The sequence below is a fragment of the Zalophus californianus genome, chromosome 2, assembly GCF_009762305.2.
Source record: "Zalophus californianus isolate mZalCal1 chromosome 2, mZalCal1.pri.v2, whole genome shotgun sequence".
Classification (NCBI taxonomy): Eukaryota; Metazoa; Chordata; class Mammalia; order Carnivora; family Otariidae; genus Zalophus; species Zalophus californianus.
This window is the reverse complement of record NC_045596.1, coordinates 119,739,102-120,016,554: the sequence shown is the minus strand read 5'-3', so window position 1 is coordinate 120,016,554 and position 277,453 is coordinate 119,739,102. Positions and strand designations below refer to the sequence as shown.

The 277,453-nt window shown below is 39.0% G+C and overlaps 2 protein-coding genes, 1 long non-coding RNA gene and 1 pseudogene across 8 annotated transcripts; 2 read left to right on the top strand and 2 right to left on the bottom strand.

Moving 5' to 3' along the window:
• Positions 1-20,847: 20,847 nt before the first annotated feature.
• SMARCA5 (SWI/SNF related, matrix associated, actin dependent regulator of chromatin, subfamily a, member 5) lies at positions 20,848-61,431 on the bottom strand. Its single transcript, XM_027598185.2, has 24 exons — positions 60,789-61,431; positions 57,004-57,078; positions 51,256-51,422; positions 47,370-47,470; positions 45,568-45,668; positions 44,635-44,814; positions 43,373-43,528; positions 43,148-43,279; positions 41,708-41,776; positions 38,035-38,144; positions 36,051-36,277; positions 34,049-34,170; positions 33,815-33,967; positions 32,283-32,415; positions 29,623-29,771; positions 29,305-29,424; positions 28,367-28,477; positions 27,524-27,637; positions 27,226-27,348; positions 26,329-26,461; positions 25,605-25,723; positions 24,887-25,099; positions 22,842-22,949; positions 20,848-22,109 (listed from the first exon to the last, which is right to left on the bottom strand). The coding sequence occupies exons 1-24, from the start codon at positions 60,963-60,965 to the stop codon at positions 22,044-22,046; spliced, it is 3,159 nt and encodes a 1,052-aa protein (XP_027453986.1). The 5' UTR covers positions 60,966-61,431; the 3' UTR covers positions 20,848-22,043.
• On the top strand, positions 38,192-73,517 carry LOC118356708. The gene is made up of 4 exons (XR_004819908.1): positions 38,192-39,986; positions 43,791-43,872; positions 56,173-56,244; positions 73,414-73,517. It is a non-coding gene; the product is annotated as an uncharacterized LOC118356708 (long non-coding RNA).
• Positions 73,518-87,955: 14,438 nt separating this feature from the next.
• Positions 87,956-93,420, top strand: LOC113925480 (annotated as a pseudogene).
• A 21,438-nt stretch (positions 93,421-114,858) lies between these two features.
• GAB1 (GRB2 associated binding protein 1) lies at positions 114,859-238,751 on the bottom strand. 6 transcript variants are annotated; one of them, XM_027597940.2, is made up of 12 exons: positions 238,628-238,751; positions 160,836-161,130; positions 149,899-150,124; positions 149,412-149,492; positions 144,853-145,454; positions 143,546-143,631; positions 143,052-143,355; positions 132,915-133,004; positions 131,096-131,189; positions 124,941-125,064; positions 119,885-120,007; positions 114,859-116,829 (listed from the first exon to the last, which is right to left on the bottom strand). In XM_027597940.2, the coding sequence occupies exons 1-12, from the start codon at positions 238,697-238,699 to the stop codon at positions 116,671-116,673; spliced, it is 2,256 nt and encodes a 751-aa protein (XP_027453741.1). In that variant the 5' UTR covers positions 238,700-238,751; the 3' UTR covers positions 114,859-116,670. The 6 variants fall into 6 exon arrangements, with proteins under 6 accessions (XP_027453741.1, XP_027453747.1, XP_027453745.1 ...); XM_027597946.2 differs by lacking the exon at positions 238,628-238,751 and adding an exon at positions 231,526-231,592; XM_027597944.2 differs by lacking the exon at positions 238,628-238,751 and adding an exon at positions 195,327-195,436.
• Between the last annotated feature and the right edge of the window lie 38,702 nt (positions 238,752-277,453).

Sequence of the window (277,453 nt, the reverse complement as noted above, 5' to 3'; positions counted from 1 at the left end):
GGCCATTGGCCAGGAACCGTGTTAAGTGCTTTACACACATTTTATCATTTAATCTTACAGCATTCCTATCTGGTATGTATTATTACCTTCAGGCAAAAGAATCATTTACAGGTAACGAGACTGAGGTTCTGAGAGGTTGGACAGTTTGTCTGAAGTCATCTAGAGAGTCAAGATTGCAACTCAGTCTGATTCTGGAGCTAAAGTTCTTCCCAGCTCAGCCTGTCCCTCAATACTGGACTGCACAGAAGCAAAAACCAGATGTAATGATGTCCCTAAGTACTGTAAGATCTATAAGCATCTCCTAGACAATAATTTTTAAAGGTTATCAGTATTGCCCTTACAATATCAGGATCAACACATTTCCAATGTCTACTTAATAAAATACATTACATATGTTACACATACTATGTACAGACAAAGGTATTGATTTCAATTGTAGAGGTATCTACAACTGAACTGCTTAACTCAAGAAGAAATAACGCTACTAGAAATACATTAACTGAGGAGAATCTTGAAATTCACAGATTTTATACTCATAAAAGGAATGTTAAAGCAAAGGGAGAGCCTTCTCCAGGCCACAGAATGCATGCCTAATCTCAGTGTGTGAAGTGGACAGCAGCTTTCTCTAAAACAGAACACCCCCCTCGTGCGATTGTGTGTGTAAAGTGTCCAGGTCGGGGCTGGGTGGGTGGGACTCCGCATGAGGAGGAAGCCTCTACAAACTACCCGGACCTCATATCAATGCAAACTCTATGTAACAATTTTTAGCCCTAATAATCATTGTTTTCACTGGGTCCAGACTCCCTCCCCACCCCTCAGCAATCTCCAGCCGGCTGGCCATTGTAAGCAATAAGTAATCCTTTCTTCCTCCGCTTTCTTTTCTCAAGTCATTCTGATCTGCTCTGTTGTGTTTTACATAAAAATCAACAAATAGGAAATAATTTCACCAAGCATGTATTTGTGTGCATGTGTATTTATGATTTTTTATGTCCACAATCTTGACCTTCAAGGACTAGAAGAAACCTGTCAGAGGGTCAGCTGAGTGCCTCCACTGAGGAAAGTGTTCCATAGGTTTGCATCTTGTTGAAACAAGAAATCAGGCCTCTTTGGACACAGAATTATTTGACAAAGTACATTAAAAGACGGGCGCCTTGTTGGCTCAGTAGGAAGAGCATGAGACTCTTGATCTGGGGGTTGTGAGTTCGAGCCCTACAGTGGGTGTAGAGATTTCTTAAAAATAAGTAAATAAACTTTTAAAAAATACATTTAAGGATTATTATTACTAGTCAATGTATTCCAAGCTTTTTTCCCTTGTAATACAGAAGTCAATAATTTACAAAGACAAAATGGTGTCAGTGACTCCATTTTCTCATCTGCAAAATGATGTCCTTTGTAGGACTGTTGGGAATAACTGCGATGATGTATGTACATTAGTACTTAGGAGGCACCTGACAAATTGTAACTACCATTTTTTTCCTTATTCTTAGGAACCCTGGCCTGGCCAGTCCCTTAGGTCTTCATTAGCATCCATTTCCCCAGGCCTCAGTCAGCCTCGTCTGCTTGGCACAGGAGGGGCTGAAACTGCCTCAGCCAAGATTCAACATACAGGGCCTGATGGGGCCTGATTACCCCAATCTGATCAAAATAACTGTGATGAGGTCAAACACAGATGGTAAGCATCACCATAAAACCAAAGGTATAATAATTGCATTCACTGAGAAGAGAACCCCACCCTAGAGTCCTGCCTCTGGGAAATCAGTAGTCCCTATGACATGCCCAAACTGTTGGCTGAGTGTGGTGATGGCCAGGTATGCTTGGGAGAGTCTCTGCTGGGAAGGGGCACAGCGGCATGCCAGACTCTGGGACTGAGAACAGACGACCCATGCAAGGCTTGGAGAAATCCTGAGGGCGGGTGATCCCCAGCTAAACTGGTTCATTAGTGAAGGCTGCTCCAGAATTAAATTCCAAATGAGGTTAGATACCACTACCCACTAGTTGCCTTATTTGAAGTTGACAAAATGTTTTTTTAAATCATTTTCTCATTTAATCCTTTGTCCCATGTGAAGTATTTACAAACACCCCACAATAAAAATAAAAACACCCAAAGTTACTCAGGCAACAGGGGCAGAGTTAAGACTTGAACCCACATCATCTCACTCCCAAATTCTACACATGCACAGTGTGCCGGATAAAGCAGAGCATGCGCTCAGGTGCCAACGACGAGCAGATGAGCAGATCCACGTCGCTGGTAGGTATGCGTGGTACAAAGAATCCTGGATGCTGAGGACACCGAGGCTTGCATTGATTCAACTGAAATGTATGGGCCAAAGTTCTTTAATATGGTGAGCTTGATGCCGGTAACCAAAGGGTTAATGGGCCTACTAAGCACAGCTGCAGCTTTTTACTCAGACCTCTTTCCTTTTCACCTTTTTTTAAATTTTATTATGTTACGTTAGTCACCATACAGTCCATCATTAGTTTTTGATGTCGTGTCCCATGATTCATTGTTTGCGTATAACACCCAGTGCTCCATGCAGTACGTGCCCTCTTTAATACCCATCACCAGGCTAACGCATCCCCCCACCCCCTCCCCTCTAGAACCCTCAGTTTGTTTCTCCGAGTCCATAGTCTCTCATGGTTCGTCTCTCCCTCCGATTTCCCCGCCTTCATTTTTCCCTTCCTTCTCCTACTGTCCTCCACGCTATTCCTTATGTTCCACAAATAAGTGAAACCATATGATAATTGACTTTCTCTGCCTGACTTATTTCACTTAGCATAATCTCCTCCAGTCCCATCCATGTCGATGTAAATGGTGGGTATTCATCCTTTCTGATGGCTAAAATATCCAGTGGAAAAAAGACAGTCTTTTCAATAAATGGTGCTGGGAAAATTAGACAGCTATATACAGAAGAATGAAACTCGACTTTTCTCTTACATCGTACGCAAAGATAAACTCTAAATGGATGAAAGACCTCAATGTGAGACAGGAATCCATCAAAATCCTAGAGAAGAACATAGGCAGTAACCTCTTCGACATCGGCCACAGCAACTTCTTTCAAGACACGTCTCCAAAGGCAAGTGAAACAAAAGCAGAAATGAACTTTGTGGACTTCATCAAGATAAAAAGCTTCTGCAGAGCAAAGGAAACAGTCGGAATGGGAGAAGATATTTGCAAATGACACTACAAATAAAGAGCTGGTATCCAAGATCTATAAAGAACTTCTCAAACTCAACACCCAAAACACAAATAATCAAGTCACAAAACGGGCAGAAGACATGAACAGACACTTCTCCAAAGAAGACATACGAATGGCTAACAGACCCGTGAAAAAATGTTCATCATCATTAGCCATCAGGGAAATTCAAATCAAAACCACATTGAGATACCACCTTACACCAGTTAGAATGGCATAAGTTGACAAGGCAAGAAACAACGAGTGTTGGAGAGGTTGTGGAGAAAGGGGAACCCTCTTACACTGTTGGTGGGAATGCAAGTTGGAAAACAGTATGGAGGTTCCTTTTTGCCTTTAAATGTCCTTGACTCTCCTCCTTCCAGGAGGTGGATTGGAGCCTTGTCCTCCGGTCTCCTCCTTTGGCTGCCTCTCGGATAAGCCTTTTCTTTGCCGCACCCTTGACGGCTCAGCGGTTGGCTCTGCTGTGCAACGGGCAGAAGAACGTGGGTTTGGTTACAAAGTTGAAGAGCCGGCGGGGAGTTTTTGCCCAGACTGGGCCGGCGCCCAGCTGGTAATGGGAGTCCAGCGGCAAGGCCCGAGCAGCTGCGTAGGCTCTTCGTCCCAGCTGGACGCACCCCTCCTGGGTGCCACCGACTTTCAGCCTTTAGCTCTGGCAACAAGGAACCAGTTGGGGTTTCAGTGTGGACAAACCTGTGTTGGTGAGTACTTCGTGTGCAACCGCCCCTGATTTCTTCCTCCTGTTTGGTTTGGCTCTCTTAGCCTCCTTTTTCTTGCTTGATGGGAAAGGGGTGACCAGGAAGCTGCTTGGTTCATTAGTGAAGCCGGGACTTCTGGGGAGGAGTCAAGGCTCACAGAGGTCCTGCGGTCTTCCTTTGGTTAGCTTGTCCCTGCTGCTTTCCATGTCTTCTTTTTTTTTTTTTAAGATTTTATTTATTTATTCGAGAGAGAGAGAATGAGAGATAGAGAGCACGAGAGGGAAGAGGGTCAGAGGGAGAAGCAGTCCCTCCATCGAGCAGGGAGCCCGATGCGGGACTCGATCCCAGGACTCCAGGATCATGACCTGAGCCGAAGGCAGTTGCTTAACCAACTGAGCCACCCAGGCGCCCGCTTTCCATATCTTCTGATAAAACCAGTCATGTTCTAACTGGAAAATGGGAAATGACCATTTGATCCCTGAATGCAGCCCTATCCCCCCGCATCCCCCCTCAAACCGGGGAACGTTGAGTTATGAACCTATGAGAAGAAATAAGGTGGTCTTTGTAGTTCTTATCCTTACACTGCTTGGCCACAGTATTCATTAGACTCTGGAGAAAAATGACTAACAGATCCATAAATCCTTAATACTGTCTTGTAATTAGATTTGTAAAAGGGAGATATTTGAAAATTAGGCCTTTAATGTGTTGTCCACAGATACCAGCAAAACAAAGGCTATAAGATTTTGTTTGCGTCTTGTTTTCCTATTTGCTCGCGTGTCCGTGTATGATGTAAATGGGGGATAATTTCTCTACCTCCGGATGGTGCTGCTAAAATTAATTTGTAAAAGAGCTCTTTTTAATTGGTTTAAAGGCCAGCCCTTGTGAGAACTGGGCATTCTAAAACTCAGAAAAATGAAAACTAACCCAAATGTTTAAGTTTATGTGATCTGGGAAAATATTCAATATAAAGGATAATTTACGATTGTTTAATTAAAATGAACAGGTCTTTAGAGGGGTCAGCATTAGTTGCAGAACTGCCTGTGTTTACTGAAAGTCAGTTTCTTGCTAAATTTTAGGATTACTGGAAATAAGGGAAACAACTCTATGCAAGGAAAGCAAGACTGGTTATTTAAAGAGAGAAAACTTAGGACAAAATCTGAATGACTATAAAAGGAAAGTTGTAGGTTTTTGAGCGAAGGGAATCTTTGGAGAGGAATTTTGTGCATGGTCGGGACTAAGGTTATGGAGGTTAGTGTGTAAACAAGTTAACCAGGGAGTGAGCACCACCTGGGGAGGAGAAGGGAGAGTCAGCAAGATCAGGCAGAAGGTGAGCAGTGGTGCACCAACAGAAGCCTTAGCTGACTCTCCGAGGAGTTCCAAACGTTGGATTATCCTTCAGAACCACCCTGAATCGGGACTTCTTTACCCTCCTGTTGAACAGTCATTGGACGTGACCACCTGCGGGGAGGGCACACCCTTGGCGAGGCCATTGTCTTGGGTCAGAGCAGTCCCGCTGGCCTCGGAGAGGTGACGACTGCTGCAGCCTTCCTACAGCCCAGAGCCCTTCGCTCCTGCTGGGCATTCTGGTCCGCACACCCCAGCACCCAGCACAAGCACCCCGATCCTCGCAGTGCCCTCGACGTCCTTGTCTCAACATCGACATGGGGGAGGACAGGGAGGAAAAAAGGAGAGACTGCATAATTTTTTTAAATTCCCCTTTGGATTGAACGAGTCTTAATATCCGAAGTACACCGTATGAAATTGGAATTTGGTTTTTCTCTGTTAAAATGACAGTTTTCTTAGATTAGTCTAAATTATAAACAAAGTGAGTTTTCTTATCTTTAATAGAATCTGCCTAGAAAAACAAAGTGTCTGTTTTGTCTTTATTAGGTCTTTGATTAAAGCTGAAACAACTACGTAACCTCTGTACTTGCCCTTAGAATCTTATTAAAGCCGTCTGATATTTCTGCCAAACTTTCCAAAATTCAACTTCTAAATGAAGCCTTTCTGACTAATTAGGCTTGTTGATTTGTTATGTCAAATTACATGGGAAGCGTTGTCCAGTAAGTGATGATAAACCTTCTTAGGTTGTATTATAAGCTTGATCGCTAACTGTTCCAGAAATTATATAAAATTCCTGAGGTTTTGATATGTCCTGGTATAATGTCATCACCTGCAATTCTAATTATTGAAGTGTGTGCCACAGAATTTCCTTGTCAGATGCACTATAATGACAAATACAGGTCTCTGATAGCTTTAAGATCATAAAGCTAAATAGAGTAAGAATTTCCAGAACTAATGGGAAAACTGCATCAAACAGAACAAGAATTAATGAGATGGGACTGAATGAATTGAGGCAGATGGTTATAGGACTCTTGTTTGAAATGTTGCTGGTTCTCTAACATTTGCTCTTCCAGATTTAAGGAAACTTTGCCTCTTAAGCTATCTATGACTTACCGAAATCTGGTAAAATAATCCTTTGTAAACAAATATGAAACATTACCTTTTTCTCCCTGCCTGATCTCTCCAAATTCAGAAATTCCTAGTGAGGATTCTTCTGTTTTCATGGCAGCATATTTATTTGTATAAGTTTAATAAGAATCTGTTCTCCTTATGTCAGGCCATTATTGGAAACATTGGTTTTATTACCGAGGCTTTGGCCAGAATGTCCTATTTGAGGGAGATATGCATAGACTCAGATATGACCAGACAGCTTTAAGGAACTAAGCTAGATTTTATAAAGCCAATGAAAACCCTTGGAAAAATCAACCTGGTACCTTGCTTGCAGGGGTACCAGCTGCCTTCCCAAGTGAGTAAAGAAGGTCACTTCCTGGCAGGTGCAGGAAACTCAGGCTATTTTGGGAACCCCAAGAAGAGAGGAATTTACCCAAACCTCTAGGTATTGAGGGTGAAGTCGGATGGCAAGTATTTAGCCTGGCTTCCCAGCCTTGAGAGGCTATTAGAAGTTCAATCTGAAATTCCTTATGAAAAGTTCCAGGAAAGCAGATTTTAAAAAGAACAACAACGACAACAAAACCTGTATGGTTAATCACTATTGCTGTGCTTATATGATTAATTAGGCCAAGTTAATTATAATTAATTCCAACCATAGGGACACACCGTTGGAAAATCCGGACCTTGAGATTCACAGATGGGAGTAGTTTTATAGATCAGGGACAACCAAGAGCTGGCGGTGACCCATCAGCTATCGTCCATTGCCAAAAACACTAGAAATCGGACAGTTTGATTGTTCTTTTGGGCAATCAGGCAGATCAAGCTTGCAGCCTGCACAAAGACCTTGTATAATGGCTTTAGTACCAGACCTAGACTTAACTATCAACTCTATTCTTTTTTTTAAGATTTTATTTATTTGAGAGCGAGAGAGCATGAGAGAGAGAGAGAGCATGACTGCATGAGTGGGGAGAGGGGCAAAGGAAGAGGGAGAAACAGACTCCTTGCTGAGCAGGGAGCACCGACACTGGACCCCATCCCAGGACCTCGGGATCTTGACCTGATAGGCGCCCCTCTCAACTCTATTCTTAAGAGCTGAAGAATGAGGATTTGAACACAATGCTGGCATTAAAGACAGCTGGAGGGCGCCTGGGTGGCTCAGTGGGTTAAGCGTCTGCCTTCGGCTCAGGTCATGATCCCAGGGTCCTGGGATCAGGCTCCTGGCTCAGAAGGGAGCCTGCTTCTCCCTCTCCCCTCTGTGCTCGCTTGCTCTCTCTCCCTCAAATAAATAAATAAAATCTTTTTAAACATTTTTTTTAAAGTCAGCTGGAATTATAGTGAACAAGGGTTAGTCCTTATTCCGGAACATCTTATGAAAAAAAAACCATTAGTGATATTTACCAAAGCACCCACCATGAGTGAGTTGCTACTCTTCAGTGGATCCAAAAATATGTTGTGGGTCCCAATATTCAGAGAACTGTTCAAAAGATAGTCTAAAAATGTGACGTTTGTCCTAAAAACAGTCCTAAGAGTGGGTCTCCACCAGTTCTAAAAAGGTATACAACTTGGAGGCACTGAACTTGAAGAAGAATGGCAGGTAGACTTTACTAAAAAACAATGGGTAATTTTCAATATTTGCTAGTATTTGTAGACCCCTTTTATGGGTTGGGTTGAAGCCTTTTCATACCCTTCAGAGAAGGCCTCAGAAGTTGTCAGAACACTTCCTAAACAAAATTATTCCTAGGTTTGGATTGCTGCTAATAATTCAGAGTAGCATTTGTGGCAAGAGTCAGATGAGCAGCGTCCAATGCCTTGGGCATTAACAAAAAGTAAGAGCTCCCTAGGAACTCCAATAAAATGGAAAAACAAAAAAATAGTGGTGGGAGGAAACTCTGGCAAAAACTTGCCAAGAAACCAACTTGGAAAAAATCCTCGCCAATTGCCCTAATTTTGGTAAGAGTGGCCCCTACAAGTAAGCAACTATGTGATCGTCATCCCAATTTCCTCAAAAATGAGAAATGATTAAAAGATGGGGGATTGAAACAGGTAACCAAAGTCTTACTGATAAGTCGATTAACACATGTTTTGTATGTTACATACATGTATTATCTAATACAATATTCTTACAACAAAGCAAGCCAGAGAAAAAACATTAAGAAAACCATAAAGAGAAAATACAGTTACAGTACGCAACAGATGGAAAAAAATCCATGTTTAGGCGGACCCATGGTTCAAGGGTCAACTGTACAGTGTTCTGATGGGCTCAAGTATAAAAGTCAAAGAGAGACCAGTGGAGATTCTGGATCTGGTGAGGCTGAGACGTACCTATGTGCATTATCATGAGTCCAGAGCTTCCCTATGCTCACCTTTGGGGCAAATAAGCAGCAGGACGGACAGATCTAGAGAACTAATATCCAGTCAGACACAAAAAGCTTTGAAAATTACCTTAGATGACTTATCTATAATGTAACCAGGAAATACTTTCTTAGGCCCTTTCTTTGTTGGTTGCCTGGCATTTAAAATGGCAAGAAGCACCTGTTCCTCTTAGGAAGTATCCAGAACTGAGATCTGCAAATCAGAAACCAAGCAGAGTCAACTGCTCGAGGAAGAATGTGCTTGCGCGTGTAGTCATTGGTGTCAACCTCAACCCGTCATATGAAACTTAAGCAGTGGACAAAGCAAAAGAAAGCAAAAGCATCGAGATTTGAACTGAGGGAGTGCTACCTGTAACCAAAGGGATGGTTTACCTCCCTGTGTTTTAAAGTCTTAGTGCTAGAAAACCAAAAATGTCCTCAACGTATCCTTAAGAGGGTTTGACCCTCTATTCTTCTTATCAGGTGTTAAAACTTGTCCAGTCCTACGTGACTCTGTGTGCGCCCCTCTTTGTCTCCTTTCGCACCCCTGTCTAGGTTGGTGGCTGTACACTTTGACCTCCCCTTCAGGTGTGACACTGCCATCCCGTGGAGAGACAGGGGTCTGCAGTGCCACAGAGTCAGAGCTTTGAGGTGAGAATTGAGGAGATCTCGAGGAGTATTGGCAATTCCACTTTACTTAAACTGTTTCTTCCCCTATCGAGCACAGGGTCCTAGATATGAGGAAGATGCAAATGTAAGAGTTTTTTCGTTTTTGGGGTTTATTTTTTTTTAAGGTTCATTCCTACTGTGGAGAAACTATGCTCAGTCGGCCTTTGAAGGAACTCCCTCTCACTTGTTTTAGGACTGTTAAGGTTGAGAAGGAACACTGCTGTGTCTGCAGCACTTAGAAACCGATGGGCAGAGGTATCCTGCAGGACTTGTGCCATTACTTTCCTCAAAAAAGAGAGGGGCAAGAAATGGGCGGGGTGAGGGAGTACCCTAAGGAAAAACCCTTTTTACAACCAGAAAACCTACTAAGAAGAAAACACACTCATGTACTAGGATTAAAAGGCATCCAAACTGAAAAAGTGAGTTGTTACTCCCTGCAAAGTCAGGATGATCAAATGGCCCCAAACCAGCTCCTAGAAAAGAGTCAGAAAGTCTGCTGATCACCAACCTACTCAGGAAGGAAAGCTGGTAAGAACTTTTCCTTTTCACAGTAAACCTGTATGAACAATATTCCTCTTTTCCGCTCTGCTCTGGCACTGTATTCCCAACCAGTGTGCGCATGAATGAGGAAGGCAGGCTGACGGTGAACCTCAGGACCGAGATTTGCTTCCAAGGCAGCTGGAACGCCTAATCGAGGTAAGCCTTGCTTCCGGGCAACAGCACCACCTTACCCAGAGAAGTTGCCAGTCTGTTGAGAAGCTTTGACAAACATTCAAATATCCACCATAGAGAAATACCCATGGTCTGTAGAAGCAATGCTGCTTCTTTGCTGGATTTCTCTAGGCTTTTTGAAACCAGAGCACGTCTGTTGAGTAACAGTGATGCTCTCCGTAACCGAGCTCCAGGAAGATGCTGTGATTGTCTAGGATCTATCCTTTTCCCAACCACTCAGCACCTCTCCGTCCTCTCAAGGGCTACCTGCACCGCATCCTGATACCCCTTCACTCTGAGCCTCTTGAGGAGTAGACCCACCTTCCAAAGATCAGCACAGCACTGGAATTTCATCTCTGATGTGCCGGTGAATTCACTTTTCAGGACCGGATTTAGTCTGGGATGAGAACGAAGTTTCTATCATGATCAAGTATGGCATTCAAATCCTGGGTTCTTCAGTGATGAAGAGTAATAAAAAAAAAAAAAAAAAAAAAAAAACTTGTAAAATACGGCATCGGAAAAGCTGATATGCTGTAGCAAGAAAAATACATGCATAATTGATCAGACTTTGCAAGCATTAATTAAAGCCCTTTTTGCCCTCATAAAGCCACCAGCTTTAGTTAAATTCCAAGAGACTTTGTGGTACTGGAGAGACAGGCTGTGCTGTACTAAACAACGATGTCCTAGAGATAAGACCCGTCCATCCTGGGTGCCACAGAATTACACGCAACCACCTAGACCCTCGGTCCTCTCATAGCCTCAATACTCCCAGATGAAATCTGTCATCAGAGCTCAGGGACCTCTCCAGACACAAAGGACGCCCAGGTTGTCAGTCTCGAGGTAGGCAGAGAAGGTAAGGTGTCAGTCCACTTCCAAAATGATGCTCTCCCATATTTTCTGTGCTCCAATAAGTTATCCCACTTCTTTATTTTCCCATTTAGAATCCTATCATTTGTCTTTTTCTCACTACAATGTTGGTTCTTACGGCATAATCTCTTCTGATAATCACAGTCAAGCCAATGCTGCAAATCCTGTTTAATAATACCTGCACAGATCCGAGGCTATTCTGGAATGTACACAGTGAAGTTAATTCCTTGTATCGCTGATTCCACACCAAGGATGTCTTACCTATTACCTGTTACCTGAAGGAGGCTGTCACCTTCGACCTTGACATCAGGTTCCGACAGGTAAGAATATTTTGGTAACAGCTGTATATTTCAGGGTTTCTACTAGGTTAATACATGCTTTCTAGCATTTCCTTAGTTTGGATTTATCCATTCACATTGGGTTATCAATTCACGTGTTTAAATCTCCTCCTCAAATCCCTGTATCCTTCGGAGTGTCTAACCACATACATGTTCTACCCCAAACCAATTGACTTGCATATAGCAGAGCCTCTCAAAGGGATTTTTAAGGCTAAAAAGGGGTTAAAAAATAAATGGACTTTTTCTTAAACTCAATTTTTCTGGAAAACCAAAGTGGTATTTCATGTTTTTAAAAGTTGAGACTCAGAAATGTACCTAAGCCAAAGATAGCTTCTATAACTACAGATCAGTTCACATAACTGGCCTATATTCATGTTCAAAGTATTCCACACCTACCATTGCATCTCTCCGCTTTATGAAGGACTTAGAAATATAGCGTAGCTTTTTGGTGTGTTTCAGCTACTTTTAAAAATATATAACCCAGGATATATTCAGTTAAAGTATGTCAAAGTGTTTCCAAAACAATATTGTAGAGTTTATAGTAGCTACCAGCACTTTATTTTGCTAGATGTACAATTAAGCAGTATATAAGGGGTCCTTAATCACCATTTTAATATTTAAGGCTCTGTAGTGATCTTAGTAATTTGAGAAGGCATAAATATGTTTTAGAAAAAAATCTAAATTATACTTCTTTTGGAATAATTTAATTTTGAAGACTAAAAGTATTTGGTTTGAGAACCACAGATAACTCATACTGCTCTTTTGCTCAAAATTTAATTGTCTTCCTGTCACTCAGAATGAAAACACAGTCTCCCACCATGTCCCACAAGACCCTACACTATCCAGTCTCCGTCCCTGCAGCCTTAACTCCACTCTTCCCCCGGCTTATTCCTTTTTAGCCACAAAGGTCTAGCTTGCTGTTTCTCCATAATTCTAGCCTCCTCTGACTTCACAGGCTTTACACTTGCTGTTTCCTTTGCCTGCAGACTTCATCCAGCTATTTACACAGAGCTCACGCCCTCACTTCATGTCTCTGCTTAAATGGACAGAGACCCTCCTCAGAAAACCTCCTGTCCAGAAGAACACTTGTCTATCCCTCATTATTCCCCAGTCTTTTAAACTCTGCTTTATTTTTCTTCACAGCATTTACCACTTCATGAAAATGTTACATATCAGGGGCTCTCAGTCAGGAAGGATTGTACTCCCCAGAGGACGTTCGACAATGTCTGGAGACGGTTTTTTGACTGTCACCATAGGGAGAGTGTTACTGACATCTAGTGGGTAGAGGCCAGAGAGGCGGCCAAACACCCAACAGTGCACAGGACAGGCCCTGCCGTAAATGACCTGCCCAAAATGTCAATGGAATGGAATTTGAGAAACTCTTTTTTTTTTTAAAGATTTTTATTTATTTATTTGAGAGAGAGAGAGAATGAGAGGCAGAGAGCACGAGAGGGAAGAGGGTCAGAGGGAGCCCAATGTGGGACTCGATCCTGGGCCTCCAGGATCATGACCTGAGCCGAAGGCAGTTGCTTAACCAACTGAGCCACCCAGGCGCCCCGAGAAACTCTTTTATATAAATGCTTTCTCTCCCCAGGATTAATAGAAACTCCATGGGAGTTTGTGTCTATCTTGCTCACTTATTCCCAAAGCCTAGCTTTTTATGCATAGATATTAAAAGGCGCTCAGATCCACACTGCTTTCCAAAATACTATACCAAACACTTGTATGGTCTTCCTTTCTGTTGTCTCCACTCACTAGAAAAGTACCTTTGATCCTATTAGACACTCAGAAAATCCTGGATCAGTACGGGAATACTAGCACTCACACTTTGGAAAAGATCTTGTTCCTTAAGAAGTTATATTCCCCGATATACATTAATCTCTAATATGTATCTATCCTTTGTAACTTACCCTAGGATAGGAATGCTCAGATACTTAACATGGTGCTGTTAGTCATGTCTTTAAACCACGCAGTCACTGGATCTACCACTTTCACCGTGGTGCTTGGCAAGCTTTGTGTATGAGAGTAGAAGATTTATATTGTTTACTAACTCATTTCAGATTATAAATCATAACTCTATTTTGAATTATCTGGGTTTCATTACGTAACTGTCTTTCTCCTACCTATTAGGTTCAGTGACCCAGCTGCAGCTAAATTTGGTCTCGATAGCGAGATGTTCCTCTTCTCCAAAAAGGAGCTCTGGACGTCTGATGGGTCCATGGATTTCGAGGAAGAAACTGATGTGATCTTTTCTCCTTTAGGTCCTGAGGACTTTTTCCCATTCTTCAACACTTGCAATCACTAGCTTTGCATCGAGAAAAAAAAAAATCTAAGTGCCAAACTCACAAACACACTTTAGCACAGAACTCTCATCTGATCTGACTTTTCCCCTGTGGTCAACATGACATCAGACTTGTGTATTTTCTTTCAGGTTCAATGATCTAGAGTAATGTAGAGGTGGACCCAGTCCAACACTGCAACATTTGAGAAGGTGTTCTATGTACAGAAACAGGTAAATGTGTTCCCAAATATTCCAGAACATAAGAAATATGGTTGCTTGGTTGACTTACCCTCCCCACTCCACAGGTTCAATATCCTGGTATGTAATTCTTGTTTGTATGTTAACATCCACTCTACAGTCAGTAGGGAAAAGGGGGAATGACCAGGTATGATATTGCTACCCGTGGACAATGTGGCTCGCCAATTAGATACGTCAAGCCCAGTTTCATGAACTTTATTTAATGGTGATTCTTGAAATCAAAAATTTACACTTTAGTCAGAAAGAAACTTATGGACCACTCACTTTTTAATACTAGTGTTTCAAAGCTAATAATATCTCATGTCATCTTCTAAGATAAAGCTCATCCCCAGAGACTCAAGTTAGAAAACTTGGCACTGTGGATTCTGATGCTCAGTTAGCCACCAGCCACAAGGAAGCACCTCCTCTACGGAAACCACCAGGATCTGGTGCTTTCAGCCAATCCTCTGCTGTCCTCTGCAGGTATATGACCAGCAACTCACACTGTTAGTAACATTAGCCTCCAACTTCGCTTCCCCTATCACTTCTCATACTTTATAAACTTCCTCAAAGCAGATTTTTGTTTGCTTCAAAGGTGACAACTGGGAGAGAGTGGTATATCCACACAATTTACACTGTCTGATCAAGAGAGCCTGCAAACAGCATTTGGAAAGAGGAGTCTGGAGTATCATCCGTCCATATTCTCCTTTGCTCGGGGCAAAAGGTTGAAACACAGTGGAAGAGCCAATCCTGGGTTCCTGACCCCATCTCAAAATGTAGGTGCTGATAAAAACAGGGGCACTAATATTCAACATATCGCCCTAAACCACTCTAAATAAGTTGTCTTCAATCCAAACTAATTCCCAGGTGACAAGGCTCATGAGCAAATGGGTCTAGAAATTATAAGTACAGATACCCAAACCAGCACCATATCCATTTTAGAGGGTGCATTTTGTCTCATTACTGAGCAGCCTCAAATTATGGACTTCCCTTCTGCTCAGAGGCCTCAGATGAGAAATCTGACCCATCTGTAAGCAGTGTTAAGCACAATCAGACAGTAACTCCATTATATAGTTATGATGACTCCCCAGAAGTCAAAACTGCCTGCTGAAGTTTGAAGGACCTTCTCTGCCAAGTGGGGCTTGACCATACTTGGGAAGCAGATCTGGCTGTGTTTGCATCAACATATGAACGTATTTTAATGACTTCAAACCAGATTAACCATTTAAAAGTAAGCCTTAAAAGAATATATAGCAAGATAAATGTGCTGAGAATTACTTTTACATGTTCTGATGTTAAAAACTGTCCTACGAAAGAGATGACCCAGTCATTCGAAATCATGGTCCGCAAGTCTAGTTCTCTAAACACTCTGTACACCATGCCTGTAAGGGGACGTGGTATACAGCTCTACCAGTGCCTTGCGCCCACTATGAGAATGAGGTTGCTCATGTGTCATTCGCTGAATGACCTACATGCTCAGCATTATTCCCTTTATTTAAAAAAAAAAAAAAGATTTTATTTATTCATGAGAGACAGAGAGAGGCAGAGGCAGAGGGAGAAGCAGGCTCCCCATGGGGCAGGGAGCCCGATGAGGGACTCGATCCCAGGACCCTGAGATCATGACCTGAGCTAAAGGCAGACGCTTAACCGACTGAGCCACCCAGGCACCCAGCATTATTCCTTTTATAGTCTCATGACTAGATTTATAAATTTGAGTAAGACAAAGCAAGTCACAATCACAAGTTCAATAATTTATTTCCTTTAAAGGAAAGGGAAAAAATAACCAACAGGTATTTTGAGATGTACTAATACGGCGCATCTCAAACTTCAGTATGCCTGAAGAATCACCTGAAGAGTTTAAGACTTAAATTTCAAGCCCCCCGCCCCCCAAGAGATTTCGATTCCGTAGATTACAGTGGGATCTGAGAATCTGTATTTTTTTTTAAAGATTTTATTTATTCATTTGAACAGAGAGAGACACAGTGAAGGAGGGAACACAAGCAGGGGGTGTGGGAGGGGGAGAGGCAGGCTTCCCGCGGAGCAGGGAGCCCGATGCGGGGCTCGATCCCATGACCCTGGGATCATGACCTGAGCCGAAGGCAGACGCTTAACGACTGAGCCACTCAGGCGCCCCTGAGAATCTGTATTTTTAACAAGCTCCCAGCTGCTGCCACTGCTGCTGGTCCTCAGACCACACAGTGGAGTAACACTGCTCTAATATATTTGGGATGTAATGACTTAAATGCTAGTATATTGAAACATACCAGAAAAATTCCTGGTAAAACTGTCTGCAGATAAAAGCATTTTCTCTGACATAGTTTAGGTGAGGAAAATCATTCAATACTAAAAAATAAAATCCATGTTACTTTGATGTCATGTTAATATAAAGGTATCTGTTGAACAGCTATTAAGATTTCATTTTGCTTTGGCAAAATGTTTTAAAGCAGTGCTCTGCAAATTTTTCTGTGCATATCAATCACCTTTGTGGATCTTATTAAAATGCAGATTTTAATTCAACCCATCTGGCATGAGCTTTCTTTCTTATTTTTTGAAGATTTTTAGTAATCTCTGGGCGCCTGGATGGCTCAGTTGGTTAAGCGACTGCCTTCGGCTCAGGTCATGATCCTGGAGTCCCGGGATCGAGTCCCGCATCGGGCTCCCTGCTCGGCGGGGAGTCTGCTTCTCCCTCTGACCCTCCCCCCTCTCATGTGCTTTCTCTCAAATAAATAAAAAAAATCTTAAAAAAAAAAAGATTTTTAGTAATCTCTACACCCAACATGGGGCTCAAACTCACTACCCCAAGATCAGGAGTCGCACACTCCTCCAACTGAGCCAGCCCCGTGCCCCTGGTATGAGGCTTTAGATTCTGCATTTCTAACAAAATGGTTCTAAAGGTTCAAAAACCTTCACCTAATCACTGTTAAGTCCAAAGATTACTGTGATCTCAATTTTCAAAATACATCGACTCGGGGTGATACTTTTTGTCAAGTGAAACTTACACCGCTGAGCGATGCAGGAGACCTCAGCAGAAAAGTGGCTTCAGGAAAGGAGAGTCCTACACGGTGAGGATATTAGAATGCTCCCCACGCTGCTTCTGCGGGCAAGTTTACCAGCGAACAGCAACCACCTACTCTTAGGCGGTATTTCTAAAACCTGCCACAAATCTAAGTGTATTTTGGATCCAGATACAGCCATACCTCATTTAATTGTACTTTGCAGATACTTATTTACTTACAAATTGAAGGTCTGTGTTTATTTATTGACAAATTGAAGATCTGTGGCAACCCTGTACGGAGCAAGCCTATCAGTGCCCTTTTAACAACAGCGTTTGCTCATTTCATGTCTCTGATTCACATTTTGGTAATTCTCACAGTATTTCAAACTTCATTATGTTATGGTGATCTGTGATCTTTGATGTTACTTTGTTTTGGGGTGCCATGAATCATGCCCATGTAAGAGGGCAAAATTAATGGATAAATGTTATGTGTGTTTTCACTGCTTCCCTAACTAGTTGTTCCCCATTTCTCTCCAGGCTTTCTTGTTAGGGGCCAACGCAGCTGTTGACTTTCAGTTGAAACAGATGTTCATTGACCATTCTGAAAATCCTAGGGCCCTTCAGAATTATGCTAAATGTACTCTGTGCTCCATAAATAGAACAAAGCCTGGATGACAGCACATTTGTTTACAACATGGTTTACTGAGTATTTTAAGCCTACTCTTGAGAACTCCTGCTCAGAAAAAAGTTCTTTCAAAATATTACTGCTCATTGACAATGTATCTGGTCCACCCAAGAGTTCTGATGGAGATAGACGGATGAACATTGCTTTCACATGCTAACAGCATCGATTTTGCAGCCCACGGATCCAGGAGTCATTTCGACTTTCACGTCTTTTAATTTAAGAAATACATTTCATTAGGCTATAGTTGGCATAATGATTCCTCTGATGGATCTGGTCAAAGTACACTGAAAACCTTCTGGAAAGGATTCACCATTTTTATTTTTTTAAAGATTTTATTTGAGAGAGCCAGAGAGAGCACAGATGGTGAGGAGGGGCAGAGAGAAAAGCAGACTCCACTTTGAGCAGGGAGCCCAACATGGGGCTCGATCCCAGGACCCCGAAATCATGACCTGAACTGAAGGCAGACACTTAACCAACTGAGCCACCCGGGCACCCCAGGATTCACCATTTTAGATGCCATTGAAAAGATTCGTGATTATTGAGGAGACGTCAAAGTATCAACAGTAACAGGAGCTTGGAAGAAGTTGAGTACAACCCTCTTGGATGATTTTGAAAGGTTCAACACTTCAGTGGAAAAAGTAACTGCAGTCGGGGTGGAGGGAAAAACTAGAAGTGGGGTCTGAAGTTATGACTAAGCTGCTACAATCTCATAAAACTTTACTGAATAAGGAGTTGCTTACATGAGCAAAGAAAGTGGCTTCTTGAGATGGAATCTACTGACGAGGATGCTGTGAAGACTCCTGAAATGACAAAGAACTTGGCCTATCCCATCAACTTAATAAAGCAGCAGCGGAGTTTGAGAAGATAGACTCCCAATTTTGAAAGCACTTCTAATGTGGGTAAAATGCTATTAAAAAGCACTGCCTGCTACAGAGAAATCTTTCACGGGAGGAAGAAATCTTTCATGTGGCAAACTTCATTAAGAAACTGCCACAGCCACCCCGACCTTCAGCAACCACCATTCTGAGCAGTCAGCAGCTATCAACATTGAGCAAGACCCTCCACCAGCGAAAAGATTACAACTTGCTGAAAGCTCAGGTGAATGTATTTTTAGCAATAAAGTATTAAGGTATTGCTTTTTTAGACTACAATGGTATTACACCACAGTGTAACTTTTATATGCACTGGGAAACCAACATAGCCATTTGACTCACTTTATCGCAATATTCACTTTATTGCAGGGGTCTGGAACTGAACCCCCATTATCTCTGAGGTCTGCCTTTATACTGAAATAGGTTACACTATTTTATAAAGAGCTGTTCCTTCCTTGAAAATGGTCCTAGGAATCAGGTCACAGACTGTCATACGCCTAAAGCAAGTCCATCATTTTGCACTTGATTCAACCTCTTCAGACTGTTTCAGCTTGAGACCGCCCACTGAATTGCCCACAAAAATACTAACAAAGGTGTCAAGGGCTGGCAGCTCCTCAGAAATGGAATTTATAAATATTCCTTAAAATAGCACTAAACCCATCTATTACTCTAAGGACATGCAGATCTTTAAAAAGTATATTTTCTTTTTATAATATTTAAAAGCATAATTCTAATTGGAAAAAAGTTGAAACTACTAAAATTGGTTGTTAGATACCAAAAACTGGCCAATATATTGCTATTTCTCATTTATCAATCTCCCTTAACTAAACATAGAGTAACCTGTAAAGGCATTTAGAGGTCCATAAATGCAACTATCCCAAATTAGGGCTGCTTAGTTCAGATTCCGTAAGTAAATAAAACTAACACTGTAATGAGCATATGCAAGCACTGCTATAAAATTAACCACACTTTGTCTACTATATAAATTTGTAATGTCCTAAATTTTTTTTTTAATTTTGAGAGAGAATGCGAGTGAGCAGGGGGGAGGGGCAGAGAGAGAAGCAGGCTCCCGGCTGAGCTGGGAGCCCGATGTGGGACTCAATCCCAGGACCCTGGGATCATGACCTGAGACAAAGGCAGACGCTTAACCAACTGAGCCACCCAGGCACCCTGAAATGTCCTAAATTTTTAAAAGGTTTGCCATTGGAAAAACTTCCATTATCTCTTTTCTCCAAGGTTCTGATTATTTAAAATATTGAAGTTGAAAGTAATGATTATATTTTATTAGTTTTACCTGGATATCTTCCCAAGGGAATATAACCTTTCCAACAAATAATATAAAACCTTAATTATTAAATGAAATATTCTGGGGGCACCTGGGTGGCTGAGTAGTTAAGCGTCTGCCTTCAGCTGAGGTCATGGTCCCAAGGTCCTGGGATCGAACCCCACATCAGGCTCCCTGCTCAGTGGGAAGCCTGCTTCCTCTCTCACTCCCCCTGCTTGTGTTTCCTGTCAAATAAATAAATATTAAAAAAAAAAAATCTGGGTAACAGATTACTGTGACCTTGGTCACCCATGTGAACTACCTAGTCTCTTCTAGGTTGCCTTTAGGCACTATTCTACCTATTTTTGGATACCTAGCTCTTCAACTGAAAATTGAGGGTTATCAATTAAAAACTCGTTTCCAATTTTGAATCTATCTCCTCTACCACTTCCCTCTTTTGAAAGTTACTTTTAGCTAATTTTTCCTTCTCTTAATTAGCAATACAATCAGAATCATGGCTCTATTCTTAAATATGCAATAACTTCCTAACTGACCCGTGGAAAAGAAGTGTCTCATACTTGGGCTAATTACAATGCTGAATTTGGATATTTTTCTTTCATGCTTTTTTCAACTGTTTCCCTTTACATGTTTCTATTTTAGTCCCTGAGCCCTCAAGGGCTAAGCACTATACTTGATTCCTTTAACACATTCCCACTCTCTGTTTTCCCACTCCTACTCCGAATCCCCCACCCCAACCAGATGGTATTAGTCTGTTTCTTTTCCTCTTAAAAACATTTCTTTGGTGACTTCCATAGTTTTCTTCAGCCTTATGGTTTTCCAAGTAGTTTGTCCAAAATTAGGCCACTCCTCTTAAGAATGATAGCGCTTTTCATGAAAAAGTACCATTTCCTCAAATTCTGAATACATTAGACCCACAACTGTTTCCAGAATCCAAGGTTAAAACGAGGTCAATTTGGGGGGAGAACAGAAACTCATTATAATTTACCATAAACACTCGATTTTGCTTGACACAGCAACAACTCCACATTTTGCAAAAGTAAGCAGTATTAGTAATACTTTAGAAATCAGCATTATAAATAAAAATCTCAATTATGTGTGGGCTGACAACAATGACAAATGATAGAAATTTTAGAAGAAATCTAAGGTAAAGAGATAATGTCCTCGGGGGGAAAAATCAAATAAGAAAATTAAAGAAATGGAAAGAAAAGACCACTTTAGGATTATAAAAGTTATATTTATTCACGATGCTACATTTATTGCATTCCCTTAGAAAAATGGAGAACTGTTTATGTACCCAATTTGCACATATAAAACTTTATACAAATTATGTGTAGCACATAAAGGCCTCTGGTACAGCTAAAATCCTGACACTACAATTTGGGTAATCCTGCTTCAGGGTCTCCAGTTTATCAAGTCTGTTCATAGAAAATAAAAACTGGTATTATACTCAATCTTGCCGTTCACACTTAGAAATTATTTTAAAATATAAAAATTTCAATTACTCTAAAAACTCAAGGTAAACTGGAAGGGGACACACATTCTGTTACCAATTTCAATTTAACAGTATGACAAATCCATACTCTGTTTTGGCTGGGTCTTTTTAAAAAACAAAAAACCACCTTAGTTTTGACATTATCTTTCTAAGTTGTGGCTGCTTCGAGAAGGTAATTTGTCAAAACATTTACCAAACAATAAAAAATAATATTCCTTTTACAAAATAGTACAGTAACACTTTAAGGAACCAGAAAATACTAAATGTCTTTGGCTATACAACTAAAAGGTCAGTCTTCCAACAGAATAGGGCATATTCACACCTCAGAACCAACTACAGAAACAGAAAGCATAACAGAAATATGCATAGAATTTAATGATAATTTGTCTTGCCTTTTGTTCCATTCTACCCATGTAATAATCAAGGAGAATGCAATTTACATAATCTTCCCAGATGAGACTCTATATATCACTACAAAGATACCCAAATTTCTGCAAAGGCAAAGTGAATTAAAACAATTACACAACTAAGTGAAGACCAAAGGGACAAATGTTATTTGCTATTTTTTTTAGCTGTTTCCTTGTTTTTTAAGCTTTGAGTGTAGAAATTATAGCTGATAAACAAAAAGTCACAATCTTCACAAATGGAACTATAACAGAAAAATAAATCAAATGAAACATTTATTAATAAATGAAGCCTGTTTTATTACTTCAAGTGTTAATGATAAAAAAAATTTCAGCACAGCTGTTGCATTTAAAAAAGTGAAACTACATACTATGTTTCTAAGCTCAGTAAACAGATGAACCTGATGTCTTTGAATGACATTAACAATTGAGCATTGTACAGTACATCTTATGAAGACCCGTAAATTAAAGAACTACTGGTTTAAAGTTAGTGATTATGAAACAAATACGTATTCATAGTTTCAGCTTCTTTTTTCTTCCTCGACCATCAGGTGCTCCATCCATTTTACGTTTCTGTGTCTACAAATGAACAGAAGGATTCCTTTTCATCACAAGACTAGTATTAAAGGTAAAATATATGGACTCTTCTACTTTACTAATAACTGCTACACAGTAACAAGTATTAGACTTTCTTACCCAGAATAATCTTAATTCTCCAAGTTCTTATCTACTCCTTTTACAAACACAAAAACTTTAATGCCAATGAAATAATTTGTAATAATCAATACCCCAAACAAGTATAACATGCCCTCATACCAAAAGAAAGCAGTACTAATTATTTTATGGGGTTTTACATAAATACCAGACATTACTCAGGCATTCATTTACTCATGACTTTCTAAATTACTACTAAATAAAAAGACGACTTTTTCTCCCTCCTAAAATACCTGTTTTCACATTGCTAAGATATCACTGGGACAATAAACTAAATCGTAGAAGTCAGTAAAGGTTGTAAAGCCACTGCTTTCCTATTATTTCTTTACATAGTCTAATTTATACCTTGCAGTCTGCTCCCAAGGTCAAGTATAGCATTCACAAAACATACCTTCCCAAATTTTCACGAATCCCCAAATTATGGAATACCATCATAACGGGATATTCCCCACACGATGCAATCAAATTTAATTTATACTTTTAAAAGCAACTCAAGGCTGCATTTACAAAAAAGACTAACACATCAATGATAGCCAAGTAACGTTCAAACTCTTACAAGTCTTCCAAGAAAATATTTACATATTCATGAATACTTACCGAAGGTTTTGGTCCTCTCTTCTTTTTCTCTGCCTTCTCCTTTTCTTCTAGTTCCATGTTTTCTCTTTCAATCAAGGTAATTAAGGTGTTACACCTCCTCTGGAGCTCCTAAATTGTAAAGATAAATTTATATGGTAAACATGTATTTTCCACCTACAAGTTTTCAGGATACCTAGGTTTTAAAATTGTAACACTTTAATAGTGTAGTATGTAATTATACATTCCCCCACAGATAAAATCTAGAACAGCCAAAAGAACTGATTTTCATATATAATCCATGCTATGAGGATAAAGATATCAATGTTTTTACTTCATTATTTAAAATCATATTGTTATTTATGTCTTCTTAAATCCTTCCTTCCCTTACAAATTCAAGCAGTGAAAATAAACAATATATGCTACACTGCTCCTTGGTACCTATGCCTGAGAACTAGCCTATATATCCAAAACTGTAATATAAGCACACCTATTTCAGGGTCAAAATCAACCAGAACTTCACTAAAGTGTATATCCTCTTTCCCTTTAAAGCACAGGTACTAGAATCACGGTAGTCAGTGTACCAAATGCCAGCTTTCCCAACCGTGGAAAAGTAGCTGAGATCTACATCATCTCTCTAGCAATCTACAACCCTCTGTGGGGGTTGTAGAACGTGTAGTGTAGCAGCAGTATATAACTCTGAAAACAAGAGAAGGCCTTTTGCATCATTGCTGACTATTTACTTTTGTAAACAAAATAGTTTTCTTGTAAAAACACACAAACCACAACAAAATCATTTAAAAATACTGTTACAGAAGACACCATACAAGGTTTAGAAATATTTGCAATATAATCTAAAGCTAGAAGGTAATAAAGTTCTGTACTTAACAGGTAAACTGAGGCACACATGCCAGAATGTGGTACAGATGTGCTAAGGTCTCAATACTCTTGGCTCTAAGGCAAGAGTATTTATCAGAAGGGGCCATTCACATACAATCATTTCTTATGTGTGCTCTAACATGAAACATGTTTGGAAATAACTGTTTTAGACCATGGTATTGTACTGGTAAATCAACGTGATACTGCGTTTTGTTTCACTCACTACAAAATCATTCTTATTAGCTATATAAATTGTTCCCACTTGAAGACAAAACATAGAGCTGTAGCAACTGAATCATTCTATCCTCAAATTTTATTTATAATGCAACATTTCCCAAACAAGGATACACAAACAGTAGCCACTGTTAATGTTCAGTGAAAAATAATCCTTCAGTGGTCAAACATGAAGACTGTGTACTGTCCCCAATCTTGAAGAGTGACAACATACTTTAAATACACTGAGAGAAAAATCTCACTATATAAAATGTTTAAACTTTGCCCATCCCAGTATATCCCAAACTTAAGACTACAAAACATTTTGGGCATTATCATCCTAAAGAACACAAGATGGAAGTTAAAAGCTTCAAAATGGTAAAATACATAATAAAAAAAGGCAATTCATCGAAGCTAAACTTTCCTGAATTAGAACTTTAGGTCATTAGGCACGGAACTTGCTTATCAGAAATACTCTGGTATTGAAAATAAAGTGTTTTACTACATCAAGCTATTTTAAAATAATCCAGACAGGCAAATGTCTGAATATGAGTTCTTTCTTCATAGAAATGTGTTCATTTATAAAACCAAAATTATCTGAAAAATACAAGTTTTAAATTATGATCATCACATTCAAAAGGTGAAACTGGTGATGTTTCCTATTTAGAACCTGATTAAAGTAAAAAAACTAGTCCTTATCCTATGTAGTTATGTTAAAAGTTATGTGATATTAAAAGAGGATGGAACCAAGAAATTTTTTTAAGTTATCCATGATATTAGATTTTTAACTGTAGATGAGAACTGTTTTCTAAGGAACTGATTTAACCCATGATACTTATAGTATCGTAACAAAAATATACTCCAAAGATGGGGTAAAACCACAATTTTCTCTTAGTAAGTTACCTACCTTCAAGAATATTAAGCAATACTTACTCTGAACTGTTTGCTACATTACACAGAAAGGCCCAGGGACTCACCATTGCAGTTCTGGACTTAAGAAACCAGTCAAATCTGAACTGAGGAGAGTTGCGAATACACTGTCGTAATTCATCATAAACATTTTCTTTGTCGAATCCAAGTTTGTGAAGCATACAAATTAGGAAACGATCCTCTTCTTCAGTGTAGTTTTTCCCTTTGTTAGTACCATATGATATTCTCAGCTGATGAAAAGGTGCTTTGTACCGTCCAATCTATCAAGTAAAATTTTATATAAAATATAAATCCTATATAATCTTATTTCAAACTTAGCTTTAGTAAAATTAGCTAAAAATGTTCCATTCCAAATCAGAATTTTCTATCCAAAGCACCTCAATCGCATTATATGACCTTTGCTGTGAAAACAACTTCATAGTCTTTATTATTCTAAAGAGAAATACAGGCTCAGACTTTGTAGGAAAAAGCTAATCATAGGGACCTCTGACCCAAATATATCAACTGAAGTACTAAGGTAAATTCTGTTGAGAATACGTATAACAACTGAATACTGTTCTCTGAAGAAAATCTTCATTTTAAACCATTTCATTTCCTTTTATTATTAACATATCATGTATTATTTGTTTCAGGAATACAGGTCTGTGATTCATCAGTCTTACACAATACACAGCACTCATTTCCTTTTAAAAAGTTACTTTAACTCGCATATTCTCAGATAGGACTTATATCACTAACTACCATATTTATTAATATACAAAGTACCTTCGTATCAAGTGCTTTTTTGATACTAATTCTTCTTTGAATTCTTGCCTCTCCTCTTTCAATCTGAGCCATAATCTTCTCTATGTCCTGGAGTTCATTGCATCTTTCCCAGAATACAGCTGGTAAAAGAGTAAAAATTGGACAGATGGGGCAAGTGGATGAAATGGGGAAAATATAAATAATTTATCATAAATAATTTGCTAAGGATTAAGAAATGTTTCCATTTCTCTCACGTCTAATACTACAAATAAGTCAATTATTTAATTTCTCAGTTTCCTTAACTGTAAAAAAAAAAAATGAGATGAACTGGATGATTTAAGTATCCCCCAACTCTTAAATTTCTGTTCTTGAATTCTAAGCACGCTCATCACCGCACAACTACCTCTTCACTTGACAATCCAAGTGATTTCAGGAAATAGACAGGCACATAGTACTTGAGAAGTTATAGAAAAAAATAAAATGAAAGCACAATTATTCAGTGACCTATTCTTATTTTCTTAGCAATAGCCAGTTAGCTAGGGTAAAAAAAAAAAATAGTAACAACTATGCCATTTTAAAAAAGAACATTTTCCAACTCAGTTTTTTAAAAACACAAAAAATAAGGACCTAAAAGTGGTGGCAAAATTTAGCTTATCAAAACATAATTCAGAATAAAATCTGAACTCAATAGCTCTCCAAAAACCTGAGAACATTCTTGTATCTATTAAAATAATAAAAGAATTACCTGAATACTCAATAACTTCTTCCGGAGTTTTTCCTTCTACTTCTCTTGCTATGTTTTCAATATCATCACGACCCCACTTCTCATTAGCTTTGATAAACTGATTAAAATCTCTCTTATTCCAATTGGTAAATCCCTTCAAGGCAATGGAAACAAAACATTTAACAGCACACTGAACATGGATAAGATGCTATTACACTTACCAATATTTCTAAAGTATTAGAAAATTTTCAATTACTCTTAGGTTTTAAGTTCTTTTTAAAAGTGGTAGCTTTTCATTCACCTAACATGTGCATTTTCAGCAATACATCACATATTGCTTACATAACCAAACAATTAAATCTCAGTGGAAGAGCTTAAGTAAGGAATGCTGCTGAAAAAGTAACATTTTTGCTGAACTCTGAAGGAATAGCAGGAGTTTGCAAACAGCAATAAACATCATAAGACTGAAGAGCAAAGATGTATCAAGTGGGAAAATGGAAGAAAAATAAAACTTCAAAAATAGGTTAAGGCCAGATTCTAAAAGACCCTGATTAAACTATAAAGACTGTTAAACAAAAGAGTACCAAACAGAGACGTGTAATTAAGAACAGTAACTTAGTACTGTTCCAATGCGGAAGAGTCACAGGAAAAAAAAATGAATACCAGAAGAAAGGTAATCAAAAGGATATCCACTCTACCAAGGCTGGTACAAATCTATAAAATCTATTCAACTACCTCAACAACTACTGACAAATCAAAATGTAGCATATACCCATATGCTCATGCTTTATCATTTCCAATTACTTCACTTTCTAAAGAAAAAACTTGTAATTCTTTGTATACCCCAACATGACCTAAACACAGTACCTTACAAAGTAATGGTTACTAAATTTTATTTTGAATAAAGACTCTATATACCTGTGTTAGAAGCTTCTCTTTTTCCTCTAACTCTTCGTCATTAAGGGGTTCAGCTTCATCAATTTTAAGCTGTTCTTCTTTTTGTGCCTGTGCCGCATTTGGTAGGTCAGGATTTCGAGGCACCTAAAAAAATATTTTTTTATGTCATCCATCAGCAGATTTTAGGAATTATGTGTTGAACTAAATTCTTAATCAACCAAATGATATTTTACACGTTTTAATAGAACCATGAAAAAACAAAACAAAAATTTGTTTTAAACTTAAACCAGATTAGTATGAACAGTGTTATTCCCATTACCTTGTACCCAATAGTTTTTCTGTAATAGAGAATTTCTTTTTCCAATAATTCAAATAAACGTGGAGGAAAGAACTGGAAATCCTGAACATTAGGTTGTTTTGGAGGTCGAGGAGCCTAGAGAAAAAAAACAGTTATCATCCATAAAAAAGAAATTCTTTTGCTTTTCCATAAACTATGATGGCCAATTCTCCAAGCAACTGAATCTATCATTAATAATGAACATGAGGGGCGCCTAGGTGGCTCAGATTGTTAAGCGTCTGCCTTCAGCTCAGGTCATGATCCCAGGGTCCTGGGATCAAGCCCCGCATCGGGCTCCTGGCTCGGGGGGGGGGCGGGGGGGAGAGACTGCTTCTCCCTCTCCCTCTGCCTCTCCCCTTGCTCATACTCTATCTCTGTGTCTCAAATGAATAAATAAAATCTTAAAAAAAAAAAAATAATGAACATTAATCAAACTTTAAATGCATATATTCACAACTAGTTTTTATAAAACATTTTAACAAAAACTGAAGGAAATACACCGTAAGAAGCCACAAAAGATTCTAATTCTCAATCTGATTTAACTGTAAGAATATAAGAAAAAAAGGGACGCCTGGGTGGCTCAGTCGATTAAGTGTATGCCTTCAGTTTAGGTCATGATCCCAGGGTCGTGGGATCGAGTCCTGCACTGGGCTCCTCGATCAGGAGGGAGCCTGCTTCTACCTCTGCCTGCCGCTCCCCCCACTTGTGTGCTCTCTCTCCGCCTCGCAAATTTTTAAAAATTAAAATCTTAAAAAAAAAATAGAATATAAGAAAAAAAATTTACATTTCGATATTTTTGGATACTTTATTGCTCTATCAACTCACCTTGGGTGCTTTGGGTTCACTGACACGAAGAGCTTCCCTAAAATAGGCATCAACAGCATAGTTGGCTTTTCTTTCTCGTTTAGGTGGCTCAATCCACTCTGTGAATGCAATCTAGCATATGGGAAACAATGCATATCACCAACTTTGATTATTTACAGTCGCAAATCTTAGGTGAACACAACTCACTGTGTACATCATTACAAATGTTGTTTGTAAACAGTGAGATATTCATTAGATCCTGGACTATAAGCTCTACGAGGCTGGGACTATGCTACTTTGCTCAAAACTATGTAATTTATACATAGGACAGTGTCTAGTGAATAGCACAGATATACAGCAAGTATTTCTTAACCAAATGGAGAACATTTGGGAGTTGGGGGGGCGACCTACAGAATATATGCTATAACCCAAACTAGCAGAAAAATATAGATACGTATTTAGCCTAGAAAAAATTCAGAGGATATACAAGCCTAAATGTTACCAGAAAAAACACTGAGTAGAACTATTTTTTTTCTTCCAACTTGTAGGTATTTCCTAAGTTCTCTACATACTAACAAATATTACTTAAGAAACTAGAAAGTTTTTTCCCTTTAATTATTACCATTCAATTCTGTTTAAAAAAAAAAATCTAGTAAGGTTGTGGCAATTTTTTTGCCAATTATTTTAATTTTCAAAGATTCCAATTATAAATCACCCCACACAATATATTTCAACTATAAATGTATACAGTAAGCCTCATTGCAGAAATTTTGAAAACATTTCAGAGTTTACTAACTGAAAATTCGACATTACATGTAAAAGTGAAAATAATTTAGATGTGAATATACAGAAATGACTGCGTTGAGACAAATTTACAAGGCATTACACCTAACACTTAAAATTCCAAGTTTCAAGTAAAATAAAGTCTTCAAGTAACCAAAATGTCTTTCAAAAATTACCTTTTGTTTTTCTCTATAATCCTCTCCTTCAAAGTTATAAACACTCGACTCTGTATCCATTGTAAAGTTTCTAAGTGAGCTTTCACCCATCTTGGAGAGCTTTTCATTCATCTCTGCAGTCTACGGGAAAAAAACACCCTATTAGATTGAGAATAAAAAAACAAACAAACAAAAAAACTTGAGAACTGTAGTTAAAATAAGTTAGGCTTTGCAGTACATAAAAGCTTTTTTTGGTTCACCTAACAAGTATTTCCTCAAACAGTCCTGATTTAAAACATGTTATGTATTAAAAACATTATCATTTAACCTATTCCTCACCTTCTTTGCGCCTCTTTCCAAAATACCATCAATATCCTCATCAGTAATCTCACTTTCTTTTGAAGCAAATACATGTGTTGCCCCATGTCTAATCATTTGAAGCATTTCATCTTTCCCAATTTTGTTCAGATTCTGATCCACAAGCCTTCCTGAAAAAAAAAATTGTATAATGTTAATCGAACAACATCTGTCTTACTGAAAACTTGGAACTTTAAATGTTAGATGTAATACCATGTATTTTGCCTCAAGCATCAATCATTCTGATAATTTTCATTTTCACATAAAACAATGTCAGATTCTTAGCTGTAAGCTTTGAAATATTCTAAAGTTAATCTATCACATAATGAAGCCTACTGTATACCATCTCAATAAAATGTATTCTTGAATGGGCTGAATAATAGCAGAAGTTGGGATGTTTGAAAATAAAAATTATTAGCAAGATTTTTTAAAGTATCAACAGATGAGATCATTATAAAGACAAGAAGTTTCTGATAAGCAGAAAGACATTAATACTAATACTCCATCAGCTTTTTCTTAGAAAAGTACAAAAAACAAGACAAAAAGGTGAAGTACAAAAAAACCTTCATATTACCAAGCTTTAGCTAAGGACTGAAATATACATCAATTTCTGAAAATTTCCTAATCTTAAGAACTGAAACTCTTATTTTGATCATAGAAGACATTCAGCCTAAGAAAACTAAGATCTTCAATTGGTAGGAATTTGGCCAACCCTGTAATTTGTGTTTTCAAAAATACAGGAATCAAAACAAACAACCAAAATACCATAAAGAATTATTTCTACCCTAAAGGGCCATTCACATAAACTTACATAAAGCTTCAATTTTTGTATTCCAACCAACTTGTATGACTTTCAAAGTTAGGATTTATCTTTAGAACGTTTCTTTGGTTTGAAAGCAATCTCACTGCTATCAAAATGTTCTCAGTCTTAATTGAAACTACTTCCCCATTGGACAGAGGAGGAGCTATTCAGACATAAAGCGGTTCTATGATTTCTCACTGTTTTTAATTACATCCCTTACACTCCACAACAGTAATGCAAAGGTATACACCTAAGGCTTGCTATTTGACTAATGCCCACAAACCTATTACCACAAAATTTGGCTCTAAAGTTTGCCCCGCCCCCACCCCAGGGCGCCTGGGTGGCTCAGATGTTAAGCGTCTGCCTTCGGCTCAGGTCATGATCCCAGGGTCCTGGGATTGAGTCCCGCATCGGGATCCCTGCTCCTTTGGAGCCTGCTTCTCCCTCTGCTTCTCTCTCTCTCTCTCTCATGAACAAATAAAATCTTTAAAATAAATAAATAAATATATAATAAAATTTGCCCCCCAAAACCAAAAAACTAAGTAAAAAAACTCAGCTTTTCTAAATTGATTATAAATTAATTTTCATTCTTTTTTTTTAAAAGTGTTTCACAGATGAGAATAATTAAAAATATTACAAGGCAAATGTTTTTCTAAGAATGCGAGGCAGAAAAGAACTAGCCATTACATCAACATGAGAAACCTTTCTGTTTGGCAGGCTCCAGAGACTTTCATAAGTAAACACTTCCCTCTAATAGTTAATATAGTTCTTGGTCTTAGATGAGTCACTTCCTAGCTACATGAATGGTAAACAAGTGACTTGCCTCTACTTCTCATGCCAACCTCAAGCTGGATAAAGGAGATAATGGATGCAAAGTATTTAGTACCTTGCTTGGCACAAAGTAAGCACTTGATAATAAGTAATTATTAATAAAAACTAACAATAAGCCATCATTTATTTCACATATTTAGAGATGTGGCTAACACTATGGTTGGCATTAACAGAATATGAAAGAAATGTAACATTCCCTTACTTACCTGGAAATTAAAAGCCGGTTAACAAAATGAAGTCACACAATATGAATCATCAGCGAACAATATTAACAGTGTATCTCTCCTTATAAACAGATTAAAAGTACATGCTCATAATGCAAATTTGAGAATAAAGAAACGATTATAAGCCTGAGGTTATTGAGGATTCCCACTCTCACCCTGTAGTCCTATTTACATAAATGTTTATTCTGGGTCTCCCCTCTCACTAAATTATAAACTCCATGAGGATAAGAACATTTGTTGCTTTCTTTCACCATTGTATTCTCAGCACTAAGAACAATGCCTCACATCTGGTGGCTGTTCAGTAAATAGCTGCAGACTAGAAAAAAAAAATAACATCAGATTCTTTGTTTCATTTTTATTTCTTCATTTTACCCCAGAATAATTAATAGAGTACTTTTCAGTACATGTAAATTATACTCACCACAGCTCTATTTAATATGTACCACACTGAATGCTGGATATTTTATATACATTTCCCCCTTTAATCCTTAATAATACTAAACTTTATTTCTCTTTATCCCCATTTAACAGATGAGGAAACAGGCTTAGATGGTATAAAAGAACTGCTACTGCTGACTGGCAAAGCCAATATGCAAACTTCAACCTTCCTGAGCCCATACCTATCCTCTTATTAAAACTAAAACTTACTATTTTCTGGAATATGAATATTGTTCAGGCTGCCAGCTTGATTCCATAGATGCTCAATAACAAGAACCTCCTAAAAAATCTAGGAAAAAAAATTTGTTAATCCAACTCAGTAAATTTTTTAAAGTTCTAAGGCTCACCTTGTTGAATGACTATTGAATCCAGTCTGAGTTTCATCTCAGCACGTTCCACTATTCTTTCTTCCACAGTGTTATCAGTTATAAAGCGGAATACTCTAACAGTCTTGGTTTGTCCAATTCTATGTGCTCGGTCCTAGGCAAATTACCATGTTATTTTAAATACAGTTAAAAATTACGTAAGTAACATGACTGTGTATACTGAAAAGCAAAATTAAAATATTCTCAAGTGTGGAAGTTCTTAATGTAACAAAACTATCCTAAAAATAAATTGGTATTAGATTAGTATTTCCTAGATTCTCAAAGTTTCCCCATTTCAATCAAATTAATTGGTTATCAAAGGATAACTTCTAGGAGGTATGGAACACAACAGATGCTGAATCCGTGAGAAACTATCTGGTTACTTTCACTAGATTATACTGATATGAATTTCACATGTTTCCAGGGGCGCCTGGGTGGCTCAGTCCGTTGAACATCCAACTCTTGATTTCCGCTCAGGTCATGATCTCAGGGTTCTGAGACCAAACCCCGCATCCCTTTCCCCTCTGCTCCTCCCCTGGCTCCCGCTCTCACATAAAATCTTAAAAATAAGTAAATAATAAAATTCACATCTCCAAATAAGAAAGACAAATTATAATTAAGTTGGATGATAAGGTTTTTTTTTTAATCTTTCTTAGGTTTAAATTCAAATTGTTTTTCTACCTAAATCATATACAAATTTTCGCTGCTATTAGGGAAAGAAGTGACATAAATAAAAGAACTCCACAAATATAAATATCCTAGTCTTTAAATTCACCCAAATAACTACATACAAGTAGTCAAATTAATTTGAATTCCATTTCTGTTTAAGTTCACAAAACACATTCTTACAAAACATCCCTATTTGTAACTGATCAATTTTCCTCAACCACCCTTATACAGGATAGGATAAAAGCAACCAACGCCAGAGTTATGGTCAACAATACCATGGGTCAAGTCATTAACAGTATCAAACTTAAGAATTTGTAAGTTTTCATATTAATCTACAGATCATAAATTTTCTCAACCTAAGAATGATCTTCCTGTTCTAGCCAAAGAACTCCCACACAGGGGTATGAATTTTAAGCATCCAACGTGGTAGGAAGGTTTGTAGCCCACCAAACCTGTTTCCCTTTCCTCCTAAGGCACAACTATACTATAATTTGCCAATTCCCTTGCACCCAGTTACGCTATGTGATTAAGTGCTGGCCAATGATTGTGACTTTCAGGTCTGACCCATAAACAATTTCCTAGGCCATCCTCAACTCTATCCCCCTTCTGCCATCAGGATGCACAGGATACAGCTAGACTCCGAGGTTCTAAGATATGGCAAAGCTGTGAGATAGACATATCCTGCTTTAGATGAGAGATCACCTACAAAACACCCTCTCTGAATTATTAGGTCAGAGAAAAAACTCTACTGGGTTACGTCACTGACATATGCAGACCATTAGCTTGCTCTAATGAAAATATTAAGCTCTAAGAAAATATTAAGAATATATTTACTGTTCTCTTACCATAGCCTGGAGATCTACTTGGGGATTCCAATCTGAATCATACAAAATTACTACATCAGCAGTAGCAAGATTAATGCCAAGACCACCAGCACGTGTGCTTAACATGAAAACAAACTTTGTGCTGTTTGGCTCATTGTATGCATTGATGGACTCCTATAGATATAAAATAAAACAAATGTCAGGAAATTATTTTATCTGATAATTTTTTACCTTCCCTCCCTGGATTTTACTCACTTGTCTTTCATCATGGGGTGTCTGCCCATCCAATCTACAGTACTCATAATTTCTCCACATGCAATAATCTTCCAAAATATCCAATACCCTTGTCATCTGACTGAAGATTAGTACTCGTGAACCTGTTAGCAAACAGAACAGCTCATTTTCAGAAGCTTCAAAAGTAAAAAAAACTTATTTAAAAATTTAAGGCTAATCAAGGGCACCTGGGTGGCTCAGTAGTTAAGCGCCTGTCTTCAGCTCAGGTCATGATCCCACGGTCCTGGGATCGAGCTCCGCATCAGGCTCCCTGTTCCCTGGGAAGCCTGCTTCCCCTTCTCCCACTCCCCCTGCCCCCCTGCTTGTGTGCCTGCTCTTGCTGTCAAATAAATAAAGTCTTTTAAAATAAATTAAAAAATAAATATTTAAGGCTAATCAAAACTAAGACTAACCAGTTACCCCTTAATTCTAAGTTACCTAGTTGGCTATAAGAAAAAAACCATACATTATTTATTTATCCAAGTCAGTTATTCTCCCCATTTTTCCCACAATGGCACAAACAGAAAAGGGTAATATCCGTACAACACACTAAGGTAAACGGAAAAGGTATTTGTTCTTGCCTGTGTCTGTCCCAAGGCTGAGAGAATCATTCTTTTTATTCCACATGCACTTAAAAATAACCTTCTACCACCCCCACCACCACCGCAATTCCCCCATGTGCACGGCCCTGAACATTCCCCAACACATACCCAAAACCCACCTCATTCTAGTTCTGAAGACCCAATTCCAACTGAAAGACCATAACAACATAAATGTGGCCTCACATCTACATGGTCATCTTTCACTTATGCCATGATTCAAATTATTCAACTGCCTTCCATTTCTTTAGCCAGCTGCACAATGCCTTCACAGCAGAATGTATGAAGACCAAGGAGTCATTATAAAAAAATAAAGATTATGAAATTATCTTGTCTCGGAAGCTGAGGCTGATAATCTACTGGTGTCTCACCTTGTACCTGAGATGCCTAAGGATGTTCAATAGTCCCCATTTTCCTTTCAGAGTTAAATGTAGCTTTCGTTAATATCTGAGTATTTCTACCAAGTTCTTGTGATTCCCTTCCACCAATTCAATCTTTTACTACTTAGCTTTCAAGAAAAATATTTTAGAAAATATATTTCCACAAAAAAGTGTAAAAGCAAGAAAAAAGTAAACCAATTCACTGACAACTCTTAGGAGGTTGATAGTCAATATCCTAGAGGTGACTGGTACAAAAGTCATTCTTATGAAAACACACAAGAGAAACACAAATGGAAAAATTTGAAATCTGACTGTATTATTTCACATTACAGAATTGATAATTTGTGTATGAAAAGCTTTGATGTCTCGGACTTCCTTCAAATTAATCTGCGAGGAGGAAAGCAGGTACAGTACAGATGTAAAAAAGTTTTGCCACGAGTCTGTAATTACTGAAGCTGGCATCACACTAAATACATTCTACATTCATGTATTTTAAATACATCTCTATACATACTACATACTCATTTTCACATAAAAAGTAAGCATGTTACAAACAAAACTGCTTTGGGTCCATGCACATGTCTAGTAATTTATTACTGTTTAACTTTATTACTAAAAATTTTAAAAATTTGTCATTTAAATAACTTAAAAATCCACATAAATAATTGAAAAACAATATATGAACACAACAACACTGTCTACCAAAGTATCTGGGAACTATGTGTGGAGAGAGCATTCTTAGCACTTTATAACAAAAAGCTGACATATCTAGGAAAGCATATATAAAATGAGAACTCTCCCCAAAATCCACGATTGTTAATCCTAAGAAGATTTATAAGCCTAGAACTGGGGGGAGAAAGGAAGCTCAGCTAATAGAAGTTTTTAAATGTCCCACACTTCAACTTTATGAAAGTGCCAGGATTAGTAATTTCAAACTGTAGTGGTCCCTTATTTTACACATCAGAATTTCATCACTTCTCAATTTGTTACCAGTAACATAGTTACCTTGTTCTTTTAATTTAGGGAGCAGCTTGTCTAACACCACCATTTTGCCACTGTTGGTAACTAGATGCATATCTGTTGTATAAGGCGGACCAGGTTCAGCTCCATCAAATAGATACGGATGATTACAGCATTTCCTCAACTGCATCAGGATGTTCAATAACCTCATTTTGTCCATCTTCCCTGCAGAGTTTAATATATCTATATCCTTCATTAATATCCGAGTATACCTATTGAGAAGAAAAATATTTTAAAAGGGTTCAAATGTGCCCTGACCAGTCCCTATTACTTTCCATACTTAATGCCCTCCCCTACCTCAACCCAAAAATACCTGTGAAGAACCCATCAACTTCTAAGATGTGGTTAGGAGTTTACCACGTATTAAAACATCTTTCTCTTTCCTTGTTTTTCTTTATTCCTCCCATTGTTCTAATGTTCACACTTACACTTTGGGCCTAGAGATCCAAAACAGTATGTCTCCTTGGGATGAATTAAAACAAAGCAGTATGACACAACATTTTTAAATAATTAAGCAAAACTTAAAACTTAAGTTTTATTATTTTTATTTTTTATTTTTAAGAAATCTCTACACCCAACATGGGGCTTGAACTTACAACTTCAAGAAAGAGTCACAAGGTCTACTGACTGAGCTAGCCAGGCACCCCAAAACCTAAGTTTTAAACATAATTTTAATTTGTACTCTTTTCCAGGAGAAGAGTGTCAATATTCAATTACTATTCAATGCATAAGTGTAGCACTTGAGTGAGAACAGATCTAAGGAGGGAGGAAGAATCATGACAGGGTAAGACATGATGATGAGAATAAAATGAAATCAATGAGATTTAAATATAAATAAAAGTACATGGGGGGCGGGGGAGATATGAGGGCAGTAAAACTAGAGCCACGGGCTATCAATTTTTTTTTACAGATAGAAAGGTCATCATGAATCAACAATGTGAAATAGCTGTAGAAAAGATTGTCACCTTAGCATATATTAACTTATCTGCTACCTTATAAAAGCCTTCCAAAAGTTTTAAGAACATTTAGTATGGACTACTTTCTACAGTGGTCATGTCTTTCCTAAGTAACATGCCCATTTCTTTACATTTTATCCTTTCTTTTTACCAACAACTCCAGCCCCTTGCAAATACTTATCAAGTATGGAATTAAATACACTTGAAATGTAGTGTAACCAGTAAAGAGTAAGTATGGCTATTTCTCTCCTTTGAACACTACACTTATGTTAATATATGCTAAGGTAACAATCTTTTCTACGGCCATTTCACATTGTTGATTCATGATGACCTTTCTATCTGTAAAAAAATTTAATTCTTAGTGGTTTCTAGCCTTTTGGATTTCATACACCCATAAAACCTAAAAAAAAAAAAAAAAAGAAAGAAAGAAAAGAAACTTATGAGGTTTTCAACATTTTTATTATGCCCTAGAGAGGTGTTGAAAAATAACTACCTTATATTACCACCATAAATTCACAAAGGGAATCCCGCCTAAAATAAAACATCCGCTCAGAATGGAGTCTTTTAAATTAAATATTTGTAATAGCTTTATGGACTAAAAGAAAGCACCTAAATTTTCTCTTATCTCTACAATCTCCAACTTCATCAGATCAGCCCTAATCCACAATCCAGTATTTATGAACCACCAAGGTAACCATCTGTCTGCATCTGTGCCACCAGTTTCTTTTTAAAAAACCCAAGTAGAGGGGTTTATATATATATATATCCCTGTTTAATTAATGCCAACTTTAATCCTTGGATTCATAAACTTCCCATCCTGATTATAAGCTAAAAGTTTTAAGATTGTGTATTATAAATTTGATTAGCAAGTCCTAAATTACATGATCTCAAAACTCCAGGTTGAGTTCAACAGAGCAAACAGCAATTCCTTGCAGACACAATTAGGAAAACAAAATACAAATGAAAGTTAGTGAAGAATCAATAGTGATTTTAAAACGTCTAAGAACACATACCATTCCCTTTGCATTTTGCTGAGACCCACATAGATTTTAACTTCCTTCTTCGGAGGCAAACTCTTTTCAACATCAGCTTTAATTCGACGAAGGAGGAATGGACGCAAAACCTTAAAGATCAAAAAGAAACAGAAATTATCAAACAATAATGATGTAATGTATGGTGATTAACATAACAATAAAATTTTAAAAAAGCAAAAACTAACGATGTAATGTATGATTAACAATAAAATTTTAAAAAGTAAAAAAAAGAAACAAATGATCTATATTATTTCAGGATCTCAAAATTGTTTATTAAACACATGGAAATTTATGTTTGAGAATTTCTCCCTTCCAAATATAATTTATTACTGAGTTCCTGAAGGGTAATACAATATCATTACTTATTCAATACATATAATGAATATACACTTGCTATATTGTCATAAGACACTAAAAACTAAATTTTTTTTTTTTTAAAGATTTTATTTATTTTTTTTGACAGAGACACAGCGAGAGAGGGAACACAAGCAGGGGGAGTGGGAGAGAGAGAAGCAGGCTTCCTGCTGAGCAGGGAGCCCGATGAGGGGCTCGATTCCAGGACACTGGGATCATGACCTGAGCCAAAGGCAGATGCTTAACGACTGAGCCACCCAGGCACCCCCAAAACAGTTAAGTTTTGATGCTTTCAACATTCACTGTCTTTGAGGTTTAAAACTAGTTACCATGTTCTCTTATCTATGGATTAAGTTACCTGCATCAACCACAGTCCAGAAGCAGATGATCCTCCTCCTAACATATCATAAGGTCAGTAGTAGACTAACACTACATCACAATGCCTACATCACTCACCTCACTTAATTTCATCATGTAGGTATTTTATCATCTCACACATCATCACAAGAAAGGGGAGTACAGTACAATAAGGTATTTTGAGAGACCATATTTATATAACTTATAGAATATTATAATCATTCTATTTTGTAATTATTGCTGTTAATCTCTCACCTCGCCTAATTTATAAATTAAACTATCATAGATATGTATGTATAAGAAAAAACAGTGTATACAGAGTTCAGTATTATCCGTGGTTTCAGGAACCCACTGGGAATCTTGGAATGTATCACCTGCAGACAAAGGGCCAGGGGGCTGGGGGGTATTACTGTATTTTTATGTAGATTGTCCAACAGTACTTAAAGCTATGTCCACATTAAAATGTTTTTATGGTTAGTTTTTACATTTACTACCCTTTTGGTGGGTGGGGGGGATAGATGAAATAGGAGATGGGGATTAAGCAGTACACTTGTGATGAGCACAGGGTGATGTATTGAATTGCTGAATCACTGCATTGTACACCTGAAACGGACAGAACACTGTATGGTAACTATATTGAAATTAAAATAAAAACTTAATAAAAATTTTACTACCCTTTTCTTATGGACACAGAACATAGAGAGTATACAAATCATGACTACACAGTTCAATAAATTTCAATCAAGTAAACATACCCATGTAATCAACTATCACCTAGATAAAAATAGAAGACTGCAGAAACCCTTCTTGCAACCTTCCCAGTCACTATCCCCCTTAAATTTTAACATCATAGATTAGTTTCGCCTGTTATTTTTAACTTTACATAGAATTATACAATATATACCTTTTATCTCGTTTCTTTTATTCAACATGTTTGTAAAACCTATCCATGTTGTATGTAGCTCATTCTCATAAAATTTTAGAGTATCTACAAAACTAAAGATTCTTTATTTGTATCTTCCTATGTTCTATTTACACTAGCTTGTAAAAATATGATCACAAAGAAATTAAAAACTGGTGAGAAAAATAATCAGCAACACTTCTCTAACGTCATCATGTAAGGAAACTTGTATAGATAATCTTAGCTGACAGCCAGCATCCACTGCCAGATGTTACTAAAGACCTTCACAGCCCCACTGGCCCTCCTCAGAATTGTCCAGGTAAACGCAGCTGTTTAAATCCAGGTAAAACCAGCAAAGAAAACACTCAGCCAACCCATAAGTTCTAGGATTACTAAAATAGATACTATTAAGGGTTTTTTGGTAGGAGAGGGGAGTATTCTGCATTAATAGATAACTGATTCATTAAGTAAAAATGACCTCATTCCTAAGTATACCTATGCTGATTCTGAATATCCTCTTTCATCACGAGACCACAGGAGCTAAGGTAGGAATTTTAAGACAGTAGAGAAAGGTAGCTACCAGACCTCTTCCCGATTTGATAAGCATTTTCACACTACTGTCTGAACAAAATAAACAGTAATGCCAAAAGTGGCTGATTCTGTTATGTAGATTGTTTTACATACATGTGTACCTATTAAAGCAAAGTCTATATATACACTCCATACTCTAAATCTAAATTGAATGCTTACGTGCTTAAACGCCATCTAATTTAAAACAAAGATGTCTAAGATATTATCACCTTCAAAAATCTAACATAATAAAATTTCAGTACATGAGAATTTTAAAGTACGTTATAATTAACTTATATAGAAACAAGTCTTTAAACATTCACAGACTTAATTTTTCCCCTATTCAAATACCCACTATAAACCAGGCATTGTGCTACAGATACAAACGTAAGACATGTTTTCCTGCCTTTGTGTTTACAATGCAGCAGGAAAAAATTTGTAAATTAAACATTTCAACATTCAGTGCAAAGTCCTATCTAAAATGCCTTGATTTTTAAAGATGGGATACAAAGAAGCTTCTACGCTGGCTTCATCCGGATATTCAGTGGAAAAGGTGACATTACCACTGAGTGCTGGACTAGGTATCAGTGAAGTGCAGGAAAGGGGATACCAGATGTGGCAGAAAGGATCAGCAAAGACAAAAAGACTGAAATTAGTACAATGTTTACAGAAAATTGATAATGGGGTCAGAAATTCTAACAAATTAAAGTGATATAAGAAGTGAAACAGAAGTTAGAGAATGTCAGAAAAGTTAAATCATGGGGTTTAGGGAGGAGACTGACCCCCGCCCCCCGTCCAGTGGACACTTGCAATGCCCAGCAACATGTTTGGTTGTCACAAATGGGGACATATTGCTGGCATGTAGAGGGTAGAGGTGCCAAGAATGCTGTTAAACAAGAAAACCACCTTCCCTGTGCCCCTCAGAATTATCTAGACCAAAATGTCAATACAAGTCGAGAACCGTTGCATTAGGTCATGAAAAGCCTTATATGCTATGCTTACAAGGTCTGGTTTTATTCTGCTAGTCAGGCTATCATATTCTGGGTTCTGTTTGAGAAATTTATCTACCAACCAACTTTCACTTGTGAATCTTATTAAAAAGTAAAAAAGCTATTATCACAGCAAAAACTCACAACTCTGCTCACAATGCACTATTAGCAGTTGCTTATACAGTTGCAGGATTTAAGAACAAAAGATGGACCCCTTTAGCCTTTGAGAATCAAATCTCTTAGATTTGGATTACTTTTTCCACTCATTAAGTTAGGATTTCATTTTAGGTTCTAACACTAAATGCACACTTCACACCCCCCCAGCCCCCAGTGTGAGATTAAACAGTTAAGTGACAGGATTCAAACAGATCTAATTCTAGTCAACATGTTTTTTTTGTTATCAGAAAAATAATCCACTATTTTAAACCTCTTTCATTTTTCCCATTAGAAATATGCTTTAACCTTATTCCAAAACACTTACCATATGAAGCCTCTCAACTAGCTTTTGATCCCCAAGGCAATTGTTTGTATCAAACCATGAATCAAAATCCTAGTTAAAAAACAAAAAATAAATATCAGAAATATTAACCACAGGCATTATCCATAAATATCCTTTTTATGCTAGATGTAACAATGAATTCTAGAATTAGTTTAGTATTTGAGCTGTGAACTGCAAAAATCATTTGGTTCAATCCCATATTTTTCATGCGTCATTGTTAACAGTTCATTTTAGAACTACCTTGAGAAATCAGATTAAAAACATCAAGATGACAAGTTTCACAATGAAAAAGAATAGTTGGAAAGGAAGTTCTATAGAATTAGAGAACATTCTTGAAAAATATTTTCCTTTAGAAAAGCTGAAAAATTAAAATCACTTTGGTTTGTTCTCCAAGGCTACTCAGATTACTCAAAGTTTCCAGAGCAGTGTCAATTTTAATTTAAACTTACTAAATTACCAGCATTTCATTAGTATTTGGGTAGGATCTGAACAAGGATAACTTCCATATTCTTACCTCTTTGGCACATCTAGTATGTATTTGTGCTTTGTTAGTAAACATAATTGTAGGATTAATTATGTTAACTACAACAAAGCTTTCACAGATTACTAAACAAATTAAAGTGTCAATGCAGTAAGAAAAAGAAATCTCTAAAACAAAAACGTCAAAATACACAAAAGCAGAACTGAACTATTTTCCTGAGACTGATTAAATGCCTTCCAAGAACACAATTTTCTCTATTCTTTTAGTGATCCTTAACATAACAACCCAAAATTAACCCTTTTGGAACTTACTGAGCTCTTCAAAAAGCCACACACAAGCACAGGCTCTTTCTCTCTCTCTCTTCACGTGGGAAACAAAGTTCAAAAATGAACTCTGGTTCAGCAAAAAAAATGGTAATTATCAATAGCAGACTCTTAATATACATATTACGTTCTTAGGTACAACCAACAGTTTGAATAACTACTTAGCCATTTTTATCAGTGCAAATAATCTATTAAAAGGTAAAGATTAGGTTCTATGTTTGTTAGACCATAAAAAAAGATGGCTAGACAGATTTTACCAAATTTGAAGACCATCCTGGGGAAACACAGGCTATATGAAGTTCACAAATTCATTTGGGAAATAACCTGAGTCCACGTACAGCCGCTGAAATGCAGGCCCAACGTGACTATTTGGTATGTGAATCCATGACATTACAGAGAGAGAAAACAACTGATTTACAGAATGATAATGAAATCAAAAGGCATAAAAATAAACTCTCGGGATGCATAAAAAACTTGGTAGGTTACACCAGACTACATAAAAGTAAAAAATTAACAATTATCTTAAACAGTGGCTGAAAGGCCAATTTTATTACAAAAATGTATAGCATTAAACAAAAACATTAATATTCCATCCAGAAAACAAGAAGACATACTTACATCTGCTGAATTAAAGACATCTGGCAACAAAAAATTAAGAAGTGACCAGAGCTCATGCAAGTTGTTTTGAAGAGGTGTTCCAGTCAGTAATAGTCGATTTGTGGTCTTGAATTCCCTCACTATTTCTGACAACTAAAAGAACCAAATTCATCATTAGAATATTCTACATACTGATCAAATTCTAAATGACGGCACAATGATTTTCACTTCCAAATACCAAATTACCTTGGATTTTTCATTTTTGATCCTGTGAGCTTCATCTATAACTAAGTACCTCCAATTAAATTTTTTGAAAACAGACTTCTCTTTTATAAGCATTTCATAAGATGTTACACATACATCCCATTCTCCTGGTAATAAAACATCTCTGACAAAAGCAGCCTGTGTAGGTAGCAAGAGAAAAAAATTGTATCACGCAGAAATGAACTACACATTAAATGTACTGATGACAAGTAATCTAATACATAAAAGAGGGTGAAAAATATTAAAAAGGGATAGTATGTAAGCAACTAGAACCAGCTCAAACTAACTTCATTAATCATTTCTAAGTGTCAAAGCCATTTAATAAAAAATAACGGACAAAACTGATGAGTGCAAAATTCAATAAACTAACTCTTAAATGTCTTCTCTTCATTTCCACCAGCTGCTGAAATTCTCAGGAAACGGGTTTAGAAAGAGGAGAAGGTGGCTTCTGCCATTGAGTGAAGACTCAAGGACGGTTTGCAGTAAGCATTTTCATTCCTTTCATGTTTACAGATCTAATAAAACTTTGTTATTATTAGTCTCATTTTACAAGTAAAGAAACTAAAGCAAAAAGTGGTTTAACTTGGGCTCCAAAACATAAAAAGCAACTTGGTAACTTAAAATACACAAAACGATCTACAAAAGGAGAAAAGAAATGATAGCTGAATGAAGAGAAAACAAAATTACGTACATTATTCTTCGATATACTACACTTTAAAATCTGAACTTTATATTTTCAATAGTATCATTAGTTCCTTCCAAAAAAAGTCAAGTGACCAACATTTTAACTTATTTCAATAAATACCATACCAACTCACCAAAATACTGTTAATTGACCCAGTCCATCTTTAAAAATTGCGATGACTATTAATTAGCATTATGTACATCAATCTAAAAAAATCTGGCTCCTCAAATTTCCAACCAATTCACACACTCAGAACTTCTTTTAAAAAAAAACAAAAATGTTTCTTCTAGAATGAGAACACAGCCTTTGATTTTATACAACCAATTCCAAAGTAAAAGAAACAAACTATACTTGTATAGCATCCTACAGTCTACAACTCCTTTCTCCAGTAGGATTCTTCACCACTAAAGATAGTATTACATTTATAAATTACTAATATTTGTGAAGACCAGGTTTATTACTGGACTCCTCCTCTTTTATCCCTCCTCTAGTTATGCCCCCCAAACCTAAATTCAAATTCTTTTAATATCAAAAATGTAACGAAACACAAAAAGCTTACTCTTTGTTCTTTATCTCCTATCAAACAAACAGATCTAAGTGTTGGTACCCATCTCTTGAATTCACTCATCCAGTTGTGTAATGTAGACTTAGGAACCAAAACCATATGAGGACCAGGAATGTTTCTATAGTGTTTCATGTACCCAAGAAGAGAAATTGTTTGAAGAGTCTTTCCCAGGCCCTGAAGGAATAACCACAAAGCAATGATAATCAAAACAAAATAGACACCCATATTTATATTTCCTGACACATAAAAACATTTAAAAGAAAACCTATGTGTGTTTATGATAGCTAACAAATGGCAAGAACTTGGTATGTTTCAAGTTTAGCTGTGTTTTTTAATCTTCACAAGTCTATAAAGAGGTTCTACTAACCATATCCATAAGGCCCAGAAGTTTAAGTGACTTTCCCAAAGTCATGCACAGCAGGGCTACAATTAAGACCCATTTCTTTTGACTCCGTACTTTCTTCAAGCAATTACGGTTTTAGCACTATAGCTCTATGGAAATTTGAAACATTCACTACATATCTATTAAGTAGTAAACAAGAAATAAATGTTTTGAAATAGAACTGTACAAGCTGCCACCCTTGAGAAAATAATCACTGATGAAAAATCAATTAACCCCATTTGTGTTGTATAAAAGTGAAGGGAAATGGCCAAAACAGTATTATTACAAGAGTCTACCAAAAGTACGTCTCTCAAAATGTATTACTTTTAAATTTATTATACTTTTATAAATAATAATTCCTCACAACTTAAGTATAGATTCTGCTTATGCAACTAAACCAAGTTTGACAGAGGATTAGTTTGTTAACACTTCTGGATTGTAATCAACAAAAATTATGTTACACTATCTTAACTTTTATAAATTTCATGATACAAAATACTTTAAATTACAAAATATGGCCTTCTAAAAAACTACCAAATACATACCATTTCATCTGCAAGGATACCATTGATGCCATTCTCATACAAAGAAATGAGCCAATTTAATCCTCGGACCTGATAATCTCTCAGTTTACCCCACTTTACATCTAAGAATAAAAGAAAAAACATGATGCACATTTTAAATACAGAAAGGCTGTCTCCTTCTTCATTTGATACTCAGAGTCTTAACTTGGACCTCCATAGGTTTACTCTGACTTTTCTGTTTTCAATTTCTAAGTCATTAGAAGTAGCTGCTGTGATCTGAAGCAGAGAAGGAGTGAATGGACAGAGACAATAACCAGGTGAAACAAAACAAAACCAAACCATGATTGTAAAGCATCAGAGTGCCTACCCCAATCACTCAGTTCCTATGTGACCTATATACTGGTCCTAGAGACTCTCACCCCTTTATATCCTTTTTAAATGTTATCACAAAAGTTTCTTTTTAAGATTTTAATTTATTTACTTATTTGAGAGAGACAGTGAGAGCACAAGCATGGCAGAGGGAAAGGGAGAAGCAGACTCCCCACTGAGCAGGGAGGAGCCCGATGTGGAGCTTGATCCCCGGGCCCTGGGATCATGACCTGAGCCAAAGGCAAACGCTTAACAGACTGAGCCACCCAGGCGCCCCACAAGTGTTTTTAAATCAAGTAGTTCCACCTTCCATGATAACCCAAACAGACACTCTCTGGGGATTTAGTCTTCCTCCTAACAAAGGGAAAATAAGACAGGATAGAGATTGTTTTCCCTTTACCTTTTCTAAGTTACTTTTCAACAGGGTCCTGTTAAGAGAGACAGTATTTCTTTTGGGGTTTACTACACATTTCCCACCCCAGAATAATTACTAAGTATATCCATCACAATCACCAGATGTTTTTAACATGCACATCTGTACCCCATCACCTTTCAAAAAACACTGCTTTAAAACGAAAAACTAACCAATACTGGGAAAACTAGTTACAATGTAGGAATGTAAGAAAGAGATAATCCAAGTAATTCAAATTTCCTTCCCCCTTTGTACCATATATCTGGCTCTAGTCTCTAACTTCATGAAGGAAATGGAAACTAGGTACTCCATAACCAAAAAACATCTGAAGATACATACTTTAAACAGATTACTGAATTTCTAACCAGATACCATCTTGCCTGAAGTTCAACTTGTTAGGAGTTAAAGTTACAGTTAATTAAATAACAAGTCCAAATATATCCTATATATTGACCTTTCTAAATTTTTGTTGCTGTTCACAACCACTACAATCATACAAACCAATTATCAAGGAAGAAAGAGGAAGATCAGAAAAAATGCTAGGCTGCAGTAAAGACAAATGTGCCACCAGACTATCAAGATTATATAGAAGTAAAACTTAAAAACCTGGTTAACCAGGTTTTCTTTTGGGAAACCATTAATAACAAATGTTTCAGAAAAAAAATTTAAAACAAACTAATATAAAATCCCGACATCAGTTAACAAAAGTCTTCATGAAGTGCTTTTTTTTACATATGAAGTTTTCTTATCTGGGGCAAATATAAGGGAAAACCATTCCTAGTTTTACATATACATTCAGGCAACAATAAACACAATGGCATTTTATGCCCCTTTGAAATACAGCACCATTATCATACTGATATTAATATATTAATACCATTTCCATCAAAAAAGAAATCTGATTTCACAATTTCAAAAGATTACTAAAAATTCCCTTTATAAATTACAGCCAAGACAAATCCAAAACTTTAACCAAAAGATGTCTCAAAAGGGGATTTTTTTTTTAAAAACCAAAGTTTTAAATATAATGTATATAACATACATGATGGAGAATCTTCAAATCGAGTGCAAACATTGGTTGCTTTAGAGCTTTCTGTTAATAGTTCTTCATCTTCCTCTTGCTCTGTTCTACGATGTCGGTAGCTGTCAAGTTCAAGATAAAATCAAGTGATTAACACTTTAAGCTTTAACTGCCAGCAGCTACTATGTGAACATAATAGTCAAGTGGCTGACCAAGATTCCACAATAATTTTTAATAGGCATTTAAATTAAGGCTAGAAAAGTGGAAGAGTATGAATTATTAGTAAACTTAGACCTGAAATGTTTTACATGGCTTTCTAAGATATACATACAATTGTTAAAACAGAGTAACACCTGAGGTAATGGAATAATCTCATTCCAAGGAACTACAGTCAGAAAAATCTCATAATCTCTAACTTAAAGTTACCTTTTTATTTTTGCTAGAAAATAGCTCCAGAAATCACATTTTTAAAACTATGACCTTTTTTTTGAGAGAGAACGAACACAGAGGGTAGGGGCAAAGGGAGAGGGAAAAAAAATTTAAGCAGACTCCACGCTGAGCTCAGAGTCCAAAGCAGGGCTCAATCTAAAAACCCTGAGATCACAACCTGAGCTCACGACCTGAGCTGAAACCCAAGAATCTGAGGTGAAAGCCAAGAATGGGACACTCAACGCACTGCACCACCTAGGCAACCCTTAAGAACTACAACTTTCAAAAGGATGAGATTGTGCCATTGGAGACAACCCGGGTGGACATAAAGGGTATTATGCTAAGTGAAGTAAGTCAGACTGAGCACGACAAATATATGACTTCACTCATATATGAAATCTAAAAAAAAAAAAAAAAAAAAAAAAGGCAAAATCAAAACTATAAACACAGAGAACTGATGGCTACCAGAGGGGAGAAGGGTGGGGCCCTGGGCAAATGGGTGAATAATGTGAGAGGAAGATACAAGCCTCTAGTTATGGAATAAGTAAATCACAGCAATAAAAAGCAGAGCACAGGAATACAATCAATAATATTGTAACAGCAATGTAACAGAACAGCTGGCAGCTATACTTGAGATGAACAAAGCATACTGTATAAACTTGTAAAATCACACTAAGTTGTACATCTAAAATTAATGTAACATTGTATGTCAACTATACTCAAAAATTAAAAACAAAAAACAAAAAAACTTTCACTGTGGAAAGCATATAGTATAATGTATAGAGCTGTGGAATCACTATGTTGTACACCTGAAACTAATGTAACATTGTGTGTCAACCATGCTTCTATTAAGAATATGTTTTAAAATAAGTCAAAACTACAACTTTCACCAAAAGCTGCAGAATACGCAGAATAAAGACTTAGTGCTTAAGCAATGACTCTTAGCCAGAGATTTATCAGAATCACTCAAAGCTTTTTAGAAATGCTTAGATTCCACTTCCCAAGAGAGCTGGGATACATCCCCTTAAAACCTCATTTTCTGCAGTTTTAATATTGCCAAATTTCTTAATCTCTAAAGGACTCAGGTTAGTAAAAAGTACTTACTCTCCAATTCTGAAGCTTCCAATTTTGTACCTTCATACTTTCAACAAATATTTTCATTTAAATTAGAAAATAGTAAATCTAATTTATAGCTTGATTTCTACCAAATCTACATGCTTGCTGGAAGAGGATAATCAGTATTCTCAAAGAAGCATTCCTCACAAACTCAGACCAAAGCAGTAAATATATGCAAGAATATTCTTGCTTGTTTTATATGCTTCAAATTAGAATGTCTTAGTATGTTATTTCTCATACTTCTCTGCATTCTAACCACATGAAACTTAGTATAAAGATGTACCTTCAATTCTCATTTATTCTCCACAAACTAGGAAAGAACTTTAACTTTTTTTTAAATAAAATCTCACAGTCTATTATCAAGATGGTTCATTATTATGGTTATAAAACTGAATATAAAGGCTGGAATGTGCTTATTACTTCAAAGTGAGGGTTCACTGAATATAACTGTAAATGATGGAAGGAAGAAAAAAACATATATGTCCTTATACTTAAGCATAGTACCATCACCCTAATTACTTTCCATAAGCTAACTTTCCACTTAAGATGGCTTGAAGGATAAAGGAAAAAATCTGTTAACCAAGACTCCTTTTCCTCAATAACACCAGTAAGACCAAGCTGAACAATTTATATTTACTACAAAATATCTTTACCTTATATAATCTTAATAAAAGTGTTTATTTTCATGAATTCCTACTAACTACCTATATCATAAAAATATCCATTATAGTGCTTGGCATTTCCAGAGCAGAAGACCTGATGCTATTTAAATAGCTGCAAGGGGTGCCTGGGTGGCTTAGGCGACTCTCGATTTTGGCTCACGTCATGATCTCGGGGTCCTGAGATTGAGCCCCACATCCGGCTCTGCACTGGGCATGGCGCCTGCTTGAGATTCTCTCTCTCCCTCCCTCTGACCCCCCACCCCCGGTTCCACTCTCTCTCAAAAAATTTAAAAATTTTTTAAATAAAAAATAAAAACAGGAGCGCCTGGGGGGCTCAGTTGTTAAGTGTCTGCCTTCGGCTCAGGTCATGATCCCAGGGTCCCTGGGATCGAGCCCTGTGTCGGGCTCCCTGCTCAGCAGGAAGCCTGCTTCTCCCTCTCCCACTCCCCCTGCTTGTGTTCCTCTTTCACTGTGTCAAATAAATACACAAAATCTTTTAAAAAAATAAAAATAAATAAAAATAATTAAATAGCTGCAAACTTCTCAAGTCTGAACAATTTAAATACATCTGAAGTGCAAGTGTCTCTCTTAGGAAGTTTCCTAAGTATTAAAACAAAAGCACTCTGGTTACACACAATGGATAAGGTGTAAGATATAGTAGATGAATGGAATACCCCATTTAAGACTAAGGTATTATGGGACACCTGAGTGGCTCAGTAGGTTAAGCACCTGCCTTCGGCTCAGGTCATGATCTCAGGGTTGTGGAATCAAGTCCACATGGGGCTCCTTGCTCAGCGGGGAGTCTGCTTCTCTCTCTGCCTGCCACTCCCCCTGCTTGTGTTCTCTCTGACAAATAAAATCTTAAAAAAAAAAAAAAAAGATTAAGGTATGCTTATGCTTTCTGATGAAAATCCCTTCAAGGTACAGCTCATGCTTCATGTTTCTATAAACTGTATAGTAAATTTAACATTGCTGAGAGCAGTTTGTAATTTCCTCTTTTAGATAACCTAATGGATTTAATTACTGATTATTTTTCATTTTTCACTTTGGGAATTACATGGTCATTCCAGGGAACTAAGATTACCCTAAAGCTATTAATACCAAATCTATTAGTTATAACCAATTAAACACCTTAATTACTCAAGCAGTACAAAAATTCCAAGAAAGTATTTATAAACTGAATATGTAAGTTATTTTACACGTTTTAAACAACCACGTAAGGGCAGCATACATCTTGACACTTCAATTTGTAGGACAACTAAGTACTAAAAATTTTAAACAAACCCCTATGGCATAAATCATCACAACATTCCATTTACAAGCACAGACTTCAGATAAAAGAAATCCCCCGATGCATGTTATGTGTTTTATGCCTACAGCATACCCCAAATCAGACCTAAAGTCAAGCTTGGATTATTCGAATTACTTCTGTGGGATGTTAAGTAGGCTGCTTAACCTCTGCATTTGTTTCCTCTCCAAGGAATGGATAACATCTCAATTCCATAAACAGGATAATGCCATAAAAGCTAAGGCATTACACATTATTCTTATTTATACATGTATGGCTACATCCTGTCAAGCCAACTGGCGCCAAATAAATAACAGCCCTAAAACAATTTTTTTAATGAAGTGACTTTACGCTTCTAATGAAGAGTATCAAAAATAAATGTTTCAACTATGAAATATAAACTATTACTCACTCGCCAACTGATAGCAGGTTTTGTTTCTCATCCTTTTTTATTCGCGGTCGCCCTGGTTTCATCTTCAAAGGTGAGGTTGGAGTCTTCTGAGCAGCAGGCTGGATGAAATGTGCAAACAGCTCTGTCTGCTTTAATAAATATTCAAATCTATTTGCTCGGTCAGTTTGCTGCAAATAAATTTTAAGACACATTTTATCAGAAGATTAATACAACTTCAGAAATCAAAGTTTCAACATGCCTCTAAAGAGTGAACTCAGCAATAAAAAGGAACAAATTACTGAGACATGCAACATAGATGAGTTTTAAAAGCATTACAAAAAAAAAAGGGGCAAAGCATCAATACTAAATGAAAGAAGCCAACAGAAAGACTACACACTATGAGTCCACTTACATGAAATTACAGCTAGTTATAGAAAGCAGATCTGAAGCATCAAGGGGATAAAGACAAGAGCAAACTTTTCAGGGCATGATAGAACTGTTCTACATCATGAATGTAAGGTGGCTGACTGCATGACTCTGCCAAAACTCATTGATTTAAACTTAAAACTGTCTTGTGTCAATTATACATCAATATAGTGGACCATAAAATGTAAAAAAATTAAGACATTATTCAGTACAAGTGAATTTATTCAAAAATGGGGAAAACGCATTGGTCATTCATCAGTTCAATTGCACCAAATTGAAGGTATCAGGTTAAAAAGCATTTATTAAGGGGCACGTGGATAGCTCAGTTGGTAGAGCACAACTCTCAATCTCAAGAGTCGTGGAGTTCCAGCACAGGGCTTACTTAAAAAAAGTAGGGGGGGGAGGGCACCTGGGTGGCTCAGTCGGTTAAGCGTCTACCTTCAGCTCAGGTCATGATCTCAGGGTCCTGGGACTGAGCCCCACATCAGGCTCCCTGCTCAGCAGGGAGTCTGCTTCTACCCCTCCCTCCCCCTCGTGCTTTCTCTCTCTCTCTCAAATAATAAAATCTTTAAAAAAAAAATCTATTAAGTTCATGAAATATTCATCAACCCAATGCAGTTAATACTATTTCTTCCTTTCACGTCTAACCTCTGCCACTTATCGCACTAAGAGAATGGAAGAGTATGAACCAAAACAACTTAAGATCCTTGAAATCAACATGCTTCTCCATAATAAATTTCCTGTAGAAGACAAGCTTGTTTTTTGTTTTTGAAGATTACGAACTATTTTAAAGTGCTGAACTAAGATACTTATGTGTATTTTGCAGTATTTCATTTCTTAATGCATATAATAAAAAAGCCAAGAACATGCAACTAGAAGATGTTGGGGCTGAAAAAGTCTATTCAATTATTATATTTGGAATCAAAATAAATAGGTTCTGGAAATTCAGATAGGTCAGAGCTAGACATTTTAAGGTAAAACCTATTCTGCAGTATTCAAAAATCACTAAGTATTCTTCACTTCTTTCAAAAGTTTTCAACAAACATTATCTTCTTAAATAACTGTTCAATTCAACAACTACTTTTGTGTATCTACCAGAAAAGGCATTTTTTTCCATTATAGTCCAATATCAAAAATAAACCTAAGGGGGCGCCTGGGTGGCTCAGGTCATGATCCTGGGGTCCCGGGATCGAGTCCCGCACTGGGCTCCCTGCTCAGTGGGGGATCTGCTTCTCCCTCTGACCCCCCCCATGTGCACTCTCTAATAAATAAAATCTTTAAAAAATAAAAATAAATAAACCTAAGGGATTATTTGAGATTGTCAGAAGGTGATAAATGCTCAGAAAATAAAGCAGGGTAAAAGGAACTGGGAAGGGCACTAAAATTTTAACAGGGATGACCAGGAAAATCCTAAGACATGATGTTTCAACAGAGAAGGGGGGCACCCCACCCCCATTCTTAGATCTTATCACACATCTCTAATTTTCAAAAACCTTTAACGGCTCTAGATGTTTTAAGATTTTTCAAAGTGGGGCGCCTGGGTGGCTCAGATGGTTAAGCGTCTGCCTTCAGCTCAGGTCATGATCCCAGGGTCCTGGGATCGAGTCCCGCCATCGGGCTCCTTGCTCAGCAGGGAGTCTGCTTCTCCCTCTCCCTCTCCCCCTGCGTGTTCTCTCTCTGTCTCTCTCGCAAATGAATAAATAACATCTTTAAAAAAAAAACGATTTTTCAAAGTGTGCTTCATGACCCATCAGAACAAAAATATCCAAGACAAATCAGCAAATCAAGTTCTGAACTACTGCCTTAAGGAATTAAGTATAAATTTCACCACAGTTCTAGGCAAAAGTCAATGACTTCAAAATTCTCATCATTCACTCATCCAAGTGGTAGTGGGATTATAAACTAGTTGCAAAGAACCAAGGAGTTCAGAACAACATTTACAAAATAAGCTTTCAGTAGAACTGTGGCAAGGGTTGAAGGAAAAACAGGCAAAGACCTTGCGTGAGAATAAGAATATTAAAATAAAAATGATTTGAGATCTTAAAGAGAAGGGAGAAAACTAACAGATCCTTAGAAAGTAGAAACAATAGGGTGCCTGGGTGGCTCAGCTGGTTAAGCGACTGCCTTCGGCTCGAGTCATGATCCCGGAGTCCTGGGATCGAGTCCCACATCGGGCACCCCTTCTCTGTGGGGAGCCTGCTTCTCCCTCTGCCTCTGCCTGCCACTCCCCCTGCTTGTGCTCACTCTGTCTCTCTCTATGTCAAATAAATAAATAAAATCTTAAAAAAAAAAAGTAGAAACAATAGAATAAGATTAGGAACCTGAAGGACATAAATTATAAAATCAAGTGGAAGATTAAAATCAATAGCTTAAAACCAGTTTCTTTCTCTGAGACAGAAGGAAATGACACAGGGCAGGTACAGGCCATAAATATTTGGAAACAGAGAGGAAATAAACTGAAGGCCTATAATTATTTGTGGAAGAGCCTGAAAATAAGGGTGGGAGAAATGGAAGAGAAAGTTTATCCAGAGTGGTTAAGTTTTTAAATAGCTAAATGGATTGTTGTGCAGTAAATACTGAAAGCCTAAGAGAGTAAAAACCATAAATTTATTCTGGTACCAACCAGCACTATTATTTAGTTTTCTCAAGTAGTATTCAGCAACCTCGGTTCAAGAATGAAGAGCGGATACCAAGACTTACCTATGGTTAGAAACTAGCAGATGATGGGGAACTTGCTTAAAAAGAAAAGTAATCAAGATCATGATTAGTGAAAAAGGAAATAACTAGGAAACTGAAAAACTTGGAAGAAATGTATGAAGAGATTTGGAAGAGGCCAGATCATTAAAAGGGAAACAAATACAGAAGCCAACAAAATAACCCATGCAATAGAAGAATACTGAATAGGGCAATGGGGAAAAAAGAGGAACTATTTTTGAGGTTAAACTTGCAAGACTATTAAAATTATGAAGTACCATCATGGACAGCTTGGGTATATATTAAGTGGAACTGTCACTGATTGAGATAACACTAAGCAGATATGTGAGGTAGAGAAAATAAATTCAATTTTGGGTATTCCTAAGAAAGAAGTACCAAAGGGACTTAAATGTCCAACAAACAAATGAAAATAATACAATGGCTGGAAGCATCTGGGCTAGAGATAAATACTGAGAAGAATTCAGTTTAAAGAAAACCAATGATAGGGTTGCTTGGCTGGTTCAGCCAGTGGAGCATGTGACTCTTGATCTTGGGGTTGAATTTGAGCCCTACCTTGGATGTATAGATTACTTAAAAATAAAATGTTAAAAAAAAAAAAAGAAAGAAAGAAAAAGAAAAGCAATGATAAGGATCGAACTGTTCAAGAGGAACTGTTTAGGATGAAGGAGGACAAAGGAATAGTCAAGTAAACAGGATACCATCTAGGGAAAAAAAGTGTCTCTCAAGGCAAGTAAAAATTTTGAGTGGTCAACAATATCAGAGAAGTGAGATGAAGAATGAAAGTAAAATTAAACTATAAATTGGAAATTAGATTCACTACTACAGTGTTAACAACAGAACATAAATTATGAAGGGTTTGAAGAAATGAATGGGAAAAGTAGAGTTGGCAAATATATCTTTTTCTTTAAGCTTGACAGCAAAGAAAAGATATGGGACAATTAGAGATATACACATATATAAAATGTAATAGAAATCTTAGATGTCCTTTAATGAAATCTTGCCATTTACAACATGGATGACCTAAGAAGTATAATGATAAGTGAAATAAATCAGTCAGAGGAGCGCCTGGGTGGCTCAGTCATTAAGCATCTGCCTTCAGCTCAGGTCATGATTCCAGGGTCCTGGGATCGAGCTCCACATCGGGCTCCCTGCTAGCCGGGAAGCCTGCTTCTCCCTCTCCCACTCCCCCTGCTTGTGTTCCTGCTGTCTGTCAAATAAATAATATCTTAAAAAAAAAAAAAAAACAGAAAGAAAGAAAGAAATCAGTCAGAGAAAGACAAATACCATATGACTTCACTCGTATGTGAATTTAAGAAACAAAGCAAGAGAGGGGCGCCTGGGTGGTTCAGTCGTTAAGCATCTGCCTTCGGCTCAGGTCATGATCCCAGGGTCCTGGGATCGAGCCCTGCATCGGGCTCCCTGCTGGGCGGGAAGCCTGTTTCTCCCTCTCCCACTCCCCCTGCTTGTGTTCCCTCTCTCACTCTGTCAAATAAATAAATAAAATCTTAAAAAAAAAAAAACTTAAAAAAGAAACAAAACAAGAGAAAAAACCAGACTCTTAAATATAGAGAACTAGTGGTGGGGGGGGGTGAAATAGGTGATAAGCACTAAGTAATGTACAGAATTAGTGAATAACTATATTGTACACCTGAAGCTAATATAACACTGTATGTTAATTATACTGGAATTAAAATAAAAAATAAAAATGTCATTTATATTTTTACATACTACTGTTTATCATGCACATTATGTATGCATATACATATACACATGTTCAAAAAATGCATTTATTTTTAGGATTTTGAAGCTATGTAAGAGATTCAAAAATATTTACTGATCTTGAAGAGAAGATGAAAGGTTGAAGAGAAAGTAAGTTTCAAAAAATATTTGTTAAAATATATTACGTACCAGACATTGATCTAGGTGTTGAAGACAGATTAAGACACTGTTTTTACTTTTAGAGAGCACAGTTATACTGCATAGTGGTATTACTATTTAACATGTTATTTTAACTTTTTAAGATTTCAGTACAATTAAATGAGTTTAATCCACATAAAGCATTCAGAAAAAGGCCTAGTACATAGTAAGCATTTGCTATTAGCCATTATTATTACTGAATCTCAATTTAAGTTTAAAGCTCTTCGTAGGTTATGGTTAAGTCATGCTAAAAAAGTTTTCTAAGGTATGAAATGTGAGGTGGGTCCTCGAGGATTCAAGTAAAATAACATCATGTGCTCTTTTTGTAAAGATCTCACCATATTATAAAAAAGCTATGGGCAAGGAGCATATATTATTGTCTTTGTACCCAGTGGAATAGAATGACAGATGCAGAATACACCTTGAATAACTACTACTCTGCTCTTTTACTCTCCTCACTCCCTGACACTAAATCTTAAAATAAAGGGGAGTAACATATCCCATATATTTACCTAACACTATTATGTGTGTTCATGTAATATTTCTACATTTGCTTTACATAGGCAAGTAACAAAAATTATAGTATCCCATGTTACACATATTTCAAATGGATATCTGTGCCTCAGTTATAAAAATTTAATGCAGAATTTTGGTCCATTTGATCACCTAATTAAAAGTTACTATAGACTCTATTCATATACTAGAGCATACCATTTTTTCTTCATAGGTAGGATCTGGTTCTTGAATTTCTTTTTGCTTTCCAGGAGATGCATCATCAAATACTTCCTGGTAGGAGGGAAAAATCATGGATTGTTCTTCAAAAACAGTTAACACACCATTATTAAACTAATTTCTGCTCAAAACACATTCTAAGTAATGCATTTCTATCCCAAACTTGCTAGGTACTTAAATGGCTATAATCTAACCTGACAGGGTATCCTGATGAAATTAAATGCCATGATGATAACAACCTATTTAACCCAAATATGTAAACCGCATGGCTATTGGCCAAGATTAAAACACAAGACTATTATCTACATCAAGCTAGAACAGAATAACTTTCAACAAATCGGTTTCTTTTTCTATTCAATAACTATTATGAAACCAAATTAAATAGTATATAATGTGAAGAAATCATGTTCCCTTTTAATCATAACACTGCAGTATCTACTGTGCTTCTATACAAATACACACCTAAAAATTACCATCATTAGCCACCCTGATTTCCATCTTCCATCTTCCAAAAAACTTACCATGCACCCTAAATCGAAAACTCCATAACTACAAATTAGTAATAAATATCCTTTCTTGTAAATTTATTCGACCTGACATTCAAAATGCCACAAAGAAACAGCAACAACTACTCTGCAAAGTTCCACTCATCTGTCAAAAAAAACAACTAAAGAACAATAGGTAAAAGTATAATTTTCATTAACAATGTACAAATCCGCGCTTGGAAGTATGTACTATAGTTACCTGTGATTAAAAAATTGGGGGACTGGAGCTGGTATAGTACCAGAATTGAGAGGTCAAATTATCTAAATTCTAATCTAACTTCACTGCTAAGATCTTTAGGCATCTGTGTTACCTTTAAAGCTCATCGCAGATCTCTGGTGTCCTCGAATAAAAATGATAAAACCACTTACTAGCCTACTTCACAGAATAGTACTAGATATCATAAAAGGTCAAAATATACCATAATAAACAACAGTAGTCATTATTTCTTTCATAGTTTAAAAAAAAAAGGATTTGGACTCCAGGGCTGAGGTCATATGATTATTTGGTATACAGTGTGCCTATCTATCAGTCTACCCTGTTGGCATATGTATACCTACCTATTAGTCTAATCAACAGCGAAAGACAAAAAGGCAGGTTCCATCCACGTTGCCAAAAAAATCATAAAAAAAAATGAAATTACTCCCCTGACTTATCAGTACACCAAGCAAAAATGAAAATTTAACTGAATACATAGGAAAGGTAGCTAATATTTATGGGAAGGTCCACCTTGTCAGAAACAATTTGTGAATGCAAGTTTTCACTTATTTTCTAATTTTTGAAAAATACCCAACTTAAATTCTACTTTCATACAAGAAAAAGGCATTTAAGATTGCCAGACATATTACACATATATGCCCAAACCTAGTATTTATCAGTGAACCTCAATGATTTCCCAATTCATTTAGGAAAAAGATAATGTACATTTTACTTCAAAAAAAATTTTGTTTTATTTATTTATTTATTTATTTATTTATTTACTTTAAAAAAGTTTTTTAGGGGCGCCTGGGTGGCTCAGTCAGTTAAGCGTCTGCCTTCGGCTCAGGTCTTGATCCCAGGGTCCTGGGATCCAGCCCCACGTTGGGCTCCCTGCTCAGCAGACAGCCTGCTTCTCCCTCTCCCTCTGCATGCTGCTCCCCCTGCTTGTGCTCACTTGCTCTCTCGCTCTCTCGCTCTCTCTCTGTCAAATAAATAAATAAAATCTTCAAAAAAAATTTTTTTAAATCAACTATAACATGAAGAGAAAAACATCAAGACTAAAACTAGTCAGTGAAGAAACTGATAAAAGATTAAATTACTCATGCTCCTATACATGAAAAGGTAAAAATAACAGTTAACACACCATTAGGTAAAAAGGTAAAAATAACTAAGTCATTCTTCAAGAAATAAAATTGTCAAACATCCTTCTTAAAAAGTATATGACAGGGTAAGGTTTGTGGGAAATGGGTCAGTTTCAGAGCTAGACCTGGGTTCTATCACAGATTCTACTTATCAGAAGACTCAATTTCTTCATCTGGCAAATAAATATGGCCCAGACTTCATTTGGTACTCGTTATCACATCAATATCCATACTTAAACTTGAATTCCACTTAAATTTAAAAACAGCAACTGAAAGCCAGTTTAGACTTTAAATTACTCTTTCTGATATTTAAACATCTCTAGTAAGACAATGGTTGCTATTCCAAAATTTGAACGACAGACCCTTTTGAGAAGCTGATGAAAACTGTGGACAGCATTTTGCAGAGAATTGTCCATTTACACACAATTGCCTTCAGTGTCAAAGATTTTCAAACCCCCTTAAACCGTGGAGCATGAATCCAAGTTAAACAGCTCTGGTAATCCAAAAGAACCATTTAAAACCTTAAGAAAAATAGGCAACACTAGATAAGAACCTGAAACAAAAATCAAATCACTTAAAAAGTACAGAATATCAACGTCCTATTGCACTAAAACCTACCCTCACCAAAAAGTTCTCTTATAAACTACTAACATAAATGTTAATTCACGCTAGATTAGACCTTTGATGGCCAAGTAAAACTTGGGTGCGCCAAACTCTTCGGTGTTAAACTGCACTTCCATTTACTTATTGTGTTAATTCTGCATCAAGGATCCTTTTTTTTAGAGCAATATTACCTTCACTCCTTCTATCTAAGGATGGAAAAATCCCAGAAATCCTTGGGCTGCGACTATAAAATATCTCAAAACAGATCGAAGGCCAAGAATAAAATCTGGAAGGAGCAAGCAATCACTTTGTTCCCAGACCTCTCAAAGTCCTGGAGCACACCCAAGAGACCCGCCTGGCAGCTCCCCAAACTTTCCACCCCCGCAGCACTGTCACCATCCCCGGGCCAACCCCAGCCCTTGAAGGCAGGCTCGGCAAGCGAACAGTACCAATTTTCAAAAGAAAAAAAGAAAGAAAAAAAAAAGGCCAAGGCCCAAAAAGAGGAATTGCGCTGGACTGAAAGCCAACCGCCCCAGACTCACTAATTCATCCATTCACTCATTCATCCCCCTACCCAAATTAGATGGGAGGTGCAAGACAGCTGCTGCTGCCCTGGTCGCTTACCTCCCTAAGGAACAGTGCCTGAGAGGAGCCTCCTCTCCCTTCACAGGAGCAGCTGCGCCCCGCTTATCCCCACTGCGCACTCGGCCATCCAGCTCTAGCCATTGTTTCTGCCCAGAACAGATACCGCCCCCGCAAGGACCGGGATGAAAAAAAGGAGGCCTGAGTCCTCGGATGCGCTGCTTTTAAATGCCTTCCCCACCCCACACATCCTTCCCTCACTATCAAGTGGCATCTCCCTCTCCCTTCCCGCAAGTTTAGTGGAAACTAAAAGCTAGAACAGGAGATGGGTGAGGGAATTATGGGAATCTACCAAAAAAAAAAAAAAAAAAACCCCACACACACATAACCGGGTAGGTTCCTCTCGGCCTCAGTAATCAATAACATCTGTTTAATAACAGCGTTGGAGGATATGGCAAGGCTCGCTAAAAAGACAAATAATGCAAATGTGAACTGCCAGAAATCCATCGGAGTCGGCGTGCGTAGGTTAAGCACAAGGGCGCAAGTGTGAATCATTTCGGATCCTAAGGGTCTGAGGCCGAGTTTGGATGCAGGAGGGGTGGAGTATGGCTCTGCGTCTGATCACTAAAATCCAGCCGAGGGAACCAACTCCTCCTCCCCACTGCGCCCTCTCCCCGCGCCACAAGCCACCCTCACCTCCATCTCGGAGTCCGCGGGGCCGGAGCTAGCCGCAGAGGGAGCCGCCTGGGCCGCGACGCCCTCCGGGCCGCCTTTGTTGCTGCTGTTGCTCACGCTGCTGGCGGCCGAGGCTGCGGGCTTGGAAGGCGCGCTCTCGGGAGGCGGGGGTGGCGGAGGCTCGGCCACGGACGACATGATGTTCCGTCTGCGTCACCCGCTGCTGCCTGAGGCCCGGCTCGGCAGAGATGAGGCCTAGGCCTGGGTGGTTACGTCGCCACGAGCTGACGGAGGAGCGAGAGGACCACCCGAACGCCCCCCTGCGCTGCGGCTCCGCTACGAGCCTGAGCCGGGCCGAGCAGCCTCCCCCTTTCGTCTGCCTCCTCTTCCGCGGGGCTCGGGATTCGACCGGCGCTTACCTCACGGCGGGAATCACGTCGACGGGAGTGGGCGGGGCCACTTGGGTCACCGAGGTCAGGGAAGGCGGGTTGATTTACAGGAGGGCGGAGGGTTGGAGTTAGGGGAAAGGAAAGCGAAAGAGAGACCGACGCCGGGAACTAGCTTCGCCGCCTCCTTTTCTTCCTCCGGGAGAAATCATCTATCTCGGCAGCATCCAGGACAACTACCTACGCCACCGACTTTCAACCCTCGCGAGATTAATAGTTGGCTAATTGACTGCGTTCTGAGTGCGCTTGCGCGTTCTCCTCGCCTCAACCTTGGCCACGCCCCCCCGGGGGCCCCCAGCGGGCTCTAGGACGAGGAGTGGGCGGGGCCTCGAGGGAGTGCTTGGAGACGTAGATTTGTGCGTCCGCTCTCAGGCATGACGCGAACGCAGTTCCTAACGGCTGTCCTCGTCTGTTCTGTTTTCTGAGCCCGGAGGGGGGTCGGTGGCACCACCTGAAAACTCGGCCAGGTTTTGCGCTGTCTACTGAAACATGGAGGCCTGTGCTGACCTTAACACTTTACCGCCTCCGCTTATAGGCGAGACGCCACAGTGTTGACGTTATGGTTATCCCAAGTGACGTCTTTTTTGTCGTGTCAAGACAAGATTCCGTTAGTGTGATTTTTGTTCTTCTTTTGTGATTTTTATTTGACAGAGAGAGACACAGTGAGAGAGGGAACACAAGCAGGGGGAGTGGGAGAGGGAGAAGCAGGCTTCCCGCGGAGCGGGGAGCCCGATGTGGGGCTCGATCCCAGGACCCTGGCATCATGACCTGAGCCGAAGGCAGAAGCTTAACGACTGAGCCACCCAGCCGCCCCTGTTCTTCTCATGTTAGCTGTACCAGTCATCTCTAAATTTCTTCTACTTCGATACAGAGTTAGACTATTTCCTCCAGATTTACATGCTAAAAGTAAGCAAACTGCACGCGGCCATGTGACTGAGAAACCTGAGTAATCAAGGAAGAGAGGCGGTGGGTTGTATCTTTTCCTCAACCACCAAATAGTAAATAAAAAGTACATTCTTTTCTCAGTAAGAAATGTTGCAAGTAATCGCTGTTTTGTACACTGCCTTAGGCTTCAACACAGCCTAAGGGTCCTGTGCATCCGTCTACTGCAGAATTTAAGCCCACTGTATTCTATTTGATAACAAATCAGCGTGTTACACTAAAGTGTTACCTGCACTGCACAAGCTCTTATTCATCTTTGCATCCCATGTCAAGAATTCTATGTGTTTATTGAATAAAGGACACACTTTTCAAGAGTTAAGGTTTGAGCTAACTGGTTAATTATGCTGAACTTCATACACAAAGGATCTCCTTAGAATGTATAAACTACAAGCTTAACTAATCAAACGATAATTCTTTGAGATCTGGAAAACGTCCACCAGCCCATTAGAAATGCTATTTCTGAGACTATGAGAAACTGCCTAAGGACACATTAGAAAAATTCTTGCAATGACATTAAACATAGTCTTTGCATTGTAATTCAGAAAGTTACCAGTAGGCTGAATCCAACATTGAACTGTGATTTTAAAACTATTGTACACCCACAAAACGAACTATTCTTACCCTTTTAACAACCATTAATGTAGAAGAATGTTTATTACATAGTGTTAATTGAAAAAAATTTTAACAGTTCAAACATACAGATAAAATTTGGAAGGATATTTATAAAAGTATTAAAAGTGTTGGTGTTTATTTACTAATTTTTTTGGTTTGTATTTTTTTATTTTTCTAAAATGAATTTATATATTATTATATTGATAAAACTTATTTTTAATATTAAAAAGTGTTCTTTTACCAAAAAATGTTTGGGTGGAAGGGTAAAAGGTAGTGTCTAGGGTGGTATCTGACATATAGACACTCAGTTAAATAGTTATTTGATAAATATTTAATATTGACATCATTAAGTAGGAAGAATATAACATTTAATATTCAGAATATTTCCCCACTCTATAGTGATGGGTAGGTATCTTGGGTCCTGGTTTAGAAACCCTAAAAATATATGTAAGTATATAAATGGAAGGTTCTTAAGTCTAAGAACTATTTAAGGAAAGCTATAAATAGCAAGAAAAGCAATAAAAATTGCCTTTAAAATGGCAACTGTCTTTTAACATGTGCATTTATACTGTGAGTCTCATATGAGCACATGAAAGCTGTATGGGAATCTTAAAAATTGTAGAGGAAAGATATTTAGAAGAAAAGAGGAAGAGAAAACAGAACGTTTGAGTCCTCTAATTAACATTAAGAACAGAGAAACAAATTTTGAGCAGGGTCTAGAAGCAGAGAGAAAGAGGAGAAGCTACAGAAAACACAAGATGCCTGGCAACTGAGCTGTAGGAATATTAGCTAAGTTAGGCATATAGTACTTACATAGTGGCCAAAACACAAAGACCTATTTTTCTTCAAAGACAAAAAGGTTACAGTAATAGCTAGTTCTGGAATTGATAGTATAATATAGGATTAGGGTAGTGCTTCAGGTAAGCACAGATTCTAGTGCAGGCTCAAGAACTAAGTAGCTGTGTGAATGCAGGCAAGTTATCTTTCAACTTCTTTGAAATCCGTTTTCTTGTCTTTTTATTATCTCAATTTTCTATTGGGGTAATATTCTTATAATGACATCATAAAAATTAAAGAGATAGTGCATGTAGTGTGGTTAATACAGTGTCTGACCTGGAGTGAGCTCTGTGTTCAAGTATTAGGTATTCTAATTCTGAAGAATCATAAGCCCAAGAATCAGTCCAGTTGGAGGAAGGATAATCTAATGTTTTCTTTTTTAATAAGGAGGAAGGTAAGAGGAATCATGTCAAGAAAATGCTAGAAAATATTCCTGCTTTAACCATGTTCCCAGAAATAGAATGTTACAATGTAAAAACATATTAGTATTCTATCTCGAATATGCAAATACATATTGTTTACACTTAAAATTTCCTCTGTTAGATTTAGTGTGCCAGAACAGCATGTGCTGTGCTGTGCTGGAGAGTAGAACGAAGAGATGTTGCCAGAGGACAAAAGATGCCCAAGAGCAAGAACTCTCAGCATTTTGGCCTTGAATGATAAGGGAATGGAGTTAATTAAGTTTATCCAGAACAGAGTAGGAATGCTGAGCCTCTCTTCATCACATACTTACTTTATTTTGTGAAAGCTTAGGAAAATAAAGTCTGTAACTATGACAACGATACAAGAGTATTGAGTTTGTGAGTATCTGTGAATGGAGAGTTCCAACAGTAGATACCAATGATCACATCTTGTATGTATCGATGAAATTAAAATCAGAAAAACTTAAGAGAAAATAAAATGAAACAAAGCACTAGTTCTTTGAAAAAATAAAATTGACAAACTTCTAGGAAAAGTGACAAAGTGCATAAATCACCAATATTAAGAATGAAACAGAACTTCCTGCAACAGATTCTGAAAACATCAAAAGGATAAAAAAGTACTGCAAACATAAATTTGACAACTTAAATGAAATAAACCACTTTCTTGAAAAATACAAGCTACCATAATTTGGACAATAGGAAACTGACAATTTGAATAATACCATAACTATTTAGGAAACAAAATTTATAACTTAACTCCCCAAAACAAATCTCCAGGCCTAGATAGTGTCCTAGAGAACTCTACCAAATATTTTTGCACAATTCTATACCAATTCTACACAATCTCCTCCAGAAAATAGAAGAAGATACACTTCCCAGTTCATTTTATGACTCTACTATAATCCTGATACTAAATCAAACAAAGACACTATAAAAAAGAAAACCAATATCCTTTATGAATATAGACACAAAAAATGCTTAAGAAAATATTAGCAAGTACAGTTAATATGTTTAAAAATTGTGCACCCTGACCAAATAGGATTTATTCTAGAGATGCAAGACTGGTTTGATATTTGAAAATCAACCAATGTTATCTGCATATAAAACTCACATGATTATCTCAATTGATGCAGAAAAGTCATTTGACAAAATCTCCACACCCATTCATGATAAAAAGTCTCAGGAAAAAAAAAAAAACAGAGGGAAACTTCCTCCACTTACTTGGTAAAGAACATTCACAATACCTACAGCTAACATTACACTTAATGAGACAACGTTTTCCTTCTAAGATCAGAAATAGGCAAAAATCTGCTCACATCACTGATATTCAATGTGGAGCTGGAAAGGAAAAATAAAACTGTCCCTATTTGCAGATAACATGATTATCTACAAAGAAAATCCCAAGAATTCTACATAAAAGATCTTAATGCCAAATAAGTGAGTTATACAAGATTCAAGATAAAGATAAACGTTCAAAAATCAACTGTATTTCTATAAATTAGCAATGAACATGTGGACTAACGCAAATAGGCTTTTCAACATACGGTTCTGGAGAAACACATATAGGCAAAAAATAAAAACAAACAAAACAAAAACAAAAAATTTGTTTTGACCAAGGTTTCACAGTTTGTACAAAAATCAGCTCAAAATAGATAATAAATTTAATGTAAAACAGAAAACTATAGGACTTTTAAGAAAAAAATAGGAGAAAATGCTAAGGATCTAGAGCTAAGCATAGAGTTCTTAACCTTTGAAACCAAAAGCATGATCAATGAAAGGAAAAACTGATAAACTGAATCACAAAATTAAAAATATTTGCTCTTGTGAAAAACTGTCAAGAAGATGAGAAGACAAGCCATAGAGTAGGAGAATGTATTTGCAAAACACAAAGGATGAGTATCTACAATATATAAAGAACTCTCAAAATTCAACAAGTAAAAAAGCAGAGTCTATTTAGAACACAGGGGAAAAAAATGAAGAGACATTTCACTGAAGAAGATATACAGATGCCAAACAGCACATGATAAGATGTTCAACATCATTAGCCATTAGAAAAATGCAAATTAAAACCACAATGAGATATCACTTCACACCCAACAGAATGGCTAAAATAAAAAATAATGACAACACCAAATACTGGTGAGGATAGAGAGAAACTGAATTAGACATTGCTGGTGGAAATGTAGTTCAGTGTTCATAGACCCAAAAACACTGAGAATGGCTCTTTTTGGAAGAGACTACTCTTTTCCTCAAAAAACAAAAGCATGTGCACAATTTTATTTCTCTGAAACTATTGCTCCTAAGTATAGTCTCAATCGTTTGTATTAATTGTAACTTTTAACCAAAGTAACTTTTATGTCACACTAAACTAGAGGGTAAGTATTATAAACTACATGTCATACACTGCCATTTTAGCAGACTAACAAAACTCATCAATACACATAACACATTTTACAGACATACATATCCTTAATAAGATTTCTCAAAATGGTGAAAATAAGCACATTTATCAACAGGCCCACAGAGGTAACCTCTTTGTAGCATTTAAAATACAAAATAAAAGCCTACAAACTGAAAATTATATTTAGTAATCAATGTTGCAGCATCATATCATACTTAGAAATGATTTCAACATCCAATGAATATCTGGAAATTAATTTAATGTGAGTCCAAGGTTTTAAGTCACCTAAAGAAATTATCTTCAAGCCAACATACTGTAAAATGTAACTACTATTGAAAATGAAACTGATTCAATTTGGCTAAACAAATTCATATTTTTTAATAATTTTAAACATTAAGTGGAAGTAATGTTAGTTTATTTGATCAATAAACTAGGGTAAATTTAAGAAGAACATTCCCAACCAGAATAAGATATAGGCTTGCATTATACTTAACACTGATAAAACAGAGAAGACATAGCTAGACTTATTAAACCAATAATATTGAACTAGTCTTGTTTGCTAAAGATTCACTTAAATGTTGTGAATTTGTCTTCAAAAGTTACCTGTTAGTTTTGCTAAGAAAACTTTTCTTTCCTTTTAGATTCTGGCTCATTTAAAGTATCAGTTCATTATTTTCTGGGAATTTTAGGAATATTCAATCTATATAAGTGCTTATTTACCTCTATCAGCCAATCAGAACAGGACTGTTTAAGAGTTTATAATCTAATCTGTCAATAGCATCCTGAGATGGAAAAGCATTACATACTCACACAATGAAAAGTAAAGATCTTTCTGAATTACAAACGTAAATAGAGAGCCCTTACAGTTTCAATTCTAAAATTTCAGCCACAAGGAAAGCAAGAGTAAACACAACATCACAGTAAGTCTCTGATCCAGGTATCAAAGAGCTATTTTTCCTACAGTAAATTCTTAATTGATTTGAGCTCAAAATAGAGAAATGAACAGTATAGATAAAATACACTATTTTATAGATAAAAATACACTAACAAAACTAATACTCTGTTGTCTCTCACCAAGCAGAGACTAGGTCTCTATAAAACCCTAATTCTTTAAGAGAAATCATCAAATGATCAGACCATAAAACCAAATCACCAGTGATTGCTGCCACCAATGGAAAATAATTTATCAGATACAGAAGAACTAAAAACAAAGCACAAAATTAGAAGAGAGGGAAATTTAAAATAGAAAAAAACAGCATCGCAAATTTGCTGCTTTGGATTCACCTCTAAGGGTCAAGAGAAGACTTACATGGGCTTCAACTACCCATGAGGTGCACTTCTCTGGTTCTGTTCTGTTCCATTGGACATCCGGGTGGGAAACTTCCGAAACCGTTAAAAACATTAAAAAAATAAAATAAAATCATGAACTCTCATGAAAAAGAATGCATGTTAGATGCATGCTTTACTCATCCATGAAGAAATTAATGAGATGTTTGAACCAGTTCAAAGGAGAATTCAAAAAGTACAAATTTATATGGAGTAAAAGAATGCTGAAAGGAACATGCAAATGGAGGTAAAACTATCTTCTTCCACAGTAGGGAAGGGAAGTCAGTTTACTCCCTACTGAATAGTACATTTGCATTTCTATAGACAAGAATTATTTTGTAATTGTATCTGTTATTTGTAATTTAGAATTGTAAATCAGAATACCCAGAGTGTTGTCCTCTATGCTCTAGATAATTCCTAATTTGCACTGAAGCGTATTTTCCCTATACACCATTGTCCTAGATTATTATAAATAATTCTCACTTGGACTATTGAGTAGCCTCCTAACTGGTTAATTCTTCTTTATTTTGCACTAAGTGGAAGAACTGAAATCCAAATCCATGCTGGTAACCACTCTAGTGTGTGTGTGTGTGTGTGTATAGTCATTCATACATATATATAGTCATTCATATATATATATAGTCATTCATATATATATGTGTGTGTGTATATATATATATATAGTCATTCTTCATCTCTATCTAGAATAGCTTTCTCTATCTTCTCTTGATTTCTCTGCCCCCAATGAAGTGCACTGTGTTTGGTCCACCCCAATTCCATTTGGCTATGCATTATAGTGCCTCCTAGATTACCATCCATATTTCAGTTTCAAATTCCTAGTGTTAGGAGACAGATTAGTCCAGTTTAGAACAAGTGCCCATCTTAGATTCATAGGTATAAATAAGGGACAGGACCACTGGGTACAAACATAGTTACCTAGGTCTACCTCTTGACCAGGAGCCAGGATGGGAGGCAGTTTCTCTTTAAAAGACTGGTGGACACAGAGCATTGACTGGTATCTCCAACATATGTTTATGGTCTATGCCACAGAAAGTAAACTATTTTTTATAGAAAAATCTATTAATATTCCCAGCCTTGTGATCTTTTTCTTACATAAACTTTTATTTATTTTTTCTTTTTTTTATTGAAGTATAATTAACACACAGTGTCATATCAGTTTCAAGTGTACAATACAATGATTCAACAATTCTATATAGTCCTCAGTGCTCATCCTGATAAGTGACTCTTAATCTCCATCCCTATTTCACCCATCCTCCCACTCACCTCCCCTCTAGCAAACACTAGTTTGCTCTCTGTATTTAAGAATCTATTTTTTTAATTTTTTTGTTTGTTCATTGGTTTTTTTCTTAAATTCCACATACTAGTGAAATCATATGGTATTTGTCTTTCTCTGACTGACTTATTTCACTTAGCATAATACACTCTGGCTCCATCCATGTCATTGTAAATGGAAAGATTTCATTCTTTTTGATGGTTGAGTAATATTTCAGTGTGTGTGTGTGTGTGTGTGTGTATACTATGACCTTTTTAATTTTTATTCACAGTTTAAATTTCATCAAAGGTGTCAATTCTAAACTCAATTATACTTGAAATACATTCAGCTAAATTATATTTGAAATATGTTTTTGTGAGAGCTAGAGAGGTTAATTTCACCCATTTGAAAATTTGATTCTTACCTTTTTAGGTATGAACTTATTATTCTATAAAAAGTCATCATGAAAAAAGATAAGGGCTTAGTATCTTATAAATTCTAAAAAAATCTTTTCAGTTTTTGACATGTCTCAAAATAGAAGCTCTTCATAAGTGTTGAACTTCATCTTCTGTCTATACTAAATGTCCCAGAATGCATGTAAGTGGAAAAATTCTCTAAGTCTCTGTTACCAGCCAGGAGACCCACCAAGTTACATTCTTAAGATAATAGCACAACTTTGGGTTCTGCCCTAGGAAGATGGGGCCACTTCAGAGCCTAGCTTAGTGGAGGAAGTGGAAATTGTATAAGTCCCACATTCAGAAATGAAAGAGAAGGAAGGAAGTCAAAGGAGGCTTCCACTGACTATTTTGCAAGAGAGTCAGGAATTACAGAACAGGGACCTTGTCAATAAGAACTTTGTAAGCCTTTGTAATCTTTGCAGGCTGCTCCTACTTGTTACTTTTGTCACTCCTTTTGATGACCATTTCAAACCTAAGTTCTTTACCATTGCATTTTCTTCTTCTACATTCAGTACTCTGAATTGATGAACCATTATATTTGCAAGTAGGCTGAATTTTAATTCTGGATTTTAAACTCACAAGGAAGTATTATTTATGATGCTGTAATTTCCTTTACTAAACTAGTAAATCTTAAGCACTTAGATTCCAAATCAGAACCTTTAAGGTGGAAATTGTGATAGCAATGGTGTCTCACAGCTGGTTGGCATTTTGTTTACATATCGTGTCCACGTCCTCACAGAAGCAGACACCAGGACGGGATCAAACACGCAAAAGATTTATTGGTGAGGAAATGCCTGCTAAGGATAAAGGGAGGCAGTGGGAGCAGGGAGAGAGCTCCTTCAGGAGGAGATGTAGAGCTAACACTTGTGCAAAAGAGGGTAAAGATGGAGGGCTGGGGGCCTCGTGGGTGGCTCAGTTGATTGAGCCTCTGACTCTTGGTTTCGGCTCAGGTCATGATCTCAGGGTCTTGGGAATGAGCCCCACCTCTGCTCGGCGCCCAGCATACACTCTGCTTCAGATTCTCTCTCCCTCTCCTTCCTCTCTGCCCCTCCCCCCACTCCTGAGCTCACCCATGCTTTCTCCCTCTCTGTCTCTCTTTCTGTCAAATAAGTAAATAAAAATAAAATCTTAAAAAAAAAAAAATGAAGGGCTGGGAAGGAGGAATTACAGTTTACAGCAGAGCTCTAAGAAAGTTTTGACTACTCCTATGTGCAGTTCTCAAGCCATGGCCTCCTGTAGGTAAGTCCCATGTCCCATGGCAATGTTCCTGTTTGAGTACCACTGTCTACTGGGACACCCCGGAAGAAGTGTGCCCTAAGAACACAGGGGTGGTGGTGGTGAGGAGAGGATGGAGGGCTGCAGAGTTGGATCCACAGAGGCAGAGGCCGCAGCTACCACAGAAGAGCTGAGGTCACAGTATCGGGGTGGGATAGGAGGCCAGAATGTGCCACTCCAAAATATGGCACTTTGGCCTGAGGACTATTTTGAGCTAAAGGTAAATGTGAATCAAGAGATGCAGAAAAAAGCCATCCTGGGGCTTCTCTTGTCTGACTAAAGCAGAAACTTCTGAAAAAATGAGGAATGCCACAAATCTCCTGTCCCAGGGAAGTTCTATGGCTATGAAAAAGACTGAAAGTCAGCGTCCAGATGGATCTGCACAAAACCTTAGTCCATTAGTTTCCCCTATATATTTACGTTCTCACAGTTTACCACCCTTGAGAGCCTAAAACCCTTTTCCTTTGCCTTGTCAGTTCTCTACTAGTGTATTGTTCTTTTGTTAAGACGCTATATAAGCCCAAGTTCTAGCCACCTGTTTGAGTTACTCTTCGTCGGGATTTCTCCTGCACTATGAGCGCCGTGCATGTTGATAAATTGTTTGGTTTTCTCTTGTCAATCTGTCTTCTGCCATTCTAATTTTACAAGGCTCCAGCCAGAGAAACTGGGAGGTAGAAGGAAAAAGAACTTTTTCCTCCTTTCAGTCACAACAAATTATCTGACATGTTTTGGAAAGAAAACAATATGTACTTTTAGTAAATTTGTCTCCTAATTTTAATTGACCAATCTCAACTGATTTTGTACACACACACACACACACACACACACAAACACACACACACACACTACACACACACTACACAATCTTCAGCACCCAAAAGTAAAACATGAACTTATCATTGAACCCTTATTTGGATTCACAAAGACCCAATGCACTCCGAGTAAGGAAAAATTAAAGGAAACAAGACTTGGACTTTGATGATGATGACGATCATGACAATGATGGTGATGATGAGATGATGATGATAACAAACTTTTGTTTGTTAATTACATGTATTGTGCCACATAATGCTCTGGGTGTTTTACATGCACTGGCTTATTTGGCCCTCACATTAGCCCTTGTGACATGGATATTTGTCCCCCTATTGCAGAAAGAGAAACAGACAGAAGGTAGAGTGACTTGCAGAGCATCATGCCTCCAGTGGTACAATGTGTGATATGGCAGATTAATTAGACCAAATGGCATAAGAGTAAAAGATGAAACCTGTAGCTCAGGGCTGGTAGCTTATTATGAATGGGGAAACAAATGAAGGCCACTCAGGTGAGAACACCCAGAGGCTATTTATTCAGAGGTTACTCTACCAAGGGAGTTAGGTACCATCACTTGCTCTTGGCATGGTGGAAAACTGGCAGAATGGGGAGTGGAAAAGCTTTACAGTGGTATGCTCTGATTAGAAACTGTTGGCATGGAAAAGCTAGAGGTGCACTGACTAGAAGCAGGGCATCTTATATGTTTGGTTTGGGGAAAGTATTTGGCTTTCTCTGATTGGTCCTGGGTTTGAGGTGAAAAATAGGGAAGTTGGCAGTCATTGACCAAGTCCTGATGATTCTGGGCAGATTGCTGTAGAAGCTGTGGTTTAGCTTCTCAGGCTGGTTGCTACAGAGACTGTGGGTCAGAATCCCATTGTCGTATTTGATCAGTTTGTATACTTAGTGTCTCTAGAGGATAAAGAAGTCACCCAGTTTATCTTAATTCTGCTAATAATAGTTTGCTTCTGTTTAATGGTAATGCTGATAAAATGTTATTTAGGTTATCATTCTATATATGTACACCACGAGGTTTCCTGCAGTAAAAAGTGAAATAAATAGTACAAAAAAATATATATACATATGATATATATATACTCACAAAAGAAGGTTAATTCTAAGAAAAATGAAAAGGTTAGTACCTCTACTAGTTCTTATATTATTTTTATTGAGAAAGTTCATTTTAAAATGTGTTATTACAATAGACTTAGACTTTTCTCCAAAAGCCATTCTCCAGTACTCTCATTTTAGCTGGGCATGTGCTTCTGTTAATTGAAGACAGCATTTCCCATCCTCCCTTGCAGCCAGGGGTGGCCATGTAAGTGAGCGATGAGTGCAGTTTTTCATGCTTCGCTTACATGAGAGAAATAAACTTCTATCTTGTGTAAGCCACTGTTATTTTGAGCCCCTGTTACACTCCACTAATCTACACTCAATAATACAATGTTTAATTTTTCTCTTGTGCACAGTTCTGGCCTTGAAACTGTGATTTTTTTTGAAACTAATTGAGATCAAGGGAAAAAAGTTATTTAGAGATAAATATTCAAAAATGGGTTTTCTACATGGAGCAGGTACCCTTCAATGAAAAACAAAAGGTACTTTTCAAGTGTACAAAAATTCTTTTAAAAATTTGTATATAAATGTGTGCCTGTCACCTGTCCAGAAAAAAAAGGTAAATGTTTGGTGAAAATACATTCATAATTATGTTTCATGCATTCTCATGGTGAGCCAAATATTTTAAATATACTGAAATAAAATTTTATTAAGATGCTATATCAAAATAGTACATTACTTACTTCCTATTTCAGATATGACTTTGTGTAAATAAGGATTACTTTCCTACGCAGGTATAAATAGGAGCTAAGCACATGGCTGGGAACCACCAACCACCAATTTTTTAAGTCTTGCGAGAGAAAAAAAAAAAAAAAGAATTGATGAAGCAGAAGCTGTGTTCCCAGCACTTCGGTAAGGAAAACAATTCAAGCGCAAGAATGAGGAGGGGAAAAATACAGGCTCAGAAGAGAAATTCTCAAAACCAAGCACATCCCCAAGGACATGTCAACTCTGCTCAAAGGCAGATATCAAGAAAGAGACTAAATATTCCAGTTAGGGAAAAAAAAGCATCAGACTGGATAAAACAACAAAACTAGTCTATATGCTGCTTATAAGAGATAAATCTTAAATATAAGGGTGCTCAAAGGTTGAAAATAAAGAGAAAAAGATAGTTCTTGCAAATATTGACCAAAAGAAAACTGGTGTCATTATAATAACAAGAAGCATTACTAGAAATAAAAAGGAACACTTCATAATGGTAAAAGGGTCAATTTACCAGGAAAATATAAAAATTCTAAGTTGATATGCATCTCATAACAAAGCCTCAGAACATATGAACCAAAAATTTACCGAGTTATAATGAGAACTAGGAAAATCTGCAATCAAGTGGGAAATTTCACATTCTTTTCTTAGAAACTGACAGAACAAGCAGTTAAAAATATATATATATCAGTATGGGGGGGGCCTGGGTGGCTCAGTCGTTAAGCGTCTGCCTTCAGCTCAGGTCGTGATCCCAGGGTCCTGGGATCCAGCCCCGCGTCGGGCTTCCTGCTCTGCGGGAAGCCTGCTTCTCCCTCTTCCTCTGCCTGCAGCTCCCCGCGCCTGTACTCTGTTTCTCTCTCTCTCTCTCTCTCTCTCTCTCTGTCAATAAATAAATAAAATCTTTAAACAAAAAATATCAGTATGGAGGTGTAAGATGGATATGATTAACAAACTTGACCTAATTAATATATGAAGAAAATGGCACCTACCAACTGCAGATACTCATTCTTTTCAAGAGCGCTTGGAATATTTACCATATTTGATGCTATGCTGAGTCATTAAGCAAGTGTTAACAAATCGTTTTTTTTAAATAACTGAAATGAGAGCATCTGTTTTCTGACCATAGGGAAATTGAGGAAGAAACCAGTAGCTAAAAAATTACTATAAATTCCTCACATTTGGAAATTAATCAATATAATTGTGAAGAAATCAAACTGGAAATTAGAAAATATTTCAAACCAAATGGTAATAAAAATATGACATTTCCAATTTGGGGGATATAGCTAAAGCTAAAATCAATAATCCAAGTGTTCATCTCTATAAATTATGAAAAGGATAACAAATTAAACTCAACTAAAAGGAAGGGTATTATGAATATTAGAAATTAATGAAAGAGAAAAGAGATGTTCAATAAATGTCAGTACTACCAAAAGTTAGTTCTCCGAAAACGAATAAAATAGATAAATCCTCAGGATGCCTGTGTGGCTCAGTCAGTTAAGCGCCTGCTTTCGGCTCAGGTCATGATCCCAGGGTCCTGGGATCAAGCCCCGTCTCAGGTTTCTTGCTCAGCGGGGAGTCTGCTTCTCCTCCTCCCTCTGCCTGCCCCACCCCCTGCTTGTGCTCTCTCTCTCTCTCTCTCTCTCCCTCCCTCCCTCCCTCTCTCTCTGACAAATGAGTAAATAAAATCTTTTAAAAAATAGGTAAATTCTTGAAAAGGCCAACCAAGAAAAGAAAAGAAGAAGCACAAATAAAATATCAGGAATGAAAAAAGAACATCAGTACAGAGCCACCCAGCATTAAAATGATTAAAGTATATTATGAACATTTTGTCGATAAACTTGAAATTTTATTTGAAATGGACAAATTCCTAGAAAAATATGAAATCCAAAGCCAACAAAAGAACTAGAAGTAGAAATTTTGAATAATTTTATGTCTACATGAGGTGTTCCTGCTCTGGATTCCATCTGTAGCCATATCAAGGAGGTTGCTCCTGCAGTTATTTGTCCTTTTTCCAGTATCGCAGATATTTTCCCCCCTGTTTGCTGGATCATTGCTATCAGCATGCAAACATGGGCTCATGTGAACAATTTTATCTTTCAGTCTTTTGTTTTACAGCTAGCACTTCTTTTTTTTCTTTGTTTAAGATTTCATTTTTAAGTAATCTCCACACCCAACATGGGGCTCGAACTCACAACCCCAAGATCAAGCGTCGCATGTTCTACCAACTGAGCCAGCCATATGCTCCTACACCTAGCACTTCATGAGTTCTCTTGAAGCTGTTAAAGCTTTCTGATCTAGCATAGTCATTTTCCACCTGAGCAAATTAAGATTAACTTTCTAAAGTTATATGGGCAGTTAGTGATCCACTCAACCTTTCAACCTTTTGGATTCCAAGTCTAGTGCTCTTCTCAATTTTTAAATTATTATTTCCCTCTTCAAATTTATTAACATAGATTTTTAAACTTCATTGGTAAATCACTAAAATTCTCCTTTAGTGTTGCCAACATGAGTTGTGTTTATTTTTTGATGTTACTTAGTATAGTCAAAATGATTCACATTATACTAAGTATCTTGTATGATTTTATGGGGTTTGGGAATCACAACGAAAATCCCACTGCACAACTATAGAACAAGGTTAACTCTAGTACAGTATCTATCTAACTATAGTAACTATAGTACAGTATCACAGCTAGGATCTTGACATTGACATAGTCAGGGTATAGAAGGTTTCCAACACCACAGAATCATCTGGTGTCTTTTTATATCCACACCCACAGTGTCCTACCCCGAATGGTTACTGATGCCCTAGCAACCATGAATCTCTTCTCCATTTCTATACTTTGTTATTTTAAGAATGTTGTATTAAATGGAATCATACAGTAAGTAACCTTTTGGGACTGGCTTATTTCACTCAGCATAATTCTCTGGAGACTCATCCAGGTTGTTATATGTACCAATAATTTGCTTTTTGTTTGTGTGTTTTCTTTGGGTAAATATCCAGTAACGGAATAACTGGATCATAGGGTAGTTCTATTTTTAAGTTTTTGAGGAAACTCCATACCGTTTTCCACAGTGGCTGCACCAGTTTGCATTCCCACCAACAGTGCATGAGGTTTTTTCCTCCACAACCTCACCAACACTTGTTTCCTATGTTTTTGATCTTCACCATTCTGACAGGTGTGAGGTGATATCTCAATGTGGTTTTAAGTTACATTTCCCTGATGATTAATGATGTTGAGCATCTTTTCATCAGCCCATTGGCTATCTGTATTGAAAACTGTCTTTTCAAGTCCTATGCCCATTTTTAATCAGATTATTAGGGTTTTTTTTTTGTTTTGTTTTTGTTTTGTTTTTTTTTTTTGGTTTTGAGTTGTATAAGTTCTCTATATAGTTAGGGTATTAACCCTTAATCAGATATATCATTTGCAAATATATGCTCCCATTCAGTAGGTTGTCTTTCCATTTTACTCATAGTTTCCTCGCCATGCAAAAGCTTTTCATTTTGTTGTAGTCCCAGTAGTTTAATTTTGCTTTTGCTTCCCTTGCCTGAGGAGATATATCTAGAAAAATGTTTCTATGGCCAATGTCAAAAAAATTACTGCCTTTACGTTCTCTTCTGGGATTTTTATGGTTTCTGGTCTCACATTTAGGTCTTTAATCCATTTGGAGTTTATTTTTGTGTGTGGTTTAAGAAAGTGGTCCAGTTTTCCCAGCACCATTTATGAAGAGACCATCTTTTCCCCATTGCATATTCCTGCGTCCTTTGTCATAGATTAATTGATCATATAAGCTTAGGTTTATTTCTGGGCTCTCTATTCTGTCCTCTTAATTTCTGTGTCTACATTTGTGCCAATACCATACTGTTTTGAGTATTACAGTTGGGTAGTAATTTGCTTTTTATTGCTAAGAACTCTCCTAATTATTTATTTTTTTTAGGAGTTTATGAATCATGGGAAAGTGTTTCCATTCTTTTTTATTCAGAAAAAAAATGTCCAACTTACAGAGAGTTACGTAAACATGACAGGGAACTTCTGAATACCTTTTAAACAGATTCATTAATTTACACTATTTTGTCACATTTGATTAATCTCTTTATCTGTGTATGTGTATACATATACACATACTATCATTTTATTAATGAGCCATTTGAGCACTTTAGGACTTCATTAGACTTTACTGACTGACACCATGTCCTTCTATGGATATCCCATTAGGGAACACTGAGATCTCTCTGCCTCCTTTTGGTAACAGGAATTTGGGTCACCAGGTCAAGATATTTTCCAGTTTCTTCTCTGTAAAGTTACTATGCTTTCCCCATTCATTGTGACTAATAAGCAATTGGGGCAAAGGTGCTTTAAAATCACACAAATATCCTAATCCTCATCAAACAGCCTAAATTTAATGTATATTGGTTATCCATTGCTTTGGAAACACAGTTGATTTTCTGGTACGTTAGCTTCCTATCCTGCAATCTTTTTTTATTTTTTTATTTTTTTATTGTTATGTTAATCACCATATATTACATCATTAGTTTTTGGTGCAGTGTTCCATGATTCATTGTTTGTTCATAACACCCAGTGCTCCATGCAGAACGTGCCCTCCTCAATACCCATCACCAGGCTAACCCATCCCCCTACCCCCCTCCCCTCTAGAACCCTCAGTTTGTTTTTCAGAGTCCATCATCTCTCATGGTTCGTCTCCCCCTCTGACATACTCCCCTTTTCTTCCTCTCCTGTTATCTTCTTCTTTTTCTTTTTTCTTAAAATATGTTGCGTTATTTGTTTCAGAAGTACAGAACTGTGATTCAACAGTCTTGCACAATTCACAGCGCTCACCGTAGCACATACCCTCCCCAATGTCTATCACCCAGCCACCCCATCCCTCCCACCCCCAACCACTCCAGTAACACTCAGTTTCTTTCCTGAGATTAAGAATTCCTCATATCAGTGAGGTCATGTGATAAATGTCTTTCTCTGATTGACTTATTTCACTCAGCATAACACCCTCCAGTTCCATCCACGTCGTTGCAAATGGCAAGATCTCATTCCTTTTGATGGCTGCATAATATTCCATTGTGTATATATACCACTTCTTCTTTATCCATTCATCTGTCGATGGGCATCTTGGCTCTTTCCACAGTTTGGCTATGGTGGACATTGCTGCTATAAACATTGGGGTACACGTACCCCTTCCGGTCCCTACATTTGTATCTTTGTGGTAAATACCCAGTAGTGCAATTGCTGGATCGAACGGTAGCTCTAATTTCAACTGTTTGAGGAACCTCCATACTGTTTTCCAGAGTGGTTGCACCAGCTTGCATTCCACCAACAGTGTAGGAGGGTTCCCCTTTCTCCACATCCCCGCCAACATCTGTCGTTCCCTGACTTGTTAATTTTAGCCATTCTGACGGGTGTGAGGTGGTATCTCATTGAGGTTTTCATTTGGATTTCCCTGATGCCGAGCGATGTTGAGCACTTTTTCATGTGCCTGTTGGCCATTTGGATGTCTTCTTTGGAGAAATGTCTGTTCATGTCTTCTGCCCATTTCTTGATCGGATTATTTGTTCTTTGGGTGTTGAGTTTGATAAGTACTTTATAGATTTTGGATACTAGCCCTTTATCGGATATGTCATTTGCAAATATTTTCTCCCATTCTGTCGGTTGTCTTTTGGTTTTGTGGACTGTTTCTTTTGCTGTGCAAAAGCTTTTTATCTTGATGAAATCCCAATAGTTCATTTTTGCCCTGGCTTCCCGTGCCTTTGGCGATGTTTCTAGGAAGAAGTTGCTGTGGCTAAGGTCGAAAAGGTTGCTACCTGTGTTCTCCTTTAGGATTTTGATGGACTCCTGTCTCACGTTTAGGTCTTTCAACCATTTGGAGTCTATTTTTGTGTGTGGTGTAAGGAAATGGTCCAGTTTCATTCTTCTGCATGTGGCTGTCCAATTTTCCCAAAACCATTTGTTGAAGAGACTGTCTCTTTTCCATTGGACATTCTTTCCTGCTTTGTCAAAGATAAGTTGACCATAGAGTTGAGGGTCCATTTCTGGGCTCTCGATTCTGTTCCATTGATCGATGTGTCTGTTTTTGTGCCAGTACCATACTGTCTTGATGATGACAGCTTTGTAATAGAGCTGGAAGTCCGGAATTGTGATGCCGCCAGCTTTGCTTTTCTTTTTCAGTATTCCTCTGGCTATTCTGGGTCTCTTCTGGTTCCATACAAATTTTAGGATTATTTGTTCCATTTCTTTGAAAAAAGTGGATGGTATTTTGATGGGGATTGCATTGAATGTGTAGATTGCTCTAGGTAGCATTGACATCTTCACAATGTTGATTCTCCCAATCCATGAGCATGGAACGTTTTTCCATTTCTTTGTGTCTTCTTCAATTTCTTTCCTGAGTATTTTATAGTTTTCTGAGTACAGATCCTTTGCCTCTTTGGTTAGATTTATTCCTAGGTATCTAATGGTTTTGGGTGCAATTGTAAATGGGATCGACTCCTTGATTTGTCTCTCTTCTGTCTTGTTGTTGGTGTATAGGAATGCCACTGATTTCTGTGCATTGATTTTATATCCTGCTACTTTACTGAATTCCTGTATGAGTTCTAGCAGTTTTGGGGTGGAGTCTTTTGGGTTTTCCACATACAGTATCATATCATCTGCAAAGAGTGAGAGTTTGACTTCCTCTTTGCCGATTTGGATGCCTTTGATTTCTTTTTGTTGTCTAATTGCTGTGGCTAGGACTTCTAATACTATGTTGAATAGCAGTGGTGAGAGTGGACATCCCTGCCACGTTCCTGACCTTAGGGGAAAAGCTCTCAGCCTTTCCCCATTGAGAATGATATTCGCTGTAGGTTTTTCATAGATGGCTTTTATGATATTGAGGTATGTACCCTCTATCCCTATACTCTGAAGAGTTTTGATCAAGAAAGGATGCTGTACTTTGTCAAATGCTTTTTCTGCATCTATTGAGAGGATCATATGATTCTTGTTCTTTCTTTTGTTAATGTATTGTATCACGTTGATTGATTTGCGGATGTTGAACCAGCCTTGCAGCCCAGGGATAAATCCCACTTGGTCGTGGTGAATAATCCTTTTAATGTACTGTTGGATCCTATTGGCTAGTATTTTGGTGAGAATTTTTGCATCCATGTTCATCAAGGATATTGGTCTGTAATTCTCTTTTTTGATGGGGTCTTTGTCTGGTTTTGGGATCAAGGTAATGCTGGCCTCATAAAATGAGTTTGGAAGTTTTCCTTCCATTTCTATTTTTTGGAACACTTTCAGGAGAATAGGTATTAATTCTTCTTTAAATGTCTGATAGAATTCCCCTGGGAAGCCATCTGGCCCTGGGCTTTTGTTTGTTGGGAGATTTTTGATGACTGCTTCAATTTCCTTAGTGGTTATAGGTCTGTTCAGGTTTTCTATTTCTTCCTGGTTCAATTTTGGTAGTTGATACATCTCTAGGAATGCACCCATTTCTTCCAGGTTATCTAATTTGCTGGCATAGAGTTGCTCATAATATGTTCTTATAATTGTTTGTATTTCTTTGGTGTTGGTTGTGATCTCTCCTCTTTCATTCATGATTTTGTTGATTTGGGTCATTTCTCTTTTCTTTTTGATCAGTCTGGCCAGGGGTTTATCAATCTTGTTCATTCTTTCAAAGAACCAGCTCCTAGTTTCGTTGATCTGTTCTACTGTTCTTTTGGTTTCTAGTTCATTGATTTCTGCTCTGATCTTTATGATTTCTCTTCTCCTGCTGGGTTTAGGCTTTATTTGCTGTTCTTTCTCCAGCTCCTTTAGGTGTAGGGTTAGGTTGTGTATTTGAGACCTTTCTTGTTTCTTGAGAAAGGCTTGTATTGCTATATACTTTCCTCTCAGGACTGCCTTTGCTGTATCCTAAAGATTTTGAACAGTTGTGTTTTCATTTTCATTGGTTTCCATGAATTTTTTTAATTCTTCTTTAATTTCGTGGTTGACCCATTCATTCTTTAGTAGGATGCTCTTTAGCCTCCATGTATTTGAGTTCTTTCCGACTTTCCTCTTGTGGTTGAGTTCTAGTTTCAAAGCATTGTGGTCTGAAAATATGCAGGGAATGATCCCAATCTTTTGGTACCGATTGAGACCTGATTTGTGACCTAGGATGTGATCAATTCTGGAGAATGTTCCATGGGCACTAGAAAAGAATGTGTATTCCTTTGCTTTGGGATGGAATGTTCTGAATATAGCTGTGAAGTCCATTTGGTCCTGTGTGTCATTTAAAGTCTTTATTTCCTTGTTGATCTTTTGCTTAGATGATCTGTCCATTTCAGTCAGGGGGGTGTTAAAGTCCCCCACTATTATTGTATTGTTGTCAATGTGTTTCTTTGCTTTTGTTATTAATTGCCTTATATAATTGGCTGCTCCCATGTTCGGGGCATAGATATTTACAATTGTTAGATCTTCTTGTTGGATAGACCCTTTAAGTAGGATATAGTGTCCTTCCTCATCTCTTATTACAGTCTTTGTTTTAAAATCTAGTTTGTCTGATATAAGGATTGCCACGCCAGCTTTCTTTTGGTGTCCATTAGCATGGTAAATGATTTTCCACCCCCTCACTTTCAATCTGGGGGTGTCTTTGGGTCTAAAATGAGTCTCTTGCAGACAGCATATTGATGGGTCTTGTTTTTTAATCCAATCTGATAGCCTGTGTCTTTTGATTGGGGCATTTAGCCCATTTACATTCAGGGTAACTATTGAAAGGTATGAATTTAGTGCCATTGTATTACCTGTAAGGTGACTGTTAACTGTCTGTTGTCTGTGTTCGTTTCTGCTCTTTGCTGCTTTTAGGTTCTCTGTTTGCTTAGAGGACCCCTCTCAATATTTCTTGGAGGGCTGGTTTCGTGTTTGCAAATTCCTTTAGTTTTTGTTTGTTCTGGAAGCTTTTTATCTCTCCTTCTATTTTCAATGATAGCCTAGCTGGATATAGTATTCTTGGCTGCATATTTTTCTCGTTTAGTGCTCTGAAGATATCTTGCCAGTCCTTTCTGGCCTGCCAGGTCTCTGTGGATAGGTCTGTTGCCAATCTAATGTTTCTACCATTGTAGGTTACATATCTCTTCTCCCGAGGTGCTTTCAGGATTTTCTCTTTGTCTCTGAGACTCGTAAGTTTTACTATTAGATGTCAGGGTGTTGACCTATTATTATTGATTTTGAGAGGGGTTCTCTGTGCCTCCTGGATTTTAATGCCTGTTTCCTTCCTCACATTAGGGAAGTTCTCTGCTATAATTTGCTCCAATATACCTTCTGCCCCCCTCTCTCTCTCTTCTTCTTCTGGGATCCCAATTATTCTAATGTTGTTTTGTCTTATCGTATCACTTATCTCTCGAATTCTGCCCTCGTGATCCTGTAGTTGTTTCTCTCTCTTTTTCTCAGCCTCTTTATTTTCCATCATTTGGTCTTCTATATCGCTGATTCTCTCTTCTGCCTCATTTATCCTAGCATTTAGTGCCCCCATTTTTGATTGCACCTCATCAATAGCCTTTTTGATTTCGATTTGGTTAGATTTTAGTTCTTTTATTTCTCCAGAAAGGTTTCTCTAATAACTTCCACGCTTTTTTCAAGCCCAGCTAGTATCTTTAAAGTCATGATTCTGAACTCTAGGTCCGACATCGTACTAATGTCTGTATTGAGTAGGTCCCTGGCTGACGGTACTACCTCTTGTTCTTTTTGCTGAGGTGATGTCTTTCGTCTTGTCATTTTGTCCAGAGGAGAATAGATGAATGAGAGAACAAAATGCTAATAGGTTTACAACGTCCCCAGCAAATATACTGTATACAAATCAGAAAAGACCTGAAACCAGGGGAAAAGAAAGGGAAAGAAAGAAAAAAGAAAGAGAAAAAGAAAAAAAAAAACATAAAAACAAAAACAAAACAATACAAAAAAGGCAGAATATGATCAAATATGATCAGGCTAGTGCATAGATCAGTGCCACACAATAGATTTTGGGCGTATTTTGGTCTGTTAGAAGAAAGTGCCTCCTAAAATTTTAAAGGAAGAAAGACATATATGTACAAAATAAGGGTTGATACAATGAAGGGATGGAAGATGACTGTAAAGATGAAAATTATAAAAGATTTTATAAAAGGACTTGGTAAGATAAGTTGTTTGAAAAAAGAAAGAAGATTTAAGAAAAAAAAAAAGGAAAAAGGGAGAGAATGTGATCAGGCAGGAGACTAGAACAAAGCCATACACTAGTGATTTAGAGTATATTTTGATCTGTTAGAAGAAACTGTACCTCAAAATTTTAAAGAGAGAACAACTTATATATATATGCCAAAAATAAGGGTAACTACTATGAAGGGATAAAATATGACTCTAAAAATGAAAAATAAAAAATGTTTTTTTTTTTAAAAAAAAGGGATTTATAAGATGTTGGTTGAAAAAGGGAAAAAGAAAAATAAAAAAAAAAACAGTGAACAAAAATTAACTTTGATGAAATAATGAATCATGGTTAAAAAAAAAAAAAAAAGCCATGAATCTATGTGCAGTATTCCCCTAGCGCTGGAGTTCTCCTATTCTCCTTGATTGATCAACTTGGTCTTGGCTTGCTGGCTGTTTGTGCTGATCTTCTGGGGGAGGGGCCTGTTGCTGTGGTTTCCAAATGTCTTTGCTGGAGGCAGAATTGCCCCGCCCTTGTCGGTCCGGGCTAAGGAAGCTGCTCCGGTTTGCTCTCAGGAGCTTTTGTTCCCTGCAAGCTCTTGGTACAGCTTTGGAGGACCAGGGCAGAAATGGTGGCCTCCCAATCTCCACTCGGAGGAGCTGAGAACTCGGGGCCCCGCTCCTCAGTGTGCCCCCAGAGAAAAGCAGTCACTTCCGTGTCCCCGGTCTCCGGCCGCACTCCGTGCTCACCCGGCCTGTGATCGAGCATTGCTATCTCTGGCACCCGACCCCGCACGGAGTCTCCAAACCCAGCAGATCCCTGCAGTGCGTTCCCGCACCGCTCCTCCCCGGGAAGGAAGGGGAGTCTCCCTGGATCTGCCGCCTGCTGGGTCCCTGCTGGAGGAGCCGTGCCCCGACTGGGCCGCAGATCACAGTTTATGGCAACCCCGAGCTGAGAGCCCGTGACTCTGCTCCGTATCTGCAGCCGGCTTCCCCGCTCTGATACCTGGGAGCTCTGGCGCACTCAGGCACCCCCGGTCTCTCTGTGACCCCAAGGGTCCTGAGACCACACTGTCCCGGGAGGATTCCACCCCCCGCTTAGCCACTGCAGCGACGTCCCTCCGCCGAGCCAACTTCTAAAAGGTCCGATTTTGTGCTCCGCGGCTCTAGCACTTGCCAGAAGCGGCCGGCGGAGGCCCCTCCCCCGCCGTCTATCCTCCCGAATATCGCCTCGGATTCACTTCACCGCACGCCCTACCTTCCAGTAAGTGGTCGCTTCTCTGTTCAGAGAGTTGTTGCTACTCTCCTGTTCGATCTCCTGTTGAGTTCGTAGGTGTTCAGAATGGTTTGATCCCTATTCAGCTGAATTCCTGAGACCAGAGGAAATCTAGGTCTCCTACTCCTCCGCCATCTTGCTCCGCCTCCCCTCTCCTAATTATTTTTGACATTGTAGGAACAGTGACATTTATCAATAGGTGTCACACTTTAAGGAATCACACAACAGTGATTTAATGATACCATTTGTTACTTCTGTTTCATGTAAGTCTGAAAAGCAGTGTTGAAAAGTCATTTAGGTTAAATTGAGATCACTTCAGTAGAGGAGGTGTACAACAGCAATGGAATCCCCTTGGTAAAGTCAGTTTATAACATTCCATATACATTTACAAAGTTGTAAATTTTAGAAAATACAGCTTTTATTTGACATAATTGTCTCATAATTTAAAAACCCTCTTATCCATAATAATTACCAAACACCAAGGCTCACCTGAAAATATGAGCACTTGCAGTAGCCATGATGATATGAAGTGCTCTACTGAAGAGATATACTGACTGTCGTGTGCTCTAGTCCCTTGGAGATTGTCTGCTTGCTTTTTTTTTTAATTCTTTATTTAAACTCAGTTTAGTTAACATGTCCTGTATTATTAGTTTCAGGGGTAGAGTTTAGTGATCCATCAGTTGCAGATAACACCCAGTGCTCATTACATCAAGTGCCCTCCTTCATGCCCATCACCCAATTACCCCATCCCCCCACCCACCTCCCCTCCAGCAACCCTCAGTTTGTTTCCTATAGTTAAGAATCTCTTATGGTTTGCTTCCCTCTCTATTTTCATCTTATTTTATTTTTCCTTCCCTTCCCCTATGTTCATGTATTTAGTTTCTAAATTCCACATATGAGTGAGATCATATGGTATTTGTCTTTCTCTGATTGACTTATTTCACTTAGCATAATACACTCTAGCTCCATCCATGTCATTGTAAATGGTAAGATTTCATTCTTTTTGCTGGTTGAGTAATATTCTATTATATGTATATATATATATATGTGTGTGTGTGTGTGTGTGTGTGTGTATACTTTTTGCTGGTTGAGTGATATTCTAATATATATATATATATATATATATATATATATATATATATATATACATCTTCTTTATCCATTCATCTGTCGATGGACATCTGGGCTCTTTCTGTAGTTTGAGAATTGTATCCTGGAATTCTCTGGCTACCTCAGATGCATATTTGGGGGCATTTCTTCTGTTTCTCCACGTCATCTAAATCTCAGCCTCTGGGACCAGGGTTTGGACGGGCACAGAATTCCTCAGACAGGCACAGCTTGGAATTCTTCCCAGGAAGGGCCAAATAGCCCTGGAGGGCCAGAAATGCCAGGGACACCTGGCGTTATATTAAAGTAGAGGAAGAGAGGGGGCAAGAGCATTTGGAGACATAAAAGAGAATGGGGGCAGAGAGTAAATATTTTGTTATATATTGCTACATTAAAAAAAATTACCACAAATTTATGGGCTTAAAACAGACAATGTATTTATTGTCTTACAATTTTTATGGGTCAGAATTGTCAACAAAAATGAACAAACCTTTTAAAAAATTTTAAAGAGAAAGGGAAAGAGTTTTATCCAAGCTCAAGTCAGGACAGTTGCCAAGGATACACAACCTTCACAAAGAAGAGAGTGCTCCAGGGAAGGGACTTTTGGTGCAGGGTTATATATGTTTTTCTACATGAAAAGTTACAAATTATCATGATGAAGGACATTCCAGAAAGTTACAGACTTTCTCTTATGTTTTTAGTAATACAAAGCTGCATGCCTTTAATCTGATGGGAACCAGGGAGGTTTCTTTGTTTTTCTTATCTTTATGTTCAGAATGCTCCTTTTTGGTTATTATTTATTTATTTTTTTAACAAAACAGACAAACAATGTGTGCTTGAGGCAGAAATAGAGCCACGCTTTGAGGTTTTGCTGAGTCATTTTGACCTTAGTAAATGTTAAGCATAGCTTCCCTGGGAGCCCAGGAGCAGGGCACGCCAACATTAAAAGTTCAACATTTCCTTTAGCATTTCCCCCCTTTTGATCAATAATCTCGCCTCAGAAAGCATGGATGATCAACTCTATGTTTTTATGTCCCTTCGTGCCAGAGTGATCAGCTTGTCTGCCCTGGGTCCATCAAGCCCCTCTTTGCTAGATCTGAATATATATATATTTTACCTAGGGTTTCTCATTGGGTGGAACATATTGTAACATAAATGGTGGGAAGCTTAAAAGAGATGTATGTTCTCTATTTAAAGTCCAATTGACAAGCAAACATAGAATGTGTGCTTGGCTTAGAGCATCTGGTTTTATATTTGGTAAAGCATTTTTAACAAAACACATGGACAGTAAAAGAATTCAAATAAGTACAATTTGTTTTCTTTTTTAAAGATTTTATTTATTTATTTGACAGAGAGAGAGACAGCGAGAGAGGGAACACAAGCAAGGGTAGTGGGAGGGGGAGAAGCAGGCTTCCCATGGAACGGAGAGCTGGATGCGGGGCTCGATGCGGGGCTCAATGCAGGGCTCGATCCCAGGATCCTGGGATCATGACCTGAGCTGAAGGTAGACACTTAATGACTGAGCCACCCAGGCGCCCCATCAAATAAGTACAATTTGAAGGAACCAATGCAGCATTGGAATAGACTTGAATAGACAGGAGGAAAAAAAAATCTAAAGAATCCTTTATATACACCTTGATAAAGGAATAGGGAAACTTATGATTATTTATGAGGAAAGATGGAGCATGTGCATTGAGCAAACATCTATGTAAGGTATATCCCCATGTTTACTTTGGGGTGGAGACTTAACACCGGAGCAGGGGAAAATTCAGTCCCTGACATCAGGAGGTTACCTTAGGACAAGGAGAAGGGGTTATGGGCGTGCTCCAAAAGCTGGTGTAACCTGGATGGGGTCTTAGGCTTGTCTCTGGAAAGGAATTCAGGGCCTTGCTCGTTCCTAGGTTGGAACCATATCAGTTGACCTTGAGTCCAAGCTTCTGCAGAGACAGCTAAAGAGACTGTTAGTGGGGTCTGAAAAGACACAATAGCTGATTAGGGGGAGATAGTTCTCTGAAAAACAAGCTCTAGACTTTTTGCTAATTTAATCTCATTAACCCTATGGGGCACGGTTTCAATTCCCCCCTGAGTTATGATCATTTTTCAATCTTGAAGAATCGGAATGATGACCTCTCTGGTATTTCCTTATCTCTTCAGGTAAGGTAAGTTTTGGATGAAGAGCATTTTCTGTAAATCTCAGCTGTAACATGCCTATATGCTGAATTAGTCAAAAAGAAGACTTTATTTAGAATTTGAATTTCTAGGAAGTCTGTTAAAATATAAATGTAAATATAAATATAAACATAAAGATAAAGATAAAGGCACCCCTATATATGGCTCAATTGGTTAAGCTTCCAACCCTTGATTTTGGCTCAGGTCATGATCTCAAGATCGTGAGATGGAGCCCCATGTTGGGCTCTGTGCTGGGCGTGGAGCCTGCTTAAGATTCTCTCTCTTCCTCTCCTTCTGCCTCTCTCCCCCCCTCCCTCTCTCATTCTCTCTCTCTCAATATATATTTCAAGGCACATGCCTAAATAAGATCACAGATCATTACGAAACTTAAGACTTAATTATCGGTTTAACCAAGATAGCCATAAGAGATTGTATAAAAGGCTATATAGTTGTTAGCAAAACTTAGCCCATTTAATATTAAGGAGTTTTAGTTTTCTTAATTAAAGACCTGATAAAAACAAATATAGAAATTTTGTTTTTCTGGGCAGGTCAGGGGAAAAAAATACTGTTTATAATTTCAAGAGCAGATGAACAATCCAAAAAAACCTTGTCTTTTTAACAGAGAGAAAAGCCAGATCTCAAACCTGTGCACTTTTATTTTTTTAAATATTTTATTTTTAAATAATCTAATAACCCACACCCAATGTGGGGCTCAAACTCAACCCTGAGATCAAGAGTGGCCTGCTCCACCCACTGAGCCAGCCAGGCGCCCCTATGCCAGTGTACTTTTAAAATTCTCTTATTCCAATCTTAGTTGGTCCTGACTGTGCATAAAGTTCTTTTCCAAAGGTTTCCCTTCACAAACTTTCTGCAACGTTTTTTTTTTCTTTTCATTCAGACTTGGTCCTAAGTTTTACCTCTCTAAATAGTCTCATTTCAGGACAAAATTACTTTCTTTTCCTTTAGCAAAAATGTATTGTCATTCCTTATACCTTTCTCACACATCTACTTTCCTACATACAGATTTACTTTCCTTATCATTTTCCAGCGGCCTTAATTACATGTGGCAGAATTTTAACTTTCAGAAACCTTAGTCTCCAGTGAAAAGAAATAGTAACCAATTGTGAACTATGACACCAGAATTCTTTAGATTGGCAAATTTATGAATATATGCCATAATTTTCTTAGAAAAGTGCAATTTTTAAGAAACCATAAAATAAGTTTACTAACAGACCCAAATATCTTTAGTTTTTCTGTAATAAGATAAGATAGACAAATCTTACGGTTTAGTAATTAATGTTTCAGTATTTTATCTTATTTGGAAAAGACTTAGATATTCAATGAATTCAACCCAATTTATCATTTAATTTAGCAAAACTTCAAAGTTTGGGGTTGCTAAAGAGTTTGAAAGCTATTTTAAAATTTATCTGTAAACCGTTTTAGTTATTTAACCTATTGGCTCTTAACAATTACTCATGAAAACTTTATGAGACAGACAAAAAAATCAACCATCCTTTTAAGTCATGTTTTTCTTCACAAATTACAATAGAGATAACACACGTTTATTTGGCTTGAGTAAACCTTGGCAGAACGAAAGTTTTATATTTAATGCTCAGAACTCTAAAGACATGTCTATTTTAATTGGACCAACAACCTTGGATTAGCTTCAATACCGAACGCGCTGCGCCCGCGTCCACTAACAAGTCAACCGGTTTGTCTCCCACTGTCAGGTCTTCCCTGGGGCTCCTGTGGGGAAATGGGAAGCGAGCGGTTTAAGTCCAGGGGAGCGCTTAGGCCCCTGCGTGCTGATTTGGGAGACGCTTCGGTTTGAACCTCACGAGGAAGTGGCCCAACAGCTTCGAGTGCTCTTTGCTCCTTGCTGGTGAGGGTAGGAGGAGCAGGAGCGGGAGCGGATGGTGCGGGCGTGCAGGTGCTGAGGGTGTTACAGGGGCGGCCGCGCGAGCAGAGCAGCCCGGGAGCTGGTGCCCGGGCAGGAGGAGGGGGGAAGCAGAGGCAGCAGGGGTGCTACTCGCAAGACCAGAGGCAGATTTAAACTTTTGAACTGACATTCTCTATTTTTTGATCTCCATCTCCTGTCTTTTCCTCTTGCAAAATGGGCTTTTTCTCTGGGTGCCTTTCAGCCCTCGGGAAAAGGTTGAGGAGCGGGCAGTGGGTCGGGCATTGATTCTGGTGCTTGTGCGTGGAGAGGGGGGTGGATTTAGGATTTCTAGTGTCTGCCCATCTTCCTCCTCCTCTCCCTCATTATTCTGACTATTGGGAAGGGGATGAGGTGTCTACAATTTTTGTTCATCTTTATCTCTTCGGATCATCATCCGGGTCTCTTCCTGGGATGCATCTTTATTATGGAGTAACATAAAGATCTGGACGTGGGGAATTTTATCTGAGAGCATGTGAACTTGAAAAACATTTGGTTTAGTTTTTGTCTTTCTGAGTTGTAGAATGCCCAATTTTAACATGCACTTGCCTTTAAATCAATGAAATAGAGCCCCGTTCCAAATCAGCTTTAGCAATACATATGGAGGTAGAGAAAATATCTCACATTCATAACACACATGGACACATGGACACAGATAAGATGCAAACAAAACTTAGCCTTTGTTTCACTAATATTTGTGTAGAGGACATTCAAGACCCAATTTCCAACTAGCCCCCTTTTATTAAAACAAAACGAATTATAAGACAGCATTATAATTTATGGATCCATGAATTTGTTATTTTGCATGGCCTGTTTCATGCAAAGATATCACAAGCTGCAGCAACAGACAAAACACATGAAGCCCAGAGCACCTCTGTGATCGTTGGTTTTCCCCCCAGAAGCTGACGGCTTCACCGACTGAACCACATGGGTTCCTAGTTTCTGGTTACTTAGTCTTAACTAAGTTTCTCTCACTGTGTTTCTCTCACTGTGCATACCAGAAAACTAATACAGACATGTCAAAAGAACCTGATTTGGGCCATCTGAGATACAGGTCATCCTGACATTTTCCCACTTAAATAAGCACTTGCAAGTATAGGCTCCCTATGTATTGTACATATAGCCTGCTATAGTTTTCCATGGGTGTTGTTGGTTTTCTGGCGGTGGTCCAGCTTTTGAAGCACAGTTCCCCATTCCTTTCAGTTTCAGCTTTATTTTTAGAATAAGACTTGAATAAAATCTAAGGATATTAAGTGTGGTGGGTCCAGAGGGTGCTGCTTGTGACAGTCACTTCCAAATGGTCTCGATACACCCTCTTATGTGTCTTGGGTTTCTCTCAGTGAGGTTTCATCCAGGGGCTCGGAGCACTGGATGATCAGTCCTTATGTGTGCATCCCCAGACGAGCCAATCATTAATTACCTTATGAGATGGGAAATTCCTGTGGGACCACTACACTTCTTCCAGGAATATCCTCAGACACCTCCTCTAGGCTTTCAGTCCCCCGGAAGCAGCATTCGGCTGGAAGGAGCAAATTTCCCTGCTCTTTGGAGCTGAGTGTGTTAGTCTCTCATATTTCTAGCCAGAAAATTTACTCAAGCCTTATATTAATAAGATTGGTATAATGCCAAATTAAAACAACCAACCCGGGGCCCCTGGGTGGCTCAGTCGGTGGGCAGCTGCCTTCGGCTCAGGTCATGATCCTGGGGTCCTGGGATCCGGCCCCACATCCGGCTCCCTGCTCCATGGGAGTCTGCTTGTGTTCCCTCTCTTGCTGTGTCTCTCTCTGTCAAATAAATAAATAAAATCTTTACAAAAATAAAACCAAAAAAAAAAACAAAAAAACAACCAACCCATCAACTCCTACCCCTCTGGTTATTCCCACCTTCAGAACATTACTGGTAACCCTCAATAGCTCGAATAAAAGTCAGGACCATCAGCTCAAATTGAGGAGGTCCAGATAGCAGGAGAACTCACCTGGTATGGCTGTGAGGAGCTGAGACGTCGGACGGGCACAAAGGGCCAGTGCTGGTACCGAGCACCGAGCTCCAGAGGACCCCCGGGTGATCTCAGAAGACTTGCTCTGATATCCTGGCTACTACACCAGGAAATGTTGACACAAAATGAGTTTTATTTGAGCCCAAGTTAGGACAGCTACCTGGGATACACAATTTTCACAAAAAGAAAGTGTTCTAATTTTTAATTTTGCACAACTTCAGGAGAAAACTAAGAAGTAAATAAGTTGGAATTTATAAAGTTACTAATTTTTAAACTCTTATCACGTGAAAACACATAAAAGCACATAAAGCTGAATTTAAGAATCTGTTGTATACATAACTAGGAACATAATTGATAGCCAAAAAGCAGAAAATAGGAAGTATGAGAACAGGAATCTTATTTTAGGATTATAAAAGTATTGAAGAAGAAAATAATGGAAATTGTACTAAAAGTAGAGGGGTGGAGGGGAGAAAAGCAAGTACTTTGGAATGTTTGGAAATGTGCTTACAGGTAACCTGAAATTCAGAGGTCACAACCCAGAGTTCAGAGGTCAAGGAACAGTGTTTTGATGACTGTCAGCCTTTCACCAATGTTTAAAAAAGGAGTCTGTTCTCCTCCAACCTTCCAAGATGCCTGAAGGAAAGAAGCCTAGGGAAGAAGGTGTGCTGAGTCCCTGCCATCTTGAAGAGATAAGAGGCCAAGGAGGTGTTACATCCCCTGACTAAGAAAAGGCCCAAGAATTTTGACATTTGGACGAGACATCCAGCCTGAAAGGGATCGCTCTCTGCTTTGTTAAATGGCCCTACTACATCCAGCTGCAGTGGCAAAGGGCAATTCTATATAAGCACCTGGAAGAACCTCCCGCCATTAACCAGTTCACTCAGGCCTTGGACCACCAAATAGCTACTCAACGGCTTAAGCTGGCCCACAAATACAGATTAGAGACAAAGCAAGAGAAGAACAGAGACTGTTGGCAAGGGCAGAGAAGAAAGCTGCTGTCTAAGGAGATGTCCCCACTAAGAGGCTATCTGTCCTTCAAGCAGGGGTTAATACTGTCCCCATCTTAGTGGAATACAAGAAGGCTCAGCTGGTAATGATTGCACCTGACGTGGATCCCGTTGAGCTGGTTGTCTTCCTGCCTGTGCTCTGTGTCATAAGATGGGGGTTCCCTACTGCGTTATCAAGGGGAAGGCAGGCTGGGTCCACAGGAAGACTTGCACCACTGTCGCACTCACACAGGTTAGCTTGGAAGACAAAGGAGCTCTGGCTAAGCAAGTGGAAGCTATCAGGACCAACAACAATGACAGATATGATGAGATCCACCCTCACTGGGGAGGCAACATCCCAGGTCCAAAGCCGGTGGCTCGCATTGCCAAGCTGGAAAAGGCAAAGGCTAAAGAACTGGCCACCAAACCAGGCTAAGTGTACACTGTTGGATTTTCTGTACATAAACGTAATAAAAACTGTCTTTCCACCAGTGTCAGAAAAAAAAGTAGAATCTGATGGGTTATAATTAAATCACATGAAAACTAATTGTGAGAAGCAATGGCTTTGCACATGTTCAAATTTGAGATAAAAATCACCTCCCAGTTCCATTAAGTTATGGTAAGATGGCAGGCAGGCGAGAGATGGGAAGAGGGGGAAGGAGAAAGAAAAGAAAGAAAATGAGAGAGAAAAAGGGGGAGGGACGGAATGAGGAAGAGGAAGAGGGGAAGGAGGAGGAAAGAAGAGGGAAGGAGGAAGGGAGGAAGGAAGGGAGGGAGGAAGGAAGGATGCCTGTCAGCAGCTGGCTTTTATCAGGTACTTTACCACAAGGCGTTCTTTAGTTTTCTCTTCACTCCCTGGGCACTCTTCCACCCAGGTCTTCTCCATCTGACAGTTTCTCGGAATTAGTACCACCAGACTCACGAAAGACTCTGAGTCTTTTATCCAAATCAAAGAGTTATTGGTATGATGAACCAACCACACTGATGACTAAAATCTTAAGAAGTAGGTTATAAATTTTAAAAAACATGCAAGCCACAGTTAGAAGAGTGTTTTTGACTTGTTTTAAACTGTTGTTCCTCCAGCAATGGAATAAGCCCACCTCCTGCTGCTAAATATGCGTGGCTCAAATAATATTTAAAGAGTACTTTTAAATCAGAGTTCCATAAATTCTTTTCCTGCTTCTTAAGTTTGAACTATTACATTAAATGGAAGGCAAGGAAAGAGACTAAGTAGGGACCGTGAAGAGTACCCATTCTTTCATCCTGCACGAACAGATAAGCAACCTTGGTTTTCACATTTCACCTGAATGCAGCCACCTTCTAGGAGAGTTGTCAGTTATTTTCAATACCCATAAAACTAACTGCCTTGTCTAGGAATACTACTTGACTTGTGTGGCAGTCTCACTTTTGCGTTTATTAACTCTGTCATTAAAGATCTCAAAATCCATGGGCCAGGGGAATACATGTAGTATTTGTTATCCAGAGCCATTTGTAGAACTGAAAAATCTTTTTTTCTGTCATGGATTTGTACTCTTATGTGATCTATCAGATTGCCTACAAGACAGAGAAATTCCCTATCATTATTATTCCCTGTCAGAATTATGCCATATAATTTATGGTCTACATCAGGATGCTTATGAGGTACAGAAAGAAAGCTTTTTAAAATTACTTCAGTTCAACAGGTGTAAACCAGAAGGTAGACATCATCTGATGAAGAGACGTGGCCTGGATGTTATCCTAATCAGAAAAGCAGTTTGTAGAGAATCAGTGGTTTTAGAACACTTAACTTAAGGGTAACTTTAAAATTATTCATTATTAAAGAAAATGAGGAGGAAAACTATCTGTTTGAATGAAGTAGACAGTCAAAAAGGGAAAATGGAGGACTTAAAAAGAAGAATAAAGAAGAAACAAGATATATTAGAACCAAAAGGAAATAAATATATTTATGAAGTCCATCTACTATAAGATACAGAATCAGAAAAAGAACATATTAGGATAGGATAATATAGGGAAAAAAATACAAGTTAGATAAAAAACACAAAAGTTAAGAAGAAAAACTTCAAAAGTCAGGAAGAAATCTTATCAAACCAGTTTATTGCTCAGAGAGATAGAAAATGTCTTCTCTAAAACCACTGTGTATTGTTCAGTGTGACTGCTTAAGGCTGCCATGCATGGTTGTTCAAGTTGTGCACTACACAAAGGTCCTACATCTAAATGAGTGCTGTTTACATCATAGATATTGTGGTAACTAGCTTCTACGATGGCCTCCAATAATCCCAGCCTGCTAGTACCAGTTCCATGTGTAGTCTCCTCTACACTGAGTGAGGCCGACTGTAACCGATAGGATATTGTGAAAATGATGATGCGTGACTTCAGAGAATGGGTCTGAAAACACACCGAGGCATCCATCTTCTTCCTCAAATCACTTGCTTTGGAAGAAGCTAGATGTCAGGATCTTAGGATGTTCAAACAGACCTAAGGAGAGGGCTCCTGAGTGAGGAACTGTAGCCTCCTGCCAATAGCATGTGAGGACGTCATGTTGGAAGCAGATTTTCCAGCTTCAGTGAAGGCTCCAGGTCCCTGTAGCCTTGGCTGACATCTTGACTGCAATCCCAGGAGATACCTCCAGCCAGAACGAGCCAGCCAAGATGCTTTCAATTTCCTGGTCTGCAGAAACTGTGTGAGATGATAAATGTATATTGCTGTCTAAGGTCACTAAGTTTTCAGGTAATTTGTTAGGCAGCAATAGATAACTAATATAGATATCTTCGTTACTTTGGATGAGTTGTGTAATTATAGTGATAATTGTCTAACAGACAGCACGGATGTATCTTATTCTAACAAAATCAGTGTATTATAATTTTCCAACAGATGAGATTAAGGGTCAGTTTCTAACTTGACTGATAGTTTGTGTTCCACTTTATGAAAAAGGTAAGAACTTGATAACTGAAAAATCTCATTGATTTAATATCTAAAACATATCTAAAATATGTGCTTGTAATAAAAACCTGTTTTTCTGGCTGGTGTAATGATTATTAAATATCTTGAAAATTTTAAAAAGAGAGAGTGAAATCTCCTATTGGTACTGGAACACTGGCTAAGTTTGACAATTAAGCAGCAGTTCAGATATTCTTCTATTTGTTTACTGTACCAAGTTGCTACTGGTGAGTCCCAATTTAAATCAACAAATATTTTCATTATATAACAAACCATCATTAATGAATAAAAAAGCATCTGTAATAAAAATCATGTATTTATAATATAAATATTTTAATAATATCTATCATACTGTTATCATATATATGCAGATAATATATTTGTGTAAATATATATGATACAGTGCAATTCTTTATTAATGTAAACATACATAATATAAAATTATATTATAAAATATATAATATACGTTATATGTAGTATGTATATTATTCTTTCTAATAATATGATATATTACATAAAAGTATTATATATCATATATATGTATAATGTATTTATGTATAAGTAAACACATCTCATAAACAATATATTATTAAAATATATTTACAACATAGATATATATAACAAATAAATATTTGTATTTATAAATATATGGCATAAATACATATTGCATTATATAAATATTTATAATATAAATACTTATTTATGATGATAAAATATTTTTATAAATAGGGGCGCCTGGGTGGCTTAGTCGTTAAGCGTCTGCCTTTGGCTCAGGTCATGATCCCGGGGTCCTGGGATCGAACCCCGCATCGGGCTCCCTGCTTGGTGGGAAGTCTGCTTCTCCCTCTCCCACTCCCCCCTGCTTGTGTTCCCTCTCTCGCTGTGTCTCTCTCTGTCAAATAAATGAATAAAATCTTTAAAAAATATATTTTTATAAATAAATGTATTGGGTGCCTGGGTGGCTCAGTCAGCTGAGCAGCCACTCGGTTTCAGCTCAGGTCATGATTTTAGGGTCGTGGGATCAAGCCCTGCAATGGGCTCAGTGCTCAGCGGGGAGTCTGCTTGAGATTCTCTCCCTCTCCCTCTGCTTCTCCCCTACTTAAGCACTCTCTCTCAAATAAATAACTCTTTTTTAAAAAATTAATAAGCTCATTACACAGATATATTACTATAAATAAGTAACTTATAAGGATATAGAGGAAAGATTAACAATTGTAAAAATTGTTTTTCTTGTTTTTATGAACATTTCTTCAATACAAAAATTAATTGTTATTAAAATTTCACTGGTATATTGTTTATATATTATATTAAAATGCTACACATTCTAAGTTAAAACATTTCCATAATGTCAGAATTTTTTCAAATATACACACATATCAGAAAAGGAAAAACCTAAAGCCACTAGAAAAGACACTGAAAGACAATTATTGCATTTCCTCAATTCTAAGAAACATATTTATTCATGTGTTCATTGTTCATGGGCTCAGCCCCGCAAGACTGCACCCATTTCAGATGCCAGTTGCAACCCCAGGTTGTCACTCATACTTCTGACCAACCGACTAGAAATCTATACATTGGGAGTTCCCACAACATTCTCTTCAGGGTTGATAATTTGCTAAACGGCTCAGAGAACTCAGGGAAACACATTTACCGGTTTATTACAAATGACATAATCACGGATACAGAAGAATAGCCAGGTGAAGGTGTATGTAAGCTGAGGTCTGGAAAGGTCCCCAGCACAGGCGCTTTCGTCCCCATGGAATTGGGATGCACCACCCTCCTGGCATGTGTATGTGTTCACCAACCTAGAAGTTCTCCGAATTCCATAGTTTAGGGATTTTTATGATGTCTTCAGTTATTAACTCTCTCCAGCCCCTCTCCCATTCCATGGATGGGGGTGGGGTGGAAAGATCCACACTTCTAATCAGGGCTTGGTGTTTCCTCAGGGACAAGCCCCCACCCGGAAGTTCTCCAGGAGCCCGCCAAGAATCGCCTCATCAGTACAGAAGACACCCCTATCATCCAGGAAATTCTGAGGGACTTAGGAGTTCTGTGTCAGGAACTGAGGTCAAAGGCCAATATTAGAACAAAAGATGCTCCTAGAGCCCCTATCTCTCCAGCAATTATAATCATTTTTGAAGGAGCTCTGTGCCAGGAACCAGGGGCAGAGACCAAATTTATATTTCTTATTCACAGAGATTATTAAATCTTTCTAGGTAATGGTCAAGTAATTTGAATGTTAAACAATGGTAAACCCTTGTTGAAAATTATACACCTCAAGTGAAAAATTTTAACTTTTCAAAGGATGGTTCAGATTGGGATTTTTCAGAAATTTATTGTAGATAAGTTTTTCTTAATGGTGGTGGTAGGGAGCCAAGCAGGAGAAAAACTGATCCTTTTTACTTTATCTTAGAGGTTTGTGTATTTTGTCTGTATCGTAACCTCTTTGGGAATGGGGGGAAAAGCAACTGAAGAAAAAGAATAGACATAGGGACACCTGGGTGGCTCAGTCGGTCAAGCGTCTGCCTTCAGCTGGCTCATGATTGTGGGGTCCTGGGATCGCAACCCCCATAGGGGCTCCCTGCTCCGTGGGGAGTCTGCTACTCCTTGCCCTTTGCTCCATCCCTCCCCCCCACTCGTGCTCTCTCTCTCTCTCTCTCCCAAACAAATAAATAGGATTGAAAAAAAAGAATAGACATAAAGGTTGTTAGATTTTATATTTATCCTTGGTAAACATGAAGTGAGATAAACATTGTAAAGTATTCAAAACTGATGTAAGTCTAACTTTGCTGCAAAACAGGTTATACTGGAATGATCGTGTCAAGTGCATAACAGATGATGCCGTTCTTGGCAAGGCCATGTTTAACATTCAGAGGATCATCCAATAGATGTTGGAGTAAGATAATGAGAATTTTTTTCATTTCACACAAGCCATAGCAAACATTAATAACATTATGGTATATATTTATGCAGAATACCAACACTGACATGAATACAACACAATATATAGAGAGTAAAATACAAAAATAATTTAAGTGATAGCAACTGTGATTCACAAAATCACTTTGAACAAAGTAAGACATGCTATTACCCAACTATTTTTCAGTTGATGTACTAGATGTAAATCATGTGAACTAGTTTAAAATTATTGTTAGATTCATGGATTTAAAAGTGCCAATATTTCTATCTTGAATAGTTTTGAGGAATCTGTCCAGTAGACAGATTCCTCAAAACTATTTGACATAAAAATAAACATACCCTCAAAAACAGTCTAGGGCATTATGGTCCTTGTTCCATTTGCTCTTTAAACTTGGTAATGAATGAAGCAACAGAAGAATGTCCTTTACACACTGAATTTTTTTTTTATATCATCCACTAATTTTACAATTACTTTTTTGGTTTCAACAACATATTGAAATGTACCAAAAACACATTTACTAAAGACAGATTTGAAACTATTGTCAATACATTATGGAAAAATTGAGATGACACCACCAGGTCATTAAAAACTCAATTACAGCTAATATGCAATCCTTTTGTAGAATTTATTGATGTCATTAATAAAGATGTAGATTCTATAACTTGAGCTATAGGCATAAATTGAAAGTCTCCACTTTAAATTTGTTTTCTTAGAATGAACTTGACATAATATTTTAAGTAAAAATAATAGTATAGTCAAAATGATATATGACTAAGCTCAATGTAAATAATGCCCTCGAAAACATCAAAGGAATCAATAAATTCTACAAAGATTCCAAGCTGAATACAAACCCCACGGGGTTCTCCATCCCACAACCATGAGATCATGACCTGAGCCGAAACCAAGAGTTGGTGCCTAACCAATTGTGCCACCCAGGCGCCCCAATAAATTACTAGTTTTATTTTTTATTTATTTGTTTTTTAAAGATTTTATTTATTTATTTGAGAGAGAGAGAAAGAGCACGAGCTGGGAGGAGAGGGAGAAGCAGTCTCCTAGAGAGCAAGGATCCCGATGTGGGGCTCGATCCCAGGACCCTGGGATCATGACCCGAGCTGAAGGCAGACACTTACAGACTGAGCCATCCAGGTACCCCCGAATTACTAGTTTTAAAACTGATTATTACATCATAGTTATTTTGAGTTCCTGATTGTTAAAATTAATTTTCTTTTTTTTCATTTATTTATTTATTTGAGAGAGAGAGAGAGAGAGAGAGAGAGCACCAGCAGCGAGTGGTGGGGAGGAGCAGAGGGGGAGGGAGAAGGAAGGGGAAAGAATCTCAAGCAGACTCCATGCTCTGTGTGGGACTCAATCCCATGACCCTGAGATCCTGACCTGAGCCGAAACCAAGAGTGGAATACTCAACCCACTGCGCCAACCAGGCACCCCATATGATTAATTTAAAAAATCCTGATAATTTCATGATGACTCTGAGTTCCCAGTTATTTCAATTACAATTTTAAATTTCCTTTAATTTTGTGTTGAAATTTGATATATAAATTTATTCAGAAGGTTTTATATTGACTTTACAGATGACTCTTCTGTAATTGCTGTTGCTGAGGAGTAAATAATAAACCAACTTAATTTTTACCCATAGTTTCCAAGAGCAGCTCTTACACCTGAGAGTAAGAGGTGAAGAAAACAGTGGTGAGTTGGGCTTTAATCTGAAGGGGGTAGGGGCCCCCTGAAGGACATTAGGCAAGGAGTGATGTGATCAGATTGGAGATAAGAAAGATCCGTTTAGCGGGAGTGAGGTGGTTCAGGTGGGAAAAGATGTAGGAGTAAACTAGGGCAGTAGCAGAAGGAAAGAATGGATTTGAGAATGGCATATTTATTATCTGAGCAGAGACAAAGGACTGAGGGTTATAAAAATGTATTAATAGGAATTCTTCACAATTAAAATATATCACAAAATGTGCATTGATAAATATGAATGTGCCGGTAGTATATTTCTTTTCCTAAGTATATTCCCGGTTGCCACCACCTCCTTGGCCATCAGTCTCTATGGGCTGCCCAGCCACCTCTCCAACTTTTCTCTATCTTCTTTCTGCTCCAGCTACAGAAACAGGGAGATAGAGCAGACTCCTTCCACTGTGGCCTTTGAGCTGTCATTTCAGCTTAGAAGGCTTCCATCTTTGCAACTGTAAAAGGAAAATAATTGAATGTCTGTAAGGAGCATTATTGATAACTGCCAAAGAGTGGAAACAATCCAAATGTCCATCGATTGACAAACGGGTAATTAAAATGTGGTACATCCCTGCAATGGAATACTATTCAGCTGTAAAAAAAAAAACTGAAGTAGTGATACATGCTACAACAGAGATGAACCTTGTACACATTAAGCTAAGTGAAAAAAGAAAGTCAGAAAAAAGCTACACAGCATATTGTTTGATTCCATGTATAGTAATATTCAGAAAAGGGAAATCAATAGAGACAAAAGTAGACTAGTGGTTGCCTAGGGCTGGGCTGTAGGTTCGGGGAAATGAGTAGTGGCTGCTAATGGGTATGGGGTTTCTCTCTGGGGTGAAGAAAATATTCTAGAATTATCTACATTATGATGATGGTTGCATAACTCTGAATATATTAAAAGCCATTGAGTTGTACACTTTAAATGGGTGAATTGTATAGTATGTGAATTGTACCTCAGTAGAAATTATTCCCGTTCTAATCAAACAAAATACGGATGGGAGAATACTTGAGAGACAAAATACTTCGGTGCTAAATACGTTGAAATCACTAAGGCAAGCATGGGGACACCCTCTTTGAGGGCTTAAAGAAAAGGTCTAATATTTTGAAGCTGGCCATAACTGAGTAAATGATGGTGTGGTGATACACCATATGACTCCAAGGAACTTTTACACCTGTAAAAGAATTTCCAGTTTAGTCCTTTTTGTCATGACTTGACTTGCAGATTCAGTTTTATACACAAGAGGGCACTGTCCACCAAATGACAAACTTGTTCAAAGCTGCGGGAAAGTAAGCAAATGCAATCTCAGGGAAGTATCATAAAAACCAACTGATATTTACAAGTCCCATTAATATATACATGGATTTGTTTATGAGTGCACAATATCTAGAAGGGCAAAAACATGGACATGGATGGGAGGTTACTTTGGGGGGGTTTGTTCTAATTTTTATTACTTAGGTACAGTTGCCATACAATGCTAGTTTCAGGTACACAACATAGGGATTTGACAATTCCATGCAACTCACCACAGTAAGTGCAGTTACCATCTGTCACCGCACGACGTTATTACAATGTTATTGACTATATCCCTGTGCTGTACTTTTCATCTCCTGACATTATTCTGTTTTTTGTTGTTCGTTCACTTTTTTTTTTAGATTCCACATATAAACGTGAAATCATATGATATTTGTCTTTCTCTGTCTGCCTTATTTCACTTATTTCAAAATACCCTCTAGATCCATCCATGTTGTCACAGATGGCAAGATCTCATTCTTTTTTTTTAATAGCTGAGTAATATTCCATTGTACGTACACCACATCTTCTTTGTCTATTCATCTGTTGATGGACACTCAGGCTGCTTCCATATCTTGGCTACTGTAAATAAGGCTGCAATGAGCTCAGGGGCACATATATCTTTTCAAGTTAGTGTTTTTTGCTCTCTTTGGGTAAATATCCAGTAGTGGAATTACTGGATCATATGGTATTTCTATTTTTAATTTTATGAGGATCCTCCATGCTGTTTTCCACAGGGACTGCACCAGTTTGCATTTCCACCTATAGAGCACAAGGGTTTCCTTTACTCCTCATGAGAAAGATACTTCTTGTTGAATAATATTTTATGCTTTTTATGTTCTGAACTACGTGATTGTGTTGTTTATGCAAAATGTTGTATAGAAAAAATACTTTATAAGGAAGATTATTTTGTGCTTATTTAGACTAATATATGAATTTGATAAAGAGATATGGAGAATATATGCAAAATATAGAGATTATTTTAAAATGATTTAATAAATTATTGCCAATTTATACTAATAGCTTTTTAAAAAACATCCTTCTAATGAATTCGAGAATCTTCCCATGTGTTATTTATTATTACCATTCTGTTTTCTTTCTTTCCCCTTCCTTCTTTCCTTCCTTCCCTTTTTTCTCTTCCTTTCCTTCCATACACAGGAAAGATCATTTAATTATTTAATTATTTTTCAATTTTCTCCTACCAAACTCTTCAATAGAAAGTTTGAAAAAATATTACTGTAAGTACGCACCATTTTGACAATAATGATTTTTTGTTTCATTTGTTTAAATCTCTCTACATATATGTGTGATGTGAGCATTTTTTCCAGATTTTTTTTCAAGTTTTTTCTTCAGATGCTCTAACCTTAAGTATTTCAGCATGCAGCTATTTAATGAAAGATATTCAACTACATTGCCGTAATACTGTTATCACGTGAGAAAATTAAGGGTAGTTTTTAATATAATTTATTATCCAGTCCATTTAAAATTTTCTGTTGTGCCTAAAATGTCTTATATAGCTTCCCCTTGCCCCACCACATCAAGGTTTATACATAGTATTGTGACTGTTATGTCTCTTCAGTCTCTTGCTTTCGAGCATTCCCTCATTTTTTTTTTTTTAATGACTAGTTTTTTGTAGAGACCAGGCAAGTTGTGTTACACGGAATGTTTTACATTTGTCTGATTGTTTCCTAGTGGTATCATTTAAATTGTTCCTCTGTCCTCTGGAAGTTAGATTCAGGTGAAAATTTTTTGACAAGTTTATTTTTAACATTTTCATTGTGCAAAAAACAAAAGCAGCATCATGAATTATTACAAAACACACTTTTATAGACACTGTCCAGATCAATAAATAGAACATTGTCAGCATTGTAACTCTTTACCCCTCTCTCCTCATCCAACATCATCACTATTCTTTTTATGGAAACCGATTCCTTACTTTCTTTATCGTTTTACCATCCAAGCATGCATGAAATGCCATGATATAGTTTTCTCTGTTTTTGAACTTTATGAGTAAAATCATATATTAAGTATTCTTTTGTGTCTAGCTTCTTTTGGTCAATGTTATCTTTGTGAGATCATCTGTGTGCATGTGAATAGCTGTAATTCATTCATTTACATAGCTTCATTGTAAGAATATATCATAATTTATATGTCTTTTCCACTGCTCATGGACATACGGCTTATTTCTCATATTTGGTTTTTATAAATAAAGCTACCATGAACACTCTGTGTCTGTCTCTTGGCATACATGTGCATGCATTTCATTGGACCTATACTCAGGAATATAATGACTGGACCATGGGGTATGCATATGTCCAACTTTCATGAAAATGAAACCGTCTTTAGGGCGCCTGTGCGGCTGTCGGTGAAGCGTCTGCCTTGGCTCAGGTCATGATCCCAGAGTCCTGGATTGAGCCCTAAATCGGGCTCCCTGCTCAGCGGGGAGCCTGTTTCTCCCTCTCCCACTCCCCCTGCTTGTGTTCTCTCTCTCACTGTGTCTCTCTCTGTCAAATAAATAAAATAAATAAATTTTTTTTAAAAAAATGACAGTCTTCAAAGTAATTATACCAGTTTGAACTCCCACTAACATCGGATGAGAATAACTGTTGCTGCACATCCTTGCTAACACTTGGTATTGGCAGTTTTAATTTTAATCACTCTGATCCTAGTTTTAATTGCATGTGTTTTTGTGAAAATTCTATTTCTCTTATCTTCTCCTTCCCCTTTTTGGATTACTGTATTTCTTTTACTGATCTATAACCTAAATATATTTGGGATATGAGTCCTTTGCTAATTATGTGGGTTGCAAATATAATCCACAGTGTGTTTTGCCTTTGATTTCTCTTCATGGTGTCTAGTGGTGAACAGATGTTCTTAATTCTGATATAATCCAATCTATCAATCTTTTCTTTTTTGGTTATTCTTGTCTTCTTTAAGAAATCTCTTCAGATCATGATAAAATCATCCTGTATTAATTTTGTTATTGTTTTGCCTCTCAAAATGTCTATGGTTTACTAGAAATCAATATTTGTTTATGATGTGAGTTACAAGTCAATGTTCTTTTATTTATATGGATATCTAATTTGTCCACCACAAGTTATTGAAAATAACATTATTTTTCCACTGCTCTGCAGAGTACCTTGTCATAAATCAAGTATCCATTTTTTTGTGTCCTTCTGTTTTTGTGCTCTCTCGAATTTTATGGATATATTTTTCTTTCCTGTACCAATATTACACTGTATTAATTGCTATGTCTTTATAATGACTCTCAAGTTTTCTGTTGTGTGTCTTTCACATTTTTTTTTTCAAGAGTGTTTGGCTAGTCTTAGTCTTTTGCACTTCTATAAATATTTAAGAATCAGTTTCTCAGGTTCATTAAAAAACAAGCAAACAAAAAATCTGGGATTTTGAATGAGAATGCTTTGAATTTAAAGATTAAATTTTGGGGGAAAACAACATTTATTTAACTAACAATTTTACAGATCATAATTTTTTTATTTTGTTCAATTAGCCAACAAATAGTACATCATTAGTTTTTGATGTAGTGTTCAGTGATTCATTAGTTGCATATACCACCACCTTCCTGGGCAGGCTGCTCTTGGCTCCGTGTCCTCACCAGGTGTGGGGCTCTCGGGTGGCAAGTGGGTGACAGCAGCAGCAGCTAGCCCCCAGGTGGTGGGCAAGACAGTGTGGGAGATGGGGGAGGCTCCAGACCCGGCTGGTAAGCCCTGGGGATGGCGGGGGACCAGAGGACCAGAGGGGAACGAGGACCCACCACTCTGTCCTCGCGGTGCTCCGCCCTGAGCTCCTACCAGCCCTGTGCACATTTTAGGTTAATGCTTTGGGGTTAATTCCTTGAAATGCAATTCCTGGGCAAAAGGTTAAGTACAGTTTTAAGACTTTAAGGTTGTATTGATAAAGTGCTATTTAAAAACATTGTACCAACTTATGATCCTAGTGGTAGTATATGGTAGTGTTCTACTCTCCACACCCCTATCAACATTGGATATTATCGCTGAGTATTTGAAAATATTGGAAGGAATATTATGAAGTCTTTAAAGATGACGATTCAGATCCTCCTTCACATCTGCAAATATTTATGACAGCAGTCAATGCAAAAAAAACCCAGAATCCAACTGCACATTCTGGCAAAGATAATGAAGTAACATAGTTTGTGGGTATTTTTTCTGTTTCTCCCCCAAATTTTTTAAATTACACAGTCTTACAATATGAGGGTAAGAAAAAAAAAATCCAGAATGCAAGAGGCTTGGCTCCTGTGTCGTTTTTCAACAGACTTCAGTCACTTTAATAATTTTAAACAAAAATGAATTCAAGGTAGAGAATTAAGAGTTTGCAATTGCCAGCCGGTGTGAAGGGTCTTGAGGGATGATTCTTAGAACAATGCCACAGAACCACCAGACATGGGAACCATCAGGCATCTGAGCTCAGGAAACCATGGCACCGACTTTTGAATCCAGGATCACACAGCCAGAGTACCATGAAGGTGAGGAATAGCCCACCTTGGCTGTGAGTCAAAGATCGGGAACTCATTGCTTATTGACTAAATGCAAGCTGCTAGATGTAATGATTTTGAGGGCCCCACCAAGTTCCGGCTGCCTCCCCACTGACTGAGTTTCCGAGTCTAAGTGAATGTGACTAGCGGGGAGGTCAGAGCAAAAGCCTAGCAGCAAGGAAGTCAGGAAATGTACTTTTTATCCTTACAGATCCTGAAGTACAGGATGGCACTCGAAAAAGAGGTTGGATCAGTTGTTAAACAAGCCGGTTTTCTACAGACCCTTTATTTCCTTGATGGTTTGATGACATGGTAATGATTATGAATACTGTTAAAGATTTTCTCTGCCCTGCCTGATCATGCCCTCTTCCCTTCTCTGCCTTGACATGTGCCATGGGAGGCTGACCCCTATATTCATCTCCTTGATTATTCCTGGCGGCTAGTCAGTTTTATCCAATGGCAAGTCATGGAAGAAATAAACTGACTTCCTCCCTTCTGGTCTGCTTTTGGTAGTGGTTGTATTCTTCTACCTAAGATGAAAGCATCCGCTGGTGCACAGATCTTGCTGGGCATCAGTTAGAGTGCCCTCCACTTGCCTTCTTAGTTCTAGAAATATTAATGGCTTCCTACTGTCGCTAAGCATTTTTAACCACCCCTTGTTGGTTCCCTTAACCTCACCCACAGATGTGGAGTAGTTCTTTCACTTGACTCTCTTCAATTACTTCTTTGAATGTCAATCTTTTCCTGCCAGGAATGTGACTGATAGGATGATGGAGAAGACACAGTTTTCATTCCAAGGTTCTTCTGGCCAGGTAGATGAGATAAATATAGCCATCTATTACGCAATGAATTCTTTCCCCCTTGCCCCCAAATTAATGTTGAAGTCCTAACCTGGAGTACCTTGGAATATATCTGCTTTCGGGGCTAGGGCCTTTAAAGAGGTAATTAAGGTTGATTGAGGTCATAAGGGTGATCCTACGTTCAATTGAGCATTAGCTCTAATCAAGTGTCACTAGTGTCATAAAAAGAGAAAGACACAAGGGCTTGCATGAATAGGGGAAAGATAGAAGACATAGAAGATGGCCATCTAAAAGCCAATGACAGAGGCCTCAGAAGAAAGCAAACCTGCCAACACCTTGATAGTTGGACTTCCAGCCTCCAGACTTGTGAGAAAATAAGTTTCTGGTTTTAAGCTTCCCAGTCTGTGATGGCACTTTGTAATGGCCACCCTAGCAAACTAATACGCCATCATAAAAGCCAAATAAGAAAAATCTGTTAAGAGTCACCAATTGTGTTACTCTCAGAGGAAGGAGCCATTATCTTTGGGTAGGTGAGCTGAAGGAAATACTCACTGAGTTGTCTCAATTGGAACTCGAAAGTTGGAGAGAATGGTAGTACCTACCTACAGTATTATGGGCATAAGAATAAGTATAAAACACAATGTTTCAGTAACTGTTAAATAGCTTTGGATTTTATGAGAACACACAGCTATACTCCTAGACCTGGGTTTAGAATGATTTCCTTACTTCCTGTGGCCTACTCTTTCAATGCTTAGGCTTGTTCTGATGTTTTAAAGTCCTTAATTCCCAATGCACTTGAGTTCCACTCGGTTCTCAAGACCTTCCATCCTTGGCCTCATCTCTTAACACCCAACTCTGCCTTTGAGATAGCTAGCCTCTAAGATGCTTCCAGTGATCCTTACTTCTTGGTATTCAAGTCTTTGTAAGTTTTCTTCCACAATCAATCAGGGGTGGACTATATGACCCATTACAGTACAACAGAGATGACAGTGTGTGGCTTCCAAGCCCACGTCATAGAAGACACTGAAGCCTATGCTTGGTGCTGAGGATTACTAGCTTTGGGGGAAGCCAGCCACCATACCACGAGGATACTCAAGCAGCTCTGTGAAGAAGCCCACATGAAGAGGGACACAGGCCTCCTACCAATTTGCCAGTCACGTGCGTGAGCTCCGTTGAAAGCAGATCCTTCAGCCCCAAGATGACTACAGACTCAGCTGATTTGACTATCATTTTTTTTAATTTATTTTTTTTATTATGTTCAGTTAGCCACTGTATAGTACACCATTAGTTTTTGATGTAGTGTTCAATGTTTCATTAGTTGCGTATAACACCCAGTGCTCATCACAGCATGTGCCCTCCTGAATACCCATCACCCTGTTACCTCATCCCCCCACCTCCCTCCTCTCTAAAACCCTCAGTTTGTTTTCTGGAGTCCAGAGTCTCTCATGGTTTGTCTCCCTCTCTGATTTCTCCCCCTTCAGATTTCCCTCCCTTCCCCTATGTTCCTCCATGCTATACCTCATGTTCCACATATGAGTGAAACCATATGATAATTGTCTTTCTCTGCTTATTTCACTTAGCATAATCCCTTCCAGTTCCATCCATGTCGATGCAAGTGGTGGGTATTCATCCTTTCTGATGGCTGAATAATATTCCATTGTATATATGAACCACATCTTTATCCATTCATCTGTTGAAGGGCATCTCGGCTCCTTCCACAGCTTGGCTATCGTGGACATTGCTGCTATGAACACCTGGGTGCATGTGCCCCTTCTTTCCACCACATCTGTATCTTTGGGGTAAATACCCAGTAGTGCAATTGCTGGATCGTATGGTAGCTCTATTTTCAACTTTTTGAGGAACCTCCACGCTGTTTTCCAGAGTGGCTGCACCAGCTTGCATTCCCACCCACAGTGTAAGAGGGTTCCCCTTTCTCCATATTCTCGCCAACATTTGTTGTTTCCTGTTTTAATTTTTTCCATTCTAACTGGTATCTCATTGTGGTTTTGATTTGTATTTCCCTGATGGCTAGTGATGTTGAGCATTTTTTCATGTGTCTGTTAGCCATTTGTATGTCTTCTTTGGAGAAATCTGACTGTCATTTTATTAAAGACTCTGAGCCAGAACTGCCCAGCCAAGACAATCCTCAATTTCTGACCATGGAAACTGAGAATAAATGACTTTTTTATTATGCCTATAAGCCATTACATTTTGGTTTGTTACAGCATTAGATAACTAGTACAATATTCATAACCTTCGACCTGATACACAGCTCTCCATATTTTGCCTCTTCTGACATTTTTACACCTCTCTTCTCAAAAAACAATAGCAAACTAATAATAAGTTGTTCATATTGTTGTCTTTTCAGATGCCCTCTTTCCTTCTTGCCAACCGTACAAGACCCAGCTCAATCTCCATCTCTTTGAAGCTTTTCTTGACTATGATACTTTGAGTCTTCTTCAGTAGCTCATCATTGGTACCTCAGAAGTAATTTACTGTCTCGTATAATTTATTTCACACATTTGTAAATATAAAGATGACATAAATTTGTTTCCTACAGCACCTAGCATAATGCCACACTAGGAGCTAATGATTTAATTTTTTTTTTTAAGATATATTTATTTGAGAGAGAGACACAGCTAGAGCAGGAACACAAGCAGGGGGAGCAGGAGAGGGAGAGCAGGCTTCCTGCAGAGCAGGGAGCCCGATGCAGGGCTCCATCCCAGGACTTTGGGACCATGACCTGAGCCGAAGGCAGACGCCCAACGACTGAGCCACCCAGGCGCCCCGCTAATGATTTAATTTTTAATAGGCCACCATCCAGTAGAATTGAAATGTGAGACAACAGTACTCTCTTCTTAGTCTGAACTTCAGAATTACTGTTTTGTCTAAGGATTGGAGTGAGCAACTTTCGGTCTCATTGTTTTGACGAAGTTTTTTTACAGAACTAGTTTTAGAGGTATTATAGGATATGTGTCTCACATACACAAGGGAAATTTAAAGCAGGGATAATTAAATGTCTTAAGGTCATAACATGTGACAACAGTCAAGACCACAACCTGAGAGTAGCAAATGAAATTCTGTTAATAAGATATTGTGCCTCACCCAGCAAGAATATAATAATCTTTGTTTCTTTTAGCATACTGTCTCCCCCTCATGCCAATTTAATGGTTCCTGAAAGACAAAAGTTATGGCTAGCATAAGGAGAAACATGTTTCACTGTTAGTAAATGGCTTCAGAAATTCATGGACACTTTAATTTTAGAAGAGAAAATAATTTTGGAGTAGAGACTACCAATATATTTCAAGTTAAACTTCAAAAATCATTGCTTGGTATATGCGTAACAGGCACTCAGATTAATGAATTAATACCGGTATCAGTCAGGGTTTACCAGACAGACCGATAGAAGCGACTGATTGATCTACCCGTTCATCCATCCATCTATCCACTTATCTATGGGAGAGATTTATTTTAAGGAATCGGTTCACACAATTGTGGGCATGGGCAAGTTTGAAATTTGTAGGGCAGGCTGACAGGCTGGAAACCCAGGCAGGATTTCTATGCTACAGTCTTGAGGCAGATATCCTTCTGTGGGAAACCTCAGCTTTTGCTCTTAAAACAAACCTTCACTGACTGGATGAGGCCTATCCACATTACGGAGGGTGATATGCTTTAATCACATTTACAAAATACCTTCACAGCAACATCTAGACTAGCGTTTAAATGAACACATGGGCACAACAGCCTAGCCAAGTTGATACAACCATCACAATACTGTATTTGACAAAGTGGGCTTTTGGAGGGATTTGATTTGTTTTCTTTCCTGTACACTGTACAACCCTCATACTGAGTATTCCAAATGTTCTGGGCATCACATAGAACACAAAGTCAGAGACATATTATGCTAAGAGTTAATCACCAATGTAAAAACTGTAATAGTAATAAAACCCTGTTCTAATGAAGTACAGAAACACATCTTAGAAACTCAGTTTTCTATACATGTTCACTTATTTTATTACAAAAATATTTTTAATTTTAAAAAAGGGAAACAAAGGAGGAACGTTACCCATCAAAACTTAATAAAATGCCTTCCATCGCTGACTCAGCTTTTAAATATGCAATAACAAATCCACAGAATTGCCAAGTTATTCTCTATGAAACTAATAAAACTGTAACTCAAAGAGTGTTTACCAGAGAAAGCAGCTTTTTTTCCAAAGAAAGAATAGGCAGTCAGCAGTGTCACCATTTACAAGGTGACAGAAACACAGATGAGTAGTGCATGATCTCAAAGAAGATAACCTCACATTCTCCAAACTCCCCAAATATCTAATGAGTCAGAGTTGCAAAATGCTGGAATGAGTAGGCCAAAGGACCGACATGGCCATTCTTGGGGTTTTATGAAGTACTGGAGATGTTTGACAACTCACGGAAATGAAAAAGCCCAGCCAGTTATCATTTCCCAAATCATGTTTTATATAAAAAAGTATTTTCTGATGGAAAAGGTTGCATGCAGACCCTTATTTATTGGCCTTTTACTCAACAAAAGTCTGGGAGCACTTGGCTAAATGAAGGCATAACAAGGGCATATGCATGTGGCAACGTCTCAGAGGTTTTTCTTATTAAGAGTGTGATCATTGTATTTCAGCACGATCTAGTGAGATCTTGGCTGCAGAAAATGAGTGACCCTACGGAAGTAGGGCTGGGGAAGTACAGCTGACTCGAACAAGACTTAGGGATGCTCACCCCTTGCACAGTCAAAGCCTACATGTAACTTTTGATTTCCCTAACACTGAATTACTAATAATTTTTTTTTTTAAAGATTTGTCAGAGAGAGGGAGAGAAAGAGAGTGCACACAAGCAGGGGGAGCGGCAGGCAGAGGGAGAAGCAGACTTCCCGCTGAGCAGGGAGCCCCATGTGAGGCTCGATCCCAGGACCCTGGGATCATGACCTGAGCTGAAGGCAGATGCTTAACCGAGTGAGCCACCCAGATGCCTTAATCTACTGTTGACCAGATGCCTTACTGATAATACAGTCTATTAATTCATATTTGGTGTTGTGTATTGTATACTGTATTCTTACAATATATAAAGCTAACAAAATGCTATTAAGAAAATTGTAAGGAAAATACATTGAGAGTATTGCTATTTACTGAAAAAAATCTGAATAAGTGGACCCACACAGTTCAAACCCATGTTGCTCAAGGGACAACATATAATAAATGGCAGAATTGTTTTTTTTTTAATTTATTTAGATAGACTCTAAGGAAGGGTTAGAAATATAAATTTATATGTCTTTTTGGTTCAGTCTCAGTATCCAAACTGACTAAAGTCTTGAAACCAAATTGTTTGAAAAGTTTTATTTGGTAGCAGAAAATATCTACAATTGGATCATTACAAAAAAAGTAGTCCAAGAGGGGGAAAATAAACTTATACATAAGATTTTGCTACTGAAATTTGGGATGATTATCAACAATTGATTCAGGTTACAACAACTTAACACAAAGTCATGCCTTTTTAGGTAAAGAAAGTAGAAGTTATGTTAATCCCTTGACTAAACAGTTTATTGAAACTCATAATAAACATTATAATGAACCTAAAGAAAGTTAAGTTTATGGAAGAGAAGACAAACTAAATTATTTCAAGCTATAGTAATATATAAACATATTTAGTCAGAGTAAAAACCAATTATCTCCACAACCTGGCAATCAACTTTTCATTCTATCAAGTCTATAATGTCTACATTATTCATTTACACCATGGCTTTTCATCTCAGAGCAGTCAGTATTTTAAATTATATACAGATTTACATATAACATATCAGATGTTATTGACAATCAATCTTACCCTAGGATATATATATATATATATATGTATGTCTCTCTCCCTGTATCCACTTGATCATATGTACAACCCCTGCCATGGACCTCATTGTTTATCTGACAATAAAGGACAAGACCTACCAGAATGACCCAAAGACAGGATTAGGAGGGATCGGCTCACCTTGTTGTCTCTAAAATTTTACAGGCTCTTGTATTCATTCAAAATACTAATACCAATACTTTCAGTGGGCCAAAGAAAGAGGCACTAAGAGTGTTTGAAAGCATCCAAGAATTATGATCACTGTCCATGGTATAGTCTACAGGCATAAAGTAGCTAACGTTTTAAAAAATATCAAAAATACTGTTTTCGTTAAAGGGGGGTAAGCAGATAACTTCTTACTATTAGAAAAAGAAAAACAAACACTGTTCAATTTCCAGCTTAAATGCATTTATGAAGATTGTGACCCCTGTTATACTCCAGAAGAAATTGACTTATGACCTTAATGTGCAAGTATAGCAGTATTTCTCTATCAAATTTAGTCTGTGATTAAATACAATGCTACACACACACACACACACACACACACACACACACACACACACACTCATAGTAGTACCTTATGGGATTCTCTAAAATGCTCACAGTAGCTTATACGATATTGATGAAAGTACAGAGTGTAGATAAAAACCATCTTTTATAGCTTACTAAGTGATACCTTCCATGGGTTAAGTAGCTTAAATTATTCAAGTTTAAATTTCAATTCTTAAAAGCAGAACTGTGCTTTGGTATTCAAACCTTCATAAAATTTTACAGCTATTCAAAGTAAGGAATAAAAAAATAGAAAACATCAAACATGTGGGAGAAAAACACTTCTGACTTACAACGTTAACTGTCACATGATTAACCAGTGGTTTCCAACTCTTGCCTGGCCAAAACTCAGCTTCTTGGAGGTGATTAGGGTTTTAAAAAATTTTGTTTTTATAAATGTGTATTTTTAAAACTTAATAAAAATGCACACTCTAATGTGTTACATATCCCCCTTCCACTACAAGAATAATTTTTTTTTTAAACCTTGGAATACAACTTCAGCTATCTCTAAAGAACCTTCCGAGATGTGTGCTTAAACCTATTATTTACACTTACTTATGTTTGTGTGAATCAAAACTTTCTTGATAATATGCAAATAAAACAAATTGGGGGCTGAAGTTTTTCGCCAACTCTATAAGGCCAATTACACGTTTGTGTTATTCGCAAATTTTATTCCTAGTAGTGGACTAAGAAATAAACTTAAATGCGAATCCAAAATATTTACACTGATAAAATGAACTTTTCAGGCTTTATGTGTTGGGGTTACATGAAATTTTATTGAAGAAAGATTCCACTGCTAAAAGATGTTTGGAAAATAATGCTCCATAAGAAAATGTCTTTTAATTTGTTAATACAATGTTTTAATGTGATTTCATTTTCTAACACAAACTGCCTAATACATTTCAATTCTTAAATTACTCTGCACAGTGGGAAAACTTCTAGAAATTAAGAGTGCTGCAGGTCTTCAAAAATGATAACTTGTAAAAAATTAAAAAACTACACTAAAAAAGTTAGTCTATTGCCTTAGACTCTTTTAATAGGTAGCTTTAAACAAGATTTCCATTTTTTAATTAATAATATACTTATTGAATATACTTATTGTTGTGTTCTAAATCTGAAAATGTGTTCAGCTTCCACATTAACACATTTTAGCATCTTCACACATCAACTGTGTTTTGTGTTTTAACAGTTTAGGCACATTTCAATAATTTTGGATTTTATTTTGTGGTTTCATTATAAAACAGCTTACACACACCAAATTCAAACAATCTTTTTATTTAAAAATCCACCTGAAAATTCACTTCTGGATTTTAGTTTTTGTTTAAAAAGAAGCAAACATTTAAAAGCATCAAATGTTACTAGTCTACAATTCATCATGTTATGAACATTTTTTTTAGTTCACGGGTTGGGGAAATAAACCCATTACATTGATTAGGCACAGTACTATGGCCAAGAGACCAGATATCAGGGCACATCTGTGTACTCAGGCAACAGTCAGAGGTCTGAATGGAGGGAATCATGCCTCAGCTGTGGGCACTCCTATCTCTGCCCCCTCCAAAAACTGTTAGTAAGCTCAAATCAATAAGAGATTGTATGTAACTTAGTTAAAAAACAAGCAAACAACCATACCTGCTTTCTAAATTATACTGCAAAGCCAAAACAGGTAAATATAATTGTAGCCTCACTATATAAAATTTGTGGTTTTGATATCATGTCACAGGACCATATAATAGGTGAGACAGAATTTATATAATTCCTCCGGTCATTTCAGAAATCTGGTTGGAGGAGGTCCATGACTATAAGATTTCACATTATAGCAATGCTTCAGTATTTCTCGAATTAGGGCAGTGAATAGAAATCACAGTACAAAATCCTTAATTATTTACTGGAAAAGCAATAGGTGCTACATATGAGAATCGCTTATAGAACATCTATTTTTTTAATGTAGATATAAAATATTAATTGCATAGGGATTTAAATATAAGGCCAAGAAGAATATAAAGTAAAGCTAAAAAAATCATAGAAAGGGCACTATGGTGTCAAAAGACAGAATTTCATTCTTAAGAGTAATAAATCTGAATTACTGTCTAATTAAAAAAATCACAGTATGTTGCTATAACTAACAGTGAATGTCTGATTAAGTCCAAACTGGAAACCAATATTAGGACTTACAAGAACACTACTAAAGCTCATTGTCTAAACCTGATCAGTGTATTAGCACATGAGTGCCTGGTACGTACCTCATTAGTTATATAACCTATGTTTTGCAAATAATGTAAAGTTTAATACACGTTAACAGGTGTGAGAGCACATCATCACCGCATACTGTAAGTGATCTGTAGGCTTACTTGATAGTGTATTCCAAGGTGCAAGATCCCACCTGGCAGAATCTTCACTCAATGAACCAAAAACACTGTAATTAACAAAATACAATAAAGTTCCACCATTGAAAACTAAATGTACATGAACCAGAGAATTAGTTCCTGACACCAGTACATATATCATCCTCAGCATTTTGGAAGGCAGTGAATGATGAGTCCAATATACACTGTAGTCTAAGCTAACGGTTATCACCTCAAGTTTCAGGTAGAAAGGTAAATCGTGGATCTACTTCTCATTTTAATGTTGTTAGAGTGCAGTTTAAAGAGCAATTTCCAAATCTAAGAGTAGCTTAGTTAACTTAGTATTGTTATATAGAGTAGTGTGAGGAAAAACAAGAACTCCCAAAGGAATTATTGTTAAGGAACATTTGGGAATACCCAAACCAACGTTTTAAATGAAAAAGTGCATAAATACAGTAATACTACAAGTGAGTTAACTATGGAACAAATGTTTCTCTGGGAGCTAGACAATACTATTTTCCCACATTATTTACATGTTATGAATTGTTCAGATACCACAAAGCACCATTTACAGTCTAAATTGTTTGATTTTGTCTGAAAGGTCCTTTGACTTCAATTCTACTCAGTTGAGGATCTACCTAGAACAGAAGCGTCAAGTCATCTTCAGTTAAACAGGATTTATCTTTACAATTCAGTTCTCTTTTGTTCAGAAACAGCGAAGCAATATTCTCATTTCACAATCTTGGCTGGTGTTTCAGATTCTGTGGACTGTCTCCCGTCTGTCCAGGCTTCCCGGGTGCTCTTTAGGGCCAGGGTCTTCTGTTGGTCAACCACAACATAATCTACTCTCTCATCAGCTACACTGCTGCCTGAGCCACTGCTCTTTTGCTAAAAAGCAAAGAAAAACACATATAAAAGAGTTCTGAGTAAAATTCAGTCTTAAAACATTGACACTCACATGCTGTGAATAACTTGAAATTCTACTGGGTCACACACACAAAATAACATTACCTCAATTTAACAATGTTGTTTTTCTCCTAACTGTATACCGTTTTCCCCTTAAATTTAAAATCACTATGTAGGGCGCCTGGGTGGCTCAGTTGGTTAAGCGACTGCCTTCGGCTCGGGTCATGATCCTGGAGTCCTGGGATCGAGTCCCGCATCGGGCTCCCTGCTCAGCGAGGAGCCTGCTTCTCCCTCTGACCCTCCCCCGTCTCATGTGCTCTCTTTCTCTCTCATTCTCGTTCTCTCAAATAAATAAATCTTTAAAAAAATAAAATAAAATAAAATCACTATGCATAAGAATGCAGACTAATGCTCCTAACACAGATGGAATTCTTGTAAAATAGGGATCACAGACACCAGGTTCATCTTAAGATACACAGCTTGCTTCTCCCTTTAGCTTAAGCTTCACTTTTTCAAGTCCTGAGAACATGTATCAGTGTTCACTTTCAGAGCTAAGAGGTGTTTTTTTAAAAGCAGTATTTCAAGAATGGCAAACTACATAGGCTGACAGGACCTCCTCTTTTTTTTTTTTTTTAAGATTTTATTTATTTATTTGAGGGAGAGAAAGAGAGAGACTGTGCACAAGCCAGGGGAGTGGCAGAGGGAGATGGAGACTTCTCCATCTTCTCCCTCTCAGCAGGGAGCCCGATGTGAGGTTCAATCCCAGGACCCTGGGATCATGACCTGAGTCGAAGGCAGACGCCCTAACTGACTGAGCCACCCAGGCGCCCCAGGACCTCTTACTTCTAAAATACAACTAAATACTAACTTAAAACACATATAATTATTAATGCATTGCTGGGCTCTCTAGAAAGTAAGAGGAATACCCAAGGTGTGAGGGAAACAGAGGGGACGAATTGCTGCTCAAGGTAAACTTTACAGTTGTCTTCAGGATGAATGTCAATCTCAGCAATGCAATCAGGAGGCCCCGGGTGGGAGGACTTGCGCAATTTGAGACCATCCTGTTAAGCTAGGGACCCCTGAAGGGAACTGAGGTGGTCCTAGAGTGCTTCCCAGCAGAAGAAAATGCAAATCTATTTCGAAGGAAATTAGGTCCGTGGGATTCCCACAGATATGCTCAGCAAAATGATTTGCAAAAAAATGTATAAAACATGGAAGGAAACAAGTTATCAAGAGTGAGCAGAAATAACAAACACAGATTCAGGCCTCCAAAGACTTCAGACATTGAAATGACAATAAACAGTATAAAATATGTATGTATAAAATCTTTAAAGGAATCAAGAAAACTAAATAAAAGGAATAAAATAACAAGATATAAGAAACTATTCCAGGGCACCTGGGTGGCTCAGTTGGTTAAGCAACTGCCTTCGGCTCAGGTCATGATCCTGGAGTCCCGGGATCGAGTCCCGCATCGGGCTCCCCGCTCAGAGGGGAGTCTGCTTCTCCCTCTGACCCTCTTTCCTCTCGTGCTCTCTCTCACTCTCTCTCTCAAATAAATAAAATTTAAAAAAAAAACAACTATTCCAAACAGCTAGGCATATTTAAAAAAACAAGCAAAATTTCATTTTAGAAATAAAAATAACTGAAATTAAAAATTAAACAATGGGTTAAACAGGATAATTGAGAATTAGTGAACTTGGTGACAGATCTAAAGAAATTATCCAGATAAGTACAAAGAGATGAATAGAGAGAAAATATGAAAAAGTGAAGAGATATGGAAAATAAAAAAAATTCTAACTAATCTCTAATAAGAAACCTCAAATGAGAGGATAAGAGGAATAGCTGAAAAGCTGTATTTAAAGAGATAATGACTGGGGAGAAAAAAAGAGAGCAATAATGACTGGGACTTTCCAGAACTGTAAAAAATACAAATCCAGAAATAAAAACAGCACAACTTCCATCAAGCATGATAAATAAAAAGCAATCTATGTTTAGATACATTATAGTAAACATGCAGAATACTAAAGATATATAAAAGATATTAACATCAGTTAGACAAAAAAGAAATTATCTACAAAAGGACTGTAATTAGACTGACAGCATACTTTTCAACAGGAACTCTGGAAGACAGATACTGAACAGTATCTTCTATGTGTTGAGAGAGAAATTTATTGCCAATCAAGAACTGTGAACTCAAAAAAACTCTTTTTCAAGAATGAGGGCAAAATACAGATGTTTCACTCAAACAAAAATTCCAAGAATTTACCACTAACAGAACCACCCTCCCCCCCCCCCCCGGCCCCAACAGGAACTTCTAAAATACATATTTCAGGAAGAAGAGAAAAATGATTAATGGGGACACCTGGGTGGCTCATCGGTTAAGCATCCAACTCTTGATTTCAGCTCAGGTCATGATCTCAGGGTTGTGAGATGAAGCCCCATGTTGGGCTCCATGCTGGGTGTGGAGCCTGCTTAAGATTCTCTCTCCCTCTCTCTCTGCTCTTCTCCCCACATGCCCCCCTAACCCACCCCCAAGAAAAAAAGAAAAACAAATGATTATGGGAGGAAGGGCTAAAATACAAGAAGAAATGATAAGAAAGATAAGTTTGCAAGTACGTAGGAAAATGTAAGTAAACACTGTCTATATTATAAAGACTACTACTAATAGTACTAGTGTGTTATTTGTGGATTTAACAAAAGGAAAAAACCAAAACATTGGACAAAAATAGCACGTAAGTCAGAAGGGGAGTAATGGGAGAGAATGAAGACAATAATTAACTTCAGATTTTGTTAAGCAAGCACTTCAAAAGTAACCACTAAAAGAGAAGAAGTGTATAATTTCTGTACCATTAAAAAGGAAAAAATTAACTTATTAGTCTCCATAACTTTGTTAATTGTGATTTATGAAATAATATTAAGTAACAGACTTTACTAAATTTAAATTAAACATAGTAATAAAATTTCCCCAAAGGAAACATGAGTCTGTGGGTTTGCAATAGGTGAGCTGATTGTGTTTATAGAATGAGATTTCACTTACCTTACGTGGTGGTGTGGATTTCCCAGAATCTAAATCGAGATCTAGGTATTCCACTTGTTTGTCTCCTTTGGGCTTGACCATAGGACTGCTTCTTCCATCAAGACTATTACTGCCAAAAAGATTCTAAAAATGGTGATATAACAAAATCAACTGTTGGACATCCATGAGACATACTGCTTATCTTGTTTATTATCTATTAAAGCCAAAGTATTTATTTCAAGAGGATATGGCTTAAAACAATGTCTGCTTAGAAAGTTAAGTAACCTTTTAGGATTGGAGGAAAATAAGTAACATTAATAAAATTAGTTACAACTTAGCTTAGAGCAAGTTAAACGCAGTTTCAAAAGTTAAACTTGGTCCAAACTAGGACTAAAACATCAAGTTACAGTTAATTGCAATAGCACCACCTGAGCATTATTAAAATGGTATCTTTACACAATTATATTTTTAAACTAATGGATCTTTTCACTCCTTGCTAATTAAAATTTTTAATAAGTTTTATATTTTATTTAAAGGCTTTCATGTTGGGCGCTCGGGGGGCTCAGTCAGTTGAGCAATCGACTCTGGGTTTAGGCTCAGGTCATGATCTTAGGGTAATGCGGTCAGCTCTGTGCTCAGCGCGGAGTCGGCTTGCGTCTCCCTCTCCCTCTGTCCCTCCTCCTGCTTGCACTTTCTCTCTCTCTCTCTCAATTAAATAATCTTAAAAAAAAGCTCTCACACTGAAATCAGTTTATAATATGTATGTTAACTAAAGGCTATGAACAATTACTCCACTGGCAAAGTTTGTTTTGTTTCAACCATCTGGAATTTTTACCACTTCATTTCTTCTGTCTTCTTCAGCCTTATCTCTTCCGTCCTAATAGGAATTGTACAACAGAAGCGCTACCTTCTAAAAACAGATAAAGGAAAAAGGAAGATAGAGGACAGCAATAAATGATAAAAACAAAAAAGTCCTGAGGCAGAAAAATGTAAAAGCAACAGGCTAATAGGAACCTGAAGATCACTGCTGAATAAGGAAAGGATGACATGAACTTATGCCCCTACACATATATCCTCTATGCTAATTACAACAGTCCTTCTAAACGTGTGCCAACAAATGCCTTGTTTCCCTGCCTTGCTGCTTTTAACCTCACCCAGAAATGTTCTGGACTTCTCATAGGCAAGACTATATACATATTCATTAGCAGCTTCCATCCTTGTGTCTTCTATCACATACATAGGAATATTCACGTATTATCTCATACTTTTGAAGAAAACCATAATGATGTAATATACTTAAAATTTATACTTGTTATAATGAACAAAACAATTTGGAAACTGCATAAACCTGGTTCTGTTCTTTTTTTTTAAGAGAGAGAGAGAGAGAGAGAGAGAGGGCGTGCATACCAGCAGGGGTGGGGTGGGGTGGGGGCTGGAGAGGGAGAGAGAATCTTAAGCAGCTTCCCCACCCAGTGCACAGGCCCCGGCAGGGCTTGATCTCAGGACCCTGAGTTCATCACCTGAGCCAAAATCAAGAGTTGGACACTTGACCAACTAAGCTACCCACACACCCCCTGTTGATTCTTTTATATTGCTACTCCTTTTCTTTTAGTTCAAGTTAAACAGAGTAAATTGTGATTTAGGGAAAGGAAATTGCTAGAAACTAAATACTGAATTTATTTCCTCATTTGAAGCAGGGCTGCTGATAGCCCGTGTCAAACATTTCTGTGAATTAGAAAAAGGTGTTCCTGCCTGTAAGGCTACACAGCTCTGTGCCGGGCCCACAGCCTGGTGAGCAGGACTGCACGTACCCACAAACACAATACTCTGCAGTCTACTGTACATATTACATACTGTACACAGCATATTTATGCAGTGAGCAAGATGCACGGCTGAATGTGAGGGCTCTATCTGTAGGAACAGATTTTTAAACCAAGTTTACCAACTACTACTGATAAAACATTAAAAAAATATTGAAAATAACATATAGGGCACAAAAAAATGTAAGCAGTTTTGCTGCTCAATTAGTACAAATAGCTATTTCCCTCTCTCTTTTGTTCCTAATTCATAAAGAAACTGAAATTTTTTTTTCTGAATGACTCCATATTTTCATTCTCACATATAAAATCAAGCAGAAGTGTGTGTGTGTGTGTGTGTGTGTGTGTGTGTGTGTAAAATTTTGTATTCAAATGTGACTCGTGAAAGAACCCATACCTGGAATTCCCCTAACTGGAAATGCCTAGCGTTGTTCACAGTATTACAAGGCTATGAAAGGAACCTATGAGTTCATATGAGGTACACTTTAACTTAAACTCAAGCTGTTCCTAAAGAGAATTTCTCAGAATTGCTGGCTAAATTGTTTTCTGTCTAGTTATTATTAGAATTGGAAATTTTTTCATTTTTAAGTATTGTTAAAATTTGTGACCCTGCAAGGTAGTCCATTTACTCTTGATCTAATCTCAACTGGGAACAACCTGTTCCTGCGTTCTAGTCTTTAACCCAGTGTTTTCCCAAAACAGTTTAGAAAAACCCTAAGATTCTAGGAGTTATAATAAATGTTCTATGATTTAAAAAGAAAAACAATAGTGCTTTGATTTTCTAAAATTCTTTTTTTAAAGTACGGGAAATTATTGAACATATTTTTGTCGTCATTGTTATATAACAATATTTATGTCTTTAGTAGTGAGGTACAGTCACCCAAATTTCAAGTGTCATTTTAAGGGTTCACGTCACAAATGCCTGACTTTGGATCTCTATAAATTAATAGACCAGCATCACGGTTTCATTAAATACTGCCCGCTCTATGATCACCGGGATGGTAAATGTATCATGCTTTGAAACTTCAATGTACAGAATTTAATCTTCATTGTAGGCATAAGCCAGATTTGATCTGATCCTGTCTCAACTTCTCCAAGACAATTTTTTTTATTGACTTCATCAGTCCGAGCATAATGAGATCTTGTGAATTTCTATGGTATTCCACTAATGTACTAACTTCCAAGAGGTATGGAAAACATTGCTGTAACTATCATGTTCTTTTCTAAGGAAGAGTTGTCTGGACTATGATGAACTCTTATAGCTGGCAGCATGAGGAAATGGAAATGGTGGCTGGCTTCTCTATTGTGAATGGGGGGGTGGATATTTTTACGGGGAACATTTTTGCTTATTTCTAACACTTAGGACCGAAGTACTTTAGAAAATCATCACCCGGCAGGCAAAAGGACCTTTCTGGCTTAATGATATAAGGGATAAAAGAAAATTTTATTTTCTTAATTTCCTTTGACTTTCTGATTGTAATGTTTTTCTTTCTCATCTTTTCCCTTCACCTAACACTAACTTGTGACAAATCACATTTCCAAACTTGCCTATTACATGTCCTTTCCAAGATTTTTATGGTAATTTACTACTTTGGGCAAAAGGAAACTCTTTTAGTATCTCCGAAAATAATTATACTTTTGTAATAAAAAAAATCCATTCAACCACCTAAGGATAAAAATTGATAACAATATATACTCTGATATTGCACTAAGGATTTATGTAGACTTTTACCAGTCTATTCATTATAATGAGAAAAAAATAAGTTAATAAAAATAATAAAACACCACTTATCAAGTTGAAATATCTTGAATGCAAAAGCAGAAACCAATTAATAAAAATTGCTCTGCCTTAAAAAATTAGTGAAAGCATTATTGATATAGCTAGCTTGTATTCTAATCCAGGACTGATATAAACATTTTAAATTATCTTATTCATTTTGTACAACATATAAATTTGATATTTTAAAGTTAATTAGTTTAAGCACCATATCAAGATTTTCAAATCACCTAATTTTTGTGAGGAACCTGTTTTTGCCTAAAGTACATTAAAGACGTAAAACAAATTTGTTAATAGAGATTCTATTTTGAATCTCTAGAGTATTGCTTTAAAGAAAATAAAGTCACTAAAATGTTACCCATTCCAAATTTTGGTATCACATGCTTGCTTATCCTGGCAATACTACCTGGTTGTGCCCTAACATCTGCCTTTCCCTCTCCCACATGAATAGGTTTTTGGCCAGGCCCACTGTCTCTCAGAACAAAGGATGTTTCCCAGCCCCTCTTGTATCTATGTGGCCACACAGTGTGTACGGCAGTTTCTGGGAACCTTCTTTATAAGGCAGATAGGCTTTCCTCTACTCTGCAGCTTAGAATGTGAATTGCTGGTGCAGCACCCCTTGTTCTAGGAGCATGTGAACCACACCCAGAAGATGGTGGACAGGAGAAGTGGAAGGGGTCAGAGTCCCCAAGGACTTTGTAAAACAGGGCTGCCACAACAATCCTGGCTTGACTCTCTGGACTCTTACATGAAAAAGAAATAAATGTCTGTTTAAAGTCATTGTTATTTGTTTATCTTTTGTTACTTGCAGGTGAACCCAATCATAACTGATACACTCATCTACCAAAATACAAGTAACAGAGCAAACACTGAACCTGATTTGAGGGAAAACAAAAGCAAAATATTATTTCAACATTAAAATAGCTTGTATTCTTAAATATCTGCAGTATTTTCTAGCAACTATGTAATTTCTGGAGAACACAGGCTTGCTACAATTATAAAATTCTTGTGCCTTATGCCAATACAGCCAATCTGAAACAAATTAGGTTTGTAACAGGTCTGTAATCTTTAAGCCACATCTAAGGGTATATTATTGAAAGATTATCAAAAGCCTCCTATATAAGATCATTTCACTCTAAGAGTGCCATAAAGTGGGCCTGGAGAACTGCATTATGAAATACTTCCAGTATATTTTCTTGAATAATTTCAAAAATCAAATATATCTTAAAAGAAACATAACTATAAAATTATGATTTTTAACTAATTTTTATCTACTTTATAGATGCTGATATTAAACACTGATGCTTTATTGGTTTTAAACTTTACAACATTATTATTTAAAAAGCATTTTAAATAATTGTCTTCTAGCCTTTTTCCATAAGTATATAAAGGTAAGATTTAGAAACTGGAAGAAATGTCCTGGCGTGCAGGACTTGGAAGGGCTGCTTGGAAGGACAGAAGTGAAGATGCAGACATTACGTACTGAGTCCTCGCTGGAAAGGTTTGGGTTCATGGGAACGTAATTCTCTTCACTGTCGTGGGAGTCGCTGCTTGAAGTTGTGCTATGCACTGAATCCGGTCGGGGAGATAAGGGAAACCTAGAGGAGCTAATTGCAGAAACTACTGTTACAAACCTAAACCTGAACAAGTTTCTAAAATCACTTCCAAAATAAACATGAGTGATAGTTTACATTTTTTCAGAAGTATTCACTAAAGTTTACAATCATTTATTGTATATATTTATTTTAATACAACTTATTGCATACATTCAAACGCACACCTAATGTTTATGGCTATATAGTAAAAAGTATATCTTCAGGCATCAAATTCCTTGTGTAGAACAAAAAAAGTACTACCGGTGATTTGGGGGATAAGTAGAAAGTCACAGATATGAAAAGGAATATTGAAGAGTTCCTAGTTAAAAAAACTAGCTATATGAACACATAAAACACAAACACATATTTAGTGCAGGTTTGTAACTTCACATATTCACAAAAATCTTGATTAAATAACCCCCACAAGAAACTGCCATATTTTCCAGATCAGTGGATCTTGGAAATTTCTAGCCTCACGAACCATTTATACCCTTAAAAATTATTGAGAACTCCAAGGAACTTTGTTTATTTGGGTTATACCTATTTACCATATTACAAATAATAGAACATTTCTTAAAAACACAAGAGTAATAGTCCAGGATGGTGGAGGAATAGGTGACCTTAGTCTTGTCTGGTCCCAGGAATTCAGCTAGATAGCTATCAAATCATTCTGAATACCTGCGAACTCAACCAGAGATCTAAGAAAAGAATAGCTGCAACTCTACAAATAGAAAAGTGACCACTTTCTGCAAGAATGGCAAGACAGAAAAATTCACCTCAAAAGTGAATAAGAGGCAGTACCAACTGCCAGGGACCTAATCGGTATGGACTAAGTAAGATGCCGGAACTAGAGTTCAGAATAATGATTATAATAGCTGGGCTTGAAAAAAGCATAGAAGACACTAGAGAATCCCTTTCTGGAGAAATAAAAGAACTAAAATCAAACCAAGTCGAAATAAAAAAGCTATTAATGAGATGCAATAAAAAATGGAGGCTCTAACTGCTAAGATAAATGAGGCAGAAGAGAGAAGTAGTGATATAGAAGACCAAGTGATGGAGAATAAAGAAGGCGAGAAAAAGAGAAACAACTACTGGATCACAAGGGGAGAATTCAAGAGATAAGAGATACCATAAAGTGAAACAGTATTAGAATAATTGGGATCCCAGAAGAAGACAAAAGAGAGAAAGAGAGAGACAGAAGGTATATTGGAGCAAATCACAGCTGAGAACTTCCCTCATCTGTGGAAGGAAACAGGCATTCAAGTCCAGGAGTCACAGAGAACCCCCCGCAAAATCAGTAAAAATAGGTCAAAACCTCGACATATAATAGTGAAATGTGCAAATCTCACAAGGAGAAAATCCTGAAAGCTGCTCAGGACAAGAGGTCTATAACCTACAATGGTAGAAACATTAGACTGGCAGCAGACCTATCCACAGAGATCTGGCAGGCCAGAAAGGACTGGCATGATATCTTCAGTGCGCTAAATGAGAAAAACATACAGCCAAGAATACTTTATCCAGCAAGGATGTCATTCAAAATAGAAAGAGAGATTAAAAGCTTCCAGGAGAAACAGAAACTAAAAGAATTTCTAATCACTAAACCAGCCTGGCAAGAAATATTATAGGGGATCCTGTAAACAAAGACACAGCCCAAAAGTAACATAAACCAGAAAGGAACAGAAACAATATACAGAAACAGTCACTTCACAGGTAATACAATGTCACTAAATTCATTTCTCAATAGTTACTCTGAATGTAAATGGGCTAAATACCCCAATCAAAAGACAAAGGGTATCAGATTGGATAAAAAGGCAAGACCCGTGGATATGCTGTCTGCAAGAGACTCATTTTAGACCTAAAGACACCTCCAGATTGAAAGTGAGGTGGGAGGGAAACCATTTATAATGCTAATGGACATCAAAAGAAAGCTGGGGTGTCAATCCTTGTATCAGACAAATTAGATTTTAAACCAAAGACTGTAATAAGAGATGAGGAAGGACACTATATCATACTTAATGGGTCTATCTAACAAGAAGATCTAACAATTTTAAATATCTATGCCCCTAACATGGGAGCAGCCAATTAATAACAAAATCAAAGAAACAAATCAACAATAATACAATAATAGTAGGGGACTTTAACACCCTCCTTGCCAAAATGGACAGATCATTTTAAGCAAAAGATCAACAAAGAAATAAAGGCTTTAAATGACACACTGGACCAGATGGACTTCACAGATATATTCAGAAAATTCCATCCCAAAGCAACAGAATATATATTCTTCTCTAGTGCCCATGGAACATTCTCCAGAATAGATCACATCCTAGGTCACAAATCAGGTCTCAACTGGTACCAAAAGATTGGGATCATTCCCTGCATTTTTTCAGACCACAATGCTTTGAAAGTTGAACTCAATCACAAGAGGAAATTTGGAAAGAACTCAAAACATGGAGGCTAAAGAGCATCCTACTAAAGAATGAATGAGTCAACCAGGACATTAAAGAAGAATTAAAAAAATTCATGGAAACCAATGAAAATGAAAACACAACTGTTCAAAATCTTTGGGATTCAACAAAGGCAGTCCTGAGAGGGAAGTGTATAGCAATATAAGCCTTCCTCAAAAAAACAAAGTCTCAAATCACAACCTAACCTTAAACCTAAAGGAGCTGGAGAAAGAACAGCAAATAAAGCCTAAGCCCAGCAGGAGAAGAGAAATAATAAAGATCAGAGCAGAAATCAAGAAACAGAAACCAAAAGAACAGTAGAACAGATCAACGAAACTAGGAGCTGGCTCTTTGAAAGAATTAATAAAATTGATAAATCCCTGGCCAGACTTAACAAAAGAAAAGAGAAAGTACCCAAATAAATACAATCATGAATGAAGGAGGAGAGATCACAACCAACACCAAAGAAATACAAACAATTATAAGAACATATTATGAGCAACTACATGCCAGCAAATTAGGCAATCTGGAAGAAATGGATGCATTCCTAGAGATGTATAAACTATCAAAACTGAACCAGGAAGAAAACCTGAACAGACCCATAACTAGCAAGGAAATTGAAGCAGTCATCAAAAATCTCCCAACAAACAAGAGCCCAGGGCCAGATGGCTTCCCAGGGGAATTCTACCAAAAATTGAAAGAAGAATTAATACCTATTCTGAAACTGTTTCAAAAAATCGAAATGGAAGGAAAACTTCCAAACTCTTTTTACGAGGCATTACCTTGATCCCAAAACCAGACAAAGACCCCACCAAAAGGAATTACAGACCAATATCCCCGATGAATATGGATGCAAAAATTCTCACCAAGATACTAGCCAACAGGATCCAACAGTACATTAAAAGGATTATTCACCATGACCAAGTGGGATTTATTCCTGGGCTACAGGTTGGTTCAACATCTGCAAATTAATCTACGTGATACACCACATTAATAAAAGGACAAGAACCATATGATCCTCTCAATCGATGCAGAAAAAGCATTTGACGAAGTACAGCATCCTTTCTTGATTAAAACTCTTCACAGTGTAGGGATAGACGGAACATACCTCAATATCATAGAAACCATCTATGAAAAGCCCACAGTAAATATCATTCTCAATGGGGAAAAACCGAGAGCTTTCCCCTAAGATCAGGAACACGACAGGCATGTCACCTCTCACCAATTTTTATTCAACACAGTACTAGAAGTCCTAGCCCCAGCAATCAGACAACAAAAAGAAATAAAAGGCATCCAAATTGGCAAAGAAATCAAACTCTCACTCTTTGCAGATGACATGATATTCTATGTGAAAAACCCAAAAGACCCCACCCTGAAATTGCTAGAATTCATACAGGAATTCAAGTGGCAGGATATAAAATCAGTGCCCAGAAATCAGTTGCATTTCTATACACTTAACAATGAGACCGAAGAAAGAGAGATTAAGGAGTCAATACCATTTACAATTGCACCAAAACCGTAAGATACCTAGGAATACATCTAACCAAAGAGGCAAAGAAAACTATAGACCACTCATTTAAGAAATTGAGGAAGACACAAAGAAATAGAAAAACATTGCAAGTTTATGGACTGGAAGAACAAATATTGTTAAAATGTCTATGCTACCTAGAGCAATTCATTGTAATCCCTACCAAAAACGCCTTCAACTTTTTTCACAGAGCTGGAACAAATAATCCTAAAATTTGTATGGAACCAGAAAAGACCCTGAATAGCCAAAGGGATGTTGAAAAAAAACCCCAAAGCTGGTGGCATCACAATTCTGGACTTAAAGCTCTATTACAAAGCTGTAATCATCAAGACAGTATGGTACTGGTACAAAAACAGACACATAGATCAATGGAACAGAATAGAGAACCCGGAAATGGACCCTCAACTCTATGGTCAGCTGATCTTCGACAAAGCATGAAAGAATATCCAATAGAAAAAAGATGGTCTCTTCAACAAATGGTGTTGGGAAAATTGCACAGCCACATGCAGAAGAATGAAACTGGACCATTTCTTTTCATCATACATAAAAATAGACTCAAAATGGATAAAAGACCTAAATGTGAAACAGGAATCCATCAAAATCCTAGAGAAGAACATAGGCAGCAACCTCTGTGACCTTGGCCACAGCAACTTCTTGCTAGACACGTCTCCAAAGGCCAGAGAAACAAAGGCAAAAATGAACTATTGGGACTTCATCAAGATAAAAAGATTTTGCATGGCAGAGGAAACAGTCGACAAAACCAAAAGACAACTGACAGAATGGGAGAAGTTATCTGCAAATGCCTTATCAGATAAAGGGCTAGTATCCAAAATCTATAAAGAACTTATCAAACTCAACACCCAAAGAACAAATCATCCAATTAAGAAATGGGCAGAAGGCATGAACAGACATTTCTGCAAAGAAGACACATCCAAATGGCAACAGACACATGAAAAAATGCTCAACATCACTCGGCATCAGGGAAATACAAATCAAAACCTCAGTAAGATACCACCTCACACCAGTCAGAATGGCTAAAATTAACAAGTCAGGAAACAACAGATGTTGGCGGGGATGCGGAGAAAGGGGAACCCTCTTACACTGTTGGTGGGAATGCAAGCTGGTGCAGCTACTCTGGAAAACAGTATGGAGGTTCCTCAAAAAGTTGAAAATAGCTACCCTATGACCCAGCGATTGTGGGTATTTAACCCCAAAGATACAAATGTAGTCATCCGAAAGGGCACATGCACCCCAGTGTTTATAGCAGCAATGTCCACAACAGCCAAACTGGAGAGAGCCCAGATGTCCATCCACAGATGAATGGATAAAGATGATGTGTTTTATATATATACACACAATGGAATACTACTTGGCATTCAAAAAAATGAAATCTTGCCATTTGCAGTGGCAAGGATGGAACTAGAGGGTATTACGCTAAACTAAATAAGTCAATCAGAGAAAGACAATTATCATATGATCTCACTCATATGTGGAATTTAAGAAACAAAACAGAGGATCATAGGGGAAGAGAAGAAAAAATAAAACAAGATGAAGTCAGAGAGGGAGAGAAACCATAAGAGACTCTTAATCATAAGAAACAAACTGAGGGTTGCTGGAGGGGAGGGGGGTGAGGGATGGGGTAATTGAGTGGTAGATATTAAGGAGGGCACACGATGTAATGAGCACTGGTTCTTATATAAGACTGATGAATCACTGACCTCTACCTCTGAAACTGATAATACATTATGTTAATTAATTGAATTAAAAAAATAGACTTATACATAAAAACAAACAATCAAAAAACACCACAAGAGTACACAAATATTTTCTATTTATTACCTGTCCCGGGATATGATCAAACACTATGTAGCCTCTGGAAAACTCCAGCAAATACTCATGAGAGAAAGAGAGTGGAAAGGGCAAAAGCCATCTTAGCATCTTAATGAAAATAGTTTTGACCTCACAGAACCCGAAAAGGAGGGGCTTCCCAGACCATACTGTGGGAACCACTGTTCCAGGTATTTTCCATTATAGTGAACAATCAAGGTACATATTTTAAACAAAGACTTACTCTCGAGCAAAACTCCTAGTGATGGGAGATCTAACTGGGGCTTGTAGCTCTTCCCATTCTGGCAAAGGTTTTATTTCTAAAGGTGCTGGCTTGGCTGAAATGAAAAAGAGAAAAAGAGGCTTCAGTATACAGAAATTTGGAAAACAAAACAAGATCCTCACTCTCTCTCTCTACTTATACGTTACAGCCAGAGTACACCTAAGACCAGCTGGTTTCACACATGAAAAGAGCTTCATGGATGTTAGGTGATTTGCCCAAGGTTACACAGCTAAATAATGAGTGACAAAAGCTAAACCCAATAATGTTTCCTGGTTGTTGACTCAAAGTCTAAAGCTCTATTACAACACACTGCTTCTTAATTTAATATTTTATGAAAATAAACTAAAAGAGAAGAAAGGGTAATGTGACCCAATTCCTTTACTTAATGTATACTTTTCCTTATTTCCTTTTTGTAAAAAATAATTTATCCCCAAGTATGGAGCTTTAATTTCTATGTAAAAACATTTCTACTCTTCAACACTGAAGCACCAGTTATATAACTATACATATAAAATGATGTATAGAAAGCATTACATACCAAACTTTGCTAAAATCAAAAACTGAAAAAAGAATTGACCAAATCTTTTAAACTAATTCAAGCCCAGTCTGGAAACAAATAAAAGAAAGCAATAATAACATTTTAAGGCTCAAACTCAGCTCTGAGAGAAGGCCATTATTAAAAATTACCTCAAAGTTTTAGCTTATTTAACCAACAATATCCTTTACCAAATTAAATAATAAACACTAATATTCTTATTGGCTTGATTTATAAGTGGTCTTTGCTTATGTACCTCATTATTACAACAGACAATTACCACGCTAGTAAATACCACAGAGCTCTCAGCCCTTAAGGTCAAGAATGAAACATTTTTCAGAAATAAACTAAATGAACAAAAGAACTAAAATTGTATGTTAATATTAATTATATTTTAGGAGACTATTTAAACATATTAGGTAAATATTTTGGTTACATTTCATCCTGCCACTCCAAAGAAAAATATTTCATTTTTCTAGGTTTCCTTCTTCTAGTCTTTGTCCATATATGGACATACTTTTACTCAACTCATACTTTTAATCAACTATGTTATAATTACCATCAAATTATAAAATAGCTGGTCATTTTAAAGGACTCTATAGATTCACTGGGGCTTGTAGGTATTTTTGTCTATTCAAAACAAAAAACAATGTGATTTTCTGAAGACGAGATTAAGTCTGAGTTTAAATCTTGTGCACCTATACGCTTAAAATAGATAAGCACAGAATATTGTGCTTAGCGAACATATTTCTTTAATTCTTATGTTTTATTTTTTTGAAACCCAAAGGTTAATGGCAGTTTAAGCTGTCAAATACTAAGTAATGGCATAAAATAATCCATGGGAAGTGATTCTTTATTTTGTCTCAGAACAGAATACATATCACATTCTATATAAATAAAGAAGGCATTTGGAACTCACAAGTAGCTCACAAGCTTAATGAAAACAATGTATGGATGTCCAAAAGGTTAAGAGAATAAGGCAAAAGGACAAGACTAAATATCATGTATTATCAAATTTATCATGCTGCTATTCATGGCACAACAAGTAGACTTGGGTGTATGGAAAGCCACAATGGGAAGACACACATTATGGGAAGCATTCACTTTAGAAATAATGCGCTAGGAAGCTTTATTTACAACATCAGTAGTACTTAAGGCTCTTCTCTTTTACTTTTTAAGAAAAAACCATCACAAAATAAATAAATTCCCAATGCCCCATCCAGCATGCGGTACTAAAGTACATACCCTTTCTTCTTGTAGCAAAGTCACCTATGGTTTGTGAATCAGTTCGCTCTAAACCATGGGTTTTGGGTCTTAAAATTTTAGGACTTTGACCTAATTGGTAAAAAGAAGACTCTCTTAATATGTTATTTTTTTAATTGGAAAAATGGATTCTGTAAAAAAGCAACAGAGCCCTGAGCAGAAATGTTACATCTCAAAGCATAAACAAAAGTTTGTTTGTGGAAAATATTTCAATCTTGCTACATATAATTCATGCCCAGTACAATGGAAAGGAAGAAGCTTCATGCAACAGTGTGACAAGCCAAGTGTTATAAAAGATGGTAAGGTTTTAGTGGGATAACCAGACTGGTTAGTGGTTATCTTTATTTGGGGGAAGGGAGGAAAGACATGTGCCATGTTAGTTATTCTTCTAACATGCCTTAGAAAACTGGATCAAATAAAAAATTATAAAATACCTCAGACCTCAAAGTACATCTTTTCTTTGAAGTCTGATAAGAAAGTACCAAGGCCTACTTCCCTAGAATATTACTTTCTTAATTTAATGGAGGTATTTAAACAACCTTAATCTGATTACTCTTTGACCTCCTGTCCAAAAGCCCTTCTAGAGAAGCATGTTGATGCTACAATGTGTGCTAATCCAAGATCAAAACCAAGACCATTGGGCACCTGGGTGGCTCAGATGGTTAAGTGTCTGCCTTCAGCTCAGGTCATGATCCCAGGGTCCTGGGATCGAGTCCCGCGTCAGGCTCCCTGCTCCTTGGGAGCCTGCTTCTCCCTCTGCCTCTCTCTCTCTCTCTCTGTCTCTCATGAATAAATTAAAAAAATAAAAAAAAAAAAAATAAATAAAAAAAATAAAAAAAAAAAAAACCAAGACCACTGATGTTTCCCCTGGATACTGGTAGTTGCCCGGGGACATCATTTTGCAAAGATTAGAGGTCTCGATTCTGGAACTGCTGGTTGTTTAGCTTCTATGTAAGTATTTGAAAACAAAAATTCAGTTGCCCTCATTTTCTTTTCATTTACTCTCTGCCACATACAAGTGCTGCTGAAAAGCCCTATGAGAAGTACAGGGTGAACATTCAGCAGTGGCCTTCACTTTTTCCCATAGGAAGCCTGGCGGCCAGAGTAGCAATATCATTTAAATCAGTAATTTAAACTGCTCTTTTCTCAATGGAACCAAATTTTCATCTTTTTTTTTTTTGGCATTTACAAAACTGAGTCAACATCTATTAGATGGCAAAATTAAGAATTTGCTGATTAAGTGGCAATATCTAGTACCTTATCTACCGAAGGTTAAAAGTTTCTTAAAATAGGAATCTCTAGGTTATAAAACGTGAGAGTTCTCTAATGAACCAATTTTCTAAGTTAGGCAATTAATACATTGAGTTGATTCGGAAATGAGGCAGGTCTAGTTTAAAATGTGAGTGATGAGATTTGGGGCTGTAATCCTACCCCTAATGCTGAATACCTATCCAGGGCCCACACTGGCAGGGCACTTTCCTAAAAACAACAGAGGAGGGCAGCTTTTTATCAACTCCCCAAAACAACGTACTTCCCTTCAAAAAAAGTAAGAGGCAGAGGGTAAGGGTTACCACAGAAAAATACTTATTTCACAGCTAAAAGGCTTTTTACACATCAAATCCAGCTTCTTCATTTTATGGATGAGATACCCCTGAAGAACGAAAGAGGTTACGTGACTTGCTTGGGTAACAACATTACAGACACCAAATGAAGGCTTCCCCTAGCCTCGCACCTGCTGGTGTATGCTCCTGTGCTGTCCACACTGTTTTACCTCTCGATCCTTTTGGGCAATCGAAAATCCGAGGAAACCAGTGTTTAGAGGTCAGTTTTGAACTGCTCAGTTCAGTTCGAGATCTTATATCTACTTGAATGCCACAGGTAGCTGATCTGTGAGTGACGTGAAGTTTAATAATTGTTTTCAGGGCGACTTCTGGTTTGCTGATGTCCCCTCAGTGTGTCTTCTGCCCTCCTCCTTTTCTCAAAGACCCACTAGCTTTGGGTGCCTGGGTGGCTCAGTTTGTTAATCGTCTGCCTTCGGCTCAGATCATGATCTCCATGTCCTGGGATCGAGCCCCATGTCCAGCTTCTGGCTCAGCAGGAAGTCAGCTTCTCCCTCTCCCTCTTCCCCCTGCATGTGCTCTGTCTCTCTCCCTCTCAAATGAATAAATAAAATATTAAAAATAAAAAGAATCTCCTTTTGACCCTCCCCTTCTCTATAAAAAGAAAAAAATAAAACCTCTTTGTGCCATAGTTTCCTCATCTGTAAAATGGAGATGATGATAATAATAAAATACCTATATCATAAAAATATTGTAAAGTTTAAAAAAGATAATACATGAAAACATTGAGAACATTGGCCTATTCTAAGCATACAATAAAAATTAGCCATTACGGGGCACCTGGGTGGTTCAGTTGGTTAAGCGACTGCCTTTGGCTCAGGTCATGATCCTGGAGTCCCGGGATCGAGTCCCACATCGGGCTCCCTGCTCAGCGGGGAGTCTGCTTCTCCCTCTGACCCTCTTCCCTCTCGTGCTCTCTATCTCTCGTTCTCTCTCTCTCTCAAATAAATTTTAAAAAAATAATAAAATCTTTAAAAAAAAAAAAAGACCCACTAGCTTCATTAGGTCTGGGCTTCTTCCTGATTTGTCACTGGGTTTCTCCCCCAGTGGTCACCCCGCCTGTGATCTACTTCCATTCTTCCCATGTCTGACAGCTCCCTGCAGTGATCCTTCTACTACCTGACCCTGAACAGATCATTGCTTCTCCAAAACAATTCCATCTGTTAAGCACTGTCAAGGGCACACCTTGGTTTTCCTAATAGAAAAATATTGTATCAGGTGAGGTTTTTAAAGTGTTTTTATAAAATTTATATGTATTTTCCACTCCATGCAAAGCTCAAGGTTGATTTTGGGACCAAAGTCGCAATGTGGAAGTGTGGCACTGAATCGTACTGAGTCACTTAGGACATTTTGTTAGCTTTATCTCTTTATATCCCTCCAAACTCAATTTGACATTGATGTTCCAGACAGAAATGAAAGTCATACCCAAATGATGGCTCAGTACTACTTAGCAGAGAAAGGTGAAAAAAGGTCCAAGGTATTAGTACGCCTGTCTTGGCCCTGTCTTCTTCTCTACTGTCTACTGGCAAATATTTGAATGTTTTCCTGATTGTTGAAGAAAAGGGTGAAAATAAAGAATAAGAAATAAGGATAATAAAGTAAAAGCAAAAATAAACCAACTCTGGAGAAACACTGGTTCTCAAATTCTGAGAGGAAACAGAGTAACTCATTCGAGGCTCAAATTTTAAATCCACAGCAGATTACAACTTGGCTTTAGCTAGACTACCTTTGAACAAAGAAAACAACATTATTTCATTTAGAGTGCACTGATTACTGGCGAAATTCCTTCCGTGCTTTAACGCTTATGGGGGTCAATCTCGGGATCATGTGACTTGCTCTGTAATTTGGAGTACAAGTTGACAGATCTTCATCCCTGGTTCAGATCTTTTTCTGGAGATCCTAACCTACACATTTACACAACCACCCCATATGACTGTTCTGCAGGCATTCCCACTACATGTTCAAAAGGCAATTTCTCTTTTGAGTCACCACAGACCTGCTTTGTTTCCTCTATTACCAGTTGCCACTGCAGATCTCTTACAAGAAGTCATTCTAAATTCTACTTTCTCTCTAATCTTTATTTTATAAATTTTAATTTGTATTTATAATGACAGTATAATAGTCTGTTTTCATTTACCTAAGAAAATAAAAAATCTGCAAGTCTGAAGTCTTTTCTTAAGACCTTCCTGTTTTTAATACATTCCTCACTTACCTGGTCTGTTTTTCTGAAAAGTGATGAGCTCACACTGTATGGCTAAATAACCTCCACCTATACTCCAAATGTCTTCAAAACTTTAAAAATCACTGTAAGTCCCCAAGTTGAAGGACCAAATAAGAGCCAGGAAAGGGGCTCTGTTATGCCTTTCCTCATTTGATCATTTCTAAACCAAGGCTTTAAGAACACTGGATTTGGAAAACCAAGCCAAGCACTCTCTGAGGAAGATGCTGAAAAAATGTGACTTTTGTAACATTTTACATTAGAGAATACAGTCTTTTTTCCTAGCATATCCTTAAATTTTAGCATGAGCTTTCTAGGGGCCAACCTGATTATGTTACTTGCCTGCATAAAACCCTTTAATGGTGTACTCAGAATAAAGCCCAAACTCATTAGCATGGACTGTAATACCCTCAGGATCAGGCACCTGCAAGGCATTTGGCATTTCTTCCTCCATTCATACTTTGCTCCCCTCCTCCCTCCCTATCTTATTCCCTCCCTCCCACCCACAACCCAGCCAGTCCCATCTGCCCTCTTTTAAAGCATCTGGGTATGCTGTTTATTCTGACTAGAAGATCTTCTGCAATCCCTCCCTCCTCTACCATCATTTAATTGCCATTCACCCTCTCAGACTTTCCTCAGGGGAGCTCAGATAACAGTGCCAAAAGCTTACCTCAACCACAGCCCCTTTCACGCCAATTACGATAATGTGTTTACTTTTCTACATCCTCCACTAGACAGTGAACTTCTTCAGGGAAGCCACCTTATCTTCCTGTGTTTGGAGACCCAAGGCCTAGCAAAGGTTATATCCTATAATTGGTAGGCATTTAAATCTATGATGATGAACTGCTGTTCTCTTAAAGCTGGTAGTGTTTAATCTGATCAATATCATAATTTTTTGTTGGTCTTTTAAGTGGGAAAAAAAGAACAACTGAATGTTGTTTAAGAAGTTGATCACCCCAAATACGGTCAAAGCAGTCACATGAGGTCATGTTTCAAATCAGATGCAATTGTTTTTGCAAAGTCCATACACTATCAAGTATTCTTTTCATAGGTACTGCTTACATAAATTCAACACAAAGTGGAAAATTTATTTTGTTTTACTACAGGTTTAACTTAGCCTAAATTATTTACTCTTCCTCAGTTTTACAGATTATACTATTTCCATTAGCTATCTCAAAAATCAAGAAAGAAGAAAGATAATTCACAACATTATTATCCTCTGATAATTCCAAAAACTAATCCAGGTAACTTTTACACTTGTTTTAATGGTCTGACTGTATGAAGAAGAATGTAATAATGATACTTATATATTGGAAGGTAAAGACTATTTAGGAGAAACAATCTGCATGTAAAGCCTATGCTATAAAAACGCACTCCATTCTTTTTTTAAGTGTTTATTTATTTAAGTAATCTCTACACCCAACATGGGGCTTGAGAGATCAAGAGTCACATGCTCTTCTGACTAAGCCAGCCAGGCACCCTAAAAATGCACTCCATTTGCATTTCCTTTAAACTGTAACACCAAACCAAAATTAATTCAAACTTAACACTTGTTTATTAAAATCTAGTTATATTTACTAGTGTCATTCATCTCCCAAACATTTATTATAGTATAAAAGTAGTTTTTAGGGGTGCCTGGGTGGCTCAGTCGTTCAGCGTCTGCCTTCGGCTCAGGTCATGATCCCAGGGTCCTGGGATCGAGCTCCGCATCGGGCTCCCTGCTCGGCGGGAAGCCTGCTTCTCCCTCTCCCACTCCCCCGGCTCGTGTTCCCTCTCTTGCTGTGTCTCTCTCTGTCAAATAAATAAATAAAATCTTAAAAAAAAAAAAGTAGTTTTTAAAAAGCATGTTAATTTAAAAAATAGAAATAAAAAGCATGTTCATTTTTAATCACATTCAAAAACTTCAGACGATCTCTTGAAAAAACATCTAGAGCAAGTATGTCAACTGTGTCAAAAAGACCCATCTAGGGAAGCTCATCCAGACTGGTCTTCTGGATGCTCCCTATACTGAAGTGAAGATGCATATGTGAAGATACTTTAATCCGACTAATGTACAAAAATACCAGAAGTAAACTTGCACTGCTTTTTCAAAATCAATACAATAACTTAATGGTCAGAACTACTGCAGAAAGCCATGGTTGGACAAAGCCGAACAAAACAAAGTATAAAGACAGTGTTTGAGGCTCAAATGGCTACCACATCATGTTAGGAGACTGGATGGGGGTAGGGGGCCTAGATCAGCACAGTGGTTAAATACAGTAGATTCAGGTAATGATTTACTTTAAGAGAAGCCACAATAGATAGCTTACAGAAGTTTCCAAAACTTTATAAACTTGCTTTTCAATTACAATGTAACTTCCAGTTGAAACAATCAAAACATAATTTTTCCTGCATTTACAATGACCCCCCTGCTTTCCTATATTTAATATAATATATGTAAATTATGCTCTTCTCCTCTATTAATATACACAAAACTTGGTTCATAACAAATACTATTGTGACAGAAATAGTAGGGGTGAAAATACAGCTACCATAAGTTGGGTGATGGGCAAAAGGGTCCATGAAAATAAATTAAACATAAATGTTTAGAACATCTATGCATTTCTGAAGCTTCAGTTACTCAGAAGTATTCGAAAAACTTATCTGTACTACTAACTACAGCAGCTGACATCTATAATTGGGGGTATAAACAAGACATTAGAATGTCACTCATTTATTGTAGACTCTTCCAAAGAAGACAATCACAGAAACTGGTTACACTGGGTACTGAACTAGTTATATGGGGCTCTGAAACTAATCAAGCCAGATTTGATAGAATCAGGTTTGCTAATTATGAGATATAGTTAACAAGAGATACTGGAATAGATTGAGTCATGTATCTGATGTCACAAAATTTGAAAGTAAAACAGACTCATCTGATGCTATGCATGTGAAGAATTTCATGACCAAATAAGACATTTGTCTTACAGTTTAAGTTTTTATTTTTATTTATTTTAAAGATATATTTATTTATTTTAGCATGAGTGAACAAGCATGTGGGGGGGGGGCTGGTAGTAGTGGAGGGGCAGAGGGAGAGGGAGAGAGAATCCCAAGCAGACTCCATGCTGAGTGTGGAACCAGACATGGGGCTCAATCCCACGGTTCTGAGATCATGACCAGAGCCAAAATCAAGAGTCGGATACTTAACTGACTGAGCCACCCAGGTGCCCCTACAATTTAGGTTTTTAAATATAAACTGCTCCAAGGTCTGAATTTGGGTGTTCAATGTGTTTTTCTTGAATAGTTATTAACTTCCTAAAGTGAGTCGATCAAGTTTGCTAAGTAGTTTCTCATGCTTTCTCTTTTGTATCATATTTTTAAAAAGTAGAACAGTACTAAAAGAAAAGCAAAACCTTTTTTTTTATTACTATGATTTTAGTAACCTCCCCTGTTTTGCTAAACCTATTCTCCTTGATTTTGCCAAAAACGATGTATTTTATTCCGGGTGCTTTCTCAGTTCATTTTGTATCTAAGCATAGATACCAAATAAACCACCTGGCCAGTGAGCTCAGGATTGTCTCTCAACAGTTCACTTAATTTTTTAAAAGCCTGAACACAACCTCCAGAAGTAACCAAGAACCTACTTTGTTCTGTTCTACTGTAAAATCATTTTACGTTGGTTTAGAGAACTAGGGCAACTAACTGCTACCATACTAGAATATATAGTACTTTCACTATATATACATAAGGAGGTATAATTATACATATATGTAATATAAATGATATACAGTACACATGCCATATTATTATGACATATACATAAGATGATACATATCATAATATGAGGTACATGAGCTCTGTCAGACTTAGGGAATACTAAAAGCATATCATTACAATCTTAAAATTTTTCTAACATATAAATAGGGATCTTTTCTGATTCTTCATTATGCTTACCATGTGTAATCACTAACTGAAATACACTGGGAATTTTCGAATTGTGTTCTGCAGAACCTGGGGAAAGGAAGGGGCAGGCAGAGAAGTACAGTAGGTAGGACTCAGCGCTTTGTACACTTACCCTAACAATACCACCTCTACATTTATGTAGGACTTCCAGATATAAAAGTTACATTTGGGGTTAAAAAGCAGAGATCTGATGGGGCACCTGGGTGGCTGTTGGTTAAGCGTCATGATCTAATGGGTCATGAGACTGAGCCCCACATGGGGCTCTGCGCTCAGCGGGGGAATCTGCTTGAAGATTCTCTTTCTCTGCCCTTCCCCCTATTCGTGCTCCCATGCTCATTCGCTCTCTAAAATAAATAAATCTTTAAAAAAAAAAGTAGAGATTTGCTGCTCACATGCACTAAGTAATAAGTAAAGAACCAGTTTAGCATTAAAAATGACTATTTCAATATTGCGAAGAGTTCATGACACTTGGACCTTAATCCTTCAGCTACCTGTCAACTCAATTATAAATCTATGCATGTCCAAACATACTTTTGCATTTTGTATGCAAAGAAAATGACTAATAATGCCTAAATAGATTTAAAGACAAATGAGGACAAAGAGAAGCAAAAGGAAAAGTTGTCAAAGAAAAAGCCTGTGATGCTCACACCCTTTCTAAGATAACCACCCCTGATTATAGCCCTGCTGCTGGGGCTGTGTGGGCAGCCGTGGGTGTTACGCATGATTATCCCTCCAGCTGTCAGACCAAAGGTGGGCAGCTGACCAGTGGTAGCCAATCTACGGGCTGGCCTACAATCCATCCTACGGCCTGGTGTGAAAAGACAAATAAGAGAAATCAAATTCTCTGTGAGCACCCTACAGCGAGTGAACAATGATGGAGGCAGCAGATGTAGAAGTTGCACGCATGTAAAATAAGGAGCCAGGAGGCAGAAGTGAGGCCACAGAGGGGCGTTGTGGGCCACAGCTCCTGGAAGGCAGAAAACACGTAGAGGATCCAAGGCAGGAAAACAAGAAAAGAAGGAAAGAATGTGAGACAAAACAAAGCAGATACAAAGACTTCCCACAGGATAGAAATGCAGACAGCAGGACAAAGTGATGGTCCCCTGAGAGTGCTTCTGTTCCCAGTAACTTTTCTCATTTCAGCAGAGGACCGGCCTTACTTACTTACTTAAAGGCAAAACAAAACAAAACTCATTTTCTTCAGATACTCTGAGTGAGTCTCAGACTCTGTTCCCCACAGCTGGAACTTAATTAGAAAAATTGTAACGATCTAAAACCCAGGTTAATGAGAAATTTACACAGATAGTACATGCCCTTAAAAAGTTATGTACAGCACAAGAGACTTCAGATGTGCTGAATTCCCCAGAAATGGTGCCAACTCATCACACAGCCAATATACGAACTTATGTGGTTGTCAAGATTAAATCACACTAACAGCACTCTGCAACACAGCTAGTTGTCTGGGTTTTAACCACTCAAACCCCAAATTCAAAAACCTGGGTGTGTATTACCAGTTTGGAGTTTCTTTTATACTGAATTCTTATCAAACCATGCTACCCTAGAATTCAGTGTTACTTACGAAGGCCAGTATGAAAGAACAGACCAGAAGCATTTATACCCCAGCAAAGGCAGAATCATTTTTAAAGAAGCTGTTATACGGACAGACTAGAAAGACTGTACAAGCAGCCTCACTGTTCTTAAAGAATTACGTCAAATGCACTAATAACCTCTAGTCTGAGTTGATATTATATACTCTGGAGAAGAGGTTACAAACCAGCAGCCAAAGACCACAGCTAGCCTGTAGAAGGGTGTGGTCTGTCTGTGGTGTTTTTTGGTTTTTGTTTTTAAATTACACTAGCTGATCAAACTCAAAAATCAAAAGATAATACATGTAAGAGATGAAATTTCTGGCTTCTCTTGACACATCAGATGATTTGCCCATATGGGCCCACATTATTTTCATACAAGTGAACAAAGGATTACAGCCAACGAGCAGTTAGTTACTCCATTTACAATGCGCAAGTGCATTCCAGTTTCTCCTCATTTTCTCCTGTTGCTTGCCAAATCTTGTGAGTAATTTTTAGTTTGTAACCTCTGCTCTAGAGACAGGAAACAGAAATCTCACCCGGGCATCAACAGATAACAATTATTAATCTACAAATAGCAATACCACACTTAAAACACGTTGATAACTAAGGTAATATGAGATACTTCAGAATTTCTAGTCCCAATAGCATTTGGGATTTCATGACAGTTAAGAGCAGCTCTAAGCTGGCAGATCTAAACTGGCACCAACCCCCCCCGCCGCCCCAACCCTTTCACCATGCCATCCCTCCTTACCTTTTCTGTCAGGCTTGAGGTTCCTATCCACGGGGGGTGGTTCACAGTCTGCAACAGGAACTGGCCTTCGGGGAGGGGTCTTTGGGCTGGACCGGAAGCCCATATGAGCAGGAGGAGGAACTTGCATTCCAAATGAAGAAAAATCAAATGTTCCCGGAGTCATTGGCACATAATTTGCTTCCTGAATTGGTTCCGTAAAACTGCTGGAATGTTGTCGTGGAGGAGAATTGGGATTCATTGGGACGTAATTTTCATCCAGTTCTTCACTTGATACGCTTCCCACTGTCAATATATTTTTGATTTTCTAAAACACACATACATTTCTTTTAATAAACAGAAACTATTATCAAACAGGAAAACACAACTCTAAGTCACACCTATTCATACGGAGCTGAAAGGACTTGTATTTCGTGATCTCATTTAGTCTCAGGGCACTGTGTGTGAAGATCCTGAGAGTGAAATACACTTGATGACGCCAGGTCAATTATACTTACAAAGTGGTTATGGAAGCCTTCAAGTGAACTAGATCTGTCACTTGGAAATGTTCGTGGAATATCATAGCAGTCTTGAGAACTAGCATCTAAAACAGAAAACAAACGATCAGCATTTCTTCTCACCTTTGCCAGTTCTCAGAATGGTCTGTTCTCTCTTTACACACCTGTGTGCAGGTATGCGTGCACACACAGATTTTTTAAAAAGATGCTCACAGAATAATATCCCGAATGGGCACATTAAATCATTAGAAAATGCAAACGCTCACTATATGCTGACCAGTACCAGCATTTGATTACGGCAATGAATGAATGTCTAAGCCCAGGATGAGATGGATTCTTTAAAGATGGAGAAAGACATACTTTTCTTTTCTCAGCTTCTGCACCACCTTGGTCCTAACTTATATCTCAGTAACCTTTAATCAGATTACAGAGCCACTTCATGAAGAGAATCAGAAACTGGTAGTGAATGGCCAAGTCAAGTCTCCCTATTATTACTCTTCGTGATGCATTAAATCTTTATTTTCTTTAGGACAGGTGGGTAACTCTACCACAACATACAGAAACATTAGCACACGGTTTTTAGGGTATGGACATCTTAAACTCTGGCCTTCTATCTCTAGGACTTTAAGAACCTCAGAGTGTAACCCAGACTGAATCTTTCTCCTCTCAAGGTCTATAACTTTTGGCAGGCTCTGGGACATGGTGTAGGACTAAGTGAGGTGGCCAGGGTAAGGGGAGAGAAGATTCTGAGCTTTAGAGATAAATAAAACCAAACAAAAGCGGAATGGCATGACTGGAACAGAGTTTACTAGTTAGACACAATGTGTAAACTGCTTATCGAGGAAGGAAGGAAATGGAGCCCAGCAGATGGGACACAGAAGCAGCCATAATGGCACACAAATACAGGAAAGGGATGACTCGGAGAGGCTTTGTGGCTGGTCCATTTCCTGCTCCTCTGCCCCAGTAGAGAGTCCACCCACCCAGGATACATGGAAAGCAGGAAAGAGGGGTGCACACTTCCTGAGGCAGGAAGGTATTACTAAGGCCATACTTCTTCAGGGGTGAAAAACTCCAAGTCTTTCTCCCTGCCAGCAGAACATGCACTCAGGCACACGCTGCATGCACAAACACCCTTCCAACCATCTACTGAGACTCCGATAGCTTCGCTACATGAGTGGGTAACCGCAGAGCTGAAGAAAAAAAGGACTATCATTTAACATCATACGATGCTGCAAAGAACAAATATTCAGATGAACATATTTTCTATCATTAACCTCTTAACACAGTAGAAGCCAGTTAGAGCTGACCTTTTCGCAATTTGTTCAAATCCACAGTGGAAATGGTATTACTACGTGATGGTGGCATCCCTGCTGTAGGGATACAGTAACTATTGTCAGTATCTGAGGCCGTGCGAGGGATACTGCACGTTTCCACAGGAGATCGGTCATGAGCTGGATGTGGTTTCGGCGGCCGAGGTGGAGGAATATCTGGAATAGTGTCTAGCTTTGACGTCTGTCCCAAAGTTCCTTCTGGAAATGTTCGTGGAATCTGATAAGTATTACCAGGTGTTGGAGGAATGTCATAACTAATAGATACATGCCTCATTTGAGTCTCTACACTTGATGTCCCAGATGGGGTATTAAAAACATAGAGTTCTCCATCTGCCTCGGTACTCGATGGAGACACCTTTGGTAAAACATCGTGGGAGTAACTCCTGGGCAGGTTATAAAGGCTGGAGTCTACAGAAACAGATGCAGCACGAGACGGTGGAGAGTCATACATCATTTGCTGCTGAAAAAAGCCATTCATTCCATGTTTGTTCTGGGAGGAAGCAGGATTTTTATGAGAAGGGACGTTATCATTGCAGTCTGTTTCAGAAGAGGTGGATTTTGCAGAATCAGCGTGTGTTCTAAATAAAAATTGTTAATGACAAAATAAAACATGGTGAAGACATAAGACTACATTTTAATAAATATATTTATAGCTTAGCAATCAAAATACATGGCTTTTTTTCATTTGATTTTTTGTGCGATCCATAAGATTTAAGCATGAAGGTTTCTTAGTCTTTATGATTATACACCAGACAACAAAACCACCACCACAAAACCACCAAAAGCATTCTCCCTAATGCCTGTCCTGTATCGGCCCACACCCCCAACTCCACCTATAGAACCCACACATAAAACCATGATCCCTGAGGCAGTGGAATTAGAAAGATACAAAACTCTGAGAAAGGTAAATGATTAAGGCATAGACACAAGGAAAAGCATTTCCTCTGAAGAGCATGCAGAAACCTCGTGCCAACACTTATCAAGTTGGTCCATTGCTCTTTATTTAGCTTACCTCTGGCAACTGTTGTTCTTTAAGACTAACAGCCTAATGATTACCTGGTATTGCATAAATTCAATGTAACCTACAAGGAGGTGGCAACTTGAAAGGTTTTGTGTATCTTTCTTTCTACTAATTTTTTCTTTTTTTTTTTTCAAGATTTTATTTATTTATTTGACAGAGAGAGACACAGCGAGAGAGGGAACACAAGCAAGGGGAGTGGGAGAGGGAGAAGCAGGCTTCCTGCTGAGCAGGGAGCCCGATGCGGGCCTCGATCCCAGGACCCTGGGATCATGACCTGAGCCGAAGGCAGACACTTAACGACTGAGCCACCCAGGTGCCCCTCTACTAATTTTCTTTAACAAACACTTAGCCCATACTGTAAAGATGATCAAAATACAACCCACAGAGTTGGCCAACTCCAAAAAATAATTAACCTTGAGAACTCTCATTAGAGTCTATTTAATGTTTTGGGTACATTTCTAGTTTCTGCCTTTTGCAGTAACACAAAATTTGGGTAGAAGCCAAAATGAAGCTAACAATACTAGCACCCTGCATGCACTTCCTTAATGGTTAACAAGATACCTTAACTACTGTGAATGTTGTCCAAAGTCCTGTAGGAACTTGAATTTAATCTTCTGAAAAATAACTTGTGATAGTCTTTTTAAGGTCTGATCTTCCCTGATTTCTTAATAATGCCTGGCACTGTGTATCACATTTATTCGTTCAAACTCCTTGCCTCTGGTGTCACAGAGCCCATACTGCAACATCCTCATTTCCCTTCTCCCCCCTCACTGATTATTCCCTTCTTTCACTGACTGGTTCCTTCTTCCTGCGCCTCTACCTTGGAACAGCCAACAGAATTCAGTCTTCTAATGCTTTACCACACACACCATTTAAAAATCCTCCTTTCTCGGACGCCTGGGTGGCTCAGTCGTTAAGCGTCTGCCTTCGGCTCAGGTCATGATCCCAGGGTCCTGGGATGGAGCCCCGCATCGGGCTCCCTGCTCAGCGGGAAGCCTGCTTCTCCCTCTCCCACGCCCCCTGCTTGTGCTCCTGCTCTCACTATCTCTCTCTGGGTCAAATAAATAAATAAAATCTTTAAAAAAAAAAAATCCTCCTTTCCCATAACTTCACCTTCTGCTGAATGTTGACAACTCCGATCTTCTCAATCGAACTCTGAGTCCCGTATTTTCAAACTGTTCAAATATATTTCTACTTGGTTATTCTGGTGTTACCTTCCTTGAGTGTACCAAGCCCAACTCAACTTACTTACTTCTCAAATTGATTGTCCTTTCTGACTTGCCATTAAAAGAAATCTCTTCATCCAGAATCTCGAGGCTCAAAATGCTATCAGCTTTGATTCATTCTCTTTGATCTCCACCACCGAGGCACCAAGTTCTTCTTCTAACCAAGTAACTATTCCCCAGCTCTGTGCCCACTGTCACCACCTCATGTTCAGATCCGGGTCTCTGCTACGATTCATACTACTAAACCCTCCTAAGAAGTCCTAGTGGAATTCTTTCCTCCAGTCTCTCCTTCTTCCAATGAACCCAAGGGACCATACTGCTATACTGCTGTAAGGTCAGTATTTGCAGAACACGGTTTTCGTATCACTCATCTACTTGGAGAAAATCCTTTTAAGGGTCCCAACTGGCTGTGGGAACTACAAAAAGCCCACAAACAACTCCACTTGGTACTGAGGCTACCATCGCTGGCTCCATCTGGCATGCCCTAACTTATGTGCTACTCTCCCCCAGTGGAACCTCTACTACAGGCAAGCTCTCCTCCTCATTAGCTTCCTCCCAGCCCTCACTCTTACCTTGCCTTTCCCTAAAAAAATTTTTACACAGATTGTGAATGACAGGGTCCTCTTCTCTCACCAACCAGTGTAGTTCAAATCCTACTCCTCCTTTGAAGCATTTCACCCTCCATCTTAAAAATACTTGCACTGTCCCTTCTAAGAATTTCTAATGCACCTACACATATTCTAAAATTTGCACTTCACTGAATTCAAACAAGTGAGTTAAGAAAAGCTAGAAGTACAATGAGTAGTAAGTTCCCTGCCCTTGACTGGCTTATTGTTTGGTGACGAATAAATTAAAATATCAAGCTATTTCCAATTCTGTGATAAAACACAGATTAGGGGGCACAACCAGGATGCTAAGAAAACCCACACAGGCATTTCGTCCAGTCTGGGAGTTTGGGAGATGTTTTCTAGAGGAGTACATGCCTGAGCTGAGTCCTGCAGGATGAATAAGAGTTTGCAAGGCAATTATCCTGACTTCATCTACAAACACTTAACGTTTTTGCATGTTCTGACTTCTTCAAAAGCTTCCCTTATAAACTCTGAAGGGACTTATCTGAGGCGGCTGTATCTTACGTAATTAGTCTGTACCTTCACAGCACCCTGCAAAAGAGTGGGCACATAGTGGGTACTTCATAAATATTTGTCAATTAACTGTCACTTCTGCAAAATATATCTGAGCAAGGACTCTGAGCATATTTTCTACTACAACAGGAAAGCTGTAATACCAATGAGATCAATGAAAGATACCATATAAAAAGAAAATGTACTGAAAACTGCCACTTAGCTGCTGGCTTTAAAAAAGTTGATATTGGAAAAATAATTGTGAATCTCCGTAAAATAAAATCTTAGTTAGTAGCACAGGTAACAAAGTTGCGAATGTGTAATTTTAAATACTCACAGCAAACAAGCAAAATCAAGTTAGAATTTGGTATTATTAACTAGTGTTGATTTATAAAAAGATTTCTTTTTTTGCTCTTACAGGTAAAATCCCATTACAACAAATATGTGGAAACCCAACTTTGGAATGTTTGTATTCCAATACCTCAGGGAATAATTCACAGCAACTAAACTGTGGTTCTTGACAAATTCTGTATAAAAATTGAACAAGCGCTTTGTATGATCTTAGCCCAGTAACAGTCACTTTCTCCATGAAAACAACTTTTTTGTTATAAAATAAAATAATGCTTAATATCCAATCATTCTGTTTAAAAAATATCTTTCACATCTACTATGCAATTCATTCCCACTTTTATGTATTGCAAATCAAGATGTAAATATCCCCAACATCACTAGTTGCCACACTGCTGTTAATGGCAGAAACGGGCTCCCCAGTCTCTATTTTCTGGCTCCAATTCTATTACCTCAGGCCTTCCAATTACTTAACAGCAAATGACAAGAATGATCAAATTAAAATATCGTATAACTTTAAAGAAGAGAGCAGGAATGGAGATGACGGGGAAACCAAGCATTTGAGAAACGCTTTATGATACCTTTGGGCAAGCACTGAAATCCACATGCTTCTTTCTACTTAAAAATGTATGAAGTCAGAGTACGCTCCACTTCACTGCTAGATAGGATGATTGGGAAGTTTTAGTTTCTAGCAATTTATTTGATTTCATCAAATTTCACTAAAACCCAGTTTGTATATCCCATAAAATTTGCTATATTGGGATTTTACCTGAATAATTAATTTCTCACACAGATCCAAAGCAACCACAACACACTCACTGCAATGGAATCGTTTTGCTTTCAAAATCTTCTAGTAGTAGGTATTCCTCTCCTTCTTCAGAAACAAAAGATGACCCTTGGCTGGTTTACAATCACATAAGAAATGGAGCAAGATCACCATTTATAAATCAGTGAAATCTGTTAAGCAAGTAATACTGTGAGTCTGTAACAAAGACTACGGAACAGGAGACAGATTTCCAAAAGAGCCTTGTAGGTACAAGTGTTCTCTACCTAGATAGTAGAGAACATGTTTCTCCCGTAAATCTCCTGAATATCAGAAATGTTAGAGGAATATACCCTGAAATATAATAAGCCTAAAATATAAATCTATATAGTTGAGTTTCTTTTAGGCCTTCGAATCAGAACTGAAAAAGTTTAAAGGTAAGATTTCTAAATGTACACACACACACACACACACACACACACACACACACACACTCACCCACGCGCACACACACCCACGCGCACACAGGCATCTGTGGTTTACCTGGTGGGTTCAGGCTTCTTGCTTTGACAGTTGATTAGCAAGAGGTAGTCTTGAGGATCCTCCTGGATGCCAAGGGTTTCTAGGTGTGGTGGTAGGTTAATTAGCTGATATGGAGGAGGCGCAACAGCGGAGGATGAATCCACCTGGGTGGATGGTGGTGCTGTACTTACAGCTAAAGGTAAATCAGCTGGCGCTTGTATGGAGCTGCCAGGTGGCTTCACAGGATCTGCAACACCAAAACGTAACTATCATCATCTATCCCATTCTAAGAATTTTTTCTTAAATAAAGCTACTTCAAAGTTTGGAGATAAACTGTTTAAACACACAAAAGCATGATAAGCCATGACAATGTCAATTAAAACAAATACTACCTAAATAGCAAGATTTATACAGGAAATAATTGGCTCTTGTCAAAGAGATCTGAAGAGTAGGGCTCTTTCTTCCAGAGGCTGTAATAAAGCCATGGTGAACTTTGTCCTGAACAGTCTTTAGTTTTGAGGCTACTGGCAATGAAGATGTTCTACAATCTTAGCACAAGAGATAGATTTTTTTCCACGATAAAAAATAAAGTCGGGACGTCTGGGTGGCTCAGTCAGTTAAGCGTCTAACTTTTGGTTTCAGCTCAGGTCATGATCTCAGCGTCCTGGAATTGAGCCCTGTGTCGGGCTCCGTGCTCAGCAGGGAGTCTGCTTGAGGATTCTCTCTCTCCCTCTGCCCCTTCCCATCGCTCTCGCGGGCGCTCTCTCTCTCTCAAACAAATAAATAAATTTTTAAAACAAAACAAAACAAAAAACCAAAGTGTTTCCCAACCCAAGCCAACTTTCCAAGGAGGCCCATCTTGTTATGTGGCATCTACAGGCACAAGCATCACCTCTTTATCTCATCTTTATTTGCTGTTCATTCTTTTCTTTCTACTTCCTCAGCAGACTAAGGAGAAATAGTTCTAATTGTGGGATTCATGTTCAGAGAAAGAGCTTTTTTTTAAGACATCTCCTCTTCCCTCAGCTCATAGCCTCAAGTGCCATTTACTGGATTTCCGTAATATTTTCATGCAAAAGGGGACAGCAAGTAAAGGAATAATTTATTAAGCACTTAACAACGTTCTGAAAAGACATATGAAACTACCTAAATTGTTTAGAGCGAAGTAATTTGAAAACAAGCTGAAAACCGAGAGATAAAATCCCACTGTAATCACTGACACAACCAAGTACATTTTGAAGAGCCCAGAAGAAAAATTCTCTGTTGGTCTGGTTAGGAATACAAGACCATACACCCAGAAAAAGATAAACGCTCATATATGAATAAACAAATTTGTTTACTGTCTATGTTAGAACAGAAAAGCCTGGGTTGAAACTGAGATTTTTATAACAAAACATTCCCTAAAAGACAATAAAAAGTGGTAAAAGGACTTAATATGTTCTATCAAATAAAATCAAATGCAGGTCATCTGGCCTGTTAGATTACCAGGGAGGAGCTACATGTCAGCTCTAGCTTCTCTAGATACTACAGAGTAAGTCCATATGCTTTTGATAATGTCTTCATGTATTCAACTTTAATATTTGTATATGCACCCCAGTGAAATTTATGTAGTTTGTATTTTATGGCTCTTCTTCCTAGGCACAGAAGCTCACATCATAATTGCTAAGCTTGAATAATAACACATTAGTATGGCTAAATATAAGTTTACCTTTATTTGTGGTTCCCCAAAACAAACAAAAAGGATCAGAACTCCTATGCGATAGTTTGCCCTACATGTTGTAGATGCTCAAAAGGGTTTCATTCACCCAGCGCAAACTCACTGAGCACTTTCTCTATGTCTTGTTGGAAGAGGCCAGGGGCACTCGCAAATCTTCAAGACCCATTCAACTGAATGTGCAGTTTGGAATGTGCTCCTTAAGAAATATAGGGACCCTACTAGATGCTAACTAAGTTTAAAGACTTCTTTCAGTTGGAAAGTTTGGCCTGAGTAAATAGAAGTTGAGCTAATTTCTAACTTTTTTATCAGTTATGCTGCAGGCAATGTCAAGTCTTCATACAAGTTCGTCTAATAAAATCTAATCCTTAATGCCAGGAGTTTATTAGTTAATTCTTTCTCTTTTATGAAAGGTGAGAAAAGATAATGGTGAGAAAAGAAAAATATTTTGGGGGGACATTTATACGACATAATGCCATAATTTCAGTAGGAACTCATAAATATCATGTCTAACAGATGATTATAAATAGTGTATATAACATACTCTAGGAAATAATGTTTTACTGTTTTGAACTAATTACAAATCTGAAAGATTTATTTAAGGGGATATTAAAGGCCCTAGATTAACCAGTGACTCAGGAAATCCTTGTGGCTTGTTAAACTTAATAGAACTATGAAAAATATTTAACTTTTAAAGAAAAGTTTTTGGAAAAACATACACAACATTGAGGAGAAAAAAAAAGAGCAGAGTGGTCAGAAAGCACTTATTGTATCCTACAGGCTGTATTCACAAATATATTTTACATACTTCTCCTTTTTGTACTGTAGAGGTGTGGTAAAATTGTACGATCCCATTCAATTTTTAGTTTTGGCCAAAACAAAATGAAACTTAATACTGGAAATACATCACTACATAAAATAGTATGAGAATTCTAATTTTCCAGTGTAACTCCTAAAGTAAGTTTTCCAGGTGGCTGTTTTTACAGATACACTTTTCCTTTAATTTTTTTTTTATTTTAAGTTTGATAGCTATACACTAAATTAACTGAGTCATCTTAGGTAGGAAAAGAATCACCCAGCCAGGTGATCACATTTGTCTGACTTGTTTTATTAACACAATGGGACCATCTCATTTTTAAACTTCCATTTCTCCCACCTGTGAATGACTAAAGTTTTTTTTTTACCCTCTTTAAAGATGAAAGATCCTCTCAATTTCTGGAAAAAAGAAAAAAAAGGGATTCAAAGTTCCTCTTTTTTTTTTTTTGGTCTTTGTCAGTGTTTTCTTGAAATTAAAATAGATATGTTATACAATATGCATTATTTTTAAAATCCTTTTGTTCTTCACTATTTCTGGTATTTGGAGCTCATTCCCTAGGAACACAGATGAATTTAGTTGCATTTAACATTGAGAGAGAGTTTTATCAATGAATATATTTTACAATTTATTATTCTATTTTGTGACTCATAGACATTAATGCCATTTCTACTTTTGTGCTATTACATGTCTTTACACGGTGAAGGCAGTGGTGTGGAGTAGAATTCAGTGATTCATCATATACATACAAAAATAAGTGCCCTCTTTAACATCTACCACCCATCTAGCCCACCCCCAATCAACCTCCACCCATCACGCCTCAGTTTGTTTTCTATCGTTAAGAGTCTCTTATGGTTTGTTTCCCTCTTTCCCTTTCCATTTGATCATCTGTTTTGAGTGAGATCATATGGTATTTGTCTTTCTCTGCCTGACTTATTTCACTTAGTATAATATACTCTTAAGAGCTCCATCCAAAAGTATATAATATCCTGATCACACTATGGGAAGGCTTACATCTACTTCTAAGAGGCAAGAACTAGAGAGAACTTCAAGTCTGTTCACAAGCAAGCTCACGAAAGAAAAGACCTTCACACAGCCATGAAAAGCAAGCCCAACCATTCCAAACAACATGGCATACAAAGGACTTTAAGAGGGAAGGGATGGGGTGCCTGGGTGGCTCAGTTGTTAAGTGTCTGCCTTCGGCTCAGGTCATGATCCCAAGGTCCTGGGATGGAGCCCCACATCGGGCTCCCTGCTCGGCGGGAAGCCCGCTTCTCCCTCTCCCACTCCCCCTGCTTGTGTTCCCTCTCTTGCTGTGTCTCTCTCTGTGTCAAATAAATAAATAAATAAAATCTTTAAAAAAAAAAATAAAGAGGGAAGGGAACACTGCTCTACCACTTTGGCTCAGATAATGCCCTGCCTCCAAAGTTTTAGTCTTTGGGATTATTTTACTCATACTCCTATTTCTCAGCTCTGCATATTTTAATGCAAGCATTGCAGTGTGTCTAAATATGCCTTAATATAAAATTTCTGGTCAAAGTTAACCAACTGGTGTGAAAAAATTAACTTCTATTTCACTTTATAAAGGCATGTGATTTGCCTCATTCTACCCAACGAGTAGTTGAGCAACCACATTTGTTGCTTTCTGCCTCACCTAGGTTTCTAACTTACTGCTGCTCTAAGTAATGGCTGGTATCAACTTTCTGAGAACCAAGTATCAGTTTAGGGTTTGCTTATGTGTGTAAAATTATTCCCTGTCTCTTAATTCAAAAGGCATAAAGAGTATAATTAGCATCCATTAAAGGCTTAATGAGTTGCTAGAGCAAATTCTTAATTGAATTTTACTAAGAAAGCTAATAAGTACTGGTAAAGTAAGCCTTAACCAGCTTTCAGTCAAGAGAAGCAAATTATGATGTGAGAACCACAAATAATAAGTTGGTCCACAGATCCCTAGCTTAATGCACAGTTTTATCCTGTTTGGAACCATAATGCCCTGGTGTTATGTCCCTCACAGGAGTTGGGGTGCCCAGATAATGCCTCTAAACATTCAAAATAATACATCTACACACACATACCAAAAGGCATAAGAGCTTAAGCCCAGGGAAGCAATTCTACTCTTTCTCATTGGTAAGGAGAATATTTCAAAGTTAATGTGACAGGTTCTCTGATTTTTTTTTTTTTTTAGATTTTATTTATTCGACACAGAGAGAGAGAGACAGTGAGAGAGAGAGATGACAAGCAGGGGGAGCCGCAGGTAGAGGGAGAGGGAGAAGCAGGCTCCCCACACAGCAAGGAGCCCGATGCGGGGCTCGATCCCAGGACTCTGGAATCATGACCTGGCTGAAGGCAGCGGCTTGACCAACTGAGCCACCCAGGCGCCCCAGGTTCTCTGATTTTATAACTACTGCCATACTCTATCAACCATGTGGTAATAAAACTGAGGTGCTGCTCATGTCCTTGTCAGGAGACCAGATGAGATCCTTGTCTCTCGAGATGGACTACGCTTGCTGAAAGGATATTTTTGGGTTTCTACTACAAAAATTACCTTTATGTTCACAATTAAAGGTAAATAGGTCAGGGTTATTCTGTTTCTATCGATTACTAATTTACCTGTCTGTTGTAGAATTTGTTTTTTGTCAAGAAGCATTTTGATTGGATGTATGTCTAATTAACTCAGCAAATAAGACTCTACCCACAAAGAGGAGTATTATCACTGAAGCTCAAGTAACCATCTTCTCATTTCTAAACACACCGCTTCTCATAGAAGACCATTTTGTAAAGGTAAATCTAACAAATGGATACAAACAAGAAAGAGCAGTAGTTGCAATTTTCAGTGAAGCAACCTGTAATTTCTTCAATTTATTTCATCAAAAATTGAAGATCTTTAATCATAGCCCAATCTATTTAATGTGTTTCAAATAGAAATTTTTTTTATCTTATTTGTCATGATTATCTCCTTAACAGGTCATACAAATATTCTTGGGAGACTTTAAAAATAAACCCTTAGGAAGTGCTGAAAATGCCTTAATTCTTATCCAGAAGTGTCATGGCATCAGAATCACTTTTTCAGAGTTCTAAGTGCCTGAGCCCCATCTCAGGAGACTTAATGAATCAATATCTCAATATCTTGAAAATGTGTAAGAAAACAAAACAAAAACTGAATAAATGCTCTAGTTGAACTGGTCCTCAGGAAAATGCAAATTAAAACCACAATGAGACACCACTACACATTCACTAGAATGGCTAAAATTAATGACTGACAATACCAAATGAAGTGAGAATGTAGTGTACCTGGAAGTCTCCTACACGGTTGGTAGAAAAGCAACTGGTACATAACCTATGATGTAGCGATTCCACCCATGGGTACACACCCACAAGAACTAAGTGTTCATGTGCATCAAAAGATACATATATAGCACAGCTCACAGTAACTTTATTTGCATTAAAAACTAGGAACAACCCAAATGCCCATCAACATTCAAAGAGACCCATAATTTGGGATCTATTCACACAACGGAATGCTACAGAAGATGAAGAACTCCCACTACATGCTCCATGGATGAACCTCACAGACTTCTACTGGAAAAAAAGAAGCCAGATTCAGTGGTTTTATTTATATGAAGTTCATGTATAGGCAAAACTAATCTCTGGTTATAGAAGCAAAATCATAGTTACGTTTGGGCTTTTTTTCTAGGTTTTTACTGGGAAAAAGAATGAAAAAGCCTTCTAGGGGGCTGGAAATGTTCCACTTCTTGATCTGAGCAGCAGGTACACAGACTTCTGTTTCCATATGTAGATAGAGATGGATATATAAAACTATACTGAACTGTATACTTAAGATGTGTACCTTCCACAGTAGTAAGTTATACCTGAATAAAAAAGTAAATAAAAAGAAATTTAAAAGTTCTCTAGTTAAGAAGCATGGCTTTACAGGAAAGGGAACACATGCACATTCTTACATTAGCTTACCTACTTTTCTAAAGGGAAGAATATCAAATACAGAAGCATTATTTTTTTTAAGCTACTACTACCTGGACATTCTGAGAAAAGCAACTCAACTGACTGATAAAGGCAACTTTCTAATCTTGCACCCTGAAATTAGACCAGGAGCCTTTGCGCCAAGTTAGTTAGCTGTTTAAAGCCTTTAGGCTGTGTTTCCTGGCACTTGTTTAGCAGATTTAACAGCTTCCACCTCGGTGTAGAAACAAAAATAAATCTGCACATTTCCAAGAAAAACAAAAGAAATTAGTTTCTACCCTCAAATCTGCTAAATAAAAGCATTCATAGGAACCGCACATAGTTCAATGAGCTAGAATTTAAAAACAGATTCAGCTTGCCAGCATTCTGAGTATTCAATAATAGCAGTGGTCACCTGGGGCAGCGGAAATAACATGGTAACGATATTTTGAGAGGTTCCTGGAATCAAAACACAGGTCAGATTTTTCCCCTTTCCTTTTGTTTTCAGCAAAAACTAGTTACTCTCCTAGGGACTGTGGATAGTTATTTTCTCAGACTGTAATATCCAAGCATAGGGTATTTCTTCCCACATCTAGCCTGACACGAGTAGAGTGAAAAATGGTTTCGTGTCATTAGTTTTAAGCCAAGAGTGAGAGCGTACTCAACTCTGAAATGGGAACAGCACAGGGCTCCGGGGACAGATCTAGGTAAAAACAAAAACATCTATTATTTAGTGATTGGTGGGGAGATCTATTTGGAAGCAAGAGACTATAAAGCAGGTGGTAAAGTAAATGGAAGAACACAGACATTTTGATATTTTGATATTTATCCTGTCATATTAAACTGTACAAACGTGATCACAAAGGATAATAGCAGTTCTCTGCAGTTTAGAATCTGGCACCAATCTTCAAATGTGTGGACTTTTTTTAAAAGGCATCTAGCAAAGTCAGCTACTACAAATGAATAGAGAAAATACAGTGGTTACCTTTAAAGCCTTTTTGCAGTTTTGCTACTATGCATGAAAAATCAAAATTATAGAGTAAAATATTTTTGTGGCCCCTTGATACTACACAATGAAAGACTGTTCATCTTCAACTGATTTAGGACTTACTGATTTATTTACAACTTTATGATTTATGAGAAGCTCAAGTCTTCAACATCAGAGTAAGACATTTCTGACTGTGGCTATTGGGGAGAAGGCCAGGATGAACTTGTAAAAAATCTATATTGTAGAATTTAAAAAACAAATGCAGTTGCATTTAGATACAGCTCGTAAACTACATTTAGAAAGCAAGGGCCAACTGAAGTCCTTAGTGGCTTGTTTTAATGAAGCGATAAAAAATGAGTTATGATTAGCACAGCTGTTCTTGGTAACCAACTCATTACATATACCAAATTTGACTAATAATACTATTAGTTTTCTTACAACCTCTCCCTTTATTGATATTGTGAAGATAAAACATTCACAAGTTGAAAGTTTCATTCAAGGCAAATATACTTTATCTGTTTTAAAAGGATTTGGGAGTTTGCCCCCCTCCCTATATTAGTTAAGTTTATAAAGTGAAAAATAGACATTGTGACCGATTCTGACCACCAATATCAATGAAAATGTTCCCCTAAGTACAAAATAAACTTCTTAGTACATTATCAGCTGCAGTCACAGAACCATTTAAAACTACCTAGCCTTTTCCTCACTTTCTTAAATTAGCTGCTATCTGTTATTTCTTCTTTACCAGGACTCTTATTCCTAGAGTATTTGCCTGTGTCTATTAGACTGACTATAAGCTCTATGAGGGCAAGAACTGTATTAACACAGTCTTAAAAGTATCATACTTTAATATATGCACATAATCATACTTTAATACATTGTAAAGTATGATTATACACCATATATATATATATATATATACACACACACATACACACATATCTATTATGTATCTTGCACTCACCAACTGTAATGAATTATTATGGGTATGACTTCTTCCCCACTAGATGCTCACTCTGTTCCATGTCTATAATGTTTGCCATCGGTCTCCTTAACTAGTCACCTAATAATATGTAGGTTAAACGAATGTCCAAAGCTTAGTTGAGTGTTGGCAAATTCAATAATTTGGTAAATTAATGAATCAATTTTCTAAAGCAGACAAAACTCCTTCTTTCCAGAGATGACTGGGTGTTCATCAAACTCTCAGATGATGAGAGTCGTCTTAAGGTGGACAAATGGACCAGACTTCATGCCTTGAACTTGCAAAGTTAACCTCAGATACTTGTGCATTCGAAATTCTTATTTGGGGTGGGGGGGGGGGTCTCAACTCTACCCACCCCTGAATGGGCTTCAAAAAATTAGACCATTCCTTGACTGCAGAATGTATCTCCTTGGGCGCCTGGGTGGCTCAGTTGGTTGAGCGACTGCCTTCGGCTCAGGTCATGATCCTGGAGTCCCTGGATCGAGTCCTGCCTTGGGCTCCCTGCTCCGCAGGGAGTCTGCTTCTCCCTCTGCCCCTCCGCCCCCATGCGCTCTCTCTCTCTCTCATTCTCTCTCTCTCTCAAATAAATAAATAAAATCTTTAAATAAAAAAAAAGAATGTATCTCCTCTAGGAGGGTATCTCATTTCCTTTGTTAATTATATTTAGGAGAATTATATAGAAAACAAAGAGAGATGGAAGAACACCTACTACTCAGTCTTTCAGATCAACAGAATCGATACAGGCAACCAATGAGGACAGAAGTCTACTTTTATGTCACTAAAAACAAATTCTAAACTTTTCAGTTTAGAAGGTAGCAGGCAAAAGAACATCATCAACCCAAAGAGTATACAATGACTTAAATTATTTTTAACTGAAAATCCATTACATCATGAGCCTAATGTAGTATTTTAATCCAAAAATTATCATTACTGAGTGGTCGTTAAGTAACCACTAGAGACCTATCTCATTTGTGACTTTAACTTTAAAATCCTCCACGGTACTCAAATATTGACTATATATGCAAGAAGAAAAGAAAGGAGTTTAACTGGAGTTAGAAGTAATACCCCCACACCCACTTAAAATGTGAACATATTTAGTACTTCACAAAAACCACCAAAGCCTTAATTCCACATGTGAAACAATTTCTTGAGGCTTTTAATCACTAGAGTTCTGTTGAAAAGCTCTAGCTCATTAGCCACCTCCTGTCTAAACTGGAGGCCTCCTTTCCTGTCTCAGTGCTGCCCCCCTCAGGATTGTGGATTCCCTCGCCAAGGGGTTTCCCCACCCTGCTGGGCCAATCCCAGTCCTGGAAGGCTTCTTCTTGTGGGCCGCTGACTGGCCAGAAAGGAAGCAGCAGGCTGACCTGAGCTAATTAGAGATGATTGCTCTTTCACTTCGATCCAAAACTTGATGTTGATTGTTGATGCAATTTTTCCAGCCCTCACCGAACCTCCGGCACTCCTAAATATAGATATTTGGAAATGCACACTGTAAACGTGAGTATAGCCATGAAGACGGTAAGGTCAAAGAGCTCAAGCCTTTATTTCTGATTTTTGGCTTTACGAACCTAAATGTGTGCTGGAGTCCCCTAGATAGGTGTTTGTTATAAATGGAAGAGAAGTGGAGAAGTGGACAGGGACTAAGTAGTCAGGAAAGCTAAATAAAAGCACCTGAAGAGGAATTCTACCTGTAGAATTCTTCATGAGACCTCTACCCACTCAGCTCTTCCCAGGACAAGCACTCCAAATCTCAGCTCCTCAAGCAACTCTCCCCCTGCCTTTATCATTCACAGCCCCCTGCCCCAGGCACATAGAATGCTGTTCCACCTCCGGGTCCTTGCTCTCCCTTGCCCCTAAGTCTAGAGGGTTTTGTATCCCTTTTTTTCCCTTATGTAGAAATACTACTTCCTTCAAAAGCCTAGAGAAGCTTTTCTTCACTACGCTTATCCAAACCTTGAGCCTCCTCTCCCTCCATGCTCTTTTTAGGACCTCTGTGTTAAGCAAACTCATTTGTTACTTGTTCATCATGTTTTGTGACTGATTGTCATTTGCTTTTCATAGGTACTGATAACTGTCTTGGCTATTTCCTAACTTCATAATCCAATCTAGTTTTTAAGATGACATCTAAAGAACTGAGTCACATGAAAATGATGCTTTTAATAGGTGAAAAATAGTCAAGTATCAGCTGTGCTATAAGGCTCAACTTGATATATACAGATGCAAGAAATGCTCTTAAATAAGTATGTCTTCTTGTCACCTTTTTTCAAGACATTTATTTAGACATGGTCCCACAATGGCTAAGTCTCCCCTAAAACCTAGAAAAAATTTCTCCCCAAAATGATTAAAGACTTTAGTGCTTTTTTTCCAAATGTTGTTTGTTAGCTATTATAAAAAGGTAAACAATATTATATTGTGTAATTGAAATAACAAAGAATTTTGTACCAGTTCTAAAAATGCAGTAATAAAGGAGAACTCAGGTGGAATAATAAAATCTTGAGCTTACCTTCTTCTGTAGGATTAAACCCACAGATGTCACAAATACAACGAACCCACTTGTTCATCTCTTCCTCACTGTCTGCTACCAAGTAGAATATTCGGTCAATAGTGTTGATATCAAAAATGTAGCTGTTTTCAAACTCTTTTTTGTTAAACGTCAATCCAGCATCAACTTGCTGACATAAGTTTAAATCAATAATACGGATAGGCTTCTTGGCATGATCATTTTTGTAATATTCCAAGACATCTGGATCTCCAGTTAAGCGACCACTGCGTAACACAAACCATCTCCTCTTCCATGCCTGGGAACAAAACAAAAATACCATCTAGTATTAATTTGACAGAAATTTTTCAAGAAAGGGCACACTTATCAAACCAATTTTACAACTGCAATGTCTGGAGAAAGTCACATACACGTTTTGTTTCCACAGAATAATCTACCACTCCAGCAAAATTTACTGATGGCTCAATTAACTTAATAATGTGTCTATATATACATATTTATTATGTTCTATTAGACCTTCTAATAGAAGACTAGAAGATATTGATTGCTATCAGAAGATATTACATTGATATGTAATATCAAGTCAACAAGGAAGACTTAGTTTTTACTAAATATAAAAAAGCAATGGTTTCAACAAATGGAACCAGGAAAACTTGGTATCCACATGCAAAAGAATGGATTTGGGACTCTTTACATCATACAGAAATTAACTCAAAATGGATCAAAGACCTAAACGTAGGAGCTAAGACTATAAAACTCTTAGGAGAAAACAGGGAAAAGCTTCATAACATCAGATCTGGCAATGATCTATTGGACAGGACACTAAGGGTACAGAAGAAACACACAAAAAAATAGGTATACATCAAAATTTAAAATTTACACACTGAAAGACTCGATCAATTGAGTGAAAGGCCAACTCATAGAATGAGAGAAAATATCTGCAAATAATTTATCTGATAAAAGATTAACGTCCAGAATATATAAAGAATCCTACAACTCGATAACAAAAATAAATAACCCAATTTAAAAATGGGCAAAGGACTTGAACAGATTCTCCAAAGATATGTAAATGACCAGTAAGCACATGTAAAGATGCTCAACATCATTATCATTTACAGAACTGCAAATCAAACCCACAATGAGATATAACTTCATAGACATTAGAATGTGTTATCAAAAAAGCAGAAAATAACAAGTGTTGGCCACGACGGCAGAAATTGGAACCATTGTGCATTGCTGATGGGAATGCAAAATGATGTAACTGGTATGGAAAACGGTATGGCAGTTCCTCCAACGATTTCAGTTGTGAATAAATATCCAAGAGAATTGAAAGCCAGGTCTCAAACAGGTATCTGTACACCCATGTTTATACTAGCATTATCCACAGCAGTCGAAAGGTAGAAGCAACCCAAGTGTCCACTGCTGAATGAAGAAATGAACAAAATGTGGTATACACACATAATGGAATATTATTTAGTCTTAAAAGGGAATAAAAATCTGACACATGCCATAACATGGATGAATCTTGAGATGTGATGTTAAGTGAAAAAAGCCAGTCACTAAAGGACAAAAAACTGTATGACTCCACTTATATGAGGTACCTATTGGTAATCAAATTCATAGAGACAAAACACAGAATGGTAGTTGCCAGTGGCTGGAAGGCAGGGATAAGGAGTTAGTGTTTAGTGGGTACAGTTTTAGGAAGATGGACAGTTCTGGAGATGGACAGTGGTGATCGCTGCACAACAAGGTGAATGTACTTCATGCCACTGAAACCAAACACTTGAAAATGGTTAAAATGGTAAATTTTATGTTAGGTATATCTTACCACATTAAAAAAAAAAGCAATGTTTTTTCATGCCTTAATATCATGCCATAAAGAATACATAAAGATACTTCAAAAGACTCCTTTGTATTTTAAGCTATAGATTTCTCTCTTTTGTTGTGTGTGTATGGGGGGTTGCAAGGAGTTGGGGGGGGAAGGGTTCAGAAGCTTTCCTGATTTCTCACTTGAAAAGCAAGCAAAGAAATGGACTATGTCTTTCTTCTGGTCAGGCTATTGTTCAAAGACCACATGGATAAGATCTGTATTCTTTGAGTATAGGTTGCAATCTTCCTTCTCCTTTCCCTTTCTCCTTCTCTTCCCAACAAACATATATTGGCAATCTGGACATGTACTCACACAATGTATTCTCTCCACAAGCTTTGGTAAATTTTGAATATGATGCTATGCCTGAAGAAACTTAAATTCTTGTACTATTACTCTCCCTGAAATCTATACTGGTTAAATAATAAAAGCAGAACCAAAAGACTGAAACAGTCGGCTTCAGCTGTCTTTAAAACCAACAACTCTGCCCAGAAACGATACTAAACCTTACTCCTCTCTGAAGGTCTTCCTCTTTACTAACTTGGACAACTGTACCCATAACTGAATTAACTTGGGTGATAACTTTAGGTTTAATATTTAATAGATTCTTTAAATTGTATCCATTCAAGGAAATATAGATACACTAAAAGGTAAATCAACGAGTTAACCAGTCAGTAAATTATTGATTATATTGTAAACACCTGTAGGAAGAAATACACGTAGGTAATTCATGATTGCTACTCTACTCAACTCCTTGAGAGTAGAGTTGACTAATAATGAAAAAAACATTTACCATACATGAAAATATTTGAGAATATAGCAAACCCAGCAAAGTATCTGCAGAACTATCGCTAAATGGAGAAACATTCCTTCCTGGAAAAACTGGGTGCAATCCTTCAACAATATTGGTAGAAATATCACAAAGGCCTAAAAATACTATGTAGTTCTTTAATGTCACCAAGGTTTTAAATTAACATCCCAGTCTGACTATAGCTCCAAGTAAAGAGTAAATAATTAGTGGTGTCCAGAAGGAGAAGGCAGTGGAGAGTTCTTACATATGCTTTAGAGAACACTGAAAAATCATGATGTGTTAATTCACATAAATTTAGCACTGGTTTCTGGATTACAAAAATCCATTCAGTTAATACGTAAGACATCTATTTACTTCAAAATAAATAAATATCATCTCTTAGTAAAGTTATGCTTCTATGGATACCTCCCTATCAAGCAGGAAGCTTGCAAAAGTAATACAGAAGTAAAGAGAAAAGAAAATACAGTATTATATCATTTATCTAGGGCCATCGAGGAATCGTATCTTTTAGTAAGTGATTTCTCCAGACAGTGAAGGTTCTGTCTTTAAATACAGAAATGACTTTTTAAAACTTTAATGTCTTACATGGCAATCTTTCTAAAATGCCTTACTACATAATTCATTGAACATAATTCATCCAGTCCCCAATGACTCACTTAGTATCATAGGCATCAATCTCTATTCTGCACTTTTAGGGAAGCTCTCAAAGGCTACTGAACTGTATGGAGGATCATTTGCCCCTATACTAAATAGTACCATACTGCTGTGCTCCTATAGTTCATCTATAATCTTTTTAATACAGTTAGGCTTATCAATTGTCACTTCTCTCTTCTAATAATACAGTTAATAGGATGGGCCCTGTGTGCTCTGTTTCCTGCCGCAGAGACTTTACACATGCCATTTCCTGAGTCTAGTATGTTCTTTCCTTGTCTTCGCCAGGCTGACTCTGACCTTCTAGGCCTTCCCTTCCCAGTGGCCCCCAATGTAAAGTAGGGCACAATTTCAGGGACCTTATTGCCTATGTAATATACTTTATTACCTATGTAGTGATTATTGTCATTTTGAAATTTAAGTTTTCTTTGTATTTATTTAACACCTAACTCCTTAAGCAGACTGTAAATCTGTAAGTCTGTAAAATCCATGAAGACAGTGACAATTTGTCATTACATACTCAATGCACAGCACAGCATCTGGTACCTAGAAATACTTGTACAATAAAGAGAATTCCCTGAAGACTCTATGGTTGTAAAATTTTGAGAATATTAGATTAGATAGATGGGCCACATTGAATAGAAAGGCATATTTTCAAAAACTCTTCCACTTGAGAAAAAGAGCTCCAATACTGAACATATGCATAATAAAATAAACATAACTAAGACAGCTTTACCAAAACACATGCACAAAACACCTTGGGAAAATGACAGAAAGAAAAAGATGGAAGGTGTCCTTCTGCTACGGCTTATGTGTCACTCTTTGCCTTCCAGCTAACTGTGGCCCCCCTGCCATTTCTTTGCTTCTCTGTTGAAATGATATTGTTCAAACTTAAAGGGCTCTCGGAAACTAAAATAAATAGCCAAGAAATGAGTAGCAATCAATCAGGGTGCAGTAGATAGGTTGTGCTCGCGATTACAGAGGATAAGAGAGGAACCCTTACAGCAGGAAATTACAACATTAAAACACAGACTTTAGCCAACAGCACCTGCCACTTATTTATTTATTTTTAACATGGTCCAAATGTGAATGTTTGTCTCAGTCACAAAATGAGTCACTCTCATTGAATCTGGCACAGATTAAACTGGAAAACAAAAGCAATTACATAAACTACACACTTTAATAAGGCAGATACAAAGGTTCTCTGGATTATGGTACAAAGCACAATTTAGCCACAGAATAAAGCTTGATGCTCGACAAGAGAACTGACATCAGCACCCTTGCTAATCACAGCACAAAAGCTTCTCTATGTTTTGTCAGAGCGCAAAATGGGCCCACATAAATCAGTCTTTGTTATCCGAAAATATCTGGGATTCTTAAAGTTTGCCCTATTTTTATCCTTGCTGCCTTGGTAGCCCCAGAGAAAGCCGTACATTGCCTCACCAATCCTGCAGCAGTAACAGACAAAAAAGGATAAGTTTTCTAGAAACCTTCAAAACCAAATACTCAAAGCAATTTTACACAAAATCCATGTGAAAAATCATTTTCACTACTGGACTTCCATTACAAGCAGGTTTGCTTGAGAGGAACTATGCAAAATTACTTTGTTGTCTTTTCTTATATGTAATACTCATTTCAATTTTAAGTTGAATAACTGATGCAGTAATAAGACTTCATCATTAGGTCTGCATTTTGAAGTAGCTTAAAAGCACCCTACTCTAGTCCCAGTGTCTTGTCTCAGGGTTTTAAGAGTAACTTTGGCTACTACATTAACATCCAAAGAGCCTATATAGTCCATGGATCCCAATGGAATATATTTAGATGAGATGCCAAACTAAATATCCATAACGCTTGGAGTATTTGTACGTCCATTTACCCATTCCCTGTGTTCAGTGACTGCCTGCAGGATAGAGCCCGAACTCTCTGGCAGGCAGGGCACACAGGGCCCTCCAAGCCTCTCCTTTCTCTCCAGCCTCACTTCTTGCCTCTCTGCCTTCCAACCACATCAGAAGTGATTGCAGTTCCCCTAACACTCTGATTCTGCCCTGCCTCTGGCCCTGACACATGCTGCCCTATGACACAAAATCTAACCCCCTAGACTCAGCTCAGACCCCTTCAGGGCACCATCCCTGAATGGGCCCCTGCATGCTCCCCATTTCCACGCTGGTGCTAGTTACGATGTTTGACATTTCTACAAGTTTTTTAAGCTGGAGCCGTATTTTTTCACCTTCATCTTTCTTTTCCCACTGCCCAGCCCTATGGCTACATCTGCTGAATATGCCAATCAAAGGAGGCAAGGATAAAAACAGGGAAGTTCTCACATTATCTTATGCATTATGGGGATGATGATATAACTGCAATCTGCCCCACCCATTTGTAAATGGGGAACTCAGGCAAGAGAGAGGTGTATAAGCCATAAATTAATTTGTTTTAAAAATTCTACAGATATGGGAGGTATTTTTAAACTTCATTTTAAAGGAACTGTTCTTTTAAATACTTTCTGTACTTGGGCACCTGGGTGGCTCAGTTGGTTAAGCGACTGCCTTCCGCTCAGGTCATGATCCTAGAGTCCCTGGATCGAGTCCCACATCGGGCTCCCTGCTCAGCAGGGAGTCTGCTTCTCCCTCTGACCCTCCCCCCTCTCATGTGCTCTCTCTCTCTCTCTCATTCTCTCTCTCAAATAAAATCTTTAAAAAAAAATAAAAAAATAAATACTTTCTGTATTTAAGCAAATTATGTAAGTTAAACTGAAAACAGGATTGTCCCATTGAAGCGAGGTCTTAAAATACGCTTATCATATACCCTACTGAGTATGGGTATGTACACACTGGCTAGAGAGTGTAGCTGGAGCTCCATTATCTGGTGGGAAGGAAAAAAATCTCAATCCAGATGAGCCTCAAACCACTACCTGCAATAATATTAATAAATTCACAAAATATGACTAACTGGCCTAAAATGGCAAATGGGCTCTGTTTTAAAGAAAAACACTGTAACTGCTGCGCTGCCGTTTTCTGACTTCTCTGTGGAATCACCGGTAGAGAACATGCCCGCGGTAATGCTCGCCAAGACTCCCTAATCCCTTTCCTGAATCCTTTACTGGAAGAATTGATTACTAAAGAAATAACCAATATACGGGTGGGCAAAAAAAGAAGAGGTCAGGGTGGTCCAGTGATTGTCAACTCTAATGGCTCATAAGAAATATCTGGAGAATTTTACTTAAAAAAAAAAAAAAACAACCCCGATGCCTGGGGCCCCACCTCTGATCTGATCTGGGGCATTAGCCCTGGCACAGGCATAGGTAGTTTTAAATGCTCAACAGATGATTCTACCGGACCGCCTGGGCTGAGAACCACTGGCCCAATCAACAGGCAGAATTAGGTTGCTCAATGAAACAGAATTTCAAAAACAAGCAGAGATCCTTTTAAGCTTGTATCTGTCTAATTCCTCATGCCTTCTACTGTTGCCAGTGAGGTTAACTATATCTCAAGACCTTGTTTTTGTTCACAATATTTATCCCACAGGCAAATGTTTGAACTCCTTTCTACTGCTGGAAACCTAATCCATTCTTTAAGATTCTGCCCAAACGTTCCCCTTTCCTCTGCACACCTTCCGTCTGGAGTCACTGCTCTGAAATGTCTCTTGCATTGCTACGGGGACAGCGTGCAACCATCTGTCATTTTACCACATACATTTCCAAATGTTCCCAATGCTTATGAATTATTTCCCCAACTAGACATCAAGTTCCTCGAAAGCCAAGACCATTCCTTAAAGTTTTCTGTATCTGCAACAGCACTTTACGTGTTGTGAAGCCCTCAAAGCCTTGATGGGATGCTTTTGAAGTTTTCCATTCACCAGAAGGACCGCAGAGAGTCAGTGAACTGAGAGAAGATCTCGCGGAAAGAAAAAAGAAGTCCAAAGTTGTGATGAGGGTAAAGTTCAAACTCCTTTCATAGAATGGCATACAGGGTTCTCTTAAATCATACTTACCTGCCGCTCACCTCTCCGATCTTTCACCTCCACAGACGACTGCACCAAACACCAATGCTCTGTTGTCTTGAGTCTAACACACCCTCTCTCTCTCGCCCAGTGAGCTCCTACTCATTCCTCAAGGCCTCTTCTCTGAAGCTTTCCTCAACTCCCCCCTACTTAAGGGAACTCCCAGCTACATTCCTCTGAATTCTCAGCACATGGGTCCCAAGCAGCCCATTAACAAGCTCATTCTCTTAGAGCACTTCCGAAAGAACTCTGACGACTGCATTTAGGTCCCTCATCGTTGTCGAACCCTAACAAAGTTTGCCCTGACTGGATAAACTGAAGAACAGCACTTTCTACCTTCTTGAGCCAATTGCCCAAGAAACATCACCACTGTAATTTTACTAACCCTCTAACATCCTTGCAAACTGGGAAAGAAAGGACAGTAGAACTTTCTTATTTGAAATCTCTTAAAAGGTATTTCACTATTGATGGTTAAGGAAAGAAGTTCGTTACCATGAATTCTTTGGTAAAATTCAAAATTTATGTATGATGGCCGAAATCTGTAAAATGTTAGGGCTGAAGATATGTGTTTCATAAGATGAAAATGCCATTTTTAATAAGACAGTTTTTTTTAAAGGTTTTATTTATTTATTTGCGAGAGCAAGTGAGCCTGAGCGGGGCGGAGGGGGGGGAGGGGGCAGAGGGAGAAGCAGGCTCCCCGCTGAGCAAGGAGCGTGCGGACTCGATCCCGGCACACTGGGATCATGACCTGTGCCAAAGGCAGACGCTTAACCGACTGAGCCACCCAGGGGTCTAGTAAGACAGGTTTTAATCCAAATTTCTTCATCAGGGGAATGGTTAAATTAAATAAATGATGAGACACTTATACAGTAACAAATCGATGTAAAACATTTAAAACATAGATCTATATATGAAAAACTGCCCATAACTGTCAAATGAAAAGAAACAGCAACTTGCAGAATTATACATACAGTACAATTCCCATTTGCCTAAAATGAATATGTGTTTTTGCACACAAACTATGTTTAGATAACATGTCTGGAAGGAGACACACTGGAATCCTTCACTGCGGTAATTCCAGAAATAGGGATGGGAAGGTCAGACAAGTTTCCTAATTTTATTTTATATACTTCTGTATAGTCTGATTTTTTTCCAAGGAGCTTCCATTTATTACTTCTATAATTAAAAAAAAAAATAACATGCTTAAAAAGCTTATGACTAAATATGCTCTAAAAAAGAAAGTCTATTAATATTTAAAAATTTAGGAACGATGTACACAAAACAAAAAAGTTTATGTATGTATGGAAATGTATATTCTTCTTCTTACTCTGAAATTAGTGAATGAATTTAGTCTTTCTTTTAAATATAGAATTCCAGGATACATCTGGAAGGAGTCTTAGTCAGGAAATAGCTTAGACAAAGTAGAACTACTTTGTTTTAAAGACTGGAATTTAGGGGGTTAAAGAAAAAAGGCAAGTTGGGAGCACTTAAAAGACTTCCCATAAAATTTGGTGGCTATAATATTCATATTATTTTAATTTTCTTTAAAAACCATGTCAGTAAATGGTAATATACTAAATATCTAAGTATTAAATATCTAAAATAAACACTTTGGGAATTACTTTACCTACTAAAAAATATTAAATTTCCATAATAATCCAACCAGGGTAAATAAAATAAAGAAAAACAAATTAGCCATAAAACGGGGACAAAAGAAAACCATTTGCTTTAAAAGACTTGAGTTGTTTTCCAGGAAGCACCATCTTTTCTCATAGAGCAAAATAAGGAAAAAACAGGCTCGGTGGAAGTTTCCACTCCACTGGCTCTATCATTATGATCATCTGTTCCAAACACACACAAGCCTAAAATTTCCTGTTTTCAAACTATTGTCACCATTTTCTAGCCTGGTGCTATCTGTGCTAACTTTAGCTTAGTAATATAAACAAAAGAATACACCAAAAATAATGTAGAACAATGCCTAGATGTAGGCTAACAACTGTTCCACAAACCTTTTAATAGTTTACATATATTGTCTGGACAAAAACAAATTAGCTGGACCTCAAACAACTTCATAATAGCAAAATTAACCAAAAAAAAAAAAAAAATCTAACTCAGAAGTAAATACCTGAAGAAAAAAAAAATCAGGGAATTTTAAGTTATTAATTGAAATCATTGTTAAATGGATGCCTACCTCAAAGCCCTGGCATAAGTCCTACATAAAACAAACAAACGAAAGAAGTAACAGCAGAAATTTCTGAGTATTTAATGTACGCAAAGCAGTTCCTACACCTTTTCTGGGTCACAGACCACTCTGAGAATCTGATAAAAGCAATGGAACTTTTTCTTAGAAAAAGGCACATAAATTACATTGTACACAGTTTCAGGGGTTCACAGGACCCCTGGGGCACATGTTAAGAAGGCCTGAAATAGAACAACACTTTAATACTTCTTACTACAAAGAAGTTTGGTATGAGACCTTGGACCCCAACCAGGGAAATTTAGTTACTAAAGTTCCACAGGAAAGTAGGTCACCTCATGGCATGAACTCTCAATGCTGCACCGTGGGGCAGGCTGAATATATTTTTACTTGTGAATACTAGTTCATGTATCTCATCATATTCCTAACTGTCAGGGTTGCGGGGACACACTCTAACTTGGGGGGGGGGGGGGAGGCGTTTCATGGCTACCTTACCCTGAGCAGAAGGAGGCTGAAAGAGGCAAGAGTCTGGCTAGCAGTGGTGCCAAGAGAAGTTTGCAACATCCTGAGTGACTGGGGGTGGAGGCCTGGGGTGATGTATAGCTGAAGCTGGACTGGTAAGAAAGACAGCCAGCCTTGGGTTTCCTCTGATCTCATGCTTTTATTTCTACGCTGTGCCCTGAGAGTCAGGGACTCATGTCAGGGTATGGTTGTAGATGAATGGGCTCAGGGAGTCCACTCTCTTTTGGAATCAGACTTCATTCAGCCTTGCCTAAGACAAAGGTAGTCGGACTGTGTTGTAATAATTAGTTCTCTTGTGCTCTAACAGTGAATTGGGACAGTATCTTCTATTTACTTGATATTCTGCCATTTTTTGTCCAGCATGAAACTCAACACAGAGTAGGTAATAAATACTTGTTACATATAATTGAATTTCAAGAAATATTTATGTGAAATAAAATGAGACAATAAAAGGTGATTAAAAAAAGGAAAGGTAGTTGGAGTCATATGTAATTTGGCAAGAGATTTAGAATGGGAGCCAAGCTAGTATGTTCCTATCTCTGTTTTCTGCATATCTCCCTAGGAACCTGTGGAGGCAAAGGCAGCACAAAACATCCAGGCAGATTTTTACCAATCTGGCTGGAAAAGGGCAAAAATACAATAAAGGGCTGTAAGAGTTACCATGAGCTCCAAACATGTCCAGAGTCACTGAGCCATTCATACCATTTCTAGGAATCTCATCTAAGGAAATAATGCAAAAATGCAGCTAAATACTTAGGCATCAAAAGAGTAACACAGTACTGTTTATATGAGTAAATAATTGAAGTGATCTAAATATTCAACAATAGGGAGAGTGAACAATCATTCCAGTTTTCCCAGGACCATTCCTGTTTTAGAAAACTGAAAGTTCCACATCTTGGGAAACCCCTCTGTCCTGAGCAGTGGTAAGGCTGGTGACATTAGGGAACCGAGTAAATAAGTTAGGGTACATCTCCATAGAGAATCTTACAAAGTCATTAAAAGGATGCTTTTGAAAGGCATTTTTAAAACATTTCCCCCCACGGTTTACAAAATTTCCAAAATACTGAGAGATCTGGGCAAGGAACTTTTCTGTTTGGAGTAAATGGAAACTGGTATGGAAGAATACTGCTAACACTTTCTATCGTTCTACCTGTCATCTGTGCCAGGTAGAGCTGACCGCTCGGGGGTGTCCCCAGCACCTTGGGCAAACTTCTATCAGAGCACCCTCCTCTTGCATGTCAATCAGTCCTTTGTACAGCTGCTTTCCTCCCTAAGACCCTGTCTTATTCCTCAAGTGCTTGGCATAGTGCACAGCATGCAAGGACCCGGTGGCCTAAAAGGTGTGAGAACTGTTACCTGAACAAATGGACAGTGTCTCCTGGTGACCCCGATGATGCTGTCTCTGTTGCCCACTAACTTAGTCTCCACATAAATGGATGATACACCAAAGCAACAGGGGGCCTTCTTACTCTGGAAGAGTTCAGCCATAAATCCTATCAAATCTCCTCCACAAGGTTCAGTCAACAAAAAGTGAAACCAACTTAATCAAGAAATAACTCAATATGAAACCACACCAATGTACGAAACTTAGGAAACTACAACTTCAGATGGTGCCTACAGTATTAGGACATCTACATATTTTAGTTATGAAATATTATTTGTGTTAGTATATTTAATTATATATACATAGTTATAGTCCCTACACACACACTCGTACACATACTCAAAATTGTTGCACATGTGTATGCCTGTGTAAAACGCTGATCCAGTGCCTGAGGGTAGAATGCAATGTCATAAGAGAGAATATGGGCAGACTGCCATATGCTATGAAGTATGATGTCAATGTACACGTTTAACTGAAGAGTGAGATGTGAGAATTTCACTTACACGTTATTGTTTAAGTGGTAGGAAGCTGGTATCATACCTTAAAGTCACAAGATTCTCCAGCACAGATACAAATTCTCATTGCAATCCAGAGCAGTGCTGTCCAACAGAACTTTCTGCAACTCGGGAAATGACTACACGGCCCATCCCAGCACTACCAGCCACATGTCGCCATAGGAAACTAGAAGAGTGGCTGGCGCAACTAGGAACTGGTTTTCTAATTTATTAGAAATTCAGTCACCTGGGGCTGGTAACTATTATATGGACAGGGCAGTTTTAAAGTCCACTTCTTGACTTGAGAGACAGGCAATACCAGATGCTGAAGAGGATTGCAGCTCCAAATAAGACCCACGAGTTGGAGAGCGCGACTGTAAGTGGCGGTGCCTAGGGTGGTAACAATGATATGGACTGACTTCCTGATTTCACTGTTTCACAAACTAACTTTGGCCCACAAATTCATACCATCTGTGTTGCTGTTGTTATTATTATTTGGAAAAGAACATGCTTGCTTCAATAGAGATTTTAAAAAAATGGAATACCAGTAATAATCTGGAATTTAAAAAAAATTATCTTCCGTAAACCCGACAAATTTCTAAACTCTATTTCTTGTTCAGCTATCCAATCCAAAATAATTAATGCTGGAAGAGAGCTAGTGTTTTGAGTTTCCAGCAAAACATACGAAAAATGTTCTCATTTTCTGTTCTGTATTTCTTACTGAACATTCACAATTCACAATAAAGTAAAACACGGATACACTGAGACTTGGATCATGGTTCAAAAACAACATTAAGAACTAGAGGAAAAGCACTGAAGTGTTACAAAAACAAATTTCAAATTTCCATAATTACATTTGTACATAATAAGCCAAAATAACGCTTAGTACAATTTTCTTCTAAACATAAAACTCACACCAAAGCTTCCAGAACAAAGGAAATGTGGCACTGAAAAGCCTTCCTTAGAATGACACTTCCAAATAGATAAATTACGCATTCTGGAGTCAGTGACTATAAAACACATTTAGTTCAAGAAGCAAGGAAGAATAACCTCATGCAAAGAGGGGAACTAACTACAAAATTGAAGATGTATAAAAATTACTCCACAGATAATGAAATCAAGAAGATCTCTGCAAACGTGCAAGACTCAGACCGGTGCTGGTGCTGATGCTGACTTCCCTTCTGCCTTCCCTGCCATGACAGAAGGGGGTGTCACTCTTTTCTAAAGCAGCATTCTTGGAGTGTAATCTCTTTTTCATTCATGTAACAGGCAGATAAGGATCTCATCATACAAGAAAAGCTGCTGATCATTTACTACTTTTTGTTTTCAACAATTCAGTGCTGTCTTGCCCATTCTATGGTATGTCGGCCCTAAAATGAGCCCAGCTTTCTTTTTTCTGTCCAATTTCTATCTCTCCCTCTACGCCACTCAAGCCTCATAACCTTTGACCAAGAGGAAGTAGATACAATGGGTTGAAAACAACAGTGACTGTAAGGATTTGTGTATGATGATTTAATGCTTGAGGACTAGGAGAGAAAGGCTGGGAGAAGGAGAAAACAACTAGCTATTTCTGCCAGAGGAGTAACAGTTCCATTTGGCAACACCCAACTTGTCTTGAACTCCAAGCAAAACTGTTACCCAAGTGATACAGTTCATAAAAGCTTAAAAAATATGTAGAGTATGCAGAATCATAGGTAGATACACCACACAGAGTTGACATGAGATAACTTCTTACACTTATCTGCTTTAAATATGTAAGAAACCTTTGAGACAATCAGAGTCTTTCACAAAGTGCTGGCATCCGAGGTAACAGACAAGTGACTGTCTGACTTGCCAACTTGAAAGTTCACTAAAGTCTGTAAAAGCTAAAAATAACCACACAAACATGTTTACAGCATTTTGAAACTACAGGATCCACACTGTCTTCTAAATATAAACCTTGAGTTCGGAGTACAGAGATTGGCTTTGGGTTTTCAGGGATGTCATCGGGCCATCCCACACTTCACCACAGAAATTCGCATTTCAGTACTTTACTTTAAATATGCAATTGGTGGTATTTTAGAGTGAAGGAGGGATGGATTTGGATTGGGGAAGATGAGCAGAAAAGGGAAAGATGGCACCTCTTCCCCCATTTAATTAGAGGGCTTCAGAATCCCACAAACCCCCAACTCTTGATGGTGGGACGTGACCTTCTGAAAGAGGATATCCTGTCTGTATTTTTCCACTCAGCCTATCTATTCTCCAATCCCATCTCTTACCCCTTCCTCATTCCTGAGACTGTAGATGCTGCTACAATAGATAAATGTAGACAGGAAGTCAAGTAGAACATACATACATACGGAAAAGTCCCCACACCCCAGCTGCTACATGAATGCAGGCATGCTGAAGGCAACAGTTTTAATTTTTATTCTATTCCTAAAAAGGGAGATAATTCTAAATCACTAATTATTAGGGAAACGCACATCCAAGCCACATGAGATAACACCTCACACCAGTCAGAATGGCTAGTATCAAAAAGACAAGAAACAAGTATTAGCAAGGCTGTGGAGAAAACTGAACCCTCGTGCACTGCTAGTGGGAATGCAAACTGGTGCAGCCACGGTGGAAGACAGTACGGAGGTTCCTCAAAAAAACTAAAAACAGAAGTACCATATGATCCAATAATTTCATTGCTGGGTATTTACCTGAAGTCAATGAAAACACTAGTCAGGAAAGATATATGCACCCCTATGTTTATTGCAGCATGATTTGTAACAGTCAAAATATGGAAACAACCCAACTGTCCATGGATAGATGAGTGGATAAAGAAGATGTGGTGTGTTTATATAAACACACACACACACACACACACACACACACACACACATACACACACTGGAATACTTCTCAACCATAAAAAAGGATAAAATATTGCCATTTGTGAACACATGGATGAACCTAGAGGGTATTACACTGAGTGAAATAAGCCACACAGAGAAAGACAAACACCATTTGATTTCACTTATATGTGAAATCTGGAAAAAAACAAAACAAACAACAACAACAACAGCAACAAAAAAGAGAGAAGAGACTCATAAATACAGAGAACAAGCTGGTGGTTGCCACCGGGGGAGAGGGGGAAGGATGGGCCAAATGGGTGAAGGGGATTAAGAGGCACAAACTTCCAGTTAAAAGTAAATAAGTCATACATAACATAATAAAATAAAATGAATAAAAAATAATAAAAAATAAGTAAGTCATGAGGATGAGAAGTGCAGCATAGAGAATACAGTCAATAACACTGTAATATACTTATTTTGTGAGCATTTTGTAAGGTATATAATTCTTGAAACACTATGCTGTACACCTGAAACTACTTTAATATTGTAAGTCAACTATATTTCCATTAAAAATTTAAAAATTAAAAAAGAGTAAGTCAAACACTTGGAAAATTCTCCAACTAAAAACCATCTGGGACTGCCAGGGGGTAGAGGTGGGGGTCAGTAATACTAAGACTATTAAAGATTCAAAAGAGTATTTTATCAGTATAGAAAAAAATGTCCATTTGTTCTCTGTTATGTAAAATTATTTTTGATATTAAGTTTTGGATAGAATTTGTTTAACCTTTATCCTCTGCCTTTAATTCTAAGACATCTTTAAAATGTAGCAGCTATTTAAAAAATAAGAGAAAGAAAAACCTCCAACAGGCTTAGGCCTATACTTTTAAGTCATAAACTTCCAAGTGACTGTTCCTCTTAGTTTAAAGTACCGTGGTGAGATCTGTTATTTCTGGAGGTTATCCAATTTCCAAGTCAAGTGTTCTCCAGAATAAAATCGTGTAAGTTGTATGGGCAGTTTCTTAATGAATTTATTATTAATAAACTACTAGCAACAACAAATTCAACTGAAAAATTAGGGAGAAATTATATATAATCCTATTGATATCAAAATTTTTTTCCATATTTTCATCTTATTTTTATTCATATACATACATACTTTTTAAGTAGCTTACTTTTTATTTTGTTTAGATTTTATTTTTTTATTTGACAGAGAGAGATACAGCAAGAGAGGGAACACAAGCAGGGGGAGCGGGAGAGGGAGAAGCAGGCTTCCTGCTGAGCAGGGAGCAAGATGTAGGGCTCGACCCCAGGACCCTGGGATCATGACCGGAGCCGAAGGCAGACGCTTAACGACTGAGCCACCCAGGTGCCCCAAGTAGCTAACTTTTTAAATAAGATGAATGTATCTTTGGTTTCATGAGCTATGCTTCTAACTTTCAGTGGTCTAAGGTCCTCAGGTTTAAAATTTTAATTCACTAATATTTTACTTATTGTGACTTTTCCCAAGTCTTGTTTACCATGTTAGAATTATGGAAAATAAAGGTGAAGCCCTCACTAAAATGTCTTCTGAAACCCAAATAAAGAAAATATATTTAATGACTAAAAACACAGGACACTTATTTACGGTGGGATTTCTTATAATAACATCCCAGATACGTTTTAGTAATTAAGATATTTAATTATGAACTCAAAGAATGTCCTGTTAGGTTCTGTCCAATTTGCTACAGCACGCAATTCATTCTATAAGCAAATAATAACTAAAACAAATATGTATAATCCTCGACAGAAATGCAATCACTTGTTTTACCAATGATTGCTTTCTCATACTGTATAGAATAACTTATTAAATCTAACAGATGAAGAATTTATTCCACCAAAAAGATCTTTCGAGACTTCACTTGTGTTAGGCCTTGTTGTAACCTGAAGACATTCTTGAAATAAATACCCCTACTTCTTACCCATTTAAATGTTTATTCCTTAACAATTAAAAGATGAGGCAATCTATTTATAGATTATCTACAATGAACAAAGGACAGTTTGTTCCCAAAACAGAGGGAAAGTTGAGGAGAAACAAAGTATCTCTCGTGAAAATCTGACTAGCTTTAAACATGAAATAAAAACAAAAGCACCCCTCTGTATTTTGTTGAATTACTGACCATGAAAAGGCAAAGCAAAGAGATTTTCATTTAAAGATGCAGATTATATAACCCTGGGCTGGCTGAAGTAAATGACTTTTTGGTAACTAAGATGCAATTCTTGATGGTGCAATTCTTGATGGAGCAAAAGACAGAGGAAGAATAAAAAACACATCTTTAGTTGTCTTCCTAGACATGGCCCAGATAAGAGGAGAGGCTTACTGTCTCACTTAACAACTGAAGTCCCCACTCCAACCCCATATGGCATTCTAATCTTTATGAGCAGTTTGAAAAAAGAAAATAACCAGAAATAAAAATTGTCAGCACTGTAGCCATCAAGAAGCTCTTCTGGTTCCTCTCATCTTAGTTCTTCCATCAAACGACTCAGAGGGCAACCGTAACCTACCACTTCTTTATACTCAGCCTCCTAGGCTCTAACTCTTCACAGCTCTGTTCTCAAACCCAATACATAGAATGCCTGACAAAAAGGAGGAACTTAAAAGTGTGGTGACTGAATAAATGAGTGACAGTCTTGATGTATACAGTGAACTGTATATAGGGATTATCATTATGGTTGTCAACAGATAATTAAGTGGTTTGAGGTGTAAGTATGGTATAAAAGCAAAACAAACACTATGACAATGAGTTGATTTAAAAATTATCCTTAAACTTGTATAAATATGTTTACACTTTAAATGTAGAAACAAGCATACGAAAAAAACCACTTTAGATCCTACTATATGAAATACAACCAAATAGAAAAACCTTCCTCCAAGGCATTCAGAAGGAGTAGCAAACACAGGGCTTAAGGTTATAGTGAATACAATGCACTGGTATGGGTCTCCTCTCCATTCTTTTGTCTGCCCCCTAGTGGAGTCCCTGTGAGCAGAGAAAACATAAAAAAGGCAGACACCACAAAAATGAAAAACACAAACAGAACAGAGCAGAACAAAACAAAGCACGAAGCACTTACTTTGGACTTCTACAACTCAGTTACTCAAGAATAGCAAGTTAACTTACGAATTCCTATTCAACACTATGTTCCAAAGACAAAACTCTTTTATCAACCTAGGTAGGTTCACTATTTCCTTAAGCACCTTTGGACTTCTGATCATTGCCTTTTAAGGAAGAGTCCACATGTCTAAATTGAATCTAGGTAGTATATGGCTTTCTCAATATTTAAAAAGACAAACAACTTACTAACTGACGGTTTCTAAGTTGACATGGTTTGGCCACTATTTTTGGTTTTCAGGTGTCTCAGACATGAAGAGCTAAAACAAAATCATTTCCAAAACAAAGATTCTGGAAAACTATAGATTTATGTCCACAGTAGTACTTCAAGTCAAGGAACAGGTAAAGTGAAAGAGACCATGGTTCAGTGATGGTGTGGCTGAGTGACTCCTCTCAAAAAGCATGCTTATCTCCACGGGGATCTTTCTGTCTAGAGAGGAGTGTGGGTTTTGGTTATGATCTCATCATCAGCAACAGCAGACTCTCCTCTAAAGTGTCTGCCCATTGTATACTAGAGTTTTGCACTAACATGTAGCGTTCTTTAAACACGAAGATGATAGACATAAATAATCAATCATGCAGCATGCCCCTCTACCCGTGACTGGTGACACACATTAGCAAGACAATCGGCCAGGGTTTTACAAATTATACTCCCTGAAGAAAACATCAGAAAATGATCCCTGAAGGGGAGATTCAAGTATTAGACATGGATTCTGGGCTACAGTGATCTCGTGGTTCCGTTTCTTAATTTCTAGAGCAATAAGAATACATAACTCATGATTATTAAAAACAAAATGATTTCTGGTGAGGTAATTCTAGATTTTCTCCCATATTTAAGGAAGTGAACTTATATAAAACTCCTGCATTAGTAGGAATTCTGTTTCCTGGAACTGTATCAAAATCAAATGAGAGAGGGCGCCTGGGTGGCTCAGATGGTTAAGCGTCTGCCTTCGGCTCAGGTCATGATCCCAGGGTCCTGGGATCGAGTCCCGCATCGGGCTCCCTGCTCCTTGGGAGCCTGCTTCTCCCTCTGCTTCTCTCTCTCTCTCTCCCCCTCTGTCTCTCATGAATAAATAAATAAAATCTTAAAAAAAAAAAAGTGTGTGATCTTTATAAAAAAAAAAAATCAAATGAGAGAATCCATACAAAAAACATTCTGAGAGGCATAAGGGGACAAAAACAAAGTTTACTTAATTACCATTTTTAACAACCTTTGAAGAAGTGCATTAGTATGATAATTCTGGCAGGCTCTAAAAGCAGTGAGCTTCCCGTGATTTATGACTACATTTTAAGGGATGCAGTATCAGCTTAAAACACCCTCTCCAGCTTTTTCATGGAGGAAACAGAGTAGCTTAAATCAGGAGAGAGAAAATGTTCAAAGGTTTATTTTAACAAGCAAATGCTGAGGATATAGGAATACAGGACTTAAAAGTTTTTCTGTTCTCAGACTGCTGTGAATGCTCTGAAAGGCAAGCAGAATGAGGAGACAGCTGACATCCATCTTGCTTGTTCATTTATCTTTCCCCTTTGGACAACACCCTCAGAGACAGGAAGTATCAAGGAAGACAGGATAAAACTCCTATGCTTTTAATGCTTTCCCCAATTTCTCTGTTGTTGCTCAGATCTCTACTAGAAAAGCAGGAAAAGGCAAATTCTAACCAAGGACCCCCAAAAGACTTATTCAAATCATTAAGGTTCATATGTCGGGAAGCAGGAAGGTGTGTGTGTGGGGGGAATTTCCCCACGTCTCTGTACTCGGATATGGATCCCTGGGTTAATTTTTATCTCTTCTCTATTTTACTACCAGATTATTTATAGAGGGTAAAGCAGCTAAAATAATTGACTTTAAAAATTTACTGTATTTAGGCAATGATATCACTACTAAGTTTTAAATACACTGACATTATGATACAATTCTTAAAGCATGCTTATACATCTAATTTAATGTTTTGAAGTCTGCTCCAATTATTCATTAAAATGAGTAACAAAGGAAAAAAACAATGAAGAAGCAGCTGTTCAATTTGTGTATCTGATTTGCAGCATGTTCTGTATTTATAGTTAAAAAGAGCAAAATAAGCTACTCAAGAAAGAACTGTTCCCACTCCCAAGTAATTGTATTTTTAAAATTAGTGCAGTATCACTGGTAAAGAAATAAGTTTATACAAGCAACACTAACTTTTTAAGTTTAGCATTAATCACAACCTGTAATCATATTTATTATCTTTTCTTCTGGTTTGGTTGGCATCTTCATTCTCCAAGTAGACTACACATAAGCAACTTAAGAGCACAGACTATCTGTTTGAATCGCTCCTGTCTACCAAGCTCACAGCACATTAGATGAACTAGTAATAATATAAATAAAAGTATTTATATTAAAACGTCCTATTAAATTTATAGCTATAGGAGGTTAAACGTCAATTCTACAGTATCAGACAACACAATAATCTCCACTCTAGGCACCCTCTCCCTTCTATTCTAAAGAAAAGCATGCCCGGTTTTGGCTTCTCTTGGTTGTTACTCTTGTAACAACCACAGCTTTAAACCACTTTAAACCACAGCTTTAAACCACAGCTGCCCCCTAAGCAGCCCTGCTGGGCTCCATCCCTAACCATCCTCTGCCCTTCTCTGTGTTTGGCGAAGGGGTTAGTGTGTTTATTCTCTTTTCTCCTGGCTTTAACTCCTGGTTTCCAGTGGTGGCTGCCTAATTCCTAAGCACAGTGCCCCTGGGTGGTTGCTCCCACATTGTTCCAGAGCTCAAGGGTCTTATGTACACGGTTATTAAAATCAGTTTATTACATCCTCCCGTCCCTCCAGCCCTAAAGGTGTAAGGACCCTCCTCTAAACCCAGCCCACAGAACCATAAGTAGTCCCTCATTAAAGTGTGCATTTGAACCCTCTGAGCTGAATTCAGTCTCTTACAAGGACACTAAAAGATACTGCATATTTCCAAATACGATGCTTATATAGGACTTACTACTTTTACATTATCTACCCAGCCTCACCTGTCAGCTCACTTTCCCCCTATTGCCTCTCTCCTTCTTCCTCCCAATGCAGAGAGACCACCAGCTCCAGTACCTCAACCAGAAGAGCTTCAAGCCACATACTTAACACCGGTTTTCGTTATCAGTGTAGACAGAGGGGTAACTTTCTTGGAACGATGAGTTTTCACCCCCTGCTTCATCTTCCCTCATGCCCTTCCATTGCCTAATTATCCTCTGCTATACATGTACTTCCACATTGTCGAGGCTGGTAACATAGACATTCTGCTCTATAACCACCTCACTTCTCCGTGTTTTTTCACTCGAAGGTCGAGTCTGAGATTTTAAAATCAGTGAGGGGCACCGACACCACCATGACGACAGGTGTGTTGTTTCCTACGGTTCCAGGCTGGGGCTGGGACCGCAGCCGCCTCTACCCTTGTCCGGTGCCAGTGTCCCTACCCAAGGCCACACGGCAGAGAATGCTCCTGTGGCCAAAGTCTAACGGATTCTCTGTGTTTTACCTCACCAACTGTCTTTATGAACTTCCACTTCCTACCAGCCCCCTCCTTTCCTCGGCCCACTCTGCTGGAATCCCTGCCACCACCTCCCTATCCTTCTCCTTCACCAGAACTGGCTGCGGACGGTCCTGGTTCGTGGCTTTCATCCGCGAATTCCTGCACTGCTTCCCCAAGGTGGGTCCGCCAACCCCTGCATGCCATGTCTCCCTCTCCCTTGGTTTACTCCTCATTTTGTTACATCCAAATCCTAAGAAAGAGCACACAGAAGGAATGCTTACAGGAAACAGCATAGCACAGTGGTTACTGTTTCATAATTTACTTTTATTTAAAAGAACAGTTTTAAAAAATAGTATTTGTTATGCTATTCTCTTAGAATAAAGGGGACAATATTTAAAAGCCCTTTCAAACATTTTTGGGGGTTGAGGTGCAAATAAAGGCCTTAACCCCCTAACTCGTGGGCACCTAATAATCTTACTGTTCACCATTTAAGTTACAATAATATTAACCCATGAAAACATGGATTTCATGTTCCATTTCCCTTTTACTTACTCAAAAACTGTGCATCTGTTGAACAGAACTCATTCAAAATCTAAAATATTCTTCTTAGCACAAAAACATCTAAAATGATATCAACTGGTAACCCTATGTAAGTCTGGAGAGGATTATTTCAGTGGAGTAATGAGTAACTATATTCAATTTATTCTTTCGTTCACTCATCCAAATGTATTTATTGAGCACCTATATGTGCCACTGTGCTGGCTACTGGAGGAATGGCAATAATTCAAGAAACAAAATTTCACGTAGCTCAGCAAACTCAATTTCCAGTAGAGGAAGACAAAAGCAAGCAAACAAGCAGGACTGGTTTTAGAATTCTACAATCGCTAGACAGGAAAACTAAAGTTGATCTGAAAGTCCTAATCTCATGTAAATAGTGCAAAGGATGTGTGGAATTGTTAGGATACTCTCACAGAAAGTAGTTTCGCACACCAAGCCAACACTACTCTTAACACAGTCCCACCGGGCAGTGACAATTATCAAGCTCTTAGGATCAGATCCTGGGAGTGTGGGCTTGAAAGCTCTGCAATCTTGTCTTCTCAAAGGTCTCCATCAGCTAATCAGATGAGGTAATCCATGTTAGGCTTCCCTGTGTAATCTCCACGCAAGGCCATTACTTCAGTCCCCTGACATCATCCAATACCAGTCCTGGAACACTTATCTCCTGAGTCCGATAGCCATAAACAGAGTAAACAACTCGAGTGAAAAAGGAGGAAAAAGAAAGAGTGAATTAACCTTCATTATATGTTTTTTTCTATTCCTTTTAACAGTTTCTACATTTTATAAATAACAAAGTTTGCTCTTACCCTACCTGAGAGAAAACAAGGCAATACATAAAGAGGTATTAGAGAAGACGAAGAAAAGTATTCAGAAATCCAACAAATGTTGTATGGTGATAAGGCATGTGGCTAAAGATAATAAAATTACTGGGCCTAAAAAATAAATACACAAATTACGATGTTTTTTTATATATGACAGGTTTCCTGAGGGAACATACCTTACATATGTGTGTTCAGTAAGCATTACTTGACTGGATGCTGAAAATTTATTTCTGCAAAGGAAACATAATCAAACAAAAGTAGACATATTTTCCTTCAAATGGGAGCAATTAAACTGGACACACAGAATAACTGAGGTGGGGTCCCTAAGGAAGTAGAAATGTTAAAACTGGCCATCCTGCAGAAACCCCCACCTTCCTTTTCATCTAAATGTTTCTCCTCTTCTGCTGACTACCTTTCTTATTCTTGCTTCTTTTTCTTTCTCTTTTTAACCATTATCCTCTTTTCCGTGTCTCTCATCCACTTTATTTCTTCTTACACTTTGTCATATATACATTGTTTGCAAATTTAAGTGTCCGTCACATTTAAGGTCCTTTTCTTAACTTAAAAACAGGTATCTTTATTATTTTTTATGCTTTCAATTTTTTTTTTTACATTTGAGTTTAGGTCTTTTTTTTTTTTTAAGATTTTATTTATTTGTCAGAGAGAGAACACAAGCAGACAGAGAGAGAAGCAGGCTCCGCACTGAGCAGGGAGCCCAATGCTCATTATTGGGATGGGATCCTGGGTCATGGGATCATGACCTGAGCCGAAGGCAGGCAGACGCTTAACCAACTGAGCCACCCAGACATCGTGAGTATAGATCATCTTGACTTCTTTTTTGAACAAAGCAGGCACTATTAAAAAGAAAATGGCCCTTCATTCTTGATGAAGAAGACAGAAAATGATCTTTGATAATTTGGACATTCATCACTTGAAAGAAAAGACTACTTCAGATCATCTCTAAAGACTTTCCACCACCACTACAGTAATAATAATCATCATTTGAATACTAAATACCAGGCATTGTTTTAAGCACTTTATACATTAATATAGTGCTCACCACAATCCTATGAGGTATGCACTGTGATTATTCCAATTTACAGATGAGAAAAAAAGTCACAGAGAGATTGAGTCACTTGCCCCAGGTCATACTAGAAGTAGTAAAGTTAGGACTTGAACCAATGCAGCCTGGCCCCAGAGCCCAAGTCCTTACCCATTGTTATACTACCTGTCTTTGACAGGGGGCGGCAAACATTTTTGTAAAGGGCCAGCTAGTAAATATTGTAGACCTTGCAGGCTACCCGTGGTCTCGATCTCATTGTTCTTCTGCTTCCTCTCTTTAAACAATCTTTTTTTTTTTTTTAAGATTATTTATTTATTTATTTAAGACACAGAGATAGAGAGAGAGAGAGCATGAGCAGGGGGAGAGGCAGAGGGAGAGGGAGAAGCAGGCTCCCCGCTGAGCCAGGAGCCTGACATGGGGCTTGATCCGAGGACCCTGAGATCATGACCTGAGCCGAAGGCAGATGCTTAACCATCTCTGCCATCCAGGCGCCCCAAAACAATCTTTTAAAAATGTAAAAAACCTTCTCACACATAATCAGGGCTACAGGTTGTATAGTATGCTAACTCCTGGGCTATGATTTTTTTATTTTCTGTGAGCCAGTGTACTACTTTTTATTTAGACAAATTCGGACAGAAGCAAAGGTGAAAGATTCCAGACAGGTAGCTTACAATCCATAGTCCATGAATGCCTAAGAGCTATCAATTGTGGGTTGCCACTGAAACAGTAAAGGTAAAGAAAATGCAAACATCAAAATCAAAGAATTGCAGGTGGTTTGTGGACACACACGGACATATGAGCCAGGTACAATTATCACTAATGGGAATTTTAAACAAAAATTTGAGTGAGCCTCAACACCCTAGTATTTCACAAGTAGAAAACCCTGGATGTTTCTCTTCCTTACTTTATGTGCTGGGCAGAACTACTATTGTAATCTGCTCATCGATGTCATCTGCATGTTTTCAAAGTCCCTCATAAATGCAAATTCATTGTTGCATCATCAAAAGATTCATTATCTTCAATGTCAGAAAATAAAGAAGAGTAACTAATTAACTATTAGCTCAAGACCCCCCAAAGAACTTGGAAATCCTAAGAATATAAACTTCATCAACTGGTATCCCTCCAGGTTCTCTGGCAAGGTCCCACTTACATGAAATATTAACATGTCATCACCACTTACCACTCTCTTAAGATTTCAGAATTTTCTACATGTTTTTTTTAGCCCCCATACAATTTACCACAGCTGTCCTTTAAAAAAAAAAAAGCAAAAGCTCTATTTCAACAATGAAGTAGTCATTCTGATAAATGCAATCAGAAAGTATGAATTTAAGCACTTTATTTTGGCTTTTGACTCTACCAAGTCAAACAGGTAACTCTACAAATCCCACCTCTTAGGAAACTTATTCCTTAGAGATAAACATTTAGATAAAATTTGGTTCAGGGTTCTACTGTTAATTATTTTGCCATTTTGGTGGGGGGCGGAATAAAAACTGAAAAACAGATTCACTTCTACTTTCTTTCCTATCAGCTTTGGACCATCTGTTTAAAATGACTGCAACTATTTTTAGCAGTTAGGCAATGGGTTACTTATAAAAACAAAAACAGATGCCTGCTCTTTAAGATGACCCTGTTATCAAACATATGAGCATTACTTGCAGACAAGAGTCCAAAGCAAGTTACCCTGCAAGGCTAAAAATGCAGATTAAAAAAAATACACTACGGAGCAACTCAGGACATGATTTCATTCCTTCTAATTGTTTCTTAGCAATTGCTAAATACACATGAATACAGTAAGTGGAGGTCACATTTATAAGGTTTTTAAAAACATTTGCTGTAATACTAGATCTTTACCCCTAACTTGGCTGTCCTTAAGAATTTGTACATTTCTTCTCTTGAGAAAAGTTGCTTACTTAATAGTTAATTTTTACCTGAAGCACTTTCTACTCAATGCAGGAACTTGTGCATTTTACCTTTGTTTTTTCTTTGACAACAGTGACAAGTCAGAGATAATCTCAATGAGTATTTATGTAAGTGTTTCTTAACACAGTACCAAGTATACCTTTTAAAGAGAAAAATCAAAGGTGGACTGCGCAAATCCCCTCTTCCCTGCCTTCTTTTCTGTGCTTTGAAATAACTACCTTGCTCCTAGAAAAAGTTTCGTTAGAAGCTGGTGTACTTTGTCCTTGCCAGGTCAGATAAAGGGTTAACTTTAATTTACAGATCAGGCCTTTTTCCTAGTGGCTGGTTGAGAGGAAGGAGAAGCACAGCTAAATCAGCATTCACTCCTTTATCACAGTCCCACCCCTTTTGCTTTTTAATCCACCCTTTTCTACCCTCAAGGCCTTTTGATCCACCCTCAAGGCTTACCAGGATTTGAGGTTCAATACTTAAAGGACACCCTCCCCCAAAACAACTAACATCTTATGGGACAAAAAATTCTGCTGCAGCAGGTCTTTGATCCCTCTTCCCTTTGAACAAGAATATTTAAACGCTTCCTTGAAATGTTATTTTTTAATAAATAAATAATGGTTGCATTTTTTAAGCACTGTGATGCAGACTCTTGAGTTGCTCACCCAAATCTGCTCTTCTATTCTTTCACAGTGAAATGAGTTTTAACTGGGTACAGGGCTATCCAGGTGAATGGCAGGGATGTGCACCATTTCTGGGTCTGGGCTTAAATGCACTGAGCATGATGTCTCCACACTCCCCCACCAACTTCAAGCTGGGACACAAAACATGCCCATGACCCTGCCTTAACCATGTAGATGGACTCTGTGACGTTGGGGGCAGTAGAGTAGCAAGGCAGAAAGGACCTGGCTCCCTGCACTTCTACAAGGAGCATGACTGCCTGGCAAAGAGCCTGGAAGGCTTACCTGGTTATGTGAGCAATAAATAAAGTCTTATCTCCTTTAATTCACTATATGTTGGGGTCTCTGTTCCAGCAGCATAGGCTTTACCACAATTGGTGCAAATACTCCATGTAGCTCTGTTCTTAGTGCTTTACATGAATCATCTCATTAATGAGCCTTTGAGGAAAGTACTATTATTATTCCCATTTTCCAGCTGAAGAAATACAGACTTAGAGGGTTGAGTGACTTTTCCAAGGGCAAAGAGTAGGAAGGACGGTGCAATGGTCAACTGCAGATCTGTATGACGCAAAGTTCAGATGCCCAACAGTATTTCTTAAAAGGAAACTACTAATCACTGTGCAAGTATCTCACTCTGAGATTTTTCTTCTGTTACCTCTTACATACCTAGAGTAGAAATATTATGAGCTCAAAATTAAGGAATATAAATTATATGTGGCTTGTTCATAAATGCCTTTCATTTACTACACTGAAGATTTAAATTTTATAAAACCCCAAAACTTCAAAGGAATCACATAGCAGGAGGCCAAGCTGAAACAGCCTTCTATTTGAAACTTTTTACTCCATTTTCAAAATTCTATCATGTTACACACAAAACCAAGATCTGTACCTCAGTTCAGTGCTGGTAAGTCACAGGATTAATTCAAAACAAACTCTTTTTGACTGTGTTTAATATTGTGTTTGTTATGAAAGGGCCCATGAAACCCTTACACAACACTGGGGTTTTCCTTTCAGTAATATGAGGCCACATACCTTCAACTTTCACTCCTCCCAAACTTTTTAGACAAAAACCAGGAGAGTTACCAGGGATGTATGTATTGGAGAGGTTTGACAGGGAAAAGGGATGAGGGGGACTTTGTCTTTATATTTCACCTCTTAAAAAAATCATTTTTCTTGTTGAAAACAGAGCTACCATACAATCCAGCAATGGCACTACTGGGTATTTACCCCAGATACAAATGTAGGGATCTGAAGGGGTACATGCACCCCGATGTTTGTAACAGCAATGTCCACAACTGCCAAACTGTGGAAAGAGCTAAGACGTCCATCGACAGATGAATGGATAAAGAAGAGGTGGTATATATACACAATGGAATATTATGCAGCCATCAAAAGGAATGAGATCTTGCCATTTGCAACGACGTGGATGGAACTGGAGGGTGTTATGCTGAGTGAAATAAGTCAATCAGAGAAAGACATGTATCATATGACCTCACTGATATGAGGAATTCTTAATCTCAGGAAACAAACTGAGGGTTGCTGGAGTGGTGGGGGTGGGAGGGATGGGGCAGCTGGGTGATAGACATTGGGGAGGGTATGCGCTATGGTGAGTGCTGTGAATTGTGTAAGACTGTTGAATCACAGATTGTACCTCTGAAACAAATAATGCAATATATGTATGAAAAATAAATAGAAGATAGCAGGAAGGGAAGAATGAAGGGGGGAAAATCGTAGGGGGAGACAAACCATGAGAGACTATGGACTCTGAGAAACAAACAGGGTTCTAGAGGGGAGGGGGTGGGGGGATGGGTTAGCCTGGTGATGGGTATTAAAGAGGGCACGTTCTGAGTGGAGCACTGGGTGTTATGCACAAACAATGAATCATGGAACACTACATCAAGAACTAATGATGTAATGTATGGTGATTAACATAACAATAAAAATTTTTTAAAAAATCATTTTTCTTAAGAATCCATTTAATCTTCTAGAAAGCTCTGACAATTAAGTGCCAGAGCCCACTTATTTATTCGTTCAATAAACAGGCACTGAACACATACTGTTTGTTGAGTCTGTACCAGACACTGGACACAGAACAGTAAAGGAGAATCATAGGAGATAGAGGTAACATCGGGACTTTCTCATAATGGTAACGGTTTTTTACCTTAAGCTTGTGTGAAAATTCCAGAATAAACTGTCTTACATTCTAATAACTGCAAATGCATAACCTGTAAGAAAAGAAAACGCGTCTTTCCCTCCTTTGCTGCCTCCGTCAGAAGGGCTGCGAGTACCGTGTACTTATGTTTCCAGCATCGGCTCCCACACTCACAGGGGAAGCCTTGCCACTTTGTCTAGGTAGTACCCTTCCTTCCAACCTTCACAAGGTCTGAAGACACACTGGAAATTCATCCTTAACCATCTGCTTCCCAACATGGTCGCCAACCTCACTAGGTTTTAATTAACAGGAGATGAGTGAACAACATGAGTTCTTTGCCAGCATAAGCAAGTATTTCATTATTTAGACTGGTCTCCTCATTCTAGGTTTGGTTAAAAAGAGAGAAGAAGAAAAGAGAGTTGCCAATCATTTCTATAAAAATAAAAGCTCTTTTACATGTGATTACCAACTGTGGAAAGACAAAGCTGTGAAAATACTACTTTCTGTGATTATTACAGGGGTGATTTTGGAGGGATCTTCCATGTGGTCAGGTACCTTTCCGGTAGGAAGGTTGAGAAAATGCTGCAATCCTCCACTGGGAGTGGCCTACTTGGCTTTCCTGCGGGTGGCCCATCTTCTGCACTCGGGGGTTCTGCACACATGCTCTTCCTTATTTATGCCTCACAAAAGCATTGTCTGATTTCTGGCTCAGCCTTGGCTTTCCAAGGAACTGTTTTAAAACTTCCAAATATGACTGCATTCAAATACTGCTTCAGGTCTTAAGAAAACACTTTAAAAAAATATAGTGTTCTTTCAATAAAAACTAGCTAAAAAATGGCTCTGGCCTTTTAAGATCTTAAGTGGCACTCATTTTGAATGCAATTATCAGAGCTCTATTTTCATTTGCACCAAAGTTTCTCCAGGTAGTAAGTGCTAGTTTTTAGTGAGAGGCATTAATTTGTAGATGGCACTGTTTGTAAACAGCATCGCCGTAACACTGACCAACTGATGCTTCACATTGTGTCTGAGGGCTGTGCCTTGCGATGGCAGGGACCAGGGTCAGCCATATTTCTTGGGGGGTCTGGGCCAAGGCTGGGAAGGGAAATCAGCTGGGTCCAGGAGAGGCTGGGCCAGGAGTGAGGCAAGGGCTCCCTTCTTCCCTGCAAGCCTGCCGCTGCTGCCTGGGCCTTAAGGCCACCTCCCCCTGAGGCCTTCTCTGGTCTCCATGCCAAGGGGCTGGCCCAATGTGGGGCTCGGGGCTCAATCCCAGGACACTGGGATCATGACCTGAGCTGAAGGCAGACACTTAAACGACTGAGCCACCCAGGTGTCCCGATAATGCTCTGAAGATGGAATCTCACTTTAGTAAGCAACCTTCTGTATCCTCCCCCTTCACCTCCACCAAATCACTTCATGCTGACACGCCTTAAATCGTTCCTTAAACACTGCTTCTGAATACCAACCCACTGCCCTGGGGGTCACTAGTCTTCAGAAGAACCAAGTCCTGACTGAATTTCCAAGGCAGTGACTCACCCTGCTTACCAGGCCCCTTACTGAGGGTAGGGATACCAGTTGCTTCCCTAATAGTCATTTCCTCTTGTCAGCGAGCCCTCTTGCTCAACTACAGACCCCAAGAGTTATTTCTAATGGCACTTTCTTGAAGCACTGACAATTGGTGGAACATTCCAACCGCCGGTCCAGAAAAGCCCTAACAGCAACAGAATGCCTAGAAGACCACACCCCACGCAGCCCCTTCCCTGAACCTCTTCCGATACAACTCCAGGTATCCATCTTACGGGTGGGAAGGTCAATGAAGGCTTGAGCCTGCCACTTCCCTTGGCTGCCAGCACCAGAAGTAAATTTCTCCTTTCTCTTTTCCAAACCCTCATCTCTTGAGTCATTGGCTTTTCTTGCTGACAAGTTTATCCGAGTTTGTTCAGCAAAAGTGTTGGCAAGCCCAGCCAGATGCCGTGCTTTCAATTTGTCCAGCCCCCTTGGGATTCCCTGGGAATGAGCAGTTGGCTGGGGCAGTGTGCCAGGGCTTACCTGTTTCCTGAGTTAGTGGCTATGAAAGATGGCTCAGTAGCACCCTTTTTCCATAGTAAGCCAGCAAACTTCTATAAAGGGCCCGATAATAAGTTCCTTAGCTTTGCAGGCAATATGGTATCTGGCACAACTACTTAACTCTTCCATTGTAGTGTGAAAGCAGCCACAAACAATTCATAAGCAAATGGGAGTGGCTGTGTTCCAATATGATCTTATTTACAATGACAGATGGCTAGCTCAGATCATTGTTCGCTGACCCCTGTTCTATAGTAGCAGAAGCTTTCAGAGTGGCTGACTTGCTAAAGATGATGTTTTCCAGCCTCCTTTACTGCTAGCTGTTGTCATGTGACTCTGTTCTGGCTAATAGGATATGAGTGAAAATGATCTGTACAACTTCTAGATCAGCCCCCTTCTCTTAGGCTGAAAAGAGATCACGGGGAGTCAGTCATCTCTGTGAAGATGGGGGCAGCACCCTTGGGATGGCAGAGAAACAAGAGGGAAGGAATCTGTCTAGTGAAGTACCATAACTAGTCCTGGACCTGTATGCACCGTCTCGACTATTCTAAGACGGAATGAGAAGGAAAGAGCCCCCCCAAACCTTTTAGCCTACTAAGCCACCATATTCTGGTACATCTTTTTATAAAGCTTTGCATTTTCAGGTTTAGTTCAAGTGTGTGAGGCTGTATTCTGAAGGGGAAATGTCTTTGCTGCAGGGCTATCGAATGATACAAACCCACACACTGGTGAGATGACCCTGCACGAATCTGTCATCATCACAGGAACTAGTATCAAGTGAAAGCTTATTCCGTGGCATGCACTTATACAAGCGCTCACTTATCTTGAAGCAGTTATTATTATGATCATGTTTACAGATGAGGTTCAGAGACATTAACAAATATGCCCAAAGTCATACTGCTCCTAAGTAACTGCTCAGATATGTAAACTTGGGGACACGTGACTCTCAAACATACACTTTCCCACAAGTCAACTCCCCTGTGTCAAGGACAAACCATAGTAATCAATTCTAGGGTGATATTTAGAGATGGCTCTGTGATTTCAGGTTTCAATTTTCAAACTGAAAAGCACCACTAAGATCCACTGAATGACAGCTCCATTTGGTTTAATTACTACTCCCCTTAAAGAGCCAACTAAACCAAAATGACACAAGTTGAATGACTTACCCAGATTCCTTTGAAAGGCTCTGAGAATGCCAGAATGTGGATTTTATGAGACAGCCATGGGGGATGCCAACTTGGGTCTCAGTTACTGCCACCACCTCCTCCTCCACTGCCCATTACAAGTTAGCTGCCTGGACACCTGCAACCCCAGGCTGAACGGAGCCTGCAGAACAGTTTCAAACTATGCCAGCGGAGGGGAAGATGTTCTTTTCTCTCCAGGAAAGGGTGAGCAATGCCACTGACATGTGCTGTTGACCCTGCTCTGCCAGGTGTAGCATCTGTCTCTGCTGGGGGCCTGGCACCCATTGCGGGGACCATCTGGCTCCATTTCCCGGACCACATGGCCTTTCCTGTTCTGTACAGACTGCAGGCTCAAGGAAAGTCCAGTTCACCCCAACATGAAAGCACAGCCAGTGGCACCAACTGTTCATGGTAGATGAACCCAAAATTCAGTTGCAAAAAATCTTAACCTTATCTCTTCAAATTTGAAGGGAGGAACTATTTCAAAACTAGTTTGACTTTTTTAATAGAGTAAGTTGATTTTTTAAAACTTCACTTGTTTTATCAGCTATGAATGGCTAATTAAAAATTATTTATTATAACTGTTATTATACCAAGGATTATGTAGTTAAAGAAAATGTTTTGTTACAGAAATGTAATGAAGAAGAGATAAGTCTATCTTGAGTAAAGGCACAAAATTAACATGTTCTCAATTACTTTTTAAGCCAATTATTTTTAAAAATAGGAAGTAAGACCTTACCCCCAAAGTGGACTTTTTAATTTGGCACATCTTTATGTATTTCCAGAGCCAAAAAGATGCCAAATCATACAGCCACTGAAAATCATATTTTCAAAGAATATTTTGGAATGTGGAAAATGTTCTCATATATATTGCTATGCCAAAAAAAAGCAGGTTTCAAAAAGGCTTACAGACATTTTTATAAAGGAATAACTATGTATCTATATAATTACACATAGTAAATTTGTCTGGAAGTAAATACCTCAACATTTTAACAGCAGTTTTTCTCTGAGTGGTAAAATTGCAAGTGGTTTTTATTTTCTTTTCAGCATTCTCAAAATCTTCTAGAACATATCATAAAAGTACACATTTTTAAAACAACTAGAAAGAGTATCATGACACTAAAGGCACAGCTTTCTCCTGTGTTCTGTGAGGATGCAGAATGTGGTTTGGGGAATAGGGCAAGTTACTTTATGGCCAAATCTATGGATATAAAAGTCTCAGAAACAGCCTGGGTAGCTCAGTCGGTTCAGTGTCTGCCTTCGGCTCAGGTCATGATCCTGGAGTCCCGGGACAGAGTCCCACATTGGGCTCGGCTCCCTGCTCAGCAGTGTCTGCTTCTCCCTTGACCTTTCCCCCTCTCTTGCTCGCTCTCTCTCACACTTTCTCTCTCAAATAAAATCAAATCTTAAAAAAAAAAGGTCTCAGAAACTGACATATTAAACAACACACCAAGTCTTGATGTTTCAATACTGGATATTTCAAGAAGAACAGAGGGGTACCATAACATATGCAGCGAGCCACTCGGGAAAGGGTCCAGACTCATTACAGCACAACAGCTATTCTCCACATCTCATCCTCACTAAATCGACATTAAAAATGGAAGGAGGAGTGTGTGTAGCACTCAAACATCTGTGACATATCATTATGGAAGAACAGTATTTCCAGGAATTCTAATTCACAATTACTGCTTTCAATTTGAGAAAACAACCGTCAAATTAAAAAGAAATATGTGCACGTCACAATTCAGCAGTAGCTAAAATCAACTAGAAATCAGTTTCTATTTCACAATGGGAGTTACTAAAACCTTAGAAAACCCCCACAATTAGGGAACAAAAGTTAGGATAAAGTCTAAAATCGGAGAATGTATCTCCTACCCCAAGTCACAAGGCACAACAGGGTCTGAGGCAACCTCTCTGTCTGCAGATAATGAGAAAAAACAAAAACAAAACAAAACAACAACCTTAAAGTCTCAAGCTCACAAATCACTGCCCCAAGTTACACACTAATGGTCATATGATCCTCCAAGCGCTGCCTCTCAGACAGTCTCTTCTTTTGTAAAGCCAACAAGATCACCGAAAAGGCCTAAACTAACCAAACTCCTTTACTTTTTAAATGATGGAGCCTCTTAACAAAGGAAAACAGGACTTTGAAAGAAATATTTCAGGAAAAGGTGAAGGTAGGGAGTTTCAGGAAAATGATAAAATTCCATCACTTTTCTAAAACAACAAAAACATAGTCTCCCGAGCCTCAAATACAAAAGCAGAGCAGAAGACAAAAATGTGTTCCCAAATTACACCGTTCCTGAGAAAAACACACTTTCACTTGCTTTCTCTGTAAATATTTCCCCCACAGGATTATTTTATTTAGAGGAAAAAAAGACAATATAGACTGTATAATAACCAAATGTCATATATATCCTATGTAGGATATATATAATCCTACAGAAATATACATCCTAATGGAGAAATTTTACCTGCCTTAAACAACTGAAGAGATTTTCAACAATGAAACAACAATGGAGAAAGATATATAACAAAACAGCATTAGTCTGTCTAACCAGAGAACAAGGAAAATGACAGCTCAAAGAGATAGATTATTGTAGGGTAAAAGAAAAAAACACTACTAAGATACTAAATAAGATTCTGATCGATCAGCATCAGTGTGACAAAGACAGCAAACACACCTTTATGTGGGCTGCCTAAAAGGACAGCTTCCCGGTACCTCCGACTTCCATCATCCTGCTCCTGCCAGAGTCTAGGAAAGTAATATATGCTCACAGAAACACTGGCCTGGCCTGCACCCAAGTCAGTGACTTCAACTGCTCCACATTAATAACAAAAGCTCAACAGAGTGGACATGCAGGGAGAGAGGCAGAGATGAAAGCTGATTCAGACTTCTAAGAGCAAATCTATCTCCTGCTAAAGAAACTGGCCTAGCACCGTTCAGAAGTAACAGGCTCCTCAACAGAAAATACCCGTTATCCTTATAAAGCCTGTCAGTCATTCCACGCAACGTTTTTAAAGTCTGCATTAAACTCAAAGATTTTCATTGCAACAGACTGCAGTAAACATAGACTCATCACGTGCCCAGGACCGTTCTGAGCAGTGTAAACAGATTAAGACCCGGGATCTCCCAACAATCCGATGAAGTAAATGCCATAAGCCTCAGTTTACAGATCAAAACTGAGGCATTAAACAGATAATGTGACTTTTCCAAGATCACAAAGCTCATACAGTAGAACCCAGGCTCTCTGGCTCTGGAGGTCAAGGGTTTAATCACCACACGAGACTATCCAACCCACACAGCTGGTACCCGCAACACTGCTTGCCTACAGCTCACGGTGGCCTTAGGAACTGTTACTCCCGGGGCAACAATTTTGTTCCTGCTTTCTGGCTGCTCCCTAGATTGGAGGGGGAAGGCAGAGTGCCTACTTTATGCCAGTTCCTTGAAGATCAATGCTCTCATCTATCACGTCATATCAGCATTATTATTCCCATTTTACCAATGAAAAACTAAGACTCTGAAGGGCTCAGTGTCTTGCTTAATGCTAGCAAGAGGCAGGGCTGCCAATTGAGCCTAAAACTGTCTGTACAAGCCCCGTGTTCCTGCCACTCCAGAAAGCATCCTACCTCCCCAGTCACAGGCTCATCTCCTAACTGGGCGACTCAACCAACAACCAGAGATGATCTCCCATATGTGAGCTAATCTCTTCAGAAACAAACGTTGCCGGAACGACTAGGAGGAACATGAAGGGTGAGGGAAGAAAGGTCTGTAAAATTCCAACATACCTGCAAAAAAGCCTCTCAAATCACAGGGAATTCCCAGTTAGGTAAGAGAAGGCATATTTGGTATGCATGTGCTCAGCACTACCGCAGAGAACTATGCATTGTAAATATAAACAACTATATATTTTGGGTGCACATAAACTAAGGTTCTGCAAATCCTATTCTATTTTCCATGCACCAGAACTCACTATTGGAAAGAATTCAGTGGCTAAGTCCCTTTGTAAAGTCAAAAGCTCTTTATAATAATCATTCTCTACTTTCCAACTCTGTGAGTATTCAAAAGTAGATATATTCTATTTTATAAACCTAATGAGGTATGTAATAATCCAAATTATTTACAGAGGTTTGAGATCTAGTTCGGCCTTAAAATTGAAGCTATGAACCATTATACATGACTAGACTCTCTCAAGCCTGTGGTTCAATAAATTGCTAAGTTCCCTATCACATCAGCATATAAATTAGTGTTGTCTATATCTTGGCTAAGAATTTCTTGAAATAAATAATAGGATTCAAAAACCCTGATGATTAAAAAAAGTATCATGAGACATGACTCAAAAAGTATAGATATAAGGACTTCAGAATTTAATCTCATTTCATGGATAAGAAAACTCAGAAAGGCCCCAGAACTTGGGGTACCTGGGTACCTCAGTCAGTTGAGCATCCAACTCTTGATTTCGCCTCAGGTCATGATCTCAGGGTCCTGGGATAGAGCCCCATGTCGGGCTCCCTGCTTAGCTTGAGGATTCTCTCCCTCTGCCCCTCCTCCCGCTCATGCATGCTCTCTCTCTCAAATAAATAACTAAATCTTAAAAAGAACTAAACAGTCTTTTAAGTCTTAACGAGAATCAGTGGAAGAAACAAAACTAGAACCTGGTGCACTAATATCCAATTCAGTGGGTGCCGTGTGGCCCAGAATTAGTTCTAATGATGATAATACAGTATTGTAAGCTCTGAAAGAGCAGGAACTGTGTCAGACTTCTTGTTTCTACAACGTTTATAAATTGCCTTGCTTAATAAATATTACTAATTCTCGCTATGGTGACAGAAGGGAATCAGAGGTGGTGTACCTCCTCCTTCCCTTCTGGTCTTTGTAGACTGTTAGGCAGATCCTAGGGTCCCAACACACAGCTGTGCAAAATCAGTGCCAACCTTACACAGAAAACAGAGAGGTAGTGCGGGCCAGATGTCGAGTCTTCAGGATGTCCTATGAAAGGCTTCAAGATTGGAAGGCATGAGACACCTGCAAATCAATTAACCCATCTAGCTTAAGATTTTTCCACTCTAAAATGAGTAAGTTGCATTTCCTGATCTCTAAGACCTGATCTAGTATAAGGTATTATTTTGTTTAGTCTTAAATTTATAACTTTGACCCAAAAAATAATACTTTAGGGGCACCTGGGTGGCTCAGTCGGTTGGGCGTCTGCCTTCGGCTCAGGTCATAATCCCGGGGTCCTGGGATCGAGCCCTGCATCGGGTTCCCTGCTCAGCAGGGAGCCTGCTTCTCCCTCTCCTCCCTGCTTGTACTCTCTCCCACTATCTCTGTCTCTCTCTTTCAAATAAATAAATAAAATCTTTAAAAAAAATACCTTAAGAATCCCCTTTCAATTTGCCTCTTTGGGGCATTACTGTGACTCTTACAAGTATATAGTAGGCCCCACACCCACCCTCCGCAGTGAATAAGGCAGGGAATGGGAAAGCTTTGCTCTGTGATGGCCACAATCCCCGTTTTGTTTCCTGACACCACTTCTACCAGAAAAGCTCCTCGGGTCTGTGAGATTAGGCCCAAGCACTTCTAGCCTTACTCCTGGGTCTGTCACACCAGCTATACCATAGCAAGGCTGGGGTCCCCCAGACAGGCTGCCTCTGAGCAGAAGAGGGCCCCTAGCCAGAGCTGGTCAACTGCAGGGTCTGCTAGCAGCATGGAGCTAGTCTGAGGCCAGAGGCACAGGTCAGAGAGAGGCCAGGCCACTGGAGTCCCTTTGTAAAGTCAATGCATTGGAAGGCCAGCCTGGAGTGCAAGCCCTAGTGTGAAACTTGAGAAGGTGATTAAGTAAGAGATACTCAGAGAAGTAAAGGACAGGAGAGATCTGGAGACTAGAAAAATGTGTGAGAGAGGTTGCTCTGGGAGTTCCATCCATCTCAAAAAAGCAAATGTTACTGTCTTCCAAGCAGGCTAAAATAATATGCATTTATTGTGTCTGTGAGCTAAAAGGGACCTTATTAATTACTGTTAGGCATAAAGGGTTTTGCTACCACTACACCTATGTCAAGAAAAAGGAACATCAGGTCATAGGATTTTTCATAATTAAGGAAAGAACCAGAATGCACACTGTAAATTTGTAAAGAGCTTTGCAGATTATAGATCACCATCATGTGTACTTTTTGCTCTGACCCTCACAACTACAACATTTGAAGAAACTGAGGCTCAAGGGGTTCATTTACTTGTCCAAGATGCCCAAACTACTAAATGTCACATCTTCAGGTCAGCCTGGGGCTCTTCTACCATACCACCAAGTCTCTTTAAATTACTTTCCCTCAAACCCACCTTTTAATAGAAATAAAATTTATTTCTTGCTCATTTAAAAATTTTTCATTTTTATTTAATTTCTAGCATTGAAACAGGCTGAAGTTTAAATATCATTAAACAGTGTTTTGATAAGCTACACATCATTGTCCCTTGTACCTCAAAGCATGTTAGCATATGATGGGTTAAAAAAGCTTTGAGGCCTCATCTGGAAAATTTACCACCACATATACTATACTTTTGTTTCTATGGGAAGTTCTGTTCCAAGTTCCAAGCAACTGACTTAAAAGAGATCTTTTGGAACACATGAACACAGTCTAAAAATAATCACCACTGGAAACTTAAGGAATTTCTTGGATTTCATTTTTCTTTTTCATTTCATTTAAATATATGCATACATACACAGAGCCTGTTCTCACTGAGCAGCATGTACGGTATGAAAAGCTAAGCATTTCAGTATAACGGAAGAAATTTCATAAAACTCCCACATACTATGATTGTGGATTACATAAAGAAGTGGGAAAGTCCCCTTCTGCCCCCAAACTGTGCCAAGACATCTGACATGTTCACATTTGCCAGGACTCTACAGTTACTCAAGTCCAAATCCACTCTTTACATAAATCAGCATACTATTGTAATGATCCAAAGTTCAGAAAGGACTTTTCGCCAGAATAATGAACTTTTTGAGGTCCTCCAAACTATGTGTTTTGAGAAAAATGTCTCCCTGCCAAGGGATTTTTTTTTTTTTAAGATTTTATTTATTTATTCGAGAGAGAGAGAATGAGAGATAGAGAGCACGAGAGGGAAGAGGGTCAGAGGGAGAAGCAGACTCCCCGCCAAGCAGGGAGCCCGATGTGGGACTCGATCCTGGGACTCCAGGATCATGACCTGAGCCAAAGGCAGTCGCTTAACCAACTGAGACACCCAGGCGCCCTCTGCCAAGGGATTTTAAGTACTAAAAGCAGAGTGGCAGGTTTTCAGTTATGAATTTTCAACAGATCACCAACATACATGGTTGAAAGTGTTTTCACTGAGAATCAAAGTGTCAGGTTTAAGAATATAAAACAACAACAACAATAAAACACCCCAGCTTATCTAGAGATAAATCAGAGCATGATTGTGATCACTGTGTCTTTTAATGGAAACAGGAGACCAGAACATTGGGATAAATTTAATTGGCAAGTTCTCCTGATACATTTTGATTTATTAAAAATGAACTTACCTATGGTTTTTCAGAAACATTCTTTTCGTTTAAGTTTGTGACTGTATTGTACTTAAACCAAACCAAACAAAAGCAACAATAAAGAAATCTAAATACGACACTCTCAACTGAAAGTTCTGACAAAAGTTGGCTACCTGGATTTCACCCTACCTCAAACAGCAGGTATTGTGTGGCCCCGGTGCCTTAGTATCCTGCCATTTTCTCTTGTGTCCTCACTCAGGACAGTCCTTCCAGCAGGATCTTGAGAAAGACAGACTAAGAATGATAGGGATCAAAACAAAAGGCGGCTTACATGCATGAGAAACTCTGAATTGCCCAATTTCAGTCCCAAAGCGTCTCAGTCTGCAGATCCTCTATAATCTTTGATGAAGTACAACATAAACCTGTTTAAAGCTGTTTGTAATCAAAAGGTACAAAGTGTGAGAACCAAATTCTCTTGGTTATTGAGATGAGTCTTAAAATAACCACAAGCAGCTAATATTTAATTTGGAGTTCTTACCTTTATGTGAGAATTCTTAGTAAGATACAAAATACCCTTATAAAACACGACTTAACCTACGGTAGAAATATCTCATCAGGTAGGCCATTATCGTGATTATCTGGATGTAAAAAGCAAGTCATCTTGAAAAAGCCAAATTATTATTACTTTAAATACTCTTCTGTTTATTTTTAGATACACGCACTTAAAATAGTCTAATATGAAGCACATACATCTCCACAAGCCTGTGCCAAAAATCTAGCCATATCCTAGTGTTTCTTCTATTTTTTTAATCTGAAAAAATGTTCAATGTACATCTTGAATTCTTTTTTAGGTGCTGGCCTTTAGTTTTTCTGTGATATGAATCATTATCCCCTTCTTATCTATTTCCATAAATTTATGTTTTCTTATTTTGAGTTGGTTGGAAGGAGACATTTCTCCCTCCAAGGATCTGTGAAGGAGGTACTTCTCTTTCCAAGGATCTGTGAACAGACTTAATAAAGAAGTCTACAATCCAAAATCAATATTACTTCAAATACTTCTATGTTTTTCTGTTTTATATTCACTAATTCCCCTCAGTCACAGCTTCTTCGGGTATAAAACAGTGGTATGTGTTGCAGTGGGGGTGCGGATGAGGAGCACCAGGAGAAACAACATGGGAGATGATTTCTAAGTTCCCTTCCAACTCCAAACTTCTATTATTTGCTGGTTTCTTTGGTCTGCTTTTATTCCAGATAGGTGCTTCCGTTAAGCAGTGGTTCTCAAGAGGTAGGGTGGGTCTCTATTTTGCCCCCTAGTCATCTGGCAAGGTCTAGAGACATTTCTGGTCATCACAGCTGGGGGTGGGGTGTGCTACTGTCATCTAGTGGGTAGAGACCAAGGATGCTCCTAACTTAACACCCTACATTGCACAGGGAGCCTACCTTAAAACAGAGTCATCCAGGCCAGCCTGTCAATAGTGCTGAGTTTGAGAAGTTCTGCTGTAGAGTAACAACCCTGGGAAACTAAATGATGTGTCATATTCAGAAAATTGGGAAGGCCATTTCCTAAAATATTTACTACCCTTCATATTCCTAGACAGGCAGCTCAGGTACTTGAATTCCTAAAAGGGAAGCAGAAAGCAGTGGGGCTTATTCACAGCCCCCTTTTTTCCCCTATCTCCCTCTTTATGCCAGCCACACCTACTGAGTGATCAGTGCTGGGAGGCAAGATGAAAAAGCTAGGGTCCCTGCCTTCCAGGTGCTACCACCTAGAAGAGACAGATAAATCAAGACACTGGTCAGTATTTGGATAGAGCAAGATACAATGCGGCTTGCAAAAGCCCATGTGTTCTTTAAAAGATCCTGCATTTATTTTTTTTAAGGATTTTATTTATTTATTTGAGCGAGAGAGAGAGTTCAGGTGGGAGGGGTGGAGGAGGAGGGAGAGGGAGAAAGAATCTCAAGCAGACTCTGCCCTGAGCGTGGAACCCAATCTGGGGTTCATTCCCATAATCCTGAGATCGTGACATAAGCCGAAACCAAGAATAGGACGCTAAACCAACTGAGCGACCCAGGTGCCCCTAAGAGATCCTGCACTTAAACAGCAGATATCATTAAGGGGCCATCATTGGCAAGTTTTTAAATAGATCCATTCAGCAAGAAAAGTTCGGTTACATTGAGAAAATGTGTTTTCAATTTCCTAACATAATGAAAGTTGCTCCTCAGCCGTGAGTATCGCCTCTATTCTTCTAAGGAAGTATGTAATCAAATGTTCCTTCAAGAAGATGAACAGTATTCCAAGGATCATTGGATTTTCTGGTCCTACAAGTCATTCTGGGTTCTTGTTGTAAGGAATGGTGAGTAAGAAAGGCCCAGAGGTCAGAGCAAGGACTGCACAGCGGGAACCACGTGCTTTCTAGGATACTCTGGGACATATCCAAGGCAACCATACAGTTTTTCTTCCAAATCAAGACACTTCTGCGAGGGAGTTATGCCAGAAGACTGGTATAAACCAGGGTAAGTGTTCACCAGAGCATTACTGCTATGTCTGCGTGTGTGAAGCAACCATAGGGGGACAGTGATGCCCACACGAGCCTGGTAACAGCTGCAGGTACTAAACACAAGTTCAACTTCTTTAGTCAACCAAAATTCAATTATAGTTAAAAGGAAAGAAACAATTTTTTTAAAGATTTTATTTATTTATTTGAGAGAGAGAGAATGGGGGGGGCAGAGGGAGAAGCAGACTCCCCGCTGAGCAGGGAGCCCGATGAGGAACTCGATCCCTTGATCCCGGGACTCCAGCATCGTGACCTGAACCTAAAGCAGTCGCCCAACCACCCAGGCACCCAAAAAGGAAAGAAATTTGACACTTAGTATAAAATCAACACAGAACACACTCAAGCAAATGCCAAATCTAGAAAACCCGAACATACTGTTTATGAATCTAAAGTATAAGATTCCCACAATAGTGTGCACCAGATGGGATTTAGCCTTTTCTCTGCAGTATGGGAAAAGCAAGAAAAGTTGTTAAACAGCTTCCGGTCTTTAAACTTAGCTAATACACTGGTCTCCCAATCAGCATAGGCACATCTCCAGTACTTGCAGTCAAAGCCATTTGACTTCACAGGTTTGGCGTGTTTAGCCACAAGGTCCATGGACACGTGTGTACGAGGCAAGAGACTGCTTCACTAACTCTCCCCTTTAAAGTCACACTGCCAGCAAGATGTATGTGCTTTTAAGCATTTGAGCAGAATCAAGATGTTATATATTTCATCTAGAAAATCCTAGAAAACAGGATACCAAACTCTTTGGAGAACAAAAACATTCCCACGAAGAATAAGGTCAAGACTGTCTTTTTTTTCCTAACCCATAAATACGGAGGCCTCTAAAAAAAAAATACTGTGGTCTTACAGGGAGCTCACAAATTAAAAACCAAACCAAAGACATGTACTAATTAATGCTCTGGACACAGACCTAGGGCTGAATGCAAGAGCTGACTTCCTGCAGGCATTTCAGGGAGGCTAGAGAGCCCAGAAAGACCTCGGGTACAGCCAGCAGTACCAGCAACCGGGGTTAACACATCCCTTCCCCTTCTTTTAAAATCCTGGCAAAAATGACACAACCTTCACAGACGTGGGAAGGTAGAATTATCCAGCTTCTACTTTGCCTCAATGTTCTAGATTTGATCAAGGAAGAGACTTAAAACTGGAAATGGTAGCCCACCCTGAAAAGAGGGAAGTCCACTTTTAAATTTTAGTCTTATCTCATCTCATCTTCAAGAACCAAAGAATCACTCCCGGCAAGTTCCCTATACATGAAAGTAGAGTTCCAGAAAAGATAAAAAAGGTACATACGGAAAAGAGGAAACCACAGACAGGTAAGCTTGGTATCAATTCAAACAAAATTCCACCTTGGGTTTTCAAGTAGATCATAAGGCTTGGGTATGGGAGGGGCAGCAATGGCCTATTGTATTTCCAGTGTCATGTCCAATTATCCTAATATGTTTTTTGATAAGCCTGGTATCAGAGAGAAATACTGTAAACAAAATATATCCTCATTTCTCGAAAAGGTCCGGGTAAAATAGAGAAATGTGAAATGGATGCCGTAATTAAGGGTACTCGCAGTTCTTTGAAACACCATCCTAAAAGAATATTAATTATTGAGCTGCTATAATCTGAAGGAATGATCTGGAGTCACTGATTTTCTTTGAACAGTTATATTAATCACATAGACGAAGTTTGAGAATATGCTTACTAATTTTGCAGAGGACAAAAAGATGAAAGACAATATTCAGAAGAATCTTAATGTAGAATACTATATGGACAGCAATGAGATGATATTTTAATATAGATATTAAGTCCTATATTTAAGTATAAACATGAATTGTACAAACAGAAATGCTCGAAACCTGGCTTAGCAGTACGCTGAGAGTCAGAAGTAACGCAGCTGTTTAAAAAAACTACAGGAAATTCAATCCTCAGCTGCATTACTAAAATTAAACAACTAGATCAAGGGAAGAAACAGTTTACTAGGCATTACCTAAGTTGAAACCACATCTAGAGAACTGAGTTAACTTCTGAGAGCAGCATTTTGAGAGTAAATTAATTATCTGAGAAAGATCAGGAAAGTTAAGAGTATAGAGATGATCCCACATGAGAAACTGTCAACAAAACCGGGAAGGTTTGGCCTAAAGAATACTCTGCGGCCTTCCTCAACGATTTAAAAATCTGTAATGAAGACATCACCTGAACAAGTCTGTTTGTCAATGCCCCTCTAGAATATAAATGCAACACTCCAGGTCCAGCTGGACAATAAGAAAGCGGAGGAAACATGACTTCTCCAGTGTTGGGCATTCTATTTACACAGACTAAAATGGAATTAGGCTTTGGGGCAACTGCATTACACAATTGACTCAAAATGAATTTAGACCCCAATTCAACCATAGTTTTCTCTTGTGAATGATGGTTAACAGCCAATAGTCTCAGAAATTAACACCACTGGACATCATGTTATATATTTGCTCAATATATGTCCCCACCTACTAGAACAGAAGCTTCATAAATACAGGAGTTTTGTCTTGTTCACAGCTGAATATCCAGCACCTAGAACAAGTCCTGGCCTATAGTAGTTGAATAAATGAATGACCAACAGCACAAAACTAAAATGAGGATAAAAGATAAATGGCAAGAGGGTAGCCTTTTTTTGTGTAGCCCCAAAAGAGAAAACTGGCAACCACCACAAGTTATAGGAAGCCAGGTTTCAATGCAAGAAAAACCTTCCTAATAATTAGAGCTGTTTAACAACAGAACAAGCTGCTTCTTGAAGTAAGATTTTGTTCTCCATAACTGAAAATATTAAAATAAACATTGGATGAATAGAAAGTTGCCATTTTCTACATGCCTGAACCAGGTAACCTTAAGCATTTTTGAGACTCAGTGACATAGAAAAGAGTTCCATTGTATCAAGGGGGAAGAGAGGGATATCCCAATCAATACAGGAATCTTTTACAACATCTGTGGTAGACAGTCACCATCTACCCCTCCAGACCCACCCTCTATCTAGTTCCACCATGCTCTGAACCTGGAGGGCTGAACTATGAAGGACTGCATCAACTCTTGCTCATGTTTTGGCTTTCGGTCAGGTTTGGCCAATGGGGATAATCGAGAGAGGGGCCTCAGGGCAGGGGACTGATTCTCTGGCTGCGTCCTTGTGTTCTCAATGGACAACCACATCCTTTGACTGAAGATCTCAGCTCCTGCAAGGCAGCTATTTCTACATAACCATCTTTTTGGGGGTTTGGTAACACTGCCTCCTCTTTCCTCTTCAGGTATAGGTACTAGCCCTTGCCCACCCCATTTACGGGCCTTTATACTCTCATTATACTGTACGTCTTAGTAAGTAGCGTTTTTTTCTTGAATGTTCCTCAAATTATGGAGTATTGCCGCCTGCTTCAAGACTTACTGGGACAGGGTGGGAGCACAGTAGGTTTTGGAGAGATTTGTTGCTCCTTAGTTTTAGTGCTATTATAATGCTAACAGTAGGCCTTTCACGTATTTGAAGCTGGTTTTTAAAACCAGCCCCACAGTGGGAAGACATGCAGCCTGTACAGTTTACAGTTAGGCTGTGTCTCGGCACAACTGCTCAAGCAGCCTGAGTTCCTGTGCATTCTGAAACGGCAGTTTCCTGGTTTAGCAAGCAGTTTGGCTTCACATCCAGTCATCCCCTCAGAAACAGGAAGCAATGTCAGATTATCATGCAACAATATCAGATTTTGGACACCAAAGGCAGTTATCAGGAAATCATGTATATATTATGTTCTTTCTCCAGATACCAGTTTGTGAAAGAACAAACACTACCAAACTTCTCTTTTTCATCTTTTATTATTGAGGCTGTGGGAATTACTAGAGCAATAAGATATTTTCACCTTGCACTGCTTTTTACCTTGTAAAGAATGTACCAAGTGGGAAAATACTATCTTTTCTCAGTGCCAACAGAGTGGTATAAAATGAAAACGTCTGGTAAGGGTCGGTATTTCTTTATATGTCCTAAAGTCACAGCAAATGTTAAACAAATTGAAGGTCAGGTGGGAAAAGTACATGTAAAGCCAGATGAATTTAGACAAAGGAAAATAAAGACAACTTTGTAAGTTATTATTAAATAAAAAGGAACAAAATTTTGAGAGCTGCACAAAATATAAGGAAAAACCTCCATAGGAATCAACTACCAAGAACAACTGCTTATAATATTATAGAATTAAAATATTTTAATTGTAAAATTTAGTTATAGAAATTTGGTTATAGAAAATATAGAAATTTGGCATATCTGTAGTAACTTAGAGGGGTAGGAATAGAGAAGATAAAAATGAAAACCATAAAACTTTCATATTATAATTCCTACCATAACAAGTTTTCAAACTATTTAAGTAATGGATAATCACAAAATGATGGAGTACCATCATTTACTCCAAAAACAGCACAGTCCTATTCTGGGGACAACTGTCATTGGAGAAAGAAACTAAGAGAACCCCAAGAGTCTGGTGCTTACCTCTTCCAATCCTGGGCCCCCCTCTCTCTGATCTTTTTTTTTTTTAAAGATTTTATTTATTTATTTGACAGAGAGAGACACAGAGAGAGAGAGGGAACACACGCAGTGGGAGAGGGAGAAGCAGGCTTCCCACTGAGTAGGGAGTCCGATGCGGGGCTCCATCCCAGGACCCTGGGATCATGACCTGAGCCGAAGGCAGACGCTTAACCGACTGAGCCACCCAGGCGCCCCCTTTCTCTGATATTTGACCACATAAAGTAATTAGCGCTAGAATATAAGAAGTTATTTGCCATGCTGACACGACCCCTGTTTACTCTTTTTTTCTTCAAAGACAGGACCTACCAGTAACCTCTTTCTTCCTTTTCAAAGCCCTGGGGATTTGGCTGAAAACACTAGCCCAGAATCAAGGTCCTTGCTGCACCCAAGAGCACTTGTGTGATACTGCCCCATTGTCAGAACTTAAAAGACCTTCATCTGAATTTACAATTCTACCTCTGACTTCAGGCTGGTCCAAATAAGACTTCGAAAAAGATGTTAAAATGTACCCTCAGCCCTTGCACTTAGAGAACTTACTATAGTCTGTTATTGTTAAGTCTTCAGTGGTAACTAGAACTTACTCCTCTGGAAAAGAAAAAAGCAAGCATTTACTGACATATCCAACTATGACACATCCAATATAAAAGTGAAAAGCAACTGCTCTGTGGCATTCCTGCAAAGAGGTTCTCCAAACCTTTTCCTCATTTGACCAACATATGCTCTCACTTTCTTGCTCTCTTTCTTTTGAACTTGGGCTTCTAAGTGTATTTATAAACAAATACAGAATTTCCTTTCTAGAGACACTGAAAATTTACCCAGTCGTGCTACCAGATACCGGGTCCAATTCAACAAACATTTACTAAGTTCCAGTTATGTACCAGACACTAAGTCACTGCACTAATAATGAGAAGACGGGTTTTTCCAAAAACATAGTTATCTTCTTTAACTCCCGAGACAAACATAGTTATCTTCTTTAACTCCTGAGACAGTTTTGGCATCCCAACTAGAAATAATAACTGTCAATGACAGCCTTATTTTACGATACCCAAGTGATCTTCAATGATCTCATTCATTATTTTAAAAACCATGTATTGATTTTTGGCTATTTGTAGGGTTATTTCTGATAGCAACAGAAATGTCTCTGGTCTCATGCATTAAAATATGAAATAAGAGATAAGTATATAAACAACCAGAGCACATGTTGAAACTATGGCAAAGGGGCACCTGGGTGGCTAAGTCGGTTAAGCGACTTCGCTTCGGCTCAGGTCATGATCTCGGGTCCTGGGATCGAGCCCCGCATCAGGCTCCCTGCTTCTCCCTCTGCCCCTCCCCCTGCTCGTGTGCTCTCTGTTTCTCTCTCTCTCTCAAACAAATAAATAAAATCTTAAAAAAAAAAAACTATGCCAAAGATGAAGCACTGTAAGAATTTGAAGGAAGAAAGATTACTTATTACTCAAGCAATCAAGGAAAAAAAATTCAGAAAGGAAGCAGCATTTGAGGTAGTCCTCAGACATGGAAACACAGTGAAAACCTGGCCCTGAAACGTGTGGGATGTGAACAGAGAGAGGTAAGAGAAAGAAGTCTGGGAAAATTACAGAGGGCTTTGAGGCTTGTCAAATTTTCAGTTCAAAAATAAATTTAATCCATTCTGGATAAATTGTGATATATCCATACAATAACAAGGAATGAAGTTCTAATATATGCCACAACATGGATCAATTTTAAAAACGTTATGCCCAGTGAAAGAAGCCAGACACAAAAGACCACATATTATATAATTCCATTATATGAAATATTCAGAATAGGCAAATCTATATGGACTGATCAATGATCACCTAAGGCTAGTGGGGGTAGGCTGGGGGCTGTGGAGAGCGACTGCTAATGGGAATGGGGTTTTTTTTCCTGTGGTGATAAAAATGTTCTGGAATTAGACAGTGGTGATAGACACATAACTCTGTGAATATACTAAAAACCACTGAAATTGTATACTATATATAAGGGTACTGGTATACTTTATAGTACATGACTTATATCTCAATAAAACTGTTACAAAAAATAAAATCAATCTGTTTGAATAGGTATGTTTATATAGAACTGAATACCTAGGCTAATGTCCTATACGTATTTTTCACCAGACATACATATTAACCATGTATAGAAGATATCACATGGCACAAAACATAGAACATAATAGCAGATTGAAATTTTTTAAGTGTAAGATGCACTGCCTTGGAACTTTCCTAGAAGAAATGAACCTGCTATCTTGTTAACCCTTCAAATCAGGTTCACTTCAGGTATTAAAAAAAATAAATAAGTGATAAAGTTTTATGAAGCTCAATATCTGAACACAAGGTAAAATTGTTAGAATAAGGTATTAGTGTCTTTTATATGGCATCAGGTATATTTTCAAATGGCATTATTTTTGAAACCCAAGGGTGCTATGTTCCATTGTATATGTTTTATAAGACCACATTAAAAAAAAAGACAGATCACACATTTTCAGATGCTGGTTTTTGTTTTGTATTGATGGTTCATTTATTTGTTCTTAATTACACAAAGTGGGCCTCATGTGAGTATTTAATTTGTCTGCCTGAGAAAGACTCAAAGACTTTAGAAAGCTCCAAATTTCCTCTTCTGAGTCATACTTACCATAAATTTCTGATTGTGTGCTTTGTTATACACAGTGAACTTAGAAAAAACCCAAGTAGAAGCAAAACTTGACTCATGACAAGTAAAAATCTACTTTAAGCAAAAGTTATTTTAAGAGTAAAAGCAAATGAAAAGACAAAGAAAAAAATTATGAAAGTAAAAAAATAGAACTGCATATAAAACAATAAAAAGCTTACCAATTTTGCACCATGTGCACATATTTAAGGCACAATATGGAGGAAAATGCCTCATGATGTGCAGATCTGTGGACTGCTGAGATGACCTTAACTTCTAAATCTGAATGTTTACCTTCTTTGTCATAAATGAAACTATTACTTATTGCATACCTATTATTTGCCAGTCATCAAGAAAAGCATTTCTCTCATTTCAAATTTAATTCATTACTTTGTAATGTGATTTCTCCTAAAACGGAAACTTAAGTTACAATCTTCCAATGAACTTGTGCGAGTGCCTCTACTTTCAATTTCAATTAACGTGATTAAACCATGTTAATATGCATCCAGTTTGTTTTAATAATCTGAGATTCTTGCCATCTAGATAAGATCTCTTTTTGTCAACAGAAGCATGGTGATATACACCTGCATTCTGCATTAAATAAAATAGCAAAGAATACTTAAAGGACCACAGAAGCAAATTATTGAATAATTTATGAATTGTTCTTTCCCTAAAATTGAACTCCTCAAATGTGGGTTTTCAATCTCCCATAAGTATGGGGACCAGATTCTAGCTAGAGGTTGATTTTTACCTTAAAAGAAACTGCTGGAGCAACTGGGTAGCTGAGTTGGTTGAACCTCCTACTTGGTTTAGGCTCAGGTCAGGATCTGGGCGTTGTGAGATCAAGCCCCACCTCGGGTTCCATGTTCCTGCTCAGTGGGGAGTGTTTCTCTACCTCTCTGCCTCTCTCTCTCTCTCTCTCTCTCTCTCCCTCTGCCCCTCCCCACTGTGTGTGATTGAGATCTCTCTCTCTAAAATAAATAAATCTTAAAAAAAAAACTGCTAAAATGATGAATAGGAAACCAATAAGGCAATAAAATATGTAGTTTATTAGTTATTTCAGAGAAGAAAAATAACACTCTAAAATGTATTGGCAAATTTAACTCTAAATACTAATTCAGGGATTATTCCAGTCACTACATGGGAGAATTTTAGAAGCTAAATATAGAATCTGTTTTTCTCCAGGGGCTGGGAGGAAACAGTCATTTATTCACTTGTCAGAAACAGTTAATATATTACTTGAATTATAGGCTTTTATTAAAAATCAGAGCTCCACCAATAAGGAAGTTTGTGGTTCAAACATATCTGAATTAACCACCAGGTAACTTTTCAGGTTTCAGGGCAGAATAAGACTATTTCCACAGAACCCAAGTCACAACTCAGAGAATTCAAGAAAGGCTTATTTTTTACTCCACAGAGTTCTAAGTATATTTTATAAATAGCTGTAGAATTTTTTATATAAACATTCAGATTTCCCACATTCCAACTCCCAGAAACTAGGTTCTGTTGATCAAGTCTTTATTCAGACACATGGGTAAATGATTTGGGGAAAGAAGCACACCTCACTAAAATATTTTAATTTATCTGAAGAAGTGTGAAGAAGTGTTGCATGCACACGCACTTCTGAATAGTGTGCAATGGTGGCAGTGGGGAAGTACCTATACTTGCTATAAACTGTTCAAAAATTACAGGAAAGCATTCAGAAAAAAACAAAAATATTTGTTAATCCCAACACCTATACATATTATCCTTGCGGAATACTCGCACTTTCAAAGTAAAGCTCCTATCATTCAATATATTTTTAATGTCAATTTTGTGATGCGTCTGGCTTCATTTTTTTAATGATAAAAGCTAGAATAAAAGTAAATGGTTTTTTTCCTCAATTTCTCATTCTTAATAACAAAAGCAGATTTAGAATTACTTAAAAGTTGTAAAGCTGGGATTGCTACTATTAATTGCTACTCATGAATGTCAATGCTCTCTCTAGCATTATCTAAAAATACATTTTATAACAGAACCACATATGACAAGGAAAATGGGCCAATGAATAGAGCAATTCAAAACCAGAGTTACTGAATTTCAGAGCTGGAAGTGACCTTGTGGACTATATGAGTCTAATTCCTATTTAAATGGAAACCTGATTGTGACCTTACCAGGAGAGAATCCCTATTTTATTCACGTGTGAATCCTTTGTACAAAGCCCAAGAGGTGCCAGGCACTCTATAAATACATTTGAAATAAACTGCCATGTTTTTTGGATGAATGAAATTCATTTTAATGTAACAGTTTATAATCTCAGAAGGAAAGACTTCTGGCTCTGGTCCTTCTACAAAGAAATGGCTTATTGTTCATTTATATATTAGTAATGAATAAAAGCCTGAATGGGAGATCATGCAATGGCAGTCTCCAACTAATGGAAAGGTTGTAATCCAAAAGTTTGTATGTAAGTAGATTCAACTGAAGTCACAAAGCATTTTCCCATATAAACAGTGTTGTACATAATGGTTTACTTCTCTGGCCAGCCCACAAGAGCTTCTTTAAGTTAAAGTTCCAACGCAGCTCATCATTATACAGAAAAACACACCATAGGAAAATGTGTGCAGGACCCCACTGTGAGAGTCACCCTCTTGCTGCTGCCCAGGAGGCAGGTTCCCCTCACTCAGGATTAGAGAACTGGGGGGAAGAGTAAGAAATCAGACCAGGGGAAACTTGTCAAGGATGATACTGACAGATACAATGGTTTCCTCCCATGACTTCCTCTCCTCACTCATTGACCAAGCAAGCACACGAGTCTTCTATATATCAGGCCCTGTGCTAGGCAACTCGGGGCAGGGAGCACAGCAAAGACCAAAATTGACATGATCTTTCTACCTTGGGAGCTTACATTCTAACAGGGAAGAAAGATACTGAAGGGTCAGAAATGAGAATAGGGGTCCGGGGGAGTGGGGGGTTTGATGGGCAGAAAAGGAAAAGAATATTAAAAATATGAGGGACCATTTCCCTCTCCTTCTTCCTTCATCTGCATTCATTTCATCATTGGGGTGAAAGGAGATGAGGGACAGAAACAAATAACTAAAAAGCAGATGCAAGGAGAGCTTTTAGTTTCATCTCCCTTATTCCCACCCTTTTTTACAAACCCCAATGCTAACTAGTGTAAGGCAGAGATGACTGGCATTGATAAAGGCGGGGGAGTGAACTAGCAAATACTGGGGCTGTAGCAGTAACCAGAAAAGGGGGTGGGAAGGGAAATCCCATCACTCCAGGACAAAGGAGAGATTGTGCAGTGATCAGAACAGACAAGATAAGGCCCCATCTCAATCAGGAAAAGGCCATTCTGCTCAGGGCCCATCCAAGACAGACTCTGCTCTGAACATACAACCTTAAAGACATTAAAATCCATTCCAACACCTCTCCAATTTTTCCCATAATTTTCTGTAACCCATTTAGGAATACTTTTATTTTTACTCCTATGCCTGTGTATTCTAAAGGGGTTCTCTAGAGAGGGAAGAATTAAATAAACTATAAATAGCTAAATTTTAACCGCTCATCCTTCATCCTTTCTGAAGTTTAATTAGCAGGATGTTTAAAGGTGACATGATGCTCAGCTGATTTGCAAAAAGAAACAAATAGCATAAATGGCTGGAAGATTTCACAAGGCTGCATGAGTAGGAAGGAAAGTAGACGATTAGCTTCTACGTGGGCAGACATAAAATAACAGACTGATGGGGAGTCAATCCAAGTCATTCTTGAGGGACGATGGCCTCTAAATAAAACAAATGTGACTCCAGATTGGGGAATAGGGGAAACTCTAGTCCATCTGGACTGTTCACTATACAGGTGTGTGGCCCCAACAACTACCAAAGCATTATTAAATAAAGGAATGAAAAATTTAAACACAAAATTGTACATGTCTATTGAGTATGAGAACCTAAAATCCAGGGTCGTGTTTCCATCACTGCACTTCATGGTAGATTAACAGAGATGGGTAAGATTCAGAGAATATTATTTCAAATTATAGAAGGCCACCATAACTTCTTGCTTGGCCAGTTCACCTCAATGGCTATTTTCCACCTCATCCTATTTTGAATCTTGAAGCACCTCACTCCCAACCACACCCTCCTTCTTAAACCATGATCTCTGGCTTCCCTAAGAAGTCCCTTTTCTGAATCTCCTCCTACCAAGGAAAAATCACTGTGTCTTTTGCTGGTTCCTCTCCTTCTGATCCACCTGCCAAACTAGTGTTCTGTAAGTCTCATCATCCCTTCTCTCACTCAAAAAACTCTCCTGAGATGACCACATGGATGCCTGAAGCACCCAGGGACACTTAGATTCTTACCATTCCTGAATCTGCAGCTCTAGTCCCAGTCACTCTCCTGAGCCTAGAAGGGTCTCCCAAGTCATGATAAATGGTAAGTGCTAGATTAAGGGAAACAATGCAGAAGCACCCAGAAAAATTTCTGGTTTAAATCAGGGAAGCCATATGGGCTCTTCCACAAAATTTCTGTGAGGGGGAAAGCTGGTACAATGGAAAGAACAGGGGTTCTGGAACAGACACAAATGAGTTTGAATTTCAGCACTGACATCTACCAGCTATGTGAATTCTGGTAAGTTACTTTGGAACACCAATTTCTTTACCTGTAAAAATGGGGGCCGTAATGTTTAATTTTCAAGATTCTTGTATGGATTAGAGATAAAATTTTAAAAACAAAAACACCACCACCAAGCACGGAGCAGCTGTTTAGTAAAGAGTGCTTGCTCTTTTGTCTGTGGAGGCTGCTGATATGAGAATACTGAGAAATAATGGGTTTTGTTATGACATTTTTTCCTCATACCTATTATTAGCAGACATTTTAAGTTCTGTAGGAGGGTAGTTATCCTTATTTTGAATCTTCTACCTCTACCTGCAATATGCCTGGAACAGTAGACTTATAAGATTCTTTTAGGGTGTCCAGCATCTGAACTCCCCTCCCTATATTTGGAAAATTATTAACTCTAATACTACAAAAGCAGAAAATTTCAGGTAATTGCTTTCTTAGCTTCCCTGCAACAGAGTGCAGGTACACAATCAGGTACACTGGCTTCATTAAATAAATTCATTCCAGATTTCGAATCTCAAGAAATAAGAACTATACAAAATCCAAACCTGGGATTGGGGCAGCAAATGCAGCTTCCAGAGGTAGTAATGGCAGTGTTCATTATCTAGTGTTACTGGGTTTGGCAGTATAAGATGCAGGGCCTATGGTCGTGGCCTATGAGGCGGTAATATTCTACTGCCTCCTGGACCAGGTCAGTGGTCCTGTTCCTGATTGACGAGCTCCTAAGCTAGGTCCTCCGCTTTCCCAGAGAGACTGTGTGCTACCTAATATCTTTCATAAACTCCTTTCCTGATGAAATTAGGGTTTCTGTTGCTTACAACTAAGAATACTGATATAGCAGGTCAGGTAACATTTCATTACTTTTGGTCAAAGGCCAATTTATAGAGTGATTTAAAGAGCAATTTATAGAGCAAACAAATAGAGTGAGATCCTCCCAGTAAGTCAGGCAGTCAGAGTGAGCTGCTGAACAAGATGTCCTTGACCATTTCTGAAATCATTTCTTAAAAAACAGGATGAATACATCACATGCTGTTTTAATAGTAGTATCTAAATATGATTTCTTTTTTGCTATCAGACTGAGAGATGCAGAACACTAGCTATCCCCTTAAAAGCGTTCAGTTACTTTCTTGTATGCTTTAAGGTATCACATTGCTCAAGAAGTCCAATCACGCCCTCTAAAAAACTTGGATTTTTACCCTGCTTAATTATTCCCAAGCAAACCATGATGTCATTCCATTAAGCTGGCTCAGTCAGTAGCATTACCTTGCGTTAGCCTGATAGAGAAATCTCAAAAATATGCATCCTTGGGGGAGGAGACCAGGCGCCAAGTGAAAAGTGTAATTTTTGAAACTGGAAATAAGCACTCATACTTTATCTTCAATTAGAATTGATATTTCTCCTATAATAATTTAACTTCATTCACCTTGGATAATGCATTTAATTCCCCCTAATCACTATAACTAAACTGTACAGAAGTTCCTATTAAATTTTCCTTTTGGCTTACTATCAACAACTTTTGCCACTGCACTTAAAAAAAATTTTTCAGTAAGACCCAAATTGCTGCAGAAATCACATGAAAAACAAAACTCTGGCACATGAAAAAAAATTCTTACTAACAGTAAGCAGCAGGATTCTGAGAAAAATCAACTTGCAAGAAAACTTTTTTTAGCATGATGGCAAGGGTTTGGGAAAAAGGAACTTACAGGAAAAAGAGTTTGTGTTGCCAGTTATTCATTCACTTTTTTTTTCTATTTTTGCAATATCCAAGTAGAATTCCTTGTCCTAGACCTAATTTTATTTTCCATTTTATCCTCTAAAGGTCTCTGTTTATAATCTTCTGATTATAAACTTCAGTAATTAACCACTGAAAAGTGGGTAATTCCATGGATGTAGGTTTTAAATATTCAGTTCAAAAATAAAAAGAATAAAAAATATATTTCTGATCTCAATAAAAGCAAATTTAAAACAGCAAAAATAATGTTAAAAAAATGTATGTGCTATATATGGGATGATTCTGTCCCCCATTAATTCAGACTAGCACAAAGAGTGGTGAATCTACCCACACATATGCAGATTCTGTCTATAAGGCATGATTCACGTGAAGTTAGATCATTTGCACAAGGCCACAGAGTTTTATGCAACATTCATTAAAAGAGCCATTTCCTCTTCTGTGCTCTAAAGTCATTATTAACCAGAGATACTAAAAACTCAAGCAGGCTGCAACCTGCCTGACCTACAGAAATGAGAACCTCTTTTAGCATACTTCAAACTAAGCACTGACTCACGAGGAAAAAGCAGGTTGCTGTTAACCTGAGATCTTCTAAGTTAGGGTCCCCAGTCTGTAGGCTCAAAGAGAAGCCCTGAGATTGAAACAGGTGAGAGCGTGAGAGGTTGAAGCATGTAGGATGGCAGGGGGAGGTCGTCACCACCACCACAAGTTTAACTAACACCCTGCGGCACTAGGAACCCCTGCAAATCTCAGAGAGGACCTGTATGGACGAGAGAGGCATTCCAGGAAAGACTTCCACACCCACCATTAGATCCCAGTTTCCAGCTGGGGGCCTAACGGTAATTGAACACGAGAAGGACGTACACACATTGAAGAGGGACACACGGCCCCACAGAGGTTTTTAGAGCACTCACACGAGACGCATAGCTTTCATAAAGTAAACAGGTAAGGACAGAGGATGCTTTAGAAAACCCAGTAGCCCTATAACTGGGGATAAGTTAAGCACGTATGTCAGTTTAACCCAGTACTGTGCAGCCGTAAGAAATACTCATCCCCAAGCACATGGCAATGTTCTCCCGTTATACACTGAGGGAGGAGAGGAACAAAACTCATCTAGTTACCTTCCTCCTTCACTGTTTTCACACTGGGCACAGACAGATGGAAATGGTTCCACCAGTTTGGTTTGTGGATTTCTGCCTATGTACAGAAGTCATTGGTGGACATAGTCAACATCTACTTTCAGTATCAGACATTTTCAGTATCAGGCGGGATGTCACCTGGAAAAAGGAGTGGTCCTCTGGTCAGGCATTACTACAGTTTCATGTTTATTTCCTGTTACCCACAAGAAAACGGAAATGGCCCGAAAGGAGGCTGACCCTGGGGCACCTGACAGCTGGGGCCCTCTGCTACATCACTCCTCAAGTACTGTTTAACTTGTAATGCCATTTAAAATGTTATCACACATTTACTTAGCTCTGCAGTTTATAACAAACCTACCAAACAGGACAAACCAGTCTGGATTATATAATATGTAAATATGCCAGGGAGCTGGGGAGCACACCCAGGAGGATAGACTGGAGCAATGGTTAAATGAGCTAAAGCCTCACTATACCTGAAGGAGCCTCTTCATTCATATTTCATGGGTAGCACTTTGTAACTAAATTATGGAGAGCACAACAACTAATGAAGTTCTATGTATCCCCACAAATACCACCTAGTAAGTCACTAAAATTAATTAAAGGGGACACAAAAGTCAGTATTTACATTTCATTTAGTTTTTAAAATCTGATGTACCTACTGAATAACTCATATTTGGACCTAAAAATATTAACACATTCTAAAGAGACTATCAGTGATTAGTATCTTTTACTTACACACACACACACACACACACACACACTCAGCTTAAATGTGGGCCTAGTGCCAGAACTCAAGTTTCACTACAGTTGTTAGAGGACTTGAATAAATTGTTTCATGTAAGTACTTGTTTGAGAAAAAGATTTTATATCTACCACCCTCAGAGATATTAAACATACACTAAATAGGGAACTGGTAATATTCCATAACTATTCCTGTAACTCAATAAAATGACACAACAGAGAAGCTCCACAAACACAAATTTAACATTTTATGATAAAAAATATCAATACAGAAATGATCAAAGGTATTCATTAACCCTACACTGCTTCATGATTACCATCACCTATAATTTTTTTCTTTTAAACAGGCTGTTATGAATCACTAAGGAAAAAAAGCTGTGAAGACTCAAAAATATATTTAATTAGTTAAAAGTAGTGATTATGTAAATATATTAATCACACACATTATTCACAAAATTACAAGTAAATCAATGAAAGTCAACAAAAGCTAGCTAAAATTTAGTAACTTCCATCTAGAAATTTAAAAGCACAAATATTTATTTACATATATATGATTGGCATATAAAATATAAATAGATATGCTCATTACAAAACCTGTTAAAAATTTAGCGCTTGATTTAATGTACCAGAGTTCTTTCCTAGGTTCTCATTTTTAAAATTTTTTTTAAACAGCTATAATCAAATTGTTCTTTCCTGTTTTTAATACACTATATTTGTGTGATTTTAATAAGTCTTAAGAAGCAAGTTTGAAGAAATAAAGGGGGGAAAAAAGCTCCAAGCAGGAAGAAAACCCTCTTTTGGCAAGTCTATTAAATGCACATTTGATATATTACTTCAAAATCTTTCATAGGAGCAGTGAGAGTTGGTGTCATCTGGCTGTATCTTTCCATTCTAAAGAGTAAGCAAGAGGCAGGGTTGCAAACTGGCCTAAACTATGGAAACTACCACACAGTGGCAAGCACCCATGGTTTCAACAGGTTGTAGATTCAAATGCCTCCTCATTACATTGTCATTCCACCCTTCACTGCAATACGTGTGAAAGAGGAAAAAACAATCATGGCAAATAGTTTCTGAAAAAGCTCCCTGGTGATTTCTGATACTCCCTGCCCTGGCCCCCAAAATAAGAACTACAGAACTAAGCATATGTGCTGCCTTATCTTCTTACCCTTTAAAATCTGCTACATTACAATATCCAAGAACCTGGTTTCAGCTATTATTTCCTTAACTAGTTTTAGAGCCCCAAGTTGTGGTTTCAGCCAGAAGGTGTCAATGCAAAGTCAAAAAAGTATTTCTGGACACAGTTACAGGCCACAAAACTAGAACCGTGTAAAGACCATTTCTGTGCTCTATAGAGCTGAGCCAGGCTGGCATCTTTATGATCGGAGCATCCACTGGGCAGGAATTGACTCCACAGGCACCCTAGTTTATCCTGTCTGTCCTGTTCCAGCCATTTGTGTTCACACGATAAGCCTGCAGAAGAGGTTCTCCAGATCGGCCACAGAAAGAGCTTTAGGACTAATTTTGCTAAGACCAAAGACAGGCGGAGTAGGAACTCAATTTAATCCGGGAGAGATTATCAAAGGTATTTCTGAGACAAGTCCTAAGGTACATATTCCAAAAAAAAAAAAAAAATACACAAAGGTGGTGGGAAGAGAAGATCTCAAATTTCTGCAGAATTAAAAAAAAAAAAAAGTTGTTCTGTTGGGAGAATAAGGGAAATATCCTAAATAGCAACTTCTAAAATGTTTCCCCTCCAAGAAGCAAAAGTAAACATTTTACAGGCTCAAATCTCTATGCTCCTCTCAGAAGTTCCCACTGCTCATTTGGCAAGCATCCAAATAGCCTAGCTTAGCTGGCAAATGTTCAAATACAGTTATTCAAAATATGTTAATGAGGCTAACATGGTGCTTCCACCATGTAACCCCACCCTCCCTTTCTCTGTGCGAAGTGAACCTGTGCAGGTTAAAACAGGCGTGCCAAACACTTGCTGTGTGAGATTAATGACTGCTGGATAAACCACTGCCAATTTAAAATAAGCATTTAGGGAGAACGGCTTGTTCAAATGCATGTGGTCTTAAAAAATGGATATTGTGAGGTTCACTCCCACTGCCATATACCCCCACGGGTATGAAAATATAAACGTTAATGATTTACATTCTTTAAGTACCACATTCAAAGTACCTAAAAGATTCCAAAGTACTTCACAAGTATTCTTTTTAAAATAATTTCCCAGTGAAATACTTTTCATTCTACAAATGAAGAAATGAAAGTACTGGCTACACATTGTTTAGATAACAGTAACTGGAATCAAAAGGAGAACTCAGTTATTTTGTTAGCTAATACACCTATTCAGCAATCTCTTTAGCCAGATATCAAATATTCCTTCTGTGTATACAAAAAAATCACGGAGCAACTAGTCAGTCATCTTTGGTTTATACATATTCTCAAAATCTCAAAATTTCTCCCACAAAAATCAGACTAGCTTAAAATTTTCATTCTTCTTTCCTCCTGCCTTCCAAAAAAGCATTTAACATGTTTCTTCATCCACAGAGACATTCCACACATAGCCTGAATTTTAAAACTTAGGCCATACAGCTTCATTTTCAGTAGAACAGAAAGTGCTGTTCCAAAATAATTTCAACATTGCCCAGTCCCTAAATTAGTCCCCAGTCACCAGACCCTACACAGGAAATCAGGATCTAGTAACTTAAGTTTAAAAATTAAAGGGAGGTTGGAAGGAAGGTATAAATGGGATTACCTACTTACCCAGGGTGACTCATTCTCATATGCTCAAGATGAAACTGAACACTGACTCTGGATCACGAAAGAATTTTTCCTCAGGGGCAGAAAGGGGCATGGGATTTCCAAATGTACACTAAAGTAGGATCTTATGTGTGGCTCAGGTGAGTAAATCCCACATAATTAACTTCCTACTACAGAGAAGGAGTAAACATAGGTGAGGTGTACAACCTTTCCAAACGGCGCTGGTATAAAGCCCCTTCAGATGTCTCCCATGCTATAAAGATTACATGGAGAGGCAAGAAAGACTGGGGGGGCACAACACTCGGACTGTAGTTAACATTACTGAACTGTGCACTTAAAAATGGGTTTTTTACAATTAAAAATTAAAGAAAAAGAGGGACTAGGGTGAACTTACCATGTTGCCACTGCTCTGAGGGATAACTAAAATGCTCTTAGAGTGTCCAGCTGTTCAAATGTGATAAATCACAACAACCTACTGAAAGCCGAGGGGGAAGAGGGCAGACTGGGATGGCACCAGGCTGGGCTGGAGCTTGTGCTCACGTCTATGTCTGCCTGCTGAAACCAGCTGGCCTTGCACTCAGGGTATTTCCTAGGTCCAACTGCCTAGGGCCTCGTTTTTTCTCATTAGGAATAGGAAGAGTAATAGAAGTTTTCACCCCTTTCATTACTTTAAGAAAACCTGGTCTTTATCTTTCTTGAGTTATTTTCTTCTCCCTAAAGTTTTCAATAAAAATCTCAAAGCTATGAACATTTATTCTGCTTTAGAAATACATGGTTTAGAAACACAAGAGATTCTATTTGAAAACATATATGAATGTTTTCAAGGCTAGAACCTTATTTGAAAGATTAAAAATAGTTCAATATCCATGTTCCGATTTCCCTTTATAAAAAATGGGTTTCTTAACATACACTATTTCTCCAACTTAGAATAAAAACCAATTTCCTCAAAAATTAAGTATGCACAAAACCTGTCCTAAAAGAATATCACGAATTGCTTAAGACTTATTAAAATTAGTAGGGAGATATTAAACATTTAAATATGTCTGAGTATTAAAAACTATACCTTAAAACATAAATAACCAAAGCACCAACACATTAAAATTTTAAGTCAATCTATGTACTTTTCCTATTCAAATATAAGTAAATATAAAATTGTTATAAGGCTAAATATGTATATTAACTTTAATGATAAATCAGATATAGTTAAAGAAATATTTCCCTTTAGTAACTTATACAAAGGGCAATAAATCTGCTTACCTAAGATTTTATAACTTATTTTCCAAGTTAAACCTAAACCAGAAAATTTTAACTTAAAATACTCCCACTTAAGTTTATAAGGTATGTGTTTCTTTATGCTGCACTTGTAGGACTACTTAATGTTATGGTTCTCCCTAAGAGCATTCATCCTCGTTTTCAGCAAATATAAAAATTCACTGGAAACATCTATCGCCATGTTAAACAACATATGGATTGGAATAAATTATAGAAAAAAATCTGAAAAAAACAGCTAGAAATATTAGGAGACTAATAAGCAAAGAGGTTTACCAAGTATAGGGTTTAAAAAGTACAGCAAAGTGAGAAAATAAGGTCACCTGGAATGAAGAGAGCAAGTCATGAGCCCTGACTTCAATTCTCTGCACAGAGTAGAAGTCACAGGAGTCTGGCCTTTCTTGGTTGCCAGAGTGAATGGTAGAAGTTGGTTCTGGGTCTCCACCACATCCAGCAACAGCCCTTCTCCTCACTTCAGGAGCCAAGTGATTTACTAACCAAACTTACTCGGACTCACAGTGCAGGGAGAGGGTGTGGTAGACACTTCATATAATAACAGTAATGATACTCGACACTTATAAAGCAGATGTGGAGATTCTCTAAGATCTTGTGAGCAGATGGGAAGAGGACATAAGAGGCTGAAGTATTTCTGGGCATTTAAATAAATGGAGAAAGGAGAGAGCATGAAGGATGGAAAAAGGAAGGGAGTGAGGAAAGATTAGCAAGCCAGTGAATACGGTATCATAATGGTGAAAAGTTTTACAAAACAGTCTAGGTTCCTAGCATGGAAAAATGAACACTTTGACACAGGGATGGCCAGAGCAGGGTAAAGAATGATTTAACAAAAGCTGATAGCCATCACTTTGTAAGTAACTCTCCAAAATCTTTTTTTTTTTAAGATTTTATTTATTTATTTGAGAGAGAGAGAATGAGAGATAGAGAGCACGAGAGGGAAGAGGGTCAGAGGGAGAAGCAGACTCCCCGCTGAGCAGGGAGCCCGATGTGGGACTCGATCCCGGGACTCCAGGATCATGACCTGAGCCGAAGGCAGTCGCTTAACCGACTGAGCCACCCAGGCGCCCACTCTCTAAAATCTTTTTACTTTCGGTGGAGGCGGTGTCAAGGGCTTTCCACATTTTAATTGAATGGAATCATAAAGTTCCCCTAAGGAACTAATATGCCAAAAAAACAGACATAGCTTTCTAGAAATGAAGTAAGTTCAGTAGGCAGTTCGTAATAAAGTGCTTTACTTTATTCCTTTGCTATGATTAAATAACCACTCCCACCTAGTCCACTTCTTGACCAGTTTTCTACATAGAGTCTGTCTTGTCTGTCTCTCTTGCTCTCTCTCTAAAATGGACTTTAAAATCAAAGTTTAGGTGTAAAAATATTAGAATATATACATTAAACAGAAACACAGAGACACACACAGACTGAAAAACAACAGAACTTCTTCAGTCGAGTACAACTGCTTTGGTGCTCTTTTATAAATCAACCACATCTCAACTAACCAAAATTAGGGTGAACCAGATATGAATAATAAAGACAATAGAAAGAATACTTGAAATTAGAACTATTCTAGGAAATCTGGACTGAATTTTAATAATATGCTCTCAGATCCAATAACCAGAATACCCAGAACTTCTGGTGAAGACCTAATCCTTCTTCATATCTTTCCTCTTTGTCTTAAGTCATTCATAAACACTTGATTCAGGAATGCACATTCTTTTTTAAATCAATAGTTACATAATACCTTCCTTGATTTAATAATGTCTTCCAAGCTCAGTTAGGTACTTTCTCACATTCTCACCTTTCTAAAAACTCCCTTTCACTTTTGTCTTCCTCTAAGTTTGTCCTCTTTATGGGACAGTTTGATCTAAATCACTGCTAGAACACAGTAAGCACGTAGCAACACAGCATATTTCCCTTATCTCAAAGTAGAGAGGCTAAAGTTCCTTTTTGAGTTTTGCCTTCCTATCCCACTCTTTATACACATTTACTTCTACTGGATTTTCTTTCTTCTCCCTTTTTCCCTCCATGCCAACTAAGGATTTCTCCAAGTATAATTTCAAGGATCACCTACATCAGAATCAGCAGGGATTTGAGGTAAAAAGTGTTTTGGACTTCAACCTAAATTTACTAAATAGCAGAAGGTGGGTAGGGCTCAAGAATCCTCACTTTATGGGGCGCCTGGGTGGCTCAGGCGTTGAGCATCTGCCTTCGGCTCGGGTCATGGTCCCAGGGTCCTGCGATCGAGCCCGGCATCGGGCTCCCTGCTCTGCGGGAAGCCTGCCTCTCCCTCTCCCCCTGCTTGTGTTCCCTCTCTTGCTGTCTCTCTCTGTCAAATAAATAAATAAAATCTTAAAAAAAAAAAAAAGAATCCTCACTTTAGGGACACCTGGGTGGCTCAGTCGGTTAAGCGGCTGCCTTCGGCCCAGGTTATGATCCCAGGGTCCTGGGATTGTGTCCCACATCGGCCTCCTTGCTCAGCAGGGAGCCTGCTTCTCCCTCTCTCCCTCTGCTTGTGCTCTCTCTGTCAAATAAATTTTAAAAAATCTTAAAAAAAAAGAAAAGAATCCTCACTTTAGAAGTTACCCAGGTGACTCTAATACATATGGAAGAAGTCTGGGAACCACTGCCCCAAACCCTGGATTCTTCCCAAAAGACACAGGGGCTCGACCAAATTATAAACAAGCACCATTAGAGCATCGGAAAAGAGAGCATGGTGGCAATTCTCTCTTCATCTTCCTTTTAAAAAGCATAAGGAAGGGGCGCCTGGGTGGCTCAGTTGGTTGGGAGACTGCCTTCGGCTCAGGTCATGATCCTGGAGTCCCAGGATTGAGTCCTGCACCGGGCTCCCTGCTCGGCGGGGAGTCTGCTTCTCCCTCTGCCCCTCCGCCCTCTCATGTGCTCTCTCTCTCTCTCATTCTCTCTCTCAAGTAAATAAAATCTTTAAAAAAAAAAAAATCTTTAAAAAAAATAAAAAGCAGAAGAGGCAAGAAAGCGTGGAGAGTGGAACATGAGCTAAATATGAGACATCAGCATAAATGCGGACTCGTCAGCCCTGCTCTGTGGCTACTGCCAATTACAGTAGCCAGACCTGCAAGAGGACTGATTACATGTAATTTATAAAAAGTAAACAAGCTGGGCGGCTTGTGAACAATGAATGGTGATATTCAAGCCAAGAGGTAATAAAAATCATGAATAAAAGACTCGACATCCCCCTCCCCACCCAGACAACTGGTTGTACTCTGGCTAGGATTAGCAAGGGCAAAAATGAGTATTTGGGTAATGATTTAAATGACAAAAGACCCTTTGAGAGAGATTTTGTCTATCAAATAAACCCTAGGGAAAGAGTTACACAGCACCAACCTCTCATGTTCATAGGCTCAGCCATTTCAATGACTGTTCTTCTCAGCCTTACTGAGGTAAAAATAAATAAATAAATAAATGTTTGGTTCCAGACTACAACACAACCCTACAGCTGAAATACAGTTGACCCTTGAACAACACAGGGGCTAGGGGTGCCAGACACCCATGCAACTGAAAATCTTGCATATAACTTCTGACTCCCCCAAAACTTTACTAATAGCCTCCTGTTGATCAGAGAAGCCTTACCTATAAAATAGTCAATTAACACATACTTGGCATGTTATATGTATTATATACTGTATTCTTACAATAGTTTTTTCTTAATTTTTTTGGTATTCTAGCCTACATGGTTCATCTGTGAGTTTTTCTTTCTCTTTGTCTTTTTTTCTAGGGTAGGAGGGGCAAAGAGAGAGGGAGAGAGCAGGCTCCAAGCCCAACACAGAGCCTGACTGAGTGCTCAATCTCACAACCCTGAGATCCTGACCTGCACTGAAATCTAAAGTCAGACGCTTAAAGGACTGAGCCACCCAGACGCCCCCTCTGTGAGTTTTTCAAATTATTGCAAATCTCCAAAACATTTTCCAACATATTTATTGAAAAAAGTCCAAGTCTAAGTGGACCCATGTGGTTCAAATCTGTGTTGTTCAGGGGTCAACTGTATAGCTTTTAAGGGACACACAGGGAAATAAGCTAAATAATATACATGTAGAAACTAAGCTTTATGAAGAATCCGTCTACATTAATTCCTCTACATTCTCAACTTCGGCACTGATATTTTGGGCTAGGTTAATTCTTTGTTGAAGGGGCTGTACTGTGCAATGCAGGATGTTCAGCAGCATCCCTGCCCCCACTGACTAGCAGCCAAAGTGCCCCCGCTGTGACAACTAAAAATGTCTCCGTTCTCACATGTCCCCCACAAAATTACCTCCCCACTTCCACTAAAAACCACTGCTGTACACAGAAGCATCACAAAGAAAAGTTTGTGTTAATAAAATAGTTCATACAAGGTATTTTTGACATCGTAAAAAAACTCACGATATCTACTTTTAAATAAATAAATATATATATATAAAAAATACACACTTTTTGAGTTTATCACCCTGTTTTCCATACATTTTTCCATTACCAGGGGCTAAAATACAAAATCTTAATATTGTTTAATAAGCTATCCAAGCCATTACAAAATGGACACATAATAAAATAACTGAGTAGTCCCAAAGTATTTATGCCCATTTAACAAAGCCAACATACCCATCAGGCACAGGAGGGACAATACTAGGATCCATGAGACTTTTAGGAGCCCATGAAAAGTGTTTTTATATCAATTTAAAGTGGGGATAAAAAATGAATGTAATAATAACAATACCAGCTTGGAACATATTCATCTTTATAAAGATGCAGTTGCAAAATACAATTTTTCTTCTTCTTTTTTTTTTAATAGAGGAAGGGGGGGACCATGAAGGCTAAAGTACCTGGGGTTCACAAGTCACCATATGGCCCCGCCATCCGAAGGGGCAGTAAGCAATTAAAACAAGCATGTATGATCAGGTGTGACAGGCGCCATGCTATGGAAACAGAAGAGCATCAAAGGAGGATAGAACAGATGCCGGCAGCCCACTGTGTCTATTATGTGTGAGAGTGGTGGAGTTCAGAGGAGGCTTCAGGGGCAGAGAACAAGCAGAAGTTAGCCCGGTTGTGAAGGCAGATGGGAGGACCAAAAATTCCGGGAGAAGAGAAGAGCAGCGCAAAGGCCAGACTGGCAGATCACAAGGCCAATGCGGGGTGTGGAAGTTCAATACAGCTGAAGCGGAGTTTGAAGGCAGCAACAAATACTATGGGAGGCACACACAGGCACCCATCGCAACGGGCCTTGCAAACTGAGAGAAGAGGTTTGGGCGTTTCTAAGGCCAAAGGAACTGCGGCAGAGCAGCTTCAAACTGGGGAGTGGTATGCTCAGATTTGTGTTTCCGAAGGCCTTCATGGCTGCCTTAATGAAGACAGTCTGGGGGGGGTGGGGGGGTGGAAGAATGGAAGGAGAGAGGCCACTGGCTACTGCAGCAATCCAGAAGAAAGGCAAAGGTACCTTAGGTAGCAGAGGTCGATTAACTCAAGAGATATTTATGTGCTGTTTTGTTTTTTTTTTTTTTTTTTAAGAGAGATTGAGAGAGATCACGCAGCGCATGCAGGGGGGATGGGGAGGTGGGGAGGAGGGGCAGAAGAAGAGGAAGAAGGAATCTTAAGCAGGCTTCATGCCCAGAGGGGAGCTCCGCATGGGGGGGCTCGATCTCACGACCCTGAGATCATGACCTGAACTGAAACCAAGAGTTGGACGCTTAACCGACTAAGCCACGCAGGGGCCCCTCAAAGAGGTACTTGGGAGGTAAAACTGATAGGACTTGTCACTGGGTATGGAGAATGACGGAGGGACAACACAAAACAGCTCTGGACAAGGGACGGGGGAGCGACTGACTGAGGGAACAGCGAGAGGACCAGGTATAGGGAGAGGACGATAAGGTCTGCTGTGGATATGCTGAGGCTGGGTTGCTGTGGGGGAGCTAAGTAGTGATGGATCTAAGCAGTTAGCTCCACAGACGTGGAGTGAGAAACAGACTGAGATAATGCCCTTGAATCATCATCGTATAATTCAAGGCCATTTAAGATCCAGAGACGGGCTTTAAAGGTCAGGAAAAATGCAAGGTTGTAACAATTATGTGTAAGTGTGTAAGAGTTTACAGAAACTGAGAGCGCAGACCTTTTATCAAATTTTCAAAGGGGTTCATGAACTCATATAGGATGAAGTGGCAACCAACAGCATGAGATGGGAGAAGAGGCCCTGCAGGGCTGGCAACAGAATGCTGAAGAACTCCCACACATAAGGAGACCAGAGCCCGGTATCAGCAAAGCACGGAAAAGATTTTGAAAAGAGGGACTGCTCATCTCTCCATCAATGTAGTCAGGAGTTCCATGAAAAGAACTAAAAAGTTCAAATCTCGTTCTGCTAGATCTGGCAACCAGGAGGTCACTGGGGACCTCAAAGGGAACTGTTTAGGTAAAGGTATTGGAAAAGGACACAGGCTCTATTCCATTATGAAACGAGAGGCAGGTGGAAGCAGCCAAGTGTACAAACCCACTCAAGAGTCTGGCTGGGGGGGCCTGGCTGGCTCAGTCAGTAGAGCATGCAACTCTTGATCTCAAGGTTGTGAGTTCAAGCCCCACATTGGGTATGGAGACTACTTTAAAAAAAAAAAAAAAAAAAGAGTCTGTCTAGACTCTTTTGAGGAATAGAAAGAGTCTCACTCCAGCTCCAGCTTTGAAAATGGAATCCACCGTTTAAGATCCTGGTGAGAAATTTCTAACCACCTTCATTAAGCCTTCTCAGAGTCCCTGAATTCACCTCCTTCTGCTAAATTCTTCTAGAGTCCTATCTCGAACATCACTGATCATAATAAAATTTGCAGTACTACGTGCATCCTATGTATAAGCTATATAATCCTATATAAACTCCTAAAAGATGGAGACAGAGCCCTCTTGGTCCTCTTCTTCTGAATTCTTCATAGTCCCTTGTTCATAGCAGGCATTTCCTCGGCGACTGGAAGGATCTGACCCAAGGGGTGAGAGATCTGGCTCTGCCAGAACAGCCGGTTAACATGTATGACCTGGGACAAATCAATTAGTCTCCCGGAGGCTAATTTTCACTCCCTGTAAAATGAGGAGGTTGGATTCTTGACTAGGGAAGAAGGAGATTTGTGTAATTGGGAAAGATATGCAATATAGCTTGTTTTGGTAATGCAAATCATAGAAAGAAAAACTGGATAAAAAGTCAAGAGAGAGCCAAACAACACATGAAAGAGAAATGGGTTAGAAAGGTTGAAAAACACTGAACTCGATGATTTATAATTTTAGGTTTAAAATTCTATAACTATCTGGTCATGTTGTTCAAGAGATCGTGCAAAGTATCACACCGTACCTTTAGACACAGAGAACAAATGCCATCTTTGTCCTCTGGAAACTAATATCCTATTACAAACACTAAAGAATGATAACTGAAGCCATAATTTTCTTTGTAAACAGATCATGTGTATGTAACTTCTACTGTGTATACTGTGGGTCATTATGAAAATCATCTAGAAAAATATATCAAATATAAAAATATATTAGGCTTGCTTTTCCTTTTTTGATTACTTAAGTGAAGAAAAAGAAAAAAAGGAATACTGTTCAAAAGCACCAGTTTAATTTTGCACCCTGTTCTTCGGAGATAAATGACCTATATACCCAGTGAAGATTACTCAGAAGGCTTTGGTTTTATGTAACAGCATCACTAGGATCCAATTACCTTCCCAAATACTTTGCATTCTTACTAGTTCAGTATTTCCTTTTACCTTTTCTCAACACTTCAAACATTCAAACCTGAAACTGTCAAGGAGAACTTGTAAAATTTAATACTCCTACACAACTTTGGGGTCAATTATAACTTTGCCAGAGGGAAGGGGGTTCAAATAATACCTCCTTAACTGAATGAGGTGATCATTCCTCCTCAAGGTCTACCTAATGCCATTGGAATTCAAAACACTGGAGGGAGCATTCTACCAAGTGTTTCTCTTTCAAGAGTGGAAGATTAAAACTTCTCTCCCGCTAATCAACTGGTCATCCCTCCAACCAGAAGCACTTTCATCTTGGCTGCTGTGACTCTGGCCAAGGCACTAATGGGAATATGTAATGGACTGGAACTGAGAAAGCACACCAGGTACTTAATTCTTTAATCAGGTAGTCATCTCAGGGAGGAGTTCTGCTACTCGGAAAGTGGCCTGACCACATTTCCCAATACAGCAGTAACCAAAAACTGCATTTCAGGAGAGGAAAACAATCTACATGCTGGGTGGAACATTATTATTCCTAGTCTTGATTACCACATTACAGAGACAGAAATAACTCCCCCCTTTTAGAGAAAAGATGAAAGAATGTGTCTGTAAAGATTCTAACACAAATATCTGTGATACTGGTGGCTAGGCTTACATTACAGAAAAAGAAATGAAAACAAAGAGAAAAGAGCAAGAGGGTAGATAGAGATTCACAGGACAAAGAGTGCTTTTACCTTTCTCCCACTTAAAAAGTTTGCAAATAAAATGTTATAGCAACTGGCTAACTGATGCATTAAAAACAAAAAATAAAGGGGCGCCTGGCTGGCTCAGATGGCAGAGTATGCGATTCTTGATCTCCGCGTTATGAGTTCGAGCCTCACACTGGGCTTGGAGATTACTAAAAAAAATAAAATAAAATAAAATAAAAACAAAACAAAAGTAAAAACAACAACAGATTGAGTTCTCAACCTTCTCCTGAGAGCTAATATCCTATGTCCTCATTTCACAGAAGCTAACCTTGCCTAAAATTATATTTACCTGCTTACTTCATGTATAATAACTAAATATCTGTAGGCAAATGACAAATATTCAACTCAACCAAGCAACAGGAAAGTAATGTACAAAGCTGCGGTGTCAACTGACATTTCCCCCCCTCTTCAGACTATAGAGGTCCTCCTCTCCCTTTTCTCTTGAAATGTAAAATGGAATTTTGATGTTTTCTTTTTCTATGTGTGGCGTTCTTAAAGAACATATAAAACTGTTTTCAAAAAAAAAAATTAAACTACACGAGTCAAAGAAAAATAAAAAAGGGAAAAGAAAAACAATGAACAGGATAGTTAAAGCGAAAGTTTAATATTTTTCTTCCTTTAAAAAAAAACGACCTAAGATTTTTACATTGAAAAGAAATATTTGGACTCTCCGTATATTGTTTTTAATTCATGGAACAATGCAGCCATTTGTTTTTTTTCCTTCTGGAACACAGGGAATTATTTAGGCCAAGTATGAATTCAAAGTAAAAAGTTGAGAGAAAAAAGAAATACCAGTATAAGAAAACTCATGGTGAATTTGGCATTCTTTCCAGTATATCAAAATAAAACTCAGTTTAGAAATATGATAAAAATTTCTGACATACACATAAAGGAAAGAACAATTAAATGGTAGAAAAAATTTAAGATAACTCACATTTCCCCTTCTAGAAGCTCTATTTCTTGCAACTTACATCTTCACGTGCAGTTTGCATATAGCAACTCTGCTAAAAACAACCACATGGAAAATTTTTGTTCCAGATAATACTGCAGGACGGGGCTTGGCAGCTACAAGTTGTAATCAGAACACTTCAAGAGCTAATGTAACAGAGATAACAACCACACATGCATTTTGGTGCACAGCGTTAACTATTTTTCACAAAGCAGGCTGCAAGAGAGTCAAAAGCTGTTAGGTCCTACTTCATATGCATTCAGCAAGGAGAATTATTCTCTTCAGTTAGGGAGAGTTTTGCGCCTATGAATAAAAGAACTGCTGAAAATATAAAAGATTCTCTTTTCCAGTTAAGGCATTCTTGTATTATTTAAGGGGCTTACACATATAAGTCGGGGACGGTCAAAGTGACGAAAGTGACTTTTCCCAGTACTTCCGCAGGCCTCAACTGCCACCTACTATTCAGTTAAGACCCCCCAGCCATCTACTTGGCAACTGAAGAGGCTACTTATTTAATGGATGTGGAAATCCACTGTACAAAGAACCACTTTTCCCCAGGAGTAATCTAAAGAAGAAAAGAATGCTAATTTTATTTGTGCTTATAGCCAAAGAGGGGAGAATAAAGAGACCTGTGACTTGGTAAGTTTCCTGTACTCAAGTCCATAGACTGGGATAAAAGGAGTCACAGAAACGTTGTGACTTCAAGCCAAAGTTCAAATGGCAAATTCAGATGAAGCTCTAACTTGGTGGAAATTAGCCACCATGTTAATTTGAGGAATGTGAAATGAGAGAAACCCCTCCATCAACAACAGTCAGAGGGGGTTTAATGAGACCCAATGGCGTTATTCTCTTTCCTCCAGCCCTAGCTGGCCTCACACAGCTGGGCTAAGATGGCTTCCAAAGTCCAAAATAAGACACTAGCCCAAGGCAGTGCTGGCCCTCCTGCTGGAACTCAGGAGCAAAGGAATCAAAGGCTCTTTTATTCTCCCTCCCACCAGAACATGCTCCCTCTCTGTTGTAAACTAAATGCTTGCCAGAATGAATTATTTAGCTCAAAACAGACATAAAGAAATTCTTAAATAACACATGTCCCTTGGAATTTTAATAAGTTCAGGTGACCAAACGAGTTGTTTTGTTTGTTTGTTTCTTGTCTGACACATAATATTCACTTGTGGTCAGGATCCCATCAGGAGCCTTAGGTCATGGCAGACACAGAAACTTCTCAAACTATAGACTTTACAGCTGACAGTCGTACTCCATGCTTGAAACTGAGGTGTTCTGAGGCTGTTCTCTTCACTAGAATGTCTAAACTCAACACAAAGTCTTTGTTCTTCCTCTAAAACCAGGCTTCCCTTAGGATTTGCTATTTCTGCCAGCAAGACCTCAGTTCTTCCAAGAACAAAGCCTGAAAAGTCGTTTGTGAATCCTTCCCCGGCAGCCCCCTTCCGTTCCCCTCTCAGTCTGACCTCTTAAGCAATTATTGTCTGAATCATTCATCTGGCAAGTAATCATATACGGCCTTATAACATATGTCTTGTAAAACGATTTAAATGTCAGTGCATTTACAGCTTGTCTTCACAGATAGATTAGAAACTCCTTGAGGGCAGGGAGTGGGCCTTTCCCTCCATTGTATTCCACACATGACAAATTACAAAAACTCCAGAAATACCAGTTGATTTATTCAGTCAACAGATATTTGTTGCACTTCTTATTCTGAGCCAGGCACAGCTCTGGGTGCTGGGGACACCATGACACTCCAGCAACCCCACAGCCCTGTACTCCGTGCACCTGTGTTCTGTTAAGGCAAACGCTGGAGGGTCCCCAAAGAACCTCTGCTTCAGCAGTTCCTCATACATTCACTAAACTATTTAAGATGAGCAAGAAAATTAAAATTTATTTCCCAAAAAAGAGGCCTACTGAGAAGCTCCCCCCTCTGCCTCTCACTTCCAAGGAAATATCTAAGGAATGTTAAGCCACAAGAGAGTTTAGAATCTAGATCTGCATGCCCCTTCCCCATTTTACAGATCAGGAAACCGAGGTCAGAATGGTCAAAGTATCACCCGGACAATGGTAAGGTCAAGTCCAATCCTGGGTCCTGACACTCTGTCCAGGGTTCCTTCCACAGTAGCACAATTTACTCCAAATCCTTCAAAAATAAAGTAGTAGTCTACCTGCTGTGATGTCCCTTCTCCTCTGTTCGTTTCTGTGAGAAAATTAGGAGTGACGGCACTCAGTGTTTTGAATCTACCACCTCTTAAACTTCCTCAATCTGCAAATTATCAAGACCTTATCTACATATTTTTTATGTTGACTACCAAATATGGAATTCTAATGGGGCACCTGACTGGCTCAGTTGGAAGAGCATGCGACTCCTGATCTCAGGGTCATGAGCTGGAGCCCCAAGCTGGGTGCAGAGATTACTGAAAGTAAACTTAAGAAAAAAAAAAAAAATATATATATATATATATATGGAATTTAGTCATAAAAAGTGCTTTATCATTTTATTTTCCTTAATTTTAAAGCAGACTTAATAATCGCACAACACACTGAAATAACCAATACAGCTGTCAACCAGATTATCCAAGTATAACTCTTGTCATATTATTGTATTTTCTTCAAAGATGATCTTTTTAGAAAATTTAAAACCAAATTTTCAAAACATCAGAATTCTAAAACTACCTTCCAAACTGATACAACTTCCCAATGATAATTTTAAATCCCAAAAGACAACAATCAGATTTAGGAATTCAGCAAGTTTTACATGGAGAGTTTTGTACTCATCATTAGGTCCAGGCACAATGAAAGAATTAACTATCATTACCTATCATGAAGGCTTAATGGAATTGGTAGTTGATGATCTTTGGTAACAGAAACAGTGTTTCTACCACATGAGAAAAGGTAAAAAGAAAACATTAAGAATTTGAACGGACGTTTACTATCCTGAAGTTTTCAAGATAAAAATTCCTTCAACAGAATAATTATGCTCCTTCAGTCACTGTAAGCAAAAGCTTCGGGGTCCCTTGACTGCTACTGGTAATTGCAAAAAAAAAAAGTACAGAAGAGCTTACAGACATCACAGTCCCATTTGCTGTAGTGACACTACTGAGCAGCGACCTAATGCTTAGCACAGATCCTGGGCTGTCCTCGAACAAGGGCATGGTAATTCTGGCTGCCTGTGCCCCTCTCCTCCATGTAAGAGGTCAGGTGCCCACCCAGAGGAAGAGGCTATTTCTGTTTCTAGGCCCAATTCCAAAACCAGGGGCATGTTCTGGAAGTCCGGACAAGAACCATCCTATTAACTGACAGCTGAAGAGTGGAGCCCAAGCTGGGTGCAGATTACACACCCGGGAACTGGCCGAGGTCTTACTCCCAGGCTGGCTGGCAGCTCACAGGCCACCTTGGTCTGGCCTCAGAAGCAGGTTCTCCTGCTGAGATTGCACACCTGCCCAATGCTGACAGCTGGGCCATGAAGGAGCCCAAACTTGGTGTCCAGATTTGAGGCAGGCCATAGGGAAGCTCCTCCTGCAGAGATACAGTGATAGCCAGCTGGCTTAAATCAATCCTTTGTTTTCAGACTTACATTTTATCTTGGCTGAAATTTCAAGTCCTGATGAAAATCCTACCATTATTCCAAATGGCTGACTTGTCTTTAAATAACTCTTTAAAAATCTGAGCGCCACTGTTAAGTGCATACTACCAAGAGTTTACTTGTTTTCTGTAACCCTAGTGACGGTGATCTGTATGTTTCCACTCAGGTCCTTAAAGTAAAAAAGCAGCTGTTTAATATACAACACAGGACAAAAAACAAAACACAGCACTAGCAAAATTGAAAGAAAGCATGGACATTTTCACCTCCACTTTAAGTAGACTTCAAAAAATTCAGAGGATGAAATATATTAGAAGAGGTTCTTACCCTTTTGCAAACAGATATAGAAAAAAGTAAAAAGAGATGAAAAGGCTAGGGAATCTACACACTTCCTCCAGGCTTTCTCTCTTTTTTTGATGTCCCTTTCAGTCTCTCTAGGAAATTTAAGAAAAGCTTTCAGACCAGAGGAACACACTAGTGTGCAAAGAAAACAATGCTGTGTGAGTTGACTATGAAACAGTAAATATGAAATGGAGTTGTAAATGGAATGCACAGGAGCCATAACAAAAGATGACTTTAAAGATAAAAACTAAAACAAATTTTTTGTCATGTAAAAGCCCTTAAGTATCATCTTAATTGACATTTGGACTACCCTGTAAATACTGTAAACAGCGAGACAACCGTCAAAATCCCATGGGCCAAATGCTCCCAAAAGAATCAGTGTTCAAACTCCCGATGTCTTGTTTAACAATCACAGTACCACTCATCCAAGATAAATTTTTACAGCAAATCCATTCATTAAAAACTATTATCAAGCAACATTTTGTCTACTGGATGGCCAACAATGTTTCCTTTTACCCTTTGTTTTCATAAAGATTCTACATGAAAAGAAAACAAAAATCGGAAATGCATGAATATATGTATGTCTTTGAGGGTCAAAACTGCTTTAGCAAAAACAATCTGAACTGGATACCAAAGCCTAAAGATCAATAATCTGGAAATGTCAAAAACTTCTGGGCAACCAACTTGACTGCTAAACTATAAGACAGGCCTCATTATAACTTACAACACTCTAGTCATCCTCTGGGACCCCTTAAATTCTGTTAGCCACCTGCACACTGTCTTCCTGGGCCATATCCGTGTATAAAGAAAACACTAGTGCTCAGCCAGGCAAGAAAACCCCACCTCCCCCAAGCTGCTAGGCATATTCTTCCCCCTGTTGAAAACAATTTAGAGAGCCCTCCATCTCTCTAAAGCATCCCCATGGTTTCAGACGACATTGAGCTTGTTCCTCAAAACATCTATTAAAAATAAATAAATAAATAACAGCTTGGGCACACAATCTGAAACCACTTTATGTTGTTGGCTGACTTTTTCACATATTCTTGTCTCATTTCTCCGTAGACTCAGAAAGCTGCTTGAAGGGTCTTATGTTTCTTTAGCACTACACAGCTTATCCCCAACTCGCTTCTTCCTTGCATTCGCAACGAATATTCACAGACTCCTAGAAAGTTATAAACTGAAAGGAGCTTTAAAGATGACTTAGTCTGAGCTCCACTTGAAATGAACTAGATGATTCATTAACCTTTGATAGCCCAGTTAGGCAGATCTACGTTCAAATCCTGTCGGTGGCACATTCTGGTTACAGAAACTGTTTTCTCATCTGTAAAACAGAGATAATACGTACCTCATAAAACTGTTGTAATGATCAAATGAAATAATACATATATTTTTATTTGGGACTTTTCATTTTCTTTGTCCTTGCTAAGACAATCTTTTTGGCTGATTTTCTTCCTAAATTATATTACACTAAACTGCAAGCTCACTAGGCAGGGCTTCCTTCCTACTGTATTTTCTAATCTTATGGTGCCTAGTCCAGTGGTAGGCATCTTTTGAGAGAGCCATAAACCAACCATGTGAAAGAATGCGTTAAGTCTCTATAATCACTACCTATTTAGGCAAATGTACAGTCCTTGAGTTTCCTCCTTAGGTCTGTGTGTTTCCTAAACTGTGCCTCTCAAAACAAACACACCTATCTCCCTACTCCCTCTTCCCACACACATACAACCTTCCTTTTAGAACTAAAAAACTAAATGAACCACGGCGTCCCACAAGTGTTGGAATAAAGTTAGCATCTTCACCAGAACACTCAGGAAACTGTGATTAAGTCAAGAGACGGGATCTGGAAGGGTTCACATTTCTGGAGAAGTTTCTTAGGATGCGTGGCATCAAGTTCTTAAACGAGAATTACTTGCCTATAACAAATGCTCAGCAGAGAGTGAACCAGAAACTCACTGGTGAGTTGGTGAAGTTAAATATTGCACTTCACTAACCAAGCAGTGACTAATAAGATTAGTTTGGGTTCTAATACTGGGTGTAGATATCCTTCAACAAGAATCAAGTTCCATTGGAAGTGCTGGCCCCTGAAAGTAAATTTAGATTTAAGGAGGCATACATTTTGCTTTTGAAAACACATTTTATTAGAAAAACACTGGCTCCATACGCCAGGACAAACGTGTCATTTCTTTCCTTTGCAAAGGGCAGCGACAAAAGAACCAATGGGTGAGAAGGGGATAAGATTCTAGATCCCTGAAGAGGACATCGATGTCCCCCAGAGTCAGGTTGGTTCTTTCAAGGAATATTTTTCTTAACAGCTAAAATGGTTTAACACATAATCAGCATCTTGTATCAATTACACCAATGCCATTTAAGTAACCCTGGTGGCCTGGGAAAGGACCGCAACACACAGAAATCCTCCTGGCCTCAGCTGTAACCCCTCCTGCGAGGCTTGACAGCGCGTCCAAGGCGCCCAGACACCAGCCGCCAGGCTCCCCCCAGCGCCCTCCTCTCGCAGCGAACTGCCAAGGCTCTCGGGCCAAACTCCACCGTCCCTCGATTCAAAACCGCGAAAATGCGAACCCTGCTAAGCAAACGGCAGGGCGCGTAGCAACTTTTCTTTCCCTTCTGCACGGATTTGAGATGCTGGTTTCTAATACCAACTTCTCAGGTCCACAGTCCACAGTTTCCCCGCACCTCGGGGTGGGGGGGTGGGGGGAGGAGGAACGGGGAAAAACGAGAGAGAGCGCGGACCAAAGAGAGGGCTGCTGAGTTCTAAAACCTCAGCGGTTTTTCGGTTGCGAGAAATTCAGTATACAGCAGCCCCATGATGATTAAATGCAAACATAAAGAAAGAAGAATGCTCTTCCCCTCACCTCTGCTACAAGGAGTAATAAACACATGCAGCAGGCATTAGGTGGAAATGCCGGGCCCTCCCACGGGCCGATGAGGCCCGCAAAGCAGGCCGTCTGGAATCTGGAGGAAGAAAGCCGGCAAAGTGGAGGCAGGCCAGGGCGTGAGCTTACAGCCTCGGTCCCGAGCCTGCCGCGGAAGGGGCCGAGGGGAAAGAGATGGGGGACTAAGTTGAAGAACCAGCCCCGCGCGCCGTCAGGACAGCGGTGCGGGCCGTGAGGCCCAAGGAGAGGCGGCCGAAGCTCTACTTACATAACGCTTCAACTTCTTCTCCGGGGGGGACTTGCGGAGCCATCCCGAGCAGACCACTTCGCCGCCGCTCATGGTGCGCGCCTCTCCGGCTCCCGGCCGGGCAGCGGAGGGGCGGGCGGGCGCGCTCCCGACGCAGCCGACGCCTGCCGGCGGCGCAGCGGCCAGAACCTGGCTCTCCCGAGGCGCAGCCGGGACAGACGGGACGCGCGGGCTCCGCGGCGCACTGCCTGTGCGCGTCCGAGCGTCTCCCGCACGGGTCCGCAGACGTGAACAGAAGCGGGCAGCGTCGCCAACGCCGACACCTCGGGGCAGGGGCAGCTGCCGGGCCGAGGGCGCCCGGGCCTTTCAGTGCGCCCGCCTAGCCGCCAGGCGCGCCGTCCCGCCGGCCGCCTCAGCAGCGCTCGGGCTCAGCGAAAACTCTGCCCCTGAACGGAGCCGAGCCTCGGTCCCCTGCGCTCCGCCCCCTAGGAACAGGACCTCCCCAGGCGCTTTCGGAAACAGACACTACGTTGCACGCGCGCGCACACTCTCTCTCTCTCACACACACACACACACACACACTCACTCACACAATGCCCCCGCGCGCGGCGCCCACTCCGGCTCGCCCCTTGGTTTCGGCGCGCCGGGCGCGATCCTCTCCTTCCCCTTCCTCGGGAGAGGGTGGGTCACTTCCCCGCGGCGCCCAGGGAACGGCGGGGGGCGAACAGAGGGAAAAGGGGAACCGCGAGGGTCTCCTGCAGGCGCAGGGCAGGTCCTGGGCCACGCAGGGAGCCGCCGCGGTGGCGGCGAAATGCGGAGCGTCGCTGGGCGGCGGGTGCTGGGCAGGGCGCAAGTCCCGCCGGAGGGTGGGTCCGCTCTCGCCGCCGCCGGAGAGGGCGGGGAGCGGCGGAGGAACGAGGCACTCGGCTGCTCCGCTCCGGGGACCGACCCCACTGTCCCGTCCCCTCACGTTCCTCCCGCGCCGCCTCCCCCACCGCGGGGCGCGCGGCAGGTTCAGAGCGGCCGAGCCTCCCGGTTCCCTCTTCCTTTCCTCCTCCCCTTCCCACGTTCGGGCCGGCTCCGGTTTCTGCCCAGACTTTCTCTGAAACTCCGCCGGAGCGCTTCCAGCCAAAACAACAAGGGCCGGGGGCGGAGGGAGCGGACGGAGGGAGGGAGCGAGAGAGGGAGGGAGCGGGAGTCCGAGAGGCACCCTGGGATCTGTAGTTCGGAAAGCTGGAACGGGGTCCTCAGCCGCCCTGCGGCAGCGGCGGCCGGAGCCCCTAGCCGGCCCCTAGCAGGGGAAGGCCGGGCGAGGCCAGGGCCGCCGGGGCTCGGGCCCTGGGAGGAGCGAGGAACGTTCGAGTGTCAGTTCGTGGTTTGCCATGTTGGCTCTGTCGGGTATCAGAGTGTGTAGTGTACACAAGATCAGGAGTTTGGGGGGGTTTTCTGTACTTGACAGCCTGCAAGCAAAACAGCCCGGAGGGCGACCGCGACCCGGCGGATCCAGGCCGGAGAGACAAGGGCCGGGACCGGGAGGCGGAGGGGGCAGCGCACCGTGGCGACTGGCCTGGTGGGGAGGACGGGGGAGGGGGGGGACCAACGGGGGAGGGGGGGGGACCCGCCCGGGCTGGCTTGGGTTGGTCCCCGGAGCAGGCCTGCCAGAGTGGTGGGAGCGCTTAGTGTGGCCAAAGCATTTGACAGTCTTTGTGTGGGACGTTTTAGAGTCTCACACTCCCTCCGTTTGTGGCCAGTTTCTTCCACTTGACGTTGTATTTGTTTAGAATCCACCCTTGGAATGTTGGTCTAGAACAGGGAGACTCCCTGGGTGTCCTAGTACTATTTGCCTACTGGTGTGTGTTTTATAATTGTGACACCTGGTCCTGAGCTTACCATTGTCCTGTAATAGCAATATCTTTTCCAATTTATTTATGAAAAACAAAGCCCCAAAACAATTTTCAGAAGGTAATGTAAATAATCGGATAAAACTGCCAAAAATACTAGGAGATAAGTGGGCATTTGCTTATTAACACGACATTCATATTCGGCAGTTCCTCTCAGTTTGGAAAATGTACAATTGCAGTAGGGAATTAGGTGCTGGGGTGGTGACCAAGATCCCTGCACTCAGGGAGGTGACGTTCCTGTGGTGGCAGAGGATCGTAAACAAAGGGTCAACCGAAGTACAGATTGTGATAAATGTTGTGCCCTGAGGGAAACATATAGTAAAGTGAAAGAATAACTGGGGTGGACTCAGTCAGCTGGGGTGAGAGGTAAGTCTTCCTTCAAGAGGCATTTAGATGGAGATTTGTAAGATGTTGTGAAGAGAGGAGCATCTCAAGACTTGTTTTATGAAAAGATAAAAGGGATAACCTTGACCAGGGCAGAGGGAAAGAACAAGCGAGGGGACTTGTTTTTCTTAAGTTGTAAGGCTTTTTAGAATACCAGTGATTGTCATTTTTACAGCAGCTAATAAACCAGAGCAATTCTTTTTAAGTGTGTGAATGCAGATTTTGTCACAAGTCCAAAGGAAAATAAATCATTGAATTTGTTTTCCACTTCTCCCGTAGGAAATGTGTATATACACTGAGTATTTGTAATTAACATTCATAAGATTAGTTCACTGTTGGCTCTAGAAAATTTATCACTATCTCCACTCCTGTTATAAAGTCTTTTTAATGGAAAATTGTAATATATCTTGTAATATTTAGCTTTTGGAAGTTCCAGTAAACTTTTCTTTATTTCAAATAAGGGATTCAGTTATCTCGTTTCTATGAGACAGAAGAATACTTGAAGAAATATTTAAGTATTTTCCCTATCTTCAACTGTGTTGTTTTAGATTTGTATTTCAAGAGATCAAATAAGGGTTGGGGAGAGGTTGAAGATAGATACATCTTCATGTGTGTACTTTAGAAAGGACATTTGCATTATTTTAACATATGCCATTTTTAGATTATCTGTTAAATCACATTTTATATCTTTATACATTAAAATATGTGCTGGAAAAGCTATCACACATAAGATTCTTAAATTTCATTCATACAACGAATACTTATAGAATATCCTGGTATGTGCAAGTCCCTGAGGACCTGGGATAGGATAGGGAGGAAAGCCAGACCTGTTCTTGTACTCCTCTATCCTGGAGAAACACATTTTACAGATAATTAGCGCTGTAACTTCTACAATACAGTTATGTGTGGTATGCAATGGTGTGAAAGAAAAGTAGAGTTTTATCTGGGCGTATTAACAGGAAGATCTGTCCCTGGGAGGAGAATGAATAGGTTGGGATAGACTTCCCTGAGGAAAAGACTTTAAACGGAGATCCTCAGGTTGAGTGGAATCAGCCTGGCAAAGCAGCAGAGAGTATTCCAGACAGAGGAACTACTAGGTGTACAAGTCCTCAGTGTAGAAGGAGCTCCCGAGGACCTGAATGAAGGCAGCAGTGAGGCAAGTGAGAGGGACATTGGACTGAGTAAGGTTACAGGCAAGGGACAGGTTGCACACATGCTTGCAGATTAGAGTTGAAACTTTTTCTTAGAACAAATGATCGTATCATTTCCTGTGGTTCAAATCACCTCAAACAATCACCACTATGGACTTTGTCATTCACTTCCAGCATCCTCCTTTAACCACATGTCCTCTAACTTGATCTTTTAAGATCTTCCTGTGTAATCTTAACAGCTTTTCTAGCCTATTAACACTTCGCCTTTGCATGATCCATCAGACCTCTCCTTTCTCTGCTTCCCCCTTGTCCGGTTTAAATTCCATGGTCCATATTTTTAATGACATGGTCCCAACTCCCAAAACCCAATTCTGAATGAGCCCAACTCTACTTTCTTCTGCACCCAAGCAACCAGGTGCTGTTGGAGGGAATCACCCAGCAGGATAAGTGGCATCACCATAAATTCATGTTCAAAGACCTCAAATAGATCCTTAACTTTCTAAGGAGGACAGGTCTTAGTTTTCTGGGCCCTAAATCTTATATAGTTTGGAGAGTGCTTTTAAAGGAAAAGAATATACAATTACAAATATAAAATTAGGATGAATATGTGTTTAGAATGAGGACATAAATGGCAAACATATTTACTGGAGGCATGGAGATACAGGCGCCTTTCTTTTGAGGTCTCTACGATGATTACCAGAATCCTTACACAAATATGCTTCCTGAGTGCATCCTGGCTTCCCCTCCCAGCTATGACTCTCCATCTCTCCCAGCAGCTCCCTACCATCAGGGGAGACCTGCGCTGAAGTTTCATTAGCTTTATGGCTGTCCCTGCTACCTGGCGATCCCACTTCCTTTATCTGGAAAGTGCACTAGCCTACCCTCTGCAATAACTTGTCTTTAAAAAAAAAATAGCTTTATTGAGCTATAATTCACATACCATAAAATTCACATCTTTAAAGTGCACAATTCAGTGATTTTTAGTGTACTTACAAAACTCTTCAACCTCACTACTATCTAATTTCAGAATATTTCATTGCCCCCCAAAGAAGCCCCATCAGCAAAGAAATTCCCATTAGCAGTCACTCCCCATTCTCCCCTTCCCCCTGCCCCTAACAACCACTTAATCTTTCTATTTGCCTCTTTTGGACATTTATATAAATGGAATTATACATTAAGTGGCCTTTTGTGACTGGTTTCTTCCAATTAGCATAATGTTTTCCAGGTTTATCCATGTTATAGTGTATATCAGTACTTCATTCCTTTCTATTGTTAAATAATATTCCATTGTATAGATATGCCACATTTTTCTTATCCATTTATCAATTGATGGGCATTTGGATTGTTTCTACTCTTCGGCTATTATAAATCATGCTTGCAATAACTCTTAAACCGTCTCAAACTTCTCAAATTTCCAACTCCCTACCATCCCCATTAACTGAAGATCTTTTTTACGGCATCACCAGAATGCCAAAGTGCTCAGATGTAAACTCCAACCTATGGCCATCAGATATGCAAACCTACATACTGTCTTCATTCCTCCTACTCTCCCTTCTTCCTATGGCAAATAGAAAACATTGCTTTCTTCCTATGAGAGGCCAATCTGTCCACTTATGCTTTGCATTTCATCCCAGTGCACCTTCTCAAGAACCTCATCTCTTCTTTCTTTATCCAAATACTCTCAATGTAGTCCTTTCTATTGCCATCTGTGTATGTATGTATTCCAATAAAACTTTACTTACAAAAGCAAATGGTGAGCCAGATTTGGCAAAAGGGCCATAGTTTGTCAAATTTTGCTTTATGCCATCATGATCTGATTGGGTGCACATTAACACACACACACACACACACACACACACACACACACACACTTCTTAAAATGGAGCGAACCATTACTATAATACTTTTTAAAATTGATATTGTGAGGGGAATCTTACATGAAATTGCTGATAACATGCGATTGCAGATTATTTAATTCTTCCCTAATGTTAGCACTATTCTTCTGAATAAACTACCATATAATTAAAATGAAAATTGACTGCATTGTAGTTGACAAAAGGATTAGAGGCAATAGATTACAGTTCTCTTCAGTTTTAATTGAAAACTGAGTTAAATTATCCATCATGTTTTAAACATACATCTCTTCTGTCAAAACAAAATGATGTGAAAAACCCTCTACATCTTATATTTCTTTCTCTAAGTACCAGCTCTTCTCTCTTCTCTCACAGCCAGACCTCTCTTAAGTATTGCTATAGTTTCTATCTCTAGTTCATCTTCCATCATTTTTCAACCTGCTTTCATTGCAGCGACCATTCCAATTTCTCTCTTGTACTTTCCAGGTCACCAGTGACCCCCACATCACTAAATCAGACCAGAATTTTCAGTCTTCATATTTCCTGATCACTCCTTCCTAAAAACTCAGTACCCCTGTTCTCTGAGACCCCACAGCTTTGAACCTTCCTGTCTCCTTGCTCCATCTCAGGTCTCTTTGCAGGCTCTTCCACTCGCCCTTGGCATTCTAAAGTCCAGCTACCTCTCTTCTCATTCTGTGCCTTCTCCTGTGTGGTGGCATCTGTGACTTTATCTCCACACAGACACTTCACAAATTTCTATCCTAGCTGAGTTCTCTCTTCTGAAAGACCATCCTGTAAATCTAACTGCCACTTGGCTCCACAACATCAACAAAATCAAAATCCTGATCTCCCAGTTCTCACCCAATCTAGTCCCCTTCTGATTCCTTCCTTTTCTCTGGAGTCATTCTTTACATCTTCTCTCATCTTCCATCACCAGCCCATGACCAGATGTAGAGGAGCTTGCCTATGGAATCATTTCCTATCTCGCCCATGTCTGTACTACCACTCTTTATTTATTTATTTATTTATTTACTTACTTACTTACTTACTTACTTACTTATTTATTTTTTTGTACTACCACTCTTTTTGAAGCTACTTCATCTCTCACTTGGATTTTTGGTTATATTCTTCATGTATCTACATTTTATTATCCCTGATCAGTAGATTCTCCCCTTTTCAGCCAGAGTGATCATTATAAGACACAAATGTGATCACTTCAATGGCTGCCCATTGATCCTAGGATAAAACCCTAAATCCTTAACATGGCCTACAGATGTGCATGGCCTCTCCCCTCCACAGGTATCCAGCCTCATCTCGTACCATTCTCCTGTCTCCTGTGCTAAGTCACTCAGCCTTCTTCCAATTCTGCAAACACACGCTTCTCCCTTCCTACTACGAGGCCTATGTTCTTGCTGTTCCTGTGCCTGGCATGCTGCCATCCCCCTTGTGTGACTTTCATTTAGTTTTATTGGGACTGGTTAATTCTTGCCCACCCTTCAGATCTCAGGTCACCCATTTCTCCCACAGGAAAACCTCCCTCATGCTTTCGTTGAGTTACATTCCCTATTCTACCCTCTTACCATGCTGTTTATTATCCTCGCCTTCAGAATATGTATCATAGTTGTCATTTTACATCTGTTTCTGAGGTTATTTTATTGATATTTACTTCTCTCACTAGACAATGGACTCTATGGAGGGAAAGGACCATGTCTATTTTGTCTATTCAGTTTATTTGTACCCCTTCCACCTAGCAGGGTCCCTGGCGTATAATAGGCACAGAACACATACTTGTTGAATGAGTTAATGACTGGATGAAGTGAAGGGCTTTGATCATGAGGCTGAGTGACCCAGGTGTTTGCTTACTGCTGCCATGGTGACAAGAAATGGTGTTGGCATCAAGGGGCAGTGCTATGGTCTGAATTTTTATGTGCCGTTAAAATTCATATATAAAAATCCTAGCTCTCAATAGGTGATGGTATTGGGAGGTAGGGCTTTGGGGAGGTGATTAGGTCATAAGAGCAGAGCCCTCCTGATTGGGATTAATAACTTTATTAAAAAGCCAGAAAAAGCTCCCTTACCGCCTTCCACCATGTGAGGACACAGCAAGAAGGCAACATCTATGAACCAGAAATAGGGCCCTTGCTAGACACTGAATCTGCTGGTATTTAAAATGTTAGACTCCCAGCCTCCAGGACTGTGAGAAATAATTTTTTTGAATTTCTGTTATTTATAAGCACCTAGTTTAAGGTATTTTTGTTATAGCAGTCCAAATGGACTAAGACAGGTAGAAATTGTCTCCTGAATAACCAGACTCCAAAAAGTGACAAACCATACTTTGTATTATTACCTAAAGGTGGGATTTTTTTTCTTTTTTTCTTTTTTTTTTTAAGATTTATTTATTTATTTGACACAGAGAGACACAGCAAGATAGGGAACACAAGCAGGGGGAGTGGGAGAGGTAGAAGCAGGCTTCCCGTCGAGGAGGGAGCCCGATGTGGGGCTCGATCCCAGGACCCTGGGATCATGACCTGAGCCGAAGGCAGATGCTTAACGACTGAGCCACCCAGGCGCCCGGGATTTTTTCCTTTTAAAGAAAAAAATGTATCTTATTTATCTTGTATATGTTTGATCTTATCCATTTATCTTATATATGTTTGATCTTTTCTCCATAACAAAAATGCATTACTTTTGTAATAGGAAATTTTTATTTCACGTTAAAAAAAAGACATGTAATATTTTTTAATTAACAAATAACTTAAACCTGCACTTTACAAATTGAAATTTTCATACATCTAAGCATTTCTAAGGAAGTTCTGTTTAAATAATCTTGGAACGAAAATATCCTTGGAGGGGCGCCTGGGTGGCTCCGTCGGTTAAGCGGCTGCCTTTGGCTCAGGTCATGATCCCAGGGTCCTGGGATAAAGCTCCACATCGGGCTCCATGCTCAGCGGGAAGCCTGCTTCTCCCTCTCCCCTACTTGTGTTCCCTCTCTCCTGTCTCTCTCTCTGTCAAATAAATAAATAAAATCTTAAAAAAAAAAAAAAGAAAATATCCTTGGAATAAGATTTACACAGATATAATGAGAAAATGATTTTTTTTGAGAAAATGATCTTTTGACAAAGGAATAAAATATTGTTTGTTTTTAGAATATTTCAATTATAATTATTAGGGGCCATGAAAAATTAAACAGATTATGATAAGATTGCCTAAATTGCATAATTCTATTTCTAACCTAATACTTCAAAATGTAGGTTATTAACTGGGCTAAAAGAGAGTATTCATTTTGTAACCAAAATACCTTTGTTATTGTAACATAAAAATATTTATATAATGATGGTATTAGAGTTATTTAATATAATAATTACCTTTTCACACTTCGTGAGTTCAAATTGTATTTTGGATGAGCAACAATATTGTAAGTCAACGTTATATATACTTAAGAAAACTCAGTTTTCTTTTATTTTTTCTTCCTCTTCTTTTATCTTAAGTAGTCTCCATGCCTATGTGGGGCTCAAACTCACGACCCTGAGATCCAGAGTCATGTGCTCTACCAACTGAGCCAGCCAGGTGTCCTGACTCAGTTTCTTTTACATTGAAAATTATGAAATGACTGCCTCAGACCAGTGCTATTTATCAGACTGAGATAAAAACTATATGTACAAAGAACCAAGAAACAGACCAATACATATATAGTCATTAAATTGAGGACAAAGTTGGCAGTACAGTACAGTGGGGAAATGACAGACTTTTCAGTAGGTGGTCTTGGGTCAGCTGGACATTCCTAAGAAAAAAAAGAAATCCTGGCTCCTATCTTACAACATACACAAAAATCAGTGCCAGATGATTTGTAGATTTAAAAATTTAAAGTGAAAAAGTGGTGCAGTCAGTTAAGTAGTTAGGTGTCTGACTCTTGGTTTTGGCTCAGGATCCTGGGGTTGAGCTTCCCCTTGGGGACTCCCCTCAATGCAGAGCCTGCTTGAAATTCTCTCTCCCTCTCCCTCTGCCCCTCCCACTCATGCTCTCTCTCTCTCTAAAGTAAATAAATAAATCTTTAAAAATATTAAAGTGGAAAAACTAGAACTTTTCTAAACAAAAACATACCAAACTATCTCTTTGATTTTGGAAAGGGTCAACAGAAACAGAAAGCACTAATCCTAAAATTTAAAAAGTTATATATTGGACAACACTAAACCTGAGAATATCTCTTCATCAAAATCATGTTTAAGGGAATACAAAAACAAGTGACAGAATGGAAGACCTTTGCTTACCTCTATTTGTCACACGGCTTATAATTAGAATATATGAAATATCCAAATCAGTGAGAAGATGATAGGCAATTCAAAACTCAACATCCAACCAAGATTGAGTAAAGGAGACTAGACTTACTTACCTTACTGAAACAACTTTTTAACAAGAGAACAAAATATATGAAACAACAGTTTTCATGACATTAGGCCTCAGGCATTGAAGGACAGTAATACCTGGAGGCAGGAAACAAAGAAGGTGAACATTACAATTCTCCTAGGTTGCTGCCTGCAAGAGACTTTCTAGTTTATAGCACAGGGAGCTTGCACTCTCTCTGAATTGAGAAGATGGATCTGGGGATTTGGGAAGGCGAATGCAGTTAGAACTTACAGGACGGAGTACTAGACAGGAGAGAGCTCTGGAGAGTCCCTACTCAAGTGGTCCCCTCAAGTTTTCAGCTGAACACTGATTGGCAGGTACAGGTGAAGAAACTCCTTGACACTAGGGAAAGAACCACTGAAAAGGATTACAGGAAAAAATCACCAGGGCATTACACAGGGAAGGAATAGTTTCCATTCTCCCAGCCAGAGTGAAAAACATCATAATTCACAGGGTGCTGTAGAGTACTCTGAAGGATTTTTGTCTCAATGGTGGGGCAAAGGGACACCTGGGTGCTTCAGTCGGTTAAGCATCCAACTCTTGATTTTGGCTCAGGTCGCGATCTCAGGGTCATGAGATAGAGCCCTGCTAGAGATTCTTTCTCCCCCTCCCTCTGCCCCTCCCTCTGCTCGCTCGCTCGCTAAATAAATAAATAAATAAATAAATAAATAAATAAATAAAATCTTAAAAAAAATGGTGGGGCAAAATGAGCTCTAGACTAAATGCTGCTGTGGTCTTGCCTAAGAAAACTTAATGACAAGACTCTTAGGATCAAACTGTTTACAAGTAACTATGTCCCAAATAAGAACTCAATATATTTATAGGTAAACAAAAATATCCAACATCCAACAAGATATAATTTGCAGTATTTGACATCCAATCAGAAATTACAAGTAAGCAGGTAAATATGACCTAAAACGAGGAGAAAAATCAACTGAAGCCAACCCGGAAATGACACAGATGATAAAATTAGTTGATAAAATTAGATGTTATTATTATTGGCGGAGCAAGATGGCGGAGGAGTAGGAGACCTAGATTTCGTCTGGTCTCAGGAATTCAGCTGAATAGGGATCAAACCATTCTGAACACCTACGAACTCAACAGGAGATTGAAGAGGAGAGTAGCAACAACTCTCTGAACAGAGAAGCGACCACTTACTGGAAGGTAGGGCGTGCGGAGAAGTGAATCCGAGGCGATATTCGGGAGGATAGACGGCGGGGGAGGGGCCTCCGCCGGCCTCTTCTGGCAAGTGGTAGAGCCGCGGAGCACAAAATTGGACCTTTTAGAAGTTGGCTCCGCTGAGGGACGTCGCTCCAGTGGCTAAGGGGGGGTGGAATCCTCCCGGGACAGTGTGGTCTCAGGACCCTTGGGGTCACAGAAAGACCGGGGGTGCCTGAGTGTGGCAGAGCTCCCAGGTATCGGAGCGGGGAAGCCGGCTGCAGAGACGGAGCCGAGGCGCGGGCTCTCAGCTCGGGGTTGCCATAAACTGTGATCCGCGGCCCAGCCGGGCCACTGCTCCTCCAGCAGGGACCCAACAAGCGGCAGAGCCGGGGAGACTCCCCTTCTTCCCGGGGAGGAGCGGCGCGGGAGCGCACCGCAGGGATCTGCTGGGTTTGGAGACTCCACACGGGGTCGGGAGCCAGAGATAGCAACGCTCGGTCACAGGCCGGGTGAGCACGGAGTGTGGCTGGAGACCGGGGAGACGGGAGTGACTGCTTTTACCTGGGGGCACACTGAGGAGTGGGGCCCCAAGTTCTCAGCTCCTCTGGGTGGAGATTGGGAGGCCACCATTTTTGCCCTGGTCCTCCAAAGCTGTACCAAGAGCTTGCAGGGAACAAAAGCTCCTGAGAGCAAACCCCAGCAGCTTCCTTAGCCCGGACCGACAAGGGTGGGGCAATTCAGCCTCCAGGAAAGACATTTGGAAACCACAGCAACAGGCCCCTCCCCCAGAAGATCAGCATGAACAGCCAGCAAGCCAAGACCAAGTTTACCGATCAAGGAGAAGGGGAGAACTCCAGTGCTAGGGGAATACTGCACATAGAATTCATGGCTTTTTTTGTACCATGATTCATTAGTTCATCAAAGTTACTTTTTGTTAACTGTTTTTTTTTTACTTTTCTTTTTCCCTTTTTCAACCAACATCTTATCAATCCCTTTTTAAAAAAAAAATTTTTTTTATTTTTCATTTTTAGAGTCATATTTTATCCCTTCATAGTAGTTACCCTTATTTTTGGCATATATATATAAGTTGTTTTCTCTTTAAAATTTTGAGATACAGTTTCTTCTAACAGATCAAAATATACCCTAAATCACTAGTGTATGGCTTTGTTCTAGTCTCCTGCCTGATCACATTCTCTCCCTTTTTCCTTTTTTCTTTTCTTAAATCTTTTCTTTTTTCAAACAACTTCTTATCTTATCAAGTACTTTTATAAAATCTTTTATAATTTTCATCTTTACAGTCATCTTCCATCCCTTCATTGTATCAACCCTTATTTTGTACATATATGTCTTTCTTCCTTTAAAATTTTAGGAGGCACTTTTTTCTAACAGACCAAAATACGCCTAAAATCTAGTGTGTGGCACTGATCTATGCACTAGCCTGATCATATTTGATCATATTCTGCTTTTTTTGTATTGTTCTGTTTTTGTTTTTATCTTTTTTTCTTTTTTTTTTTTCCTCTTTCTTTTTTCTTTCTTTCCCTTTCTTTTCCCCTGGTTTCAGGTCTTTTCCGATTTGTATACAGTATATTTTCTGGGGACGTTGTTAACCTGTTAGCATTTTGTTCTCTCATTCATCTATTCTCCTCTGGACAAAATGACAAGATGAAAAAAATCACCTCAGTAAAAAGAACAGGAGGTAGTACCATCATCCAGGGACCTACTCAATAAGGACATTAGTACGATGTCAGACCTAGAGTTCAGAATCATGACTTTAAAGATACTAGCTGGGCTTGAAAAAAGCATGGAAGTTATTAGAGAAACCCTTTCTGGAGAAATAAAAGAACTAAAATCTAACCAAGTCGAAATCAAAAAGGCTATTGATGAGGTGCAATCAAAAATGGGGGCACTAAATGCTAGGATAAATGAGGCAGAAGAGAGAATCAGTGATATAGAAGACCAAATGATGGAAAATAAAGAGGCTGAGAAAAAGAGAGAGAAACAACTACAGGATCACGAGGGCAGAATTCGAGAGATAAGTGATACGATAAGACGAAACACCATTAGAATAATTGGGATCCCAGAAGAAGAAGAGAGAGAGAGAGAGGGGGGCAGAAGGTATATTGGAGCAAATAATAGCAGAGAACTTCCCTAATGTGAGGAAGGAAACAGGCATCAAAATCCAGGAGGCACAGAGAACCCCTCTCAAAATCAATAATAATAGGTCAACACCCCAACATCTAATAGTAAAACTGACGAGTCTCAGAGACAAAGAGAAAATCCTGAAAGCAGCTCAGGAGAAGAGATCTGTAACCTACAATGGTAGAAACATTAGATTGGCAACAGACCTATCCACAGAGACCTGGCAGGCCAGAAAGGACTGGCAAGATATCTTCAGAGCACTAAACGAGAAAAATATGCAGCCAAGAATACTATATCCAGCTAGACTGTCATTGAAAATAGAAGGAGAGATAAAAAGCTTCCAGGACAAACAAAAACTAAAGGAATTTGCAAACACGAAACCAGCCCTCCAAGAAATATTGAAAGGGGTCCTCTAAGCAAAGAGAGAGCCTAAAAGCAGCAAAGTGATATCAGAAAGGAACACAGACAACATACAGTAACAGTCACCTTACAGGCAATACAATGGCACTAAATTCATACCTTTCAATAGTTATCCTGAATGTAAGTGGGCTAAATGCCCCAATCAAAAGACACAGGCTATCAGAATGGATTAAAAAACAAGACCCACCAATAGGCTGTCTGCAAGAGACTCATTTTAGACCCAAAGACACCCCCACATTGAAAGTGAGGGGGTGGAAAACCATTTACCATGCTAATGGACACCAAAAGAAAGCTGGGGTGGCAATCCTTATATCAGACAAACTAGATTTTAAAACAAAGACTGTAATAAGAGATGAGGAAAGACACTATATCCTACTTAAAGGGTCTATCCAACAAGAAGATCTAACAATTGTAAATATCTATGCCCCGAACATGGGAGCAGCCAATTATATAAGGTAATTAATAACAAAAGCAAAGAAACACATTGACAACAATACAATAATAGCGGGGGACTTTAACACCCCCCTGACTGAAATGGACAGATCATCTAAGCAAAAGATCAACAAGGAAATAAAGACTTTAAATGACACACTGGACCAGATGGACTTCACAGACATATTCAGAACATTCCATCCCAAAGCAACGGAATACACATTCTTCTCTAGTGCCCATGGAACATTCTCCAGAATTGATCACATCCTAGGTCACAAATCAGGTCTCAACCGGTACCAAAAGATTGGGATCATTCCCTGCATATTTTCAGACCATACTGCTTTGAAACTAGAACTCAATCACAAGAGGAAAGTCGGAAAGAAATCAAATACATGGAGGCTAAAGAGCATCCTGCTAAAGAATGAATGGGTCAACCAGGAAATTAAAGAAGAATTAAAAAAATTCATGGAAACCAATGAAAATGAAAACACAACTGTTCAAAATCTTTGGGATATAGCAAAGGCAGTCCTGAGAGGAAAGTCTATAGCAATACAAGCCTTTCTCAAGAAACAAGAAAGGTCTCAAATACACAACCTAACCCTACACCTAAAGGAGCTGGAGAAAGAACAGCAAATAAAGCCTAAACCCAGCAGGAGAAGAGAAATCATAAAGATCAGAGCAGAAATCAATGAACTAGAAACCAAAAGAACAGTAGAACAGATCAACGAAACTAGGAGCTGGTTCTTTGAAAGAATTAACAAGATTGATAAACCCCTGGCCAGACTGATCAAAAAGAAAAGAGAAATGACCCAAATCAACAAAATCATGAATGAAAGAGGAGAGATCACAAGCAACACCAAAGAAATACAAACAATTATAAGAACGTATTATGAGCACCTCTATGCCAGCAAATTAGATAACCTGGAAGAAATGGGTGCATTCCTAGAGATGTATCAACTACCAAAATTGAACCAGGAAGAAATAGAAAACCTGAATAGACCTATAACCACTAAGGAAATTGAAGCAGTCATCAAAAATCTCCCAACAAACCAAAGCCCAGGGCCAGATGGCTTCCCAGGGGAATTCTATCAGACATTTAAAGAAGAATTAATACCTATTCTCCTGAAACTGTTCCAAAAAATAGAAATGGAAGGAAAACTTCCAAACTCATTGTATGAGGCCAGCATTACCTTGATCCCAAAACCAGACAAAGACCCCATCAAAAAGGAGAATTACAGATCAATATCCTTGATGAACATGGATGCAAAAATTCTCACCAAAATACTAGCCAATAGGATCCAACAGTACATTAAAAGGATTATTCACCACGACCAAGTGGGATTTATCCCTGGGCTGCAAGGCTGGTTCAACATCCGCAAATCAATCAACGTGATACAATACATTAACAAAAGAAAGAACAAGAATCATATGATCCTCTCAATAGATGCAGAAAAAGCATTTGACAAAGTACAGCATCCTTTCTTGAACAAAACTCTTCAGAGTATAGGGTTAGAGGGTACATACCTCAATATCATAAAAGCCATCTATGAAAAACCTACAGCGAATATCATTCTCAATGGGGAAAGGCTGAGAGCTTTTCCCCTAAGGTCAGGAACGCGGCAGAGATGTCCACTCTCACCACTGCTATTCAACATAGTATTAGAAGTCCTAGCCACAGCAATCAGACAACAAAAAGAAATCAAAGGCATCCAAATCGGCAAAGAGGAAGTCAAACTCTCACTCTTTGCAGATGATTTGATACTGTATGTGGAAAACCCAAAAGACTCCACCCCAAAACTGCTAGAACTCATACAGGAATTCAGTAAAGTAGCAGGATATAAAATCAATACACAGAAATCAGTGGCATTCCTATACACCAACAACAAGACAGAAGAGAGACAAATCAAGGAGTCGATCCCATTTACAATTGCACCCAAAACCATAAGATACCTAGGAATAAATTTAACCAAAGAGGCAAAGGATCTGTACTCAGAAAACTATAAAATACTCATGAAAGGAATTGAAGAAGACACAAAGAAATGGAAAAACGTTCCATGCTCATGGATTGGGAGAACCGACATTGTGAAGATGTCAATGCTACCTAGAGCAATCTACACATTCAATGCAATCCCCATCAAAATACCATCCACTTTTTTCAAAGAAATGGAACAAATAATCCTAAAATTTGTATGGAACCAGAAGAGACCCCGAATAGCCAGAGGAATATTGAAAAAGAAAAGCAAAGCTGGCGGCATCACAATTCCGGACTTCCAGCTCTATTACAAAGCTGTCATCATCAAGACAGTATGGTACTGGCACAAAAACAGACACATAGATCAATGGAACAGAATCGAGAGTCCAGAAATGGACCCTCAACTCTATGGTCAACTTATCTTTGATAAAGCAGGAAAGAATGTCCAATGGCAAAAAGACAGTCTCTTCAACAAATGGTGTTGGGAAAATTGGACAGCCACATGCAGAAGAATGAAACTGGACCATTTCCTTACACCACACACAAAAATAGACTCCAAATGGTTGAAAGACCTAAACGTGAGACAGGAGTCCATCAAAATCCTAAAGGAGAACACAGGCAGCAACCTCTTCGACCTCAGCCGCAGCAACTTCTTCCTAGAAACATCGCCAAAGGCACAGGAAGCCAGGGCAAAAATGAACTATTGGGATTTCATCAAGATAAAAAGCTTTTACACAGCAGAAGAAACAGGCCACAAAACCAAAAGACAACCGACAGAATGGGAGAAAATATTTGCAAATGACATATCAGATAAAGGGCTAGTATCCAAAATCTATAAAGAACTTATCAAACTCAACACCCAAAGAACAAATAATCCAATCAAGAAATGGGCAGAAGACATGAACAGACATTTTTCCAAAGAAGACATCCAAATGGCCAACAGACACATGAAAAAGTGCTCAACATTGCTCGGCATCAGGGAAATCCAAATCAAATCCTCAATGAGATACCACCTCACACCCGTCAGAATGGCTAAAATTAACAAGTCAGGGAATGACAGATGTTGGCAGGGATGTGGAGAAAGGGGAACCCTCCTACACTGTTGGTGGGAATGCAAGCTGGTGCAACCACTCTGGAAAACAGTATGGACGTTCCTCAAACAGTTGAAATTAGAGCTACCATTCCATCCAGCAATTGCACTACTGGGTATTTACCCCAAAGATACAAATGTAGAGAACCGAAGGGGTACGTGCACCCCAATGTTTATAGCAGCAATGTCCACAATAGCCAAACTGTGGAAAGAGCCAAGATGTCCATTGACAGATGAATGGATAAAGAAGAGGTGGTATATATATACAATGGAATATTATGCAGCCATCAAAAGGAATGAGATCTTGCCATTTCCAACGACGTGGATGGAACTGGAGGGTGTTATGCTTAGTGACATAAGTCAATCAGAGAAAGACATGTATCATATGACCTCACTGATATGAGGAATTCTTAATCTCAGGAAACAAACTGAGTGTTACTGGAGTGGTTGGGGGTGGGAGGGATGGGGTGGCTGGGTGATAGACATTGGGGAGGGTATGTGCTACGGTGAGTGCTGTGAATTGTGCAAGAGTGTTGAATCACAGATCTGTACTTCTGAAACAAATAACGCAACATATTTTAAGAAAAAATAAAAGAAGAAGATAGCAGGAGAGGAAGAATGAAGGGGAGTAAGTCAGAGGGGGAGACGAACCATGAGGGATGATGGACCCTGAAAAACAAACCGAGGGTTCTAGAGGGGAGGAGGGTAGGGGGATGGGTTAGCCTGGTGATGGGTATTAAAGAGGGCACATTCTGCATGGACTACTGGGTGTTATGAACAAACAATGAATCATGGAACACTACATCAAAAACTAATGATGTAATATATGGTGATTAACATAACAATAAAAAGATGTTATTATTACCATTATAACTATATCCTATATGCTCAAGAAGCTAGAGAGATGACATCATATTAAGTAGAGACATGGAAGATATTGCAAAGATGTAAATAAATCTTCTGGAGATGAAAAATACAATAACATGAAAAATAAACTGCATGCAATTAACAGCATATTAAACATTACAGAAGATTAGTGAATTTGAACACATAGCAGGATTAAACTGTTAGAACTCAAACAGAGCATCAATAAAAATGTGACTACTTCTACTGGGCTAATGTACATGGAATTGGAGTTTCCAAAGGAGGGGAGAGGCACAGAAAAATATCTGAACAGTAATGGCCAAAAGTTATCCAAATTTGTTGCAACTGTAAACCCATAGATTAAAGACCCAACATTGGTGGGAGAAATTAAAGACCTAAGTAAGATGTACTGAGTACATGAATTACAAGGTGATATTATTAAGTTGTCAGTTTTTCTCCAGATTGGTCTATAAATTCAACACAATCAATACTTTGGCAAGGTTTTTGTTTATTTGTGTGTTTGCAAAATTGATAAGCGAATTCTAAAATTCATTTGGAATACAAAGAACCTAGAATAGCTGAAATAACTTAGAAAAAGAATAAAGTTAGGGGCGCCTGGGTGGCTCAGTCGTTAAGCTTCTGTCTTACACTCAGGTCATGATCCCAAGCGTCCTGGGATGGAGCCCTGTATCAGGGAGCCCACTTCTCCCTCTCCCACTCCCCCTGCTTGTGTTCCCTCTCTTGCTGCGTCTCTCTCTGCCAAATAAATAAGTAAAATTAAAAAAAAAAAAGAAAAAGAACAAAGTTAGAGAATTTATACTACCTGACTTCAAGACTTGTATAAGCCACAATAATAAAAACAGTGTAGTATTGGCATCAACATAGATAGATGGATTAATGGAACAGAATATAGTCCAGAAATAGACATACAAAGATGGTCAATTGATTTTTGACAAAGGTGCACAGGCAATTCAAAGAAAAAAGGATAGTCTTGTCAATAATTGATGCTGAAGCAACTGGATATCAAATTGCAAAAAAATACCCAACAAAAACAAAAACAAAAAACAAAACCAACCTTGATACATAACTTTAAGCACATGCACAAATGTACTCATGATAGATTATAGACCTAAATGTAAAACCTAATAACAATAAAACTTCTGGAAGAAAAGATAGGAGAAAATCTGTGTGATGCTGAGTGAGGGAAAGATCTCTGAAATATGACACCCGAAGTATGACCCATAAAAAAAATGATAAATTGGACTTTATCAAAATTTAAAATCTCTTTTTGTTTCGTTTGTTTTTTAAAAAAGATTTTATTTATTTATTTGACAGAGAGAGGGAGAGAGAGAGCACAAGCAGGGGGAGCAGCAGGCAGAGGGAGAGGGAGAAGCAGCCTTCCTGCTGAGCAAGGAGCCCGAAGCGATCCCATGACCCTGGGATTATGACCCAAGCCGAAGGCAGATGCTTAACCAACTGAGCCACCCAGGTGCCCCTAAAATCTCTGCTCTTTGAAAGACACTGCTGAGAGAATGAAAAGACAAACCACAAACTGGGAGAAATTATTTGCAAATCACATATTTGATAAAGGACTTGTATCCAGATAATATAAATAACTATTAGAACTCAATAATAATAAAACAAACAACCTAATTAAAACATGAGCAGAAGAGGGGCGCCTAGGTGGCACAGTTGGTTAAGCATTCGACTCTTGGTTTCTGCTCAAGTCATGATCTCAGAGTCCTGGGATGGAGCCCCACGTCTGGCTCCACACTCAGCACGGAGTCCGCTTCAGAATCTCTCTCTCGCTCTGCCCTTCCCTGTCTCCCTCACACTCTCTCTCTCAAGTAAATAAATAATCCTTAAAAAAAAAAAAAAACCATGAGCAAAGATTTGTACAGCACTTAACCCAAACAGGAACACAGATAACAAATAAGCACATCAAAAGATATGCTCATGGCACCTGGGTGGCTCAGTCGTTAAGCCTCTGCCTTAGGGTCAGGTCATGATGCCAGGGTCCTGGGATAGAGGCCTGCATGGAGCCCCGCATCGGGCTCCCTGCTCGGCGGGAAGCCTGCTTCCCCTCTCCCACTCCCCCTGCTTGTGTTCCTGCTCTCGCTGTCTCTCTCTCTGTCAAATAAATAAATAAAATCTTAAAAAAAAAAGATAATGCTCACAATCTTTAATCATTAGGGAAATGCAAATTAAAATAACAATGAGATTTCACTATATGCCTATGAGGATGTCTAAAATTAAAAAGATTGATCACATCAAGTGTTAGTGAGAGACTGAGCAACTGAAACTCTCATGCGCTGCTTGTGAGAGTATTAAATGGAAGACATTTTGGTAGTTTTTTTATGTTAAACATACACGTAACACAGAACCCAGACATTCCACTCCTACACATCTACCCAACATAAATGAAAAGATATGTTAATTCGAGGACTTGTCCAAAAATGTTCTTACTAGCTTTATTTTAAATAGCACCAAACTGGAAACAAGTCCAATGCCCATTAACAGGTTCTATCAACCAAGTGGTGGCATATCCATACAGTGGGATACTTACTACTCAGCAATAAAAAGAACAAATTAGGAGTGATCCATGTAATGATGTGGATGAATCTTAAAATTATGCTGAGTGAAAGAATCCAGGCAGAAATAAGGACATACTGTATGATTCCATTTATAAAAAATTCTAGAAAATACAAATGAATCGATAATGACAAAAAGGGAATCACTGGTTAGCTGGGATTGGGAGGGATGGATATGTTCACTATTTTGATTGTGGTGTACAAATTTATCAAACCGTACACTTTAAATATGTGCACTTTACTGCATATCAATTATACCTCCATAAAGTTGCTTAAAAAAAAACAAAACAACAACAACAAAAACAAGATAGGCAACTCAGTAGGAAAAAAGGGCCAAACACTTAACCTTAGGCAAAGCTAATCTGTGGAAGTCAGGAGAATGGTTACCTTTGCTATGCTTTGGGGCAGGGGAGAAATTGCTTCTGGTAGGGTGGTAATGTTGATTTCTTGATCTGGTTGCTGGTTACACTGAGTGTGTTTCCCTTTCAGAATTCACCAATCTGAATGCAGTTGGTGTACATTTCTTTTTTTTTTATGTTATACTTCAATTAAGAAAAGCTTATTTATTATAAAAAAAAATGATATATACATCTGTGATAGTGGTGTGGAAATTTGCCACAGGTTGAAAGTCTGTTTCAGGGTAAAGTCTCTGCTGCTCTATTCTGGGAGATGAACCCTCTCGCTGTGCTTTTCCAGGTGGTAAAAAAATTTCTTCAGAAGTTTCTCAAAAAGCTGTTTATTATTTTTATAAGTGAGGGATGTGCCTATTTTAGCTTCAAAGAAATCAGTAACCTCTTCCAGACAGGAAATTGCTGGGGAAATGAAATTAGATTGTTCAGAATGTTAATGCAGTTAGAGTCCAGTGGGGTGGTGCCTTGGCATGCTAGCCAATTTGCCTGTTCAGCTCATGTGCTTCTTCTCTGAGAACCACCTCCCTTCCCAAGCCCACCGCAGTGGCTTCTTTTGGTCATGGTTGCACTCTCTAATGTTGTCTTTGGTGACAGCTGGTGGTATCATTTGACATATGGGAAAACAACTGAGAAGTTGTGCCAAGCCAATCAGATGCACTCTTGAAGAACCTGGATTTGAGACAGAGACTCTAATTAGTTAGTGATGGGGCCTGGAGCTGGGAGGTCTTGCAGCTCTCCACTTAGGAGAAATGAGATGTCCCTGAGGGAAAGAGTGATGAAGTACTAGAAAGGCAAAGAGACAATCCTGGTTCCAGCCTCTCAAGGGGCCACCCTGGAGTTCTTGCCCTTGGAATCCTCGAGAGTCCATGCGTAAAAATAAAAGTTCTCTTTTTATTTAATATAACCTGGGTGGTTTCTCTTCCTTGTAACCAAATGCTTCCTGCCTGAGAAATTTGGCAAGTAATAAATCTAAGTCAGTAAAAATCTGGGTTACGGCGGAAGAAGAGAAGAGTCCTATCATGTAGAAACTTAAGATTTGTAAGGAAACTTTCAAGTTTCCAAGCCAAACTTCTCTCTTATTTCAGGAATTCTTTCTGTGAAAGAACTGCTTTGTCTCTGCATGACCACTTCAAGTCTTTCCCCCTCTCCTTTCCTCCTTCCTTTCCTTCAACAAATGTCTACTGAGTGTCCACTATTAACTGGGCACTGTGCTGGGTGCTTAGGATTGAACAAACCAAACAAAAAAATTAAAAAAAGACAAAATCCACTGCCTTCTTGGAGCTTACATTCGTAGAGGAGAATTAGATGATAAACAAGAACATAGAGTAATTGACACAGTATGTTAGAAGGTGATCAAACTTATGAGAAAAAGAAAGTGAGTAGGGTAAGGGGCATGGAGAGTAACAGTAATGAGGGGGTAGAGGGAATGCAGTTTAAAAATAAGGTGGGTCTTACTGAGAATATGTCATTTGCAGAGACTTAAGGAGGTGATGGAATTCGAGGAATAGAAGAACCGGAATAACGTGAGACAGTTGTAGGAGATGAAGTGGGAGACATAACATGGGACAGGTCATGTGGAGCCTTGTAGGCAAATGCAGGAACTGTGGCTCTTGCTCTGAGGGAGCTGCGGAGCCATTGTGTGATTCTGAGCAGAGAGACATACTCTGACTTGTTTTAACACAACTGGCTTGTTTTGAGAGTAGGAAAGCAAGGATAGATTTAGGGACATGGTGATTATTCCCAAGACAATCAGTACCACTGAGTGAAAATCTGTGTTCTTGTTAATTTCACCCATTATTCTAAACTCTGCCTGAAGCATTTGAAAATGTAATTATTTTTCTTTTTTAAAAATGCTTTATCTGATTATAAAACTAACCATATATGTTCTTGGTAGGATAATTGGGAAACACACAAAAAAGTAAGAACTATCCATTATACCATCCCCAAAGAGAACCATATTTTCACTTTTATATAACATTCTAGTCTTCTTATTATACATACAATTACATATTTTAATCCCCTTCTCCAACAATTCTTCAGCTGTTTGAAGGCATATATTCATATTTTCTCCCCTCAGTATTTCAGTCTCTGGGCCAGGGTTTCTTATTTTGGTGTCTATGGATATATCCCAAAGTTCTAGGAACTTCCTGCAAGCATAAACAAAATTGTGGGTGTTTTTACATAGAGGAAAACATAAGTTTCTTCAACTTTTCAAAGGGGCATGTGACATCAGAGAAAGTTACGAAACTGATACCAAACATTTTGGGTATTTGCCTGCCGCAAAATGATTCATTGATCATCCCCATCTCAATTCATAAGGGCAAGTTTCTAGCTGCCATGTTTGTCTAATGGACTCCATCCTCTTGGCCACACTGACAGGGACAAGGGTAGGTACTTGAACCCATGCTACACCAAACAGAATCCCTTCTATTGGGGACTTGGAGCGGGATCAAGAGGCAGCCAGTTTTGGGCAAGTAGAGTAGGAATTGGAGAAAGCTGTCTCACACAGACAAAGAATAACGACGAAGCAGAGGGGCGGAGTAGAGAGCCAATACTACCAGCCTTCCCAGTGACATTCTATTTCCTGGCTTTAGCCCTTCCCAAAGCCCAACTATATTCCTACCCTTGGATTCTATGAGGCACTCCTGTTTCTAGGGGTGACATTCAAAATATTTAAAGCTGCTACTCTATGGGAACCAATGAATCAGAGCAGATGCTAGAGATAATGATTAGCTGTGCCATACCTGTGTGTCTCATCTGAATGGCAGCCCTGTCTACATCATTAGGGTTCATGACCTCCTCTTTGCCTAAACCAGCTAAGTTTTTTTGTTGTTGTTGTTGAAATCAAGAGTTTTTAGCTGATATAGAGCCACTGCTCTGGCTAGACAGTTGTCCCGACGATTCCCTATGCAGTGGAGAGCTCATACTTCTCTGTCCTGGTCTGCTTCCCCTGCTTTGTCTGTGGTTGTTAATGACCCTCTTGGAGAATGGAGGTCACAACTGAGTAGTCAGCTGTTGCCTGACTAGTTGAAGGTGAGTCTGCTGGGATTGTTGCCTTGCGTGATTTGGACACAATCCTATTAATGCAGCCTACAAGAGGATTAGCTTTTAGAGCAGCTAAGTCACATCACACTGAACTTAGGATCAACAAAAACACCCAGGTCTTTTCACATAAAATAGTCAAGCCATTTTTTCCATCATCTGTATTTATGAGATGGTATTTGGAACCCAGACTCAAGGCTATTAAATCTCATTCTGTTGCTTTTGACCCAGCCATCTAACCTCTCAAGAGCTTTTAAACATCTTCATCATATTAGCCGTCTCTCCTGGCTTTGTGAGATCCATAGATTTGGAAACTTTGCTCTATTGCATCCTAGCATGATTAGTCTGGCCCAGTCTGGGGGCATACCCAGTTGCAACTGGAGCTTTGACGGGGTATCAGATGTTGCCCAATATCTAGAAGGCTGGACTGTGGTCAGATGGCTGAGCTGGCAACAGATATTCTTGTGAGAGGCACTAAGCTAGGTTTTAGGAGGTGTCAGAATCTGCAACCAGGGGGCAAAGCTGAATTGCAAACCAAATGGAATGACCATTATTGGGAATTGCAGATATAAATTCTGGTAACCCAGGAGGGAAGGATGGGGAACCCAGTTGTACTGCTCGAGGGCTCAGCCCAGAACTGCTCTTGTAGATGTGACTGAGTGGTCTTTGCTGTTTCATTGGCCTCACTGACCTGGTCACTGGGAGCAGCCCTCTCCCTCGCCTCAGCCTTCCTCCAAGTTGTTTGATTAAAAACACAGATCCAGAAAGGATCCAGGGCAAACCCACTAAAGACCTGGATATTGCTAGATCTATAAAACTACAAAAAGCTGAGGTCAGGAAGCATGAGAGGAAAGGAGAGGCTGAATCCAAATAGGAACGTGAATCCAAGGTGCAAGTCTGACAAGTACCCGTGGGAGACCCCGATGGTGTTTCGCTGAAGTGGGGATGCTCACGAGTGCTAGCTCTTCCACCTCAGACTCCCCCCCCAACCCTACCACCCCCACCCCCAGCTGAAAAAGGATGCTTCCCTGAACTCAATGGCCAACTGTTTTCATTATAAAAGTGATTTTGCACAAATTATAATGATTTAGTCACAGGTTTCACTGTAGATTCTCTTTCCTTTTCTATCTTTTTATGAAATGTTAAGTCAGAGATTTCCTCACTGATGTATTTCATCTGGAAATAGTGACATCTTTAAATTCCTGGGTAAGTGATTAACGATTTTCAGATTGTTTTTGCACGACAAAAAGTTGCAGCTGGCGGGGAACAAAGAGTAAGACAAAACCATAGTTACTATCTTATTACAATTGTGACCTATATGCGGGCCAATAAAAAGGAAACGAACATGTTTAAAACGTGTACCTTACCAGTGATTTCCAAAAATGGCATTGCTTTCTAGTCAAGGTTTTATTATCCTATTATTTCATACCTTAGGATTTTTCATGCAGTTACTGTAGAAATATATGCTATTTTTGTAGTGGAGTGTAAAACTATTACAACCTGTTCATACTTTCTCAGGATTTATCTTTAAAGTTTTTTCTAAGATCATTTAAACTTAAGCGCTAATGCATTCCAACAAAAATCCTACTTTTTTCCCCTTTTCTTTTATCTCTGCACTTAGATACCTAAATAAAAAACTGTAGTAAGCTGATGGAAACTCATACATTACCAACAGTATAGAAAGAGTACATTCAGTAAAAACACTTGGTCCACTTCCTCTGGTGTGTGTGAGAAAAGTAGGAACTCTGAGGCCTACTTGAAATGGCCATCACTGCAAAATGCTCCATGGCCTACCATCCATAATGAAGGCACAATCATGATAAGGTGAGATGTGTGGCCCCAAGATACCCATTCACCAGTCCCTGTTCGGACCGCGGGACCTTCTCTGTGCTCACATACCCTTTTCTTTCCACCATGGGATGAGGTAGTCTTTTCCCTGAGTTCCCATGTTCAGTGTGCAGTGACCTAGACTTCAGAGCATTACTGAGTTGGCTTAGTAATATATTCCTCCTGGAGACTCTAATTAGAGAACTGAAATTTCCTTCCAGGGAACACAATTTATTCAGTTATTCATTTGCCTTTCTGGTAAAAGACACCACTGTGTGAGGAGATACTAAAAGGAAATTTTTATGAAATTTCTGCCATCAAGAAGCAGATAGTCTAGTAGTGTTAATTTCCAGGTTGTCTAAATTCTAGAGCGTGTAAATAGTGCCAGGATGTTGGGAAATGAACCATCTGTCCTTGAATCATTTGTCCATGAGGGATCCACTGTTCTAGTTGTTTTTGCATACAATTGTCACTAAGATGTCCTTCATTCCAAACGAGTCTGTATGACTTTTTTAGTCTTAACAAATCTCTCAGATACTCCCATGCTATGCCTGAAAGGCCCAGGAGTTATTCTGCTTCCTTCTTGCCGAACTGAGGCGAAGTGTATTTGTGATGTTCATGTCCTTATCTGCTCAGACACATCTTACAGACAGATTTCTGGAGTCTTATTGTCTCCCTGGAGCTCTGTGCAGTAAGCATCCTGCAGATGCCTGTTGCTTCCAGTCCCCACACCTCTCAGAGGTCTTGCTTCCTTCCTAGGCTTCTGCCCTGAAGCTGGTGGAGAAACACTCTCTCTGGGATGCACTGATGTCTCTTGGCTTAATGCCTCTCTACCCTTACTCTTCTCTCTACCCGGTCCGGGGGAATCTTTTGTTCTTCTTCTCTTTGATCTACTTTTTTAAGTCAATCTGGAAATTTAGTCTTATTTTCTCCTGCTTCCTTCCCTGTGGCCAGAGCTCAGTTCTGACTATACGCTTAAGTGGGTCAGGGAGAGGAAAGAATTGGGAAAATCCAGGGAGAACAGTGGTTAATGTATGAAAAATACAAGGGTAAAACACGAAGACCATGAACAGTAAATGCAAAATGACTAGTACAGACTTTCAGTGCTCTTGGCAGTGTTCAGAGGAGGGAGAAATTAGTGCTAGTTAGCTGGAGAGGCAGAGTGGGTTCCATGGAGGAGGTTGAATTTAAGCTGGGCTCTGATGGGTGGTTACATTTTGGGCAGATAAGAGGCCAGAATCTTGCATTCCAGTGGAAAGAATAATATCCTTATGGCTCAGATGCAGGAAGTTTAGAATAAGGAGCCCTGATAAGGAAGGTAGAAGGATTGTGAAGGGCCTTGAATCCCAGGTAAAAGAGGTTAGTTTTAACAAGTGGAACAGTGTTTCCTAAAATGGATTAGGTTAATGAAATAAGTAAACAAGTGAGTACCTCTATAGTCAAATTCATTTAAATAATTCATGAATTCTTTCAAATGTTTCTTAAGTGCCTAGGATATGTTGGACTTTTTATTGGAAGTGAAGACTACAGCAGTAAGCGGGAGTTAGTTCCTATTCTAGGGAGGAAGTGGAGATTCAACAAGGTGTTTCCAGCCATGATAGAAGTGCAGGGGATGTATAGTCAGAAACATAACCTGGTCTCCAGTTCAGGGAGCGCCCTGGTTGGAAAAAGGGAATTTTCATTTGGGACTCGATGAATGGGTTGGAATTCATCAGATGTGGAGGTGGTAGAGTAACAAGCAAAGGTGGAGAGGAGAGAAAGGGTAGAATATTTGAGGAACTTGCATAGTGAGATGATTTACATTTTTGAAGATACTTGCTACAGTTGGGACTATGGGTTAGAGCGGCAAGACTGGGAGCAGGTAAATCCAACTAGGTGGCTGCTGCAGAAAACCCGTTGTGACTTAAGTCAGGGTGGTGGCAAATGAAGATGTAGAGATGACCAGAAAAATGTGGGGGCAAGGGCGGCTTGAGGGGGGAATGGTGTGTCTGACAGTTTCTTATATGAGTAATTGGATGGAAGGTCACTGCTCTGAGGAATTCTAACTGGGCACACTCAGGAGAGGCCTGGCATGGGCAGATGTGTTGGTGTTCCATGGGCTGGGGGCAGAGCTTTGAGCCCAGGCCTGTTGGGCATGTGTATTGGTTTTCCAAGGCTGCTGTAACAAAGTACCACAAACTAAATGGCTTAGAACAACAGAAATGTTTTGTCTCACAGTTATGGAACCCAGAAGTCCAAAATTAAGGTGTCATCAGGGCTATTCTCCCTCTGCAGACATTAGGGAAGGATCTGTCCTAGCTTCCAGTAGCTTTAGGCATTCCTTGTCTAATAGAGGGCTATCTTCTCCTGTGTCTCTTGATTTCATTGGCCTTTTCCACAAGTCTATCCCAGTGTCCAAATTTTCCCTTTTTAGAAAGACGTCAGTCATATTGGATTAAAGCCCACCTTTATGACTTCATCTTAACTTGACTACGTCTGCAAACACCCTATGTCCAAACAAGATCACATTCTCAGGTTCTGGTGGGGGTGGGGGGGGGGGCATCCCTTTCTTGGGGGATGGAATTCAACTCATATTCAAGATTGAGAGTCAGATTATAGAAACAGATGTAGGAGCAAAGATAGAGGGAACCAGGAGGTTAAAAGGCCAGGAGTTTTTGGGAAAAAATTAGGAGGCCCTGGACTCCCAAGCTGTAACTCTGGGCGTTCAAGTCAAGTCTGCCTAAATCTCTAAGGGTTAGGGAGGCTTTCCTATGAGATCTGGGCCGCAGAAGAACAGGAAGAGGCAAGGACACTGCCTCCCGGAAAGGAACACCCTCTTTGATGGAGCTGTAATGATCCTCGCACTGTGGGGTGGATTCGTGGTCTACAGGAAGCCCATCTTACAATGCAATTTCCAAGTATTTTTTAATATCGATGTTAAGGTGGCTTTCCAGCTGCCACCAGGAAACATTAACCTAAAATATAATCTTGCAGCACGTTACAACAACATCATTAGAGTACAGAGCGGGGAAGTGGGATAGAGCTGATGTTATACTTAAACAAACAGAAGGGAATCTTGAAAAATGAGAGCTGGAAAATAATTGTTTTTCCTTTACTGCTATCTAATGTAGAGGGTGGTGATTCTAGATCAACAGTTTCAAGTGATTAGTCCCCAGGGAAATAGTTAGGTTTATCCCAGGCCCCCGGGGTCCCTGCCTATAAGTGCCCCCAGTGACTCTCAGACGAGCTGCGGGTCCCTTGCCATCTGGCTCAGTTCTGGTCACTTCCTTCCCAGAACAATTCTGACTTGAGGCAGGAATCATTTCAATATCTCCAGGTTCCCCTCAAACCAGTGAAGGATTACTACTTAGTTCTCTTGTAGGTTTATCCCAAATATAATATCCAAGTGCTGGCTCTGTGCTGCAAATCTTTACTAACCACCGAGTTTCCTGATTTATAGCTTGCTCATCTGTGGGGTTCTCACCCTAATTATGGGGTTGTTGCCTTCAAATTTTTGAATTTACATTCACACACACACACACACACACACACACACACACACACACACACACACACACTTCCCCAGTCCCTGGTGCATAAGCCCATTTGGAAGAACCAGGCCTCTATTTTGGCTTTCATTTTAAATTCCCACCCAAGTCATCTATTTAATCCTGCAGTCCTGCAGTGAGTTCTGGGATCTAGCTATGCTTTCTTCCAAGTTCCCACATGCCTATGGCCTTGTGCCCAGATCTTAGGACATTTAACCTAGATTCCCTGTTGCCATGCAGCCCATCTATTGTGATCCCTGTTAATTCCTCTGGGACCCTTCCTTGATCTGAAAATGGAGAAGGTTGTCTTATAGTTGTTCTCTTATTACCTTGCTTTGGCGAGTTGGTCTGACTCAGGGACCAGCAAACTTTTTCTGTAAAGGATTACATTGCAAATGCTTAGACTTTGCAGGCCATGTGATCTCTGTTACAAATATTCAACTCTACTCTTGTAGCACACAAGCAACCATAGACAATTCGCAAACCAATGGGCATGATTGTGTACCTATACATCTTTATTTATAAAACAGGCAACAGGCTGAATCTGGCTCAGCAGGCATAGTTTGCTGACCCCCCAGACTTGTATCTTTATCACTTCATTTTTTTAACTCTCTTACTTTGATCTCTTCCACCTTCACCCCCTACCCCTATATTGCTGAGAATAGAACACCATCCCTTAGTATCAAATCTTAAGACAGGGCATTAATTACCACTGGTTATTCCAATCTGTATAACTGAGTAACAAGTCTGAGTTTTAGTGTCTATGGGGGCTTCTTAGATGAAGCACAGAAATGAGGGTCCCAGATGGTTAATGCTTTAATCATTTGGCCAGTTCTACCATTCCGTCCCTAGGAACCAGGAGGACCCTGCCTTGACTCTCTGATATAATCTGGGTGGTTGTCACCATTAGTTACTTTAGCCAACACTATTCCTTCCTTAGGCCTTGAATAAGGACACTGATTTCTTTGTTCACCTACGGCTGCAGTGTGCTCAGGGAAGATATATCCATCCCAAGTGCAGGGAATGAATTCTTGTCTGGAATTCATATTCAAATATATTTCAGGCCCAGTTCTGTACAATAGTATTTGGGGAAAGGCTCTTTGGGGCTTCTAGGAAAGATTTTTTTCTCGATGATAAGAAAGAGACATGAGGAGAAACCCATGTCCCTCTCTCCCTGTTCTTAAATATCATCGTATGAGAACAATATTCTCGTAGTTGTTGTACTCATCTTGGGACCATGAGGTGAGACCTTGACAATACTTTAATGTTCGAAGAAGGGGGAAATGGGGTCTGTTTGATTATGGGGTGCTACCCTATCCTCTCTGAAGAGAAGGGTGTATGCTCCATATTAACCTTTAAAAAATCGGAAAGATCCCAAATTCTGAAACACATCTGGCCTCAGGAGTTTCGAATAGTGGATCCTGGACCTGCACTATAATTTGTACACTGCATGGAGTAATACAATCCCATTTCTAGGGTGGATAGTACCCCCACACTCCAGAAAATCCTATTTTCCATATGCTAACAAAAAAGCAACCTTTCTGTCTCTAGCATCTCCCCAGAGTCTTCCCTGCACTGAATTCAAATTTACAAACGAAAAGAAATTACTGGCTACTACCCATGAGAATCCAGGGAGGGGTAGCTTCTCCCACATTATACATTTGTTTTTATGCAGAAAACCCCATATAAGGGTACAACTACCTGGAAGTCTCCTTTCCTTCTTCAAGGTACAGTGGTGGAAAGCAGCAAAGCAATGTGGAGTCAGAGATCAATTCTCTCTCCTGACCTTGTGTGCAAATCAGACAAATATGCAGTGATAATAAGTGACTTATCGTTCTCACTGGTGCTTCTCATTTCAACAAATTTCTCCCATTTTATCATAAGAATCACTGTATCTGCTTGGCTGATAAAACTCTGTTTTAATAAGGCCTATGTACTTTGGGTGGCCTACAACAAACCCCTAAGGGCAGTAAATTGCATCTTGGAAATGCGGGCTTTTTGGAAATGTGTCTGCATCAGGACTCGGGGGGATTTAAATGCAGAGGGGATTTGCAAAGTTTGCATTTTTCATTCATTAAGACTGTGTTGCTGCCAAACTTCTCTTCCTGTTAGTCATAGGGGGAGGAGGGCTCAACACAGCGGGCTGGTCGTAAATTACTGTGCGGCTCAAGGCGGCCCAGATGTAAGACCAAGGGGGCCATAGATCTTGGCACAGGTTTTGTGAATAATTTCTGAGAAATCCAAATGTATTGAAAAATCACATGTTTACAGAGGAATAAAAGACTCAGACTATCTTTAAATTCAGCAGGCCAAGAATTAAGCTGGTCCTTTATCTAAACCAGTGTGAGAAACCCAGAATTAGATGGCAAGAAGTAGTCTGTTCTTGTAGCATTCCATAGAAACATTACTACAGCTAAATGATTCTTTAGGCTTGATCTGTGGTTCTTAACCCTTTTTAAAAAAATTTCTTTGAGAATATGAAGAAAACCCTGGATCTTCCGACAGAGATTGCCCACAAATACACACACGATTGTGTATACAATTTCAGAAGGCTCAAGGGTCCTCTGAGGCTCATCCATAACCCTCAGGTTAAGAAGCCCTGCTCTTTACACTGGAAGCTCCTTGATGGAAACGATTATGTCTGATCATTATGTCTAATTATGTCTAATATGCATAATATTCCTCCTGTTCTTGCCTAATACCCCATTACATCTCAGAAATTTTAGTGTTTCCTGACATGCACTTATAGTAAAATAAAGTTCCTTTCTATTTTTACAGTGTTCTTTTGAAAAGTCCAAGGGGTTTATTTCATTAAAAATGCAAGATTTTCCTTTAAGAAGTTCTGCAAGGTATCATTATTCCCTTGATACAGAAAAATTAGTAAAAGGGGTTACCTCCTCCCGAGCTCCAGATTTGCCCCGAACCAAATTTATGCTTAGGCAGAACTGAAAGTTCTCTTGCTGCTGCTCAGAATTTGCCCATCCAACTTCCACTTCACGTGGACTTTGAAAGGTTCCCCTTTTTCCTTACATCTTCCCAGATCTACAAGGTAAAGTGTCACTGCAGGCATGGGGCTGAGCAATTCCAGGGAGCGTCATTCCCCCATGTGACCCTGGGGACCCGAGTCCTCACTCAGTACTCTTAAGGATGTGTATGATCTTCCCAGCACCTGGTGAGTGAGATGTTATCTCCATCATTCACTTGAGGCAAGAAAAGCTAAGAAAGCTATAAAAGAATCTGCTCAAAGCCATAAAACTCATGACATGCAGAGTCACAATTTGAACCCAGAGTTCTTTGACTTCAATACCCTTGCGCTTAACTACTACGCTTTGTGCTTAGTATTCCTCTGTACTTGTGAATATGCCAAAGAAAGTCAAGTTGGAGAAATGGGTGAGGGAGCGATCGATTATCCATCTTCCCATTCCAGGGGAAGTTCCCAGGAGATTTGTCTGAGGAGTTTCAAGGCATTGACACTTCCGTGCATACTAGCCAGTGTTCCCACTGACGTGGGATGGGATGGGACGGGACGGCACGCTTGTGAACCGCTTTTGTTCCTGAAGAGAGTTGAAGATAAATGGTTGAGGATTATCTAGGGTGGCCCCAGGAAAAGCTGTGAAGCAGATAGACATTGTCTCTGTCCCTTCAGCTTCTCTCTCATCCTTCTATAACTTGCTAGCACCACTCTTTTCACCGGTGAAAGTGTGCTGCTGCGGGGGCCTCGGGGATTTTCTCGCTGTTTTCCATACAGGCTTTTGTTGCCAGGTAACAAAGAAGGGGGGCATGTGGGAAGAGAGATTCACAGAGACGCGTATGGAGGCTGGGAAGTTCAGAACCTGATACAGGGGTGGGGGGAGCAGGGGTTGGGGTTTATGCAGGAGAGGCACCCGTCAAAGCTGGCTAAGAAAAAAATCGATTTCTCTTTTCTCAGGTCTGACTTGTCTAGGGAGGGGCTCCTGGGGCATCTGGTCAGAGAAAGATTCATCCTCTAGTCCGAGAACACTAACCGTCTCATTGAGCTCTCCCAGCGCGGCTCCCTGAGCCTCTGATTGGCCTGTTTTCTGGGAAAACAGAGGTTGTGGGCAGTAACAAAATCTGGACTAGTTAGTGGCAAAGCTGAAGAAGAAACAGGTACTATTCAGCTCTGTACCTCCAAGCTGGACCTAAAATAATGGAAATACATGCCCCTGGAGTTGTGACTTAATGAAGGGGGACTGGACTACAGCTACCTGGCTGGAGCCAAGGTTGACAAGAGTGTGCCGGATGGAGGGGAAGGAAGAGGAAGGAGGCTGCATTGGCACACACTGTGGGTCCACGTCCAGGAGAGAAGCATGGGAGCTAAGGGCAAGCCTCTCTTTAGCCTGACACCATCCCTGGACGGGGGCCAAAGTCGCCTGGAAACTGTGCACACTGCCCCCCCCCCGAATGGACTACTCCAGTTCGGGCTGTTTGGGAGCGCTAGCCCTCTGTGCACAGAAGGCTGGCGCTGACCCCTGATGGGCGGCGGTGGTGTGGGAGGAAAAGCCTCAGCTGCAGAGCTTGGGGGAGGCTGGCTGGTAGAGAAGTCCACCCATGCTGTAACGTGAACTACTACATTACTTAGTAAAAGTAAAATGCCTCAAGGGTTATCGGGCAAAATTTAGAACTTCTCCTGAAGACTCTTTCCTGATTGCCACCTCATCTGACATTTCAACTGGGGTTAGAGAAATCAGGCTGATCTATCCTATTGCCTGGTGGGGATTACAAAGGCACAGGACAATAGACTCTGTTGTTGGAGGTCCCCAGATGTGACAAAAGTCACTAAGCGTAATTTTTTCGGACCAGATATAAAACCTTATTACAGGGATTGACCTACAAGGCCATCGAGCAAGTCAGTGTGGGAGATAAGTAAACAATCCTGGTTTCCAAATTCTAGTCTCCCGTTACTTCGTTCCCTGCGTGGGTGAGCACTAGCATGCTCCCACTCTTATCCCTCTAGATGAGCATTCTCATCTCTGGGCAGGATCACACCTAACTGATGGGAAAGTACAAACACAATAACCTGAATTTCATATTCAAAACAAGGTAGGGTAAGAGTCCTGAAAGATGAGGACAGTTTAAAAGCTACCCTTCTTTCCCTTTTCCAAGGAAGAGAGAAGGGAATGTTCTAGGATTATTTCTCTTCCTTACCCTGCTACTATGTTCTTCTCACTTCCATTAAAAAACACATTTGCTGAGTATCTTTTGTGTTCAAGACATTGTGACAAGCATCACTAAAAGGACAAGGCCGGATAGGCCTTGGGTCCCCTTCTGGTGGGAGTTCTGGTACTTCATGGCACTAGGAAACATCAAGAACTAGACAGCAGGGGCCCATTCAGCAAATATGAAGAATGCGCTTGAGAAGCTCAAGGACGGAAGGACCGGGAAAGACTTCCTAAAGAAAGTCACACTTGAATTTGGGCCAGCTATTCAACAATCCTAAGCAAGTAGCGTGTTTGAACAAAGAAGATTTTGACTACTTTACATAAAAAGTTTTATAACATATAGTATTTAATGACATGCTTTTTGGGGGAATCTATACCATTTAGTTCTGGAATTTGGGGATGTCTCATGGCTGCCTTGATTCCAATGGGATTTCTTGGCATTGTTCTATTTCTAGTCAGAACATTGTTCATGGAAAGATTAAATTTCTCTGTGTAGAAGAAATCACAGCAGCAGAAAGGCTCACCAAGTCAATGTTAGATCAGACTACCCAGGCATCCCGGGAGATGGGAAGTTTGTAAACCCAACATTATCCACTTTGCGGTATTGCCCAGGCACCTGCTGGTGGGACTCACCCCTGACATTGAGGAAAGCTTGCAAATTTCTTGTTCCCCACTCAATGGCTGAGTGGCTTAAAATATTGGAGAGCTATTTTGCATTTTCCCTTTCCTGTAGTTCGTTAGAAGAATCTGATGGAGAAGACTATTGCTTTGGAGTAAAACAGGCTCTGGTCCTTAACCTGGTTCTGTCACTAATGCGCTGTGTGATGCTGGGCGTATTACTTCACTTATCTGAACACCCTTTTGTTTTTTCCATGTGTAATAGGAGAGGCAATAATCCTGTTTTGCAAGGTTAATGTTAGAACTAAATAAAATAATGTATGTTAAGAAAGCTCAGCAGGATACTTTGAATATAAATACTCTTTCTTTCCCATAATTCTTCATTTCATGTTGGAATTCTGGAAGGACAATCTCACTGTTGAAGAGCAGGGCACTAGGGTTATTCTTTATAGATCCTGCAGGTCTCCTCAGCTGCAGCTCCCACACCTCTAGGACCCTGAAGCCGATTCATTCTCTCAGGGGACCTGGGAGCCGCAGAAATGGACTTTGGTTCACCGCCAACTAGAGCAGATCCTTTCCAGAACTGTCCCAAGCCCAAGGCGTTTCCTTGGAATTGGACCAGCCATGAATGGAAGAGTCCTGGCTTCACTGTGTTTAGCTTGTGTTGTAGTTTCCAAAGAACTCAGCCAGGGTCCTGCCAGACCTGAGATGCTGTTCCCTTTTTCCTCAGAGCTATTTACGTTGATTAATCAAGGCATTTTGAAGCAGAAACTCCTCATGTAGAAGATATTTCCCACAAACATTCCAGCCCGTAACACATCTTCCAAGCTAAAATTATTTTGTACATTCTAACCCCTCAACCTTTATAAATTACCATTCAAGCTGGAAGCAGTGATGATTTATTTGCACATGTTCCTTAACTGAATGTCTTTTGAGGTGAAAAAAAATCAATAGTTATCCCAGCAACCATCTAATACATTATAGAATTAACTTCAGCCTCTCTAATTTGCATGGTTAAAAGCACTTTCAGAGACCATAGGTCTAAGGAGAAAAAAAATAATTGGGGAGTTACTGTGTGTTGACGTGTAGATTCATTTTGGTGCATGTTTCTTGGAATGGTCAAATAAAATTTCTGAGAAGATATTTTAGTAGCTGTGTCAATTCCTTTACTTTATGGTAAATGTCTTTGCAAAATATAGGTCACCTGACACAGCGTGAGGCCGTAAACCTTGTTAATGGCAGGCCTAAGTTTAACCCGGTTCCCCCGTGAAAAAGGAAGACCAATTATTGGGTCATCGTGATACAGAGAGGCATTCCTGGGGGAGGGGCAAGGAGGCTAACCTTTTTTTCCTACGCCTTGGAGTACCCTCTGGGGAGGGTAGGGGGGCTTATTTTGCTCTTCAGATTGTCCTTTCAACTTTTTCTTTTTTCTTTCTTTCTTTCTTTTTTTTTTTGTCCATGTGGCCAGTTCAAAGAGAGGTGAACTGAGGTAGCTTGTCAATCGGCAGGGGCCCTTTGGGCCTTTGGAAGTCCTGGGAGGAACTGAATGGGGCTCTGAGAAAGGAAGGCATTGGTCAGCTGTTCTTGCCCTGGTGTGGAAGGGCTCTTCCCTTGAATTTGTCCTGTCTCTTCCTGCTTCTGGAGATGTAGAACCCTGGGGTCAAGGACTGAGTGTGGGTCTGTAACAGTGATTCTCAGAATGCGGTCCGCTGACCAGCTGCATCAGCATCACCAAAGGACTGGTAAAAATGCAGATTCTCAGGCCCCATCCCAGATCTACTGAATCAAAAACTCTGTGGGTGGAGCCCAGTAAGTCATGTTTTAACAAGCCTACAAGATGATGCTAAAAAAGCAGGTTAAAGTTGGAGAACCACTGGCCAAGGAAAGTTCAGTCTACTTCTAGCCTAAGCTTTAATTGAGCTAGAGGGGCCGTGCCTACCCAGCTCAACAGAGGAAGAGGGTTCAGGGGTCAGAAGCTCAGCGAGTAATGAAGTACATGGGAGCGGGATGACTCTGTAGATAACCCTTTTGGAACTCGCAGCAGCGGGAAGTATCTGGTCGAGGAATCAGGATTTTCACTCAACTTGCTTCTTGAAGACACAATTTAGACACTAGCTCTGTCTTCCAAATAGATTTTCTGTCCTGGAAGCTGGGCATTCTGGGTCTCATCGCTGTTTTAACCCCTGCTTTGCTGATGGATCTTCTAGAAGCCATTCTCCACGTGGCAGATGGGGAGTGCTGCTAGCCAAGGCAAGCCTGGGTCCAATGGTTGGGAGGATCCTTGCAGCTGAGGCCATTTTCGACTTGGGTGTCCAATGCCCCCATGTCGCCACTTGTACACTGAGAGCTCTTTGCATTGTCTCTCAGGCCTTTTCACCCCAAGAAAAATCTGTTATCATGCTCGCCATCCCAGCTTGCTCTTGAAGCCAGCTAGTTCTAGTCAGACGATTGGAAGTGTGAAAATTTTGAGCTGTAAGTCAGCGCAACGGTGAAGAGTTCTGGGCACTGGACCCATTCAGATTTCTCAGTCTTGTGACTTTCCATCATCCAATATTTATGAGAGGCTGAGAAGACATCACATGAAGGGTTGCAAATACAGACAGCTCTTTGTTATAGATGTTAATGCATTAGGAAGAAAGGAGGCTTATAGAGAAAGACCTAGGTTTGAATCCAGGTTCTAACACCTACTAGGCCAGTGGCCTTGAGCAAGTGGCTTAGTTTTAGTCTTGTCAGCTTGGTATAGGAATAATAATTTCTACTTTCTAGGTAGAGCTGACATGATCAATGCTTAATGATAACTTTTATTAAATGGTATTAATAAAATGATAGGTCCAAGCTTTTTTCAAGTTGAAGTCTTTTCCGTTTGGGAATGAATCCGGTATCTTGATGTTGTTTTCCCACTTTGGTTTTATGTTTGCAATACCATGTTTTGGGGCTAATATTAATATTATTCTTCTGTCAATGAGCACGTACATTGACAGGGCCCTGAAGGTTACTAAATATACAGAAAAGGCCAGAATAAAATGTAACATTTACTGTAAGTAGCTGACAAGGTATCAGGCTGGATAATTGAGCCAAAGTTTTAACTGTTTTTAATCATGCTTTTAAAGAGAAGGAGTGCTTCCCTTTCATTTCACTCTCATGTTTGTTTCATTGGGGAGGGAGTGCCTTACCAAAGGTAAGTGTGGTTCAAGAGCCTCACTTCTGGCACCTGCCAGCTGTATGGCCTGGGGCAAGTTGCTTAACCTTTGAGAATTATTTTCACCATCTATAAAAATAGACTAATACCTAGTTCAGGTCTGGTGTAAGGTTAGGGATTCCAGGTAAACCCAATTATCTGCCTTACTGGAGGAGAGCAATAGATAATCTAAAGAGAATGTGTTTCTCTTTGGCTTTGGAGGCATCATATGATTCCTTTTGCCTACAGATTTATCCTCCTAATTCTTTGCTCATGCCAAAATGAAAATTCCCTTACATCATGGGATTTATCCCCTTGTATTGTGGGAATACATCTAAGTGGCAGGAGTTGGCCAAGGAGATGTGCAAGCCTTTTGCAGATAACTGAGAGTTGGCTGTCAAACGTTGTTCGGTTCAAAAGTCACAGGCTACTGGAAACACCTTCAGTGCTCATTTATGTGCCAACTAGAGTCTCTCTGCATGCCAGATGGAAGGTGAGCAGAGCAGAGAAGGTAAGTGAAGTAAGTCTGTGCTCAGGGAACAAAGCAGGCCTGGTGGGTGAGCGAGGACACGCTTTCATGTTGAAGGTGGCCGATTCTCACAAAGCAACACAAATGATTGTTCCAGAGACACCTTGGGAACAATACAAGGGTCACTGAACCTCGATTTTCTCATCTGCGAAACAGTGTGGTATGGCATGTACT

Excerpts from the sequence above, each read along its gene's own strand:
- SMARCA5 (XM_027598185.2), bottom strand. The coding sequence starts at position 60,965 with ATGTCGTCCGTGGCCGAGCCTCCGCCACCCCCGCCTCCCGAGAGCGCG. Across the intron at positions 44,815-45,567 it reads GTATCCTTGCAGATGAAATG|GGCCTGGGAAAGACTCTTCA; the intron begins GTATGTATTTGG and ends TTATTCCTTCAG. Across the intron at positions 43,280-43,372 it reads TCAAAAATGAAAAATCCAAG|TTGTCAGAAATAGTGAGGGA; the intron begins GTAATTTGGTAT and ends TGGTTCTTTTAG.
- GAB1 (XM_027597940.2), bottom strand. The coding sequence starts at position 238,699 with ATGAGCGGCGGCGAAGTGGTCTGCTCGGGATGGCTCCGCAAGTCCCCC. Across the intron at positions 125,065-131,095 it reads ACTAGGAGTTTTGCTCGAGA|CTCCTCTAGGTTTCCCTTAT; the intron begins GTAAGTCTTTGT and ends TTCTGCAATTAG. Across the intron at positions 120,008-124,940 it reads ACCTTTCCAGCGAGGACTCA|AATCTTTTTGGCAGTAATAG; the intron begins GTACGTAATGTC and ends CACCATTTTTAG.